Source organism: Balaenoptera physalus, assembly GCF_965194825.1.
Source record: "Balaenoptera physalus genome assembly, chromosome: 3".
Taxonomy (NCBI): domain Eukaryota; kingdom Metazoa; phylum Chordata; class Mammalia; order Artiodactyla; family Balaenopteridae; genus Balaenoptera; species Balaenoptera physalus.
The window spans coordinates 118180203-118401139 of record NC_138890.1 but is presented as its reverse complement, the minus strand read 5'-3'; the positions used below and the strand labels follow the sequence as shown (position 1 = coordinate 118401139).

The window sequence follows — 220937 nt, the reverse complement described above, 5'->3', positions numbered from 1 at the left end:
GAGAAAAACAAATATCGTATATTAACGCATATACGTGGAATCTAGAAAAATGGTATGGATGAACTGGTTTGCAAGGCAGAAATAGAGACACAGATGTAGAGAACAAACGTATGAACACCAAGGGGGAAAAGCGGGGGGGGGGTGGGGGTGGGGGTTGGTGACGGTGGGATGAATTGGGAGATGGGGATTGACATGTATACACTAATATGTATAAAATAGATAACTAATAAGGACCTGCTGTTTAAAAAGTAAAGAAAAAAAACAAAACTACACCATATTTACAGGTTATATTCCAAAGCCAAGCCTAAGGCAAAAGCTGCAGTAAGTTAAAATTATTCTTGAAAAACTTCTTAAAAGTGTGCCATGAGGGTGACAATACTATTTCTCTGTCAATTAACCCAACACAACAGCCAGATTTTCTCTCCAGCATCCCCTGAGATTAAGTAGTTGGCTTGTATGTGAGGTCATATTGTTTGGATGGTATTTCTCTTTGAACACCAGGAGAGAAATATGCTCAGTGCCTTTCAATATGGAGGAAACCAACGACCGAGTGAACTGCAAATCCACACTTCCCATCTCATGGTGGTTCTAGGGCATAAGTTCCCTGAGTGTAACAAGTGGAGCTGGCCATGTTATTTAAATAAATGAGGGATGATTTTTTTATGGTTAAACGCATATAGCTAACTTTCATGTGTGTATGACTGGCTGGGTTTTAGAAACACCCAGTTGCATATGGCTTCACTCTCTAGCAACTGAAAAAAAACTTTTGGACCAGGGTCCATAGGTAAAAAAAAAAAAAAAAAAAAAAAAAATCATTTACAACTGTAACCTACTACACACACACACACACACACACACACACGTCTGTGTGTGTATATACAATACATGCATAGACATACATACGCATATATATGTAAAAAGGTTCACAAAATATTTACCTTTATTACATCCTATGTATTTGATCTATTCCATTCTGTTCTACTTTGTTAAAATTTTTTTAGGTTGCAACTCAGTAGCTTTCTTGATGCCCAACCGGGTTACAACATACAGTTTGAAGAACATTGAACTGGAGTATTTCAAGCTCTTAACTACTCAAGAGAATTATGTAGGGCAGTACCTGGGGGTTAAGAAAAACAATCAAGCAAGAACATTTGTCCATAATATTTTAATACTTTTCCACTTTTAAATACTGGTTTTAATTTTGTGATTGTAACATGGAAGATCCAACTTTATTATTTTTTAAAAACATCACCAGGATCATAAAGCTATTTAGAATACACTCTACACACTCCCAAGGTACTTTAAAATGATTATGTTTTGAGTCTGTAGATGAACAATGACAATAATCCAAATACACTGTCTGTACAACTTGGATCAAATACTGGTGAAAGTGTTTAACTGGACAAACAACTGATAAGCTTAAAGATAATCAGCACAATTTCACAAGAGAACCAGCTCAGCCCAACTAAAATTTTCTCAATAGCAATTGACACTGATGTTGTACAGGAGTACAAACTAGTTGATGACACTGAACAAATGGGAACCCCATTCCTCCTTTTCCTTCTTTTGTATTCCTGCATCCCTCCCAGTCATCCTCTTCCTTGGTCTGGCTACCCCTGTGGCGAACCCAAATCAAGAGCTGCTATGAGCACCCTCCACCTCAAAATCAGGAGCCCTGAATTCCACGTGAGACACTGTGCCCTCTTGAACTGTACAGTGGGCACTCAGGGACAGAACCCCTCATCACCAACATTTTTCATGTTTCTATCACAGTACAAAAGAGTAACTGAGTAGAAAAGAGAGTAAAATGATAACTTTTTTTTTTGCTTGGGGAAGAGAAGTAGGAAATAACTGTGGATGAGAAAACATCATGTATATTCAATATGTAGGAATTAGCCTTATGGAAATAATTCTAGAGGGTCTGAATGCTGTCTAAAGGTCTAGTACCTCTCCAAATTTTTATCTCTTTTAAACTCCTTTCATATTCCCCAACTCATTTCTAAATCTGGTTGGGCAGGATTAACCCTAGTGAAGTACCAGTGCAATTATCTGAAGGTAAAATGTATCTTTTTCTTTTCTTCTTTTTTTTTTAATACAAATATTTTTCCTGTAATCATTTTATTTACAGAATTGCAAAAGTATATCATTAACATTTAGTGCAAATGCAACTAATGTAGGTTTAGACACTGCTCTGTAAACTTTCCATACCTTTGTAAAATAAAGCTATCCAATTTAGTCATGATAGTACCAGAAATGGCAAACAGAGAAACATTTATAGTGGGCATATAGAATTGTTTTTGAAGATTCCCATCAGTGGCTATGGTGAATAAACCTTCCCTCCCCAACCCTCCCATACTCCCAACCCTAATCCCGCAACTGATTGTAAAATAAAATACACATTTGAGGTATAAACTTCTCTTTTTTAAACATCACAATATAAAATGTTAACTGGTGATGTAGTAAACTGATAAGATAATTTGCCTTAACTAGCATTACCACCATGTAGGCACTTTTTCCTTGTAGTCAAATTATGAATAGTATTTTTCTGTAATAAGGCATATTCCATGCACATCATTTAGAGAAAGGTAAATTAAAAAATAGAAAAGATTTATGGAGCATGAAATCTGCGTGCATGTAATGTAAGCATATGTTTTATATGTATTTTCCTCTCTGTACAGACTAATAAATACCACTTTATCTGATGCAAGTAATTCACTTCCAGGATTGTGTATATTAAGTGATCAGACTAATCCCATCATTAAATTATCACCTTGCATTTATCATTAAGACTCCATTACCATGTAGGAAATATATACAGGACATGTTCCACGTGACATGATTTTCTGCTTTACAAAATGGGTCTGGTTTCTGTGTTTCTATAGAGATGAACAAGTCAGCAAAGCATCTACAAAATGCCTCTGATTTACGTAAGCACATTTGTGTATAAACACAGTGAAGATTCTGAAGTGGGCAGTCATTTCTACTTCAATGAGTACCATTCCCTGCCTCTGCTCCATGTTTCAGGGTTTTTCAAAGGGGCCTAAAACTAAAAAAGGTATTTTACGTTTAACTTCTTACAGCAACTAAAGAAAGAATTTCAGTTTGAATCCCAAGGACTTCTTTACTGCCCTGCTGAAGTTTCTGATCAAGAGGCAAACAGGAGCGGTGCCCACATTTTCTATGCATATCTTGCAACGTATCTTTTAAACTGACCCAAATTAGAAGAACAAACACGTGTTACTGAATACTAGAAATATAGAATCAAATGCCAAACTCAAACAGTGAGATTTGCTGGAACATGTAATACCGTATATCCTCTCACAAATTTCAGGAAAACATGAGCTCATTTTATTCTGACCGTTTTACCAGAAAGTAGTTTATGCCTATAAGGTTGTACAGATGTTTCTGTTTGGAGGCAGGCAGAACCAATTTAGAAATTACCAAATTGTGTTTGTAACAAACTGAAAAAAATCTGTAGCACACAGTACACAACTAAAAATACAATAGAAATATAAAGATATCTGGAGAAAAAAATAAAGCTTTTCACTCTTTCTCCATCAGAACCAAAGTTCTTCATGGGAGTAAGACTATAGAAAAGGCGAAATCACAGGTTATTGACAGCCCTCAGTTATTAAGAGACACTTTACATGACAACATGAATTATTATAGAAATCAGCAGCAATGAATTCTATGATTATACAAAGCAAAAAAGTCAAAAAATTCTGGACACAGATTTGACTGTAGGCCTAAAAAAAGAACCCCATCCAGAAATTTGGTGCACAGAAAGCACATGCCCCATGTGCGTCCAACTTTTGTGCTTTTCTCTTTTGTGCACAAAGCCTGGTACAACTGAGGATCTTAGGCCAAACCATAGTAAATTAAAAATTCTGAAAAAGTTTCCAAAAATTAAAGCATCGATTCCTAGTTGTGATTCAAAGTTGATTTTTTTTCTCTTCTAGGAGCAAGCAAATAAAAATATAGCCATATACATGTAATTTTACATGTATTTATAATTATATGCTGAGCGAGGAGATCTAGCAGAAGACAGCTAGTGTTAAGATGTTCAGCTCTGCTATTGCAGTATTTCTTCACTTTTGTACACAAGGCCAAGGTGTTGGGCCATAGACAAGGCTATAGATCCTATGTTCCAGCTTAGAGCATTCAATTTTGTTTTTTAATTTTCTTCCTCCAACATGGAATGTCACACAGCCTTGCTTCAGTCGCTGCAGGGAAGAAAATGGCAGGTAAGACATTCAGCGCTGTATCACTTACTAACAGCTGCTGCAGGACGACCAGAACAGACTCCTACCTTCTGAATTCTCATAATGCACAGAATCTTTATCGAAGCTTATATTTTAAGGATTTTTCACCTTTAAGAATATAAAATTATTCACTTTACATATTTGAAATTTATCCTCAGAAAGGAATAGAAGGTATAAGAAATGTTTCGAAAGTTAGAAAAAACTAAAAAGGGCAATGTGCTACAAGAAGCAAAGAGGGAATCAAGTACAGGTTCTGGATCTGTATCCCATAAACTGGAATTTCCTTCTTCTTAGCGTTCAGTAAAAACTATGCTATACAATATCATTTATCAAGAATTTTAAAAATTTATTTAGGCTATGGGAAAGAGGTCTGCCTTATCTTAAGAAATACTGTGTCAAATGAGTTTAAGAGTTTTGACTAAGTTTTAAATATCTTTGGGCCTCATTAACTCTTTATGGAATTTCTCTAAAGATGCTACACACTATTGAAAGTTACTATTTCTCCATCACCAAAATTAAGAATGTTAGCTTTCCTAAGGTTTCAATGCTAGGATCCACTTCATACATACATCTTCTGAAATTATTATGAAACAGTTATTACTTCAGGTAAATGAAGATTTACTTTAGGTAAATGAAAATTTGGTTCTCTGCCAGAAAGAAGCTCAATCTGGACTCAAAGGCCAGAGCTAAGTTTTGGCCAGTGAGTCTTTCCAGTTCTATCTTTACACACACACACACACACATGTCCACAAACAATGCTACCATCTCCTTCCCCTAAGATGAATTCTTTTCCAAGGATTTCGAGCCCTTCCCTCTAGGTCCACAAAAGAAGAATGTGTACACTCGTGGGCGCACACACAGTCAGTCAATAAAACAATGCCCCAAATCCAACAGTTTAGAGGCAAATGCTGTGGACATGTTAGCATGTATCTTGCAAATATTTTCAAAATTATTCTTCTCAAACATAGTTGAGAGCATGTTTTATTATATAACTGCATTCTGATTTCTTTTGCTTAATACCCAGTTATATTTTCTACCCTTCTCTGCAAGGCTGAAGGTAGAGGTGAAGAGGGAAAACAGATACAGCTGCAAGCTTGGTCTTGGTTTGAGCAAACAGCAACTCTAGAAATCTTAAGGCTGTGGGGAGAGACACCCAGCTAAGTAAGGTGACAAGCCTGCTGCCATCATGTGGCATCAGGTTTATTTGATAAATACAATGCAGTGACAGAATCAATAAGAAGTTATGTGTCCAGATCGAGCCATAACAATTCTAAAGTACAAGATATCCTAAAAATAGTGCATTTTGGCAGTGCATTTATGCTTTAAGAGAATCCCTCAAAGGTCAGGCTTTGTCCCAAACACTAACCATTCAGAGAAGTAAGACTAGAACCTATTTAACATTTTCATGTAACCTGTTTTCCTGGGAAAAGCTACATATCTGGGACATCAATGCACTAACCCTTGTGTTACTGTCTGAAAATAAATTTAGGCTTTGAGGTCTTTTTTTTAAGAAATAGCACACTATAAACATTATCAGAAACCAAACTTAATTAAAAGTATAGTCACTACAGTTGACCCTTGAATAACATGGCTTTGAACTGCACACATCCAACTTATATGCAAATTCTTTCCAGTACTACACGATCTGGGGTTGGTTGAATCCTCGATGCAGAGGCACCTAGGACATGGAGGGCGGACTGTAAGTCATACTCAATTTTCATCTGTGCAGAGGGCCAGCGCCCCTAACCCTCACGACGCTCATGGGTCAACTGTATATGGTTATTGACTATATTATTTTTATCTAAAGAAATGGACTCAAGAATATAAATTTCTCAGCCAATGATTTAACAGTCAATGTAGGTGAGCATGAGAGGATGGTCATAAATACTTACTGCTTGTGAATTATACTTTGGTAATATCTATTACAAATTTAAATGTTAACAGAAATTGAATTATACAAATGGTTCTCAAATGGATGAAAAGATGCTCAAATTCATTTGTAACAAGAGGACTACTACAGTTTTGTTTTCTGGCCACACCACGTGGCTTGTGGAATCTCAGTTCCCCGACCAGGGATTCTGGAATCCTAACCACTAGGCCACCAGGGAACTCCCAAGAGGACTACAATTTAAACTACACTGGGAGAGTATTTTTCACCTATCAAGTTGGAAAAAAATCAGAAAGTTTTATTTCATACATTGTGTGAGAGGGTCAGAGAAACAGGCACTCCAACATGTTATTGCTAGGGAGATGGTAAATTAATACCAACTCTACAGAGGCCAATATCTAAATTACAAATGCACAAGCCCCCCAGAAGTGCCAGCAGTGTCACATCTAGTAATCTACCCACATACAAAATGACACATGGATATGACTGCAGTACTGTGTGCTCTAGCAAAAATTAAAATCAACTTTAACATCTACAAATGGAGAATTGGTTAGATAAATTGTGTACATCCATACAAATGGGATTCTACATAGCCATAAACAAAGAATAAAGCAGCTCTGCACCAATACGGAAAGACCTTCAAGATAAAGCATATGCAGAAGCAAGATGCAGAACCCTGTGTAGAGTATGCAATTTTTTTCAATAACTATAAGTGTATGTGTGGGAGGAATACACTTGTATTTGCTTATTCAGGTGAAAATGAAACATCTCTGGAAAGACACAAGAACCTACTCACAGCGGCTATACACTTGTGTGCGTGTGTGTGGGGGGCGAGTGTGGTGGTGCAGAACTGGGTGAGCAGGGGACGGGGGATGAATTTTACTGCGTATCTTTTCATACTTTTGACTTCTGAACCATGTTAACATGTCACTTATTTAAGAAAAATTAAAGAGTTCAGCTCCTTGTACAAAGATAGTCAGTGCAGCATTATTTGACAGTAAAAATATGGAACCAACCAGACATTAACATGGGACAGTGGTTAATAAATTCTGCAACATTTATACAACAGATGTTAAAAGAATGAGATGGTTTCGTATGTCTCATATCTTTATATGGACTAATAGTCAAGATATATTAAGTAGAAAAAGCAAGCTGCAAGATAATGCTTTGAAAAAAAAATTACTAGATATATGTCAATTCATATGTACAAGTCTGGAAGAATATACGACAAACCTAACACTAATTTCTGGGAAGGGAGAAACATAGGAGATTTGTACTTCTGAAATTTTATAGTTCTATAATATTAAAATTTCCTTCAATTAAGCAGACATTATCTAACATAAACAGGAAAAATTAGGTTTTAAAGACTATAAAAACTACAACTCTTCACATCTGGAAACATCATGTAAAAGAAACTACTTTCAAAAATTAACTAACTTGTAATGTCTGCAGAGCCATATTAGTCTATAAAGCTTAAAAAAAGGAATAACATATATTTTCCAGTACCTGTTAATACTAGAATAAAATAGGTTTTCCTGCAGTTTTTTCTTGTACGTAAGAAGTAAAACGTTTTAGAAACTTTGGATACTCTCGCTTTGCCACTGCCCTTAACACTGAGGCTGGTGCCCATCCTCCAGGGTTTACTGTGAGACAAAGGAAAATGAAAACTGTTAAGAAAATTCTCCAAATACATATAACGCACTCATTTTGTTCCTTTGTTTTTTAAAAATTCCTCACATTGAAAAAGCATCTCTTAAAAGTCTTGACCACTCTTCAGTCCTTAGTACTGTACTAACCACCAGATGAGAACAGATAACAAATAAGAAAGCAATTATTACTGTTCTAAAATGTTCTTAAATTATAAGCAAATATTAGTATAACAACACTTTAGGTTACTTAAGGCAGATTTATTCAATGAACTCTACTATAATCAAATAGTAACTTGCTCAGGCATAGTTGTCTCTTTAAACATACTAGCAGTGATGGCCCTGTATAAAGAAGGTTTGAAAGTTTGATTAGAGGGACTCCAGTAAATACTGCAGGTAGGAAATAGGTGTAGCAAGGAACCATAACAAGTGATAAACAGGGCTGTCCAGCAGTAGGCCAATGTGAAATAAGTAAGTCACTAGCAACTAAGAAAGAAGCAGGGAGCAAAGATTCAGAAAACTAAAAAGCCTGACAACAAGAAAAAGAACTGTTCACCTGAAACTAACATAATATTTTATATCAGCTATTATTTCAATTAAAAACAAAAACAAAAAAACACACAAAAAAACCAAAATTATAAAGTAAAAAAGAAGAAGAAAACTATTTCCCGTAATCCAACAACCAAGCAACAATTCAATATTAACATTTTGTTGTATTTCTTTCCAACTTTTCATATATATATTCTTTTCTTCTTTTAAAAATTATTGAAATGGTATTTTACATGCTTTTTCTCACCCCACTTAACATTATGTTGTAAACATTTTTCTAAATCACTAAATGGTCTTTGAAAATTTGGGAAAAAAAAAGAAGTGTTAATTTTCTTTCTCACTGTTGCTTATTTTCCTAATTACACATATTCTATTAGGCAAATATCTAATAAAACGGTTCTTAAAACCAATAATATGTAACAGTGATCTAAAGATGAAGTTTAAAAATTTACCTATCCAGCCCCAGCTTCAGAATTCCTGATACAGCAGTTATTCAGACATGTATATTCTGAAAGATTCCCGATAATTTTGATATACATCTCTCCAAATTAAAAATTACTAAATCTAAAGGATAAAAACTAAAAAGACATTTGTAAATGGTATTTGTCCAAACTGTCAGTTATCATGTAGATCACAATAAAAACATCCATGTTACCAAAAGTAGCAAAAACAAAACCAAAATACATACCATTAGCTACATATGTAATCTTGCATAGAATGTTGTCCCTGCTAATCTCCTGGTTTCCCTCTGGCGGGCTTACCAAGGTTTGACAAATCATAGCAATATTTATTTTGGCACGCACACATCGATTGTTTAGCTGCCAAAACAAAAAATAAAAACAAAACACCAGTGTAGAAGATACCCAGTATTCTGTAACCTCTTCTGGTCTAATTCTACATTAGATTAACCAAAACCATAACTCATCTACATCTCCAACAAAATCTCATAAGCACTAATAAAGAATACATGCCAAGTTGATACGACACCAGGAATGGTTTTCCCCCCTCTTAAGTAGTAAAAGGAGCTAAATCGAGGTAGAAACCACAGAGGTTTTGCCAGTAGTTGATCATGGCTTGAGAGACAACTGTGAGAAGTAGCCTACCTATACTACCCATTCAGCTGTCTCATCTAACCTCAGGAGGAAAGGAAAACAACCCTGCTGGGATGCTCATGGCCATGACTGTTGCCCTCAGATAACACAGTGGCTATACTCTTCCAAGAAGCCAACTTTAATAAACGAAAATTTAAGAAGCATTTTCAAGTCAATTATCTCTGTATGTGTGGTATGCGTTTATCACTTTTGCCCTGTGTTGTATATTTAGCTTTGTATCGTACAATTATACATACACATTTATACAATGTACTTACAGGAGCACTGTTGTGATCCACAGAAAAATTACAAACTATCCAAGTTTCCGGGTCATTTTCAGTCAAGGCTGGTATCTTTCGAATGGCAGAAAGATATAATACGTCCCGCTGAGAAGCAGGCCACACTCTCTGTGGAAGAAGTACAAATCTTTTGAAAATTTGAACTTTTTTTTTTTTTTTTTTGGCTGCGCCACATGGCATGCGGGATCTTAGTTCCCTGACCAGGAATTGAACCCTCACCCCCTGCAGTAGAAGCTCGGAGTCTTAAACCACTGGACTGCCAGGGAAGTCCCCAAAATTTGAACTACTTTTTATTCATATATAATATGGAACTAACAAAGAAACAGGTGTAAAACTAATAAATGCCTTTGTTTAAGGTAACATCTGTCAAATTTTAAATGGAAAGCACCCACCAAAGGATTGATTATGAACACTGAGTTAAAGGCTTTGAAGAACATACTAAAGGAAGAATGTTCTGCTATTTCTTTTTTTTTCTTTTTTAAATGTTTATTTATTTATTTGGCTGCTCCGGGTCTTAGCTGTGGCATGCAGGCATGTGGGATCTAGTTCCCCAACCAGGGATCCAACCCCGGCCTCCCTGCATTGGGAGTGAGGAGTCTTAACAACTGGACCACCAGGGAAGACCCTATTTTTCCTTCTTTGTAAATTTGGTAATATATACATAACATAAAATGCCATAAATAATTTTTAAGTGTACAATTCAGTGGCCTTAACTATATTCACAATGTTATGTAAATACCACCACTATCTAGTTCTAAATGTGTCATCACTCCCAACAGAAACTCTGTATCCATTAAGCAATCACTCCGCATTAGCCCCTCCCACAGCCATTAGTCCACTTTTTTTTTTATAGTTTTTATTTTTGGCTGTGTTGGGTCTTCGTTGCTGTGCATGGGCTTTCTCTAGTTGCGGCGAGCGGGGGCTACTCTTTGTTGCAGTGAGCAGGCTTCTCATTGTTGTGGCTTCTCCTGTTGCAGAGCACAGGCTCTAGGCACACAGGCTTCAGTAGTTGTGGCACGCAGGCTCTAGAGCGCAGGCTCAGTAGTTGTGGTGCACGGGCTTAGTTGCTCCGAGGCATGTGGGATCTTCCTGGACCAGGGCTCGAACCCGTGTCCCCTGCATTGGCAGGCGGATTCTTAACCATTGTGCCACCAGGGAAGCCCCATTAGTCCAATTTTAAGTATAGTATTAAACCTCTGTTTCAACTGTTCAGAGCAAAGATTTTAAAAGCAAATATATTAGGGAAAGAGGATGCTCCTTGATATCATAATCATATTTAAAGAATTCCAAACCAGTAATTTAATCTTCCAACTTCATGGTATGCATTCCAACATACTGTTGGAATGACATGGAACCTAGGTCTCTGAAAACTGGGACTATGTACTTTTTAAAAAATTATGTATTTATTTATTTATTTATTTATTTTTGGCTGTGTTGGGTCTTTGTTTCTGTGCGAGGGCTTTCTCTAGTTGTGGCAAGCGGGGGCCACTCTTCATCGCGGTGCGCGGGCCTCTCACTATCACGGCCTCTCTTGTTGCGGAGCACAGGCTCCAGACGCGCAGGCTCAATAATCGTGGCTCACGGGTCCAGTTGCTCCACGGCATGTGGGATCTTCCCAGACCAGGGCTCGAACCCGTGTCCCCTGCATTGGCAGGCAGATTCTCAACCACTGCGCCACCAGGGAAGCCCCAGGACTATATACTTCTAAATGAGAGAAAATACGTACAGGGTCTTTCCCGATTGCTGAATTTAATAAATCACCAACAATTCAGTGTCAATACAACACAAAGCATTTGCAAAGTGAAACGGTTCATCTTTTAAAGATACAAAATTTCATTAAGTTGATGAAAGTAGTACTGGGCAAATGTACGTGAAGACAGTAATAAATCAAAATGTGGCCATATTAGAACTAATGGATGCAAATCCACAAGGATGATGATAAGACAGAAATTTAAAGAGTGAGAATGACAAACATCAAGAGATGAGTAGCCCTTTTTAAGACCATATTATAAAAGAAGCCAAATTTAAAGAGAAAGATGTTGTATAGTTATTGGATTTTGTTGAAAAAATTATGCCAGGACAATTCATTTATTCAAACAATTACAACTGTAACTTAAATTTTGTTACATATAAAGTACATTATTTTAATAATTTTTAGTTTTATTTTTCCAGAAGTAATCCTAATATAACCTATATATTCCTCCCCTCCATCTACTATTTACCAAGTGAAGTACTTTCAGCAGACCATTTTCCAGGATCAATTATCTTCACAGAATAAGAGTCTTCTGATTCTAAATGACTGGTCATTTATTTTCATTGCAAGTTACAGGACAACTAATATTTTAAAGTCTACTAAATTTTAGACTTCGCTTTAGACACCCCCTAAATCAGTAGGTTGAAACAGAATCTTCATTGTTATATATTTCTTGAGTAGCTGTCATGTAAAAGGAAGCCTAGGTCATAGTCATTAAATATAAGATGCCTCAGATGAGAAGACTGAGCTCAAGATATACACAGCAAACCTAAAATATTTTCAAATATTCAGCTCAGTTAAAAATTATTTTAAAAAAGAAAAATGAAGTACTTACTGAATTATCATGTTTCTTATATAACATACAATATTGTTTTTGGTGGATCTCTACAAATTTTTAATTTATTTTATTATTGTTTATTCAATATAATATTTGGCAATTTTCAGAAAGGAAACAGAGCAGAATAAGATAAGAGAAATATTCTATAATTTAAATATCTACATTAACAGAGGAAGAAATGAAGTGAAAGGCAACCAATTTAAATGACAATGTTTCTTTGTGCTCTGGTGTATGACCATCCTCTCAATAGCTGATGCTCAGCAATTTTCCCTTGATGTCAGATAATCCACTTAGATCACGTTTACTTCTGACTCTTAACATAGACTAGTAACATACTTTGCATTTCTCTATTATTCTCACAGGAAACTTATTCACTTTCATATTTGGTAATTCATCTATCTCCTCTAGAGACTAGATGCTAGAAAAACATTTAAGTGGATTTTCATACTTTCTTTTCTAGACTTAAAGTTTGCATAACTAACTGTACATCTTTGTCAAACACACTGTTTCTGAATATTTCTCAGGTTCTTATTTTCACCCATTTCTGCTTTAAATGAACTGAAATTACCTTTCAAATACATGAAATTCATGAATTATTAATAAAGTCTTTAAATCTTTTGTGGCACTTAATTTCCTCACAAATTTTACTTTAGAGAATTTATACGTCTCTGTTTGAACTATGCTGGAATCCTTTTGGGATGAAAAGATATTTACCTTGTGCGTTTGATAAATGATGATTGCATTATCAGCTAATGTTTCCACCACATGAAAGTTTTCTATAGTTGCTGCAATGAAGAAAAAACGTTAGTAGTCAAAAAAGATATATTACCTTTTCCCAGAATGTGATTACTGAGAAAGTCAATTACAAATGGACATTATACCAAAATGAACAGGATCCTGCCCTACATAGGCTAAGTCCAAATGGAAAGCGGTTTAGTATTAGGGCTATAGATGGTGGTTGTGAGACCTAATCACCAGGAAATCTCATTAGCTTCCACTGCAAGAAAGCAATTCTAATCACCATTTCATTACTAGGGCACAAATTATTCCCTAACACTATGACCCCTCCCCTCCCTATAATCCTTCATTTATTGAAGCTGAATAAGCTGTTCTACTTAGGTTTAGGTGACTATGTTTGTGAGAGTGTCAAACTGCCATTGATAAACATGTTGTTCAGAAGTACCCATATTTATGAAATTCGATGCCTGAGGGGATCAAATAACTCTAAACAAACCACAGCAGGATTCATCTACAATTTATCATGGAAACAAAACAGTCTAGGAAAAGAGAAGATGATAAAACAGAAATCTTTTATTTTAGTCCTGGCTTTTCCACTAATTAGTTCTGTGGTCTATGACAAGTCACTTGAGCTATCTGAATTTTACTTTATTACCTACCTATCACACAGGATTACTGAGGTAGCAGATCAAATGCTATAACTTACTGAGAAGCATTTTGTACAGTGAAAAGCTCTATTTAAATGTAAGGTATTATCAGTTCCCTATACAATTCTCCAGATATTTTCTATATTGACTTTGTAAACCATAGATCAGATGTAGAAAACCAGGTTAGATTTGGTATTAAATTCAAACTAATAATTTTATCAAAATATGTTAATAATGGCAGCTTACTTTCCCAATCATTGCGAACATCAACGTTCCAGAAGTAATTGCAGACCTCATGTCCTGTAACACCTTTAACTGCGTGGGTAGCTTTCAAAGGATCCAGAACAATCCCGTTTTCTTCTACTTCCCTTCTGTATACCTAGAGGATATATTTTAAAACATGTTAATACATATTGATAATTACCTTAAATGTAAATGGATTAAATGCCCCAACCAAAAGACACAGACTGGCTGAATGGATGCAAAAAACAAGACCTGTATATATGCTGTCTACAAGCGACCCACTTCAGACCTAGGGACACATACAGACTGAAAGTGAGGGGATGGGAAAAGTTATTCCATGTAAATGGAAATCAAAAGAAAGCTGGAATAGCAATTCTCATATCAGACAAAATAGACTTTAAAATAAAGACTATTACAAGAGACAAAGAAGGACACTACATAATGGTCAAGGGATCAATCCAAGAAGAAGATATAACAACTGTAAATATTTATGTACCCAACATAGGAGCACCTCAATACATAAGGCAAATGCTAACAGCCATAAAAGGGGAAATCGACAGCAACACAATCATAGTAGGGGACTTTAACACCCCACTTTCACCAATGGACAGATCATCCAAAATGAAAATAAATAAGGACACACAAGCTTTAAATGATACGTTAAACAAGATGGACTCAATTGATATTTATAGGACATTCCATCCAAAAACAACAGAATACACTTTCTTCTCAAGTGCTCATGGAACATTCTCTAGGATAGATCATATCTTGGGTCACAAATCAAGCCCTGGTAAATTTAAGAAAATTGAAATCGTATCAAGTATCTTTTCCGACCACAACGCTATGAGACTAGATATCAATTAAAGGAAAAAATCTGTAAAAAATACAAACACATGGAGGCTAAACAATACACTACTTAATAACCAAGAGATCACTGAAGAAATCAAAGAGGAAATCAAAAAATACCTAGAAACAAATGACAATGAAAACACAACGACCCAAAACCTATGGGATGCAGCAAAAGCAGTTCTAAGAGGGAAGTTTATAGCAATACAATCCTACCTCAAGAAACAAGAAAAATCTCAAATAAACAACATAACCTTACACCTAAAGCAATTAGAGAAAGAAGAACAAAAAAACCCCAAAGTTAGCAGAAGGAAAGAAATCATAAAGATCAGCTCAGAAATAAATAAAAAAGAAATGAAGGAAACAATAGCAAAGATCAATAAAACTAAAAGCTGGCTCTTTGAGAAGATAAACAAAATTGATAAACAAAATTGACAATCCATTAGCCAGACTCATCAAGAAAAAAAGGGAGAAGACTCAAATCAATAGGATTAGAAATGAAAAAGAAGTAACAACTGACACTGCAGAAATACAAAGGATCGTGAGAGATTACTACAAGCAACTATATGCCAATAAAATGGACAATCTGGAAGAAACGGACAAATTCTTTGAAAAGTACAACCTTCTGAGACTGAACCAGGAAGAAATAGAAAATATAAACAGACCAATCACAAGCATTGAAATTGAGACTGTGATTAAAAATCTTCCAACAAACAAAAGTCCAGGACCAGAAGGCTCACAGGCAAATTCTATCAAACATTTGGAGGAGAGCTAACACCTATCCTTCTCAAACTCTTCCAAAATATAGCAGAGGGAGGGACACTCCCAAACTCATTCTACGAGGCCACCATCACCCTGATACCAAAACCAGACAAGGATGTCACAAAGAAAGAAAACTACAGGCCAATAGGACTGATGAATATAGATGCAAAAATCCTCAACAAAATACAAGCAAACAGAATCCAACAGCACATTAAAAGGATCATACACCATGATGATCAAGTGGGGTTTATCCCAGGAATGCAAGGATTCTGCAATAAACACAAATCAATCAATGTGATACACCATATTAACAAATTGAAGGAGAAAAACCATATGATCATCTCAATAGATGCAGAAAAGGCTTTCGACAAAATTCAACACCCATTTATGATAAAAACCCTCCACAGAGTAGGCATAGAGGGAACTTACCTCAACATAATAAAGGCCAGATATGACAAACACACAGCCAACATCGTTCTCAATGGTGAAAAACCAAAACCATTTCCACTAAGATCAGGAACAAGACAAGGTTGCCCACTCTCACCACTATTATTCAACATAGTTTTGGAAGTTTTGGCCACAGCAATCAGAGAAGAAAAAGAAATAAAAGGAATCCAAATTGGAAAAGAAGAAGTAAAGCTGTCACTGTTTGCAGATGACATGATACTATACATAGAGAATCCTGAAGATGCTACCAGAAAACTACTAGAGCTAATCAATGAATTTGGTAGAGTAGCAGGATACAAAATTAATGCACAGAAATCTCTTGCATTCCTATACACTAATGATGAAAAAACTGAAAGAGAAATTAAGGAAACACTCCCGTTTACCACTGCAACAAAAAGAATAAAATACCTAGGAATAAACCTACTGAAGGAGAAAAAAGACCTGTATGCAGAAAACTATATGACACTGATGGGAGAAATTAAAGGTGATACATACAAACAGATGGAGAGATATACCACGTTCTTGGATTTGAAGAATCAACATTGTGAAAATGACTATACTACCCAAAGCAATCTACAGATTCAATGCAATCCCTATCAAACTACCACTGGCATTTTCACAGAACTAGAACAAAAAATTTCACAGTTTGTATGGAAACACAAAAGACCCTGAATAGCCAAAGCAATCTTGAGAAAGAAAAACGGAGTTGTTGGAATCAGGCTCCCGGACTTCAGACTATACTACAAAGCTACGGTAATCAAGACAGTATGGTACTGGCACAAAAACAGAAATATAGATCAATGGAACAGGATAGAAAGCCCAGAGATAAACCCATGCACATATGGTCACCTTATTTTTGATAAAGGAGGCAAGAATATAAAATGGAGAAAAGACAGCCTCTTCAATTAGTGGTGCTGGGAAAACTGGACAGCTACATGTAAAAGAATGAAATTAGAACACTCCCTAACACCATACACAAAAATAAACTCAAAAAGGATTAAAGACCTAAATGTAAGGCCAGACACTAGAAAACTCTTAGAGGAAAACATAGGCAGAACACTCTATGACATAAATCACAGCAAGATCCTTTTTGACCCACCTCCTAGAGACATGGAAATAAAAACAAAAATAAACAAATAGGACCTTATGAAACTTAAAAGCTTTTGCACAGCAAAGGAACCATAAAGAAGACGAAAAGACAACCCTCAGAATGGGAGAAAATATTTGCAAATGAAGCAACTGACAAAGGATTAACCTCCAAAATTTACAAGCAGCTCATCCAACTCAATATCAAAAAACCAAACAACACAATCCATAAATGGGCAGAAGAACTAAATAGACATTTCTACAAAGAAGATACACAGATTGCCAACAAACACATGAAAGAATGCTCAACATCACTAATCATTAGAGAAATGCAAATCAAAACCACAATGAGGTATCACCTCACACCAGTCAGAATGGCCATCATGAAAAAATCTACAAGCAATAAATGCTGGAGAGGGTGTGGAGAGAAGGGAACCCACTTACACTGTTGGTGGGAATGTGAATTGATACAGCCACTATGGAGAACAGTTTGGAGGCTCCTTAAAAAACTAAAAATAGAACTACCATATGACCCAGCAATCCCACTACTGGGCATATACCCCGAGAAAACCATAATTCAAAAAGAGTCATGTACCACAATGTTCATTGCAGCTCTATTTACAATAGCCAGGACATGGAAGCAACCTAAGTGTCCATCGACAGATGAATGGATAAAGAAGATGTGGCACATATATACAATGGAATGTTACTCAGCCATAAAAAGAAATGAAATTGAGTTATTTGTAGTGAGGTGGATGGACCTAGAGTCTGTCATACAAAGTGAAGTAAGTCAGAAAGAGAAAAACAAATAGCATATGCTAACACATATATATGGAATCTAAAAAAAAAAAAAAGGTTCTGAAGAACCTAGTGGCAGGACAGGAATAAAGACGCAGACATAGAGATGGACTTGAGGACACGGGGAGGGGGAAGGGTAAGCTGCGATGAAGCGAGAGAGTGTCATGGACTTATAAATACTACCAAATGTAAAATAGATAGCTAGTGGGAAGCATCCACATAGCACAGGGAGATCAGCTCGGTGCTTTGTGACCGCCTAGAGGGGTGGGATAGGGAGGGTGGGAGGGAGACACAAGAGGGAGGAGATATGGGGATATATGTATATGTATAGCTGATTCACTTTGTTATAAAGCAGAAACTAACACACCGTTGTAAAGCAATTATACTTCAATAAAGATGTTAAAAAAAAAAAAATCAAAAGAACCCAAACAGAGTCTAATGCCTCCTCGCTTAACTAAACAGAAAGCAGGCTTTGGGGCCGAAGACGGTGCTCCAGGAAAGCAGAAACCGGCTTTGGTGGCCTTTGGACTCAGACTGGAATTAAAAAAAAAAAAAAAGAACCGAAACATGTTAAAAAAAAAAATCCAACCCCAAAACTACAAACTTGAAATCATGTTTTCCAATTAGGTGCTTTTTAGAATTTTATGTATGAAAATATACTTATAAAAAAAAAAAGAAAATATACTTATGGAACATAAATATTCTGCCAAAAAGTTTAAAATTTCAAATTATTACCACATAAAAATATTTAAAACTAGAAATCCAAGGTAAACACCAACTATGAAACATATGCATATATGATGAATGACTAAATTACTGTGAGTTGTTGAAAGAGTAAATACATCAATTTAAATTAGGCATTATTTACTGAACATTCTCAAAGACCATTTAACTTGGCTAAGAAGGCCAAATAAAGCTAGTTGGAACATAATCTCCTTAGGGACAGTGACTTAAGGCAGCTCTGTTCAATGCTGTATCCCCACCATCTAGAACAGTATCTGAAACACAGTAGGCACTCAATTATTTGTTGAATCAATGATGGAAAGCTAAAATCGCTTAAAGGTCAATGATATCTTGCTTTTAAATACTGAGGCTGCATACCTAAAGGTCTATCTTGCTTTAAATACTGAGACTGTATACATAAACTGCTGAACAAAATTAATTACTTCAAAATTATAGAGGGTTTGCTACTTTAGGCAGCTCTGTAATAAGTTCTTTTGAAAAATGAACAAACATGTTATCACAGGGAAAACCAGCTCTCGATTTATGGAGTGCCTATGGTGCCAAACACTGTTAGGCATTTCACATTATTTTTCTTTTACAATCTCTCTCTCCAAAGTACCTTCCCTTACATACTTATTCACGTTATTGGGACTGATATTTTCCCAGTCATGGAGACTGGGAACTCTACACTTTTGATTCCTTCCCTCACATTTCACGTAGCTATTAAGCTTATTACTAATCTTCTATAAGACATCCAAAAGCTTGACTTTTCTACTATTGGATACCTTTTTTTTTTTTTAATTTTTATTTTGTTTATTTTATTTTTGGCTGCGTTGGGTCTTTGTTGCTGTGTGCGGGCTTTCTCTAGCTGTGGCGAACGGGGGCTACTCTTTGTTGCAGTGCGTGGGCTTCTCATTGTCGTGGCTTCTCTTGTTGTGGAGCGTGGGCTCAGTAGTTGTGGAGCGTGGGCTCAGTAGTTGCGGCGCATGTGCTTAGTTGCTCCGGGGCATGTGGGATCTTCCTGGACCAGGGCTCGAACCCGTGTCCCCTGCATTGGCAGGCGGATTCTTAACCACTGTGACACCAGGGAAGCCCTGGATGCCTTTTTTAGGTAAGCTTTCATGACCTCATACCTGACTCTCTGAAGTGGTTTTCTTGGTCTCTAGTTTCATCCCTATCAGCCTAGTCCACCAAAAATGTTACTTTGTGTACAATGGTTAGCCTACTGCTACAGACAACAGAAAATTCTGTTTAGTGGGCTATTTTATATTCCCCATAATCCAGCCCCAATTTTTCTCTCTCTAAAGTTGTAGGAGAACTTTTTCTCTACCACTCACTCCACGTGGAAGACCATCATCTAGACTATCATTCCTGGTTTCTCTTCACCCTTTCACTTCCTCCTCCTTGGGGGGAAATGGGGACATCTGAATGGTGAGCACAGAAGGAAGACTAGGCAGGCCTGGCTCAACCCCTTCTCCTGTGGACAGGATGTATGCTGGTCTGCTTTTGGGGCTTGCTCTTGTGGGGGAAGGCCTGGGACTATCCAGCTATGTCAGAAATATTATGTTTAGGGGACTTCCCTGGTGGTCCAGTAGTTAAGAATCCGCCTTCCAATGCAGGGGACATGGGTTCGATCCCTGGTGGGGAACTAAGATCCCACATGCCGTGCGCTGTAACTACTGAGCCCCCAAGCTTCAACTAGAGAGCCCATGTGCCGCAACTACAGAGCCCACGTGCTCTAGAGCCCGTATGCCACAACTAGAGAGAAGCCCGTGCACCGCAATGAAAGATCCCGCGTGCTGCAACAAAGATCCCATGTGCCGCAACTAAGACCGGACACAGCCAAAAATAAATAAATAAAATATTTTTAAAAAATACTATGTTTAATTCTGGGGTAACATATTAGCAAGACCTCATGGCAGCTAGTCTTCATGTTCTCCAATCAGCTTATTAGAATTATAACTAACATTTTGGTATCTCATTTGCGTATCTCCTCTATCTTATTTCTTAATTTCTTCTGTATTCAGGAGGAGAGGAAATTCCAACATCTAATATTGTATCTCATTTGCTAGAATAATTCTGGTCAAAAGTCTATACAAAACTCCTGAATACAAAATTTGCTTTGAAGTTTTTGCTCATGTTATATTTCTTTTCTAAAATGCCCTCACCTCACCTTTGTCATAGCCTTGTTTCCATTTCTAGACATAGTTCAAATGCTCCTCAGTGTAATACAATCTGTCTCAAATCAGAGATCTCTTTCTTTTCCAATTTTTCTCCACTATTCACCTGTACTTTTCACTCACTGTTATCCAATGGAGCTAAGTAATCTTTTAGATGTCAATATCCTCTTTCTCCAACCAAAGTTTCAGCTTGGAGGGAGTCTTATTAAACTTCTCTTTATTGTTAGCATAGCACCTTGGGCATGAAGTAATCCAAAGTTCAATGCTGCTGCTGCTGCTTTTCAACCCAGCTCTCAATCTCTTGTTCCTTGCTCTTAATGTCGTCTGTGTTTAGGGATGTGAGCAAGATTAGCTAACCAATGTCCAAATATCAAAAAAAGATGCAGTGAGAGAAAGACCAAGAAGTGAGGTACAGACCAAAGAGGGAAAAAAGTGACATCTGGGCACAACATTTGGTATATTAAAAAAGAGAGAGAAATATCCGAAGAGAGAGCCATCAGCTAATTATGACCTGTTCATATTGAAACCCCCAAACTATTTTCTCCATGGCCTAGGTAAAACAGAATGATCTGTGCACAGATTCATATTACGATCATAAAGAAATTATGTAAAAGCTAAACCAGGGAAGCAAAAGGACATTTTATTTCTCAATATTTAGTGCTTCTTTGATAACATGTAATAATTTATTTAAAAGAAATTTTTAAATGCTATCTTACTTATATCAGTAGTAATAATATAGTATGATTGCAACAGGGCTGCAATTAGCAACCTACAACAATACACTGGGAATTACCTTCATTTCTCCTTCTTCTACAACCAACTGCCAATTGGCATCTCCACCTACATCCTGTAATGAGTAAGTCATGTGGTTCTGCACCATCTCTTCAACCTTAAAAAGAAAAATAGAGCCATAAGAATCCTCCTCCAATTAATAGCTATGTCATAATCTCTAAAACAGAATGGTATTCAGTTTACTTCAGTTCAGAAATGATGTTCTTAGAAAGCTAAGTGACCAAATGCACAAAGGTTAGTAGGTTTTATATAGTGTTGAAGAGTTTTAGTCCACATTCCAGATATCATATCCAGGTTAACGACAGGAAGGAGAAATGCGGGGAAGGAAGGTGCTTCACTCTAAAAACATATTGGCCTAACGTGCATCAAGTGACCAAAAAAATAATTATTCCTTCCTTTATCATAAAATGCATCCTTACGGAGATAATGTCTTAAAGCATAAAATCATGGAACATTAAGGGTAAGAGGGGCGCAAAGAGATGACCTAGTCCAGTGTTCCTATGTTTAAGACTATATAGAGATATTAGAAAGCTCATTATTTGTCAAGATTTCTCTACAAAAAGGTAAGAAGATTTTCGTTATTTTGCTGATAAGCTCCTCTTTTATCATGAATATAAGCCAACTTAAAAAATAACCAATCCCTCTATATATTTGATTCCAATTTCATTGTTCTAAACTCTTTTAGGGACAATGCTAATAATCATACACGCAAAGATTTGCAAATTATCACCTTTTATTAATAGTTCATTCTTTCTAAATTTCTTACTAAATTTCTTTTACTAAATTTAAATTGCAACCTCTGCTTTTAACTATCAAATTACCCCCTACCCATCTTTTATAAGCAAATAAGGTCAAACAGTTCACACTCCCGGAATCCTCAATCAGATTTATTGGTAAGATTTCATTTAAGTGTTCTTTGGTAACCTTCCTAGTATGAAACATATTTTTAAACAGAACTGAAGTGAAGTGACAGAAAGATCATCTCTGAAGGAACTGGCACCTTTACCATCTATGCATAGACACTTGGTTTCTGAGTTCTATTTTCTAAACTTTTACTCATAATTTTGTTTTACCTAGTAATATTATTAAGAGAAGGCAGAAAAGAGTTGAAAAATATGCATATTATATACTTCAATTTAAAGATTTATTCCTAAGTAACATAACTTCAGAGGCTGACTGGAAAAAACCTTTGTGCCTCTAAAATTTTGAAATCTGCTTTGAGAGGGTACAGATGACTAATGTAGGACTCCAAGTTACAAATGATACATACAAAACGTATTTTATTACCAAAAGAGGAAGAACAAAGGAAGTCCCAGTTAGTATGCATAAATAAAGCCTCAACAGTAGCACTGGCTTGATTCATTTGTCTGTATCACATCATGATTGCGAAAAAATTCTTTTTTGATTTTTAGATCCCAAGATCTTAAAAAATCTTCAGATCTGAATACGTATGTACTTTTTAGGTACGACACTGGGAGTTAAGAACACCCATATTTATTATGAAATTAGAGGCAGAAAGAAATGTTTCCCCCAAATAGGCCCTACTTTAAATGGATTACTTGTGAAAGAAGAATGTTAAGGATTTTATTCTGCTAAAAAACAAAGAGAGTTCTGTTTAAAAAAAACTTTAGTGCCATTAAGCTCTTTCGTTGAAAAATATTGCAGGTAATTGTGTTTCTGTTTAGGAGATTATTCCTAAATTAGTTATTTCAAATGTTTGAAAAATGAGAAGGTGTTTTTGATTTATGTTTCGGTGCAAAAGAAACCAGATTCCACAAATATAAATTGAGAGAAGGTAACTTAAGTTTGAAACAATGTACAGTAAATGCATTCAACATTGTCTTGCTAGATAGATGAAAGAATAGTTACCACTGCATCTATGGAAAAGTTTTCAGTCTTTTGTCCTCATTTACTTCCTTAAGAGGGCTTGAAAAAGTCCAACAGAGAAACAAACAAGATGTATTCAGTACTGTGCTCCTAGGAAATTAACGAAACTATCGAAGTACCCAATTACTGTACTAACCATGTCTGCAAAGCCTTCATCAAGGAATCTTTATCCATTATGGTATATTCCCCGAGGTAATAACATTAAGGTTAAAAAGAAAGATGATACTGGTAAAATTTCACTATTATGAATTTTATGTTAAAATATGCAGTAGCCAATGTTACTATAGGGGCAATGACCTGGGCACATGTGACCACACTCACATTTCAGATATAAACCTAAAGATGCTCCATTTACTGTTTTCAGTTACGACTCTATATCAAAAATAAGTGGGAAACTAGGGACCATTAATTGGATGACAAGAATAAACGTATGCCAAATTTTCTACCTTATTAGGTTCAAAATTTGATATACTAGAAAATAATGTTACTAGAAACATCTATCACTTAAAAAAAAAAGGCTGAATTTTACACTAAGCATAATTTCAGGAATCATGCCCTTGATTTTTTGCACCTTACATAGTCTTCATAACAAATTAACTATGAAAAAACTGAAGACAAAACAGATTTGAAATAGAGGTGATGGCACTCCAATTCTTACTTTTTCTTTCACTTCACATTTGAATCACTCAGTATGCCATTTTAGGAGGCTAGATCTAATTGGACCTTTCTAACATTATTAATATAGAAACTTTAAAAGAAAATTGTCCTTTGATGGTACAACAAAATTGTATTGAACAGAAGTCTCAGAAGGGCTCAAACAGAGCTTGGATCTCTTTTTCTTACCCATGTGAAAGGAATACAACTATGCTTATTGTTACAGTCATAAAGGGATCTGTTGGATACAATAATTTATTAATAACAAATTAACAGTTTACTGTTAACCCAAAAGAAAAATGGTCAAGGACATCAATAGCCAATTCACTGAAAAATGCAAATAGCCAAGAAGAAAAATAACACTTTTATTCTATCAGATTGGTAAATATTTACTGAATAATAATATTCAGTGTCAGTATAGCAAAAGAAAACTGACCTGGGGGTGTAGCTGGTTCAACTTTTCTAATGAACAGTTTGGCAATAAGAATAAAAAACTTGGGTGTGTGCATGGCCTTTGTCCTAAAAATTCTACTTCTAGAAATATATTCTAAGGAAATAATTGGATAAGTGTACAAAGATGTACATGCAAGGATGCTGTATATGCAAGGATGCCCATGTAGCACTATTTATTAAATAATAGAGACTAACTGAAAATAAACTAAATGTTCAATATTAGGTGAGTAGGTAAATCTAGTATGCATATCCATACAATAGACAAGGAGATCTAGACCTATATTTACTGATGGGAAGATGGGCCTAATTATATGTGCGCTTTAAAAAAACAAAACAGCTAGTTACAAAACAGTATATACAGAATTACCTACTTTGGTAGAAAAAAAACAATTACTAAGGTGTGTGTAATTATCAATATGTGACTGATTTTATTTAATTTACACATATGTGGAAAAAGGATATGCATAAGAATATTAATAGTTATCTAGTAATTTCATTTTATTTACTTTCTAGTTCTGCTTAATTAGCATTCTATTACTTATATTGATACAATAAAAAAGGGAGGGGTAAAATAAATAGTTACCACAACAATGATGTTACTATGGACAAAAGTGGGAAAAAGCTTTATTTACGCAGAACTGTTTTTGCAATGGTGATGCTCATCATATATTAACCCACAGATGTACTACCCAACCTTTGATTTTCTTTTTTTCTTTCCCCCAACTAAGGATGCTTTTTATTTCCCTTTGATTTCTGAGGTGACATCTTTAGGTGGTAACTGTTATAGAAATAAATGTGGCCAAGAAGATCCATTTATAAATCTAAGTCTTTCCTACTTTCTATACACTTTCATTGAGAGCTACTTCATTTCCAACATCTGTCCATCAGACAGATACAGATTCATGTGTTGCTACTAATTTCCTAGTAGAGTCACATATTTTATTTGAAGTTATTTTCAGGGCATCTCTCAGTTCTACATTTAAGTATCCTACTCAAGCAGGACTATGACCATTATTTCAACAAGAACAAAACAGTCATGAGCCAAGACTTATATGTAGATAGCAAAGCCAAATTAATCAATAGTTAACTGCCAGAGCCCAAGTCTGCTAATGACAACAAATACTTTAGCAAGGAAAATAAATACTTGAAGACCTCAATGTTGTCTTCCTTCATTTCCTCTTCTGGAATATAAAACAGTAGAATAATCAATAGTTTAAAAACAGAATCGGATCAATAACGAGCATCATACATTAGAAAAAAAAATACTAGAAAGATTATTCTCAACTTATACAAAAAAGTTACACAAAAAATTAGGTAAAGAAGCTACAATTAGACAGTCTTATAAAAATCTGCACACCTGCTTCTCAGTGATATTTCACCTGTATTCGAAGGCTTTCAGCTGTTTTATATATCTCTATAGCTAAGGCCCAGGTCTGGGTTCTGAAGCCCTCATTCTTAGGCACCTATCAGCGGCTCAAATTCTTTTTTTGCTCCCATTACATTTTTTAAAATTTATAGCCTGTATATTTCCATATTTTAAGGGAAAATGGTGACCAGTACTGATGTCTTTTAGTCTGTTAATTTATTTTAATTCAAGGTGGAGTTTAATTAAGAATAAACCGAAGTCTCCCAGTATAATCTAGTTTGGTCAATGATTTATTGTGAATATAAGTCACTATTTTAAAAGCATACATAAATGAATGAGCAATAGGTAAGAAATATTGTAATAAATCTGGCTAAGGGTAATTTCTGATGAGGAACTGATCCATCTCTTTCTCAAAAATGTTCAAGGAAAAAAAAAGCTACAAAAGTCAGAAAAAAATTTGAGTCTTAAACTTAATTTTCTTCTTTATTACATAGTTGAAAACTAATGTAAATTTTATTTGTATGCCTCTTTTAAACGGACTTAAAAATTTTTTTTATTGGAACACTCTGATAGAGAAAAAATAATGTAGATAATTTTGATTAGCTCAAAGAAATAATATTATAATGATAAAAGCTCACTTACTGAGCACTTACTACATGCTAGGTTCTAGCTCTATCACGTTCCTAGCTAGATGACAGAAGCAAAGCACAGAGGAGTTAGAAAAGCTGTCAAACATCATGCAGGAAACCGGATTTAAACTTGGTCATTTTGACTATAGAGCTCAGGTTCTTAACATACTATGACATATTGCAATCCAATAAAATGCAAACACCATAAAAATACAAAGTTGAATGGCAAATATGTAAAGATTAAAAAAAATTTTTTAACCTAATGCTGATGCTAAAAAAATATTCCTCCATTGATACTTTGATTTTATTATGAGGGCAGAGATTGCAAGCATCCAGCTTCCTGTCCTAAATTCCTAACCCGTGCTGATACTAAATAACTTAAAATCAATTTCCACAGATTTATTATATGGACTGGAATACTCATTTCCAGGGGTAATTTGCCAAAGCAAAACGCAACCTGTTCAATGAAACTTAGTATAATGGTAATGAGACAAATTTTATTTAAAAAATTATTTCCCTGTTGAATACATTATGAGGTATTTTAAATTAGTTTAGAAGTAAGGCTTGAAACCTGCTTTAATGCTATAACATATCCTATAGACCATGTCCACAAAAGTTGCTGAATCCTGTCTGAAGAAACAGATATCACAGGATAGTTAAAAACCAGGTACCTTCTACTCGTTTCAATTCAATTTGAAATCTTTCAGGAGTATCTCCTATATGGCGAAATTCCAAGCTATTCACAATACAGGATACAAAGGGCACATGCAAGCCTGACAGAGGAACTATTTAGCAGATAAGGAAGGCTTTTTTAAATGCTTGATGTTACTATTTAAAATTCAAAACCAAAACAAGTGGCCTAACCAAAAGATTTCTAGGAACTGGGAAAGCAGGCTGAAATATAGCACAGAAAGACTCAAGTCCACTCTATACATTCATACAGTACCTGGGAGCTGAATCTGTGAACATCGTCAGAGGCACTGACTAGATCAATGGAAGACATGGAGGAAGAGCGACTATAGGGCTACCAGAGACAGACAAAGAAAAAACCAAGTAATCAGAACAAAGGCACAACAGAGCATTCAGTACCAACTTCCAAACACAAGATAAAGAAAGAGAGAACAAAGCACTATATGAAACAAGCTCAGCAGCAAGTGCTGACTTCATGCACCTATTATGTGTTATGCTCCAAAATCGAATGCAGTGCTTCCAATAATACAAAATAATACCACTTAACCCCAAAGGAAAAAGAGATCTAATATCACTGGCTACGCTTCTGGTTAACTATTTTGGACAAGCCACTCCCTATTCCCCCACCCTTCTTTCCCCCTTAAATAAAAAAGAAAGAACATTATGTTCAGAAGAAGATTTCTAACAGTTCTGGAGGATGTATATGGAAGAAAACATGTAATACCAAAAAATCTCATTACTTAAATTCAAGAAAAGGAAGAAGACTTTATATAACAGGATAGTTTCGTCAACAGTGAAGAAAAATATATCATATACTTTTAGTAAACTGTGACATTAGCTTACCTTTTGGACAAATCTATGAGTCCCCACAGAAGAAAAGGCATCTCCAGATGGCATTGATGTAGGCCAATGTAACCTGACCTTTTCACTCTGTGACTAAGAAAACATATAATGTTAAATGGGAAGGTTTTGAAGTGTATTTTGCAGCTTAAGAATGGATAATATAACATTTAATTACTGAACACTTTAGTACTTATAAATATTTGAATTATGAAGTTACTCTAAAGATACAAGCCTTGCCAAATCTTGACACTTCATGTATCCCAATTTTCTTCTTTTGGATTCCATAGATACTACCTTAGACCAAGGATTAGTTCTTTTATTTTTGCTCTCAGTCAGAATTTCCAATACCAGCATGGCACCATTTACCATGAATCAACCTTAACACTGCTACCAAAATAATTTTCTTATCCAAACTCTGGCCAAATTATTCCAATCATTCCACATCATCAGGGCCCTGCAGGGCTGTATCATTTGAACCAATAATCATTGTTTGCTTCAGTTATGTTCAAAAGAAAATATCATGTATATCTTTGTCTCCTTTCCATGAAGGTATTCTGCCTTCATCCCATCACCTCACTCTTGTTAAGCTGCCACTTAACCTCTTTCCTCCTTCTCAGCTTGCTTAGTTTCTTCTCACTTATTCAATAAATATTTACTAAATATACTGTACCAGAAACTATGCTGTGTTGTGTGTGTGATTATCTTTGTCATATCAACGTGTGTGGCTCTCAGGCAAAGAAAATCATGGTCTGTTTAATGACTTGTTTTTATCTACTGGAGTGTCAGGAATAGACTGATATTAAATGAGTTGATCATCCCGTGAATATTTCTTTTTTCTAAAGCATACAGAAGTTTTTATTGATTCTCTTCAACTCCAACTCAACCACCATATTGATACTCAGTGGAGGAGCATTTTAGAGGCAGAAGGGATGATCTGAATCATCTTGTCCAACTCCTTGTTTCACAGATTAGAAAACCAAGGCCCAGAGAATTTAAGTGATACGTTTAGAGCTACACAGTTAGTGGCAAAACTAAGACTAACTTGTCTTGACCTCACAGTTTGCTATTCTTCATGAAATAACACATCTTAGATTAAAACAAAAGCGAAAACACAGTGAAGGGAAAAAAAAAAAACACCCAAAACACCCTAAAAAACCAAATACAATGCTGCTATTTCAGATATTTTTGGCATCCAAAATTAGAACTTATTTAGGAACTGGAAGTTCTATTGAGTGCTGTGTCGCATCTTTTGGGTATTAAAAATGTGCAATAAGCTTTTATAAATTAATGTGACAAACTTATCATCACTGATAAAAAACAGGGAAATATAAACAAGAAAAGCAAACAGCCACTATTGCAGATGACTTACCCTCGGATAGATAGATCAGTAAATGGGCATAACAGCCATGACTGTCTTAGCAATCAGAGGGAATAAACAAGCCAATTTTTCTATGCAAGTTAATTTGTAGTATAAAACTGATACACATATGATTTATTTGCAAGATGTTTAAAGTCTTGAGAAGAATAACTAAAATTCATCTTTAAGTAACGTCTAGTGGTAATATATGGTAACTGCATTGTTGCAGAATTAAAGGTAAAGGATCAAATTAATCTTGAAACTAGAGTTAAAGGATTTTAGAAATGCCTTCCTTCAATTTCCACAGAAGGAGCTGGGTATAACTGCTGTGAATTTAATGATGAAAAAACACTGAGCAAAGTTAAAAGTGAGGAAGTAATTAAGGTGAAGGTAGTGAAAGCAATAAATGAGTTAATAATAAAAACTGAATGGTACTAACATAGAAGAAAAATAAATTCTTGGTCATTTTCCTTTTGAATTCATATGGCACTTGGTGGTGAAGAGAAATTCAAAGAGACTGTTTTACTCAGAGCAAATAAATGCTTTGTACTAATAGAATGATAATAAGGTTGGACACTTCAAGGGGAACAGGCAGAATATTTCCATTTAATTTCATGTTAATTATGCATGCTTGCTTTAAACAATCATTAGTCTTCTTTCTATTGCTTGGAAATTGGTCAATAAAGTGACTTATAAAGATTCTTCTACATTTGTGTCTCACTGTAGACAAGAGTTCATTTTTAGGTTATTAGGATCATGATTTCAAATTCTATTTATATGAATAAATACATCAAGGATTTTTAATAATTTTTAATAATATACATACCTGTTCTTCTATTTTATCTTGTCTGTCAAGAGCAGCTTCAACAGCATCAAAGAACTCTTCCTCATTAATCAAACTGTTTGGGCCTTCCTATTCAGACATACAGGAAAAAAAAAAGCTGTTGATTCAAGAAAACAGAAAACACTGATAACCCTGGCATTAACTCTAGGAGAAAGTTGAAAAGTGAGCTGACAAACATTTCTGAACCAGTTAGTACACTAGGTAATATTATCACAAAGATGAACAACATATGCTCTGTGCAAATCAGTGCACAGAGTGTTACAATTAATTCACTCACTCGGTCCTCAAATATTTACTGTATATTGACTGACACTGTGTTAGGGCAATAATCTAGAGCAGGGGGTTGGTGAACTATGGCCCGTGGGTCAATTCTAGTCTGCTGCCTACTTTCAGAATGGCCTTTAAGCTCAGAATTTCATTTTTAAATGGCTGGGAAACAATAACAACATTTTATGGGGAATTCCCTGGGGGTCCAGTGGTTAGGACTCTGTGCTTTCACTGCTGAGGGCCCAGGTTCAATACCTGGTCAGGGAACCAAGATCCCACAAGCTGAGTGGCATGGCCAAAAAAAAAAAAAAAAAGGAAAAAGGAAAAAAAAAATTCATGACGTGGGAATTATATGAATTTAAAATAAAGCTTTACTGGAATATAATCATGTTCATTCATGTATTGTTTATACCTGCTTTCATGGTACAGTGGCAGAGTTGAATACCTGTGACTTGAGGACTTGTCCACAGAAACCATATAAAATTGCAGGAAGGTTTAAGAACAAAGTTGCAGATCTATAGCCAATGAGAAGTACAGATAGGGCTTCTGAGGGGAACCTTCCTAAGCAAAGACAATAACATCATAGAGAAGGAAAAGGTGAACCGATGCTTGAAAGCCTGCTTAGAATGGTAGAGCAGTGGTTCTCAATCACTTGGGGAACTGCCTGGGGAACCTGTTAAAATGAAAATTCCCAGGCCCCCATTCGCAGAAATTACTTTTCAGTAGGTCTTGGGTGGAGCCAGGAATATGCATGTTTAATAAGTCCTCCAAGTAGTTCTAATGCAAGTAGAACCTCAGCTGTATCAGAAGATAAAAATATAAAGAATAACAGCAAAATGGAAACAAGCAAGATATGTATCTTGCTGTGATAAAACAAATTTAAGTGGACTATAAGTGGAACAATAGCTTTGCTGGGGCCCAGAGTAGGCTCCCCCAAAATGTGCCTCAGTGGCATATTGATTATTTTGAATTAAAGTTACTTAAGAAATGGCCAGTGCAAGAGGGACACTGACACTCCCGTCTCCCTGAAAGCAGGAAACGAATCTCATGTGAAATGTGTATTCCCTGCACCTGGAGGTAGGACACCATTATTGCCAAAGATAGGGAATCTAGTCTGAGAAGCGGAAGCCTATATAAACAAATCTTGTTACATTTTAAATTTACTACTCCAAGTCCAAACTCTGTTTAGACTCGTCACTAATCGGGCATCCCAAACCTAAGCTTCTTTGCCCTCACAACTTTGTTGTTTCTTTGTTGAAAGAGTATAAAAGCTGCCTGCTTTGGCCACTGCTTTGGTCCCATTTCTGTGGGACCCACACACACATGACTTAAAATTTGTTTTTCTCCTGTTAATCTATCTTGTGTCAATTTTATTATTAGTCCAGCCACAAGAACTCAAGAGGGGCAGAGGGGGAAATATCCCTCTCTACAACAGCTTCATATTACTATTAAACTTGAGGCAGGAGACAGATGGGCCCCTGGGGCAAACAGCTGGAGTTCGTTCTCTGTGGATACTCTATGATGAAAATAGGAGGAGGAGGCTGGGCCCTGCCCAGATAGAAGATAAGAGAACACATATTTCTCATTCTTGAAGTCAGGAGACCTCCCCGACTACACATGCACAGAAAGGCTCCTTGGAGGTCAAAAAGCGAGGGGGCGCCACCCCATAGTAAGTGATGCTAGCTACCCATAGGCCTCTTCGCTAGAATCCATCTTGGCTAAGAGATGCTCGTGCACACGTGGGAGGATCCTGAGATATACCAAATACGGACTCCGAACCAGGCAAAGCAAGATGATTGGCCAAAGGAAACCAGGAAGAAACACCCCATATAAGTGATTCAAACTACCACAAGGGCGTGACTCTCCGAGTCTGCCCGTGTGTCTATCCACACGTACTGTACTCTTTTTTTCCTCCTAATAAACACTTTGTTTCACTACTTTCCGTCTTTGTGGGAATTCTTTTCTGCAAAGCTGAAGGCCAGGGCCTTGTCACTGACCACTGGTCTAGTGGCTAGGATTTGGTGCTCTCACCACCGTAACCCAACCTCAATCTCTGGCCAGGAACCGAAACCCTGCTTCAAGCCTCTGCCAAGCCGAGGCCACCTGAGATCAAACTGAAGGCTGAAAAGGCAGGCTTGGGTTTAAGTTCCCCCTATTTTTAAATATACAAAATAAGACACGTGAACAATTGCGGGTCTGTCTGGAATAAATCCGAAGTTGTCACTACTCCATTAAAAAGTATGACGCAACATCATCCCTGCGCTGCCACAACCTGGGGCCACACAAGAAGAGAGGGAGGAACTATGCTGTAATGCTCCTGTCAGTTCGCACAGGCATATCAGAAATCTTGATTCAATGTAGTTGTTCTTGTAGAGTTATGGGGATCCCTCAAAAGTCACTTCAAACCACACCCCTCCCCCACCAACTTTTAATTTAACTACAACACACATACAGAACAGTGCACATCTTGATGAATTACCATTAAGTGAATATAACTGCAGGGGAGCAAAACGTACCACCCCAAAATGTCTCTTTGTCATGTGGATTATTTCGAGCTAAAAACAATTAAGGCACAAAAGACTCAGGAAGAAACTTTGACCTTCCCCTCTCACTGCCTAAAAAAATTTTAGATAGAGGGTCTGTTCCTGGAGTAGAGCTATCACTAGAGATATCTGCAAAGAATATTGGCTAGGTGTTATGGTGGAAATTCAGCAGGGTCTAGAGACCAGAGCCTACTCTGTGTCCCACTGTTTCCGCATGGCCCAGCAAACATTTGTTTACCAAACATTTGCATTCCCATCTTGATGTGAATTGTCTTACACCTCTTTTAAGTTCCAAACCACTACTCCCACGTCTTCTTTTGTCTTTAGCTGAAGATGGTATTTAAGGTGAGGGTTTCAGTCATTTTGTTGAGTTACTACTCAGTTTTCCTGGATCTATCCCACATATACATATTATTAAACTTTGATTTTCTGTTAATCTGTCTCATGTCAATTTAATTCTTAGATGAGCCAGAAGAACATAGAAGGGCAGAGGAAAATTTATTCCTCCCTGACATAACCATCTAATGACCAGCTGGATCATAAAAGAGTCCTGCAGGACTCCCTTTATAAAGCCAAAGCATTTCAGACACTTAAATGATAGCAGTATCACTTTGATCTCTTGATATGAGAAAAATATAAAATACCCCAAATTTATTCTGAACTCAAACATATTTTCTAATGATTTAAAAATTCTATTGATCATAACCACATCTACACTTTAAAAAATTGTAATACTCATTCAATTACATCAGAGTCTCAGGAGTTTACCAATTGGGAACTACAGCGTTAAAAATCTGAGGGAGAACTAAAGTAATTGGAATAAATTTTCCTTTATTAAAAAACTTAAAGAAACACTTTTACCTCATCACGCTTACCAAAGAAAAGAGCTATTTATTGCTGAATCTATGGGACACTTCATAGTCTTTATCTACTGGCCCTATTAGCAGCATTTCTTATGTTAATGACTCTCTTTGCAGCCATCCTTCCCCTGGAGTCTTAATTTCCCAGTTCCTCTCTAAGTAAGCACTGTTCCTTGGGTTCCAGGGCAGGCTCCTCCTCTGTCTACCCCTTAAACGTGAGTGCTCCTCAGGGTTCCACACTTGCTCTCCCCACAGCATTCTTACTCATTTCTGTGACTTCAGTCATCGTCTGATGATTCCCAAATTCACAGCCTGTCCATCTCTCTCCTAAGTGTTAGATCTTTACATCTAATAATATATAAGATGGAGTGGTCAAGTGAATGTTTCAACTCAGATGCACCATGTCTAAAACCTGTTCTTCCCTCATCTCCATACCAATCTATCTAAGGCAGAAACCTGGGCCTGTTCTTGAATCCCTCCTTTTTCCCTCATTCAGTCACCACACCCTTCAATTCTACCTTCCAAGTATCTGATTTGTCCATGTAGGCTATCTTCAATTCTCACCTGTAATACTGAAAAAGTCTCCAAGCCCTCAGTCACAACAGTCAACTTCAGTCCACTCTCCTCACTGCAGGAAGTAAGAATGACTTAAACCCATTGCCTGAGGATACTGGTTCTAGACAGTCTTGCCACTCCCCACTTTTGATTGGCTCTACCCTCCACAGATAAGTGCTTTGTGTTACCCTGAGGCTAAATGCTCTCTTTCTCTTCTGGTCTCCAAATGTCTTCTTTCTTCTCAGCCCTTATAAGCAAACACTTTACAGGCTATTCACCTGGTTAACAAATACTCAGCCACTCATTCTTAAGGTTTTAGCCCAGACGTTGTTGCATCTGGAAGCCATCCCTGACTCAATATCTTCACAGTGTTCAAGTGTTCCATAACATACATTATTCTAATTGCCTGTTAACTACTCTGTGTTCCCATTCAATACGCAGCTAAGGCCCTCAGGCGGGACCCTTGTTTACCTTGTTCCTTGCAATATCACCCATGCCTAGCAGTGTCTCGCATTAGTAAAATCTTAAGGCACGGATTTAAGATTATAATTTCTGAGGCCACAGATGACAGAAACATTTAAACTTTATTCAATAACTAGAACATCATGAACGTTTGATAAGGACCAAAGTCATATTTTGAATTAGTGTCTAAAATCCATGCAAATGTAGTATGAACACAAGTAAATATAGATGGTTTAAAACTCCAAAAGGGGAAAAAAGTGTAAAAACAGGCCCTAGTTTATTTAAGAATTACATAACTTGATACTACAGGGATTTGAAATAAAATTCATACTTTATGGCAAGACAAGAAAAATTTAAACGTAAAAAAATTTTCTCTGCCCTTTGGCCTCCTCTTTCCCTTCTACCCTCTACTATATACCTGCATTATGCATCCTGACCAAATCTTCCCCAAGAATACCAGCCCAATCCTAAGGTGCAACATTTTCCTAGCATCAACAGGACAACTCCTTAAAAGATAACCTTCTTTCTTGATCTTGTAAGGGGTCACATGACTTACCACCTTGTTCCTGTAAAACTGGATTGTGTAAACTGTCAATATTACGTCATTTGATGTACCGCCCTCTGTCTCAAAAAACTTATATTACTGTGCTTTGACTTCTAATGGGCAGAACAATTCTCCTCAATTTGGCTAAAATAAAATTTCCATTTCTTTCTCAGATTGACTGATTAATTTTTGTTGACATGCATGGTTTAGCTGGCAGGATATCAGAGATACCCACTAGAGGACACCTGGAGCCCACCCGGAACTGGTGCTCAGTACCAAGCATGGGTCCACTGAGCCCCACCAGCTTCTCAGCACTCCTCAGGTGTTCTGGTGAGCTCTCCTAATATCTGGATCTCATTGTTTGAGTAATGGTCCTGAAATTTTATTCGAGCTGTTTCACTTAAGGCTTGGAGTCTTAAGGGGCACTGGTGCAGTTCTTGGGCAGGACTTCGGGGATTTGGACAAGGGGCCCAGGTAAACATAGGTGGCTGGGTTTTTGTTAAATTTGGCTTACACTGAAAAAAATGAGTTGATATATGTTCTGAACAAAGTTTTTGCTAGTGAAATGAGAGACTGAATTATTCAGCTCTGAAGAATAAGGGAGATCCACTACAACCATTAAGTAAATACTGCTCATCCAACGGGGCACAATAGAGGCTGATAACCTAGTGCTCTAAGCACCCATGGTGGTTTTAGACTGTCACAGGGAGAAACTGAGCCATGTACAAGAGTCAAACCAACCCAAGGTTAACTCCTTGGGGCTAGACTCAGAAGCAGCACATATTTGATCTACCACACTGTCCTCAGAAAGTTGTGCAGATCATATCTCATATCCCATCCGAATTAGGCTATGAAATAATGGGAAATTGTGCCTCAAAGGCCAAACAGCTCCCAGATGGACAGTCACCTATGGGAATACCAGCTGGGTTTATGTATGCTTGCAAGTTCTTAATCGGAACTAAAGGATGTTGGGCCCTGAAATGGTGAGACAGGTTCTTCTGGCACTCCCAAACTGATTTTTTTCAACAGCAGTAAGAGTTTTTCTCTTTTCTAAAATTATATTAGCAGGGAAAGATATTTGTCGGGCTAGCTTCTTAGATCCTTTGAATGGGAAACTCTACTAAATTGTTAAAATTTTAGAGAGCTCTCATCTTAAATATTGTACCTATTTTAATTGGTATACAGAAGCCCCAAAAGGCTTCAAAATTTCAAAATAGCCTCATTGAAAGAGTTGTTGTAGAAAGTTAATAAAAGATTAATGATATAAAAGGTACCTAAAACTTTAACTACTGTTCCCATCTACTAATAATCTTCTGTCTGAATTGCCTTTCTACTCAGAAGACCCCATTAAATGGTTACCTTTAGGAATGGGACTACATGAGGCTTGTAGGCAAGCCTCTTCAGATCAAAGGCCAAACTGAGGGCCACAGTTAAATAATTTCTTAAACCCAGGGAGTATCCTTAAAAGTGTTTATAAACAGATTACCAGGACTTCCCTGGTGGTGCAGTGGTTAAGACTCCGCGCTCCCAATGCAGGGGGCCCAGGTTCAATCCCCGGTCAGGGAACTAGATCCCACATGCATGCTGCAACTAAGGGTTTGCATGCCACAACTAAAGCAGCCAGTGAGCCGCAACTAAGGAGCCCTCAAGCTGCAACTAAGGAGCCCTCGAGCTGCAGCTAAGGAGCCCACCTGCCACAACTAAGGAGCCCGCCTGCCGCAACTAAGACCTGGTGCAACTAACTAACTAACTAAATAATTAAAATTAAAATAATAAATAAATTAAAAAAAAAATAAATGGATTACCAAGTTGGGAGGTGGGAAGCCAGTGGTCTGACTAAACTGACCATAGCTGGTAATTGGAGCCTGATAGTAATTTTTGGGGGGGGGGGGTGCTGCTTCTTCCCTAAACTAAATGAAGGAAAGTAAGACATTCCAACATAGGTGAAGGGGTATGTCAATCCTTTGAAATCACTGAGGTGGCCACCCAATTCTTTGAGGAAAAAGAACAAAAACAAACAGAAAAACTGTTCTTATTTTACAAATCTAGTCTTTATAGGACCAGAGGTATAGCTCCAGAAATAATCCAAAGCCCACCAATCTTTTTACCACTCCCAAAATGTCCCCTTATTTATCTTAAGAGGCTTGTAAACAGAGAAAAAAACTTTTTTTCTGGCCTTGAGGGAGGGTAGATAACTTGGTACTTGACTTGTTAATGACAAATAGAAATCTTAAGTGTCTTCTCATAAATACTAGTAAAAAGGTTTTAGCAATCTAGATAGGTGATCTTGATTTGTTCCATCTGCCAGAAACCCAATTTGAATTCAACCTCTTTTATAACTGAGGGTTTTATACTGTTACACCTGATTCCTGGCTGAAATTTTGGAATGGGCACTATGAGGTCTCTGTGTCTGTTTGTGTGCTTCTTCGTGTCTACATAGGTGTGTTGTAGATGTGTGGTACTGCAAAAATTAATTTGTAAAAGAGCTCTGTTTAATTGGCTTAAAGGAAATTAAGCACTTATATAAATATTCAGAAATACAAAAGAACCTGGCCAGAATGAATTTCAGGTTTATGTGATCTAGGAAATACTCAGTACTGAATTAATATCTGGTATTAAAGTTAGCTTAAGCTTGTTGGCTTAATTAATACAAATATGTCTTTACAGTCATCAACATTAAGTATAATACTTTTATTGTACCTAGGTATACTAGAAATCAAATAAAACCTTATTATTCTTGTTAGAAAGTTGTTCAGCAAGAAAAAATAACAATATGATGAAACTTTTAACTCTTTAGGAATAACTGTGTTTTGGGGATGTCTATCTAAAATACTCTTTCCAGATTTTGGTAACTTGAAACTTTAGAGTTGTGCTAAATTAACTTAAATAATGGGAATCCATCAAATACCCAGGTCATTTCCAGCTAAGATATTGGGACATTAATTACTGAGCACAGGTTTCCTTTTTCAAAGAAACTAAGGTTAGTTAGGACTATTAATATGTTTGATGTCACATTAAGACATTTTCTGTAAGAAAGAGAATGTTTTCTAGAACCATAAATAGTATTTATAAGCTTGCCAATCTGAAGAATACTAATGGAAAAGACAGTTCATAATTGCTTACTTAGTTTTTGCTAGAAACTATGTTTTAAGGTTAAGAATTATAATATGTGTAACTAAAGCTACTAAAATAATAAGGGAAACATTTCAGTATCCAAGGAAAATGGAAAGCATGTTTTCACTAAAAGAGGGCATAAGGAATGGAAATGCATTTTGTTAAAGGAAAAAAAGGGTAGTTTTGTCTTAGAGCTGGTTGTTTCTGAATGGAAAAGAAAACAAGGGACAAAATAATATGGATACAGAAAGTTGTAAAAGGGTTGAGGAAAACGAACACTGAGAAAAGAGTTTGGTACATGGTCAGGATTGGCTAAGATTGAGTTTAGTTAAGAAAATGATTTTTAGGGGCTTCCCTGGTGGCGCAGTGGTTGAGAATCTGCCTGCCAATGCAGGGGACACGGGTTCGAGCCCTGGTCTGGGAAGATCCCACATGCCACGGAGCAACTGGGCCCGTGAGCCACAATTACTGAGCCTGCGCGTCTGGAGCCTGTGCTCCGCAACAAGAGAGGCCGCGATGGTGAGAGGCCCGCGCACCGCGATGAAGAGTGGTCCCCACTAGCCACAACTAGAGAAAGCCCTCGCACAGAAACGAAGACCCAACACAGCCATAAATAAATAAATAAAAGAACGTGAATTTCTAAAAAAAAAAAAAAAAAAAAAAAGAAAATGATTTTTAAAGGTAAAGTGTATAAAACCTGAATTTAGTTTTCTCTCTAAGAGCACAAAGTTTTCTTAAAATATTGAGCTGCTTTTGGTAAGAGACTGTGTGACTTTCTTTGCCTTTAAGTGATTTACTACCTTTGAAATCTTTTATTGTCACTTTGCTTAAATGAATGGGTATTGTTTCACAGTGACCTATGATCCTATTTAACCAGGTATTTTGAAACTTTTTGATATTTTTGACAAACGTCCCAAAGATCAAATTCTAAATGAAGTTCACTGGACCTCTAGTTAACTTTGAGGTTTTCCAAAGGGTACCTGGTATGCCTCAAAATATTTGTTTTCTCTCCATCTTATAGAGAGGAATATTAAGCTAATTAGGCTTATTTGGTATGTTAAATTACATGGGAAGCATTGTCAAATTTGAGTGGTGATAATACTTCTCAGGTTATATCATATGGGTAAATGTTATTAATATAGAAATTCTAGAAATTATATAGAACTCCTAAAAATCTGGTATGTCCTGGTAAAATGTTATCAGTCATAATTCTAGTAATTATCTTAAACTGTTGTATGTCACAACAGTAACCAAGTTTATTTGTCAACTGGCATTGTAATCAGGTCTTTAACCTTGACTTTTTGAATCTTTTATCATTTATGGACAGTTATTATTTTACTCTGAAGTTTTTGCAAAAATGCTTCATCTTGAAGAAGATTCACAGAAAGGACTTTAGGACAGTTATAGGTTTCTGATAACTTTCAGATCATACCACTGAACTGGGTAAGAAATTAAAGACTTCTGATGGAAAACCTGATGGCTTCATAAAACCGTTAACTGAAGATTAAGATCAAGGATTAGTCACACAAGACTGAGTGAAATTATGAGTATGGTTTTATAATTTTTGTTTTTTGTCTGAAATATTATTTGTTTTTAAACTGTTTTCCAGATATAAAGAAACCTTTAAATCACACCTCGGTATGCAGAATTGAAACATTTATCTTTTCTCTCTACCTGATCCCTTCAGAATCTGTAAACTCTTAGGTTCCTAGCAACTTTCTCAGGTAATAAGGAAGGCCACCTCCTAACAGGTACAGGAATCTCGAGGTATTCAGGAGACTTTGAGAAGAGAGGAATTCACCCAAACCTAGCACCCAAATCTACAGTTGTCACAGGTGGAATCTATGACATGCCTTTAGTGTGGCTTTCCTGGCCCTGAGAATTTTTTTTTTTAAAGTTCAATCTGAGATTCCTTGTGAAAAGTTCCAGCACAGCTAATTTAAAGAGCCTAGGTTGTCAATTAACCAGACATTTTGCAAACCAATTAGTCTTAATGTGGCTACATTTGGTAGAAATTAGGGTAATTTTAGAGAGAAATAGATTGTTTCAGTGGATATTAAATTCTAGTTTCATTAAATGAGGTCTTTATTTACTACTGCCTAAGACTCATTTCCCAGATAGTTTCCTTGTTGTTATATTATTATAAAGTTTAGTTATTAAAAGGACACTCCAAGTTTGTTTCTAAAGCTTATCACAGTAATCTAACTTTGGATGAAGATCAGATGTGCCATGACCTGCAACCAGGAGATTATTCATACTGGAACAGGTATCAGATAAAGGACTCTTTACAGCCACACTGGAAGAGTCCTCCTCTCCTGAATAAACTGCATATCAGGCCTCCTCTCCTGAATAAACTGCAACTCCTGTTTCTGACACTTGACTTTGACTAAGAACAGCACTACCAGACCAGCAAGAGACGACATCTGAAGAAGACAGCTGATCCAAGATGCTGGACTAGGTCTGTATACTGATTACTTTGACAACTGCTCACACTTTTTGTTTTCCTCACACTTTTGCTTGAGCTCAATTATTTGCAAGTTTCAAAAATCAATCTAATTACTGGGTTTGTGGCCAATTACCTATGTCCAGTACTCCCAGGTTGCCTTGGTAGATTTCTCCTCTCCAAGGCTCTAACTGGAAAGCCCTTAGAAATTTTATTTTAAAAGAAAGAAACTCTAGCACCATGCAAGCTAGTATCACTGCCAATCTCACTAAGTGAGATGCTCTTACCTGGCCAATTAATTTTTTTTTTTGCAAGTTCATATTTTATTTCTAATACGTTTGGAGCTTTGATTTTTGCGTTTTTGTAAAGAAGTTTTCACTTAATTCATTGAAAGCTCTTTCGTGCTGAGCCCAAGGTGGGGCCTGGGCCAGGCCAGACCCTTTGCAGCCTTCTTGCTCCCACCCCAGACCCCCAGTGCTGGGAACGGGGTGGCTTCCCTCTGTCCACTCTGCCCTCCCACCCCCCGCTGCATCTCTCTGTACAGAACAATTTTTAAAATGGAAGCTAAGATACAATATACATTGGACAGGCACGCACACACATGCACACACAGGCATCTGCTCCAAACGTGCAGGACGTCAGCTGCACTCAGAGAGCACCAAGGAATGCATACAGAGCCCCTCCTGGGGAGGAGGACAGGGTCTGAGCCCCACCTTGGTCCTCACAGTCCGAAGCTCCTCCCCACCTATTGCCCTGCTAGCTGCCAGAGGGAGGGGTGGACAGCACAGAGGGCTGTGCAGAAGGGGAGACAGCTGAGGGCAGCTGGGGGGTGATGGAGAGGGCAATGCCAGCCTGGTACGTTGCCCTGGGGCCAGGGAGGCTGTTCTAGGAGCCAGGGGGTGGGGGGAGGACTGGGGTAGACCTCTGGCCTCAGGTACCTGAGGGGTAGAAGGCCTGGGTTTTGCCCATCGAGGAGCTTCAAGTCTTACCTGGCCAATTAATGATGCCTGTTCTGAACCTGGCTATAAGCAATCCTTTTCATTAGATGGTGAATACTGGGTAGCTCCTAAGAGGACCCAATGGATTTATGGAACAAGTTTATGACCTTGGCTTTCCCCAGGTTGGTCAGGAAGATATGCTATTCGTTTCCCTTGGGCTCAAGGTCACTGATGGGTAGCTCCTGTCAATCTGTGATGTCAATCTGTAATGTGAGCATACTGGTTTCTATCAGGTTTCCAATGGTATGACCATTTGGCCACAATATTTGTTAACTCATCTTATGACATACAAAGGGTCAAATTTCCACTCTGAACAATCCTCTTCCCAGTTTAGGGGAAATACTAGGAAAAGGGTTTGGTTCAGGAGGATCTCGGCTTAAATCTTTGTTAATGATGTTGTTGGTTCTACTGGCAACTTAAACTACAGTTTGTGGAACTTACAAGGTGATAGCTTCTTGCCTTTCATGCTGTGTATCACCTATTCATAGTAAAATAATGATGTCTAAACAACTTAAAACTTTGGATCATGTCTACAGTGCTCTATAAAATAATAGGCATACATAATGCACATGTGAGGAGAACTGGCTTGTCTTACTGGACAGCCTAGAATTGGCTCTCAGTCCTTGCTGAACATTCTGCTAGTATAATTCCCCACCCCACCCCCCACCCCCCCCCAAAAAAGAGAACCGGGCTATTAGGACCCAGCACTGAGGGACATGATGGACCAAGGGCAGGCGAGCAACCACCCTGGCATCAAGGGACCAAATATTTGCTCACCTAATGCTTTCCATCAAAAGGTTAATGATCAGAAAGAAGAAACTGTGAAATAAAATTCATATTTTATGGCAAGACAAGAAAAATTTAAACATAAAAACTTTCTCTGACCTTTGGCCCCCTCTACAGTGTACTGTATAGCTGCATTATGCATCATGACCAAATTTTCCCCATCGGCAAAAATACCTGCCCAATCCTAAACTGCAACATTCTTCTAGCATCAACAAGACAACTCCTTAAAAGATAACCTTCCTTCTTGATCTTGTAAAGAGTCAGGTTACTTACCACTTTGTACCTGCAGAAGTGAACTGTGTAAACTGTCAGTATTATGTCATTTGATATGATGTACATCCTGTCTCAAAAACACTTCTAATGGATGGAACAGTTCTCAGAGCTTTCTGAGATGCTGTTCCTGGGTTGTAATTCTCAATAAGACTAGAATATATTTTCCATTTCTTTGTTAATTTTTCATCAACAGGAAGATGGTGAAAAGAGAACTGAAGTACCCTTAACTATTTTCTTCATTAAAAGAGAAAGATGGAGATGCATTTAAAATGGCTGGAAAAAAGATGGTTTATTCAACAAATGCCACTGGAATAAAATATAGATTCCTCCATTACACCATAATTTTAAAAAATTCAGATGTATTAATATATTTAGGAGAGACCATTAAAAAAAAAAAAGAACAGAAAATACAGAAGATTATTTGAAGTAGAGTGTGAAAGGATTTCGATCTAAAATGGAACCAGATGGGACTTCCCTGTCAGTCCAGTGGTTAAGACACCACTCTACCAATGCAAGGGGCACGGGTTCAATCCCTGGTTGGGGACTTAAGACCCCACATGCTGCACAGTGCAGCCAAAAGATTGAAATGGAGAATTTTATGCATGCACCCTCTGAAGAATGGAATTTAAGAAATGAGAGAAAGATTTCCCATAAATGCCAGATAATCAGAAGACTGACCCTTATCTCCTGACCAATGACCATCTACCAAGTATCTCTCCCCATCCTCAAGTCAATGAACTTACTGCTTGGACTCTGGCTGGACTCTCCTTGTCTGTACTCCTTGCCCATAAATACAACCTGCCCCAAACCCTCAACAAAACTGCCTGTAACTTGGTACTGCATGCATTCCCCGAATTGCAATTCCTCTGCTATTCTGAAATAAACTCAATTTCTGGTAATTTGAGCATGTCTCAGTTTACCTCTTTAGGTTGACAAGAGAATGCTTTTTAAAACATGAAAAAAAATGTAGAGATAAGTGTACCAAAAGACTGTGAGTTAATTACAAGAAAGTATAAAACTTTTACATGACAAAACGAACAATTAAAAAGATTTTTTTAAAACTATAAAAAGAAGAAAATAATTGAGAAATGAAGTCAATCCTGCCCATCTTCTAAATCAACAGGGGGAAAACACCCAAATTCTAATAATAAAAATGTGAAGGGACGTGTACAAGAGAGTCATTAAAGAAGAAATGCAAATGACCAATAAACATTTTTAAAAGAAAGCCTAAATCACATCAATGAAGCAATTGTTTTTAAAACTAATAAACACATAAACCTAGCACAAGGACCCTCCTTTCTCCACCCTGCTCTCTCCCCTGAAATAAAACCTGTGTTGATCAAAGTGGAGATAAACAAATATAAAATTATACAGTACTTACATATTGCTGGTAGGAGATAAATGGGTACCACATATTGTTAAATTAAAAAGATAGGCTTTATTTGTATTTTCTATAATCTTCATATAATGTACATCTATTTTATTTGTAATATGAAAAAAATAGGGTAATTTTTAAAATCTGATAGTCCTCCCCAAAATAAACCTAAAATAGCAAACAATTTTGCTCAGCTTCAGAATAAAAATTAAAATTGTAACAGCTAATATTTCAGTAATCTAGACTTTTAAAATCCCAGACAATAGCTAATTATGTACTTTTTTACATTCCAGAAGGAATGAGATGACAGCTTAGCAATTTAAAAATATTACCGCTCATCAGAGGGTGTTTGCCCCACCCACTCGGGCCCAGGGAGCCTGCTGAGATCCCAGGCTGGTCCCCTGCCCTCCAAGGCCACCCCGTCCCCCTGACCGCATTGGTCCTGGGGTCATAGGAAGGAGGCTGAGGGTAGAACAGGAGAGGCAGGTGGAAGGGGCTCTCCAGGACAGGAGGAGCAGGAGGAGCAGGAGAGGAAAGGAGGGTGTTTGCCTTGCCGACTTGAGCCCAGGAAGTCTGCTGGGCTCCCAGGTGAGGTCCCCTGCCCTCTGAAACCAGGAGTTGGGGGCACGCCTGGGCCCCTTCTGTTCCTTGAGCCTAAGCCACACCCCCCCACAGCCACCAGGGCCTTTTCCAGCCCTGTGGGTCCTAAGCATAGGCCCCGCCCACCACCCAAACCTCACCCTTGCTTAGGCCCCACCCTGCACAGCCAAGACCTTTTTTGTTTGTTTGTTTGTTTTCTCTTTTCCCTCTCCCTCTTTTTAGTATTGTGGTACTATTGTACCTTCCGGTTGTTGATTCAACTATATTTTTATTTTTATATCCTTTCTAATGTATCTGTTAGCTTCCTAGTCTAATTTTATTTTTTACTTTGTTATTGTTCTCTCTCTCCTTTTTTTTTGCCACCCCATGTGCCTTGCAGGATCTTGGTTCACAAGACGGGGGTCGGGCCAAAGGTCCTAGGGCAGGAGCTCCGAGGTGGAACCACTGGACTAACAGAGAACCTCAGACCACAGGGAATATTCATCGAAGTGAGGTCTCACGGAGGTACTCATCTCACCACAAAGACCCAGCTCCACCCAACAGCCTACAAACTCCAGTGTTGGAAGTCTCAGGCCAAACAACCAGCAAGACAGGAACACAATCCCACTCACAAAAAAAAAAAACAAAAACAAAGAGATGGCAAAAAAATATGTCACATGTGAAGGAGCAAGGTAAAAAACTACAAGACCAGATAAATGAAAAGGAAATAGGCAATCTACCTGAAAAAGAATTCAGAGTAATGATAATAAAGATGATACAGAATCTCGGAAATAGAATGGAGGTACAGATTGAGAAAACACAAAAAATGTTTAACAAAGAACTAGAAGAACTAAAGAACACACAAACAGAGATGAACAAAACAATAACTGAAATGAAAAATACACTAGAAGGAATCAATAACAGAGGCAGAAAAACAAATAAGTGCGCTGAAAGACAAAATGGTGGAAATAACTGCCAAGGAGCAGAACAAAGAAAACAAGAATGAAAAGAATTGAAGACAATCTCAGAGACCTCTGGGATAACACTAAACGTACCAACATTCGAATTACAGGGGTCGCAGAAGAAGAAGAGGAAAAGAAAGGGGCTGAGAAAATATCTGAAGATGATAGTCGAAAACTTCCCTAATATGGGAAAGGAAATAGTCACCCTAGTCCAGGAAGCACAGAGAGTCCCATACAGGATAAACCCTAGGAAAAACACACCAGGACACATATTAATCAAACTAACAAGAATTAAATTCAAAGAAAAAATATTAAAAGCAGCAAGGGAAAAACAAAAAAATAACACATAAAGGAATCTCCACATAAGGTTATCAGCTGAGTTTTCAGCAGAAACTCCACAGGCCAGAAGGGAGTGGCAGGATATACATAAAGTGATGAAAGAGAAAAAACTACAACCAAGATTACTCTACCCAGCAAGGATCTCATTCACATTCGAGGGAGAAATCAAGAGCTTTTCAGACAAGCAAAAGCTAAGAGAATTCAGCACCACCAAACCAGCTTTACAACAAATGCTAAAGAAACTTCTCTAGGTGGGAAACACAAGAGAAGAAAAAAGACACACAAAAGCAAACCCAAAACAATTAAGAAAATGCTAACAGGGACATATACATCAGTAACAACCTTGAATGTAAACAGATTAAATGCCCCAACCAAAAGACACAAACTTGCTGAATGGATACAAAAACACGACCCATATATATGCTGTCTACAAGAGACCCATTTCAGACCTAGGGACACATACAGACTGAAAGTGAGGGGATGCAAAAAGATATTCCATGCAAATGGAAATCAAAAGAAAGCTGGAGTAGCAATACTCACATCAGATAAAATAGGCTTTAAAATAAAGAATGTTACAAGAGACAAGAAAGGACACTACATTATGATCAAGAGATCAATCCAAGAAGAAGATATAACAATTATAAATGTTTATGCACCCTACATAGGAGCACCTCAATACATAAGGCAAATGCTAACAAAATGAAAGGAGAAATCGACAGTAACACAATCATAGTGCGGGACTTTAACACACCACTTACACCAATGGACAGATCATCCAAACAGAAAATAAATAAGGAAGCACAAGCTTTAAATGACCCAACAGACCGGACAGATTTAATTGATATTTAAAGAACATTCCACCCCAAAGTGGCAGAATACACTTTCTTCTCAAGTGCACACAGAACATTCTCCGGGATAGAACACATCTTGGGTCACAAATCAAGCCTTGGAAAATGGAAATCACATCAAGCATCTTTTCTGACCACAATGCTATGAGACTGGAAATCAATTACAGAGAAGAAAAATGTAAAAAACACAAATACGTGGAGGCTAAACAGTGTGCTACTGAATAACCAAGAGATAACTGAAGAAATCAAAGAAGAAATAAAAAAATACCTAGAAACAAATGACAACAAAAACATGACGATCCAAACACTATGGGATGCAGCAAAAGCAGTTCTAAGAGGGAAGTTTATAGCAATTCAATCTCACCTCAAGAAACAAGAAAAATCTCAAATAAACAATCTAACCCTACACTTAAAACAACTAGAGAAAGAAGAACAAAGAAAACCCAAAGTCAGTAGAAGGAAAGAAATCATAAAAATCAGAGCAGAAATAAATGAAATAGAAACGAAGAAAACAATAGCAAAGATCAATAAAACTAAAAGCTGGTTCTTTGAGAAGATAAACAAAATTGATATATCCTTAGCCAGACTCATCAAGAAAAAAAGGGACAGGACACAAATCAAGAAAATTAGAAATTAAAAAGAAGAAATCACAACTGACACCGCAGAAATACAGAGGATTATAAGAGACTACTACAAACACCTATATGTCAATAAAATGGACAACCACGAAGAAATGGACAAATTCGTGGAAAAGTACAATTTTCCAAGACTAAACCAGGAGGAATTGGAAAATATAAACAGACCTATCACAAGTAATGAAATTTAAACCATAATTAAAAATCTTCCAACACACAAAAGCCCAGGACCAGATGGCTTCACAGGTGAATTCTATAAAACATTTAGAGAAGAGCTAAGACTGATCCTTCTCAAACTCTTCCCAAAAATTGCAGAGGGAGAAACACTCCCAAATCCATTCTACAAAGCCACCATCACATTGATACCCAAACCAGAAAAAGATATCACAAAAACAGAAAATTATAGACCAATATCACTGATGAACACAGATGCAGAAATCCTGAACAAAATACTAGCAAACAGAATCTAACAACACATTAAAAGGATCATATACCATGATCAAGTGGGATTTATCCCAGAGATGCAAGGATTCTTCAATATACGCAAATCAATCAATGTGATACACCACATTAACAAATTGAAGAATAAAAACCATATGATCATCTCAATAGATGCAGAAAAAGCTTTTGACAAAATTCAACACCCATTTATGATAAAAACTCTCCAGAAAGTGGGCATAGAGGGAACCTACCTCAACATAATAAAGGGCATATATGACAAACCCACAGCAAGCATCATACTCAGTGGTGAAAAACTGAAAGCATTTCCTCTAAGATCAGGAACAAGACAAGGATGCCCACTCTCACTACTATTATTCAACATAGTTTTGGAAGTCCTACCACGGCAATCAGAGAAGAAAAAGAAAGAAAAGGAATACAAATTGGAAAAGAAGAAGTAAAACTGCCACTGTTTGCGGATGACATGATACTATACACAGATAACCCTAAAGATGTCACCAGAAAACTACTAGAACTAATCAATGAATTTGGTAAGGTTGCAGGATACAAAATTAATGCACAGAAATTTCTGGCATTCCTATACACCAACAATTAAAAATCAGAAAGAGAAATTAAGGAAACAATCCCATTTACCATCCTCCCAAAAAGAATAAAATACCTAGGAATAAACCTGCCTAAGGAGGCGAAAGACGTGTACTCAGAAAACTATAAAACACTGATGAAAGAAATCAAAGATGACATAAACAGATAAGAGAAATATACTATGTTTTTGGATTGGAAGAATCAATACTGTGAAAATGACTATACCACCCAAAGCAATCTACAGATTCAATGCAATCCCTATCAAACTACCAATGGCATTCTTCACAGAATTAGAACAAAAAATTTTACAATTCATATGGAAACACAAAAGACCCCAAATAGCCAAAGCAATCTTGAGAAAGAAAAAAGGAGCTGGAGGAATCAGGCTCCCCTACTGCAAACTATACCACAAAGCTACAGTAATCAAGACTGTAGGGTACTGGCACAAAAACAGAAATATAGATCAATGGTACAGGACAGAATGCCCAGAGATAAACCCATGCACATATGTCACCTAATTTATGATCAGGGAGGCAAGAACATACAATGGAGAAAGGACACCGTCTTCAATACGTGGTGCTGGGAAAACTGGACAGCTACATGTAAAAGAATGAAATTAGAACACTACCTAACACCATACATAAAAATAAACTCCAAATGGATTAAAGACCTAAATGTAAGACCAGACACTATAAAACTCTTAGAGGAAAACATAGGAAAAACACTCTTTAACATAAACCACAGCAAGATCTTTTTTGACCCACCTCCTAGAGTAACGGAAATAAAAATAAGCAAATGGGACTTAATTAAAATTAAAAGTTTTGCACAGCAAAGGAAACCATAAACAAGACAAAAAGACAACCCTCAGAATGGGAGAAAATATTTGCAAATGAAGCAACTGACAAAGGATTAATCTCCAAAATATAAAAACAGTTCATGGAGCTCAATAGGAAAATAAACAAACAATCCAATTAACAACTGGGCCGAAGACCTAAATAAACATTTCACCAAGGAAGACATACAGATGGCCAAGGGGCACATGAAAAGATGCTCAACATCACTAATTATTAGAGAAATGCAAATCAAAACTACAATGAGGTATCACCTCACACCAGTCAGAATGGCTAATATCAAAAAATCCAGAAACAAAAAATGCTGGAAAGGGTGTGGTGAAAAGGGAACCCTCCTGCACTGTTGGTGGGAATGTAAATTGATACAACTATTGCAAACAGTATGGAGGTTCCTTAAAAAACTAAAAATAGAACTACCATATGACCCAGCAATCCCACTACTGGGCATATACCCTGAGAAAACCATAATTCAAAAAGAGACATGTGTCACAATATTCACTGCAGCACTATTTACAATAGCCAGGACATGGAAGCAACCTAAACGTCCATCGACAGATGAATGGATAAAGAAGATGTGGCACATATATACGATGGAATGTTACTCAGCCATAAAAAGGAATGAAATTGAGTTATTTGTAGTTAGGTGGATGGACCTAGAGTCTGTCATACAGAGTGAAGTAAGTCAGAAAGAGAAAAACAAATACTGTATTCTAATGCACATATATAGAATCTAAAAAAAAAAAAGGGTACTGATGAACCTAGTTGCAGGGCAGGAATAAAGATGTATACATAGAGAATGGACTTGAGGACATGGGGTGGGAGGGGGAAGCTGGGGCAAAGTAAGAGTAGCATCAACATATATACACTACTGAATGTAAAATAGTTAGCTAGTGGGAAGCAGCAGCATAGCACGGGGAGATCAGCTTGGTGCTTTGCGATGACCTAGAGGGGCGCAATGGGGAGGATGGGAGGGAGGCTCAGGAGGGCGGGGATATGGGGACATGTGTATGCATATGGCTGATTCGCTTTGTTGTACAACAGAAACTAACACAGCATTGTGAAGCAATTATACTCTAATAAAGACCTATTAAAAATAAATACATTTTAAAAATAAATAAATAAAATAAAATAAAATAAAATTACCGCTCAAGTCTCATACTATGGATTTTCACAGTTGGAAATCAATTCCAAGGTAAAAAATATTGTCAAGAGCAGGTCTTATTTTTTCCTTTCTAGAATAAAAATGGCAGGAAATTTTTCTTCTACTTTCTTAAATACAGTCTAACTTTTTTACCATTCTTCTTCTATATCAATGATACTCCTTGCCACTCCTGTATGTGTTTGTATATGGAGAGGCAGATTTTACTAACTGCTTAACAAATAACCAAAAGGGGAAAGAAGCTGGTTTCAGACATTTTTCAAACATAAAGGCAAGACAATCTGAACAGTTCATGCTTTGCTATGGATAAGACCTCACAGTATACAGCACAGACTAAAATCTTTCACCTGTAAAGTTCTCAGGTTTTTCCTCTATAGGTTACTTTTGTTAAAAAAAAAAAAAAAAAAAAAGAGTTAGGGACTTTCCTGGCGGTCCAGTGGTTAAGACTCTGCATTCCCAATGCAGGGGTAACAGGTTCGATCCCTCGTCAGGGAACTAAGATCCCACATGCCTCATGAAGTGGCCAAAAAATAAAATAAAATAAACCATCTATAGATTTCAAATAATAAAATTAAAGAAAAAAAGAATTAGAATGTAATATCAATAAGTATCATCCTCACAGGGGAGACAAAAACTTGTCCTATAAAGTAGACAGGCCTAGTAATAAGCCTTTTAAAGCCCTTTAAAGCTTTAAAGGTGAAAGGTGAAAAAAGAAAAAATCTTGTAGGTGAAAAAGAAAAATATCTGTTTCAGGGTAAGCCCAGCATATATACATTATGAAATATTCAAAACATTTAAAAGTTACAAAAGTATTATGTAAAAATTAATCACTTTTGTGATATATATATATATATGTATATATATATCTCCTATGTGTTTCTCTTTCTAAGACCAAGAATATAACTTCATACCTCATAATCTGGTCCTCCAAAGTGAGATTTTTTCTTAAGTTCTGTCATGGCATTTTTGTATGCTTCCTCTATTCTTCTTCTCTTCTCACTTTCCTATTTAAAAAAAAAAAGCAAGTGAAAAATTTATCATGTCAAGTGGGATTTTCTCTACATTTCATCAAAATTTTATAACTTGGCCCAAAAATAACTCCACTTCTGTGAAAAATGAGTATTCTTCTGCCCAAGAAAACACTTTTTTCTGGGCCATATATCACATACAAGCTACCACTTAAAATACCACTAAGATCACCTTATAGGTAGGTTATCCATTTAAATGGATTAAGTAACTACCAAAGTGTCTACACTTCAAAAAAAAAAAAGGGATAAATTAGCACCAGAGGAATGCCTACAATATACATTCATGTGTTTGTTTCCCCCAGTAGGAGCTAAATTAATTTTGTTACAGAGAAAAAAGGCAAGTAATGGATGTCAGGAAGAAAGTAACTCAATTATTAGTAGAATCAATAAATGCAAAAAGATATTCTAAAGAAAGATACCGTTCTTATACTTTCCAACTGCTGGTTAAAATTATTTTAGAGCTGAAAAAGAGCTTAGATTTCTACTTTAACCTTCTCCTTTTATAGACAGGGTCTATGGCTCTAAGAGTTTGCTAAAAGATCCAAGGACAAAATGTAAAAAGGCTGGCCTTGGCACCAACCTCAAACTTTTTTTTACAATAAGGGACTACAATGAGTCAAATGTGATATTAAAGCCCTACAAGCTTATAAAGAACCTAATGCCTTTATTCCCTCACCTCAAATATTTAAGGGCTAAATTAAAGTCCACACCGAACTCACCCAGAGCTTAACTACTTCTAAAAACCCTACCTGAATTAAGCTAGTGCAAATCAATGAGTTAGTTCATTAGGCCCAAAGATTAACTGATTTTTGTGTACTGAAGAGAAAACAGGACTACAGACCCATCAGAATGGCTAAAATTTAAAAACACAAAAAATCACCCACAAAAAAAATGACAATACCAAGTGTTGTCAATGGTGAAGAGCAACTGGAATTCTCACCTACTGCTGGTGGGAATATAAACTGATATAACCACTTTGGAAAATTGTTTGCCTCTACCCACTAAAGCTAAGCATATACCTCGTGAATTGATAATTTTACTGCTTGGTATGTGCCCAAGAGAAAAGAGTGCATATATCTACCAAAAGATGCGTACAAGAATGCTCACAGCAGCTTTATTCACAACAGCCAAAATATAAAAAGTTAAATGTCCATCAGCAGGAAAAAGGAAAAAACAAATTGAAGTCATACAATGAAAATTCATCATACAATGAACAGCATACAGCAATAATACTATACAACAATAAAAAATAATAAACTACCACTAAAAGTTACAAGATGAATGAACTTCACAGTCAGTGTTGAGGGGGTGGGGGAGCGAGCCAGACACACGAGTATATTTTGTATGATTCCATTTACATGCTGTTCAAGAACAGGCAAAACTAATCTATGACTGTATAAGTTAAAACTGTGGTCACTTCTTGAAGTACTGGTACGGTATGGACTAGGAAGGGGCATGAAGAAACCTTCTGGGGTGCTATGAAAGTTCTATATCTTGATTTGAGTGGTGGTTACAGGGGAGTATACATGTGTATAACACTCGTCAAGCAGTACACTTAAGATTGGTATACTTCACTGTATATATGTTAAACCTTAATTTTAAAAAATGAACAAAACAAAAACACACAACACAGCAATAATATTAAAAAGATTTCAAGGAAAGCGAAAAAACATGTGAAGTTACACACTTGTGAATCTACTAATATAAGCAAACATCTTCAATGAATAATTTTTTTCTTATTAACATTGTTAACAACTAAAATTTGTTTAATCTTAGAATTTTTGGTCTTCCTGGACACGACTGGCTAAAAATTAAGTACACTTCTTCTAGAAAAGAAGGAATTATTTTTATAGGTAACTAAGAATATTCAATTATTTAGCTGTAAGAACAATGGAAATGATGTTAGAAATGTACATAAGAGCTATTAAACATAAAATCAGAGAACTATTATATAGAGATTTGTATGTATGTTTTACACATCTATTGTATGTGTATATCTGTTATATACATAGATAAACATATATTAGAAATCTACATAAAAGGTATACAAACAGCTATTAAATAGCTATTATTATATCAACTATCACCTACTTAATCACTCTCATTAGAGTTTTAGCTCCTTGAAGAATGATTTCCTGTACACTACTGTTTTCTCATTTCTAGCTTAGAGTCTAGCACACAACAAGCATATAAATACTTCTTGAATAAAACAACAATTTCAAGTAAACCATATTGTTAACACTATATTTTCCTCCTCAATTATATGAATTACCTAAAAGATATGTTTGTTGATAAACAACTCTCTCTATTCAAGAACTTCCTAATCTTTACAGAGTGTGTATATATACATGTATGTATGCACATACACATATGTATATATACACACATGTATATATACACACACACACACTGAATATGTATGTATATACTGTGTATGCACACACGCACTTACATTTCCTGTAAAATGTAACTGGGAGCCTATATCGACCTTGAGAAAAAAATTATGGTGCAAAAGGTGAATAAGATTTGATATCAGATAGACCTGTAAAAGGATTACAAATTACAGCCATTTGCAGATTTCAATTAATACTACCATCTTTTGTGGCTGTTATTTGGTTAAATGTGGTCTAACAAAACTGTTTTTTCACGGATCCTTTGGTATAGTCTACTTGTTGCTACCCAATAAAGAAACAGAATGGATAAGATTACCAACATTGAAGACAACTGCAAGTTCACATCCCTTTCAAATAAGAAATTTGATTGACAAAAAGATGGGGAAGCCATGTCTTATTTTTAATGAATTTTTTTAGGCAGTGTGGTTAGAGCATATGACTAGAGATGATGATCCTTTAGTGAAGGATAAGTAGACTGAAGAGAGGGGAGCTTAAGAGAAAGTTGCCAAAAAGTTTTGAATAAGCTAATCTGGATAAGTTGAATGATTCTCCTGAACCATTAGTCTAATGGATTTAAGGGACTGTCCTGTTTTCTCAGTGCTATTTTTTTGTGTGAACAGAGAATCTTCTAAAAATTGAATTTGATCCAAAATTGAAATCTATGACAACATACATAACAGTTCTACTCCAAAATAATAATGAAGTATCTGCGTGTACCTTAAATGGACATTTTCATTGCTTATTTTAAAAGAATACATATTGCTAGTCAACCTGGCGTACTCTCACATGCACCTAAGAATTCTGACCAATTCTCTTTTCTTTAAACATGGGGACCTTCTTAAACATACAGTGCTGTTTAAATCCTGTAGCCATTCTGCTATTACATCAATGATGACATTGCTTTCCTTAGTGTTCTGTTCACATTGATAAGACCTCCAAATACCGCAAGCAATATGACTCACTAATGAATGATAAGATTCTGATTGATGTCTGCCCTAATATCCAGAGCTGAAATATAGAAGAGTAAAATTCTTCTTATTCTGCTACTTAACACCTCTAGACAAGTCTCTGGGCCTCAGCTGCTGCTTCTATAAAATGATGGCATTGGACTAGAACTAAATTCTCTAAGGTATGCTTTGGTTCTAAGATTTTACTGATGTTAAATTATAAGCAAACGTTTTCCTACTAAACAAATTCACTGAGCCAAATTCTACTTCACACTCGAAACTAAAGATTCATATTATTATTATCAGTGCTGCAGTTTAAACAAAGGTGGGAAAGGTGAACATAAGGCAAATGTTCAAGGAACAACAAAATGTGTGTTAAAGGATATCACAATGACCTTAGAAAACATACATGGCCATGAATGCAATAAGTTAATATTTAACTTTATAAATTGGTGTTTTTAGTAGTTCATATAACTTAAGTACAGTTTCATGTATTACACAATAAAGCTAGGAAATGTCAAATGGTTCATTACTTCTATTCCAAAGCATTACTATTGCCAGTACAAAAACTTTTATGTTAAAATCCAATGAAGAATGCATATTGTATAGTAACCAAATACATAACTGGTGAATCTCATTAGAAAAATGAGTTTAAGATGCTCACAAAGTTTCAGAGGAGTAGTACTACCTGCTACTTCTCTCAATCCAATAGATTTTTCCCTAAGAAGTTAGTTTGGTTTAAATGTTCAATCAGTACATAAACAAACAAAATCTGATTATTATTATTATTTTACAAAGAAGAAAAACAAATCTTACCTTATCCAGTCTCTTTTGCCAGCTGTCCTCACGTTTTACCATTAGTTCAATACAATGAGAAAGTGTAGCAAGGATTCCAGCAGTAGTTGCTTTAAAAGTTATTGCCTCCCCTTTAAAGTCTATACCATTAATTCCTTTTGGTGTTACATGTGGAAATACTGAAAAAAAAAATTTATTCACTAAAAATCTTTTTAACAAAGAAATCATTCCTCAGCACAACTTAAAATTAGAAAATTTTTAGGAAACTATCACATCAGAGTAGACTTTCAAACTGTAATTTCCTTCCTGTTGGCCAACATTTTAAAATTTGCATCCATCTCTATGAGCAAGGAAGCTTGTGACAGCATATGTACTCTCAAGTCCTTTTTTCTGGATTCTGTTTCCTGAAATCTATTTGCTATGCTGCACCCAGTGAAGAAAGTGGTAGGTGGAATAATACTTTAATAATAACACTCAAGACAGCCTAGAGTGAGACCTAATTATGGCAAGAACTATCTTACATTTTGAGAAATCCTGAATTTAAAAATATCTGAAAAGAAACTGCGGAAATGAATAAGGTAATATGTTAAAATTTAAATAAATGTCCAAATATAATTTGGGGACCAATGCACACATTAAACAGTTATGTTTACATATTATAATTTTAATTCAAAGTTAGTCTTTGAATTAAATGAAAAATCTTAAAACTCATAAGATGCAAATAAGAGAGCATAATATCTTATACTATAGTTAATAAGAAACCTTTTCAATAGAACTCTTTAAATGAAATAATGATACTTTAAACTTTAAAAACTCATATGTAGATATGACAGCAAAGGCACAATCCATAAAAGTTGACAAACTAAACTTCATCAAAATTTAAAATTTCTGCTCTTGAAGGCATTGTTAAAAGAATGAGTTACAGTTATGCAGGATAACTCAGTCTAGAGAGCTAATCTACAGTTAATAAAATAATGGTAACTGTGAGGAGATATATTAATTAGCTTGACTGCAGTAATCATTTCATCATGTACACCAAATCATCATATTGGACACCTTAAATATATGTAATATCTATTTTAAAATTTTTTTAACAAAGAATAAAGAGACAAGCCACAAACTGGGAGAAAATCTTTGCACAGAATATGTATGATAAAGGACATATCCTTTATCTATATATATATTATACTAATATAGACATATTCTGTATTATAATATACAAAATATAGTAATCTCAAACTCAACAATAAGAAAACATATAACCCAATTAAAAAACTGAACCAAAGAACTGAATACACATTTCACTATAGAAGAGATCGGGATGGCAAATAAGCAGATGAAAAGATGCTCAATACTGTTAGTTACTAGGGAAAAGCAAATTAAAACTACAGCGAGTACCACTACACACCTACTAGAAGACTAAAATTTTAAAAGACTGACCACGTCAAGTGTTAGTGGGGGTTTGGATGAACTTGAACTCTCATAAATATGACTGGTGAAATGCAGCTTGGAAGGTTTTTAAAAGGTTAAATACATACCTACCATATGATTCAACCATTCCACCTCTGGGTATTTAGCCCAAAGAAATAAGGTATATGTACATAAAAAAAACTTGTATGTGAATGTTCACAGCAACATTATTTATAATAGCCCCAAACTGTAAACAACCCAAATGTCCACCAATAGACGAATGGACTGAAGAAATTGTGGTTGTTATCTATAGAAGGGAACACTACTCAGCAATGAAAAGAAATTAAATACTGATACGTACAACAACGAGAAATCTCAAACTAAGAAAGAGATCAGGCAAAAAAACTGAGTTCATTTACATTAAATTCTAGAAAATGCAAACTAATCTATAGTGACAGAAAAATCAGTGGTTGTTTGAGAATGGAGGGAGGAAGGGAAGACAAAAGGGATGGAAGAAACTTTTGAGGGTGATGGACATAACAATGGTCTTGATTGTGGTGACAGCTTCATGAAAATATCAAAACTTACCAAACTGTACACTTTAAATATACGTAGTTTACGGCATGTTAATTATATCTCAGTAAAGCTGTTTTAAAACCTATTTTCTTTTTCTTGTATTTTCTGAAAATCCTTCTTATCACTGTAACTTCTATATTTTCTACCATTCTTACCAAGATTGATGTTTTATTACAAACTACGATTTTTTTTAATAGTCAACTTAGAAACTAAAAGTCACCTGTGTCCTATATATGACAATGTGTGCCATTGTAATAATGGGTCCTCCATGCTGTTTGCTAATTTATATAGAGTCAGTATAAGATGAAAGACCAACATAAAATGTCTTTGAAAAAACTTTTAGAAATGTACCTCTTCAGCTGCACTTAACTACTTTCAGAAGCTGTCACCCTCAAATCCTTTTCAGAATGATACAAGGGTTATGTAACAGATTTTTAAACTTTCAAACAGTCTCAAACATAGTAAGGTCTCTGAAATAAATTTCTCTCATGTTACATCTGTTAGGAAATGAAGGTCATGAAGACAAAACCTCATCTTAATTTGTCATCCACTGGGCTCCTCTAAGTACTGGTTACTTTGATTTTTGCTCTAAGTCTCTCATACCTTATCTTGTAGAACTACATTAATCTTGATGGAAAAACTTAAGCAAAACCCCAAAGTACTCAATAATTTTAGATGAGCATACTCATCTAAATGTCTCAGCTGACCACAAGGGAAGGAAGATCTTCAAGAGACAAGGTGGCATGCCTTAGTTTCTTCTGGGAAAATGATACACTGTAGCAAAAGAAGTTGCAAATATGTGAATGTAACCATGCTTATGAAGGGCAGAGATGAAAGAAATTATAAAATAACCTATAAATCTAGATTTTTAAGTACTTAAGCTCTTAAAATTATCATTCAAATCTATAGTTCTTTTAGTTGAACTGACGTTATAGAGTTCAAAATTCTTTTAAAGGTGCTAACATTCAGAAAATCACGGAACCCAGAAGCTAACATCAACATGTCAAAAATAAAAACAAATACTGACAGAAGCCAAGAGATTTCTAATCCTTTCACTTCATTAAGACTCCCAAACACTAATTTAAATAGTAGGCAACCTAAGGGGGAATTCCCAGTTTCTGTGGCGAGGATTTTTTCATTTCCCCACCTGAAATATTCCAAATGACTGTGTCCTTCTGGACATACAGGATGGCAACTTTGTTTAAATCTCTCCTCACCTGTCTACTATGATAAAGAAGAAACATGGCTTAAGACTATGACCATGTTATTAATCGTACTAGGGTCAACAATCAACTGGTTTGGGACTACTGGTCTATTATAGATATGATTATTCTAACAAAGTAAGATACAGTTGGCTAAAAAACTAAATTTAAAATATTCTCACATGAAAAATCTGTGAGCTAAAAGATGATGAAAAGTGATCTGTGGCTGGTCCAACTTCTTCATTTAGACAATTAATGTATGAGCATCTGCACACAGACTACGTGGGAGAAAAGGACAAGATGATAATCATGTTTCATAGAGTAATGCATGTTCCATTAACACTAAATTGCCTCTCAATTGAGTTTCATCAAGAGTATACCTTGATTTGACAGATTAGTTAATATTTACTGTCATTATTTTATATAGTAGATGACAATATGCTCTTGTATATTATTTACAAAACAGGAATAGATAGAAGTTAAAAAATTGGTTAGAAAATATGGTTAAATATATAGTTGGATGGGAACAACTGGAAAACATAATAGATATAAAAAATCCATGCAAGTAGCCATCTTTGACATGTAATTAATACAATTAATCATAAGAAATAAGGGTTTAGGGGTAGGAAATTTCTGACTTTAGATTGATTTAATCTAAAGTAGAGGCCAGGGAATTCCCTGGCAGTCCAGTGGTTAGGACTCTGTGCTTTCATTGCTGAGGGCCCAGGTTCAATGCCTCGTCATGAACTAAGATCCTACAAGCTGCATGGTGCAGCACCCCCCCCCCAAGAAAAAGTAGGGGCCAAAAAATTGAACAGTACTGTCAGTGAATTTATTTACACTTTTTAAAAAATTTAAAGTGTACATTTTATTTATTTATCATTTATTTATTTATTTAGCTGCGCCACACAGCTTATGGGATCTTAGTTCCCCGACCAGGGATTGAACCCAGGCCCTCGGCAGTGAAAGCAGAGAGTCCTAACCACTGGACTGCCAGGGAATTCCCTAGTCTTTTTATAAATACCAGCTTTATTGAGATATAATTTTCACAGCATAAAATTCACTCATTTAACACATACAATTAAATGATTCTCAGTATATTCACAGAGTTGTACAAGCATCACCACAATCAACTTTAGGACATTTTTATGAACCATCCCCTCAAATCCCACATACATTAGTAGTCACTTCCCATTTCCCCCAACCCTACTGCCCAGTCCTAGGAAACCACTAATACACTTTCTGCTCTACGATTTGCCTCTGAATATTTCATATAAAGTAACAATGAGTGGTCTTCTGTGACTGGCTTCTTTCACTTAGCATAATATTTTCAAGGTTCATCCATGTTACAGCACATGTCAAGTATGTTATTCCTGCATATGGCTAAAAAATGTTCCATTTGTTTAACCATTCGTTAGTGGATGGATGTTTGGGTTATTTCCACTTTTTGACTGTTATGAATAATACTGCAATGAACATCCATGTACACGTTTTTATATGAATGTTATGTTTTCATTTCTCCTGAATATATACCTAGGAGTAGAACTGCTAGGTCAAATGGTGACACCATGTATAATATGTTGAGGAACTGCCAGACTGTTTTCCAAAGCAGCTACACCATTTTACATTCCCACCAGCAGTGTATGAGGGTTCCAATTTCTCCACATCCTCAGCCAACACTTGTTATGGTATTTCTTTCCAATTACAGCCAGCCTAATAGGTGTGAAGTGGTGTCTCACTGTGGTTTTGATTTGCATTTTCCTGATGGCTAATGAGTTGAGGACCTTTTCAGGTGCTCACTGGCCATTTGGATATCTTCTCTGGAAAAATGTCTATTGAGATGCTTTGCCCATTTTTGAACTGAGATATCTGTCTATTATAGATTTGTAAGAGTTCTTTATGTATTTTAAACAAATCCCTTACCAGATAAATGACTGGCAAATGTTTTCTCCCATTTTGTGGGTTATCTTTTCACTTTTTGATAGTTTCCTTAAAGCACAAAAGTTTAAAATTTTGCTAAAGATCAAGAAAGCTTTGCCTTGCTCAAGGTCATTAAGATTAACTCCTATATTTCTTCTAAGGTTTTATGGTGTTAGCTCTTTTAATTAGGTTTTTGATCCACTTTGAGTTAATTTTTGTGTTTGTGTGAAGTAGGGGTTCAACTTCATTCCTTAAATATGGATATCCAGCTGCCTAACACCATTTGTTGAAAAGACTTTTTTCCTCACTGAGTTGTCTTGGCACTCCTGTGAAAAGTCACATTTATTTTACTATAAATGTGAGGGTTTATTTCTAGACTCTCAATTCTATTCCACTGTTCTATATATCTTTCCTTATGCCAGAACTATACCTTACTGTTGCTTTTGTAGTAAGTTATGAAATTGGAAGTGTGAGTCCTCCTACTTTGTTCTTTTTCAAGACTGTTGTAGCCACTCTGGGTCATTTGTATTTCCATATGAACTTTAGGATTAGCTTGTCCTCTTGTGCAAAAATCCTACCTAGGATTTTGGTAAAGACTGGATTGAATCTACAGGTCAATTTGGGGAATACTGAATTTTTAACAATATTAAGTCATCTGATCCATGAACAGGGCAAATCTTTACATCTATTTAGGTCTTCTTTAATTTTTTCAATAATGTTTTGTGGTCTTCATAATATAAGGTTTGTGCTTCTTTTGTTAAATTTATTCCTAGGTAGTTACTCCTTTTTGATGCTGCTATAAACAAAACTGTTTTCTTAACTTTATCTTCATATTCTTCATTGTTAGTGTATAAAAAATATTGGGTTGGCCAAAAAGTGCCTTCAGTTTTTAAGTAAAATTAAAAGACACATTTTTCATTTTCACCACGAACTTTACTGAACAACATATGTACCCTTTTGTTCCACTACCTTCTGCCATTTTTCAAGCAACTTCATAAGTCCATCTTCCCAAAACTTTTTATCTTTTCGAGCAAAGAACTGTTCCAGGTGCCTTTTATAGCTTCCAGGGAATTGAAATTTTTTCCATTAAGAGAATTTTGTAAAGACCAAAATAAATGGAAATCCGAAGGTGCAATGTCTGGTGAACATGGCGGATGAATCAGAACTTCTCACCCAAGCCGTAACAGTTGTTGCCTGGTCATCAAAGAAATGTGCGGTCTTGGGTTATCCTGATGGAAGAGTATGCGTTTTCTGTTGACTAATTCCGGATGCTTTTCATCGAGTGCTGCTTTCAGTTGGTCTAATTGGGAGCAGTACTTGTTGGAATTAATCTTTTCGTTGTCCAAAAGGAGCTCATAATAGAGGACTCCCTTCCAATCCCACCATATACACAACATCACATTCTTTGGATGAAGACTGGTCTTTGGTGTGGTTGGTGGTGGTTCATTTCGCTTGCCCCACGATCTCTTCTGTTCCACATTATTGTACAGTATCCACTTTTCATCACCATCACAATTTGTTTTAAAAATGGACTATTTTCATTACATTTAAGTAGAGAATCTCATGTGGAAATATGGTCAAGAAGTCTTTTTTTTTCTTAACTTATATGGAACCCAAACATCAAAGCGATTCACATAACCAAGCTGGTGCAAATGATTTTCAACACTTGATTTGGATATTTTGAGTATGTCGGCTATTTCCCATGTGGTATAACGTTGACTGTTCTCAATTAATGTCTCAGTTTGATCGCTATCAACTTCAACTGGTCTACCCGACCATGGAGCATTGTCCAGCAAGAAATCTCTAGCACGAAACTTCACAAACCACTTCTGACGTGTTTGATCAGTCACAGCACCTTCTCCATACACTGCACAAATCATTTTTTGCGTTTCAGTTGCATTTTTACCTTTCTTGAAATACAGCATAAAATGCTGAAAATGTTGTTTTTCTTCCATCTTTAATATTAAAATGACTACACAAAATTTCACCAATTTTGATAGATCTTTTTTTAAATGCACGCTGGTATGCCAGCTGTCACATACAATCTAACAAAATTGTTTTGAATGACGTTAAAGACAATTAAGTGCTACTAGAGCCATCTTACAGAAAAAACTGAATGAACCTTTTGGCCAATCCAATACAATTGATTTTTCGTATACTGATCTTATATCCTGCAGTCTTAATTTATTAGTCCTAATAGGTTTCTAGTGGATTCCTTATGATTTTCTCTATGTAAGATAATGGCATCTTCAAACAGAAAAATTTTAATTCTCCCTTTTGAATCTGGATGCTTTTTATTTATTTTCCCTGCTCAGCTGTCCAGGTAGAATCTCTAATACACTGTTGAACGGAAGTGGCAAGGTTGAACATTAGTTAGGAACAAGGTTATCTTGTTCCTGATCTTAGGGGGAAAGCATTCAGTCTTCCACCATTAAAAGTGATATTAATTGTGGGTTTCACTAAGAGATACTGGTATCAAGGCAAAACTGGCCTCAGAGAATGATTAGTTAGGAAGTGTTCCCCCTATTCTACTTTTTGGAAGAATTTGTGAAGAACTGGTATTAATTTTTCTTTAAATGTTTGGTAAAATTTACCAGTGAAGTCACTGGAGCCTGGGCTTTTCTTTGTGGGAAATTTTTTTACTAATTGTATCGCTTTACTTATTATTGGTCTATTTGGATTTTGTAGGTCTTCTCGACATAGTTTCAATAGTTGGTGTCTTTCTAGGACTTTTGTCCATTTCATCTAAGTTATCTAATTTGTTGGCATACAGCTGTTCATAGCATCCCCCTATAATCTTTTTTATTCCTGTAAGGTCAGTAGTAATGTCCTCCCTTTCATTCCTGATTTTAGTAAGTTGAGTCTTCTCCCCTTTTTTCTTTATCAGTTTAGTTAACAGTTTGTCAACTTTGTTTTTCAAAGAATCAACTTAAAGTTTCATTGATTCTCTGTATTGTTTTTCAATTCTCTTTCTTCTTTATAATAAATGTGTTTCACCTACAAATTTCCCTCTAAGTACTGTGGCAGACCGTAAGTTGTGGCATCTTGTGTTTCTGCTTTCATTCACCTCACAGTATTTTCTAATGCCCTTTGTGATTTTTGTCTTTGATCCACAGGTTATTTATGAGTGTGTTAATTTTTACATATTTCTGAATTTCCCAAATTTCTGTTATTAATTTCCAATTTCATTCCACTGTGGTTGGAGGACATACTTTGTTTGATTTCAATCCTTTTAAACTAATTAAAGCCTGTTTTGTGGCCAAGCATAAGGTTTATACTAAAGAATATTCCATGAACAATTGAGAAGAATATATATTTTTCTATTGTTAGGTGGAGTGTTCTGTGAATGTCGACTAGGTCTGTTTATTTAGACTATTCAAATATTTTATTGTCTTGTTGATCTTTATCCTACTTGTTCTATTCATTATTGAAAGTTGGTTATTGAAGTCTCAAACTATTACTATTGACTTGTCTCTTTAGTCAGTTTTTGCTTCATGTATTTTGGGGCTCTGTTGTTACATGCAAATACATATTTTATTGTCATAAAATCTCTCCTTTTGTCTCTAGAAATATAATTTTAAAAAGATGGTATAGAGTTTAACAGAAGAAAACTTATATTAGAGGTAGATAAGAAGTTTGTTCACAAAAGATTGAGGAAACATTCCTTTCACTGTGATCTAGAACTCTTAAAAGTCTTTAACTAAGGAAGGTGTTTTCTAATTCAAAAATTTCTCCTCTGCTCTAATCTTCAAATTACTTTAATTGCCTTTCTTCTCATCTTAGAATATCTGGAAGTTTTACTCCTGTTTTAGTCTTCGCCCCATACCCCCCATTCCTATTCTTGGCATATTTACTAGTAGGTTGGTAAACTAGTTCTAAATTTTAAAAAACTTTAGTATAGTTACATCACAATATTTGATCTAGACCTAATCTTTAATAATGGCCCTAATGGTGAGAACATTACAATGATCACTCCCAAGAACAGAGTATTATTTTTCCCTCTTCCAATAGCTGATCAATCTAGGACTAAGACCCTGTTTTTGAGAGATGACTGAAATACCCTAATCCCAGACTACAATCAAGTAGTTCCAGATTTAAAGACTATATGCTCTGTTCACTTTACCGGCTTATATTCAATGCTTCTGACTAACTTATTTCTAGAGGTTAACCATAAAAAGATACTTTCCACCTATGATGATTTTCAAGAGTTAATTTCCATCAACATTAAGAAAGGAATTCTTTTCTTTAATTGAAATATAGTTGATTTACAATGTTGTGTTAATTACTGCTGTACAGCAAAGTGATTCAGTTATACATATATACACATTCTTTTTCATATTCTTTTCCATTATGGTTTATCACAGGATATTGAATATGGTTCCCTGTGCTATATACAGTAGGACCTTGCTGTTTATCCATTCTATATATACCAGTTTGCATCTGCTAATCCCAAACTCCCAATCCATCCCTCTCCCACCCCACCTCGCCCTTGGCAACCACCAGTCTATTCTCTGTCCATGATTCTGAAGAAAGGAATTATTTTAAACATTGAATTCCCCAAGTATACTTAAAACATCACGCGTGATTTTAAAAATTATTCAGATATCTTACAGGATATTTCTCTAAATGACTTTAATAACCCAGTCTTCTATTGCTTGGTTTCAGTCTCTTTGAAAAAGAGATGTTGGAGGCTTCCCTCAAATGTCTGGAGATCTAGCCAGATCACATTTAAGAGTTAGGTACTGGAAGCTCTACATACACTAGCAGGGCTTTAACTACTGGACTTCATCAAAGGGTGATCTGGTAGTGAGACAGCTTTTTCATGATGGACCCTGCAACAGCTCTCAGTCTTTTCTCTATGGCCTTTCAGTGCCTCCAGAGTTAACTTTTAATTTGGTATCAGAAAATTTATGTCCAGTTTTGTATCAGAAAATATACTATGGAAACAGGGTAAGAGAAAGAAGCTGGAGATTACATCTTTCCGTGTATAGACTTTCATTTAGTCCCCGGCTACCAGAGTTCTTAGAGAGAAGCAGAATGGTGAGGCTGTTGGATTTGAATAGTCAGCATGTACACTTCTACTTAATTACTTTACTGATAGGCCAATACAATCTATCTTTTGATGTATCTGGTACTCCTGAATCTAAAACTCTGCAGTTCAATTTCTACAGAAAATAAGCTTCCATTCTCTTTTGGGGAATACAGATGGGGCAGCTGAGTGTATGTGAGATGATGGAAGACTGGACCTGAGAATTTTACAACTTCTTTCAATAATTTTTCCCATATCCAAACGAAATCTTTTTTCTATTAAAGCAGATTATTCACTGTAAAATTAAAATGTAACGGAAAGAACCTTCCCAAAGTAATCCTCTAATTCCATAAAGACATATAAATCTGGATGACTCAACAAGGTTCAACATTTTAGCCCCAAGTCATAAGGAAAACTTTGTAATAAGAAGCTAGTATTTTGCAAGACTGAGAGCAGAGTAGGTTATAAAGAAGAAGAGAACCATTAGGAAAATAAGAAACAGGAAGAGGAAAGAAGGAAAAGGTGGGGAAGAGAAGCATTAGATTTAGTATCAATATTACAATATTCCCATATGATTTGTGAAATTTCCATGCAAGTAATTGTTAAAAAAATTATTTGAAAATATGCCACGGCCACAGATTTCACTTCCTATTCTTTCATAACTTCAGCAAAAATAAGCATAATTAGATTAACTTATTTTTTTTCACAAAGGCTTATTTGCAACTTAAAAAGTTTTAGGAATCCATGCCAGCTTTTTCTTAGCATATGTTAAAAGAAAGCACTGACCATGAATCACAGGTTTCTGTCGCAACCTCCCTGCCCACCCCTGCCCCATACATAGATTCCACACATAAGTGATACCATGCAGTATTTGTCTTTGGTTTATTTCTCTTAGCATAATGCCCTCCAGGTTCATCCATGTTGTTGCAAAACACAGTTTCCCAATGAACAATTAAGAATTCCATCTAATGAGTGAGCCCTTATAAACAGAGCAACAATTAACTGATATATGCAGTAAACTGATACATGTAATAAACCACCTTGCTCCTGAGTCTATAAACAACTGTGCTGTGAAATCAGTGATTTCAATAATTTTCCTTTAATAACACTGATTATATACTTTGCAACACCAGTTTATCAAGTGGAGAGAGAAAAGAACATTAACAGAGAGAAATACACTCTAAAGAAACATTCAAGTTCCATTACAATGTTTCCTCCCTAAAAAATACTTTTTCAGTACTAGAAACTGATTCTACCAAATACTGCTGAAATAAGAGGCCAATGTCTAAAATTTAGAATAAGTCTTTGTCAGATGAGCTGTCAGATTATTTAATGTCAGAATGTATATTTTACCTACATGTTTTTTCTTAGAAGAAAAATTTCGCTTTCCAGCTTAAAAAAATTTTCTTAACTATTCCATTAATTATTCTTGTTATATAGTTAGTTATTATGTAACTTTAGAAAGTGTATTTTACCCAACTGAGGGGGAAAATTTTACTACTTACCCTTTTCTTTATTGCCATTGGTATTATGCAAGAAGTCTCCATCAGAACGTGTTGTAGGAAAGTCATCTTCATCATCTTCTACCACTAAGTAAAATATATTTAAGGATATCAGGATGAAAGCACATAGAAATTAACCAGTTTATTCTTATGTTCAACGGAGTAAATATACTCTGGATTCTGTGAGTGCATGGTCTTATTCATCTTTGTATTTTCAGTGCTTATCAATGTATGCCCAATAAATATGCTGTGGAATGTCTTTAAATACATTATTATAAAAACTGTACCCATTCTCATTTGTGCAAGGGATGGTACTGAGATACGATTTATTCTGTCCTTTAAGTCTTTCTATCTCTTCCTCCTGACCTTGCGGAGATTTCATAATTCTACCAGAGGCCTACAAAGACGGAAGAGGATGGTAATGGTACATGCAGAAGATACTTTACCTTGTCTCTAGGATATGCAGGGAAAATATAATGACTTATAGATGTGATATCGATTTTAATTTATCCCAATGTGTCTGTGCCTGGACATCCATTTTAACCTACCCAATTCCAGAAAATACAGAATCCCCTGTGATCTTCCACATACCTCTTTCTTCTACGTACTATCCCTTTTTCTACTGCCTAACATACTTAATCCTCTGCACTATGTATTCCACTTCTTAGTGCAAATTTCTAAACCTCAGCCCCCAACCTTATTCTCTGTTTTTGAATGGCTTCTTTAGTTTATTATCTTTTGAGGAACTCCCTTTCTACAGAATAAATCTTCACTTTAAACTAATGTCTTACTCCTTGCCTATCTCTCTTTACGTCAGGAGTAATTTGGCTCTATGAGGAACATTTCATCTATTTTTAACTCTCTCTCCAATGGATGCAAAGCCCACTACTATTCCTTACTCCCTCCCCTGACTAAATGGTAGTAATTACTATGGAAAATACCTTTATTCTGTACTACAATTTTCTAATTACTGGCTATTTCATTTTTTCATCACCTGAAAATTTTGCACTCATCTATAACAACTTTTTCAAATCATAAGCTGCTATTATCTACTAACACCTACTATTTTATAACCAGCTAACTGCTATCAGCATCCAACTGACATTTTTCTTTTCCACATCCATCGTTCCTACAGACTTCAGTATCCATATTGAAGCCTCTGCAAACGTCTTAGTTCCAAGATTAATCAAATTCCCAGATTCTGTGGATCTCTGTCTTTTCATCAATAATTTGCAAATATGGTCAATTCTAAGAAATTAACTACTACAGTGCTGCTCTGATTTTAAATCATTACTGATTTTAAATCATCAGACAACATCCTGACCTTGACTCATTACTAATCTGATTAACTGCTCTTAAATACTGAAATGTCTGCATTTCACTTGTCTCCTCAGTATCTACCTTGGGCTCCTAAAGATTCACTTTCATATCTCTAACCATCCAATAGCCTAGTACTACCAAACAGGGATTTTCAAACTTCTTTTTCTAGTAAATACTCAAAATATAAAACTGATGGAAAACAAGAGCTGTTCTGGCTAAAAGAGTGGCCCTCCCCCTTTCCTTCCCAACCAAGCACTCCTTGTCCATCATTGAGGCACCTTTAAGGGATGTCTGACATGAACTAAAACCACTGTCCTAATACAAATCTCCCATCCCAATCAGACTGGTCTCCCTTACCAGCCCTCAAATCTATTATGCTAAATTCCATCTCTGGATCTTGTACATTCCTGCTTTCATTATCCCTGCAATAATCCAAATCAACCACATTAATAATAGCAACTATTATTGATTTTTTGCTATTAAGCACAGGGCTAATATACATATTCTCATTTAAATCTCACAATCATATGTGCTGGATACAACATCCATGTTACAGAGGAAAGAGATGTGCAGAAATGTTAAGTAATCTACTTCAAGTCATCAAACTAATAATGAATAGAAGAGCAAGATTAGAACCTTTAAGTTTAACATGGTATATATGTCTTGTTTTAAAATATATGTTTAGGTCAGAGATAATGTCTTCTACTTCTGTAATCCTAGAGTATCTGGACCTAAATGGTTAACTAAATCTTACTGGAGTGTGGGGTGTGTGAGTATGTGTGTGGTTAAGTCTCCTTACTAGCAATTACGATAAAACTTTTTAAATGAAAACATTGAATACCTAAAATAAGAGCTTGCTATTATCATTTCAATGACACACTTAATGAAGAACACTGATTCTAAAAATTTTTAAGTCACAGATAATTTAGTCTTGATAATTTAGTGAAAGTACATCTATAGAGATCCTTAGGTCAGCAATTCCAATCTATAGTCGAAGTAGGAAACTATGGTCCATGTTCTTATTTCACCTTTACCCAGCATGTACTCTTAAAAACATCATTTCTTAAAATAGACATTTATAGGGAAATCAGTTGTTATATGCTGAATTGTGCCACAACCAAATTCATATGTTGAAGTCCTAACCTTCCTGTACTCCAAAATGTGACTGTACTTGGAGACAGGGTCTTTACAGAGGTAATCAAATTAAAATGAGGTCATGAGGATGGGCCCTACTTCAATATGACCAGTGTCCTTATAAGAGGAGGAAATTTGGACACAGACACTTATAGAAGGAAGATGATGTGAAGACACAGGGAGAAGATGATCATCTACAAACCAAGGAGAGAGGCTTAGAACAGATCCTTCCCTCATGGCCCTCAGAAGAAATCAAACTTGCCAAAACCTTGATCTCACATTTTTAGCCTCCAGAACTGTGAGGAAATACACTTCCGTTATTTAGGCCACACAGTCTATAGAGTACTTTGGCGATGGCATCCCTAACAACTAATACATTAGTCTATGACTGTTGCTATATAATCAAACATATTTAAAAATATTTTTCTAATCTTCTACACAACATGGTTATTATTACATCCCAACTTCCACTCCTTCCACTACCACTTTTGTCTTTAAAATGCTATATATTATTGACGTGAATCATTTAAAAATAAACAAGGAATCTAAATCTGTGTACATCCTGTTTTAGTTTAAAGGGCTGTTTGCAAGTAAATGAAAGCTGATGTGTAATGTCTAATTTGACAAAAAAAAAAGTATACATACTTTTTTAATTAATGAGAAATAGAAGTTCAACTCTCTTTATTTTTAGAGAAATAAACATTAAATGTTAAAGAACCAAAAACTTCAGAGTGTATCAAATATAAAGAACTTCAAGGATACTTTCGGTAAAATTAAGTGCTTTAAGAGGAATATGGGCTTCTGCTTCAGGCAAAGATGGAATAACAGGGAGAAAATTTATCCTCTAGCATGAAACTAAAAGATCAGACAAAATATATGAAACAATGGTTTTCAAGACACTGGATATTAGGCAACAAAGGACAGTGATCCCTAAGGGCTGGGGAACAAATGATGTGAGCCCTGTGAATGCTCCAGCTTACTGCCATGGGAGAGTTTCCAAGCTGCAGAGTAACGAGAAACCCAGGAGGAGCCTGGTAGACTCTCTGAGGTGAAGAAATGGAGCTGAGAATCCAGAGAGACAAAGGACACTAGAGTTCACAAGGCAGAGGACTTGGGAGGAGAGAACTGTACAGGGAGAGAACTCTGGAGATGGGCAGAAGGTCCCCCTGAGTATTCAGCAGAGTACTGATAGCACATACAAGTTGAGGAACTATAGAGGTCACAGAAAGAACCATTTGAGTGGATTCCAGGGAAGAGTACCCAAAGCCTATGTGGGGCAGGGAAAAGCACCTGTTCCTGCAACACAGACCTGGAACAATTCACAGGGAATTGGCTAGAGAATGCGAAACTGCCTTGCCACAGTAGTAGGGAGAAATGGAAATACATTATTCTAAGGTTCTTATACAATACAGGAGGTGGGTATATTACTTGAAGGGAGACTGTAATAACTTAAATGTGCATACTATAAACCCTAAAGTAGCCATTATAATAACAAAGAGTATAACTAAAAAGCCAACAAAGGAAACAGAAAATGGAATTATAAAAAATACTCAATCCGGGCTTCCCTGGTGGCGCAGTGGTTGAGAGTCTGCCTGCTAATGCAGGGGACACGGGTTCGCGCCCTGGTCTGGGAAGATCCCACATGCCGCGGAGCAACTAGGCCCGTGAGCCAAAACTGCTGAGCCTGCGCGTCTGGAGCCTGTGCTCCTCAACAAGAGAGGCCACGAGAGTGAGAGGCCCGCGCACCGCGATGAAGAGTGGCCCCCGCTTGCCGCAACTACAGAAAGCCCTAGCACAGAAACGAAGACCCAACATAGCAATCAATCAATCAATAAATAAATCTTTAAAAAAAAAAAAAAAAAAAAAAAAAAAAATACTCAATCCAAAAGAAGGCAGAGAGGGCTTCCCTGGTGGCGCAGTGGTTGAGAATCTGCCTGCCAATGCAGGGGACACGGGTTCGGGCCCCGGTCTGGGAAGATTCCACATGCCGTGGAGCAACTGGGCCCGTGAGCCACAACTACTGAGCCTGCGTGGTGCAACAAGAGAGGCCGCGATAGTGAGAGGCCCACGCACCGCGATGAAGAGTGGCCCCCACTCGCCGCAATTAGAGAAAGCCCTCGCACAGAAACGAAAGACCCAACACAGCCAAAAATAAATAAATAAATTAATTAATTAATTAAAAAAAAAAAAAGAAGGCAGAAAAAGGGAACAAAGAACAGAGAAGACAAAAAGAATATGTAAGAAGGGGTGAGCTCACATCCTTCTACTCCACCATCTTGCCAGCAAGTCAACAAAAAGAACATGAACTCAGATCAAAGACATTTAATAAGACCAAGAAAAGAAACCATGTTAGGCAACCTAGTTATACTGGGTAGGAACTTAGCATGATTTAGTAATACTGTTATGAGTAGTTCATTTTTGCCCATTATAACAAATTAAGAGAAAAACTGAAGAACAGATATTGACAACACCAGTAATATTTAGCAGTAACAAATGAAAAGTAACTTCAAAATTCACATTATAAGTTAACTAAAGATCATCTCTCTTAAAAAAAAAAAAACTCACTAAAATTACTTTTACATGCATATGTAATTCCATTATTGACTTCTTCTATGAGAAAAACGCCAGAGGAAGGGAGGGTGACAGAGGGAAGGAGAGAAAGAGAGGTAAAGAGGGAGAGGAAGAGGAAGAGCGAGAGACAAAAAGATCAACTGACTCCAGATCTGGAGGATTTAACATAAACATATGTTTGTCTCTAAGACCCGTCATAGGGTACATGTATTAGACATAATCATGTGAAATGCCCCATATTATCAAGATGATATTATATTTTTTAATGGAATAAAGAGTTCAAAAACCATTTTAAAATCTTCAGTGATATCTGGTATGGGTGATCAGATTAATTAGGATGTTATTAAAGTATACAAGTTATGTGGACACTGAAATCTGTTACATTAGAGGTGTACAGCGAAAGTGACTATAATTACCTTCATCACTTAAAGACATTACCCTTAAGATCAAGAGGTTTTAAATCCATTCATTCTCCAAGTAAAAATAGTGGTAATAGCCTAATTAACCTTTATCCCTTTGAAGTTCATCCTTGGAGACAGCATCAGCACAGGCATCAAAGTACTTCTGTAGAGTATCGACTTGTCTGCATAGGATATCTCTAAAGGTTTCCATTTCAGCCAATTTCTCACGTAAACTGTGGCCCTTCTGCAAAACACAATACGGGGGGATGTAATCCAAGTTAACAAAACTAGAATTCATTTATATTTAGTCCCATCGTATTTCATCACCTTTTAAGGTCTGTTATCTTACTACTGAGGGCATGGAGTAGGGAGAGTTGTCAAGTTCAATGTATTATTTCCAGGGACGGACTTGAAACTGAGTAATTAATGGCTTGATAGTGATAAGCCTGAAGGAAATGAGAGCAATAAACCTGACAACTTGCTACTACAACATTTAATATTTTCAAATTAAACACTGTGATGATAAATTGTGAAAGACTTTAAAATGGGCAAAAATATTACTGGGTGTCCTTTGAAAGGAATAGTAAGTATCATCCACAGAGAGGGTGTCTGATCATATAGAAGTCTTTGATTTCATTGCATTTGAGCTATTTTACAACTCTTTAAGTCATAGAAAACTGAGAGTAATGTAAATGATTCTTGTCCATAGAAAAGCAAATGAACTTTGTCCAGTGGAGGTACACTGGTTACTAATGTGTGACTATTGATTAGTTTTGCATACATTAGCAAAATCATTTCAGCATTCTTCACATTCTTCTTTGAACTATATTTTTTCTTTAACATCTTATTTCATTAAGGAATGAAACAAAATCTCTGACGTGTGTTCATTTTATTTTTATGAGTCATGATTTTACCTCTTAAAAAACTATTCTGTAACAACTTCAAATAAATTACATTGTAGGAAAATTCTTTCAAAAAACTTATTCTATCAAATAAGTTCTGTTCACAACATTCAGTACTAAAGCATTCATAACCACAAACCTTGAATGAAGAGGTGGATGTTGCAGAATAGCCACTTGCTCCAGACACCAGTGACACCATTGAGCCATGTCGACGCAAGCTGGATTCAGACCCATATCCAGACTCAGTCTAAAAAGGAAAGTAAACTACATGAAAAAAGTTAAATAAAAAATACTTAATCATCACAAGAAAAAAACTTTTTTACTCTGTGAGGTGATGGATGTTAACTAAACTTACTGTGGTAATCCTTTAACAATATGTATATATCCAATCATTATGTTGTAAACCTTAAACTAATACAATGTGATATATCAATTATATCTCAATAAAACTGGAAAAATACTTAAGAGAAAACAAAAGTTTCCCTATAAATTAATAAGGTTATTGCAAAAAAAATTTTTGTTAAGTAAGGTTACTGTAACAATAATTAGCAGTTTGAGTTCACTCAAGAAATATAGGCAATCCACTGGCATAAGCAATGCTTTCAATTCCTAATTGCCACTTAATTTAGAAATTTACTGAATACCAACTACATGCTGGGCTAGTTGGCTAAAAGAGTTTAATAATAGGAAAACTACCTAGAGTAGGTAAATTCATAGAGACAGAAAGTGGAACAGTGGTTATCAGGGGGCTAGGAAGAGGGGAGAATGAGGAGTTAGAATTTACTAGGTACAGAGCTGGAGTTGGAGAAGATGAAAAAGTTCTGGAGATGGATGGTGATGGTGGTGATGGTTGAACAACAACGTGAATATACTTAATGTCACAGAATTGTACAATTAAAAATAGCTGAAATGACAGATCGTCATGCGTATTTTACCACAATAAAAAATTTTGGTAGAACAAGGACCAAAAAAAAAAGAAAAAAAAGGAAAACTTCTTTATAGATGAATTATTTATCCTGACACAGCTCAAATATCAGTCTCAATGAAGCCTTTCCCATTATTCCAGATAGTCTGTCTCTGTATTCTCAACCATTCTTAACATATCATGATTATGGCATCTGCCACTCAATTTTAATAGTTTACATTTTGTAACTACTAGTGGACTTGTACCTTCTGTAAGAAGACTGTATTTCTTCCATTTTTGTAGCCACCTTGACAGTTCATGGCACAAAGAAAATCCCCAATTTTGCCAGTCTATTCTGTAATCACATCACAGAAGATAACTGAACTCTTTTTGGGGTTTAGTTAGACTCAGAACTGTGATCTAATTTTGATGGAGTTGGCACTCTTTTAAAGTATCAATTTTGCATCCCATCCTCCTTAGGAAAATGCAGTACTAAAAACATGGACAAAAGAATTAAACATTTGAAAAAAACAACTTCCAAGTACCTAAAACCTGCTCAAGTATTTTGGGATCTCTGATTTCTTCCTACTGTTATTCTTTTACAAGTACTGTGCATAATTTTAATCCTAGACACTAAACTTAAGAGGTAAAATAATATCTAATCATTTTTGGCATCACACCTAGTGCAGCTTCTTAAAATTCAAGCTTCCAGCACATACCAGTCGCTAAAGATTCAAAGTAAAATTGTCATACTTTAATAACGCCTGTTCATAAAACACTCTACCTATAAAAGGTACTGCAATATGTTCTTAACTCTGAATTTACTAACAAATTACATATAAACTCATGACTAGATGGAATCAAAGGTACAATAAATTGTACCTCAATAAATTAGCTAAAGAAAAAAAGGTAAGCTTGTTTCAGTATCACAGAATCCCACAAAAAGAAAATTCTAATTACAGAAATCATGTAATTCATAAAAAAAATAAGACTTCTTATCAAATAATGTCCTGGAACAAAGGTACTGAGCTAGGTTCCTTAACTAAAATGGCTCTAGTTTCTCTTTCTCGTTTGACAATAATGCTAACTTTCTAAGTATAGTGTTTCTACATTTTAATTGTTGTATTGGTTTGGTAAAGTTTTTCGTTAGATTTAAATATAGAAGACTGGAATTAAAAATAAGAAAAATCTATCTGTGATGGACCAAAAATATAAGGTACGCACTTCAGAAATCACTTAGACACCTATGTGTCATTCACTTCTCAACAGAAATTAATCTGAACCGTCCATTTAAATACAAAACTACCCCATAATTTACAATCAAAATTTTATTTAAAAACAAATTTTGGATATTTATTTGAAAAATATTTAAAACCAAACAATTTCAAATCCAAATCCAAATGAATCTACCCTCTCCATTTACTTGCTTTATATCAATGAGTCCTAAACAGAGTAAGTCAAAACTTTAAAATCTTGAAACCAAATATAAACACTACAAAGCTTTACTAAATGTTTTCTCACTATGAAACATACTTCTTACATCCTTGCCTGTTTTTTCAGGTTCCACTATTTCAAAACAGTAATATCTCCTTACAACAAAGACATGATAGAACAAAAAACTCTACTATAGCAATACTGTTGCTGTACATTTTAAGTAGTGAATAGTAAATGAATGTTGAGGCTAAGAGTTTAGAGTAATTGTATTTCTACCTTTAATAAAGTTTCACTTAAATAAACTGCATTATAAATTATATACATCATTCCAAGGAAAAAGAAAATAAAGTATACTCATGAAGACCAATTCCATTTTATTCAATTTAAATAATGGGGATTCATTTGTCACTCTATGTCAGTAACTGCACTGGGATAACTTTTAAAATAAATAATTTAAGGGTTTAACAAATACACACATGCACATACAAATGAATCCTCACTGTTTAAAAACTGGTCATTCTGGAAATGTCTGTGATTGTGCCAATGATGCTATCATTGCATAAAAGATTCCTAATGGTACTACCACAATATTTAGAGTAATTTTATGATACAGCCACAAAATGGAGCTATCTAATTTTGGGGAGTTGCAGAATAAAACTTTTAAAACTGTCTCACTACTTTAAAGGAATAGCTATAAACTGTATAATTAAGCTTGACTGCCTTTCTTAGTCACATGACATGGCTCTGATTTAGTACTGGATTTCTCTCACATATCTAATCTATCATCAAAGATATCAATATTTGAAAAACACTTCGTCACAGGGGCTAAAATGATTCTAAAAGGTAAGTTATAAAACTATTCTGAAAAGTAGCAAAGTTGTTGACATCTATTTGGCTTTCCAAGATGTCCACTTTAAAGGCAACAATACTCATCCTGAATTTAACAAGGTCTGCTTTTCGAAGGTGGGGGTGAGGGAAGTTTCCAAGGATGGAAATGGGAAGAAATTACTTTATGGTCACAACTGATATATACTGTTAAATGTTCCTAAAAATCTTGACATGCCTTCAAAATCTCATTGGTATGATTTTAGGGATAATACTTTAAAGGCATGCTGGCTTTTTCTTAATCCCATTCTTCCACAAGAAAAAAGTAGAGCTTACTTACAACCTCTAATCACCAATACAGTATTTTTGAAAACACCAATTTCCAACTAAAATTAATAATGTGGAATTCAAATACAGTTACTATAGGAATATTTCCTCCTTTCAACATATACACTTTAAGATCCCTCACACAAATTGCTTTGCAAAAAAACCCTTCTTTCCCAAATTCGTGTGTTTGTAAGCAGTATTCCTCAACATGTTTTGCATGAACATACAATGACATTTTGGTTCAATGAAACACTTATTGAACATGTCCCGTATAGAACAAGGCTGGGTTCCTTTAAATATTACAGTAATGAGACCACACCTTTGTTATAACATTCCTCCTTATTTTGGGGGTGGGGAGTGTAATCTTTTGGCCACTAGAGGGGGTCAGTAGCACTTCCCAAGCAGTATACTTGGAAAGCTGATACAAAGGTTACTATTGGTCAAAGTACAATAGTAACCTTCAGACTAAATCCCTTGCATGTATGTACCTGTACTTTCTGTAACTTGATTTTCTGAGAACACCTAAAATCATGATAAATTAAGTCATATAGTTCAAAGTTATGAATTTAATAAAGGACCAGAAATGCCTAAGAACTGATTTGAAAAGAAAACTCCCTTAAAGTCACAGCTAAATTTTATAGTTTGGCTTATTCATGTAGGAGATAAACACATATTTTCATTTTGCACGGTCTGTTCATCAGCCCATCTATACTCCAAAAAACAGTGGTATAAAATAAAGGAAATAGGTTGGCTTATTTGTTTTTTTCATAGCACCTGCCTTTTGAAAAGCATATTCATTTTCCTAATAACACTCTCCAGCAAGAAGCACAGCAAAGTAACTGAGAAAGAAATTAACTTCCTCATGGTGTCAAAAATTACCTATTTTGTGGCATAGTCTCCCTATTGTTTCTTCCCATTTTAATTAGGGGAAGAGAGAAAATAGAAGATTAAATGTTAACATTAGAACAATGGAGCATTTTCCAGAACTTGAAATTCTGAAACCCATAATAAAACCAAATGCGCTTGCTATGTTGCCAGCATCCACACATCTACTTTCAATATTAATATTTTAAAGCAAACCACATGAGAAGCAAGACACTATAACCAGGAGACCAATTTAATCAATAGAATTATGGTTTACAGTATCATAATAAGTTACAATGGCAACAATTTTATTTATGATTGTAGGTAAACATATATTATTTGCTATAATAAAATTTGGCATGACAATTTCACACTTATAAATATTAAAATCTCATCTATTTAGCCTTTCAAATACGTACGGATCCCCCTAGAGAAGCGGTAGCCTCTGAAGTATAAAGAGCACAATGATAACAGAGAGAAGACCTGCTCGACTGTCACTGTCACCACTAGACAACAAGTCAGTCATTACCTTCCTGGACTTAATTTTCTTTTCTTTTTTTTAAAATTAATTAATTAATTTTGGCTGCGCAGGGTCTTTGTTGCGGCACGTGGGCTTCTCTAGCTGTGGTGTGCAGGCTTAGTTGAGGTATGTGGGATCTTAGTTCCCCAAGCACGGATCGAACCCGGGCCCCCTGCACTGGGAGCACAGAGTCTTAACCACTGAACCACCAGGGAAGTCCCCTGGACTTAATTTTCTTATCTTTAAAATGATATGGCTAGTCTAGAATTGTAATTCTCTATACACTAAACCTAAATACCAAAACTTAGGCTAAAAATGTATATATCCAGTGGAGGCCAAATATAAGAAAGCCGTTTGTTGAACCAGCTGGGAAGATTAAAACATAACACAATTGGACTTCCCTGGTGGCGCAGTGGTTAAGAATCTGCCTGCCAACGCAGGGGACACAGGTTCGAGCCCTAGTCCAGGAAGATCCCACATGCCGCGGAGCAACTAAGCCCATGCTCCACAACTACTGTGCCTGCGCTCTAGAGCCTGAGAGCCACAACTACTGAGCCCACGTGCCATAACTACTAAAGCCCGTGTGCCTAGAGCCTGTGCTCTGCAACAAGAGAAGCCACCGCAACGAGAAGCCCGTGCACTGCAACGAAGAGTAGCCCCTGCTCGCTGCGACTAGTAGAAGAGCCTGCACGCAGCAATGAAGACCCAATGCAGCCAAAAATAAATAAATAAATAAATAAATATTTATTTAAAAAAAACAACACACAATTTATTCAGAAAAGCAACACTAATAATGTATCAGATGAGGAAAGGTTCAACCTACAATGATTTCCAGAAATTGCAGTACCTCATGAATCAAAGAAATTTTAAAATATATTTAAGAAAATTAAAAAAGATTTTATCCATTTCTAACTGCTTAGAACCCAGCAGCAATACAGTTAACTTCACTGAGTAGAACATTTGCTTACCCTCAAGATACTTTTCTCAAATCATACTGGAATGTTTCCTAGTCATTCTTGTATCATAATTTAAAAACCAATATCAAATAAAATACCTCATTTGAAGGTCATTTATGGACCTTAGTTGCGGACCTTAGTTGGTTATTCATTTTGCATTTTCTTCTAATAAGCATGAGATAAGCTTTCCTTTACAGAAATATCTAAATAAGCAGTGTTGTAGTGATATGAGGCTGGAAGAGTTAACCAAGGCCTTATTGCACACCCTAGTTAAGTGTTAAAAGAATGCTAGGGGGGGTAAAAGAAAATAAGACACTGCCAATGGAAATCCAAAGTACTAAAAAAATGCCCAAATACAAGATGATACTGTAGAAGTAGAGAGTTAACAATAGCTGTCTCCACTCTCCTTGATTTCAGAGCTTCCTCTTTCTTAACAGTTTTAATTTAGGGTTTTGGACTCCCTGACACATTGTTTTATCCATAGGAGAAATTAAAGTAGACTTATCAGGAAGCTACCAGTACAGCCTCTGCACCAAAAGCCTCTGCACCAAAAGAACCCAATCCGTGATACAAAAGATGATTCTAAATAAACTAACTCTGACACTCTGAAACCCAGTCTTATCTTTTTTTTTTTATCCTTCCCCCTTTGAGGGAGTCTAAAAGTCCAACTGTCGTTTCTTAATGACATTGAAATGGAGGTAAGAAATAACTAGATAAATCAAATGAGGCTGTATAAAGGAAGACTGTTAAGCAATTTTTCCACCCTAGCTTTAGAAGGCGAATACTAAAGGATAAGGGAGATCTTTCTTGTTTTGCTTTGAGAGGAGGGCTGATGAAAGGGTTGAGCAATTTTACATGGATATTTTATATATAAATTCCAGACAGCCACCCTGGATAAATTATAACACCAATACCAATAGTAAAAGCTAATACTTAGGATACTTACTTTGTACCAGGCATGATGCTAGTGCTTTAAGTGCATTATCTCACTTAATTCTTTCAATAGTCTAAGTAAAATGGGCACTAATATTATACCCAGTTATAGGTGATTTTACATAGTGAGTCATGCAAATGATAAGTAAGGGAGCCAGGATTTAATTCCAGATTCAAGGGCCCATGATGTTAATCATTACTATGTTGCCTCAACATCCAGAGACTTTGCTTCTACTTCTCTCAAATCTGTCCCTTTCTCTATTTTCCCACTGCCATTTTCTAGTTATGGTCACCTAGTGTCTCATTTGGATAAATCCTCCAGATTTCTAACTACTTTTAGTCTTGTTCCTCTTGAAATCCTTTCTAGTGTAGCCAGAGTGGTCCTTTAAAAACAGACATCTGATTCTTCACTTTCTGTTTTAAATCCTATTTGGCTCCATATTTCTCCTTGGATCAAGTCCATACACTGCTTATAGGTCCCTGTTAGAGGCAGAAGTACAATTAAACTAAACTACTATCAGCCTCCATATTCACTTATTATCCATTATTTAAAATGTTTTGTATCAGTACTGCTGTAATGAAGTCTTTTGTTCTAGCATCTGTTTGTTGTAAGGAAATATCTGTCTTGAAATAGTAGAACTTGAAGAAATAGACAAGGATAAAAGAAATGTGCTTTATAGTGAAGAAGTCTTTAATAATACTTTGTAATATTTATATTACATCATAAGTGCTTAATACATGTTAGCTACCATTCCTTCTTCACCTTCCCACAAAGGCAGGATATTCCTTTATATCTCTACTCCAGAAACACTTACATAGAGGAAAATAAATGTAAAAAGAAGCTAGCAGCAGATGTAACAAAATACCAACACTGCTCATTAACTTTCTTAATTTATGATTTGCCCTAGAGAAAAGGGCCAATGTAAATATATTTTCTTTTAGAAGGAAGTTTCATAGGCACAAAATAAAAAGGTCATAATTCCATTCTTTTTATCTAATTGCAAAGAGACGACAGTGGCAAAACAATTAATACTACTTTTTGAGGCTCCCTTAAATGTCCCAATAAGAGAAAAAACAGGTTTAATATGTATAAGTAGTACTCGCAGGATTGCTGAAACGTTAAGATTGTATTTGGCCAGGGGACCTGAACCATTAATTCTTTCCTGCCAGGATCCTAAAAGAAATATATGCACATAAAACAATGATCAGTAAATGAACATTCTTAATTATTCTGGGGCTTTGGTCCCAAACTTAAATTTTCTACAAAAGACACGAATTCCTTTCTTAGGGGGTAAGGGAGGAATGGAGATCTATATCAAACATGAAAAGATACCCATAACTTACTGTTGAGTGAAGGAAAAGCTACAAAGCAGTATGGTATCTTTTATGTAAAACTGTAAGGCATACATGTAAAGAAATATTTGGAAGGAATCTTTACCAAGGATGAACAGTGGTCATTTCTATGTGGCCTAAATTTTCACTTTCTTTTTTATAGTTTTCCGTATTGTCTATATTGTTTGAATTTTTTTACAGTAATCATATATCACCTCTACAAAAATAAAAACAAAAAAAGTCACAGAATACATGTTAAATCTATCTCACTTAGAAAGGGCTAAAAACTTAATAATGCCGGTAAAGATGCAGTGAAAGGAAGATCTGCACATTCTGCAGATGGAATGTAGATCAGCACAATCTTTCTAGAAAATAATCTGGCAACATATATCAAAAATGCCTGTATCCTTAAGCCTAGCAATTCTACTTCTGAGAATCTATTATGAGGACACAGTTAAACTACAGGAAAATACTTTTATGTAGGAAGGCATTAAATACTAACTGCAAAAAAAAAAAACAGCTGAAACAATCTAAAGGTCTTATAATAAGCAAATGAGTACCAAAATGATAATACAATGAAATATTAATAAAGCTGTGTTATATGGACAAAATGATGTTAGATTTTAAAAAAAACAAGATATAAACTTGTTATTTCCATAATATTTTAGGGGCAAAATGTTCAGAGAATAAGAAGGAAATACACCAAAATGAAGAATAATTGTCTTGGTTATAAGATTGATGGTAGTTTTGTATTTTTTTTCCCTTATAATTAACAAAAATTACTTTAAAAAACCAGTGCAAAAGCCAATGAAATCTAATCAATAAAACTACTTGCAGGAATGGTTTTAAAAGACTTGCTAAGAATTTTTAGATCTAACTGTATGGGGAAGATTATTCTTTTAAGGAGGCAGACATGATTTATTTTTTTAGTATTCAACTACACATCCATGAGAAAAAGCTGAAATTAACTAGAAAGGGGGGGGGTGTATTACAAAAAACTGAGGTTGCTGTTCTTGGAATAATGTTACCACTCACTGATCAATGTTCTCATAATCCATTCAATTCCATTTTTATGCAAAATGGGAATAACACCTGCAGTGAAAGACTTCCAGGAGGATTAAATGATAACAGTGCCTAATTACTCATCTATCCCTGTATAGTTCAAAGGGGTGCTACTGAAGAGAACTAGGCTAGGGAATGAACAGTGATATAAGCATTCTTGCCAATGATCCTGTCTTGTCTGTCAAGAACGTGAACTTGCTATATGACTAAAAAATGACAGAATTTTTTTCAGTATAACATTTTAACCTGTAGAACATTCATTTACTTTGCTACCTTTTCTTACGATTCTTAACCCAATGCTGTCTTTCATACCTCAATACCAAACAAGCCCAGAATATTTACCAGGCAATAAAGACAACAGAAGCAAAATCATTTTTAAGCTATTAGCTAAAAAGATGTGTTTGGTGAAAAAGAGCAGTTTTGTGTTCCTTGATTTTTTTAAGAAACATTTTCTCCCAGCTAATGTCCAATATACTCAGCAAGTAAAATTAGAAAATAGTTTCCACTGCTGTCAATATGCGTAAGCCATGCCACCCACCATTACTTTTCCACATCAGATATAGAAAAAGCAGAATCCCATCTGTCCTGGTGACTGTCAGAAATCTTCCCTCCTGATTAAATAAAAATTCAAATACAATACTGAAAAATTGAAAAAAATTGAAAAATACTGAAAAAAAAGGACTTCTATAGCACACAGCCTCATTTTCTTTAATATTTTCTATAGTAACAATACGGAACAGTTATTCAACTCTAGATTAACTGTCTTTTTTTTTATTTCTTATCTAAAGAAACATTCTGCAAGCAAATTACAGACTAATAAAAGATAAATCAGCTGAACATCTAGCAATATTTACCTAAATTGTTAGTAGCAAATATGTGGTAAGCATTACAAAAACTTGCAAGTTTGGTAAACTCTATACAAAATTATAGAATACCTTTTCAGAACATTTTATTTGTATAACTGCCAATCCCACTCTATCCTTTAAGTACAAGTAAATATACAATTCATTATAATTGGACCTAGGGTGGCCAATAGTAACCTGGAGTAAAAAGGCAATCGGGTTTTCTCAAGACATTTACTTTAGGAAATGCCAAGAGATTAGGGCAGATAGAGGCAGGAATTGAAGCCGAAAAGAAGCCGACAGTAGGAAAAGGTCATGACAAAGCAAGGAAAAACAAACTAAGTAGGATGGGAGAGCAAAACACGGATAAACAGGAGCCATGAAAGAGAGAAGAAATAACAGAATGAAACTAAGCTACATTAACTGTAGGTGGGGGCAGGTGATTGAGTAACTGAGCTTTGTTAACAATAAAAGCACTCAGAATCAAGTATACAGTTCCAGCTTTCTTTGCAGGTAAGGCATTATAAATTTTTTTGGTTCCTGGCAGTATTCCCATTTTTCAAGGTAACATGGGTTGGCCTGTACCCCCTGTACCCTAAAAAGCTTAACTAAAAATGGATGGACCTATGACATCAATACTTGTGAGATGTTTTCAAACTTGCAATATTCACCTGATCTAGACAGACAACTATGCTCAGCTTTAGTAGATTCTACGAAATTGTTTCACCAGTTTACACCTGTTGTACCACAGCCTCACCAACACTTGGTGTTACATCTTTTTATTTTTTAAGCCGCTCAGACGGGCATATGCTGCTTTCACTGCTTTAAATTTGCACTTCCCTGATGACTAATGGCACTGACTACCTTTTCATATGTTCATTACCCATTTGGATATCCTCTTTATGAAGTGCCAGATCAAGTCTTTTGGCCTTTTTTTTTTTTTTAATTGTGCTGTGTAAACTTTTCTTATTGACTTGTAAGACTCTCCCTACCTTTCTGACATAAAATGTTGTCAAATTATTTCTCCTCAACTAACCACACAGTTAATATGATTAGCTACCTAAATATCTTTATTCACTGTTCCATGTAAAATCCTGTCTTCCTTTACTATCTTGGTAAAAGATAAACACCTTCCTCAGATAAAAGAACCTGGCTGAAAACTACAAATTAGTGACATTTATTCCCTCTTTTTAAGATGATATACTTCATTAAGTATTTAGGCAACATATGGAAGTACAAATGCAAATGTTGGCTCAGGTGAATTCAGCTTTTGCATGCAACAAAATTGTAGGCAACAGAAACTTAAAAAGTTATTTTAAAAGCCCTTGACAGTAGAATTATTTTTATTCCCAGAACACTAAGAATATAAGAGTTAGTACCATGTTTTCTTTCTTGATTTCACCAACCTTTAAAATCATGGTAGTATGACACTATCTACATTTAGGTGTTAAAAAAATTTACTAACCATGTATGGATTACTGCAAGCAATTTAGCAATTAACTCCCACTGTTAGAAACTAACCAAATTTCTTATCTTGAGAGAAACATCCAGAGACATAATGAAGGTTTTTTGCTGGTTAATAAAGTTCACTTGTGATACCACCTACTTGGGTTTTTCTACAACTTATCTGAGAAAATGGCAAAGCCCTGACTACTCCGGCAGCTAGTTACTAGATTTGCACTTCCCTCAAAAATTAAAATTCTTGAATGTAAAGGAAAAGTAAAATTTGATTCCATCTTCTTCCCTCCATCACTGTGGTAATGATGAAAATAATGTAAAAGAAACATTGGTTCTAATCCACTGACCCCATGAAATTACTTATATAAAGTGTACACTAAAAAATAGTAGTTTTAAGCCTTTGCCAATTAATCAGATTCAAAATTGCAAAGCTAAGTTTACATGATAATCATTTATAAAGCAGACAAGTACAGAAAGAACTTCTAGAATCTGTTAAGAAATTTTTCCAATATTATAGTTGGTTAAAAATGGCAAACGGGGGACCTCCCTGGTGGTCCAGTGGTTAAGACTCTGAGCTTCCACTGCAGAGGGTGCAGGTTTGATTCCTGGCTGGGAACTAAGATTCTGCATGCCACACATCGTGTGGTCAAAAAAAAAAAAAAAAAAAAAAAGGCAAACAGAGATAGGATGACTTTATATGACTGATATTTAAAAAGTGCTAAGAAGAAACAGGTATATTCTGCCACCTAGCTATTTAAAAATACTTTTCTAATAAGTTTATGTCAAATTTAAGACAAAAACAATTAAGGTGTCAAATAAGCAGAAATTGCTCCTAAAAGTAAAGAAAAGGCACCAAGATCAAGCTGACCCTGACATACCACAGGAAAAAGAAAACTCATTATGGCAAATAGCAATACAATTTTAAAAAGATCTTTAAAGTGAGTCTTGGGCATTGTTTAGGTTGCTCAACTGTGACAATCTTTTTCCACATAATTTCCTGGACAGAAATCCCTTAACTTCTCAGGCTGAGAATAAACCTTTCTTCTGAAAGTAATAAAATGGAGCGTCACATATGAATTAGTGGGCCTTCACAAAGGAACAAATGCATACACATTAAATTGCAAAACAACTGCCTGTAGATTCTCACCAAAGAAAATCAACATCTGTAAAAATTACCTGGATTCTTCCTCCCTAAATTGTGTATTTTCCTATGACTCCTTTTATATCAGATAATTTCTAAAATATGGGGAATATGGGTGGTCCATGACAACCAAAATTTCAGGATCTACTAAGGTTGCTCCCTTAAGGAAATAAGGGAATGTCATGATTACCACAAACTCTGTCAGAACCAAAAAACTTAACTTTTTCAACAAGATTCTTATATCTGCTAGTGCAAGGAGAGCCTTCCTGCTAGTTTTTTTTTTTTGAGGGATGGGGTGGTGAAGTAGGGGAGTCTATTTCTTTCATGGTAAGAAGAAACTGTGTTTACTCAAAATCATACACATTGCGACTGTAGAAGATTCCAGGAGTAATCCTATAATTCTTTTAAATAGTAGCATCAACAGATGGTTTAATCATATTTCCTTTATTAACTAATTACGCAGAAAATGCTCACAGAAGCCCTTAGATAATACATAGATACATCTTTACTAGAAATATATTAACTTATCCAAATAAAAAATAACCATCTTAACTTTACATTCATACAGCTTTTTGTTTTCAAATAATTTTCACAAACAAAATCTCGTTCAACCTCAAAGACAACATGGCAGATGGCTAAGAGATTAAAAAAAACAAGCAAACCCTGTCTTTAAAGATTTATTTAGTGTTGTCTCAAATCCTAAGGAGAAATGCAGAATATGAATGGATTCCACATAATAAAACCAACACACTATTCTAAATAAAATTACTGGTCTGGTATACATATGCCCTTTTCCGTATTTTAAATTAAAATAGAATCTTTGAATTTAACAATGACCTCAGAAATACCTTTCTTCCACAGGGGCTAACTTGTCTAATGTCACAGTGAATTATACAATTTCTAATATATTGAGAAAATTTAAATCATAGAATCATCTTTTTAAAACTTTTCTTGTACTGAGCAAGTTATGCTGGAATGAATACCGAGGAGGACAAAACAACAGAGCTAGCTAGACAAAGAACATAGAACCCTAGTGTATTTCTGTCAGTAATCATTCTAACACCAACCATGAAGATAAAAGGGTGAAAAAAAAAAACCTCCAAAAATTACAAATTTCCCTCATAAAATCTGTTTTCCAATACTGTAAATTATTTCAACTGGAAAATTTATGTGTCCAATGCTTTGCTAATTCCTACATAGAAGTTGTAACCCTGAGCCTTTAAGGAGTTTATGGTCCAAAACAAACACTAGAGATATGAAGAACATATAAAAAATATGAGAACCTTGTGATTGAAGAAGCCCATGAGTTAAGTCAACAAAATATATTTCCCATGAATACATACTTATAGGATTGGCAGAAGTGCTTGCTGGACAAAAGCTCTGGTTCTCAGGTCATACAGACCTGGGTCTGAATGCTGGCTCCTTCACTCATTAGCAGTTTAACCTTGGACAAATTATTTAACCTCTCTATGTCTCAATTTCCTAATCTGTAAAAACAGAACAATAATGTTAACCTCATAAGACTGTGAGAGTAAAATGAGATAAAGTGTATATAGTGTTTATCACTATATCTGGCACACTGTAATCCTCAAAAATGTTTGTTATCATCATCACCTCTACCATATTATTATTGTTGAAGAGGTTCTATAAAATATTTAGAACTCCTGGTATGTATGTATGTATGTGAAACTGACTGATATATAAAGGTTATTATAATGAAGATAACAGCTTCCTGGAAAGAAAAGAATAGAAACCTCCAATTTCTCCAGCTAAATCCTATCAGTGAAGCCCTAACAAAGGCCTAATAGCAAGGCAATGAGGGACTATCTGATGACATCAGAAGAGAAAAAGACAGGTCCGCTGTTCCAAGTGTCCTGTCTGGCCATCATAAGGACAGGTGGTGCCATGGAAGTAACTCTGAATTGAAGTGAGTGAGGTGGAATGATGGGAATATTACACAATATTATACAATATTCTTGATTTATCACAACTTGGTTATTTTGCTTGCTTGTTTGTTTTTTGTGTTTTTTGGGGGGAGATGTGGGGGGGGTATACACTGCATTATGTCATCTCTTCTCCTTAAAGTAATCTACCAAGGTCACACAGCGATTATGTAATAGTGCCAGGATTTAATCCCGTATGTGTCAGGCACCAGTATCCAGTGCTTAAACACTACAATAAAACGTTACAGCAATCCATGGGCAGGAAGATGTGTTCATATTTATCTTGTATATATATGGTAGCAGAACTCAGATGACACACTCTAACCTGCAGGAGGTGAACCTATGGGAATTATTTTCAAACATTCTGCCAATGGTAACTGATAGAAAGCACAATCAACATAAAATTGAATCCTAAGTATCCACTAGCCAAAAAGTAGTATAATCTCTGGCAAGTTACTTAAGTTTAATCTAAGCCTGTTTCCTTGTCTGTAAAACAATATTTCCCTCACCTCTCAGGATAGTAGACAGAAAATAAAGTACATGAAGTACATAATACAATAATTAGTACTTGGTGACCCTCAATAAACAGTAGCTCCTATCATCATCATCATCATCATCATGCCTTAACAATTTGATTTTAATTTTGAATATCAATATAAGAATGCTTGCTTAAATAGTAAAATTACTAAACTTAGGTTCCACATTAATAGTCTTAAGTGATTTTGAAGAATGAATCAGGATACACCTCCTCACTACCTCCCTGTTCCTGGTCTATGGGGGGGAAAAAAAAAAAAAGAAAACTTTGCTGGTTATGTTTGGTGATAGCACTTGAATTTTCTCCCTCCTATGTTAGTTTAAGAACTCAATTTATTTTTAGAATTCAAATTCAATTTAAATTTTCACTGATATGTTGTTTAATTGGTACATATCACATGTTTTACATTAAAATTTAATAAGCATTAATAAGAATAACAATTAACAATGATTTCTCCTTGTCTATGAATAAACCATATTTAGAAATCAGAAAGTTTATACAATGTATCTGGAACACTGCTGTTGAATCTATTGTCTAAGAACTTAAATTGACCAAAAATCTGTTATCGAGCATTAAGTCACAATACTCTGAGGGAGACCCAAAGATTATATCCTATCCATTATTCAAGGGTGCAAAGAAATCAATGATATGGAACAAATATATGCTTTATGCATCATTCTACATCCAAGGAGAAAAAATAAAACGAGAACCTGCAAAGATTCCTGAATCAGCTTTACCAAGAAGAATGAGCAAAATAAAATATGCTTAATTAAAACAGAGAAAGCTAGCCCTATAATCTAAATCAACTGATTAAGCCTTTAAAGGTCATCTCAGTTACAAACATATAAATTAGTTCTACTTAATAATGTCTTTAATCACTAGTAAGAGGGCTGGCCCTGATTAACTACACAAAATAGGCCACTCTCCTTATATGCACATTTAGCAACTCTCATTGAGTGTAGAACTCTTCATCCATAAAAAACATGGTATAATTTTAGTGAATTTAGTTGTGACTCCCAAAACCCTTTCTTTTTCCACTATGTCATAAATGGGAAAATGTATCAGCCACTCCGGTAAGTAACCTTACATATATTATTTTGTGTGTTCTTAAACACATTTAGAAGAAGTGAATTGTCAGGCAAGGTCACATATGTCATACATGGCGGAGGCTGCAGTGTCTTGTATCCAGGTAAGCCCAGCTCCAAAGCACTGAGATTATGGAATTCTAGCTCATCTCTCTTTTATTTATTTATTTTTGTTTTAAATTTTTATTTAACTATAGTTGATTTACAATATTGTGTTAATTCAGGTATACAGCTTCAGATTCTTTTCCATTATAGGTTATTACAAGATACTGAATATAGTTCCCAGTGCTATACAGTAAATCCTTGTTGTTTATTTTATATACAGTGGTATGTATTTGTTAATCTCATACTCCTAATTTATTCCTCCCCCTCTCCTTTCCCCATTGGTAACCATAAGTTGTTTTCTATGTCTGTGAGTCTGTGTTTTATAAATAAGTTCATTTGTATCTTCTTTTTAGATTTCACATATAAGTGATATAATATTTGTCTTCCTCTATCTGACTTCCTTCGCTTAGTATGATTATCTCTAGGTCCATCCATATTGCTGCAAATGGCAATATTTCATTCTTTTTATGGCTGAGTAATATTCCATTATATATATATACCACATCTTCTTTATCCACTCATCTATTGATGGACATTTACGTTGCTTCCATGTTTTAGCTATCGGCTCATCTCTTTTAAATAATAGAAAACTGTTTCTCATTTTTAGACTGTTTTCTGAGGTAATAATATCAAGATAACTAAGATTCACAAAATGTTTTAAAGCAATATAACTCTAAAGCTAAAACAAGGAGAAAAAGAAAGCATTACACAGTCAGATTTCTTTAGGCTGGGAAAAATTCATAATCAAGAAATAAAAGCCAATGCATGATCAATATCAAGAAGAATGTGCCTGTAGTATCCCAGGCCAGACTGGTTTTTCTTGTTGTGTTTGTGTGTGTACACGTTTTGTGCCTGTTAAATAACCAAAACAGGTGTTTCAACTAAACTCTGTGAAACCCAAATGAACAAGTACAGACAAGTATATGAACAAGTCCAAAGTTTTCTTAAGCCACAATCAGGAGTGGCATGGTGAATTTATAACTTTCCCTATTCCTTGTTTTACCATGATATACTGAATTAGCTAATAATGCATACTTATTAGTATCATGTATTTCTTTAGTCTACTTACCAATTATTCATAGCAGAAGTCAAAAACTAGCTTTACAAGAATATGGCTTATACATTTATGTAAGAAAGACTTTCTCAAGGTTTATTAGAAAACTTCACATTTACAAAAATTTAACAATTTACAAATGTTTATACTAAGAATACACCCAAATGGTTACAAATGACAACAAAAATTAACGCTGAAGCTTTCAAATATTAGGATTTTAAAATTTGATGTTATTTTAAGAATCCTTTTATCCAGATCATATAAAAGGCATTCACTATGAAGCAAACCCTAAATATAAAAACCAAATTTGTTTTATATAAAAGGGCATATGTTGTTTTAATTAACAATTAAAAATATTTATCATAGAAAATTCCCTTAGTGTAACTCAAATGTTAGAAATAAAATTATTTCAAAAATTTACATCTGTACCACTTTAATCTTTACCACCCAAATCATGTTCAACTTTTCAGGAACATATATACATCTCAAAATTATTTTAAAGGAGTTACCACCAGTCTCTTGCCTAGGTCTCTACAGACAGGTAAACATTGGAGACCCACCTTGTGCTGTTCAATGGCATCTATCCACTGCTGTCTGTGATCTGGATCCTGAGCACGAAGATACCAAACACTATCATTTACACTAATATCAAAGCGACATTCATCAAAATCATGAGGCTGTGGAGAAAAAGGAGAAAATAAAAAGCAAAGTTAATTATATTCTTAGAAGTGCTACACCCTACAGCAAAAACATGAACATACCCATTCTGGCTGGTGGGAGAGTCTTGTTATTCTTTTATTTTTCTACTCAAATAACTTTTTTTGAAGATATTTCAGATAAAGAGCACAACAAGGGCATAGTTACCGAAAACTAAGTTTCATTCACTATTCCTACAAATGAGTTGACACATAAACTACAAACATATTAAAAAAAAAAAAAGAGATATTTTTCATCAAATACTTCGAGTTAGTTTAACTAGTGAGAATACTACTGAAAGCACAATTTTAAAAAGGGCCAAAGTAAGTTTTATGAAAGACATTTACTAATTTTTTCCTGCCTCCATTATTCAAAAGTAAATTCTCATCATCAATAGTTTTATTTCATTAATTTGATAAACAAGATATTTTTATAACATTAACAGTTCCTCCCAAGTATTTCAAATTAACTTCTAGGTTTTTACACATCTTTGCTCGCAACAGCCAGGAGAGCTTCCAGTGAAAAGCAAAAATAAAATGAACTTTACATCAGACCTATGTCAGATAGCTAGAGGAAACTGCTTCCATCAAAATGTAAACAATTAGTAAAAATGTCAACTATTTGGTTCAGTGTTTCACATTCTTCATAAGAATATATAAAAGAAATATTTTATATACTTGTTTTTCCCCCAGTGAACAAGTTCAAATATGACAGGATCTATTTCACAAATACGACCTCTTCTTCTACTGGATAAAGCACAATCAATTTCCTCTCCTGTGAACAATCTTAGCCTTAGAGGACAGAGAATCCTCTCTGGTCAATGTAACAATAAACTTATTTGCTGAACACAATCTACATATTGTATTTACTCTGTCCCCCCTTTGACAGCATCAATCTTTTATCTCCTTATCAGTTTAACAAAAACAATATGAGATAATTCCACAATGTCTTTAGCTTATGAAACAATTTCTCTTTTAAGATTAAGACAACAATTCATGGTTCTGACTGGCTAAAGGATACAAGTTAAACTTTCTGAATCACTATGTGCTGGGCATCATAGTTAGGACTACAGTGAGAGAGTGTGCTATAGAGAAGAAAAAGGACAAAACAAGACAATGCATACCCCGCTTCAATAATTATGAACACAGAAATACACAAAAGACAACATTTAACACTCATAAATATAATGACTATAAATTTAACTGAAAGCCAAATATTCATAAATTTTAAGAGTGGAATCCAGTTATTGAGAAAAGCTTCTTGGAGGAAGGGAAGCATATATACTATCTGAAGAACTAAGTAAACAATTTATCTGATCAGTCTACTGTTCTAAAAAGCACAAAGGTTTTTAAACTTTTACTTCATAATGATTATTATATTTCTAGTGACTATTCCTGAAAATGTTTTATATTTTATATTATGTTCAATATTCTCATTAAAGCTTTACAAAATAAAAAGAAGTAATACATTTAACAGTCGTCCCTTGTTTTTTGCAGGGGACTGTTTCAAGGACTCCCCTCGGATACCAGACTTTCAGATGCCTAAGTCCCTTATATAAAATGGCTCAGCACAGTCAGCCCTCCTTATCTGCAGATGCTGAGCCAGCGGATATGGAGGGCCGCCTATAGTTAGAAATTTCCTAGTTTCTCCAGCAAATACTTGTTCCAGCTTTTATACCTTCAAAATTTCCTCACAATCTTCCAGAGAGTCCAATGCCACATTTTAAATATTCCTAAAAACAGGAACCTGCTATTAAGCCTTCTCTGGGTGTGAGTGACTTAATAAAACCTGAAATCAACATAAGTAAACTTTGCCATTACTAAATCTGTTAAGTATATCAATTATGATTTCTTCTCCCTATGTTTCAAAGTTTCGATATATGGAGAACTTTAAGTTTTTAATAGATAAAGTTATACATAGGAATGGAATAAAATGATAGTCTACAAATCTAGAATTAAAGAATTTGAAAATTTCATTTGAATGTCATACATTTATGAGATGCAATATCTCAATATCTGCTGAAAGAGATGGAGTTGACAGAAAGTGTACACAAAGTAGCCATTTCTACCGTCAACAATCTGAGGGATAGGTGGCAGAGAAGAGAGATGTACCAATTTTCAGGTGATAGGGAGTTTGTGAATAACACAGAAGGCTTGAATCCCTAAAAAGTGAAGAAGTGTAGGAAGCTAAGTCTACAAGGCAAAAGACATGACAGATTTGTTGAGGTGTGTTTAGGGGGATAAACCAAAGTCTAGACAATAAAGCTGACATCGTGTCTCAACACACACACACAACCCCCTTAAACACATAATACAACAGTCTCCTTTTACCTAAGAGGAATACATTCCAAGACCCACAGTGGATACCTGAAACCACGGATAGTACCAAACCCTATAGATACAGCTGACCCTTGAACAATACTGGGATTAGGGATGTGGACCCTCTGCACAGTAGAAAGCCCAAGTGTCTTACAGTCAGTCCTCTGCATCTGGGGCTCACCAACCTTGGATTCAACCACTCTTGGATTGGGTAGTACTGTAAGTAGTATTTACTATTGAAAAAATTCCGAGTATAAGTGGACCTGTGCAGTTCAAACCCTTGTTGTTCAAGGGTCAACTGTACTATGTATTTTCCTATACAGGTATTAATGAGCAGGAAGTATATACAGCATGGATATACTGGACGAAGGAATGAGCCACGCCCTGGTAGGGACAGAGCAGCCTGCAAGAGATTTCATTATGCTACTCAAAATAACATGCAATTTAAAACTTATGAATTGTTTATTTCTGGAATTTTCCATTTAATACTTTCAGACCTTGAAGGTAACTAAAACTGCAGAAATCAAAACTGCTGATAAAGGGTGGGGTGGGGGAACTACTATAGATGGACTGCTTCATTCAAACACAACTGATCTTGTCTTTATTTAGAATTTCATTGTTTTGTTCCTTATGCATTACTCCAAAAAATATGCATTAAAATAATATTTATCTTGATTACTGAGTTTTTTGATGCTCTCTTACATTTTACAACTGAGGTTAGCCCCTCACTGGTCTCATCCTAGTCCTAGCCCTGACAGACGATTATTAGAAGGAAAGAAATAAGGTATAAAGGCCAAAAGTAGATGAAAACTACAAGAGGTGGTCGATTGTAAGAGATGACATGAGCTATCTTCAGGAAAAAAAACAAACAAACCATAAACTTTAAAGATGAGATAAAGCAGCAGGCAATGAAAAGTAAGCTAATACAGCTAAGAAAAAAGAAATGAGTTGAACACCTCAGAAGCAGCAATAAAAAGCAAACAAAGCTAAAAGGGGCATGGTGAACAGACCTGAGAAAAACACAAAGTGAAAGAAATATAATACTGAGTGAAGAAGGAGGTCAAGCAAATGATTTAACTGGTGTTTTCAAAGGGGAAAATGTAACAAGTGTAACAAAAAATTCGAGGATACTACCTTTTCTTTAAATAAAATATTCAAGTTACAGATCAGACATACTATGCGCAGGAAAAATCAATCTGAAGACTCATTCTGTGAAATCAGTTTATTTAAGAATAAAGAAAATGCTATAGGAACAATGTTTCTCAAGCTTTTTGCATTATCACCCCCCACCCCAAGAAAAATAAATTCTCTTTAGTGAGAGAAATTAAACAGTAAGAATTAAGATTTTGTCGTCCAGTAGGTTTTTCCTGGAAGGCCACTTAGATATTGTAATATCTAAGATTATTTCACTTTCCCAAGAACCAAATATCAGTCCCCACTGAGAATGACAATGCATGCTATGGAAGAAAGCCAACTACATAAAGGAAAATGTAGGTGGGCCTCATCCTTTATCATGTCAACATTCACTGTTAAGGACGAAAAATATACCAAAAGGTGAAATGGCATTTATATCCATTCTTTGTCTGTCTTGTTAGTTCTTAGGGCCACTATAACAAAAATACCATAGACTGGGTAGCTTTAACAACAGAAATTTCTCACAGTTCTGGAGGTTGGAAGTCCAAGATCAGGGTGTCAGCATGGGAGGGCCCTCAGTGAGGGCCCTCTTCCTGGTTTACAGATGGCTGCCTTCTAGGTGCGTCCTCATATGGAGCAGAGACAGGTCTCTGGTCTCTTCATCCCCTCATAAAGGCACCAGTTTCACCATGGGGGCTTTACTCTCATGACCTCATCTGAACCCAATTATGTCCCAAAGGCCTCACCTCCAAATTACCATCACAGTGAGAATTAAGGCTTTAACACATGTCACAACATCCACTATCTATCAAAATAATCTTATAGGAACAAAAGAGGCATAAATCCACGAAGAAGAAGAAGAAAAAAAGTTAGGAACAAAATTTAAAGTTGGAATGTGACAACTGACTTATTAGCAGGCCTGAAAATGCTGAAAAGTAAACATCTACAAGGGAAAAGAAGACAAAAGAAGCCAATTTGTATTGGAGGCATCAAGTAGTCCTAAAGATAAAGGCATGGGGAGAGCTGAAAACAGAACTGATCAAAAGTCATTAAGAGGTGCAACTAGACCCCTGGAACCCCACTTGCCCATCCCTCTGTGCAGTAACATTAGAGGCCCCACCTCTCAGAGAGATGGTATTAGGTATAAGAAGAAGGGACATTCCTCCACAGCAGGAGAAAAGGAAAAAAGCAGTTAAGGAAAAGTGTTCATATTAAAGGATTCCTTCCCTTACTTGACTCCCAGAAGGCTTGCACCCATGCTTGCTCATTCTATCTCCTTCTGCCTGTAAGGAAGATTCCTATATTTCCTTCTATAGGAAAACTAAGTAATCCAAGAGAAAAGGCATATAGTAATAATATTTAAGGGTTTCCTACTCAGGCCCTTAATCAGTACGAAAATTCTAAACCGTGAAGATGAAGAAATAATCACCTTTCAGAACTGGAAGATACGTTTCACCAAAATGAAGGAATAACCAAGAGAAGTAAGAGGCAATTGAGATCCAAGAAAAGAAGTAGCAAAGGGACTTCCCAGGAGGATACTAAGGAAAATGCCAGCAGCAGAATTATGCAGAAAACAGAAAAGTCTGGATTAGAACAGTATAACAGGATGCTTTAGAAAGGACTGCTCTAGTGGGAGAAAAGCAGAATGAAAACATTATCTAAAAAGTTAAACTCAGTGGAAAAACTGTAGGAAGATTTACCTAGAAATTCAAAGAAAGTCAACCAAATTTTTAATAAAACTTTATTGGCATATAATTAATGTACAATAAACTTTTCCATTTAAAGTGTACAATTCAGGACTTCCCTGGCAGTCCGGCGGTTAAGATTCCACAATCCCAATGCAGGGGGCGCGGGTCTGATCCCTGGTTGGGGATCTAAGATGCTACATGCCGCGCAGCATGGCCAGAAAATAAATAAATAAATAAATAAACAAATAGTACAATTCAATGGTTTTTTCACTTGTATATAACCATGAAATCACTGCCACAGTCAAGATGGAAATGTTTTCATTTCCATAACCCCCCAAGGATTTCTCATGCTTTTCTGCAGAACATCTCTTCCTCTGTCACCAGCTTCCAGAAACCAAAGATCTGCTTTCTTTCACTGTATATTAGTTTTCATTTTTTCTAAATTTACATAAATTGAATCAGATAGTATATACTGTTTTTACTCAGTATAACAATTTTGAGATTCATTCATATTGCTGTTGTCTTATAGCTCATTTTTTTTATTGCTGAGTAAATTATGCTGGATGTAACATATTTTACTTATTTATTCACACCTGTTGTTGGACAACTATTTACAGGTTTTGGTATTCTGAATAAATTTTTTGTGAAAATTCATGTCTTTGGGCATAAATTTTCTCCTCTTTTGACCTAGGAATGGGCTGGCTGACTCATAAAATAGGTATACAGTTAACTTTAAGGAAATGCCAAAAGTAGCTGCACCATTTTACATTCTCACCAGCAGTCTATCAAAGTCTAGTTACTCCACATCCTTGCTTGGCTTAATTATGGACTCTCTATTCTGTTCCATTGATCTAAATGACTATTCTTACTCCAATAACACTGTTTTGATTATTGTTGCTTAATAGTAAGTCTTGAAATAATGTAGCGTTAAGTCCTCAAACTATACTCTTTAAAAACTGCTTTGGCTAGCCTAGGCACTTTGCATTACATAATACATATTTCCAGACAAATTTTAGTACCAATTGCATTAATATCTTAGATTTTCTATAGATTAATGTGGTAAGATGTGATATCTTAATTCTGAGCCTTCTAATCTATGGGCATAATCTCTCTCCAATTATTTAGGTCTTCTTTATCTTGACAAGCTCACACAGTTTGCAGTTTACAGTGTACAAAGTACAGTATACAATGTTAGACTGATTCCTAAAGTATTTTTTTATGCTACTGTATGTGAAATTGCTTTAAAAATTCAGTTTGCTTATAGCATATGATAACACATTTCATAATCGTATAGTAACCTTATATTCTACAATCTTGCAAAATTCACTTAGTAGTTCTAAAAGCTGTTTACCTAATAAATCTGAAGGAATCTACAGCAGGGGTCCCCAACCCCTGGGCCACGGACTGGTACTGGTTCTTGGCCTGTTAGAAACTGGGCTGCACAGCAGGAGGTGAGGGGCGGGCAAGCGAGCAAAGTTTCATCTGTATTTACAGCCGCTCCACATCACTTGCATTACCGCCTGAGCTCCACCTCCTGTCAGACCAGTGGTGGCCTTAGATTCTCATAGGAGCACAAACCCTACTGTGAACTGCGCATGCAAGGGATCTAGGCTGCGCGCTGCTTATGAGAATCTAATGCCTGATGATCTGAGGGGGAGCTGAGGCAGTGATGCTAGCGCTGGGGAGCGGCTGCAAATACAGATTATCATTAGCAGAGAGGTTTGACTGCACAGAGACCATAGTAAATCAATTGCTTGCAGACTCTTATCAAAACCCCATCAGTGAGTGGCAAGTGAAAACAAGCTCAGGGCTCCCACTGATTCTGCATTATGGTGAGTTGTATAATTATTTCATTATATATTACAATGTAATAATAACAGAAATAAAGTGCATAATAAATGTAATGGGCTTAAATCATCTCGAAACCATCCTCCCCTCCCTCCCATCCATGGAAAAACTGTCTTCCACAAAACCTGTCCCTGGTGCAAAAAAGGTTGGGGACCACTGATCTATAGAACAATGATGTCATCTGCAAATAGTTTTACTTCAGCCTTTCTGACCTTTATGCCCTTTTATATCTTTTTTCTTCCCTTACTGAAATGACCAGGATGTCCAGTACAATGTTAAACAGAAGTGCTAAGGGCAGACATCCTTGCCCTATCTTTAATCTTAGCGGAGGGCTTCCCTGGTGGCGCAGTGGTTGAGAATCCGCCTGCCAATGCAGGGGACACGGGTTCGAGCCCTGGTCTGGGAAGATCCCACATGCCGCGGAGCAACAGGGCCCGTGAGCCACAACTACTGAGCCTGCGTGTCTGGAGCCTGTGCTCCGCAACAAGAGAGGCCGCGACAGTGAGAGGCCCGCGCACCGCAATGAAGAGTGGCCCCCACTCACCGCAACTAGAGAAAGCCCATGCACAGCAACGGAGACCCAACACAGCCAAAAATAAAATAAATAAATAAATAAATAAATTTTAAAAAATAATAAATAAAAAAACACTCCATTTAATCTTAGGGGAAAGGCATAATATATCACCATTAAGCATGATGTCAGCTGTGGGTTTTTGTGGATGCCCTTCATTAGGTTGATGTTATTTCTATTTCTAGTTCCCTAAGAATTTTTATTTTCAATCTAAAGGAGTATTGAATTTTGTCAAACAGTTCTCTTTTCTTGTCTGTCTCCCTCTACCGAAATTTGTTATGAATTTGTCTTTAGTTTGTTAATATAGTTAGCTAAAATGACTGATTTAATAAAATTATATTAACCTTGCATTTCTGAAATAAACCCAACTTGGTCCTTTTTATATACTATTGGATTTGATTTGCTAATATTCTGTAAAGGAATACAGTATTTATGTCTACCAGAGATACAGAGATGTAATTCTATATTCTTGCGATGTCTTTGACAAGCCTAGGTGTCATGGTTATGCTGCCCACATAATGTGTGTTGTAAAGAGTTTGCAAAGATTGGGATTATTTCTTTGAATATATGAAAAGAATATACTGGTGAAATTATATGGGTGTGTTTTCTTGGTGGGGGGGGGGATCAACAAATTCAGTTTTTTTAGACATTGGTTTATTCACATTTTTTGTATCTTAAAAGAAGTAAGAGGGAAAAATATAATCTTGTATTTACCCATATATTTATTTTTTCTGATGCCCTTCATTAGTTCCTAAAGATATGAGTTTGCCTTTGGTGTATTTCCCTTCAGTATGAAAAACTTCCTTCAGCATTTCTTGTAATGCAGGTCCGCCCACAACAGGTTCTCTTAATTTTCCTTTATCTGAAAACATCTTTATTTCATTTCATTTTTAAAGGATATTTTCATTGAATACAGAATTCTGAATGGAAAGTTTCTTCTTTCAACACGTTGTATCTTCTAGCCTCTATGGCTTCTAATGAGAAGTGTATGGTAATTTGAATCACTTCCCCCAATATGTGTGTTATTTCTCTCTGGCTACTTGCAAAATTTTTTAACTTTGGTTTTTACAGTTTGACTATGATTACTAAGATTATCCTGTTTCGTGTTTGTTAAGCTTCTTGAATCTGTAAATTTATATTTTTCACCAAATTTGGTAAGCTTTTTACTATAATTTCTTCAAAAAAATTTTTACCCTCTTTTCTCTCTCTTGAGACTCGTAAAACCCATTTAATTAGAAATTGCCCTAGAGATCCCTAAGGTTCTGTTCATTTAAAAACAAACATAAAAACCTCAAAACCTCTACTGATAAGAATGACTTCTTTTGCTCTAAATTCAAAATCCTGATTTTCTGTCATCTTTATCTACTATAGATCCTATACAGTGAATGTTTTTCATTTCAGATATCATTCTTTTCAGTTCTAAAAGTCCCATTGGTTCTTTTATATATTTTCTTTGTCTCTGCTGAAACTGCCTATCTTTTCATTCATTACAAGCATATTTTCTTTTACCTCAAATAATTATATAAAAGTTACTTTAAAATCTTTGTCAGATAATTCCAACATCTAATTCATCTTGAATTTTGCATTCGTTCATGTCTTTTCCCTTGAGAACATGCTGCAATTTCCTGGCTCTTTGTATGTTGAGTAATTTTGAGTTGATCTTGGACATTGCGAATGTTAGGTTGTAAACTCTGGATTCTGTTATATTACTCTGAAAAATACAGTTTTTGTTTTAGCGGGCAATTTTTTGCTTAGACTCAAATGGCCAATTCTGTTGTATGTTTAAGGGGCAGCATCTAGGACCTCAGTTCAGAAAGCTTTCAGTCCTGCCTGCATACACATTGCTGAGGGGTCAGGTACAAATTTGGGCAGAGTGTTATACTCAGAATCTGGGGTTCCCCTTCTTTGGCTCCATTTTTCCAGATTATTTTATTAACTGGGCCCCTTTTGGTCCTTACAGCTAAAAAAATGGCAGTTTTCTTTAAAGGAGTTTTAGCTCCCCCAAGTCTCTGCCATGGTAGCAGTCACTCAGGCAACACTTCAGACTGCTTTCCAACTGCCTCACGCATGCATGGTTCAGGAGTCAGCCAGAGACTTGGGCAGAGTTTATACACACAATTCTGAGTTCCCCTTCTTGGCTTCTCTTCTGTGGGGTTCCCTCATTCTCCAGCAGCCCTGGTTGTACCAGGTACCTTTCCCAGGTTCTGCTGGTGAAAGACGCTGCCTGGTTTTCCTGTTGAGGTTTTAGCCACCCAGTGCCACCACTATAATGAAGATTTGACCCTTATTCTACTCATTGCCAAATAATCTGTCCAACACTGAGATTAAAGTCAAAGACTTTAAATTATCCAAGCAGAGCATCTAACTCGTTTTTACAAATAAATACTAAATGACTAAATGTTAAATCTTCTTTAACAAGGAAATAGTCAAATCCTATCAGATTCAAACAAAATAAATCAATCAGTACTCTAAATTATAAGCAACAGAAAATGATTCTTACTCAAGAAGCAAAGGAATTTATTTAGAAGGTATCAGACAACTTACATTGTTAAGAAATATGAATAAATGAGATCAGAAATGGAAAGGAACCAGGGGAGATTAGGCAAGAGAACCCCAGCTGAGATTGCACTGTGGGTGCCAGCTATATAGACAGGGCTGCTTCCTCTTCAGGACCTTGTGAGCCACTACTGGCACTGCTGCCACCAAAGACTGGATGCTGCAGTTGCCAGCATCAACAGAAGAAAAACTTGTCTCTGCTTCTCCATATGATTCTGCTCCACAATCAAGGTAGAGCTAAGGGAGACAAGGAGGGGTAGGTGTAAGGGAAGGTAGTGTAACAGAGTCTGATTGGTTCAGCCTAATTCATATGTCCATATTAACTAAGGGGAGTTCAGGGGGTGGAGGGATACTGGGGTGGGAGGGAAAATTGAGTATCAGGCTTTTGCAGATTCATGTGGGAAACCTACTCTGACTCATGGTAGGGCATTCTTCAAAAGCAGAGAGGAGATTTTGAAAGAGCATGCCGCTTATTAGCCTATTGTTTTTTTTTTGTTTTTTTTTTTTTAATTTATTTATTTATTTTTGGCTGTGCTGGGTCTTCGTTTCTGTGCGAGGGCTTTCTCTAGTTGTGGCGAGCGGGGGCCACTCTTCATCGCGGTGCGCGGGCCTCTCATTATCGCGGCCTCTCTCGTTGAAGAGCACAGGCTCCAGACGCGCAAGCTCAGTAGTTGTGGCTCACGGGCCTAGTTGCTCCGCGGCATGTGGGATCTTCCCAGACCAGGGCTCGAACCCGTGTCCCCTGCATTGGCAGGCAGATTCTCAACCACTGCGCCACCAGGGAAGCCCTAGCCTATTGTTTTTTTAAATCCACCCTTCTATACTGTTTTGTGCTACTGGACTGGGATGCTGCAAACTACATTTCTCCCCTGCTAGCCTCCTTTGTTAGGTTCTCCCAATATGGGCAATATGCTAGACGGAGTCTGGCAGCCAAGAAGAAGGTAGAAAAAACATGTGCTTTTCTTTGTCTACTGCTTCCCCTCAACATCTGCCCACCAAAGGTCCTTAGCTCTGGCGGTGGCAGTCAGTTCCAGTCTCCATACTCTTTTAGAACTCCCTGAACCAGCCTCATCTAAGTGTACAGCGCTGGGGGAGGACAGGCTAAGTAGCAAGCTTATTTGTGCCACAGAAGGGCAGAAAGAATAAAAGAATGAGAATCAGTAATTTGGAGCTCCAGGTTCCTCTGAAGCTACAAACAGAAAGACTGATTATAAGAAACAAACAATTAGTCTGCCTAGATACCATCTCTAAAAATAGCCAAATTATCCCTCTAGCAGAAGATTAGAGGTTTTCTATTTGGGTATGTTGAACTAAAGGAACCCTTAAACTAACAGCAATCAAGGAAAGCTGAAAAAAAGGATGCAATATTTAAAACAGGAAGGAAGATTAAGGCAAAGTCTATACTGAATAATAAGACCCCCACTCCCACCCCAATCTGATACCATTGCCTACCCAAAGCAATCAAGGCTTCTAGAGAGATGGCTGATTCCAGGACTGGAACAGGTAAGGTACACAATGAACTTGGAAAATCTTGAGCCTAAAAGTAAGGAAGTGCTTTTGGAGATGGGGAGGTGGTCATGGGGGGAATGTCAAAAGGACCAAAGAATCAACTCTAAGGGACTTCAATTACCCAAATCAAGGGCAATTTGTTCATCAAAATACATAAGTACAGCAGTGGATTGAATAATTCAGTAGCTCACTGAATAATTCAGGAATATATGAGTCCATTCTATTAACAAATAGGACAAAAAGAGAGGGTTTTTAAAAAACAAAAACGAAACAGTAGAATGCTGACTGATAAATGTGGAAGGGGTTTATAGAGCTGGAAAATCTCTATTTTGCAATCATTATAGAAACGATTGGGTGGGGCAGGCATCATAAATGGTCGCTAAATCAAAAAGGGAAAATTCTGATGAACAGGATTTTTACATGGTCTTAAAATGTCTTCCCAGGGAGCTTACATTCTAATTTCAAGGAGAAAAACAGTCACTATAAACAGAAAAACTGGACAATCCCTTGACTGGATGATTGAAATTAACATCACATATGAGAGGCAAACAGAAACATATGCCTCTGATGTGATACCCTGAGAAGGACATCACATCATTTTAGTAGTATTTTGCCAGGGATGCACAACCTGAATCTAATCATGAAAACTATAAGATAAACCCCAAATGAATAACATTCTATGAAATAACTGGCCTGTATTTTTCAAAAATATGAATGTCATGCCAGACAAAGAAAGACTAAGGAACGGCTCCAGATTAAAATAAACCAAGAGACATGACAACTAAATGCAATATATACTCTGGACTGGATTCTGTACTGAAAGGAAAAAATATGCTATAAAGGAAACTGTTGGAACAAGTGATAAATGTAGACTGTAAATTAGAAAAAGGTATTATATAAAACTTCCCAAATTTGACAGCCAAATTACATACTTAGTAAGAGCATATCTTTTCTTTTGGAAATTACACACTAAAGTATTAAGGGGAAAAGAAGCATGATGTATGCAACGTATTCTCAAATGACCCAGAAAAAAGTGTGTGTGCATGTGTACGTGTGTAGAGGGAAAGAATGATGAAAGAAATGTTGTAATGTTAAAATACTGGTGAATCTAGGTGTTTATGCGAGTTATCTACATTACTCTTACAACCTTTCTGTATGAAATTATTTCAAAATAAAGGTTACATAAAAAGATACAAGTAGTCAACTCTACCCTTTCTCTACTCACAACAGTCCCCTCTGACAGCCAGCTGCTTTTTTTTTTTTTAACATCTTTATTGGAGTATAATTGTTTTACTATGGTGTGTTAGTTTCTGCTTTACAACAAAGTGAATCAGCTATACATATACATATCTCCTCCCTCTTGTGTCTCCATATGTCCTCCCTCTTGTGTCTCCCTCCCACCCTTCCTATCTCACCCCTCTAGGTGGTCTCATAGCACTGAGCTGATATCCCTGTACTATGCGGACAGCCAGCTGCTTAATCTCTCCTTACATCTCATTGTTAAGGGGAACCAATGTCATCAAATATTTGAGAAAACTTCTAACGTTAAAATCAAAGACTAAACACGCCAGGGGGAAAAAAAAAAAGGAATTCTGAAGAGATCAATGATGTGAGGACTAAAAGATAAATTTACACACACACACACATATCACACATGCACATCCATGCACACACAAACATATACAACTTGTAACTCCAAACAGGCCCTCTTCCCTGATACCCTGACTTTTAGTTAATTGCCTCCTCCATCTTCTCTTGAATGCCTAAGAGGCAGCTCAACATATCCAAAACTGATCAGCTGATTTGCCTCCCTAAACTTCTCTTGCAGGCTTCCTTCCACATTTCTGTAAATGGTAACTACTAGTTGCTTAGACCTGAAGTCATCTGACTCCTCATTTTCCTCACACCTCATAAGGAATCCATCAGCAAATCTGCAAATCTTGTCTGCTCTACCTTCAAAATAAATCTGGAATCCAACCATTTCTCATAATCTTCACCAATGCTACTCTGGTCCAAGCCACCATTGTCTCTCATCTGGATTACTTGCAATAGCCTCCTACAGCTGCCTGATTTTATTTTCCTGCTTCCATTCCTGCCTCCTACAATTTATTCTTAACACAGCAGCCAAAAGTGATCCTGTTACAAGGATCAAATCACTCCTCTGCTCAAGCCTCCAATAACTTCCCATGTCACTCAGCATGAAAGCCAAAGTACTTATAATGACCTACAAGCCTACATGGTCAGGTCCCACAACCTCTCTGCCTTCTTTTCCTACTACTTTCCCCCTTGTCTACTCCACTCCAGCCATACAGGCCTCCTTAGAATTCCTTCAAGTGGCCCAGGAGGGCCTTTACAACTGCTGCTCCTTTCCCAGTCACCTATCCCCTTATTCCTTTTCCTCCTTGAATTTTCTATTCAAATACCCCATTTCACCCATTATAAAAACTACCCCTTTTAAAATCTCTGAAATAAGGACAAATCTTACAATTGATATCAACTAGAATTGGCAATGTGGCATATAAAATAATGGTGCATCATGAATTTAGTGGCATCAAACTCACTAAAATACAGTAATACTTTGCCAGAGAAACCTTCCCAGATTACCCTACAATAAAAGATGCTAAAATAACAAAACCTTCTTAACAAATATATGTTAGTTTAAAAGAGCAGACCCTGATAACAGATTCCCAGGCAAAGTCACTCTGATTAACTTCATGGCCCCCAACTGCATATTATCTTCCCCAAGATTTCTTCTGTTTTTATTTGTAAACCTAATTTGCAAATCTTCAGGAAAATATATAGGAAAGCGAATTATAAGTATTCATTATTCAATTCAACTTTTTTCATTTAACATATTGACTTGATATACCCTCTGGGTAGTTTGTCTCTTATTTTTACCACAATTTTGAGAATTTCTGAATAAACAAAACCCTTTCAATTTTTACTAGACCATGAACCAGGCAGCCCCCAATTTCTTCATTTTTAATATGCTTTAACATGCGTGCTGTCCAATACAGTGGTCATTAGCCATGTGTGACGAATTTGAACTGAGATGTGTTGTAAGTGAAAATACACACTGGATTTTGAAGACTTGGCATAAAATAAAACATCTCAGTAATAATTTTTATGACTATAAATTAGGACGATAATATTTTGGATATATAAAGTTAAATAAAATATAAATTAATCATTCTTAATGTGGCTACTAGAAAGTTTTTAATTACACATGTGGCTTGCATTTGTGACTCACATTATATTTAAATTAATATCTAGTGATAGGTAGTGATATTCTGAGATATCTGCAATACACGTAATGCCATGTGACACTACCTGTAATTTCTGTTGGTAAAAAAGTCACAGATACTGGCAATATTACTGTGATTTTTGTCTACATTAATAATTAAAGAAAATGATAAATTTCACTTAAAAGTTAGTGAAAATAAAGTTGTAATCCTTTCCCACCATGTTTGCAAATCCCTTGTGGACTTGTAATGGAATTTTATTGGTAATGGTCTACAACTAAAAAACGAACCTGTCCCAAGAATCATAAAAAGCAAACTTTTGCATCCATGCACATTTCCTATTATGATAAAACTATACTATTTCATAGTAAGTAAATTAATATAAATAAACATCTTTTGATATGTTGCACTCTACCTTAAATATATCTTGGCCAAAAATAACTTTATTTAGCTCCAGTCATCTTCTTCAATAATTCTGAATAACATCTAACAGTTTATGAAAATCAAATCCATAACAGAAATACAAAGATTTGCTCTTATTTAACTGACAGGCTTTTATAAAGGCATTATGCTAGACACTAGAAATCATAATCCCGTAAAGGAACTTCTGTTCAAACTAATGTGATGGCAGAGTCCCAAATACACTATATGTTTGTAATGATAACACTACTGGTATGTTATAAAACTTTACCACAATTTATTTGATTGTGACTGCTTTATGATCAAAGTACATTTTAATGACCTTAACTTAGCTCTGAAAACTGATTCTTTCCAAGTCTTCTAAATAGTAATAACAACTTAATAACTTGAAAATATTCATGTCTCTTCCAAAACAGATTTACTTTTTCACAGAACTTGCAAATACAACAGGAATCTGTTTTTAACAAGTTTTCTAGATGATTCTACATGAACACTTAATGTTTGGGAACCACTGGGCTAATGGAAATCCTTCCACCTTGAAGTAGGAGTGGGCAATTACTATTTCTCCTATAATAAGAATCAAAGGCACAAAACAAGATAAAAGCACATATATGAAAAGGTTAAATATACAATATAAGGTAATATTTATTTGGTTATATATAAGGAGAGTATTATGACTATCAAAGGAGTTGACGTGCAAAATACCTAGCACAATGCTTACCACATAACTGCCACTCAGTCCATGTTTCTTTTCTAAAAATCTTATAGTTAAGACAAAAAGACGAGGAGTGGTTCTTTGAAAAGTTGTGGTTTAGACTGAGCCCAGAGGAAAGACAGGTGTTCGATAATGGAGGAGGAAAAAGACATTTTATTCTAGGTAAACACAGAAGTCAATGGGCAATGTTAGCAGAGAATGTCAAGGTGCCAGTTAGACAAACAGCCAGGTTGATGTAGAGGATGTTCATCTCTTCTCCTTATAACTAACTATTCCATTTCTGAGACAATCACTAACCTTAACAGTTTCCCAAAGTCTGAACCTTTTACACACATTCAGATTGCTAGCAATAATAGCACAACTAATAGCAATTTCTCTGCCTTTATATATAACCACTTGATTAATCTAAATGTCAGATCAACTATCAAGGTCCAGTGAAGAAGCACTTAAGAAAATCAGATGGAATAAACCACCAGTCATGTCCATTCTCTTCTTGAGCACAGCTAGTCTTCTTGCTTTAGGAGAGTGGTTCTAAACTTTAGCACGCATCAGAATCATCTGGAGAGTCTGTTACGACAGAATGCTGGACCTCATAACCAGAGCTTATTCATTAGGTCTGAGGTGGGACCTGAGAATTTGTATTTCTAACAAGTCCACAGCTGATACTGATGCTACTGGCCTGGATATCACACTTGGAGAACAACATCCTCTGCCTGTGTTCCTCTTATTTAATACTTCCTTGTTTTGAAATGGCACATTTTCCAGAAGAATGTAAAATGTGTGTTTCTTACTTATTATGAGAATTTTCAAACATACGCAAAAATAAAGAACGACCCCCACATACCACTATTCAGCTTCAACAGCTACTAACTCGTAGTCATTCTTGTTTCCTCTATACCCTCACAAATTCACACCTCACTAAATGCATTATTCTGAAGCAAATTCAAAACATATCACTCCATCTTCAGAGATCTAATTATGTATCTCTAATATAAAACATTTTTAAAAAACCACAAGAAGTAAATTTTTTAAGACCTTCATATTTTAAAATGCTTTTATCTGCCCTTATACTTCCTTAGTGGTTTGGCTGGATACAGAATTCAGAGTCGAAAATATTTCTTCAGAAGAAGGAAGGCATGGCCTATTGCATTTTAGCTTCCAGGGCTGTTCTTGAGAAGTCCACAGTTACTTTGAATCCTTATCCTTTGCTGTGGTCTGTATTTTTTTCCCTCTGAAGCATTCAGGATCTTCTTTCTTCTCAGTGGTCTGACTCACCTCAAAATGTTTCTTTTATGATTTTTTTTTTCCATCTGTTATGTTGGCCCCTCCTTGGCCCTTTCAGTGTGAAAATTCATGTCCTCTATTTTCATAAATTTTTCTCGCATTCTTGCATTGATGATTCTTTTCTTCTCTGTTCTCTCTTCCTGAAGCTCCCATTGTTCAAATCTCAAAACTCTTGGATGATTCCTTTAATTTTGTCTTTTCTCCTATTCACTATCTTTTTTTCTTTTTTCTACTTTTTTGGGAAATGACTATAATTCTACCTTCTGACCCTTCCAATTTTTTTCCATCACCGCGACCATATTTATAATTTCTAACAGCTCTTTTTTATCCTTTTTTAAAAAATTTATTCTATTGAAGTATAGTTGATTTACAATCTGTTAATTCCTGCTGTACAGCAGTGATTCAGTTATACACGTATGTGTGTGTGTGTGTATATATATATATACATATATATATACACACACACACATATTCTTTTTCATATTCTTTTCCATTATGGTTTATTACAGGATACTGAATATAGTTACCTATGCTATATGGTAGGACCTGGTTGTTAATCCATCCTATATAATAGTTTGCATCTGCTAATCCCAAACTCTCAATCCATGCCTCCACCACCCCCCTCCTCGGAGGCAACCACCAGTCTGTTCTCTATATCTGTGAGAACTCCTTAACTCTTTTATTATTAACTTTTATTGGAGTATAGTTGCTTTACAATGTCATGTTAGTTTCTTTCTGTACAGCAAAGTAAATCAGTCATACGTATACATATATCCATTCTTTTTTAGATTTCCTTCCCATTTAGGTCACCACACAGCACTGAGTAGAGTTCCCTGTGCTATATACACTAGGTTCTCATTAGTTATCTATTTTATACATAGTAGTGTATATATGTCAATCCCAATCTCCCAATTCATCCCATCCCCCCTTTTCCCCTTGGTAACCATAAGTTTGTTCTCTACATCTGTGACTCTATTTCTACTTTGCAAATACGCTCATCTCTACCATTTTTCTAGATTCCACATATAAGTGATATCATATGATATTTGTTTTCTCTTTCTGACTTACTTCACTCTGTATGACAGTCTCTAGATCCATCCACGTCTCTGTAAATGTCACTATTTTGTTCCTTTTTATGGCTGAGTAATATTCCACTGTATATATGTACCACATCTTCTTTATCCATTCCTCTAGTGAAGAACATTTAGGCTGCTTCCATGTCCTGGCTATTGTAAGTAGTGCTGCAATGAATATCAGGGTGCAACTGTAATTCAAAAGGATGCATACATTCTTCTTCCTTTTTTATAGTATACTTTAATTTTTTTTTTTTTTTGGTTGCGTTGGGTCTTTGTTGCTGCACACAGGCTTTCTCTAGTTGAGTCGAGCAGGGGCTACTCTTTGTTGCAGTGCGCGGGCTTCTCACTGCAGTGGTTTCTTTTGTTGTGGAGCTTGGGCTTTAGGTGCATGGGTTTCAGTAGTTGTGGCACGTGGGCTCAGTAGTTGTGGCTCACGGTCTCTAGAGCACAGGTTCAGTAGTTGTGGCGCATGGCTTAGTTGCTCCGCGGCATGTGGGATCTTCCTGGACCAGAGATCGAACCCATGTCCCCTACATTGGCAGGCAGATTCTTAACTGCTGCACCACCAGAGAAGTCCCAATAGTATACTTTTTGATTTAATGATTCCAAATACTCTTAGCTCTTTGAGAATACTAACAAATTTTCTTATTTTTGCGGAATATTTGAGTAATTTATTGCCTAGTATTGCATTTATTCTCTTCATCTCTTTCATACTGAAAACTTTCCTCACATGCCTGGTAGTTGTTGACTGTTTGTTCATTTTTAAAAGTGGGGGATCTAAAAACTGATGGGAAGCTGTAAGGCTATGGATAGTTTAATCAAAGATGGGCTTCACTGTGGGATAATGTAGTTGGTCTACTTTGTTGGGGACGCTCTAATGCTATCATTAGGTCTTTCCTCTTGAGCTGGCTGGATTCTCTAGAAAAGACTCCAGCAACCTCCTGCCCTGAGGGTGAAAGTTTGTTAGCTAGTGTTTGGGGAACAAAGTGGGGAACAGGAGTGGGATGGGATGGAGGGAGGTTTCAGTATTCAGTCAGTATACTTAATCACCCTCTATTCCTTGCTCTCAATTTTTTTCTAGTGCCTATTTCCCCACTCTCCAGCCCAGAGATCACTATTTTATCCACCCTAAAAGAATAATACACCATCTTTTGTCAGGTTAGGGATGGGTCAATCACCCAACTGCCCACAGCTGGGGGAGAAAAATCTGGGGATGTGATTGTTTCTTTAACTGATATTTGACTCATCTTCCTTATTTACAACTTCCACTCCCAATTCTTATTTCAAGAGGTATCTGGTACTGCTGAAGTATTATATAGTTGTGATGTAAATCTAGTTCACAGCATTCCCAACTCATAGCTTAGGAGTTGGATTTCTCAGATCCACAAACTCACTTAGTACCTGTCCATGTTTTCCAGCTTCTAAAATTCTGTCTTCTATTGTCTCCTCACTTTTCTCCCTTTTGGGATTAAAAAACTTTTTACCACTTTACTATTCTTTTTATGGGCAAGGAGATAGAATAGATGAATCTTTACCTGGATGAACTTCCTAATTTTTTAAAAGCCAAATGAAACCACTTGAAGTCCTTCATAACAGGAGCAAACCTCACTTTATGAAATTGGGTTTATACATAAGTTTTCAAAAATTATTACCCAACCCGATCTCCCACCCTCAAGACATTATCACTTTAGAGACCACCTTAATTTCTGGATGAGCTTCAACTGGTCATGACTTCTTGGTCTCTTGATTCCTTATAATCAATTTATAAATGATCTTTTTCTCTTTTAAGTGATAAATCCTCACTAGTGAAAACATATATTTTTAAAAGAAGTAATTGTTGCATAACATATATCTCTACTTGGAGACTAAGAGCGTATCTCATTCTTTTTATCAGCTATGGTTTCCTTCCTTATATGAAGAAAGGACAGAGATCAAGCCTACACAGCACTCACTCCAAGGAAGAAACTCAACAGTAATACCAACTTCCCTCGTGAAATCACTACATGATGAGCTGTCAGCTTGTAACTTTAAATCTAAAGTTTTGTCACTTTAATTAAATGGCAGTGTGCCACTGTAGACCCAAACTAAAAAATTAAAATTAAAAAAATTGTGAGAAATGTTGCCTCCATATAAATAACCTAAGAAAAGAACTAATAATAGTGCTGATATCGTTGGAAACTACTCTGGGAAATAAATAAGCTCCAAAGGTTCCCAAAAATTCAGAACAAAAATTCAGCAAAATATACATTCAAATGTAATTTATTTTCTAATAACAGTGACAAAAATCAGTCTGTTAGGTTGGCAGAAAATATTTGCCAAATACATGTCTGAAATAATGGTATCTGGAATATATAAAGAACTTTCATAACTCAATATTAAGAAGATGAAAAGAAACAAAAGATTTGAACAGACATACCATCAAAGAGATATAAATAAAAAGCAGATGAAAAGATGTACAACATCATTAGTCATTAGGAAAATGCAAATTGAAACCACAATGAGATATCACTACACACCTACTAGAATGTTAAGATAAAAAACAAAACAAACAAAAAACCCAAAAAACAGGTACTGACAAAAATGTTGAGCAACTGGAATTCTCATACACTGTTGGTAGAAATATAAAATGGTACTGCCACTTTGGAAAACAGTTTAGCAGTTTCTTTCTTTTTTAAAAAAAAAAAGGAAATAGAGACACAGCTGTAGAGAACAAATGTATGGACACCAAGGTGGGAAAGAGGGGGGCGGGGGGTGCGATAAATTGGGAGATTGGGATTGACATGTACACACTAATATGTATAAAATAGATAACTAAGAAGAACCTGCTGCACAGGGACTTCCCTTGTGGTGCAGTGGTTAAGAATCCATTTGCCAATGCAGGGGAGGCAGGTTCGAGCCCTGGTCCGGGAAGATCCCACATGCCACAGAGCAACTAAGCCCGTGTGCCACAACTACTGAGCCTGCGCTCTAGAGTCTGAGAGCTATAACTACTGAGCCCACGTGCCACAACTACTGAAGCCCGCACACCGCAACAAAGAGTAGCCCCCGCTCACTGCAACTGGAGAAAACCCATGTGCAGCAACAAAGACCCAATGCAGCCAAAAAATAAATAAATAAATAAATAGTTGTTATTAAAAAAAAAAGAACCTGCTGTATAGCACAGGGAACTCTACTTCACTGTACAGTAGAAACTAACATAACATTGTAAAACAATTATACCCCAATTAAAAAAAAAGATTTCTTTTTTTTTTGATGTGCACAATTTTTAAAATCTTTATTGAATTTGTTACAATATTGCTTCTGTTTTATGTTTTGTTTTTTGGCCTCAAGGCATGTGGGATCTAGTTCCCCGACCAGGGATCAAACCCACACCCCCTGCATTGGAAGGTGAAGGGAAGTCTCTGGCAGTTTCTTATAAAGTTAAACATACACTTACCATAGGACCCAGCAATCCCATTCCTAGGTATCTGCCCAAGAGAAATAAAACATTTACACAAAGACCTGTACTTGAATGTTTAGCAGCCTTACTTATGGTAGCCCAAAACTGGAAACATAAATCTATCAGGTGGTGAATGGATAAACAAACTTTGGTGCATATATACTGTGGAACAGTACTCGGTAATAAAAAGGAGTAAGTTAGGGATACATGTAACAACACAGATGACTCTCAAAAGCATTACACTAAATGAAAAGCCAGACACAAAGAGCTGCATACTGTATGATTCCATTTATATCACATTCTGGAAAAGATAAAACTATCAAAACAGTGGTTGCCAGAGATTGGGGATGGGGAGGTACTGATTACAAAGGGGCAGGCGAGAACTTTCTGGGGTGATGAAAACTGTCTATAATCTGACTGTGCTAGTGATCACATGACTATATACATTTGTGAAAACTATAACTGTACACTTAAAAAGGGTGAATTTTACTGAGTGTAAATTATGCCTAAATAAATCTGGTTTTCTAAAAGGTACAATATGCCTTAAAAAAACCCCACACACAATAAATAGTAGAACAAGGGAAAAAAACAATCTGTCAGGAACATGCAGAAAGCATATAAACAGTTAACCATTTATATATTATATATTTTATACACACATACATATAATTTCTTTTAAGTTGTGAAACAGAACCACTTGGTGGAAGGAAACTGCTTACAGGAAATGCATGAGAACCTGTTCAAATATGACATGTCACATATTCCGGCTTTAATAAGTCACTTGCATCTTTGTCTCCCTTTAATAACAAGCTTTGCCAGCTTCTCCTTTCTTCTTTTAAAACTGTAGGCTCTATTTCTAATACAAACATATCACAAAATAAACTTAAAGAAATTTGAGTGCCTCTTATGTTGCCAAGAACAAAAGTACAAGTCCTTTTGTTATTTTGTTTAATGCACATAATCATTCCACCCTTAGATCTTATGCACCCATCTTTAACCACTTTAGTTATCTGTTCAAAGGTACCTTTAGCCATAAGAAGCAGAGCCAAGATCTAAATCCAGGTTTAACTTCAGAGCCCATGAACTATATTTTAAGCACTTTGGAAATTAAGATAAAATACTAGGGCTTCCCTGGTGGCGCAGTGGTTGAGAATCTGCCTGCCTATGCAGGGGACACGGGTTCAAGCCCTGGTCTGGGAAGATCCCACACACTGCGGAGCGGCTGGGCCCGTGAGCCACAATTACTGAGCCTGTGTGTCTGGAGCCTGTGCTCCGCAACAAGAGAGGCCGCGATAGTGAGAGGCCCGCGCACCGCGATGAAGAGTGGCCCCCGCTTGCCACAACTAGAGAAAGCCCTCGCACAGAAACGAAGACCCAACACAGCCATAAATAAAATAAAATAAAAAAACAAACAAACAAAAAAAAAGATGCTGGTTGTTAAAAAAAAAAAGATAAAATGCTAAATAAAAAATACTAAATATGTATAGCATAGGAATTATAGCCATTATCTTATAATAACTTTTAATGGAGTATAAACTGTAAAACTACTGAATCACTATGCTGTATACCTGCAAGTAATATAATATTGTAAATCAACTGTACTTTAATTTAAAAAAAAAATACTAAGTAAAAACTGGTATATGTGAAGCTTAAAAGACCTTCAGAGAAACTAAGAAAACAAGCTTCTTGCTAACTATTTCAAGCAGGCAAATCTAGAAAATTTTGTGTATTCCTTGCTTTAAGGAAACTTGAATGCTAAAATACAAATTATATTTATTAGAGATTTAACAGAAGACAGTAATAGTAAATCACAAATTTCTTTCTTTTCACTTTTTTTATTTAGAAAAAAAATTGATAAAATTTACATGTAAGTAAGAAGCATATATCTCAAACAGAGCTTCTTAGGATTAAAAGGAAAAAAAAAAACCTTTTTATCTTAATAAGATGCTCTGTTCAAAACAAATTTTAAAGAGTTGCTTTATAAATATTTAACAGTCATGTTCCTGAAAGTCTTACACAAAATAAAATGCATTGTATATGTATTTTTCCTATGCTCACTGACATACAATAAAATAACACCAGGTGGGAATCGGGAGACTTGAGTTCTAGTCTTAACGCTGATACTTTCATGGGTTATGGGTTATGGGTTACATTGCATACCCCCAAATTTGTATGTTGAAGCCCTAATCTGAAGTATGTCAGAATGTGAATTTATTTGAAAATAAGGTAACTGGAGATGTAATTAGTTAGGATGAGGTCACACTGGAGTGGAATAGGCCCTTAATCTGATATAACTTGGTGTTCTTATAAAAAGGGGAAATCTGGACACAGTTACGTGCACAGGGAGGATGCCATGTAAACATGAATGCAGAGATTGGGATGATGCATATATAAGCCAAGGAATGCCAAAGACTGTCAGCACACCATCAAAAGCAACAGAAGGAACCAACCCTGACAACATCTTTATCCGGACTTCTAGCCTCCAGAACTGTGAGACAATAAATTTCTGTTATTTAATTCAGTAAAGTTGGGGGATACAAAATTAACATAGAGAAATCTGCTGCATTTCTACACACCAACAATGAACTATCGGAAAGAGAAATTAAGGAAATAATCCCATTTACCATCATGTCAAAAAGAATAAAATACCTAGGAATAAACTTACCTAAGGAGGCAAAAGACCTGTACTCTGAAAAACTATAAGATACTGATGAAGAAACTGAAGATGACACAAACAGATGGAAAGATATACCATGTTCTTGGATTGGAAGAATCAATATTGTTAAAATGACCATACTACCCAAGGCAATCTACAGATTCAATGCAACCCCTATCAAATTACCAATGGCATTTTTCACAGAACTAGAACAAAAAACTTAAAATTTGTATAAAAACACAAAAGACCCTGAATAGTCAAAACAATCTTGAAAAAGAAGAACGGAGCTGGAGGAACGACACTCCCTGACTTCAGACTATACTACAAAGCCACAGTCATCAAAACAGCATGGTACTGGCAAAAAAACAGACATATAGATCAATGGAACGGGACAGAAAGCCCAGAAATAAACCCGTGCACTTACGGTCAATTAATCTACGACAAAGGAGGAAGGGATATACAATGGAGAAAAGACAGCCTCTTCAATAAGTGGTGCAGGGAAAACTGGACAGCTACATGTAAAAACAATGAAATTAGAACATTTTCTACACCATACACAAAAATAAACTCAAAATGGATTAAAGACCTAAATGTAAGACCAGATACTATAAAAATCCTAGAGGAAAACATAGGCAGAACACTCTTTGACATAAATCACAACAATATATTTTTGGATCTGTCTCCTAGAGTAATGGAAACAAAAGCAAAAATAAACAAATGGGCCCTAATTAAACTTAAAAGCATTTACACAGCAAAGGAAATCATAAATAAAACAAAAAGACAACCTACGGAACAAGAGAAAATATTTGCAAATGATGTGACCAACAAGGGCTTGATTTCCAAAATATGCAAACAGCTTATATAGCTCAATATCAAAAAAACAAACAAACCAATTAAAAATGGGCAGAAGACCTGAATAGACATTTTTCCAAAGAAGACATACAGATGGCCAAGAGGCATATGAAAAGATGCTCAACAGCGTTAATTATTAGAATAATGCAAATCAAAACTACAATGAGATATCACCTCATACCAGTCAAAATGGCCATCATTAAAAAGTCTACAAATAACAAATGCTGGAGAGGGTACGGAGAAAAGGGAACCATCCTACACTGTTGGTGGGAATGTAAATTGCTGTAGCCACTATGGAAAACAGGATGCAGGTTCCTTAAAAAATTAAAAATAGAGTTGCCACACGATCCAGCAATCCCACTCCTGGGCATATATCCAGAGAAAATGATAATTTGAAAAGACACATGCACCTCAATGTTCACTGCAGCACTATCTACAACAGCCAAGACATGGAAGCAACCTAAATATCCACTGACAGATGAATGGATAATGAAGATGTGGGGTGTGTGTGTGTGTATAAAATATGAATATTACTCAGCCATAATAAAAAAGAATGAAATATTGCCATTTGCAGCAACATGGATGGACTTAGAGATTATTAAGTGAAGTAAATCAGACAGAGAAAGACAAATATATGATACCACTTATATGTGGAATCTTAAAAAATGATACAAATGAGCTTATTTACAAAACAGAAATAAACTCATAGACACAGAAAGCAAACTTATGGTTACCAAAAGGGAAAGGGGGTGGGGGAGGGATAAATTAGGAGTTTGGGATTAGAGGATACAAACTACTGTATATAAAATAGATAAACAACAAGCACCTGCTGTATAAACCAGGGAACTAGATTCAGCATCTTATAATAACCTACAATGGAAAAGAATTCGTATATATATATATTATATGTATACACATATAATATATATATTATATATATATTATATTTATACACATATAATATATATATTATATATATACACACATATATCTGAATCACTTTGCCATACACCTGAAACATTGTAAGTCAACTATACTTCAATTAAAAAAAAAAAATACACCCAGTTTGCGGTTCTTTGTTATGGCAACCCTAACAAACTAACACATTTTGTAATTACATAATTTTGGATAAGCTATTTCAACATTCTTGGCTCTACATTTCAACTGGTATCTTTCTTTATATTTTTCCTCTTCCAAATCCTCTCACCAAATATTTTAAATATTTCCCACTATATCTAATTATTTGAGTTACATTATTTGAGTTACATTCCAGTTACCTAAAGATGGAAGATAATTATTTCCAAATGAACTGCTGAACAGATAATATTAGTTTCTAAAGGCATAAATCTTAGTAGTATAAGGTTCTAATTTCTTTAGAAATTCACTGGCAAATGCTCCTCAAATGAAGAGAATTATCAACTAGTATCTATCTAATGCTTTTACTGGTCGATATACCTTCCTCTCTTTCCTTTGGTTCTTACTAACACAGTTCAATAGAGCAAAATTGAACATTTGATAAAAAGCGAACTTCTTAGACTTCTTACTTATCTGGAGTTCCTCATATGATGATTAGTTATGGCCCTGTTCATTTTTGGTGAGATCCAATTTGCTGAACATCAATTTAAATCACAATTTTTTCCTTTAAAATCCCACATTCGAAAACTTTAAAAATTAAAAAAATTTTTTTCTTCCAGTTTTACTGAGAAATAGTTTACTCAAAAACTGTTTAGATTTGACTACTCTTTATTTGGCACTTTAAAAATATTTTGTTTAATGATCCTTTTCAGTTTTGAACACTTCCTTCCCTTTCTTTTTCTTTTTTTTTTTAATTTAAATTTAAATTTTATTTATTTATTTTTGGCTGTGTTGGGTCTCCGTTGCTGCACGCAGGCTTTCTCTAGTTGCAGCGAGCGGGGGCTACTCTTTGTTTCAGTGCGCGGGCTTCTCATTGCGGTGGCTTCTCTTGTTGCAGAGCAAGGGCTCTAGAGACGCGGGCTTCAGTAGTTGTGGCTCGTGGGCTCTAGAGCGCAGGCTCAGTAGTTGTGGTGCACAGGGCTTAGTTGCTCCGCGGCATGTGGGATCTTTCCAGACCAGGGATCTAACCCGTGTCCCCTGCATTGGCAGGCAGACTCTTATCCACTGTGCCACCAGGGAAGCCCCCTTCCCTTTCTTTTACATCTCTGTTGGCTTCTTTAATTTTGCCAGGATCTTTAAATTTCCTCCCTTCTAACCCCTACCTACTTAAGAGCTACTTGGCTTAAAATTTTTTTCAATGTAGCAGTAAACATTTTCATTACCTTTCAGTTTTCCGTCTGAGAATATTAAAACACTAAATTGGTGAATAAATTTTACTATATCCAACCTATAATAAGAATAATACAAATCCCATTCATTTGGTAATTAAAGAAGTTTTATAAGATAGTAGGTATACAAAGTCAGATACCTAAGGTAAGACTTGGGACTATAGATAGAACTTAGGCAAACCAATTCTAAAGACAGTACTATTTCCATTTTACCAAAAATCTCTACCTACCTAATTCCTGAAACGTCTTCTAATCTCAGTAGCTACAAACAAACCACTTCTTTTATTTCCACAAAAGGATCATTAGCAGTTTAAAGAACTGATTGATATATTAGCAATATAATTTTAAATATGGTACAAAAAGGAATAGACAAACCAATTGAAGAGAAGAGAGTCCAGAAACAGCCTCAAATACACATGGTAATGTAATATACAATAAAGGTAACATTTCAAACCAGTGGGGAGAAGGTGAATTTTTCAATTAATGGTATTAGACTACATGGTTAGCCATTTGGGAAAAAATTAAAAAGCTAAATTCCCACATCCCTTCTTATACTAAAATAACTCCCACAGGAATCAAATTCAAATGTAAAATTGTAGATGAAAATGTAACTACATTTATATAAAGTTATAGTCTTTGAGTTATGTTTTAGTTAAACATAACTAAATACAGAAGCCATAAAGGAAAAGGTCAATAAGAGCATATAAAATTTTTAAATTTCTTTAAAGGCTTAAAAAGAATATAAAATAAGGAAAGAAAAAATAGACAATGACAACCTGGGGGGAAACATTTGCAATAAATATGACAAATTGCCAAATATCATGATATAAAGAGCTTCTACAAATCAATAACTGAGAAAGAGATGAACAAGCGATAAGAGGAAAAAATGAATTATAAACATAAGAAGTTACCCTCTTGAATAAAAAAGTGCAACTTTAAAATAATGAGACACCATTTTTATCTAGCAGTTTGCCAAATATTTTAACATTTGCCAAAACCTGACTTCCTCAATACCTGAGAGTATGGAGGGACTTCCCAGGTGGCACAGTGGATAGGATTCCACACTCCCAATGCAGGGGGCCTGGGTTTGATCCCTGGTCAGGGAACTAGATCCCACATGCATGCTGCAACTAAGTCTTCGCATGCAGCAACTAAGGAGCCCATGTGCCGCAACTAAGAAGCCCTGGAGCCACAACTAAGGAGCCCGCCTGCCGCAACTAAGGAGCCCGCCTGCTGCAGCTAAGACCCGGTGCAACCAAATTAAAAAAATATATATTTGAGGGTATGGGAAAATAGGGACACTCATGCACTATTTGTAGGAATGAAAAGTGGCACTTTGGAAAGGGCATTTGACAGTAACTATAAAAAAATTTTAAAATACTATGTATGCTTGTTTCAAGAGTGTTTGTAGTAAAACAAATTTAAACATGATCTAAATTTCCAAGAACAGGGAAGGGGCAAATAAATAAGACATGGTACATCCACAATATTCAACAAAATGTAGTAAATGTCCAAGACATATTAAAAGAAAACAAGGTGCAGAACGATAGATTTAGTATGATGCTATCTGTGTAAATGAAAATGAAGGATATAAACAAATAAATGCTTAGATAGGCATACATAGTATCTGGAAGGACAGACCAAAAATTTGACTTTGGCTATGTCTTGAGTGCAGGACTAAGAGTAAAGAGAAGCATTTACTCTTTAAACCTCTTCATGCCACAGATTATATTTTTTTACCACACGTACTTTATTTAAAAACAGAATTTAAAAAATAAGTAACAGTTTAAATACTCCATAAACATTGCTTTTGATCGATGAAACACAACTAACATATATTGAACATCTACTACATGGCAAGTTTTGTAGCAGGGACTGGGTCTTAAGCAAATAACTATTAAACTATAATAATTGAGAAATTCAACTTTCTACAAACATTTATTAAATATACAAATAGGTGATTTCCCAAAAAGTGACAGAGTACTATTTTTCCTCTCATTAACTTATTCCCAATCCATTCACGTTAAGAATTATTTCCAGGTAACAAATTCTCCCAGGAAATACTTTGTTCCTTGAAAGTATTTCACTCAATTTATTATCACATAACTAAAGAACATGATTTGAATAAGAAATGACTTAAATGTTAAGCTAAAATAATAGTGAATTTAACAATGAATTAGGTTCTATCAGAAAAGGTGGGCTCAAACATTAGGTTCACCAACAAATAATAAATATGTTAATGAATGGTTACAGTAAAGTCACAACTCTTCAAGTCCAGATTTCCTCATATATAAATACTATCAATTTCATAAGGATGTCATGTGCACAAATTCAACCATATTTATTCTTTGCCTTCAGAGATGAATTGATACATATAATAGCCCATATTTAAGAAAAGCAAAAGACACCTATTTAACAGAGGTTAGTATTACATTTTAAAAATTTAACTCAAATACATACTGTATTTGTAAACTTCATTCTGAGAAGTTCACTGAATTCAGTTATATTTTGTAATTTCCTTGAAATATGTAACAGTGAACTTATGAACCCACAGAATAGGAACAGAGTTGAAGAAGTTCAGGAATATAAATACTTGTGTTTCTCCATACCACCTGGTTAACTATAGCGAAGACTAACTACCACTCAGATTCTACTGCTTCATTCATTTTTTTTTTTTTTTACCTTCTCTACTACCACTTAGCCCAGTGAGTACTTCCACTAGGTCCCTTCAATGTTTTCAAATTGTCTTGCTTTCCCACTCATTTCTTTGATTATGAACCACAATGAAAAGTTCTATAAGCAAATACAGATAACAAAAATACCAAAATAACAACAATAAAAAATCTACGAAGAACTAACACATTGTTTTTTCCTGAGCAGATGCAATGTAAATATTTATTAGAAGTTTTTCTTTTCCCCAAATAAGCCATGCGCTATTACCATAGTCCATAATTCAAGACAGGATAACTAAATTTAAACTAGCATGGTACTCTAGGAATACTACTAGTTAGGAAACAATAAAGATATAAATTATTTTCAAAGAGTCTAACAAGCACTGTAACTAACAAGCATCCAACAATATGCAAAAGAAGGAAGAAGGGGAAGAACCAAGGGTAGACATTTCAGAATTGTAAAGTACATTACTATCCATGATTCTTTCCTCTAGCATGAATAGTGATCTATCTCAAGAGAAATAAAACCCCAAAATATTAACTATCAATAGATACAATTTCAAAAGTACATTATAACATACCACATACCAGTCCAAATAAATAGTGAGCCTTTATGTCCAAACTATTTCTTTAAAATTGTCCATAAGAATGGAGAGTAGTAGTTTCATTCTGAACGTTTCCAAACAACCCCTCTATAAGTTTTTCCAACTCAATATCCAACTAAGCTTTTATTTTCAAACTCTGAATATATGAGGGGCAGAATGTATGAAAAGTGATGGAAAAATACTATATGGTTTTACTTAAATGTGTAACATAAACATATGTAAGTCATATTTAGATATCAACGCATAATCCAAAGTACACCATTTATCTTTATAAACAATATAAACTCTATCGTAACATGAATTCTCTTTGAATGTATCAGTAAAATCTATGATTGTTTTAACACACCCATTTTTAGATTTTAACTACAATAGCTTCCTTAACTGACCTCCATTTAACTGACCTGCCTTAGACAACACCTTTTTTTTTGCCCTTTATTAAATATGTCTCGACATGCTGAGCACTCTCAACTAGTACGCTGTTTTTAGTATATTCAGGCACTTCTGGCCCACTAGTTGAGTTACATGTTTAACAAGTCAGTTGGTTGTTCCTAAACCTGTTTATGCCAGTTTACTTGCTGTAGTTCTTACATAACTTAAACATCATGTAAATCTATGGAATACAAGAGCAAAGAGAGCTGTTTCTATAAACTACATTGAATGCAAGCTAAGTAGAATGACTCAATAAAGGTGAGTCATTCTTTTAAAAGGTATTAAATTAAATAAAGGTGAGACATCTGTAAAATATTAGGGAAAAACATTAAACGTCAAAAAGAGGAACCTATATTTAGGGTTTTTCAAAAGTATCTTTAACTTTTTATTCCACTTTAGAGAATCAAAACTGGAAATTGCAAATCAGGCATTATGGATATAATACTTTACACAAGAACAACTTCTCTCAATTCCATATTCAAAGACATACCGTTAGCTCCACATCAAAAAGTTGGTAAGTGAATTTAAATTTATATATTTTAAGTCAAAATTTTAAAATGTTAAGATACGTATCTTTTTATTTTCCTGCTTTAACTTTTTCAATAACTCACCAAGTAACTGTCCCAATCTATCAGATATGAAGCCATCTAACATCTTTTTTTCTGAAGCCCTTGTTTAATGGCTTGCTGTAACCAACTAGATAAATACTACATGTCTATATAAAATAACAGTATGTAGTAATACACTATAAAATAATTTTATGGAAAAAAATATTAGACTGCATGCTCCACAAGAGCAAGGATCTTAATCTGCTTTGTTCATAGACATATCCCAAGCATATCCCAGGTTCCTGGTGTATAACTTATGCTCAATAAATATTTGTTGAATGAAGGAGAACAGGAGCTTACCGTGATGACAGCCTTGCTAAGACAGATGGATCCTCTACAGCCATACTCTGTCTCATCTTCAGATTTGTAGTAACTCAGAGTATTATTTTTCAAAACTACCCAACGGTCCTGCCACCCATGAATGTAGTTTGTCCACTGGAGGAGAAGAAAACAAAAAATTAAGTCAGTATTTTAGAAATCCAAAGTTTCTGAAACAGCAGTCAATCTAAGTTTAAAACCAAAATGTGAAAAGTCCTAACTTAATTATAAACAGTAAAAAAAAAAGTGAAAAGTTAAAATTTTCCAGATTGCATATAATTTTCAGTAATTTTTACAAAATTATAAATAAAAGATAAAATATAACATTTTCTTGTAATATTTGAGGAATAAAACTGAAGCACATTTCAGTTCAAAATTCTGCTTTACTCTTTGTGTGATTTCATCCTCCCCTCCTCACCACCTTCAAAACTCTTAAATTGTTTTGGTCCCTGCCATAATTGACATATTCAATAGAAAAGTAAGTTTGGCTATACAGTCTGTCATTCTCCTACACCAAGTACTGCATGAAGCCCTCTAAATCAACAGAAGTAGAAGTCAATCATGGCCAAAACTCTATTTTTGTTGTAAGTTATTCCTACATGAAAATGTATGATGTTTACGACTACATTAAAGTAAAAATAGATTATTAATCTTCAGTAAGTCTACATCAACTTTATTTTTACCTCCACAGAACTCAATATTATAGAATAGTTAATTCATTTTCTAAGTTTCTCTGAAGATCTATTTTTCAAACTCAAGAGTAAAATACAAACATAAAACTGGTTTTCAAAAACATACGTGGATTATCCGTTTCCAGTACCTACAAATGGTTTCTGCGTTGCTAAAGTTTCGCTGCTGCACAGTGAAGATCACAATCAATAAACTTGCAAAGGCAGAAATGTAACCTCTATGGGAATTGTTGATATTGCATATTTTTATGCTCTGGGGTTTTAAGTACAGACAATTCCAAAAACTATCTGCTAACTCAAAAACTATCTGCCAAAAACTAACTCTAAATGGATTGTTAAAAGTACACTGCATTGGCTCAGAGAAATCTTTTATTTACTATTTCCTAATTCCACAGGTTTGAGATGGTTCAGCTCTTATATCTTCTAAACTCCATCATTACAACCCCTCCCTAAAAGCTTATCCATGCTGGCAATTTAACTCATTCTTTCCTGAGGGCTCTCTAATCACTATTTCCTCATTTTAACTCCCTGCAATTTACTACCACTTAAGACAGTGACTTGAAATAATGATGGTTACATACAAAACTAAATTTACCTCCACCCATAGGGTGCACATCCCCCTCTGTTCCTATTTCTTTGGCTATACTGCTACTGCCACAGCCATTCAGACTGAAACCTGGCTCAGCGTTCCTGTACTGTATGGACAGAGCAGTGGATACAACATCAGAGAGACTCAACTACTTTTACGAGCTGTGTGAAAAGTTCTGACAAATTATTTAACTTTTCTGAACTTCAGTTTCTTTCCTCAGTCATTTGAATGGGTGAATAAAATCACGAATACACCTACTATATTCCTAGGAGATACTCAATACCTGACTGTTCCTTCTTAATCTTTTTTTTTTTTAAAGTTACCTATCCAAGACTTTTTTTATTTTTTTTTTTAATTTTTTTAAACTTTTTTTTAAAATTTAATTAATTAATTAATTTATTTATTTTTTTGGCAGTGTTGGGTCTTCGTTTCTGTGCGAGGGCTTTCTCTAGTTGTGGCAAGTGGGGCCACTCTTCATCGCGGTGCGCGGGCCTCTCACTATCGCAGCCTCTCCCGTTGCGGAGCGCAGGCTCCAGATGCGCATGCTCAGTAGTTGTGGCTCACGGGCCTAGTTGCTCCGCGGCATGTGGGATCTTCCCAGACCAGGGCTCGAACCCGTGTCCCCTGCATTGGCAGGCAGATTCCCAACCACTGCGCCACCTGGGAAGCCCCTGTTCCTTCTTAATCTTTATAGCCCATTATCAACTCCTATTCATCTTTCCTTCCCATTAAACCCTTAAATCTGACTCCATTATTTTCAAGTAATCCAATCAATCAAATTATCAGGTTCCTGGATTCCTGAGAAGGCTTAATAACCTTACCTCTGATATCTTCTGCTTTTTATTTCATAACTTACATAATCTTATTTATTTATTAGGCATATTTTGCTTACTTATCTTACATATTAACCTCATTGAGCCTCCAGCTCCAAAACTTACATGAACAACTCCCAATTGCCTGTAATACAAATCGTTTAGACTGGCATACCTTAATCCTACCTCGCTTCCAATTACTGCCCGTCAGAAAGCTACTAACTGATTGTGGTCAAGTTACTTACCTGTTTGTTTGTCTGTTTGTCAAACTCTACCTCTTAAAGTTGTTTAACATTAAGCAAGAATAGACTTAGAACACTGCCAAGCACACAGTATTTTCTCAGTTGGAGGCAGAGCTATGCATAGCTAATGAAGCTTAGAAACCTTCAGGGAAGCTCACAAGAACAGACACCTTCCAAAGTGACAGAAGGGGCCCTAGAAATCATGTGTCCATATTTTCATATTATTTTCTTACAGAGGACCCAATAATTACATAAGCTGCAGGATTTACGCAGAAAATGTTAACTCCTATTCACAGCTAGAAGGCAGATTTTTGCCTTTTCTCTACCCTCATAACATTCCCTCGCTCTTCCCCATTTAACAGAGACAAGGCAATATGCAGACACTGCAGGAGAAGCAAACATTCCTGCCTCCAATAGTCCAGCAAGCATAAATTCAAGAGGAAAAAAAAATACATTTAGAATAAGAGTCAGAAGCAAGTTACAAATAAAATGCTATAGGAATTCAAGAGAAGGAGCTCTGGGATGGTTGGTGAAATAAGAAAAGTCTTCATGAAAAGAACAGTTGAGATGGACTCTACACATGGACGGAATTTCAGCCAACAGTTAGGTATCTGGAGAAAACGTTAAGGTAAAGATAAGATAAAAAGGATGGAGGGAATTCAGAAGGAATTGGATGAGACTGACCAAGGCTTAGTTGCTCTCAAGTCCTACTAAGGCATGAATCTTTCCCCATCCACAATCTATCCTGATATTTGTTATAACCACCTAGAATTATTGTCTATCCAGTATTTTTGGAATTTATGTGCCTAAGAAGCGAGTCTGTAGAAAATATGTTTATATAAAAAAAAACCTTTGGGTTGGTGTACAAGTTTACTCCATCACCACCATTCCAAACTCACTCCATTTGGGGGGGGGGAGTGGCGGGACAAAACAAATTAGTATTTGGACTTAACTACATTACTAAGCAGAAGGAAAAGAACAGAGGCTGAGTTCTAACACTTGTTTAAAATTACCAGGTGAATACTAAGGCTGAAAATATATATGTACTTTAAAAGCATACATTCAATAAAAAATATTATTGATTAAAAAGCTTCCAAGAAAACATATGCAACCATAAATTGTTAAATTTCAGGGAAATTTCCTTCATAGCTGTTAACAAGAACACCAAAACTACGTTGATTCTATATATGCAGCAACAATGAAGTTATTTACAAACCAAAGAAGTGGTCAAATACTACATTTCTATACACTTAGATATCAAGGAGATAGTCTTCCATTTTTTTGTCATAAAGTATACACTTACTACACTGCTCTGTGTAAGTGATACTCAGATACTCATATACAGTACATACTCAGAGCACTAGTGACTCCACCAATCACTACGATCCTCCTACCCCCCAAAAAGGGATGATTAATAGTTCAAAAGTACGGCTTGTTTGTAAAATACCTGACACTCCACATTACTAATTTGGAAGTCTGCTTCTCATTTAATGAGAAAAAAGTGGTGAAATTACCTGAATCACTGAGAAGCAAAGAGCCCATTTCATAACAGTTCCAAAGAGAAATGTATACCTATTGCGCAACGTGTTCAATACAGATTCCTAAATCACAAGATACATTTAATCCAAAGAAACCCTAGGGAGCTTCACTTCACTGAAAACTTTTCACTGAAATTCCAATAATGATCACAGTATCAACACACACCATAATTTTTCTGTATGTAAATGAAAGTTAACACTCGCAAGCCTTAGTTCTGACATACTCATGCATTTCTTAGGTCCTTTCTCAGCCTTCTAAAGACAATATAAAAGCTAATATGAAACAATTCCACAAACAACGTCCCAATGCTTAGCCAAAGTATGTATACTGGAAGCAGGGTGATTTCTTAATAGCCAGTGGCTGCACATGATCTAGGATCTTATGACCAGCTTGTTGAGAGACTGGACCTTGCTCCCCCTCTCCAAGTTAACTGCTAGCTCCAGCCATTTCTAAAAGTTTAACAGGAAGAGAGAAGGAAGTAAAAAAGACAATGTGGATCTTCTCATAGCAAAAACGTTAAAAAAAAAAAAAAAGAAAAAGAAACAAAAAAAAACCCCAGCAACAAACCCCAAACTATGTACTACCAAAAGAAAAGATCACCCACCTTCTCTCTTAAAAAGGGCCTCATCCATTTCAATTAATTAGCTTTCAAACCCTACAAATGACTATCTGCTTTGCAAAAATTTTGGAAAAGTGGTTTAAAAAAATTTAGGAAAAGTAAGATGTCTTTTCCTTACTCTGGCCCACTGACTGCAAGAATATTTTACTATTAAATAATGCTCTTTCTTCTTCCTGGACTAAAGGTCGGTCTCCATTCTGACAGGTTTCAAGTTACTATGAATATTTCTTGTACCTATCACCTGACTATTCAATAGCTCTTCTCTGAACTCGGGTAAAGAGTAAGGGGGAAAGTACAAAACTCCTCCTCTCATTGAGATCTTTCACTACATCTAGCCTGGCATAGTTTACCACCTCAGATTTCAGCACCAAGCCGAGTTGCTCCGGCTTCTGTCTCAAAAGCAAGGTCTGCAGAAACCCCTCAACCCTATTCTGCTTGGCATCTCCGGACTAACCTCGTTTGAGAGATCTGAGGTGCACGGTTCCCATGCCCAGTCCTTCGGGTACCGCTGTTGCCCAACCCAAATTGCTATACCCGGACAGCTGCCGCCCGGGGTCCCAAGCCACGGTGCGCATCCCGCTCCCAAACAGGATCCGGGGTTGGGACAGGTCTTTCCCGGTCCCAGACCGCCGAGCCCCAGAGCAGGCGAGGAAGACAGTCCCCTTCTGCCCCCACCCCCACCCCAGCCCTGGCCCGGGCACTCGTGCCGCAGTACTCGGGCCCACACCCCGGCACATTCCGCAGCCCCCGCCCCGGCAGAGTCTGTGCCTCGCGCCCAGCCCCACCCCATGCCCTCAGCGGCTCGCCTCGCCGCAGGTGAGTCTGGGCAAGGGGTCCTCGGCCCCGCGGGTTGCTCACCTTGCTGAGGACCCCGCAGCGCTCCACAGGCGGCCCGGACTCCGTCTCCGGATCCTCCTCCGAGCCAGACGAGTTCCAGCTCTGGTTATCCGACATGGAGGCGCGACAGCCAAGCAGGAGACCGGCCCCCGCTCCCTGAGCTGCGCCGGCGGAGGCGCCCAGTCCCCGGGGTGAAGGGTCGGAGGATGGCGAAGGAAGGAGTGCCCGCTCGGGAGCAGGAGGAAGCTGGAGGAGGGACGAAGTGCGCCCGCCGCGCCGCCGCCGCCTTCGCGCCTGACACCGAGCGGACCGGGGAAGGAGGACGAGTGGCGAAGGAAGCCTGCCCTTCCAGCCGTCAGCCGCCGCCGCCGTCGTCGCCGTCGCCGTGACCCCTGCGCTCTGCCCGGCGCTGCCACCCGAACTCAGCCCCCTCGATGCCAACCTCGGGGGAAACGAAAAGGGGAGGAAGAGAGGAAAAGAAAATCTAGCTGCAGAGACCCAGGTCCACTCACACCTCCGCTACCGCCGCCATCTTCCTGCCTGGCCCACTATTTACCCTCCCCTCCCCTCTCCCCTCCCCTTCGTCCTCCCATTCTCCCCCGGCTCTCCGCCCCGTCCTCCTCCCAACGTCTGACGCAACACGCCGAGGCTCGGAGTCCCCTCCCGCAACCTACCTCCTGCCCTCCCGGGTGACGCCGGGTAGAAAAGGAGGAGGAGCGGAGAAAGGAGAAGGAGGGATGGGGACGCCACTGTGCTGCATTCTGGGAAGGACGCTGCTCCGTACGCCGCGCAGCCTCCTGGGAGTTGTAGTCGAGGTCCTGAGGGAACTGGGGAGAGATCTGCGTTGGTAAGTTTTGCCGCCTTGGGGACGGGCAAGGGGAGGGTGGGCTTCGTTTGACAGTTGCGTGACCCGTCCCCTCGGCCGCGCTTCTATCTCAGCGTAGTGTGTTTATGACGAACTTATGGCGGGCTTGTGGGCCCGGACGTGAGATAACTCTGCTGAGGATGCCCGGGCTTGCCTTCCATGGCGGCTTCCCGAAAGCCCGGGAGCATCTTGCCGCTTGCCCGGACAGAAGTGTACCGGGCGCTTCCGCTTCAACCGGGGGCCAGGGGTTTGCGACCTCTCTAATGACTAGGGCGTTTCTTGCCGTCAAACCACCTCTGCGAATTTCGAAGGTCTTCCATCTCGCTCTTTAGAAGTTAGACTTCACACGACGTTTCCCTCTTTAGAAGGAAGAATTTAGTCCCTTCTCACCAGAGCAAGAGCTTTTCGTTGTTAGATTTACAGAATTTTTATGTGGAAAGTAATTTTGAAGATGTCAGGGAATAAATGACGTTGAAGAGTTGATAAAATAAAATAAGAATGTGAGATGAGAGCCTGGAGTTTTCTCTTAGTTGTAAATGAGTGTTTTCCTGACACCCAAGTTAACAACAATCTCTACTGACCTACCTTCCTCTGAAAGGAGAGGTTGGAATAGAAACTGTCATGTATAACAAAAACCAAAGTGCAATGATCGTATTGAGTAATAAGGGATTAGGCAATAGGAGGCTGGCTTTGCTTTAAGACTAGAATTGAATTAGTGGAAAGACCAATAGAAGATCTAACAAATCTTGTTTAGTCTCTTTGCATACATTATAAGGATAACTTTTATGGGGAGAGCTTTAACTTTGTAGCTTGAGTTCTTTCATCCTGTTTGCTACTTCTCCATCTCGTCAATTTTCTAATAATTGCCAACAGTAAAATTACTTATTAAACCTTAGAAAGAATACCTGCTTACTGCAGGTGACAGGAGAATAGAAGTGAAATTTTGAGTCTAGGGGAAAAGGCACAGTGGCCAGAAATAGCTCTGGTAGCCAAAGAGGTCAACTTAACTGGGATCTTTTTTTTTTTTTTTTTTTTTTAAAGGAATTCCTTTATTTTTATTATTTATTTATTTATTTATTTATTTTTGGCTGTGTTGGGTCTTCGTTTCTGTGCAAGGGCTTTCTCTAGTTGCGGCAAGCGGGGGCCACTCTTCATCGCGGTGCGCGGGCCTCTCACTATCGCGGCCTCTCGTTGCGGAGCACAAGCTCCAGATGCGCAGGCTCAGTAGTTGTGGCTCACGGGCCCAGTTGCTCCTTGGCATGTGGGATCTTCCCAGACCAGGGCTCGAACCCGTGTGCCCTGCATTAGCAGGCAGATTCTCAACCACTGCGCCACCAGGGAAGCCCTTAACTGGGATCTTAAGGAAAAAAACGGAATGATGGAAAGTGTCTCTGAGAAGTACCTATGAATCTTTCATTTTCCTAGATTTACACTTAAAAATGCTGGATCTGTTGTAAATCAGTTACAAATCATTTTTCCATTGTGAAATCAAGTGATAATGCATAATTGAAAGCCATTCAGATGAATAAAACCTTGAGATAAAGCTTTTGAAAATACTTTGTCAACATTAATTAAAACATAATCCAAATTTTGTCATTCAAGAAAGAAAAAACCCACTTAGCACATTTTTCCTCTTTATTGAATTAGTAAATTATACCTTTAGAATATCAAATATTGTAGCAATTAAATTTTGCTTTGCCTTCCAATTACCTAATATAGTTGACGTCCTTTTTCTGATTCTTTTGAGCTCTAGGTTTTAAAATGTCATTAATCTCAAGGAAATGATTGTGAATTGTTGAGAACTCCACTTCATAATGCAATTTAGAATCATGGGAGCATAGTATATATTTATTTTTATTTTATTTAAAAAATTGTTTTGGCTGCGTTGGGTCTTCGTTTCTGTGAGCAGGCTTTCTCTAGTTGCGGTGAGCGGGGGCTACTCTTGGTTATGGTGCGTGGGCTTATTGTGGTGGCTTCTCTTGTCGCGGAACATGGGCTCTAGGCACGCAGGCTTCAGTAGTTGCAGCACGCAGGCTCAGTAATTGCGGCACAGGGGCCCTAGAGTGCGCGGGCTTCAGTAGTTGTGGCGCACAGGGTTAGTTGCTCCGCAGCATGTGGGATCTTTCCGGACCAGGGATCGAACCCGTGACCATTGCACTGGCAGGCGGATTCTTAACCACTGAGCCACCAGGGAAGTCCCTATATTTATTTTCAAATGGAACTTTCTATTGTATTTTATGCATTTCTTTTTTTAAGAAAATATTTTTTTATTTAATTTTTTTGCTGCATCGGGTCTTAGTTGCGCCACACCGGCTCTTCATTGTGGCGCACGGGCTCAGTAGTTGCGGCACAAGGGGTTAGTTGCCCTGTGGCATGTGGGATCTTAGTTCCCTGACCAGGGATCGAACCCACGTTCCCTGCATTGGAAGGTGGATTCTTAACCACTGGACCACCAGGGAAGTCCCTTATGCATTTCTAAATTGTGTGGTTGTAACCACCAACACTAATATGACTACAGTGCCCACTTAATCAGTAGGGAATTGTTTCATTGTATTTAGAATTAATATGAGAGAAATTGTCTTTTTAAAAATGTTTTTGTGGGACTTCCCTGGCAGTCCAGCGGTTAAGACTTCGTGCTTCCACTGAAGGGGGCATGGTTTCAATCCCTGGGGTGGGGGGGAACTAAGATCCCACATGCCCCATGGCATGGCCTAATAAATAAATAAAAGCTATTGCCACATTGTCTCTCTATACTTACAAGACTATTTAAAAATGTTTTTAAGTACAGAAGAATTTTTGTATATTGATCAGAATACCACATTAGAGGTTGGGATTCACTTCATTTTTGCTAATGGGAAGAAATTGCAATACAGTAGTAAAATACATGAGCTTTCTCTTTATGGTGAGAGTGACAGCTTCTCAGTTTTCTCGCTAACTTAGAACCTTCCCCAACCTTCTTGTAAATATTCCATATTTTCTCTTTTAGTAGTTTTTTTTTTTTTTAACTCTTAAAACTTGAATCCACCTGGGATTTATTTTTGTGTATGGAATAAGGTAGGAATTGTTTTTTAAGGACAGCCACTTGGCCCAACATTTTATTTAATAGCCTATTCTTATGCTTATATTTATGTGATACACAAAATCTACATATACCTAGGTCTGTTTCTGGACTCCATTCTTTTTCATTGATCTACTTGTCTGTACCTGTGCTAATACCATACTGTTTTAATTATTTAACTTTATACTATTTTCGTATATAATACCAAAACTCTCCTGATGTTCTTTTTCATTTGGATATTTTTGTATATCTTCTCTTCCAGATGAATTTTAGAACACCTTGTCAAATTACATGAAACACTCTATTGGAATTTGGATTAATAATGCACTTATTTTATGAAGAAAATGACATCTTTACAATATTAACTCTTAGCCTCCGTCAGGCACTTTACATACCTGATCTAACCTATTCCCTATAAACCACATAAGGTGAGCGTTGTTGGCCTCATTTTAAGGATAATGAAACTGAAGCTCAGTGCTGCTAAGTAACTTATCCAGTGTCAAATAGGTACTAAGTGTTGGAGTTAGGATTTGAACACAGATCTGATTTTAAAGATCATACTCTTTTCTTTGCTTCAGAATACCTCTAAAAGTGGGAAGAATTGTGTAAATAAATAACATATCCTGTAGATGAGTATATCAGAGCAACTATGCTCTTAATTCAGCTAATGATTTTGCACATCTTTCATTTACCCACTGCTTACATCTATGCTGTCTTATTTAACCGCAATATAGAATTTATTATTGCTATCCTATTTCTATTATTATTTCTATTTCTAATATTTCATATGAAGAAACTGAACCCAGAGAAGTTAAATAACTTTCCAAAGGTCATACAGCAGTAAAGAGCATAGTTGCAGTTTGAACCCAACTATCCTGATTGCAGCGTTCATTCTCATCCCACTAGAGTTCTTCAGTTCCTCTTCTTTCTCCCCATCTTCCACTTCACCTCATTCTCCCACCATTTTTCTCCACAAAACACCAATCCCAAAGCCTTCATCCCTACCTCACTCTCGCACTGCAATGACACAGAAGCCAAAAACCCAGAGGTGCTGGAAGTGAGAATCTTGCAGTTTTACTGATCAACAGGTAGAGGCCTGGAAGGGAATATCCAGTCGCGCCTCCCCCCAACTCCCACCCCAGATGCGATGCGCGGATTGTGGGATCCTAGTTCCCTGACCAGGGATTGAATCTGGGTCCTCAGCAGTGAAAGCGTGGAGTCCTAACCACTGGACCACCAGGGAATTCCCGGGAATATTTCTTCTTGATGCTAGAACTGTAGTAGGAGAGGATGTCCCAAGTTGAAATTGAAGACATTGTCTAATGTTTTTAAATGATGCTATAAAAGCCTTTGTTAGTATCTTAGCCTGCCGTAACAAAATACCACAGGCTGGGTGGCTGTGGTCCCTCTTCCTCTTCTAATAAGAACACCAGCCCTATTGGATTAGGGTCCTACCCTTATGGCCTCACTTAACCTTAAATATCTCCTTATAGGCCCTGTCTCCATATACAGTCACATTGAGAGTTAGGTCCTCAAAATATGAATTTGAGGGGAACACAATTTAGTCCATAACAGAGCTTGTAGGTTCTGTATTCCCACAGTATTTATTATGGTAAAGATGCATTTGGAATTAAATCGGCCTTTTTAGCTAACCTGGGAATTTAGCTGTTCTTTGTAATCTTTATAATGCTGTTCCCAACTGAAACATAGCTAGTTAAAAACTGGGGATTTACATAAGAAACTTGATTTTGAAAACTTAGAGATACTAATTATGAAATAGAGGTAATGATCTATGAATAGCAACAGTCTAAAAACTAAAGTACAAGTGAACAAAATACAGCATATGAATAAAACAACTGATTTTTTTTGCCCTATTTTAACGTCTTGAATAATAATCTGGGTGGTGAAATTATGGACCACTTGAATTTTTCTCTTTGTACCATTTTGTATAAAAAAAGTATATCATGTGAGTGTGTGCATGTGTATATGTATCACTTTTGTGAGAAGAAATGGTAATTATAAATGATATAAATTAAAGATTAATCTCTTTACACACAGTGTTCTAAATTAATTTTCAACTTAGAGTTGTTAATGTTCCTGTTTTTCCATACATTTTCCTCTTTACCATCAAGAGAATTGATGATTACAGGATTTCTTAAAAAGGCCCCATCATTGTCTTCAGAGTTATTTTCCCCAAGCTGCTGACCCCTATCCTTCACATTTTGATACATACATAATGACAGTTATGTCACAACTGCTGTCTCACTGACAAGGATTATATGAACCATCCCGATTTTTTAAATGAAAAAATGTGTGTTCTTGAAGCAGTGAAATATGGTACAGTCAGCCTTCCCTATCTAGGGGTTCCGCATCGTCGTATTCAACCAACCTTAGGTCAAAAATATCCAGAAAAAAAAAAAAAATTCTAGAAAGCTCCAAAAAGCAAAAGTTGAATTTCCTGCCCACCAGCAACTATTTACACAGCATTTACATTGTATTCGGTGTTATAAGTAGCCTAGAGATGACTTAAAGTATACAGGAGGCTAAAATACTGCACTATTTTACATAGAGGTCCTGAGTATTCATGGATTTTGGTATCCGCAGGGGGTCCTGTAACCAATCCCCTGTGGATACTGAGGGAGGACTGTACTTGGTTTTTTAAGCATTTCCCCTTCTTTTTTCCTCCCTAAGAGCACTATTTGTGATTTTTAGAATATAAACATATACAGACAGTCCCCTACTTAAAATGATTCAATTTAGGATTTTTCGACTTTATGATGGTGCAGAAGCAACACACATTCAGTAAAAACCATACTTTGAATTTTGAAATTTGATCTTTTCTCAGGTTAGCAACATGTGACGTGATACTCTCTTGGGATGCTGGGCAGTGGCAGCAAGCCACATGATCATGAGGGCTTAACAACCGTTCTGTACCCATACCCCTGTTCTGCTTTTCACTTTCAGTACAGTACTCAGTAAATTACATGAGCTATTTAACATTTTATTATAAAACAGAGTTTGTATTGGATAATTTTGCCCAACTATAGGCTATTGTTAAGTGTTCTGAGTACATTTAAGGTGGGCTAGGCTAAGCTATGATGTTCAGTAGATGTATTAAATACTTTTCCTACCTAAAGTTATTTTCAGCTTACGATGGGTTTATTGGGACATAACCCCATCATAAGTCAAGGAAGATCTGTGTGTGTGATGGGGGGGACACTCTACCATTGTGCAAATTGCATTTTTAATTTAACAGTATATTGTGAACATCTATTTCGTAGCGTTCGTTTTAATGACTGCATAGAATTCCTTTCTTGATGGGCAATCAACATTTTTCGTGTTTTGCTATTACAAAAACGCTATAAAGAAACACTCGTTTAACTTTATTTTTGTGTACTTGTCTAGCTCTTTTGGGGGGGTAAATTCCCAATAGTGGGCTGCTGAAACAGAGAATATGTACATTTTACAGTGGGAGACTATCAAATTGTCCTCAAAAAAGTTTGCATTAGTTTACGCTGCCCAGTAGTGTGTCTGAGTCCTTCCTCCCCGCCCTCCCACCACCCCTCCCTGCCCCAATACTTGAAGACAAAGGATGGTGGTAGGATAGCATTTGAGCAAGCTATTGGAAGGAGATAATGGTAGGAGGTTACAATTTCAGAATGAACCACATTGGAATACTTTTATCGATGTTTATTTTGGTTGACCAGTCGGATATTATACTATTATTGATCTTATCAAGGCTCTTTGACTGAAGGAATCAGAAATATGTTTGGGGTAGCTCAAATAAGAGAATGTTATTGTTGAGATCTCTGAATCCTCAGCTGGGCCTCGTACACGTACTTCAATACTTGGAAAATGAGGATTTGGTGTTTTTCTATTCATCTCTGGGGCTTCATGATAGCTTTCATCTCTATGTTCTTGTGTTCTCAATCTCAGTTTGTCTCTTCAAATCTCATCTTGCATGTTGTCCAACTTGTTTTAACTACCTGTCAGTTTCAGGGCTCTCTCAATGTCTCTTAGTTCGGATTCTTAAAAGAAATAGGTAGTTGGCCAGCCAGTGCTCTAATCAGCTCTTCCCAAAAGTGTGGAATGTAAGTCTACTTCTGTGGTTTGTTGGGAGTGGGAGGCCAACTGGAAACAATAGGCATATCTAGTATATATAATTTGCATTATATTCTAACTGTAGTGGTAGGAAAAGGGGCATTCTGAGGAGAAAGAATTATCTAACATATGTGAAAATCTCATTGTCAAGCACCACACAGATATTAATTCTTTTCAAAGGCATAAGCACATTAAAGAATCTTATAGTTTCTGCCACTGTGGTGATTCTCCCTGAGTTCAGAGTAAGCAAGCAGACAGTGCCTGGGTGAATCCTAGGGCTTCATCCTTAATAACCGTATGACTTTGGTTGTGTATTAAATAAATGCTAACTTAATAAATGGCATTAGTATAACCAGTCTTTTTATTACTATGTATATCCCAATTGTTGTGGTGTTATATGCATGTGTAAAATGATATTTACATAAGTATATCAAAGTGGATATTTTTTTATGTAAAATGTGAATGCGTCTATGTCCATTTCTGATGATGTAAGCACCAGTTTCAGAAATATTAGGGGCTACGAGAAACTTGCATGTATTCATCTTTTATGACATTATACAGAATTCTTTTGTGATATCTTTGTGAGTGTATTCAATTAAGGGGGTCGTATACAAACCTGTAAAGTGAATGTAGGAATATTGAGGGCATTGCTCCCCTATGTATCTTAAACTTTTGAGTTGGTGCAAAAAAGTGATTGTATTTTACCTGTCAATAGTCAACATCTGGTCTGCCTATCTCCCAAATTAGTGATTTTCTCTTAGACTTAGATCTTTGCAGGTATATTCATAGCCAGTGTAAGTAACCCAAGTGTACCAGTCTATGAATTAACTTAATTAAAGGATCTGTCAAGTTTTTTAAATAGTTGAACAAATTTTCCGGTTGCTGAGAAAAATACCAAAAGCCAATCATAAAATCTAGTTGAATAAAAGAAGCCTTGTAGTTAATCTGACCAGTTTATGTGCATTCTTTATGTATGAATGGTCCCCACAGCCAGACAGCTGCAGAATTTCTCTCCTTCCTATATATGCTGGTACTATTTTTTTTCCTCATTCCTCCCCTTCCCCTGCATTACTATTGTTTATATGTGTTGTGCATTACTATTGTCTGTTACTATTTTTCTTCCTTTTCTGTTCTTCCTCTACTGTAGCAGTCATTGGCAGTAGTGATGGGAAAAACAGAGGAGGGAGTAGGTGAGAAATAGTGAGAAGCTAGAAGAAGAAAAAGCTATAATAGAACCTTCAGAACATGCTTTCCATCCTGTTGTAATTGACTTATAGGAATAGTGAAAATTATGTTATGCCCATTCTTAATTCTTACTTCAGTCCTTTTTCCCACCTCACTATCTCAAGAGCCCCTAAAATTCTCACCATTTTCCCCAGCCCTGTGACTGCTCTTCATATCTTGGTTTCAAATATAGGCTTGATGTCCTTTTACTATATCCCAGTCTCATATTTTTTTCCTCAATTATGATTCTAAATGATTAGTAGCACTAAGTTAGGTTATCCCTGTTGTGATGATGGATATTTAACTAGGCACTGCCAATATTTACCTTGCTTACTTTCTTTTTCTTTGTTCTGTTTCTAACTACCCACACTCCGTTTGGATTGAAAGACTTTGTTTTATTGACATCAATTATTGTTATTATATTATGCTCATACTGCTAGGACTTGCCTGTTACTCTGATCCTTAAGGTGAGTTTGCATATATATCTTAGACTCCCTTGTGTGTTGAATTTTTACCATTTAACTCTCCAAGGACAACTTTATTTGAGAGGGGAGGGGGAGGTACTCATTGATACCTTAATACACTGCATACAGCTACTTAGGAATAAGTCACATCCCATGGACAGTTCTAACATTCAGCATTAAGACTGATTTCAGAAACAGAATTTCAAAGAGCATGTAGGCTACCCTTTTGTCCTGTTTCCTGTTGTTCAGAAGAGAGCCAAGTCAGGCATGTTCCAAGCAGAATTATTCTTTCTGTCTGTTGAATAAAATTGAAATTGTATTTCATTATCTCTTATTTATATCTATTTGGTTTTGTGAGTTAAAAACTTGTCAGGGGTAGTTGTCATTTAATAGGTTTCACTATAACAGTAAAAAATCCTTTAGTCTAAAATGTACATAGTGTACATATGTAATAGATGAACAGGGATATTAGTGTCCACTCTCTGCATGTATACATTTTCTTTCTGTTTTTCTCCCCAAGCTTTTGAGTCTCTAACTTTTAACCTCTTTTTATTACATTGAGAAATTACATTGAAAAATTATTTTGTTAATATGTTAAAGCCGTACTATATAAAGCATTGTGGTATTCTTAAGTATTGGTAGAATCCTCATGATAGTTATTTTGTAAATGTGTTTGCTTTCTGTTTTTCTCCCCAGCCCTTTCATTGTTTCACTTTTACTGTAATTTCAGATCCTCTTCTTCTTAGTCAAGTAAGCTGAAAAATATTGTTATGGAATATGCATGCTGTTATGGTGATATAGTTTATTAATATACAGTTATCTTCAGCTTCATTTAAAGTATTTATTAAAGAACTTGCTATATGATGATCCTGATTAAGGTGCTGTAAAAATGAGATATATATGACATCTTTCATAGACTCATTTTCTAGCATACAGAAATGTATGTCTAAGAATGTAGACAATAATGCTAGACTGTTTAGAAATATAGACAAATATAAGTAATAAAACTATTGATATGTTTTTAACAGTTACATTATTATTAAAGAGCAAGGAAAGCTTTAAAATTACCTGTCACATAGTGAGTGTTCAGTATATATGGATAAATGGAATAAGTTTAGTTGGTTGATGATTGAAGGGAAGTTGTAGGAATTGCAATTAACAAGGCCCAGGAGAAAAATCACTAAGCACCATTAAAATTCATGAGAAACTAAAGAACCAAATTCCATCATAGTTTTTTTAAGGAAGAAGTATCATTTGTTAAGGGCCTACTCAATGTCAGACATTGTTTTAGGTTTATTACATTTAGTATTCATTTTTTCACAAAAATCCTGCAAGATATACATTATCCTTATTTTACATGTAAAGAAACTAAAGTTCAAAGAAGTTAAATAAGTTTTCCAAGGTCCTAGCTAGTAAATAGTCTAGCCTGGACTTTTGAACTTCAGAGGCTTATACTATGTACTTTTAATACATATACAGTTGTCTCAGTATCCTCTGGGGGTTGGGTTTTTTTCCAGGACCCCGAGGATGCTCAAGTCCCTCGTATAATAGCAGCATAGGATAGTTGGCCTGCCATATCTGCGTTCCACATCTGCGGATTCAGCCAACTGCAGATCCATTGGTTGGTTGAATCCCCGGAGGTGGAAACTGGGGATACGGAGGGCCAACTTTATTTAGACAAACAACAGCAACTATGATTAGTATTATTAAACATTTAAGCATCTGTTACTTTCTAGGTATGTTGCATACTTTTTCTTTAGTTTGACAATTTTCTTAAGAGAAAATTAATCCACATACATTTTCAAGCTTCAATAACTTATTAGGTAGCCAGTCTACGATTTTTTTCTATGACTGATAACTAAAGGAGTGTGTTTACTAGCAAGACTATGTTCTAATTACCCATAAATAATTTTTTAAATTAATTAATTAAATTTTTGGCTGCGTTGGGTCTTCATTGCTGCACGCAGACTTTCTCTAGTTGCGGCAGGCGGAGGCTACTCTTCGTTGCGGTGCATGGGCTTCTCATTGCGGTGGCTTCTCTCGTTGCGGAGCACGGCTCACGGGCTTCGGTAGTTGTGACTCGCGGGCTTAGTTGCTCCGCAGCATGTGGGATCTTCCCGTGAGATCTTCCCGGACCAGGGCTCCAACCCACGTCCTCTGCATTGGCAGGTGAATTCTTAACCACTGTGCCACAAGGGAAGTCCCTATCCATGAATAATTTAAGTGATCTCTAGAGCCTGTTGCAATCATCCTTTTGTCCAATGTTGATAAAGGAGTTATGTATTGATTTAACTCTTCTGTATCATGAAAAGTAGTAATTGGCATTTATTATCATTTTATTTTTTATATTTTGGAGTAATTTATGAATAATCTTGAGAAGTAACAATAAAGGAATAGTGAACAACATTGTTATTAGAAATTGTAATAAAAATCAAAACTTAGTAAACTTAGGTTTTTATTTCATATTTTCCTGAAATAGGTAATGTCCTTTGAAAGTAACTCTAGCTGCTCATCGACTTTTATGCATGATCCTGGAACTATCCATTTAAAAAATAAAGATCCCAGGGCTTCCCTGGTGGCGCAGTGGTTAAGAGTCCTCCTGCCAATGCAGGAGACACAGGTTCGAGCCCTGGTCCGGTAAGATACCACATGCCGCGGAGCAGCTAAGCCCGTGTGCCACAACTACTGAGCCTGTGTGCCACAACTACTGAAGCCCGCGCACCTAGAGCCATGCTCCACAACAAGAGAAACCACTGAAATGAGAAGCCCGTGCACCGCAACAAAGAGTAGCCCCCACTCGCCGCGACTAGAGAAAGCCCGCGCGCAGCAACAAAGACCCAGCACAGCCAAAAATAAATAAATAAATAAATATCCCAGATTTCCTATGCATCTTTAATAGATTCTAGCTTATCATTACTTCTGGCTCTTTATCTTGCACTTACATCATCCAAATGCAATGACATTAAAAACTTTGACCTCTCATAATCTTGTTAAAGAAGAAACAACCATTTTCTTTCCTTCATAATTGTAAAACATTTTCATTTTTATATTTATAAACACTAGTTAGAATGAAGGCCAATAAAGTTTTCACTTCTTCATCTATTTCTTTCCTATCCCTTTTGTATAATATCTGCATTAAGCATTTGTGCACTTACAAACTATATTAAGTAACTTTTAGTGCACAAACATCATAAAGGATGAAAGAACAGTGTCATACATCCTCTTAGCAAAATGGGATATTCCAAATTCTTGTTGCAAAATATGCTGTGATGAAGTCCTTCCTGTTGAATGACAAACTGGGTGGGAATGCCATATTTGCTTTTTATTCTTAAAAGTGCATTGTTTACTCATTGATTTTTGAGTTTCAGAAAATGTATCTATTTGAATCATCTGAAATTTCAGTCTGAGATTTTGCTTATAAAATTAATTTCACCATCATTATAGTTTAGAATGCTACTAGTCTCTTTACATTTATCTTCTGATTTGTCTGATAATTGTGAAACTCTTCTGTCAAATTTCCTCTTTTTGCCAGTATGGGCAGAAAATGAAAAATTTAGAACTCTCAACTATGTTTAATGAAAACTACCAAAAAACAAGCCCCCAGAAACAAACAAACAAAAAAACCCCTGCAAAAATAGTATCTTTATGCTTCTCTTATACTTTCTTTCAAAGATATGATACTATGGGCAACACAATAAGAAAACTGAAGAACTGTGTAATAGTGATGATTTATTTCACTACTAGATCATCTTTCTAGATGGTTCCATTCCATTTTCTTATTATTTGAAAAAATAATTGATTAGTAATGATTAAATAATTCCTAGGGTGATAAAATAACAAAATACTCAAGATATAGGAAAAATAAGATCCCTAAGATACCATAAAATATCTTCAGTTTATAGAGATCACCATAATGTATCTTCAATTTACAAAGGATTCAAATAGATCCATATAGAAATTGCAAGATAAGGTGAATTTTATTCTGATAAAAAAAGAATAAATTTTTTTTGTTCTTTGGAAGATTCCTAAAAAGGAATAAGATTTGAAATATCAATGCTTACAATAAACTTGCTCAAAGAAAAAAACTCGAAAACTAAAATTGAGTCTAACAGATCTTTGTGGTATACCAAGGGTTAATATGACCACATTCCTAATCTTATTTCATAACCAAATCTGAACTAGTTAGAGTAATTTTTTTAAAAAGTATAAAGTATATAATAAATATCTTACCTTAGACATCTCAATAGGTCATTTCTGTTAGAAATATCTAAAATATTAACAGAATTTTTCAGTTTTTCACATAAAAAATTCATGGCTATCATGTATATCCCATTGTAGCAAGCATTTCACAGTGGAACCATACTTTATACATCATGATCTAAGAGAGTTATCAAAAACCAACCGGAATTCAAGGGAATCAATGACCAACGTGGGATATTATTTACTTTAGCCTCAAGCAGACGTATTAAAAGATGTATGAAGTAAAGAAACGCTGGTAAATTCCAGAGACAAAGCCCTTTGCTTCTTTGTAGGGATCATTGCTAGTTTTTTGTGGAATGAGAACCCAAACTATATTGTGAGTAAGATTAGTATAATGTTTGATATTTCAGGTACATAATTCAAATAGATTTTGTAGGTCATAGTCTTGGAAAAGAAAGGTTGGAAATTTTTGAAGCCTTGGAAAGCATTTTTTCTCTTTCTCATTAGGGGAAATTTTAGAAAAAGAGAAAAAAAATAAATATATGCAATATGAGGGTAAGAGGGGATGAGGAAGGCAGCTCTGCTGCATATCAGAGACAGAGAAAACCTTCAGATCTTTAAAAGGGCAGAGGAAGAGGAAGCAGGAGTAGAAGGAAGTGTTCATGGAGAATATAGGAACCTGGTCTAGATCTGTCCTTTGAAGGAAGGTGTGTGTCTAGGCACATCATGACCAAACTGTCGAAACCAGAGATTAAGAGGAAAAACTTGAAAGCGGTCAGAAAGAAATGACACATCAAATATAAGGAACAACAGTTTGAATGATTGTGGTCTTAACAGTTATAATGGAGACTAGAAAACAGCGAAGCAACATCTGAAAAGTACTGAAAGAAAAAAACTGTCAACTCATTTCTATGTCTGATGGAAATATCTTTCAAGAATGAAGGTAAGGGACTTCCCTGGTGGCGCAGTGGTTGAGAATCCGCTTGCCAATGCAGAGGACACAGGTTCAATCCCTAGTACCTGAAGATCCCACGTGCTGCGGAGCAACTAAGCCCACATGCTGCAACTACTGAAGTCCGCGTGTCTTAGAGCCTGCATGCCACAACTACTGAAGCCCGCGCACCTAGAGCCCGTGCTCCACAGCAAGAGAAACCACTGCTATGAGGAGCCTGCGCACCACAATGAAGAGTAGCCCCTGCTCGCCGCAACTAGAGAGAGCCCGCGCACAGCAACGAAGACCCAGTGCAGCCCAAAAAAAAAAAGAAAAGAATGAAGGTAAAATAAACATACTGGCATCTTAGGCAGTATTTATATATTTAGCGTACAGATTTAAAATGTGGGCTCTGGAGACAGAATCTGGATTTGAATTCCAGCTTGGACACGTCCTGTGATCATGGGTGAATTACATAAATTCTCTAAGCCTCAATTTCCTTATATATTTTACTAATATTTACTCTGTTGGGGTAATATCTAAATTAGTGAATAATCATGAAGAATAAATTAGAGAATGCTTCTCAAGCAGTTAGTACCTGCCTAGCATATGGTAAGTTGTTAGAAAATGTTAGTTATCATTTATTCATATTTTCAGCAAATGTAGCCAACCTTCTAGAATTTCATATTTTCTATTTTCATCTGTTTTAATTTTCCCCTGGACTTTAGAGAGTTTGGCTGACAGTATTGTAAAAGAGAAATGATTTTTGCTGCTACTTTGACTTGTACCAAGACCATACCTAAGAAGCTCTCATTTTCAGAGCAAGTCTTTCTTTTTATGAATAATGCTTTCCCTTTATTTCATGCATCACTTTAGGGAGAAATAGAGGACCTTTTATTTATTTATTTATTTATTTATTTATTTATTTATTTATTGGGGACAAGGTTCTGGTCTCAAGATACAATCAGTGCCCATTTTGTTTTCAGTGTCATTAAAGTACAATTAACTTTATTTTTTTAAAAAAATATTTATTTATTTGATTGCACCGGGTCTTAGTTGCAGCAGGCGGGCTCCTTAGTTGCAGCTCCAGGGCTCCTTAGTTGCGACATGCGAACTCTTAGTTGTGCCATGCATGTGGGATCTAGTTCCCTGACCAGGGATCGAACCAGGGCCCCCTGCATTGGGGAGTGCAGAGTCTTAACCACTGTGCCACCAGGGAGGTCCCTAGGGCCTTTCATTTTGATAATTGATTTTTATTTAAGCTATTAGGTAAGACAATGCCTGGTAAAAACAAACTGTTTATTTTAGTTGCTATGATTATTGAAGAAATTGCCCTTTGGATCACTAGGAAGATCTGCAGTTGATCCCCAAATGTATTTTTCTTTGTATAGTGTTTCTCACATTTCAGGATACTCTTTTAAAAATTCCTGGTTTTTAGAAAAGTCTGAATGAACATCATATTTTCATAATTTTATTTTAGTTTCCTTGTTATTATTTCATATTCTTCATTTGAAGACTTCCTAGGCTTTTAGAGAGTTTTCAAGACCATGATGTCATTTATAAATAAATTTAGACCCTAACTTGTGCTTTCTATTACAGTGAATGTATGATATTTTATCTTTTATCATTCACACCACTTTGATGTTACTTCCATATCAGTCTACAGAACAACTACTCTTCTTTTTTTTCTAAATTTTACTAATTTTCTATTTCATCTTCTTTGTATTTATAGTGTAGTGGTTAAGTGTGATGGCTTTGAAGCCAGATCTGAAATAGTTGCAAATCTCTGTGACCTTATCTAAGATATTTACTAAACCTGCACTTTTGTTTCCTCATCTCTCCAGAAAATTGAATAGGATAATGCGTGTAAAACACTGTAAGATCCAAATGCTAACTTTTGATTGCATTTTAAAAGACTTAACTGAGGTGTTACCATTAATTTTATTGCTTCCTGTATATTAATCTGCCCATCAGCCACTCATTCAGCATACATTTATTAAATAACAGGTTCAGTGACCTAGCACTGTACCAGTTTTTGCCCTCTTGGAAGTTTATATTTTAGTTGTACTAAGTATAAAAAATATTGCCTAATTTTTTTTGCACAGATTCTAGGAGAAAAAGTTATTTGGCTTAAAATTTATTTAGTTGATCAGTTTATTAGTATGTTTACAGTTTTCACCTTTATTCAAATGAAAACAGTTGGGGAGTTCCTTGGTGGTCCAGTGGTTAGGACTCCGGGAACTAAGATGCTACAAGCTGCGTGGGGTGGCAAAAGAAGGAAAGAAAGAAAGGAAGAAGGAAAGAAAGAAAGAAAGGAAGAAGGAAAGAAGGAAAGGAAGGAAGGAAGGAAGGAGGGAAGGGAAGGGAAAGGTAGAAGGAAGGAAGGAAGAAAGAAAACAGCTGTTTTAAAGCACTGCTACTCAAAATGTGGTCTGTAGACTGGTGGTGTTCCGTGCTGAGATAATTACAAAGTTTGATAGTAAGCTGTAAATATATATATATTTTAAAAAGCTATATATGTTAACTATCTCACTGTTTCTATGCATCAAGAATCCTGGTGGGGCTTAACTGAGTGCCTTTGGCTCATGAGGTTGCAGTCAAGCTCTTGTGCAGGGCTGCAGTCGTATCTGAAGACTTGACGGGAGGAGGATCTACTTCTAAGCTCACACACATGGAGCTCCTCACAGGGCTGCTTCACATGGCAGCTGGCTTCCCCAGAGTGAGTAATCCAAGGGAGAATGAGAATATTCAAGATAGACGTCACATTGTTTTATAACCCATTCTTGGACATGACATCTTATCACTTCTGCTGTATTCTGTCTTTAAGCGGTGGGTCACTGAATTACACATTATAGTATTTTTTTGTTGTGCCTTTTTGTTTTTCCTAGCATCTGTGAAGTACTATTAAAGATAATTATTTTAGTAGTATTAGGAAATGGGTATTTCATTTGTAAATGAAATTTTGTTTCTTATTGTACTTGGCAGTATAGAAATGAGTGCTTCACATGCTGGAAGCTACTGTCAACACTTGATCAATTTTCATAATTTTATATCATGTGCAGATTTAATAGCAGGGTTAGTTAACCATAATTTACTGGCATTGGGCAAGGACTTTTTGGCAAAAATATTAACTTCGTAGGTTTTGCAAATATGCTAATGCCATTATGGTTTAAAATTCTGAAATCTGATAAATTGAAGTTCTCCCTTTAGTAAAAACCAATACTTTATTTTAACAGTTTATAATTATAATCACATAGCAAGAAGCCAGATTTTAAGTCCCAAAGCAAGGTTGCTATTAGTCTTAGCTCTAAACCTTTGAGTAAAGGAGGTAACAAGTTATATGGTTCTAATCTCTGTTGAAATAAATGGATGCTGTTTTCAGAGTCTGCTTGATTCCCAACCTATCGGGCTGGTAAGGAATGTAGAAACATTTCCAATGATTATTAGATTGGAAATCAAAAAGAAAAATCCCATAAGGAAACCAAAGCAAGGGATTCATTTTCCTTTTTTAAAGAAAATTATGGTGTCCTACAGAGGCAGAGATACATCTTGCTTACCTGTGAATGTTATATAATACAAGTGCATTTTTAGATTAAGGGATGAAAATTATCTGTTAATGTGAGCATTTAGCAGATATTTACATTTTTAGAATATACATGTTCTAAACTAGAGTTCCAGAGATTGTCTTGGGAATATTCTGGAATTTAATTAAAAACCTTACTCTGGGGGCTTCCCTGGTGGCGCAGTGGTTGAGAGTCTGCCTGCCAATGCAGGGGACACGGGTTCGAGCCCTGGTCTGGGAGGATCCCACATACTGCGGAGCAACTGGGCCCGTGAGCCACAGTTGCTGAGCCTGCGCGTCTGGAGCCTGTGCTCCGCAACAAGAGAGGCCGCGATAGTGAGAGGCCCGCGCACCGCGATGAAGAGTGGCCCCCGCTTGCCAGAACTAGAGAAAGCCCTCGCACAGAAACGAAAACCCAACACAGCCATAAATAAATAAATAAATAAACAAACAAACAAACAAACAAACAAACAAACAAATAAATAAATATTTTAAAACAAAAAAACCTTACTCTGAAAACTTGATTTATTCTTACAAGTATATTAATGTGATTTTTTAATATTAAAAATGCATTTATTTGTCAAGCTTCATTAATATAAAGTATTTTTGTACATATTCTAGACAGTAATATATGTGATTTTTAAATCAGTCATGCCAAACATGACAGTGCATTCATACAAGTTAATCATTATGAGATCGAATTCAACATTAGGTATTAATGTTGAAATTTCAAATATGTCTAGACTTGATTACCTTAATATTATATTCATACACTTAAGGTAAACTAAAATATAATTGCTTGGTATCTTGATTTGAATTTTAGGATCATGTCAGTGGTATAGCCTTAAAAGCCATGAAGAATACTCCCTTTTGTTTCACTGAGTTCCACAGGATCTAAAGGGTGGGTGCCATTTGTTCTTTCCAACTTCCCTAAAGTTAGGTGGCATTTTTTGTGTATGGAGATGAGGGAGAGTGTGTGTGTGATTTTTTTCACTTGTCATTTATTTAGTAATGAAGATTTTTCTTATTTTTCTATCATTTCTGAATCGATTACAGGCTATTTGCAGCCAGGCCTCTAGGCTTCATCACATTTTAGAGAAATAAGTAAGAATGAAAGTGAGAGGAGAGACTCCACATTTGTTGCATGCATACTATATGTTTACTGTGCTGTGGGCTCTTACATATCACCCATTTAATCCTCAGAAACCCTGAAAAGTAAGTTTTGCAGAGCAGAATACCAAGATTCATACACCTTGAAATCACATAAATTGCCTAAGAAGACACAATTTAGTTAAGTTTCACAGTTTAAGTTTCAGTCCAGGTCTTTCTGGCTTCAAAGCACATACTCTTTTTTTTTTTTTTAAATAAATTTATTTATTTATTTATATTTGGCTGCGTTGGGTCTTTGTTGCTGTGCGCAGGCTTTCTTTAGTTGCGGCCAGTGGGGGCTACTCACTGCAGCGCGCGGGCTTCTCATTGCAGTGGCTTCTCTTGTTGCGGAGCATGGGCTCTAGGCGTGCGGGCTTCAGCAGTAGTTGTCGCACGTGGGCTCAGTAGTTGTGGCTCACAGGCTCTAGAGCGCAGGCTCAGCAGTTGTGGCGCATGGGCTTAGTTACTCCACGGCATGTGGGATCTTCCCAGACCAGGGCTTGAACCCGTGTCCCCTGCACTGGCAGGCGGATTCTTAACCACTGTGCCACCAGGGAAGTCCCCAAAGCACATACTTTTTGCACTATGTCAAATTTCCTCTTAGAACTGAACTCTTTTTATTAAGTCTTCTGAATATTAAAATAAGCAGTTAGCATATTTAGATCTAGTTATGAAAAAAATAGGAATCAGTAAGTCTGGACTGCTTTTGCTTTTATGGGTTGATAACATTAGTTAGCATAAATGACTTTTATTGTATAAGAGATGATAGTTTAATAAATTATTCTAGCTCAGTGTTTTGCATGGTTTTTTTAACTCATGCTCCTTTCACAAACCTTCCTTTAATGTTATTTGAAGCTTCAAAACAAATTTAGTATCACTAAAACCAAATCATTATTACCTTCCCATTTATAGCATATAACCCTGAAAGAGATCATCTCATCAAGAATAATTATTTTTGCTAATTTAGTATAAATTCCAGATCCTTTGTTATCAGATGCTCTTCTATGTCATGTCTATTTAAATGTATTTTCATAACTATGTTAGTGATAATTTACAAATAGATTGTTAATTTTTAAAACCAAAGTTCTTTTAACAGAGTATAATCCAACCAAAAGTCAGATACTTATGGAGTTTTTTATTTATTAGGGCAGGGGGAGGCATGTGGATATATTTTAAATCATTTTGGGTTAACTACTACAAAATCACAACTTCTTACTAATTTTTTTTCCTATGATTGGCAGATTTTCTGGATGTTTAATTTTTTATTTCTGGTTTTCAGGCATGTATAAGACCAGGAAGAAAACATAATAATAATGATTTTTAGAGCCTGACTTCTTATGGAAACCATCTTTTAAAATTCATCAATAGTGGGCTTCCCTGGTGGCGCAGTGGTTGAGAATCTGCCTGCCAATGCAGGGGACATGGGTTCGAGCCCTGGTCTGGGAGGATCCCACATGCCACGGAGCGACTGGGCCCGTGAGCCACAACTGCTGAGCTTGCGCGTCTGGAGCCTGTGCTCCGCAACAGGAGAGGCCGCGATATTGAGAGGCCCGCGCACCATGATGAAGAGTGGCCCCCACTTGCCGCAACTAGAGAAAGCCCTAGCACAGAAACGAAGACCCAACATAGCAATCAATCAACCAATCAATCAATTAATCAATAAAATAAATCTTTAAAAAAAAAAAAAATTCATCAATAGTAAACAATTGTTATCTGAAAACTGTGAGTGCAGTCTTGGAGTTGGTAACAATTTCAGTATATATCAGTGTTCACACAGGTATTTCTAAGGAATCAGGAGAACCAAAGAAATGAAGGTTATTATTAACTTTTCCTTTTCTTTAGGCTACCTATTCTTTTACTTTAGTGATAGAATATATATGAAGAAATTATAAGAGAGCTGTACAGCATTTGTAGAACAAAGATTTAAGGAAAAGTTTGATATTTCATGTGAAAGGGTTACGTTGCTAAAAATATTTTAAACTCCTGCTGTAGACTGTTAGAGCTATAAGAAATTTAAGAAATCAGCAGTGGATCAAGATTAGGGCTCAGAAAAAATTGGAGCCATTTGGCAGAGGAGGTAATTGAAGTGATCATTTTCCCAGGATAGGAAAATAAAATAATATCCTGTACAACTCTTTCTGACTTTATTAAATATTTTCCTTCCAATAATATAGGAGATAGTATAGTGATAATATAATAGTTGATATTTCCCACTAGTGGTGTAACCTTCCTTTATTATCCTGGCTTCTTATGCAATTCTATATTAAAATGGTAACATTTGAGATTGTAGAATTTTAAAAATTATTACAATACCCAAAATGGTACCACAGGAGAACCTTTTCCTCCTTTTCTAAGACCATATGTATTCAACTATCCCTTAAGGTTTGTGTGCTTTACTATATACCTCAACTAAAACAAAATTAATCTGTTTGGTATCATGTCTACAAAAGTAAATATTTTTGCTGACTTGATCTAATACCTAACAAAAGAACCTCTTGGCCTACCTCCTTTGTGTGAGTATAAACAAAGTTTTCCTTGTTGAAGAACCTGGAAGACTTTTTACAAAATATGCAACTCATCATCAGAATAGGAATGTATAAACTGAGCTTTGGGAATTTACCTTTGAACTGATTTTTTTTTTTGGCCACACCACGCAGCATGTGGACTCTTAGTTCCCCAACCAGGGATCAAACCTGTGCCCCCTGCATTGGAAGTGTGGAGTCTTAACCACTGGACCGCCAAGGAAGTCCCTAAACTGATGTTTAGTTAATGTGTTTTGTATCAGGATATATTTCATTCTGTACTAAGAAGCAGATAATTTCAATTTATTATTCTCTAAGTACAAATTTTATACATCTGTAGGATTATGTAGAGTGTAGGGTTTTTGACTGCCTTCTGTCTCATTCATCTTTGAAATAAATTAAAATTAATAGGCAACTCAGGAAGGAAAAAGACAATTGAAGAGAATATATGCATGGTTCTCTCTTAAAGAATAGACCTTAAATCCTTGGTGAAAGGTTGAGGGTTTTTTTGGCCAAGCCATGTGGCTTGTGGGATCTTAGTTCCTCAACCAGGGATTGAACCCAGGGGACAGCAGTGAAAGCGCCAAGTCCTAACCACTGGACCGCCAGGGAACTCCCAACTTGAGTTTTCTTTTAGCATACATCCCCTTGGTTTAAGATCTGTGGGGTTACATTATTTCTGTTATTTCTCTCAGTGATACATGTAAATTTTTAAATCTTGCAGATAATACTGTCTCAAATAATTTTGAAATTTTTGTACATCTTATTTTGCAAAGATATAAAAAGCTAAAGCTAAAAATACAGAGGTGCCTCTGTGCTTTAATTCCCATCATATAGAAATTGTAGGGACTTCCCTGGTGGCGCAGTGGCTAAGAATCCGCCTGGCAATGCAGGGAGTACAGGTTCAAGCCCTGGTCCAGGAATATCCCACATGCCGCGGAGCAACTAAGCCCGTGTGCCACAACTACTGAGCCCGTGCCACAGCTACTGAAGTCTGTGCGTCGAGAGCCTGTGCTCCACAGCAAGAGAAGCCACTGCAATGAGAAGCCCGTGTGACGCAATGATGAGTAGCCGCCACTCACCGCAAGTACAGAAAGCCCGTGCACAGCAATGAAGACCCAACACAGCCAAAAATAAATAAATTAAATAAACAAATTTATTTAAAAAATTTTAGGCATGCAGTTTGAGTATATATGTTCATATATGTGTGTGTAAAATAATTGGAGAGGAACATGTTAACAATCTGTTAAAGTCTTGGGGTTGTGATTTTTTAATTTTCTTGAAAATTTAAAAAACTTTTTTATAATAAATGAAAATGAAAAAGAAAACTTTAAGTCAGGCATTAATTTGGAAATTACTACATTAGAATTAGAGTAATATTCTTAATTTGATACATTTAATTCACTGTATTTAAGTGTAGGTTGTAAAAAGAACATTTAATCACAGTCTGAAGTTTTGTACTGGGTGCCTAATCTGTTCAGACATTAAATATTTGAACATTTGAGGGATTTAAAAATAATATTTGTTCTTAAGACATATAAAGGTTTTCTGGGGGGTGGTTATTGAGTTTGGTTATTTACAGTATGTTAGAAATAGGAAGCAAGCTCTGTCTAGGAGCCTACTATAGTTTAGTTTTCCCTCCTCCTCTTTCCCCTCTTCCTTCCCCTCCTGCTTGATCCCCTCCTTCTCTCTCTCTTTTACCCTTAGTATATTTTACCTGTTTCCTGGTAGATTAATTCCAGGTGACTTTGGTCAATGTGCTAAGCACTTGTGATACTGTTTACATAGTTTTGTGTGCTTTTTATAAGGAGGAGGAACTCTACCACAGAAAACTTCTTTCTTAGAATTCCTTCTGAAAAATTCTAATTTTCCTTTCTTACTATCACCAAAACAGAGGTTGGCCTTACATTTTTAAAGTGGTAACCTGAATAGTCAGTGGTAGAATCAGACTGGAAGAATTTGAATATTTTCAGAGAAAATGTGCTTTTAAACCAATATGCTAAACCACAAGAACCCAGAGTTCTTTCCTTTGAGCTGTGCATTACTGTTTGTGCAGCTTCTGAATTGAAGTTAACAGACTGTATTCTGTAATATTGAATTATAAAAATGTTTGACTATTCTCTTTCTCAAAAAAATTTTTTGTTTATAAGTCACAGTTATATCCATTCATAGGCCTTGGGACTATATATGTGACTATATGTGGGTGCATAGTAATCATAGGACAAATACTTCTTTGGAAGCAAAACAAACAAAATTCATCTATATGATCTGTGAACATTAGCTTTTTCTCAAGGATGCTCACAGTGTACCCTGTTCCCTTTTAGGGTCTCTTTACCTTAAAGAGTGAAGTAAGAAAAGTAGGACTAGTGATTTTCACAGCTCTGGAAATTTGGCTTAACTTTAATAATAATAATAAATAATAAGTATTGATTGTGAGTTTATCATGTACCAGACATACACTAGGCACTTCCATTATATGCTGTCCTTACAAAGCCATTTGAAGTAGTACTAAATCTCACTTCCCAGAAAAATATGGAAATTATCATACTGTGTTATATTATGTGATCATCTCGGCTAGAAGCTCCCCCTTTCAGTTTGTGGATTTCTAGATAAAGAAACTCAGTGAGAGCTAATGGGAAGAATACAGATAGCCAGTGCTAATGAGAAATTTTAGAAATTTGAAAATAACAAATACTAACCAATAACAACAAAAGCAGACTCACCATAGTAACACAAATGATAGTACCAAAAGGAACTCAGAGAGATCCAAGTATACTAAAACTTAGTATGTTGTTTATTACCTTTGTCCATTGATTTTTCTTAGATTTAGATATAATTGAAAAATATTAATCAAACAAATTAAATTTAACAAAGTAACTTAATTTCCTAAAGCAGAAATACAAGCTAGAATTTTTTAATATTAATGTAGCCTAGCAAGCATTCTAACATGTAAATTCAAAATATTCTTATATTATAATACAAGTCCTGAAAGCTTTAATAAACCAATTTAACCATTAAATATCATAGGAAAATAAGGCTTATGAAATCAAAAGTGGTTAAGCTCATATACTTGTCCTTACATATGTAATATTGAAATAAGGGACAGCAAAGTATTTTTAAATTATTAACTTCAGAAAAGCAGTTTTTCTCCCAACCTTTTAATGTGATTATGTGAACTTGCTATGTGAATAAAAGAATGAGAAAATGATATAAACTGAGTTTGATCATTTAACAAATGATTATTGACCACCTACTCTGTGCCAAGCACTGTTTGAGGCATTTAGTATACATCAGAGGGGGAAAAAGTTCCCTGCCCTCATGGAACTTACGTTTTCACAGGAGAGGTAGACAATAAACATAATAAGTAAGTAAACTTATGTTAGGGAATGATAAACATAATAAGTAAACTATGAAAAGCAATGGGGCATTGGAAAGAGTGTGTAGGAGGGATAATCAGGCTACAGTTTTAAATAGGGAAGTCAGGATATGCCCTCATTAAGAAGGTGACATTTAAGCCAAGACTTGAAGGAGATAAGGGGGTTTAGACAAGAGGATATCTGGCCAAAGAACCCTCGAGGAGGAAGGAACAGCCAGTGCAAAAGGCCTCCAGGTCAGAGTGTGCCTCGCTGATTTGAGGCACAGCAAAGTTGGAAAGCAGTGAGCAAGGGGGAGAGTATTAGGTATGAGGGTAGACAGGTAACAGGTAATAGGGATACAGATTCTGTAAAGATTTTGGGTTTTATTCTGGAATGAGATGAGGTGCCATTGTACTGTTTTTATTAGAGGAGTGATATGACCTAACTCATGATTTAGAAGAATCAGTTGGGCTACTGTGTTGATAATTGACTATAGGAGGGCAAGGGCAGGAACAGAGGCTATTTAAGATTATTGCTATTGCAATAATCCAGGCAAGAAATAATGGTGGTTCAGACTAGTGTGAAAGCAGTGAAAATAGTGAGAGGAGGTTACATTCAGGGTGCATTTTGAAAGTAGAACCCACAGGATTTCCTGACAGTTTGGATGTGGGGTATGATAAAGAGGAGAGTCAAGAATCACTACAAGGTTTTTTGCATGAGCAATTGGAATGGATTAGAGCTGCCCTCAACTGAGATGAGGAAGGCTGAAAGTAGAGCTGGTTTTGGGGATGGAGGCAGATGAGAAGGTCAGTTTCAGACTTGCTTAACTTGAGATGTCAGGCAGGCATTTGGACTAGAGCTGTAAACTTGCAAGTCATTAGCATGTAGATGATAGTAAGTCTGTGTCCATGAAACTGGATGTATGTTACCTGGTGATGGGGCATCAACAAGGCAGCAAGGTGGGAATTCCCTGGCGGTTCAGTGGTTAGGGCTCCGGGCTCTCACTGCCAAGGGCCCAGGTTTGATCCCTGGTAGGGGAACTAATATCCCCACAAGCCACTCATTGCGGCCAAAAAAAAAAAAAAAGGCAGCAAGGTAATGAAAACTAACTTTACCTATCTCACAACTTTGCCTGGTGCCAGTATTGCTGATAGCCCAGTTCTTCTCCCCAATTAAGGACCAAAACCAATTCTCAGAGTTTTGGGGCTAAGTAATATACTATATGTGAAGTAGTAGGCATTCAATAATTGTTTCTTTTCCTTTCGTACATTTTAACATTTAAAGGACAAGTCAGCTTAAATGCAGGATGTCTGCATTTAGTCCCTTCACTCTTCAGTAGTGTTGGTTTGGGGAAATTATGAATGAATTACATTCACCTGTTTTACTAGAAAATGACAAGTTATTGGATTACTAAAGCATAAGGCAAAATACAGGATAATATTAGGCTGAATGTGAAAGCTGAAGAGAAAAAAATTCAAATGATAAGAACAGAAAATCAACCTATATTCCCTTAGGTACCTAGAAACAACATCACTAGTGGTTCCAATACTTTAGGGCACACTGGAATTATCTGGGCATCTCCTAAAAATACTGGTATTTGGCTCCTACTCCCAGAATTTCTGATTTATTTGGTATGGGATACAACCTGGGCATCAAGAGTTTTAAGATCCCTCCAGACATCCCTCTAGTGTGTCGCAAAGTTTGAGAACTACTGTGATATACACTTTTTTTGTTCTAATGGAACTGTCACTAATAATCACAGTATTCAAATTTCCTTCCATAATGTATTTTATTCTTCGCTGGTGTCAAAAATGGAAGCAGCTATCAAGAAAAGGTCCTCTTGAGGGCATTATGCTAAGTGAAATAAGTCAGAGAAATTCAAATACCGTATGATCTCACTTATATGTGGAATCTAAAAACAAAAACAAAAAACAACTCACAGAGAACAGATTGGTGGTTGCCAGTGGCAGGGATGGGGGGTGGACGGGAGGGGTGAGGGGTAGGGGGATGGGGGAAATAGGTAAAGGGAGTCAAAAGGTATAAACTTTCAATTATAAAATAAGTCATGGAGATGTACAGCATGGTGACTATAGTTAATAATACTGTATTGTATACTTGAAAGTTGCTAAGAGTGTAGATCTTAAAAGTTCTCATCACACGAAAAAAAAAACAACTATGGTGATGGATGTTAAATAGAAAGAAAAGAAAAGAAGGGAAGGGAAGAGGAGGGGAGTGGTGGGGAGGGAAGGTCCTCAAGGCAGAATAGAATAAGTGAACCCTCTGTAAATCATGCAAATGAGAAATCACTGTCATAATTTGTTGTAGATTCATGGCAGCTATTCACCTGGCCATTTATTTGTAGTATAAGTGAACCCCAAATTGGAGGCAGCTGTGATGTCATGGTACCTGCTTTAGACTTGGAGTAAGAAGACTTGTATTGAAATCCTAGTTCTTTTGCATATTATCAGATAATTATCATAATTGCTTATTATCAACTATTATCATAATTACCCATTGTGATGGGCAATTCATTTAACCTTCCTGAAATTCACATTTCTTTCTCCCTAACATGAGAATGAGCAAGTCTATTTTACATGGTTGTAATAATTGTTTTTAAAAGTGAATGTATGTGAAGGTAAATTATAAAGAATTATATAAAGACACTAAAGAATTATTATTTGAAATCAACCTAAGAAGTGATATAACATTGTAAAATGTAATGATTTCCTGGAAGTGGATAGATATTTCTTCCTATATTTTTTCACTGATTTAAGAATGGAGCTCTGCAAACAGTAGGTAATAAATGTTTTTGATCTTAATGTTAGGCAGGGGAAGTGTTATTTTGTATTTCTTTCTTATACAGTGTATTAAATATGGAAAAAACATGAACGTTGGACACAGATGTTGTCACTTATTATCAAATTTGTGTCGGTAGGCATGTCCTAAAACTTAGGTTCCTTTTCTCTTTATATTGGGAATAATAATATCTACCTTTCAGGGCTGCTGTGTAAAATTCAAGTGTAAAGCACCAAGCATAGTGGCTAGCACAGGTTGGCAGGAAATGTTGATTCCTTTCTTCCCTCCAAGAGTATGATAATCTTGGGATAATAATTTTTAAATCTGAGTAATAATTATTTCTCCATAGCCAAAAAATCTTAACTGTCATTTTTATTTTGCTGATTTCTGTATCATTTTAACTTTTAAATGTCCATCCCTCTCCCCAGTCCCCACCCTCCATGAATGCTTTGAAAAGCATGTTTGTTTTGTATGCTTTTCAGAGAATTTAAAAAAGCCATTTTAACTTTTTTTTCTTTTACTTTAGGTTTACACCATGGATAGCACAGAGGAGAAGAATGACAGCACAAAGGAGAAGAATGACAATTACAAAGATGATCTTCTCCTAAGGGTGGGACTTAATGATAATAAAGCCGGAATGGAAGGATTAGATAAAGAGAAAATTAACAAAATTATAATGGAAGCCACAAAGGTATGTTTCTTTTTTCTTTCAATATCTTTAATTTAGTAACTTTTAAACTTTCTGTTTAAAAGAAAATTAGTGTTTTAAATATCCTTTTAATTATAATTTTTAATATTTTAATATATAAAATTATTAAGCTACAATGCATATAGAATAATTTCTCTTCTCTTGTGTTGCTTTTGCCATCCAGTTTTCTACTTCACATGCACATAGTATGCATGTTAAAGCAAAATAACATATATCTTCTTTTTCACCCTTTTTTTTCACCCCAATAGGAGAATAGTACAATTGTGGTTTTTTTGTTTTTATTTCAGTTAATATATCTTGGAAGTCTTTCTGTATAAGAAACTAGAGATCTTCATTCTTTTTTATGCCTGCATATGTGGATATACTATACTTTATTGAACTAGTCAGAATCTTTATGGATGGACATATAATAAGTCATTTCTAGTCTTTCATTTTTACAAACAATACTACAGTGAATAACCTTGTATTTCATAACTTTACATATGTGCAAATATAACTATAGGAGAGATTCCCAGAAGTGGAATTATTCCACCAAATACATATAGCATGAAAGGATATATGCATGTGCAGTTTTTAATTAATTGTGCAATTGCCCTCCATAGTAGTTGTATCAATTTACATTTCCACTGCCAATATGTGAGAGTACATTTTACCATGCTGCAACCGTACCAACATAGTGTGTTACTATACTTTTGGATTTGCCAGTCTATGGTAACATAGGGTTGCATTAATTTATATTTCTCTTATGAAAAGTGAGATTGTACATCTTTTTCATATGTTTAAAAGCCACTTATATATGTATTTTTTAACACTGTCTCTTCTTACCCTTTGCACAATTTTCCATTGGATTATTGTTTACCTTTTGACTTCGCTCATGGTAGTTTAGTCCTGTGCAATAGTTTTTCGTTTGCTTCTTTTTACGTACTTGAATTAGTTAACTACATATGACTTTCTCCAAGATCATAAAAGAGTTCTTTAATGGTTTTTTTCTATCATTTAGGGGGTTTCATTTATGTATTATGAAATATCCATGCAGAAAGGTGTAAAATTTAAGAGAATATCCTTATTCTTAGCAAATGCATGCTGATAACTGCACCAACTTACTCTCAAATGGTTTAGCCAAAAACAGAGAGTAGAGAGAGAAAGAGAGAATGTGTGTGTATGTGTGTGTGTGCACACACAAGCACACATAAGAGTTGGGAGAGAAACCGAATGTAGCAGGATATCAACAATTGGTCAATCTAGGTGAGGACATATAGGTGTTCATTGTACTATTCTTTCAACTCTTGAATATTTGGAAATTCTAAAATAAAGAGTTGAGGGAAAAATAATTTTTTAAGTATATAAAATATAGATACAATTTTAAAAGTATCAATAAAAGATAATTAAGAGATGAAATAAGGAAATATAACATATAGATTGGATCCTGGTTGGAACAAATACATTTGGAACATTTAGAGGAATTTGAATATGGGGAGGGTACTAGATAATATTAAGGAATTATTGTTAATTTTATTGGTTATGAAATGTTATTATGATTACATATTATTATGGAAAATGGCCTTATTTTTAAAGATGCATGCTAAAATACTCTATAGAATAGCTAAATGTCAATATATCTGTAATTTACTTTAAAACAGTTCACTTAAAAAAATCATTGAAGAAAATTAAGCAAAATGTTAACAGTTGTTAAATCTCAGTGATAGTTTTATATATTGTTTATTATAGCAATCTCTATATTTTTCTGTTTGAGACTTCTTTGAAATTTTCATCATAACAATTTTTTAAAAGATGAAGAGTAAAACCTTTGATCCTAGTTTTCAAGTTAAGAAATAGAATATTTAAGTTATCTTAGATATCCCTATCAGATCTTCCCTCTTTCTTCTCCGTGTCTCAGTACCATTTACTAAATAGTCCATCCTTTCCTATTGATCTGCAGTGCCTTCTACTGTTCTAATAGATTATGTGTCTGTTGTTGCACTATACAACATGATCTTAAATACAATACTTTAAAGTCCTGATATCTGTTGGAACAAGTTCTCTTTTTTGGCCTTTGTTCTTTTACAAGAGTATGTTAGGTATTCTTGAATCTTTGCTCTTCCATATAAATTTTGTATGGTATTGATATGTATCAATCATAGAATAGATACTTATATATTTTATATATTAATATATTTGTATATTTTATATAATATATATTCCTCTAGTAGGGAGGAGGGGTGAGTTTATCTGAAATATCTTTCTTAAATTGAAATTTTCTAATTCTTGCCACTCCATAGCAATTTACTTTTTAAAAACTTTTATCAGAAAATTTTAAACATACCCAAAATTATAATAGTAAAGTGAATCCCAGGTAATCATCACCCAGCATCAACAGTTATCAACATTTTTACAAATATTGTTTCATCTTTCTCACTTACCTCTCCCTACTGAATTTTGGAGGTGGAAAGAAGAGTATTTTAAAACAAATCCCAATAAATTGGACAAATTTCTACACATTCACAATTTTCCAAAACTGACTTAAGAAGATACAGAAAATCTAAATAGACCTATAAAAAGGAAAGAAATTAAATTAGTAATTAAAAATCTCCCCCCCCACCCCGCAAAGAAAAAAAAGAAATCAGGTCAAGATGGCTTCACTGGTGAATTTTTTTTTTTTTTTAATTTTATACAGCAGGTTCTTATTAGTCATCCATTTTTTACACATCAGTGTATACCTGTCAATCCCAATCGCCTAATTCATCACACCACCACCACCACCACCCCGCTGCTTTCCCTGCTTGGTGTCCATATGTTTGTTCTCTACATCTGTGTCTCAATTTCTGCCCTGCAAACCAGTTCACCTGTACCATTTTTCTAGGTTCCACATATATGCGTTAATATACAATATTTGTTTTTCTCTTTCTGACTTACCTCACTCTGTACAACAGTCTCTAGATCCATCCACGTCTCAACAAATGACCCAATTTCATTCCTTTCTATGGCTGAGTAATATTCCATTGTATATATATACCACACCTTCTTTATCCATTCGTCTGTCGATGGGCATTTAGGTTGCTTCCATGACCTGGCTATTGTAAATAGTGCTGCAATGAACATTGGAGTGCATGTGTCTTTTTGAATTATGGTTTTCTCTGGGTATTCACTGGTGAATTTTATTTGACATTTAAAGGAGAAATAATACCAATACTCCACAAGTTCTTCCAAAAAATAAAGAAGGATGGAACACTTCCCAACTCTTTCTATGAGGCCTGTATCCCCTTGATACTAAAGTCAGACAAGCAGAAGATTATAGATCTTTATAAATGTAGAAGTCCTCAACAAAATATTAGCAAACTGGATCCAACAATATATTAAGATTATGTGGCATGACCAAATGGGATTTATCCTAAGAATGCAAGATTGGTTTAGCATCCAAAAATCAATTAATGTACTATACCATGTTAATACAATTAAGGACAAAAAACACATGGTCATGTCAATAGATGCAGAAAAATCATACCTGACAAAATCCTATACCCATTCATGCTAAAAACTCTTAATAAACTTGAAATAGAAGGGAACTTCTGCAACCTAAAAAGGACATCTATAAAAACCTATACACCCCAATAAAAATTAAAAAACAAAAAATCAAAAAAGAAACCCCTATAGTTGTCATTATACTTTATGGTGAAAGACTAAACACTTTTGCCCTAAAATCAGGAGCAAGGCAAGAATGTCCAATCTCACCTGTTCTTTTCAACCTAGTTCTGAACATTTTAGCCAGTGCTGTCAGGCAATTAAAAGAAATAAAAAGCATCAAGATTGGAAACGAAGAACTAAAACTATCTGTTCACAGATGACATGATCTAATACATAGACAGTCTTAAGGAATTTCAGGAGTGCAACAATTGTACCCTGAAAATTACAAAAACTTGGTGAGGGAAGATAATGACCTAAAAAATGGAGACATATGGCTATTCAAGGATGAGAAGATTCCATACGGTTAAGAAGGCAATTCTCCCCAAATTGATCTGTAGATTCAGTGTACTTCCCTCATCAAAATTCCAGTGGCTTTTTTTTTCTGCAGAAATTGACAAACAGATTTTAAAATTTATATGGAAATAAGAAACACCTAAAATAGTCAAAACAATTGTAAAAAGGAACAAGCATGGGGGTCTGACTTTCCTATTTCAAAACTTACTATAAAGCTACAGTTATCAAGACAATGTGCTACTGCCATGAGGCTAGACATATAGAACAATGGAGCAAGCAGAATTAAGAGTCTAGAAATAAAGTTTATAGTTTATTGATATTTGTACCAAGGCAAAAGGATAGTCTGTTCAGCACATGATACTGGGACAACTGGATATCCACATGCAAAAAAGATGAACTTATTAGACCCTTAACTCACACCATACACTGAAAATTAACTCAAAATTGACTTAAATGTGAGACCTAAAGCAATAAACCTTTTAGAAGATAGGAGAAAATCTTTGAGATCTTTGGTTAGGCAAACATTTCTTGGATACAACACCGAAAGCACAGTCAGTAAAAGAAAAAGTTGACAGATAGGGCCTCATCAAATTTCAAAATGTTTGTACTTCAGAAGATACCATTAAAAAATACAAAGATAAGCAACACACTAGGGTAAAATATTTGCAAAATAAGAAGACAACCCAATCAAAAAATGTGCAAAAGATATAAATAGACATTTCACTAAGGAAGATATAAGAATGGCTCATAAGCACATGAGAAGATGTTCAACATTAGTCATTAGAAAAAGGCAAATTAAAACCACAATGAGATGCCATTCATAGTATTATAGCCTAGAATGGCTGTAATAAAGAAGACAGACAGGACTTCCCTGGTGGCACAGTGGTTAAGAGTCCACCTGCCAATGTAGGGAACACAGGTTCCATCCCTGGTCTGGGAAGATCCCACATGCCATGGAGCAACTAAGCCCGTGCGCCACAACTACTGAGCCTGCGCCCTAGAGCCCGTGAGCCACAACTACTGAGACCACGTGCCGCAACTACTGAAGCCCGCACTCCGCAACAAGAGAAGCCACCGCAGTGAGAAGCCTGCACACCGCAACAAAGAGTAGCTCCTGCTCGCTGCAACTAGAGAAAGCCCGCGCACAGCAACGAAGACCCAACGCAGCCAAAAATAAATAAATTTATTTATTTAAAAAAAAATAAGATAGACAGTAACAGATGTTGCAAGGATATAGAGAAATTGGTACCCTCATACATTGCTGGTAGGTTTGTAAAATGGTTCTGCCACTTTGGAAAACAGTCTGGCAGTTCCTCAGAAGGTTTAGCGTGGAGTTACCATATAACACAGAGATTCCGCTCCTAGGTACATATCCAAGGAAGATGGAAACATGTGTCCACACTAAATGTGTACACAATTGTTCATTGCAGCGTTTTTCGTAATAGCCAGAAAGTGAAAATAATTAAATGTCCATCAACCTTATAAATAGATAGTATGTTCAGTGATGGAATGACGGATGATTTTCTAAAAGTTATTTTCTACATTTTAGTTAATGGCTAACATTAAATTTGTTAAAGTACTGTTTACCTAAAACAAATAGACTGCCAGTTATTTCTCCACTAAAAACATGGGTTTATTCAAGATCAGCAGAAAATTGCAGTTCAAGGTCTGCAACCATGGCAAGCCAAATGCAAGTCCCCAGCAAAACTGGAGAGGAAAACTCTTTCCAATAAGGGAAAAGGAAGTTGGCAAGGGTATAGTAAACAGAGTCAATGACTTTTCATTGGCTGAGTTCTTGCCAGAAAAGAAGAGGAGTCCTCTTTGTCTTGCTTTCTACTATCATCAAAGGGCATGAGAGCTCCCCCTTCTGATCTCTGACTCTGTTTAATTGAGGTTTCTGTTAGTTAATTTTTTACAATAATTTTTAAGTGAAAGTGAAGGAGATAACTGATAACCCAGCTGACTAAGGCCTTGGATATGCCCGGAGAATCCCACCTAGGACACATTGTTATTTTCTGAGTGCAGATCTGTACTCATCTCTAGAGTTTGTACTGTGCTACATACTGCCTCACAAGAATCCTATGATTTAGGTAACTATAAATTCATTTTACAGATAAGGAAACCTGAAACATAATAAGATTAATTTTAGGGTAACCCAGCTAGTGAGTAATGGAGGTAAGTTTTGAATTCAGTCATTTTGTTTCTAGAGTCTGTGCTCTTAGCCATCAGGTTCACAGTGATGCTTCCTTCAAACATTCTTCTTATACTTATTTTGTTTTCCTATGTAGGGGTCCAGATTTTATGGAAACGAGCTCAAGAAAGAAAAGCAAGTCAACCAACGAATTGAAAATATGATGCAACAAAAAGCTCAAATTACCAGCCAGCAGCTAAGGAAAGCACAATTACAGGTATTAATTCAATTGCTAAGTGGAAGCTGGTAGAATAATAATTGATAGTTAAAATGCATCATGGTCAAGTCATAACTGAAAACAAGGTGAAATGTAAATGTTCATTACATTGTAAAGCATAAAATTTAACAAATGTGCATACAACTTTGTTAAATACTGCTCTACCCTTTTACATAAAGACCCACACCTAGACATTGTCACCTGCATTATACAGAAGAGTAAATGGAGCATTAGTTAGGTTAAGTGACTTGCCCAGCTTCATATGACAGGTAGTTGGCAGAGCTAGGATTTAATCCAAAGCTTTTGTTCTTTTTATTATGTATGTGCATTGCAGCTAGAAAAGCCCACAAGATAAATGTGGCATGTTTTCTGCAAAACTAATTTTGCAAAAAAGATTCGGGGGAACATGTTAACTAATTAAATTTGAAAGTACTTTAAAACATAATTGTGTTACAGTAAAATGAAAAGTCATGTAAATGATAGAGTGCCAAATGTATGTGAACTTTTAAGATAAACACAAGACTTCTAAAAATTTGGGGCCTCTGGCTTCTTCAGCATCTTTGGGGAGTAAATACTCAGTTTCCTGTGGTATTAAAAGTTATTTCAATAGAAGAGTTTGAGAAGAGCCAAGTTGCAAGGCATCATGTGGTAGACTGAGAACTTAAAGCAGTAACATTGAAGTTCACTTTTAAAGACAGTTTTACCCTCTGGGACTTCCCTGGTGGCGCAGTGGTTAAGAATCTGCCTGCCAATGCAGGGTACGTGGGTTCGGGCCCTGGTCCGGGAAGATCCCACATGCTGCAGAGCAACAAAACCCGTGTGCCACAACTACTGAGCCTGAGCTCTAGAGCTCGCGAGCCATAACTACTGAGCCCATGTGCCACAACTACTGAAGGCCATACACCTAGAGCCCGTGCTCTGCAACAAGAGAAGCCACCGCAGTGAGAAGCCCGCACACCACAACAAAGAGTAGCCCCTACTCGCTGCAACTAGAGAAAGCCCACTCACAGCAACGAAGACCCAACACAGCCAAAAATTAATTAAAAAAAAAAAGTTTTACCCTCTATCAAAATCTGATTGTTTTACAAAGCACTTTAAGCTATAACATTACAATAAAATTATAATATTAATCTACTGTGCTACAAAATTCTTTTCATGATAGAGTTCAAAGATTATAAATTTTGTTTTCTTTATCAAACTACAGTGTGTCATTTTCTTTTTTGATATATGCTTTCCTAGAGCACAAGCTAGTTTTGGGGTTTTTTAAAATTTTTATTTATTTATTTTTGGCTGCGTTGGGTCTTCGTTGTTGTGCGCTGGCCCCCTCTAGTTGCGGCGAGCAGGGGCCACTCCTTGTTGCGGTACGCGGGCTTCTCATTGCAGTGGCTTCTCTTGTTGCGGAGCACAGGCTCCAGGCGCGCGGGCTTCAGTAGTTGTGGCTCAAGGGCTCTAGAGCACAGGCTCAGTAGCTGTGGCACATGGCCTTAGTTGCTCCATGGCATGTGGTATCTTTCTGGACCAGGGCTCGAACCCGTGTCCCCTGCATTGGCAGGCGGATTCTTAACCACTGTGCCACCAGGGAAGCCCCAAGCTAGTTTTTTATCTTCTGTGCTATCATGACTAAAGATGATTTGTCAGTCAAATCATCAGTTTTAATGCTTCAAAGCAGTCCACTGTATGGGGTGCATAATTTATTTACCTCATCCCACCTTGGTTCCAGTTTTTTGCTTTATGTACAACATTGGGATGATCATTTGTATTCATGTATCTTTGTACTCTCCTGTTATTTTCACCAAAGATGGTACCATTTTACATTTTCAACATAAAAGTGCTGTTTTCCTCACATACTTGTTTAAAATTAGATTTTATCAATTTTATCAGTCTTTTAGTTTTTGCTGATACAGTGTCCAAAATATTATTTCATGGTTGTTTTAATTTGCCTTCCTTTGATTATGACAGAGAAAGAATGTCTTTTCACATGTGAATTAGCCATCAATATTTCCTTCTTGTGGGAGTATCCTCCTTTATTCTGTTTGTTAGGATATAGGCTAAGTAGCTAGCACAAGAGACTCAAAAAAATAATGGTTCAAGTAAGTTTATTTCTTTCCCACATAATAGGTATGTAGTCCCAGCTGATCTGGTGGTTCTGATCACCATAGTAATTTAGAGACCCAGGTTCTACATTGTCTTGTTCCATCATCCCCTAGTGTTATCCTTATCTGGATTGACAGAAATGGATTACCTTCAATCCATATTCCAGCCTCTGGGAAGGAAGAAAGAACAAGGAAAATATCATGGAAGGAAAGTAATTTACTATTAAACAAGTGAAAAAGAATTTGCGCACGTTACTTTAGCTCACATTTAAGTTTCACAGCCACACCTAAGTGCAAGAGAAGCTGTAAAATATATTCTCTAGCTGGGTGGCCATGTGTCAGCTAAAAATCTATTACTATGGAAGGAAGAGAGAGTAGATTTCAGGGTACAACTAGCAGTCTAAAGCAATACTCTTTGCCCACATTTCTAGAGAAGTTTGTATCTTTTTCTCCTCATTTATAGATCTTATCATACATGAAAAATTTTTTTCTCTGCCACTTGTAAAGATTTTTCTAATATGTTGTTTGTCTTTTAATTTTGCAGGGATTTTTTTCCCCTATACATTTTTAAATGTTTATGTAATCAAATCCAGCAGTGTTAAAATTTTTTTTCTTGGCTTTAGTATTGTGCATAGAAAGTTATTCCTCACAACCAAGCCTGTATGTTCTTTTGGTATTTTTATAGTTTTTTTATATTCAAATCTTTAGTCCATTTGGAATTTGTTTTGATGTAAAGTATGAAGTATATTTTTCTTAAATAATATTATATTTTCCCTAAATGGTATTATTTTTCCTAAATGGTGATCCGCTTGTCCCAACATCATTTATTTAATCATAAGGCCTTTCTCCACTGAATTGAAATGAGGCACTTCCATATACTAAATTTTCATTGTGCTTGGATTTGTTTCTGGACTCTCTCTCTCTCTTTTTTTTTTTTAAATAAATTTATTTATTTATTTTTGGCTGTGTCGGGTCTTCGTTGCTGCGCGTGGTCTTTCTCTAGCTGTGGCGAGCGGGGGCTACTCTTAGTTGCAGTGCGTGGGCCTCTCATTGCGGTGGCTTCTCTTGTTGCGGAGCACAGGCTCTAGGCACGTGGGCTTCAGTAGCTGTGGCACGTGGGTTCAGTAGTTGTGGCTCGTGGGCTCTAGAGGGCAGGCTCAGTAGTTGTGGTGCATGGGCTTAGTTGCTCTGTGGCATGTGGGATCTTCCTGGACCAGGGCTGGAACCCATGTCCCCTGCATTGGCAGGCAGATTCTTAACCACTGTGCCACCAGGGAAGTCTCTGGACTCTCTTTTAATCAATTGAATCTTTCCCCATATCAGTACCATGCAGTTTTACTTATTGAATGATAAGAATATAGTTTAATATTCCCCCTCACTACTCTTTAGAAAAAAAATTTTTTTTCTCATGCATTGTTTCTTTCACATAAGTTTAAGCATTATTTCATCAAGTTAAAAAGAAATTCTATTCTCTCTGCAGTAACATTGTTTTTAAGTTGATATTAATCCTTAGGCAGTTTACTTTCTCTTTTTGGTAAGTTTTATTGATTTATAGTCTACAAATACCTTTAATAAAGTTTTAAAGATGTAATACATAGGAGTGGTACAATATAACAACTTCTTGCTGTTTATAATACTTTTAAAGCTCATATCCTTAAATATGCTAATAATCTGAGGAAACAGAAAATACCGTACATTGTGTAGCAGTACTTCAGGTTTTGCTACAGTTTTAGTTGATATTCCATGGGAGGCTCTGCGGCATCTTTTGCAAGGGAAATGGCAGGAAATGTGTTTTATGTTGATTGTAAAATTGTTTCCGTTTTTGAGCTTCCTTTAAAAGAAGTTGTATAAGTGGGAGGGTATTGAGGAAATCCTAAGGAGTCTAGAAGGTCTGAAAGAACAGAGAGGTTTTCATGGGAAATGTGTTTCTATTTTAGAGTCATGAAATTTCCAAGGAGTAGATTTTATTATGTGTGATAAGATAAGAAAGCTCTGTAGGCATAAACTCGCTTGATGTTTCTTGAGAACCTCCCTAAGTATTCCCCACCCCATCCCATCCTCATTAAACTTCTTAAAAGCACAATCATTTTTGTAGCTGTCAAAACATTATAACATGGGCTCTTGAATTGAATAGACAAACATCCATGTTATATTAAATGGCAACTACACAGCAAATCAATGCATTTTGAGCACTTTTTTTTTTAACATTTTAAAAAAATATTTATTTATTTAGTTTTGGCTGTGTTGGGTCTTCGTTTCTGTGCGAGGGCTTTCTCTAGTTGTAGCAAGCGGGGGCCACTCTTCATCGCGGTGCGCGGGCCTCTCACTATCGCGGCCTCTCTTGTTGCGGAGCACAGGCTCCAGACGCGCAGGCTCAGTAGTTGTGGCTCACGGGCCTAGTTGCTCCGTGGCATGTGGGATCTTCCCAGACCAGGGCTCGAACCCGTGTCCCCTGCATTAGCAGGCAGATTCTCAACCACTGCGCCACCAGGGAAGCCCATTTTGACCACTTCAACACTTGATTTGGAGAACCCAGATTTACTCAACAGTTTTTAGGGTAATATTAAGTCAAGAAAATGAAAAACAATATTTCTGAAGTAGTCTCCTAAATGTAATCCAAAAGGGGGATTTTTAAAACATAAATAAGACATAATATGGATATAAAATATACCACTAGAGCTTGATTTGAGCTTATTTCAGTGTTAAATACTTTAAAAATTCATTTTAGGGAAGTATCATAAAGTAATGGAAAGAGCACAGGCTTTAGAGTAACATGTTTTCCAGGTCTAATTCTAACATTTACCAGCTCTATGACTTAGGGCAAATTATGTAATCTTACTGAGCTTTAGTTTCATCTATAAAATGGGAATAATAATTATTCTCTCAATTAATTTGACCATTAGGTGAGTTAACATAAGAAGCATTTTTCATATTACATATAATATACTCAGTAAATGTCATTTCTACTTTAAAAATTATAGTTAATATCACTAAGCCGTTACCATATTCCTAGATAAGTGCATCATATGGGTATCTCTTAATTATTTCAACCTTTTGAAATTGGTTTAGTCCCTCTTTACAGATAAAGAAAGTAAGGATAAGAGGGATTAACTTACCCACTATCATGTAACTAGTAAGTGGCAGGCTTGAGACCCAAACAAAAACCCACTGTGACACACACTGGCTCTGAAGTGTAGCAAGAGGGACTAGGTACATATTAGAGACTCAGATCAGAACTTGGAAGTCATTTGGAAGGAAAAATGGAAGAAAGGAAAACATGAATGAGAATTTCAGTAGAAGAAACTGGAAAAAAGCAGTGGTGCTGTGCATTTGGTAGATGTAGAAGAAAAGAGTTCGGATAAGGGTGACTAATGAGAGACAGTAAAGCAAAGTGGAATGTGTGAGTCATTCAGTGGCGAGGTTTCCTTTTGGCACCTGTACACTTGTTTTAAGCACAGAAAAGACAATAGATTGCTGAGGAAACTGTCATAGCATTAATGTATGAGTCTAAGGAGAACTTTTTCCCATTTGGTTTGTTTTCTATTTATTATCTTCTTCCTTTTCAGCGTTTCTGGGTTAAGGTATTTCAGATGCTGCTCCCTTATTCTCAGTTGACTCAAATCTAAGACACATTTTCTGGATTGATATAGAGTTGTTTTTAATCAACCCTTGTTTTTATTAGTCTCCATGAATTGTTTACATCTTTTTTTATGTCAGGATGCTATTCTCTAGTTTGAAATTGAAGTACTGGAAGAAATAGTTATTTTAAATCTGGATGATAAATTGCAGTCATGTTAAAAAGTTCCATTTATTAGGTGTGATATCTCACTGCATGAGATCAGCCTTCTCCAAACTTTTTCTACAAATACTACTTTCTCTTTTTTAATCAGAAATATATATATTATATATATGGAATAAATATATATAAAAGAATAAAATTTATACTGATATGTATAAATGGGTGTACAAGTCTCTCCTCCCTTTCTCTTTTATGAGGAAAGAATTTATGTTTGTTTGCTTGTTTACATAGTTACCATTATTTATTTTCATTGTGAGAACCTTTAAAATTTACATTCTAGTAACTTTCACATATCAGTACAGTATTGTTAGCTATAGTTATCATACTGTACCTTAGACCCCAAATCTTACTCATCTTTTCTTTTTAACTGAAGTAGGTCAATTGACCTATAACACTATGTTAGTTTCAGGTGCACAATATAGTGATTAAATATTTCTGTATGTTACAAAATGATCACCAGGATCAGTCTATAGTTACCATCTGTCATCATACAAAGTTATTACAGTATTATTCACCATGCTGTATACTTCATCTTTGTGCCTCATTTATTTTGTAACTGGAAGTTTGTACCCTTTAATCTCCCTTTGAGGAAAACTTTTTAAAGCAGATAAGGTCTTTCTCCTGATGGAACTCACAATTTAGAGTCTAATATTACAGTAAGTGCCATAGTAAGAGCAGGAAAACAAGTAAGGGAACATTGAATTCTGTGGCACAGAGGACAGAGATCCAATTAAGTTACAGAGACACGTCTGAGCTGATCCTTGAAAGGTTGGTGACAGAACTAGGAAGGGCATTCTGCACAGAGGAACAGCCTGAAGAAGGCACAGAGCACCCCAGGTTATTCAGTGAGTTGCAGCCTAAACAGGAATGGATCCTCTAGAAAGTCTCACTGTGGCTACTGGAGACAAATATGAATCAGGGTGATTGTTTCTAAAAGAGGAGTTGCAGGGCTTCCTTGGTGGTGCAGTGGTTAAGAATCTGCCTGCCAATGCAGGGGACATGGGTTCGAGCCCTGGTCCAGGAAGATCCCACATGCCGCAGAGCAACTAAGCCCGTGCACCACAACTACTGAAGCCTGCACACCTAGAGACCGTGCTCCACAACCAGAGAAGCCACCACAATGAGAAGCCCGCGCACCGTGACAAAGAGTAGCCCCTGCTCACCACAACGAGAGAAAGCCCGCACGCAGCAACAAAGACCCAACGCAGCCATAAAGAAAGAAAGAAAGAAAGAAAGAGAAAGAAGGGAGGGAGGGAGGGAGGGAGGGAGGAAGGAAGGAAGGAAGGAAGGAAAGAAGAAAGGGAGGAAGGGAGTTGCAGTTTCAACTTGTAGCCAGTAGGCCAGGCGTCACTATAATGTTAAGAAGGAAGACCTTGAAGAAAAAAATTCTGCAGAATGAAAACAAGGTTGAAGTCCAACGAGGGGAAAAAGCTAAATTATGCCTCTGAAACTCTCCACCTTTTAGGAAACCTACTCTAGGGATCTCCACATGATGGAAATTGCTTTCATTCCAGAGCTCACCCCATTTGCTTATTTCTTTCTGGCTGCTTTTCCCTTAATTTTTTACTGCTTTGTTATGCAGTTCTCCAGTGATCCTTTTAGTAATAGATTGCATTTATTGAACTTGTACCATGTGCCAAGACACTCTTCCATGCTCTTTATGTACTCTGTTTCATTCAATAGCTTTCTTTTCTCTTCTCTTCATGATTTTACTTAATGCTCTTACTGACTTCCTTATATGTTACTAGATCAAAATGGTCACACAGCCACCCCCAGCTGCAGGGGAAGCTAGAAAACTGTGTATTTAGCTTTTTCAGCCTGTATAGTAGAGGCCACAAAAAAGGAACACTTGAGAATGGGTATGTCTGCTACATAAACCCTTTTCTTACTGCCCTACTTTGGTTATTTCTTTCATTTCTGTTTCTTCTTTCTTATCACTCCAACTCTTTTTCTGTAAAGAAACAAAATTTCCTTAAAGATTCTTCACTGTTATATTTGATATATTTATATATGTTGAAATTTCATGAAAGGATAAATTACAGATTAAATTTTCAATTTTGATTCAAATAGGCTAACAGTTATCAAATTTTAGCCTTATAAAAGCAGTTCTGCAGAGGAAATGTTTACAGTACGCCTTAGGACAATCACTTGTACAGTAGTATTCAGCATAAACATCATATGCCAAAGAAGTATAATCTTTTATTGTACATTTCCTTTGTTAATATTTTAAGACGTTAATATTATGAGTCAGGTGGGAGCTGTTGTTTATTTTACCTAAACTGAAGCTTTTAGTTACAGTAAGTTGTTTTCCAAATTTATAAAACAGTAGAATCATTTGATATATAAACAGTTGGAATGCTTTATTCATTTAGTAAATATTTATTAAGTACCTGTTATGTACTTGTGGGTATTGAAAAATGAAAGAGTTAGTAGGGAATGATGTTTGAGAACAGACTGCCTGTGTTCATGAAAATAAAAGCCTTAATAAACAATAATCAAATATACATACATAGGTGTGGGGATGTGTGGGTGAGTGTGTGGCGAGATGGATGGATGGACAGACAGAGACAAATTGACACCTACTAAAAGTAAGATTAGTGTTGGGAATTCCCTGGCAGTCCAGTGGTTAGCACTTGGTTCTTTCACTGCCATGGGGCCAGGTTCGATCCCTGGTTGGGGAATTAAGATCCCACAAGTCACTTGGCCAAAAAAAAAAAAAAAAAGATTAATGTTATGATTAGTGGTATTTCAATATTGTGTTGTCTAAAGTATGTTAACTTTTTAAAAATTAAGGTCGACAGATTTGCAATGGAATTGGAACACAGCCGGGATCTGAACAATACCATAGTACACATTGACATGGATGCTTTCTATGCAGCTGTAGAAATGAGAGACAATCCAGAACTGAAGGATAAACCCATTGCTGTAGGATCAGTGAGTATGTTGGTAAGTAGATAAAGATCAAAGACAAATAGGAAGTTCATGACATATTCATATTCAAGTAATCCTTACTGGTTCACGAAGGGGAAAGACTATTGAGTTCTACCAGTTCTATCAGAGTATTTCTATGTGTTCAATTACTGAATCTTTTCAACATCACTTGATGTACAAATTTTTATTTCCATTTGACAGATAAGAAAACAAACTCAGAGAGGTGTTTAGTAATGTCCCCAAAGTTACAAACCTGGTAAATGGTAGAGTGGCATTGTATCTTTCTGTTGCAAATTATATTTTTCTTAAGTAACTGTTCTAGTTAAAGAGAATTGAAAAAATAGAAAAGGAAATGTTATTCTGAAGCAGAGGTTTGCAAACAATGGCCTACAGGCCAAATCCAGCCTGCTGCCTTATTTTGAAAATAAAATTTTATTGAACACAACATTGTAAATCAACTGTACTCCAATAAAAATTTTAAAAGTTTTATTGGAATACTGTCACACCCATTCATTTATTATTGTTTCATTAAAAGAGTAGAGTTTAGTAATTGCAACAGAGGCCATATGATCTGCAAAGCCTAAAGTATTTGAACCTTTACAGAAAAAGTTTGCCAACACCAGTTTTGGAGTAACATGTTTCATTAATGTAAGTACTGTAATTAAGTGGTTTTTTCCATGACTTGAAACCTTTGCATTTCTGTGGCTATGTTGCTTTTCCTTATTGCCACCCTCACCACAGAAGGTAAAGGTGACCAGGATAGCTGTGTGTAGCTAAAAATGTGTTGGGAATTAGAAACAGCAACTGTAGTATATGGGTTTTGGTATTAAAAAAAATACAAAAGACATAAGGAAGCTTCTTTCCTGTTCTACTCCTTTCAGTGCCTTAGGTAACTATTAACCTGATTCCCGAGTTATTTTATTATAAAACTGTAATCTGTTTGTTCATTATCTCTGCTCCCACAAGTATGCAGGCAACTAACAATCCTGGTTCCAAAGTAGTGTTTGTAGGAAAGGATACTCTCCTCTCCTACAAATCATCAACTAATATTTGAAAAAAATATATTTAATTTTATTAAGAATGTGTATCACCATATATTTATGTGAAATTATGTATATGAACCCCTTCAGTACTTAGTGGACACCCATTTATGCTCATGATTCTGTAATTTGAGCAGAGGACAATGGGGATGGTTCATCTCTACTCCACTTGGGGTTGGCTGGGCCTATTTAGCTGGGGCTGAAGGATCCAAAATGGCTTCACTAACGTGCTTCCAGCTATGAGCTTTCCACTCCACGTGGTGCATCATCATTTTGTAATCTAACACAAGGTCTTACATAGTTGCTGGATCCCACAAAAGCAAAGGCAGAAGCTGCAGACTCTTTTTTTTTTTTTTTTATAGCAGGTTCTTATTAGTTATCTATTTTATACATATTAGTGTATATATGTCAATCCCAATCTCCCAATTCATCCCACCACCCATCCCCACTTTCCCCCCTTTGTGTCCATACGTTTGTTCTCTACATCTCTGTCTCTATTTCTGCCTTGCAGACCGGTTCATCTGTACCATTTTTCTAGATTCCACATATATACGTTAATATACGATATTTGTTTTTCTCTTTCTGACTTACTTCACTCTGTATGACAGTCTCTAAGTCCATCCACGTCTCTACAAATGACCCAATTTCGTTCCTTTTTATGGCTGAGTAATATTCCATTGTATATATGTGCCACATCTTCTTTATCCATTTGTCTGTTGATGGGCATTTAGGTTGCTTCCATGACCTGGCTATTTTAAATAGTGCTGCAGTGAACATTGGGGTGTATGTATCTTTCTGAATTATGGTTTTTGCTGGGTTTTTATTATGTTTTTTTAGTTTTTTAAGTAACCTCCATACTGTTCTCCATAGTGGCTGTATCAGTTTACATTCCCACCAACAGTGCAAGAGGGTTCCCTTTTTTCCACACCCTCTCCAGCATTTGTTCTTTGTAGATTTTCTGATAATGCCCATTCTGACCGTGTGAGGTGCTACCTCATTGTCGTTTTGATTTGCATTTCTCTAATAATTAGTGATGTTGAGCAGCCTTTCATGTGCCTCTTGGCCACCTGTATATCTTCTGTGGAGAAACGTCTCTGTAGGTCTTCTGACCATTTTTGGATTGGGTTGTTTGTTTTTTTAATATTGAGTTGCATGAGCTGGTTATATATTTTGGAGATTAATCCTTTCTCCGTTGATTTGTTTGCAAATATTTTCTCCCATTCTGAGGGTTGTCTTTTCATCTTGTTTATGGTTTCCTTTGCTGTGCAAAAGCTTTTAAGTTTCATTAGGTCCCATTTGTTTATTTTTGTTTTTATTTCCATTACTCTAGGAGGTAGGTCAAAAAAGATCTTGCTGTGATTTGTATCAAAGAGTGTTCTTCCTATGTTTTACTCTAAGACCTTTATAGTGTCCGGTCTTACATTTACATCTTTAATCCATTTTGAGTTTATTTTTGTGGATGATGTTAGGGGTGTTCTAATTTCATTCTTCTACATGTAGCTGTCCAGTTTTCCCAGCACCACTTACTGAAGAGGCTGTCTTTTCTCCATTGTATATCCTTGCCTCCTTTGTCATAGATCAGTTGACCATAGGTGCATGGATTTATCTCTGGGCTTTTTATCCTGTTCCATTGATCTGTATTTCTGTTTTTGTGCCAGTACCGTATTTTCTTGATTACTGTAGCTTTGTAGTACAGTCTGAAGTCAGGGAATCTGATTCCTCCAGCTCCGTTTTTTTCCCTCAAGATTGCTTTGGCTATTCGGGATCTTTTGTGTCTCCATACAAATTTTAAGATTTTTGTTCTAGTTCTGTAAAAAATGCCATTGGTAATTTGATAGGGATAGCATTGAATCTATAGGTTGCTTTGGGTAGTATAGTCATTTTCACAATATTGATTCTTCCAATCCACAGACATGCTATATCTCTCCATCTGTTTGTGTCATCTTTGATTTCTTTGATCAGTGACTTATAGTTTTCTGAGTACAGGTCTTTTACCTCCTTAGGTCGGTTTATTCCTAGGTATTTTATCCTTTTTGTTGCAATGGTGAATGGGATTGTTTCCTTAATTTCTCTTTCTGATCTTTCATTGTTAGTGTATAGGAATGCAAAAGATTTCTGTGCATTAATTTTGTATCCTGCAACTTTACCAGATTCATTGATTAGCTCTAGTAGTTTTCTGGTGGCATCTTTAGGATTCTCTATGTATAGTATCATGTCATCTGCAAACAGTGACCTTTGTACTTCTTCTTTTACAATTTGTTTTCTTTCTTTCTTTCTTTTTCTTCTCTGATTGCCTTGGCTAAGACTTCAAAAACTATGTTGAATAAGAGGGGCGAGAGTGGACATCCTTGTCCTGTTCCTGATCTTAGAGGAAATGGTTTCAGTTTTTCACCACTGAGAATGATGTTTGCTGTGGTTTGTCGTATATGGCCTTTATTATGATGAGGTAGGTTCCCTCTATGCCCACTTTCTGGAGAGTTTTTATCCTAAATGGGTGTTGAATTTTGTCAAAAGCTTTTTCTGCATCTATTGAGATGATCATATGGTTTTTATTCTTCAATTTGTTAATATGGTGTTATCGCATTGATTGATTTGCATATATTGAAGAATCCTTGCATCCCTGGTGTAAATCCCACTTGATCATAGTGTATGATCCTTTTAATGTGTTGTTGGATTCTGTTTGCTAGTATTTTGTTGAGGATTTTTGCATCTATATTCATCAGTGCTATTGGCCTATAATTTTCCTTTTTTGTAGTATCTTTGTCTGGTTTTGGTATCAGGGTGATGGTGGCCTTGTAGAATGAGTTTGGGAGTGTTCCTTCCTCTGCACTTTTTTGAAAGAGTTTGAGAAAGATGGATGTTAGCTCTTTTCTGTGTTTGATAGAATTCACCTGTGAAGCCATCTGGTCCTGGACTTTTGTTTGTTGGAAGATTTTTCATCACAGTTTCAATTTCATTACGTGTGATTGGTCTGCTCACAGTTTCTATTTCTTCCTGATTCAGTCTTGGAAGGTTATATACCTTTCTAAGAATTTGTCAATTTCTTCCAGCTTGTCCATTTTATTGGCATAGAGTTGCTTGTAGTAGTCTCTTATGATGCTTTGTATTTCTGCGGAGTCTGTTGTAACTTCTCCTCTTTCATTTCTAATATTACTGATTTGAGTCCTCTCCCTCTTTTTCTTGATGAGTCTGGCTAATGGTTTATCAATTTTGTTTATCTTGTCAAAGAACCAGCTTTTAGTTTTATTGATCTTTGCTATTGTTTTCTTTGTTTCTATTTCATTTATTTCTGCTCTGATCTTTAAGATTTCTTTCCTTCTTCTAACTTTGGGTTTTGTTTGTTCTTTATCTAGTTGCTTTAGGTGTAAGCTTAGGTTGTTTATTTGAGATTTTTCTTGTTTCTTGAGGTAGGATTGTATTACTATAAACTTCCCTCTTAGAACTGCTTTTGCTGCATCCACTAGGTTTTGGATTGTTGTGTTTTCGTTGTCATTTGTCTCTAGGTATTTTTTGATTTCCTCTTTGATTTCTTCAGTGATCTCTTGGTTATTTAGTAACGTATTGTTTAACTTCCACGTGTTTGTGTTTTTTACGTTTTCTTCCCTGTAATTGATTTCTAATCTCATAGTGTTGTGTTTGGAAAAGATGCTTGATATGATTTCAGTTTTCTTAAATTTACCAAGGCTTGATTTGTGACCCAAGATGTGATCTATCCTGGAGAATGTTCTGCTTGCACCTGAGAAGAAAGTGTATTCTGCCACGTTCAGGTGGAATGTCCTATAAATATCAATTAAATCTATCTGGTCTATTGTGTCATTTAAAGCTTTTGTTTCCTTATTAATTTTCTGTCTGGATGATCTGTCCATTGGTATAATGAGGTGTTAAAGTCCCCCACTATTATTGTGTTACTGTCAATTTTCTCTTTTATAGCTGTTAGCATTTGCCTTATGTATTGAAGTGCTCTTATGTTGGGTGCATATATATGTATAATTGTTATGTCTTCTTCTTGGATTGATCCCTTGATCATTATGTAGTGTCCTTCCTTGTTTCTTATAACGTTCTTTATTTTAAAGCCTATTTTATCTGATAAGAGTATTGCTACTCTAGTTTTCATTTGATTTGCATTTGCATGGAATATCTTTTTCATCCCCTTACTTTCAGTCTGTATGTGTCCCTAGGTCTGAAGTGAGTCTGTTGTAGACAGCATATACATGTGTCTTGTTTTGGTATCCATTCAGCGAACCTGAGTTTTTGGTTGGAGCATTTAATCCATTCACATTTAAGGTAATTATTGATAAGTATGTTCCTATTACCATTTTCTAAATTGTTTTGTGTTTGTTTCTGTAGGTCTTTTTCTTCTCTTGTGTTTCCCACTTAGAGAATTTCCTTTAGCATTTGTTGTAGAGCTGGTTTGCTGGTGCTGAATTTCTTAGCTTTTGCTTGTCTGTAAAGCTTTTAATTACTCTGTCGAATCTGAATGAGATCCTTGCCGGGTAGAGTAATCTTTGTTGTAGTTTCTTCCCTTTCATCACTTTAAATATATCTTGCCACTCCCTTCTGGCTTGTAGAGTTTCTGCTGAGAAATCAGCTGTTAACCTTATGGGAGTTCCCTTCTATGTTATTTGGCATTTTTCTCTTGTTGCTTTTAATAATTTTTCTTTGTCTTTAATTTTTGTCAATTTGATTACTATGTGTCTTGACATATTTCTCCTTGGGTTTATCCTGCCTGGGACTCTGTGCATTTCCTGGATTTGGGTGGCTATTTCATTTCCCATGTTAGGGAAGTTTTCAACTATGATCTCTTCACATATTTTCTTGGGTTCTTTCTTTCTCTCTTCTCCTTCTGGGACCCCTGTAATACGAATGTTTTTGCGTTTAATGTTGTCCCAGAGGTCTCTTAGGCTGTCTTCATTTCTTTTCATTCTTTTTTCTTTATTCTGTTCCATGGCAGTGAATTCCACCATTCTGTCTTCCAGGTCATTTATCTGTTCTTCTGCCTCAGTTATTCTGCTATTGATTCCTTCTAGTGTATTTTTCATTTCAGTTATTGTATTGTTCATCTCTGTTTGTTCTTTAATTCTTCTAGGTGTTTTTTAATTCTTCTAGGTCTTTGTTGAACATTTCTTGCATCCTCTCGATCTTTGCCTCCATTCTTTTTCTGAGGTCCTGGATCATCTTCACTATCATTATTCTGAATTCGTTTTCTGAAGGTTGCCTATCTCCACTTCATTTAGTTGTTTTTCTGGGGTTTTATCTTGTTCCTTCATCTGGTACATAGTCCTCTGCCTTTTCATTTTGTCTATCTTTCTGTGAATGTGGTTTTCTTTCCACAGGCTGCAGGATTGTAGTTCTCTTTGTTTCTGCTGCCTGCCCTCTGGTGGATGAGGCTATCTAAGAGGCTTGTGCAAGCTTCCTGATGGGAGGGACTGGTGGTGGGTAGAGCTGGGTGTTGCTCTGGTGCGCAGAGCTCAGTAAAACTTTAACCTGCTTTTCTGCTGATGGGTGGGGCTGAGTTCCCTCCCTGTTGGTTGTTTGGCCTGAGGCGACCCAGGACTGGAGCCTAGAGGCTCTTTGGTGGGGCTAATGGCAGACTCCGGGAGGGCTCACGCCAAGGAGTACTTCCCAGAACTTCTGCTGCCAGTGTCCTTGTCCTCCTGGTGAGCCACAGCCACCCCCCACCTCTGCAGGAGACCCTCCAACACTAGCAGGTAGGTCTGGTTCAGTCTCCTATGGGGTCACTGCTCCTTTCCCCTGCGTCCTGATGCGCACAGTACTTCATGTGTACCCTCCAAGAGTGGAGTCTCTGTTTCCCCTGGTCCTGTAGAAGTCCTGCAGTCAAATCCCATTAGCCTTCGAAGTCTGGTTCTCTAAGAATTCCTCCTCCCGTTGCCGGACCCCCTGGTTGGGAAGCCTGATGTGGGGCTCAGAAGCTTCACTCCAGTGGGTGGACTTCTGTGGTATAAGTGTTCTCCAGTCTGTGAGTCACCCACCCAGCAGTTATGGGATTTGATTTTATTGTGATTGCGCCCCTCCTACTGTCTCATTGCAGCTTCTCCTTTGTCTTTGGATGTGGGGTGCCTTTTTTGGTGAGTTCCAGTGTCTTCCCGTTGGTGGTTGTTCAGCAGTTAGTTGTGATTCCGGTGCTCTTGCAAGAGGGAGTGAGCGCACATCCTTTTACTCCACCATCTTGAACCAATCTCTCCAGAAGCTGCAGACTTTTTAATGCCTAGGTTTCAGGACTCTCATAATGTCACTCCCTCACATTCTTTTGGTCAAAGCAAGTCACAACCAAGTCTCTTGGTATGAGGAACCAGAACCCACCTTTTGACAGGAGGAACTGTAAAAGGTTGTGGCTGTGATTTATAATCCCCCACAAACCTAAAAGTTAAAGGAAGTCATATCTAAAATTGTGTTTCTATCTACTGTAGATCTAGCTTTTATATCAATTCCGTTAGATTTATTTATATTTAAAGCATTGGTTTGTCCTTCAAGTGCTGTCTGCACTTTCTAGTCCAGAATATTGACCAAGGATTAGCATAGTTTTGAATACTATCAAGATTTCTTAAACACCATTTGAAAACCATTAATGGCAAATTTATATTATCATTCTGAAATAATGCTTTCATTTAGTAGATTTTGTTTGCTTTCTTTGAATTTTCACTTGAGATTCCAAAGATTCCATTTGTGATTAATTTTTTCTAAATGGTACTATGGCCTGCCACATTAACCTAGATTGTTGTCAGGTATCTTCATCAACAGGATTTAATAAGTAATGTTCTCCTTTTTACTCTCGATGCCAAAATCTTGGCTCCCTGTCCACAAATGCTGAATGAAAAATACAGAGACAGAGTTTAGAGGAAGTAGAAAAGAGTAGCTTTATTCCTTTTCCCAGGCAAAGGGGTAACACAGCAGGGTAGCACCTCAAGAGCTGTGCCCCTTCCCTGGGTAATAGGAGAAGTTTGTATAGCCTGGGGCTCGTGGTCTAGGGTAGGTGATAAGGCTCAAAGTAATGAAGGTCTTGCATTTCTTTTCTTCTGCAAATTCATGGCCAAAGCTGGCATCAGGAGGCTCAGCCACTGGGACTGGTGACAGTGATTATCAGCCCGTGACCTTCTTTCTGAAATGAAGAGTGCTACAAGGGAGTATAGGGGGAGAAGAAATGCCAGGTGCAAAGGGTAATTTGTATGGAGTCAGAGAGTAATCAGCTTTGTGAAGGACAAGTCTAGCTGCGAGTGTTTGTTAGTAGTAACAGCTAAAGAATAACCAAGATTGCTTAACTCTTTCAGGCCTGTTTATGTTGTTTTCCCAGCCTATTCACTGTTTCCTTATTTTCCTTGTTTATCAGAAAACAAAAGTCTCATTTCTATTTTTGCTGCAACACTCTCATAATTGTTTAGTACCATCTCCTAGTCAAAATGTTTTCACCAAAAAAGATATTCAAGCATTAAGAAATAAAGCTTAATTTTTAAAGTTCTTTTATGCTTTAATCACTTCATGTTTGAGACTTAATTTAACTGACCATATATTAGAACTTTGTTTTGTTTTTTTTCTAGATCAAAAATTTCCAAAATCCCAAATAGAGCAAATTCCAAATCCATACTATTGTACTATACCATTACTTTGTATACTATTACTTTTTGTAACTTCTATACTATTTATACTATATTGCTTTATAACTCTTACTTGACTACTACTATATTATTACTTTAATGTAACATCACCCACTATCATCTAAACTTTTATATATACTATATTACAGGTATGCATTAAAACCAATGAAGTTTAGTTACTGGAAATGTAAGAACCTTTTTATTAGCACAGTCTTGCTTATTACCTCATGTCACATTATAAATATGGTACAGCAGTGGGAGAGGGTCATGGTGTTATACCATAACAGGATAAAGTCAAAGCTTGATTTGAGACAGTGGCCTATAAAAGAAATGTCTTTGAATTGAAAATGCACATCAGTAATGTTTCTTTTGAAAGCATCGATCAATATGTCCATTTAGGTTTGAATATTTTTCCGCATGTGGTCCATTTTCTTTCAGTCTACTTCAAATTACCACGCAAGGAGATTTGGTGTTCGTGCAGCCATGCCAGGATTCATTGCAAAAAGACTCTGCCCACAACTTATTATAGTGCCCCCAAACTTTGACAAATACCGAGCTGTGAGTAGAGAGGTAAGTCTGATGTCTCACCCCTACTTATAGCCTTCTGCTGATTTCCTATCATCTACAGAGTCAAGTCCAAATACTGTAGCACATCAGAATTTAGCCTTACCTTATCCCTTTAAGTCTCCCTTCTACCATTTCCTCAGCTTATATGTCAAATACTGAGCTGCATATGTGTCCAGAATACACTCTTCTATTTCCCAGTTCTTTGCTTTTCCATGTGTTTTTCTGTCTGCATAGAAAACTCTTATCTCCCCAGAAAACTCTGAATTGCCTTAATTATAACCTAAATTAACTTTAGCTATTTTTCTGTTAATGTGCAATGTACATTTTCTTCTAGAATCACCTTATATTTATAATCTACAGAATTAATTCCAAGTCATTAATTCCAAGCTCTTTTCTGAATAAATTTTTATCAATGTTTTTAAACAGTAACAAAATTAACTTATTTTGATTAGCTGCTCTCCTTGCCCCATAATCTAGGGAAGGTGCTTATGAGCATTTAATATCCAGAAGGCTGTAATCAAAGAAAAAGGGGAATAATCTATTGCTTTGAAAAGGTCCTCTGAAAAATAAAGATTTGATTATTCACTAAAATTGCCTAAACTGCCATGTATGAAAAACTGCCCTTTTCTCTAATTGTGGTAACAACTGGACTATCATGCCACTGCTAAAACTTCAGTCATAAATTGAAATTTTAGTATATGACATCAAACATTTTTAGACTACTGTGGCAAAATGCAGTGTGTTAAAGACTACTGTCTGAATTGAAACATTTAAAAACTCTGGCCTCCCACTTATTGCCATTTAGTCTCGTAAATTGTCTTTAGATTCACTCTTCTTATTTGTATTCCACCTCATTTCCCCTAGAAGTGAAACCTCCCCCAAATCAAAATGATACTCCACCCCCAGTTTTTTTAAAGTTTTAAAAAATTCTTTCAAAAACAGCCTGTGGAAGCAAGTGCTTTTGTGCCTACATCTGCAGAGGTGGTGGGGAAGGGAAAGCACGTTCACACAGGTTACTGCTTATCTGTTTTACTGTATTCTTAAGTAGAGATAAAATGCCAACCATAAATATTATAAGCTTTTAGTAAGTTTGAAAATCCTTCAAAGACTTCGTAAGAATTTTTTTACGTTCTACTTTAACTCAGTAAAACTTCTGACAGTATGACAATGAGAATTAAATTGTTTTTAGTTCTCTTTAGTTATTTACATAAGATGGAGAAACCTTTCTTCAAATTCAGTCAGGGTCTAACTAGTTATTTGCAGATGACAAATGGACTCTTATCTGTAAATAAACTACAGTGCAAATTCACTGATTATAAATGCATTAATATTTATGGCTTGGTTTAAACGTTTAAGAAGAAGCCATTTTTGTTTTATCCAAAAAGAATGGAATAGCTTTAACTGCTCTCCAAGCCTAAGTGCTTGATTTTTACTGGAGTCTGTCTATTTTTGTTCTTAAAGCAATATCCTATGTAAAGGAAGTTCGTGAGTATTCCTTGTCTCCAGAGAGTACTTCTCATTCAGAATAATCTTAGTTGGCTGCCAACTACAGACCTTCCAGAGTTTCATTTTCACTAGAAAGATTCCATTTGAGCACATTGTAGAATTGGTTTCTTCTACAAGAACAAAACTAATTAAGGTACTCTCTAAGTAAAGCTTGGCCAAGTTTTATGTCACCATTTTCTAAAATTACGTTTGACTCAGCTGTTCATAATTATATTAAGCTAAAATGCTTTCTTTTTATAAAACATCAAAAAAAAGTTTTCTCATGATACGGCAGACAGCTTTTAAACACTAGGTGAAACATAATATAATTCAGCAAGTGTGTTTTTCTAATATACATATTATTTTGGCAACCAGTTCCTCTAATTTCAGCTAATACTTCAGTGGTTAAAAAAAATTCATACTTTCATATAATAAAACTCTCTTATATAAAAGGCATTTCTGGAATCGTGCAGAGATTCTGATCTCTTTACATATTTCTTTTATCCCAAGATGCAACTCCAGACTTCTCCCCATCATTTAATATAGACACAGACTTACACTACAGATTTTGTCATCTTTTCCATTCTAAATCCTGATTTTTGTTTTCTGAATGGATACATGCATTAATGTGTGTACTGAGTGGAGTTTGATGGACATATTATAATTAATTGGAGTAGAACTACTTTCTAAAGCAACATAATACCTTCATGTAAGATTATTCCTTTTTAAAATGAACAAAAACGGGCCTTTCTCACCTTCTGAGATGACCCACGCTCTGTCTGTGGAGCGTGTCTCTCTCTAAACAAGTCCACTTCGGGACTTCCCTGGTGGCGCAGTGGTTAAGAATCTGCCTGCCAGTGCAGGGGACACGGGTTCAATCCCTGGTCTGGGAAGATCCCACATGCTGCGGAGCAACTAAGCCCATGAGCCACAACTACTGAGTCTGTGCTCTAGAGCCCACGAGCCACAACTACTGAGCCCGTGCACCACAAGTACTGAAGCCTGCAAGCCTAGAGCCTGTGCTCCGCAACAAGAGAAGCCACCGCAATGAGAAGCCTGCACACCACAACGAAGAGTAGCCCCCGCTCGCCACAACTGGAGAAAGCCCGCACGCAGCCAGGAAGACCCAACGCAGCCCAAAAATAAATAAATAAATAAATAAAATTTAAAAATAACTAACTAAATAAATAAATCCACTTCTTACCTAAAAAAAAGAAAGAACAAAAATGATCGTAAAAGGTAAGGGAGAGCAGTATCCTATTGTTTCCACTTCTGCTTTTGACTTGCCACATAAAATTATGTTGCTTAACCATTTTTTCTGGGCCTATCAGAATGATGTTGTTGTTTATTTGAATCACTTATTGTATATAGATATAGGTGGCTAAATAGAGATTGTATCAAATGAAGCTATTTCATGGTCTTCTGCCTTTGTGATCTATTTTAATACAAAAGAGAATTTGGACAAACTTACCCTAGCAGTAAATTATTTATTCTCTAAATCCATGAGCTATTGATTATAGAATTCTTACTATAGTTGCAAAGTAAGAATATTAATGTTTCTTATCAGCTGTATGTGGCACGTTTTGCTTTGGCAGCAAAATTAAACCATTTTGTTCCTTTCGAAGGTTAAGGACATACTTGCTGATTATGATCCCAATTTTATGGCCCTGAGTCTTGATGAAGCCTACGTGAATATAACAAAGCATTTAGAGGAAAGACAAAATTGGCCTGAGGACAAAAGGAAGTATTTCATCAAAACAGGGAACTCTCTAGAAAATGGTAAGCAATTTATTAGAATGCTCAGACTAAAAACAAACAAACAAACAAACAAACAAAAAATCCTTTGAATTAACCAGTTAACTCATTAGGATGCATAGGTGTGGGACTAAATATAGCTTTATTATGAAAAAGTATTAAAAATGAAAAATCAGGGAATTGCCTGGTGGTCCAGTGGTTAGGACTCCACGCTTTCCACTGCAGGGGGCACGGGTTTGATCCCTGGTCGGGGAACTAAGATCCCACAAGCTGCACGGCACAACCAAGTGGGTTTTCTGAGATAAATGTGTGGAATGCCACTTTTAAACCAAATGAGATTGTTAAATCTCTAGACTTTAAGAGTGTGCAGAGTCCCTAAACAAAGTAATTTCATAGCAGTTTTTTCCGTAAGATATAACTAACCAGGGGTTGGATTGCCTTGAATCTGAGGAGGTTCTTTGTTTATGGTGGCCTTTTTATGTAGCTGTTAATAGAAAGTAGATTCTTTTTTATTTAGCCTCGAACATATCAAAACACTGGATGGAGTTTTTTTTTCTTTATTTCCCAAATTTTCTATAATCTGTTTATACAGTGATTACTGTTCTTAACCTTGCGGAAATTAATGACTCCCCAACTCCCTTCTTGGCCTTAGATCTTATTTTGATTCTTTTTATATATAATGAAACAAGTTTTATGACCCCAAGGTTTTTTTCAAATGAGCCCCTTATTACCTACCCAAAACAATGCCAAAAATCGTGCAGATAATACACGTACTGCTTTCAGTCCTCTGTCAGAGGTGTGATTACTTCAAATGCCAGCACTGCCCTGGACCCCTGAGCAAAGTTCACCTGGATGAAAAGGTAGAAATAGAGGGTTTGCTCAAAACCCATAGCCACGTTTCATGTGTACAACTCATTAACTGCTTCGGGGGGACAGGCTGTGGTGGGGAAGCTCTTTGTAACTTTCTCTGAAGCAAAAATGGTGGATCCTCAATGCCATAAAATTCTAACTTTACCATTGTTTGGGGCTCACATCTTTGGAGCAAATTTAGTATGGACATCAAATCATAATTTTATTACCTTACTTAGAGCTCTAATGGGGTAGGTCTCTCTCTTTAAGAGAAACATTAAACAATAAACAAACATAATTTCTGGACACAGAGGCTTGGAGCAAAAGGTTTTTTGCTCTTAGTATAACTTTATTGTTTGAGGAAGTGACACACAAAGTCTAATGTCACTTTGCTTAAAATCTTACTTTGTTAGTTCCTTACTTTTCACAGGAGAAAGGAGGGGAGCCATTAAATAGTTATGTCAAAGCATCCCCTGAGGGTCTCCTATAATAATTACTTTCACAATATGTTATAAAAAAATTATATTGGGACTAAGGTAAATATTTTCATTCTCTACTAATGTTCTTTTCATTTACTATATGTCCACACTCATTATGAGGATGTGAATTTTTAATATCTGTTGCTTTTAACATATTTATTTATGTACTTTCCTCTTCATGTATTTCATATTCTTAAGCAATTTAAATAGTTTAACTTTTTTTTTTCATATATAAGTGCCTGTGGGCTGGACTTTCAGGCATGTCTGATTTCACATTATGCCCAGAGAAGCTGTCAGCAGTGAGTTGGAGTCATGGCAGGTGGTTGATATATCTTCCTCTAAAGTCCAAGGGATTTTTCTGCTGTTTGCCCCTTTTCTAAAAGGTGCAGTCTGTAAAGAAATAAAATAATAATTATTATTATTTTATGTTTATTCTCTCATAAATCTAGATGGTGCCAGGCAATGTAAAAAACTAAAATACTGTACTGTATACTTTTTAGCACTTGCCATCCAGATGGGATCTTAATCCTACTGTTTCAAATTATAAGAAACCTTACTTTTATATGCTGATCACCTCAGTTATGAGGCTTATAAAGATATTTCTTTCAGAAAGCAAATAAAAAACCACTTCAGCAGTTGGTTGCATAGCCAGGCCTCACAGAGAAGTAGACAGATTGAAACGATAACTACACCATTCAGCAGCGGCTCTAAACAATGAACCTGAAAACAGCATGCTTTGCTTTCTACTATAGTGTCCTACTATCAGTGACTCACCTGAGGGTAGTGTGATAGAAGCATGAGGTACAAAACATGGCATAAGGAACTGCAGAAGGAGGTTGTGAACGTGCCTTACGTGGCCTGCAGGTTTTCCGTAGCTCTTTACCTTGACTTTCACACATCTAGTTGGGAAAAAGAGGGTCCAGGTAAATACCATTTCAGCTGTGCCTTAGTGTTAATCCCCCTGAATTGCTCTGCATTTTAAAACCAGATAATGGAAAATGAGAGGAACTAAAGTACATAAATAACAGCTAGTGTAAGTTTGAAAATAAGGCTTGTTTTGTATATGGCCTGGGAATTCAGATTTGGAAAATATCTGTCTGTAACTTAATTCATATTACATACTTAAAAATTTGAAACTAATTAGGTATCTGTCATTTTATTTATATTATCTTTATAAAATCTTTCGAAAAGGCCAACTTCATTTTTTAAGTATATGTGCCTTGAAACTAGAAATTTAATTTTTGCATCTGTATTTACCTTAATTTGGAAAACATTTATATGTAATAAAATTATGAAATGGATGAGAAAGCTCTGTTGTTAATCTTAGTTTTTATAAATTTTACACTTCAACTGATTTCTCTTCCATTAAGCCTGGAAAGTAAAGTCTTCAATAGATTTGTTCATAAGGACATTTTTAGTATCTGTATAGATTTAAGTGTATTTCACAGTTCATTTATGAAAAATGCAACTAAAATGAGATAATAACCAGATTAGTTTTTTTACTGTACTTTTTAATATTAATATTAGTTTACTGCCTTTTGATAATAACAAAGGCTTCTCGTTCTTAAACTTGGACCATGGTTAATCTGATTAGACCTTAAGAATTTATATATTTAAAGAAATATAACTTCCAGAAGTAATTTCTATTTATTTCAAATGTGCTCTTAGTAAAAGTGATACTTTATAAACAAACAAGTCAAAATTAAAATCAGCATTTGAAAGAAGAAAATTCAGATTATTTAACATTTGAAAAGTTCTTCCATGAATGAAAAAAATTTTTAGGCTTTTTTCCCCCTCCAAAAGCAAAATTTATCTTTCAGGCATAATTGCTCTATGTTGCTTAACGCCTTTTTCCTTATTCCTAAATTCTAATTTAAGAAGGTTCTTTTTTTCCTCTAGAGATGAGTAAAGGAAAAAAACCTTTCATCTTTTTGAGAAAAAAGTACTGTGAATCTAATTCCAATTCTGGGTTTCAATTAATTTCAGTACAAAAATTAGTGAGATTTACATAAGATATTTCGTTTTAAAATGTATACAATGGAAATGGATAATATTCCTTTTAAGAAAAACTTAGAATCAGTGTTTTCTTTGGTAAACAGTTAAAAATATAAATGCTGACATTTCTGATCTTGGTTCTTAGAAAGAAAACTAAACTAGATTTGTTTTGTCTTTAGAAAGACTGTAGGGAAACCTAATTTGTGAAGTATGTAATTTTTAAAATGAAGATGAATTACTGTTCCTGTTTATAATTTAGATAAACCAGGAAAGGAAGTTAATAAACTGCGTGAGCAGGAACGATCCGTCTCTCCTCTACTTTTTGAAGACAGTCCTCCTGATTTGCAGTCCCCAGGAAGTCCTTTCCAAGTGAACTTTGAAGAACTGAATAATCTTCAAATACTCCAAAACTCAATTGTTTTTGGAACATCAGCTGAGGAAGTGGTAAAGGAAATTCGTTTCAGAATCGAGCAAAAAACTACACTGACAGCCAGTGCAGGTACTTAAAAGGATATTGATGGTTCCAATAGTTATAATTTTCAGACTAGCTAACATAGTGTAATATTAGTAGTTTCTCACTGTAAAGTATAGAGTAACATTTTACTTAGCTGTTTTTTTATTAACTTCTGACAATTCACCTATTCAGAATACCGTGAACCTATAGGTAAATTGGAATTAAGCACAAAAGCCCATGTGTCCAAAGCAAAAACTTATCATAAAGCTCATGTAGCTATCTTTTTTGAAACACAAAATATATTTTAATTGGTTTTGGACATAATACTTTGTTTTCCCTTTGAAGACTTACAGTGCAAGAGAGACCACAGATGACCACACAAAATATGGATGAGACAGGAAAAAACACGAACTAGCAACATAGCAATCTAGGATCATCTGGTGAAGGGAAAAAGAGCTTTACATATACCAATAACTCATGAGGGTATCACTGTGTCTTAGCATAGAAACTGATATTCATGAGGACCCTAGATTATCTTAAGAAAGCCATATTATGATTGGGTTAGTCTTTTCTTCCTATGCCAAAGCATGAAAATAAGTAATAAATTTTAGAAAGATGTGTATAAAAATTGAACTATTTGATGATCATAGTTGAATATACCTATTTCAAGTTATCTTAATCATTAAGACACCTAGAAATTATAAAACACCTCTCTGAAAAGGGGTAATTTGCTTTGTGAGTAGCATAAAAAAGGATACACACATTTCATTATCATTGTTTTAAATATACTGGAAACAGAATCTTTGATTTTTTTTTTTCTTTATGTGGATAATCTATACAGAAGACCTTTTCAAAGAGTAAACATCCATCCTAAATTATATGCTCGATCTTTTCTGTAAGACAGCCCTGTATTCCTACTAAATATAGTAAGTAAGCTAATAATATCACTTAAACTCAGAAATTACTCTTAGACTTTAAAATACCATGGAGATTTAAATATTCCTCATTTCTGCTGTCACAATAACTAATACAATTCCTTTTCCTAAAACCATAGCAAGCCCTGGGGAGGTAGATCGTAATCAAATGTTATTTTTAAAGTAGCATTCCACATCATTTCAGATTTTTGCATTTAATTTTTTTCTGTGTTGTTATCACATATTTTAAAATCATACATATCATGTTCTTTGAGTCATCAGAGTGTTCTTCTTTTAAGGCATTGCACCAAATACAATGTTAGCGAAAGTATGCAGTGATAAGAATAAACCAAATGGACAATACCAAATTCTTCCTAATAGACAAGCTGTGATGGACTTCATCAAGGACTTACCCATTAGAAAGGTGAACTTTTATGCAAAATTTGTCATCTATGTATATACTCAGTGTTCTGAAGAAATACTATTTAGGATGATAGTAGTCATTCTTTCAGAAACTTTTAAAAATGATAGCTAACAAGCAAGAATGATAACGGATGATTTAATTTGGACTTGAAGAAATCTTTCTGTGAAATCCTAAAAGTGAGGTTTAGGAAGCTTATCTGTTGAAAAGTTTGTTGAAAAGATTTAGAATTTTAATTGTTTTTGACCAGAAAAAAAAAACCCAAATACTTTACCATCTTTAAAATGGTAAAATGATCCCTCAGGAATTATAGAAAGGGTATATTTTATTATTTTTTTACAGTTTCTAGATTGTTCTGCATATATATGCTTTTTAAAAAATAATAATTGCACTATACACTATTTGATGTTCTAGGGCTTGCTTTCCTGACTCAGCATAATGTATATTAGTGAATCTAAATAAACATTTTCAACGCTCAGAAGAAAGGCTATATCAAAATATATAATGTATAATGACTCCTGAATAGCTTAGTATATATAAAATGTAGCTATAAAGCGGTGTTTTCCAATGTATTTTTAAGGTATGAATGGGTGTTCTGTTAAAAAACGTTCTGGGGTCAAAGAACTTTGGAATGTACCACCCTTGGTGGGTCACAAGAGATATTAGTTTATTGAAGGTTCATAATTCTTACAATACAAAAGTTCATTTAAAGTTTGTTTATCCTAGAAACAGACTCATAGTTACAGAGAACAAACTGGTGGTTTCCAGAGGGGAGGGGGTGGGGAGTTGGGCAAAATAGGTAAAGAGGATTAAGAGGTACAAACTTGGAGTAATAAAAAACATGTCATGGGATGTAATGTACAGTATAGAGACTATAGTCAGTAATATTATAATAACTTTGTATGGTGACAGATGATTACTAGACTTATTGTGGTGATTGATTCATAACGTATATAAATGTTGAATCACTGTGTTGTACACCTGAAACTAATATAATGTACGTCAACTATACTTCAATTTTAAAAAATTAAAAGGGAATAAAAAGTTGTTTATCCTACCATTCCCCAAGTTTATATGACCACAGAACTCTTTTTTAAGTGCTTTTTAAAAATTTCATGGAATTTAAAATTTTTAATTTTCATGGAACACTAGTTTAGGAAATATAGCCAAAAAGTAACTAAAGCCGTTCTCTTATGTGACTTTTGAAACTAGGCACATTATTTATACATTTTATTAGTTATAAAATGTATGATGAGATTATAATATCACTTCTTATCTTAATTTTAAAATGTATTAATGATAAATTGATTCTTTTCTAGGTTTCTGGAATAGGAAAAGTTACAGAGAAAATGTTAAAGGCCCTTGGAATTATTACTTGTACAGAACTCTACCAACAGAGGGCATTACTTTCTCTCCTTTTCTCTGAAACATCTTGGCATTATTTCCTTCATATTTCCTTGGGTCTAGGTTCAACACACCTGGCAAGGTATCTGTATTTATAATTATTCTGCTTTTTCTTTATCATTTGCTGAAATAACAGTTTTCACCATTGAGATAGAGACTACAAGGATAACATGTTTTAAATTTCTTTTAGGCTAGCTCAATTCAGAATATAATTTTTGAATTAGAGTCAAAAGATTGGATGTGAGAGAAAAGGAAAAGAGTAAAAAATCACTCCTAGGTTGTTGGCTACAGCAGTTGGATAGAGGGATAAGAGGAATGATGGGTGCTTTCTTTTCTGTACCTGCCTTGTTCTTTGTTCAGAACGTAAGAATACTGGTGATCAGATTGTGGAGGTAAGAAAGATGGCTCATACTCCAGAACTCACCCTTTAAGCAAGTAGACTTAACGATTCTTTGAAAGCCTTCATGAACTACCTGTATTTCTTCTCTTTTCCAGATTTGTAAATGATTCATTCATTCAGTACTGAGTACTTTGTGTTAGGCACTGTTCTAGGCACTGGGGATAATAGCAGTAAACAAGACAAAGTCCTGCCTTCATGGAGTTTGCAGAGTAGTGTGGGAAATAAAAAGTAACCACATAAACAAATGGAGAAAGTAAGGCAGAGTGGGGGCGTAGACGTTGACTTGGGAGGTAAGAGATAGGGTTGGCAGCGGTTCTCCAGAGGCAGAGACCTGAAGGGGCCAGCCATGCAAAGATCTAAGAGAAGAGGAAACAGCTAGAGGAGAGGCCCTGTGTTTCCTCCCTGCCGCTCTTTCATCCGGGTCTTAAAAAGAAGGATCCCAGAGCTAGAAGGGTACACTGTTCAGGGTGGGTGAAAGAAAGGCACTAAAAACAAGAATGAAAATTAACACTGGGCACTGTTTTTACCATTTTATTATCATCTTGTTAGCCTGCCCTCAGAATAACTCTTTTATATTCATATAGTTAAACTAAAGGAAAACAAGAAGATTACTGAGGAGGCATATAAAATAAGTTTGATTAACCAATTAGACCTGCTAAACCTTACAGAGATTGCAAGGCATGTGCTATTATTTTTCTCATCTCTCCGTGCTCCTCATTCTTTCAAGTCCAGGTAGCTGACTTTGATCTTGAGTGGATATAATGAAAGATAAGAGAAAGACATCACAGTAGTATAAATAATCCAGTATATGAAGGCGATGATAAATAAAACTTTCTTCTTTAATCCAAAAATTATCCTCTTTTTATTTCCATAGTGCTTGAAAACAATATAGTTTTTAATATAACATAGCACATATTAACCTGTGGTAGAGATGGAGGTAATGCTTTTAAGTGAAATTCATAGGTAATTTTTAACAATATAAAATAGCAAACTTACCTTCCCTTCTATCCACATTCTCTGTTTCCCTAATTTGCTTTATTTTTTAATCTGTAGTACTTCTCCCCTTCTAACCTGTTCCATATTTACTGCTGTGTTTGTTTATTTGTCTCCCTCCACTAAGATATAAGTTTCTTTATAACTATTTTTTTTAACATTTATTGAATTTATTTATTTGGTTGCACTGAGTCTTAGTTGTGGCAGGCGGGCTCCTTTGTTGTGGCGTGCAGGCTCCTTAGGTGTGACATGCGAACTCTTAGTTGTGGCACGTGTGTGGGATCTAGTTCCCTGACCAGCGATCGAACCCAGGCCCGCTGCATTGGGAGCACGGAGTCTTAACCACTGTGCCACCAGGGAAGTCACTAAGATATAAGTTTCTTAAAGGGAGGCACTTGGTCTGTTTTGTTCATTACTGTTATCTCCAAGGCCTAGAACAGTGCTTGATTCATAATTGGTTTGTGAAATATTAGGAAAATGAATAATCTACATGTCATTTCAGCTTTCTGGTTTTAACTACTCCTACCAGAGCAGCTAGAATCCAACCAAACTAGGTGGTTCAGATTTCCAATCATCATCCTATTGCTGTATGGCAAATTTTGACTGAGCTTCTATAGAGTGGTGTAAGTGAATAATAAATAGGCTATTATTAATGTACTAGGCCAAAAACTAGATAATGGATATTAAATTATTTAAAATTTAATTATATCTTATAACTGAAAGCCATTATGCTACTACCTTCTGTTGGTTTTTGTAAGTTGTGATTTTTTATATTCAGGCTTTTAATAGAAACAATTTATAATACCATCCTGTTTTCAAATTTGTTCTCTTTGATAGATATAGACTCGATCCATCACACATGTAATTATATTAGCATATCTTTCTACATTCTTTGGTGATAGTTTTATTTTTAGATTAAAAAACTCACTGTGTTTCATGATGTATAACTTTTAATCTAAAACATTGAGATCTCTAAAGGGTAACTGATGTAAAATCATCTTGGTTGACTAAAAGAAAGTCAATCTTCTTTGAGAAAGCAAATAAAAGCTTTTTTTTTTTTAATTTCAAGGGATGGAGAGAGGAAAAGCATGAGTGTTGAGAGGTAATGTTTTGTTACTAATTATTCATAATTTGTATTATTTTAAACTAATTTTTAATTTTTAGTAAAATATCACTGAAATTTAAAAATCTATTTGCAAACCAAATAACAATTTTCAGCAGTTGACACTCCTACAGTAAATATTGCAGTGCAATGCTTTATTATCTTTGCTTGCTATGTTCTCAATGGGAAAAAATTTAACTGCAGTTATTTTTTTAAATGTTGGTTTTGTTCCTATTCAGTGAAAACCAAGCATTTTAGGATTCTAAGTCTTAATTTCTAGGCTTATTTATAAGAAAAATTATACTGAATAGTTATTTGGGAAATTTAAGAAATGATGATGGAAACTCTTCCTGAAGTTCTTCAAATATTGGTGAATAACCACAGGCATCAAATAGTAAGATACTGATGAACGAGAGCTTAGGGGTGATCTAGTTCAGTGGTTTACAATCTTGTTTGAAGTCAAATGAAATCTTGATGAAACCTTATTGTTTTGGGAAATATGTCATTGTTTGAAAAGCCCCTCGCTTATCTCCTCAAAGAACCAAAGTTCCACTAAGACATTTAAGAACCACGGACCTAGTATAAGGTTGTGTTCATTTTGCACATATATTATTCATGATCAGAAAAGCTGAATGACTTTTTTTTTGAATTTTATTTATTTATTTTTTATACAACAGGTTCTTATTAGTTATCTATTTGATACATATTAGTGTATATATGTCAATCCCAATCTCCCAGTTCATCCCACCACCTCCACCACCCCCCCTTTTCCCCCTTGGTGTCCATGTTTGTTCTCTATTTCTGCCTTGCAAACCGGTTCATCTGTACCATTTTTCTAGATTCCACATATATGTGTTTATATACGATATTTGTTTTTCTCTTTCTGACTTACTTCACTCTGTATGACAGTCTCTAGGTCCATCCACATCTCTACAAATGACCCAATTTCATTCCTTTTTATGGCTGAGTAATATTCCATTGTACATATGTACCACATCTTCTTTATCCATTCGTTTGTCGATGGGCATTTAGGTTGCTTCCATGACCTGGCTATTGTAAATAGTGCTGCAATGTACATTGGGGTGCATGTGTCTTTTTGAATTATGGTTTTCTCTGGGTATATGCCCAGTAGTGGGATTGCTGGGTCATATGGTAATTCTATTTTTAGTTTTTTAAGGAACCTCCATACGGTTCTCCATAGTGGCTGTATCAATTTACATTCCCACCAACAGTGCAAGGGGGTTCCCTAGAAAAGATGAATGACTTTTACAAGACAACACACTCAGTAAATGACTTTGATAAAAATTGCTGTTTTAGGCTGTGATTTACATAAAAGCAATCAAAGGAAAAGAGGGGGGAAAAGCATCCAAAAGTGAGATAGTATCGTCCTATTTAATGATTTTTTCTTCTATTTTGTCTTTTGTTATTGAGAACATTGCTTGCTGTACAAGAATATTAATATTAACTAACATTAATATTTCATAAGAAAGGGTCACCAAACCAATAGAAAAAAGTGAACAAAGATCTAATTAGTTAACAGAAAAGACGGTGCAAATGGCTTTATAAACATGTGAAAATAATCTCAGTCTCCGTATAATTTAAGAAATTCAGATTGAAAATTCTCTGAGATAGCATTTTTCACTAATCAAGTTGGCAAAGATGCACACTCCATTGACAAGACTATGGGAGTGAAAAAGCTATTAAACTCTAAAGGAGGGTGTACTAGTTTCTTGTTGGTGGTATAACTAATTACCACAAATTTATTCTCTTACAGTTCTGAAGGTCAGAAGTCCTAAAATTAAGGTGTCAGCAGGGTTGCATTCCTTCCAGAGGCCTCAGAGGAGAATCCATTTCCTTACTAAAAGCTTCTAGAGGCTTCTTGCATTCTTTGGCTCACGGCCCCATTCTCTATCTTCACCTCTCACATTTTGTCTTTCTTTGACTCTTACCCTCCTGCCTCCTTCTTACAAGGACCCTTGAGATTACATTGGACCTACCTGGATAATTCAGGATAATCGCCCCATCTTAATTTAACCACATCTGTAAAGTTCATTTTACCATGTAAAGTACTAGATTCTGAGAGATTAGGATTTGAACATCTTCGGGGACCATTATTTTGCCTACCACAGGGGGCAAGCAATTTGGCAGTATCTATCAAGATCACAGATACACATGTACTTTGGTCCCACAGTTCTTTTTCTAGGCATTCATTCCACTGGTATAATCACATGTCATTTTACATGTATACCTGGTTATGCACTGCAATTTTTTGTGTGATAGCAAAATATTGGAAATAAGTTTCTACAAATAGAGGATTGGTTAAATGATCTTACATCTTTAAATTAGAATTTATGCTGCCATATAAAAATGAAATTATTTACTTATAGGGAACTCTCACAAGGATGAATGAGAAAAGCAAAGTGGTAAATAATGTATCTAATATTCTACTGTTTATATAGGGGAAATGTTTGCTTGTTTGCTTTTATATGCATACAGTATTCTAGAGGAATAAATAATGAATAGGAAGCTGGCAATATTGGTTGCCACTAGGGAAGAGAACTGGGTAGCTGAGAATAGTTAGAAGGGGGACTTTTCACTGAATGACTATTCAGGGTTTGCTCGGGCTTTTTTACTGGTTACCCCACTCTCTCTTTAGTGTCTTTATGTTAATATGACCTTTCAATACCCTTGTGCAGATGAAGTCACAAGTTCTACATTTTATCTTACCAGCCCTCCATTTCCGGTTGCCTATTAGATGACTTTATGTAGGTGCCACGAACCAACCCCTTATATCTACTTGAAGATAATTCGCTTACAGAAAATACACATACAGTAATTGGAATGTTGTTCTCATTTGTACTTTCTTAAGATAATCCTCTGTAGCAGAGTCTGTATACATATGTATCCTAATGTTTTGTAAGTTTTGAGGGCCTTATCCTTATATGTTGGTGACTTTAATCATCTTTTAAAAAATATTGTAGACAGCAAATGCACCTTTGCTAATCAGTTTAGCTATAAACAATCTTCCATTATTTAAGAAGATCTTGGATGTTTTTACTTAATCATATCTTAGTTCATCTGAAAACTTTATTCTGTACTGTAGAAAATATAACTTAATGCTAGGCCATTTACATGTACTATATCATTTCTAAAGTATACTGAATTGTAGTTTACTTTGTGCACCAAAATCATTCTTGCCTTTCTAGGACATTCAGTGAGATAAGTAAAGCAGAAGAACAGTACAGCTTGTGCCAAGAACTTTGCAGTGAACTTGCTCAAGATCTGCAGAAAGAAGGACTTAAGGTACGTTATTTTTATGCAGTGTTCTTAGTTTTCTAAATTTTTAATAGTAAAAAGCTACCTTAAACCAAGAGTTAGATTTTGCATTGAAATACAAATTGGGATGTGTCAGAAAAGAGAGTTCTTGTCTTCAGTAGAGACAAATTGAATTCTGACCCTTCTCTGAGGCCTATGATGAGGTCATTTTATGAGAAGCAACTTACGAGGCTGGAGTGGTTCCAATATAATTCCAGAGAAGTTTATATTACCTTGGGAGTACATTTGAATAAGTTCAAAATCAGAGTTATATTGGCAGTAAAGAATAAGGGATAGGGAAGGATTTCCCTAGAACTGTGCTTGTTATAAATGCCTTTCCAATTATCCTTTAATGTCATTGTCAGGTAGACAGTGACCTTCTGGAATAGGCATTTTGTTTCAAGGCCTTAATCCAGGTTGCTTAACACATTGAGAACAAAACCTGGAAGGCTTTGAACTTTGTATTTTATAATCTTCACTCACAGCAATCCATGTTTAGTATTTTTCCAACATTCTCAAAACAGAGGTAGAGTTATTACAAAGTATAATACAAAAGCAATAAAAAGTTATTACAAAGAAAGGGATATCTGATGAATATTTTCTTATAATCCTTCTCTGTTATACCTTAAATATATAGAGAGTTCATTTTTAAAAATTTTTTAAATAAACTTTTAATTTTAGAATCATTTCAGATTTATAGAATAGTTACAAGGATAATATAGAGATTTCCAGTATACCCAGTTTCCCTCATTAACATCTTATATTATCATAGTACATTTGCAAAACTAAGAAACTGACACTAACACATTTCTGTTAACTAAATCCAGACAGTATTTTTGTTTGACCTGTTTTTTTCCATTCATGTCCTCTCTTTGTTCCAGGGTTCAGTCCAGGAAACCACATTGCATTTAGTTGTCATGTCTTCCCAGTTTCCTCTAGTCTGTGACAGTTTCTCCGTATTTCCTTGTTTTTCATGACCTTGACAGTCTTGAGGGATACTAGCCAGGTATACTGTAGAATGTCTTCCAATCTGGGTTTGTCTGATGATTTTCTTATGATTAGACCAGGGTTATAGGTTTTTAGAAAGAATACCACAGAAATGAAGTATCCTTCTCATCACATCCCATCAGGGTATATGATAGCCACATGATGTCACAGGGGAGAATAACCATCCTCACTTGGTTAAAGTAGTGTTTGCTAGGCTTCTCCACTGTGAAATTACTATTTTTCCCTTTCCATACTCTGTTCTTTGGAAGTGAGTTAATAAGCCTAACCTACTCTCACAACCTCCAGGAGGTAGCAAAATATACATTACAAAATTTACTGTTTTAACTTTCTAAGTATACATTTTAGTGGCATTAAGTACATTCAGATTGTACAACCATCAACACTTTTGATCTCCAGAACTTTTTCATTATCCCAAAATGAAACTCTGTATCCATTAAGCAATAACTGTAAAGGAGTTCTAACACATAAATTTAACATAATATCTGGCATATAGTAGGCACACAATAAGTGTGAGCTGTCCAGAAGATCTTTTCAATGAGGTCCCTTCAGAAAGATTTTTTTTCCTATCTTTTTAGGTGCTGAATTAACCTCAAAAAAAGATTCAGTAAAAAGAAAAGTAATCAGTTAACTTTGCCCTTTATATAAAAATCTTTTATAAAAAGTCAGTTGGAGAGGGAAGTAATAATTACTGACTAAAATGGGATTTTTAGATTACTTATGGATTTCAGTTATTCTTTATGACAATTTTCATTACCGTGGTTTTTTTTGTAATTGTAATAGTTAATATTTATTGCCATTTAATATATGTCAGGCACTGTTTTAGGGTCTTTATTTAATGAATGTTGATCTTTAACATTGAATGATCTCAACCCCAAAGAATTAAAATTGTAAGTTTAGTGTTTTGCCGTTGTGAGACCTGTCAACTAGTGTGTCATTGGAGTTCTTCCTTCCTAGACATTTCTCTTATATAGAAACTATTATATGATGCAGTTGACAAACATAGGGAAGGGAGTGTGGATACGAAAACTCTATGATCAGCCCCTAGACCATTAAAAGATTGAGTCATTATTTTATAACATAAGCCAAAATTGTGTTTGTTTTTGCTGTCTTTCATTAGTGTTTTGTTTAGGCACAGAGGGTAGGGCAACAACTCCTCCTCCTACAAAAGCTCCACGTTACCATGTTTTGTAAATAATTGATTATACTTCCGTACTCTGTGTACACAAGAGACCTTTCTGAATTTTTCTAACCTGTAAGATAACTTTTTTCTGGAAGTTAAAGAGCCATATATAATAATGTATTCTGTTTGTTACAGGGTAGAACTGTTACCATTAAGCTAAAGAATGTGAATTTTGAAGTAAAAACTCGTGCATCTACAGTTTCATCTGTTGTTTCTACTGCAGAAGAAATATTTGCTATTGCTAAAGAATTGCTAAGAACAGAAATTGATGCTGATTTTCCACATCCCTTGAGATTAAGACTTATGGGTATGACTTTTCTTTTCTTGTTTTTCCTTAAATCTGCTAGACTTTTCCAAAGAATCAACTTGGGAAATATTCTCACCTCCATTTTATTTCTTAAACCTGTCTAGGAAGTTGTACTTATGCCACTGCCATTTTTCTTGATTCTTAGAACCTGATGCATGTGAAGCCATGATCATTAGTTTAATTCCAGTAAGAACCAATTAAAGTCGTTCTTTTCCTTACTACTTATAGAAATCCTTGGGGTTAGGTATCTTTCAAAATTTTAAACTTTTCAGATTTTAGAAAACAAATTCAGTGCATGTTGAGTATATTATATAATACTCCTTTGGGATCTGAAGTAGCACTTCATGATCAAACACATTATTATTTCTGTAGCAAAACAAAATAATATTCACACTGAGTTGTAAAGACTCTAAATAGTCTCACACCAATCTTGTCATCAATTGCCATTTGTTGCTTACAATTTTCAGAGCTTTTTGGATTTCAGAATTACAGATAAGGGATTGTGGCACTATAAAACCACATTTCTAGCCATCACGTGGCAAAAAAAGACAAACAAACCATGCTTCCAAAGTGAACGCGTGAGAGAATGTTTAGGGATAAGCACTCCAAATGCCAACTTTACTGCTAAGAATGGGTCATTAGCCATACTTTCACATATGAAAGATAGCACACGCTGAAGTCAATTTGAATAAAGTATGTTAACTAAAAGAGCTAAAGAGTGGATGTTAATAGCAGCTTTATTTATAATTGCCAAAACTTGGAAGCAACCAAGATGTCCTCCAGTAGTAGGTGAATGGAAATTGTGGTACGTCTGGACAACAGAATATTATTCGGCACATAAAAGAAATGAGCTCTTGGAGTAGAGGGTGGGGGAGAAGAAAAGAAATGAGCTGTCAAGCCATGAAAAGACATGGAGGAAACATATATTATTAACTGAAAGAAGCCAATCTGAAAAGGCTACATCCTGTATGATTCTAATGTATGACATTCTGGAAAAGGCAAAACTATGGAGATACTAAAAAGATCAGTGGTTGTCAAGGGTGGGGGGAGGGAGGAATAGGCAGAGCACAGAGTATTTTTAGGGCAGTGAAACTATTCTGTATGATGCTATAATGGTGGATACATGTCATTGTACATTTGTCAAAACCCATAGAATGTACAACATCAAGAGGGAAGCCTAATGTAAACTATGAACTTTGAGTAATAATGTCGTGTCAGTATAGATTCATTGATTGTAACAAATGTACCACTCTGGTGTAGGATGTTGATAGTGGAGGAGGAGTGCATGTGTGGGGCAGGTAGTATATGGGAACTGTCTGTACTTGCTACTCAACTTTGCTGAGAACCTAAAATTGCTCTAAAAAATAGCGCCTATTGCAAAAAAGGGAGCTAAAGAATCTATGCAATTGACTCCAATTAGTTACTCGATATTTAATGGTATCATGTGTCAGATATTAACTGAAAGACCTATATAATCATGCTAACTCCAGTAGATACTTACTATTTAGTATACCCAGCTTTATAAAGAAAGTTAATTTCTACTCATAATACCACCTTTGAAAAAGCATCCTTTAATTCAGAAAATACAGTGTTGCTTATTATTTTTGGCTAAACAGCCTTTTTCATATATGTTATAATAGTACTATGCAAAATGTCTTTATTGAATTTGAAATGGATTAATTATGGTTGGTTTAATTTAGGGGTGCGGCTATCTGGTTTTCCCAATGAAGAGGAGAAGAAACACCAACAAAGGAGCATTATTGGCTTCTTACAGCCTGGAAACCAAGCCCTGTCAGCCACTAGGTGTATACTAGAGAAAACTGACAAAGATCAGTTTCTAAAACCTCTAGAAATGGCTCATAAGAAGAGTTTCTTTGACAAAAAGCGGTCTGAAAGGAATTGGAGCTACCAGGACACATTTAAATGTGAAACTGTAGATAAACAAAGTTTACAGACATCACAATCCTTCCAAGTTTTAAAGAAGAGGATGAGTGAGAATTTAGAAACATTGGAGAATTCAGATAACTGTCATATATTTACCTGTCCTGTTTGCTTCAGGGAGCAAGGAAACATCAGTCTGGAAGCCTTTAATAAACATGTAGATGCATGTCTTGATGGACCTTCCATCAGTGGAAACTCTAAAATGTCCTCACGTTCACATGCTTCCTCTACAGAAGTGAACGAGAAAGAAAATGTACATGACTCTGTTTCTCTCTGGGAGAAGCAGGATTATGAAACTCATCAGAAGAATACAGAGATCACATTAGTAGATTCTGTAGAGTTGGCAGAGACTACTGGTAATCCATCTAATACAGAAGGTGTAGATGCTCTAAGTAATAAGCACAGCGAAGAGGAATGTTCTAGTCTTCCAAGCAAATCATTTAATATGGAACACTGTCCTCAGAATTGTTGCGCTGTTTCACTGGAAAATGAAGATGTTGCATCGTTAAGAAGGAAAGAGCCCCTACAACCTTATTTATATGAAGTGATCAGTGACCAAGTCCTCGTTTGTCCTGTTTGTAACCTAGAACAAAAGACTTCAGATCTTACCCTATTCAATGTGCATGTAGATGTTTGCTTAAATAAAGGCATTATCCAGGAACTGAGAAAGGATAAGGTTAATCCAGTTAACCAACCCAAAGAAAGCACAAGTACTGGTGAGTTTACAGTTAAAGAACTTGATTTTCTAGGAATGTTTTATTAAAATTGAGATTGTTGTTAAATCTGAAACATACCTTGAAAGGGATAGTTCATGTACGCTGCCATTTAGGAAAATGTTAGTTACCTTACGGTGGGTTAGAATTAGCTGAAGACATTAGATTTTAAATTTTGGGAAACCTCTGGTTTGGGCTTGATTTAGCACAGAATGAACTCAAAGGTTTAGGGAGCTGAGTGATCTAATCAAAACAGAAATTCCTTCAGAGAACACTTGCCAAGGCACAGTGGTAAATTAACTATAATTATATAGCCAGAAAGCCTCTTTAACTTGTTTTTTGGTAGTTCCAACTCTCACCCAACTTCAAAATCAGCTGTAATACTAATGAAACAAGTAAATTACAAAGAAATTATGCTATAAATTAGTTTCTGGTATATATAAATTCGAACAATGTAGTACTAAGGAGGTTTTTATTATCTTTAATCAGTCAACCTTAACTCTTTAAATTTTTAGAAAGCTTTTTAATTATTTCATGTTATTCATTGTGGAATTTCTTCCCTCTAAAGATAACTCAGGCAAAGTACAGAAGATTGGAACAAAAGCAAACAGGTATGGCTAATTTGAGTTTTAACAAAGCTGGCTCTGAAATTGTTATATTTTGAGGTCTGATTTTTAAGAAATGTTAAAATTTGCTTTTAGAAATCATTAAGTAAAAGTTTTAAAATCAATTATTTGCATAAACAATTTTTTAAATCTCTTCATGCATTTTATTATTTTATATTTTTTTGTTTTTTGTTTTGTAGTTCTTCATGCATTTTAATTACATGTTCTTTCTTATTCCAGGCCAGGACTGATGACAAAGTACTCGGCATCAAAGAAAACAAAACCAAACAGTCCCAGACACACCCTTGATATATTTTTTAAATGAACGTTGAACATTTTATCATTAATTTTTGATTGAAACTTGTTATTTTATAATCAATGAATGTATTCTTCCTCATTCCAGGCTTACAGATTCATTGAATGAAAGGCAAGTGCAATAAGCCCTCCCCAAATGACATTTCCTTTATATGAATTTGGAATATATACTAATTTACTTCTGTATATTTTTTTGATAACAATGAGAATTTCACTTCCATTATACTTCAACTGGAAATCAGTCCTGTTAGAGATAATTTTAAAATGAGAAGTTAGGAATGGGATCAGGAAGTGATTTCTTTCTTTATTATGTTTTATAGTGAATATAAAAACTTACATTTATAAGGGCTCTCAGAAGTTCAGATTAACCTATTTTAGCATAAGAATTTTTCAGCACTTAACCACTTTGTTGGCACTGGACTGCTATGTTTGATCTTAGTATTTCTATAACTTTGTATAATTGTATTTTAGCTCCTAATATCTTCAGATACCTCATGAACATTCATAATTAATACTTATCTTAAGTTCTATGAAGAGTATTAGCTTAGCAGAACTAGCATGAGTGGTTTTGTTACCTTCAGGAAAATAATGTCACAGTATTATTTGCTGTGTTAAAAGAATTTTTGTTTAAAATATGATTATTCATTTGATTTTTTTTAATTTAAAATTTCTTTATCTAATGAATAAGCACTTGGTTCACTTTAAAAAAATATTTAGTCTAAAATTCAAGGTAATTATTTTCTTATCTAGGACTTTTAAATAGCAATATTTCATTTCTTGGCAGTTATATTTGTACTTTACACAAATCTGTAAAAAAGGATAAATTGTACACTCACATTTTTATTATGACCTTCTAGAGAAGAATGTGCAATTCAAAAGATTAATGTGTGTTAAAACACCTCATTTATCTTAGTTATATTTCTATCATGTTTTCATTAATATTCACGGAAGAAGACAGCTTAACAGTAGTTAGCTTAAGTAGTTGCTCCAAATATTTTTGTGCTATCAATAGAGGAGTTTTTATCAAAAAAACAATTATTTAATTGAAACATAAAGATGGAACCCATTTTCTATTACTGCTTTAAGGAGCTGAATCTTTTATTGTCATATTTTTGTTTCTTTTCATATTTTATAGCTCATTACCTAAATGTATAAAGACAATGTTTTAGGAATAGTGTAAATTAGGATCTCACACAACCTTTGGCCAAAGTGGTAATTTGACTTTAAATTACTAGATGGTTTAAAGTTAGTCTTAATGTTTATTAACATACCAATTTCATGCCTAATATTATTATACGCTATGGTGAATACCTGATTGTAGAGCTATGCTTCTTGATCGTGTGATTTACTTACATTAATTCGCTACAAAATTAAGTTCAATGAAGCACTGATTTAATGTATTGAAAAGTAGATAGCACCATATTTTTTCTTTTCTATCCTATCTTGTTTCAAGTTCATTTTTATTGTGTTTTCAACATTAGAGTGAATACTAAATTATTTTCACTTAGATGATTCATTTAATTGAATGTTATCATTTAGTAATATTTAATAAAAATTTAAAATGAAATTTTAAATGTTTAATCTTTAGTCAGTAGAAATGGTTTCCTTACTTTTCCACTCTTTTCCCACCTCTGTTGCTTTCACTCTTATTTTCTTTGCCCAGAATTTTCTCCACATCCTTTTCTGTTTTATCTAATAATCCAACTCATTTTCTTTTTATTATAATTTTGTTTGGGGGCATTAAAAGAAAATACAACAAAACCACAAAGAATAAGCACCTATAATCTTACCTATTTAGAGGGTCAGAATATAGGGAACCACCTGGGAGAACATATTTGCAACACATATAATTGGCAAAACACTGGTATCCAGTATATATATAATCCAGAATATATAAATGATTCCTATGAATCATTAAGAAAAAGACAGACAGCCGATAGAAATTTGGACAAGTCTTTAGATGGCACTTTACATAGAAAGAAATCCAAATGGCCAAGAAACATGAAAACATCCTCAGCCATTTTAGTAATAGGGAAATGAAAAAAAAAAAAAACCACAAAGAGGTATTATTGTAATACCTTTCCCAGATTCACAAAAATGAAAGGATCCAATGCTACTAAGTTTTGGTGATGATATGGAGCAATATGAACTCTTACTTTGAAAACAATCTCTTTGGAAAACGGTTTGTTCTTCTTTAGTAACTCTGAAGATGTGCACACTCAGCACCCCAGCAACTGCACTCCTAAATATACGCCTTTGCTGGTTATCTTCCTTTTGCCCTCCTGATTTTACTCTGTGCCCTCCACCCTGCTTTAAGTTCAGTGAGGCATCATGGCAGCGGGGAGCCACTGCAGAAGGTTTCAGGGAGGAAGGAAGATGAAGTTGTTTATTTATTCCCTCATATACGTTTTTGAAGAATCATGTCAAGCTGGTTAAGTCCCTTGACGAAAGGTCACAACTTCTTCATATGTCATTTTCTGCTCTCTCTCCAGGTTCTGATAATCCTTTCCTTGCCCTCACCCCTTCATCCTAGGGGTGGTAACAGAGCCTTGCCCTTTTTAGCCCTGAGGTGCTGCCCTATCTTTTGTGGTTTCCCCACACCCTGCCCACACCTTTGTAAATGGTCCCTTTCTTAAAAGTCATCTCAAAATACAATTTTTTTTCCTGCCAGAGCCATAACTGATACAATGTCTTGGGAAAGCTATTGAACATGTTTTTTTAGGAAGCATGTGCAAGAATGCACATAGCAACACTATAATAGCCAAAAAATGGAAATAAACCAAATATTCAGCACTGGTAGAATGGTTAGATTCTACCATTGTATATTCATGTGGATTCAAACAATAGAATTCTATACAGTGGTGAAAGTGAAGGAAATAGCTAATCAGAAGGTGGATGAATATCACAGACATAATGTGGAGCAAAAGAAGCAAATCATAGAAGGATGCCATCAGCATGATTCCATTTATATAGTTCAAAACAGTGTATATTGCTTTAAGGATGTATTCATATGCGATCAAATTATTAAGAGAAGCAAGTATATTATTGTCCCCAAAGTTAGAATAATGACTTCCTCTGTGGGGAGAAAAGGCAATGTGATGGAGAAATGGCACATGGAGCTGCTGGGATGCTGACAGTCTTCTGTTGTCTTGGGTGGTGACCGCATGGGTGTTTGTTTTAAAAATATTATTTAAAGTGTATGTGTGTATTTTATAGATTCTTGTTCATATGTGACCTATATCAGGACAAAAAGTGAAACAAAAAAAACGGCAGGAACCGCTTTCCTTAGTAAGGTGATGTTCTGCTTCCTCTCTGCAGGCTACTAGCTTCAACAGAGAAAAAGTACATTTCTCTCTGCTAGGACTTCGCTGAGCACAGCAAGAAAGAGTCATCCCGTGACAACATTGCGAGTTTTTCTCCTAACGTTTCCCCTAATGCTACAGCCTCAGTCAGCATTTGGTCTGCTCTCCAAAGTCAAATTGCCGAAGTTGACAATTTGACCAAACATTTTATCATCTCCAAACGAGTCACCAGCTTCCCAGCCTGTGATATATATCGCCACTCCTCAAAGCCCCTCCCTCAAACACTAAGCCAATTCTGTATATTAGATTTTGTTATTTTCAGCACCCTGCTTTCTGTATCACTTCAGAATTTTACTTCAGCTGTGAATTACAGAGACCCAATCAGTGTCTTAAAAAAAAAAAAAAAAAAAAAAATCAGTTCTAGTGTTCCCACGAAACACAAATTTCATTGGTTAACTTTGGCTCGATAGTTCAAAGATGGGTTCACAGTCTGATTTTCTTGGCCTCACATGGCCAACTTCTGGCCGCAAGATGGATGGATTTTTCTATATCCAGCCTTACACATGAGTTCCAGGTAGGAAGATGAGGAAGTAAAAAGGACAAAAGGGCAACTCTGTCCCACTTTAAGGAGCTTTCTTGGAAGCCCCACATACCAATTTCCACTTCCATCTCATTGACTAAACAGTGTCATGTGGCTTCCCCATATTAAAGGGAACCTGGAAATGTAGTTTTTAGCTGGGTACGTTGCTACACCCAAACAAAATCGGGTTCTGTTAGTAAATTGTGCCTCACCTATTAAAAAAAAACTATATAACTTTATTATCAGATGATGTGTTTGTCTACATTTTTAAAAATCTACATTTAGGACTTCCCTGGTGGTTCAGTGGTTAAAGAGTCCGTGCTCCCACTGCAGGGGGCACGGGTTCAACCCCTGGTCAGGGAAGATCCCACATGCTGTGCAGCACAGCCAAAAAAAAAAAAAAATCTACATTTAATAAAAAAGTTCAACAAGGTTATGGCTACAAGATCAATGTACAAAATCAGTAGCATTCCTGTACAACAGTAATAACCAATTAGAAAATATAAAAATAATCTCATAACAACAATCTATAAGGGACCTAAAGGGGCAGTGGGTTGGGGGGGGCGGGTATCTATCAAAATAGGTGCAAGTACTTAGGAACTACAAAATATTATTGAAAGACAAGCAGTCTGAGTAAATAAAAAGAATAATCCTATTTATGAATAGGAAGAATAACTATCTTAAAGATAACTGTTCTCCCCTAATTATTCTATAAGTTCAATAAAATTCAAAACAGAACTTCTCATGGTTTTTCTCGGAAGTTGTTAAGTAGATCGTAAATTTTATATGGAAGAGCAAAGGCCCAAGAATAATAAGATAGAAGGACAGGTCCTATTACATAGCAAGATTCATTATAAAGCTGTAGTAATTAATACCATACACTAATAGAGTAGTATTGGCCTGGGTATGGACATTTTACACAACTCAGTACAAAAAGTATTTACTATTTAATAAATAGTGCCTAAACTCTGACTTTCCAACTGATTTCTCAGCTTCTCCTGCTCTAAACCATTTTGTGCATTTTTTGCACATTAACCATAATGTTTTCATAACGTCACTCGTATTAGAAGCAAAACAAAAAAAGATTTCAAAGCTCTCAACTCTGCCCAGGATCAGTGGGAGCTGAGAAGGGGACTGATTTTCAGCATATGATGATTTCTATGGTGCAAATACCATGACAGATTTCAAGCTATTGACACGATGTCAACCAGTTCACAAAGTTCCTGAAAATTTAACAATTGGCTCTTGGGTGCCAGCACAAGCGAGTTCCCGAAAATCACTGTTCATGGTGCACACCAAATACTGGCTTGGCATTCAAGCCCGGTCAAGTCACACTGCATAGCTTGCAGTTTCCTGAATTAACCAAGCTATTTCTCCCTTCTGGTGTGCTCAGTTGCTCCCTTTGCCCAGAATGTGCTTCCTGAATGCCCCTTTGCCCTCTCCATACAGTTACCATACACAACTGTTCATCTTTCAACTCATCCCAAGGACCACCTTCAAGAAAGGGTCTCTGTCCCCTAGGAAAACTGATTAGTCACTCCTTTGTGCTCCTGTTTCTCTATGAAGACACTGAAACATTCTTTGTTGTGGCTTTGCTGTGGTCTCTCCCTTCTAGGTTGTAGGCTGCTAGAGATGCTGGACTGTCTTTCACTGATCTCTGAATTATAAGTGTGAAGTGTAAAGCCTGGCACTCAGTAGGTGTTAACTATCATTTGTTGACCCATAAATGAATAAATAATGTTAGCCCAAAGACTGGTGTCTATTACTGTCATACTAATTTTCTCTGTGAAGACAGGGTGGCTGACATAGATGGCTACACTCAAGCTGGGCCCTAAGGATGGGCATTCCGGGAAGAGAGAATTGTACTTCTTTCCCTTTAATGGATAATTGCTTGCTTTATAAATGTTTTATTACTATGTTCTTTTGGGGTAGCTTGGAAATATTTGGAAAAAGGCTCAAAATATGACTATTAACCTAGGGCTAAAAAAAAAATGCTTTTTGAGGAAATATTCCATTTTGAAAATCACACCTGGTGCCTGCTGTCTGCTTTTTTTTTTTCTTTCATAAGTAATGTCCCCCTTTTTCTTTTGGCCATGCCTTGTGGTACGTGGCATCTTAGTTCCCCAACCAGGGATTGAACCTGTGCCCCCTGCAGTGGCAGGGTGAAGTCTTAACCACTGGACCACCAGGGAAGTCCCAGTAATGTCCCATTTTGAAAAGCAGTAATATATTTGAGCACACCTGGTGCTGGTAGGGCTCTAGTGAACATCACAGAGAGGTGGTGTTTATACCCCTGAAGCAAAAGCTGTTCTTTTGTTGAATCATTAAGGGATAATCACTTTTGCTTTGTAATACATAATTGGATTAACAGTTGTTCAAGAAAAACTCAAATGATATTATGGTGAGTATTGAAAACATGATTCCATTTATTAAATCGTATATTGGACTGCTCCCCTTACAAGTGTGAGGTAATTTATTTTCTAATTATTGCTGTCTACAAAAGGCTCAGGGAGACAGAAGATAATTCAGAGGCAAATAGTTTTCACCCTTTCCTTGTAATCGCAGTCTCTTATGTTTGTTATGATTTCAAATTCATATATACCTACATATACATATGCATAGATGTGCATACACCATATATATGTGTGTGTATATACATACTATACACACATACACACAACCTCAGCCGAACCCGTATCTGTTACTGAATTCTGTCTACCCTTGTAGGGCCTGTTGAAAACATCCACTTCTTTCTATTCCTTTTGTCAAATCCTCAACAGTTGCCTAATCTCTGGCCTTCCAACCTATTTCTCAGCTTTCATCAGTTTCCTTCCCTTCTCTAAACCATTTTGTGCATTTTTATAGACAATTGTTTCCTAACATCACTCATATCCGTGTGTGTGTACCAAAAAGGTGGGTCAGTTCTGGGGTCAGACCTCATTCTGTTTTATGAGGGCTCAATTTTTTTTTCACTCCTAGAATATGCTCAACTTCTAATTTAACCTCTGGACCCATCCACAGGCATGAGATGTGCCATGGTTTCTGTTTGTAATCCGTCAATCACACTGTGATTATGTACTAGGGATTCAATGGAGATATCCTGGTTGTCCTTCAATATTCTACTTTTCTTCCATATTATTAGAATTTTAGCTAGGCACACGATTGCCCAGAATAGTTTACTATATTTCATCAATTCTTTATTTTATAAACCACTAAGAAAGAAATAAAAACCAAGATGGGGAGTCCAGTAGGTTACCACTGTATTAAAATGGGGTACCAAGGTTTTCCATCTTCAGAGAGGCTATTGAGTCTTACTTTATTCTAGAGAAAATTCTGGAAGCCCATTTAAAAATGATACAATCCTTGAGTTCCGATAGTGTTGGTTATCAAGCCAACCTCGACACTTCTCCCAACTGTACGAAGAACGGCCCAAGTGTGCGCCGGGAGTTTTCTCAGAACGTTTTGCCTCGCGTGAACCCAACCACATCACGCCACACCTGAAGGCGCCTCCCCCCGGCCAGGGCTGGAGACCCGGGGCGAGTCGCCCGTAGAAGCGCCCGCAGCCGAGAGCGGCCCCGGGGGTGAGCGGCCTCGGGGGCCTTGGGGCCTCGGGGTCGGACAGGGAGCCGGGTCGGCGCGCCCCGGGGCGCAGGGCAGCGGCGAGGGGACTGCTGCTCGGCGCAGCTGCGGCCGCCAAGGGGTTGCGGGAGGACCTGAGGGGCGCGGCGGCCCGGCCCTGGAGAGGCCTGGCGCGGATCCCGAAGCAAGAGCGGCCGCGGCGCGAGGAGGCGGCGGCCGAGCACGAGTTCCGTGAGTCTGGGAACAAGGCCTGGAAACGCCGGCGCTGGCGGCGCCGCGCGGGCGCGGGGAGCTGGTTGAGCAGGTGCGGGTGCAGCGCTCGGGCCGCGGCGGGAAGGGACCCGAGCCCATCTGCATCCCTGTGCCCTCTGCGGGCTAGTTTTCAGCTTTGGGATCCACCCCCACCCAAGTTTTGGCTCACATTTCTCAGGACGTTTTATTTCAGGTTAACCCTGCACTGTGGGTGGAAGGAAAGTGTTACCCTTTCAAATTAAGGAAAAGGATTTTTCAAGAAATGATTAAGCCCTTTTACAAATAAGGAAAGAGTTTTATGTGCTGTTATCTCCTATAGCCTGACGCATTCACTCATTTATTGTGTGACTTTAAATAAGTCACTTAATCTTTCTGTACTTTAAGTTTTTAAAGCATGGAGGGGATCATCTATGCCTTGGGGATACATTTATAGCATAAACTCAGGGACGCTGTTTAAGGGTCTTCAAGGTTGAGAATGACGTCGAGTCTCTTAACGAGCACACCCTCCAAGTTGGATAGGTGGGATGGCCTCATTTCCTGAAGACCAGCCTTGTGGGCAGAGCACCAGTTTCTTTCTTTCTTTTTTTTTTTTTTAAATAAATAAATTTATTTATGTATTTATTTTTGGCTGTGCTGGGTCTTGGTAGCTGCGTGTGGGCTTTTCTCCAGTTGCAGCATTGTGGTGAGCGGGCTTCTCATTGTGGTGGCTTCTCTTGTTGCGGAGCACGGGCTCCAGGCACGCGGGCTTCAGTCGTTGTGGCACGCGGGCTCTAGACCGCAGGCTCAGTAGTTGTGGTGTACGGGCTTAGCTGCTCCGCAGTATGTGGGATCTTCCCGGACCAGGGCTCGAACCCTTGTCCCTTGCGTTGGCAGGCAGGTTCTTAACCACTGCACCACCAGGGAAGCCCAGTGTTGAATTTTTTAAAATGCTTTTTCTGCATCAATTTAAATGATCATGTAGTTTTTCTTTTTTAGACTACTAATATAGTAGATTACATTGATTGATTTTCAAATATGGAACCAGTTTTGCATTGTCAGGATAAACCCCACATGGTTGTGGTGTATTATACTTTTTATATATGGCTGGATTTGATTTTAATGTTTGAGGAGCTTTGAATCTATGTTGTTGAGGGATATTTGTTTATAGTTTTCTATTCTTGTGTCTTTGGTTTTAGAATCAAGGAAATGCTGATCTCATAAGATGTGTTGGGAAGTGTTTCCTCCTCTTCTGTTTTGTGGAAGAGATGGTATAGACTTGATGTTATCCTTTAAATATTTGGTAGAATTCACCAGTGAAGCTATCTGGGTATGGGGATTTCTTTTTTGGAATTTTTAAAACTACAAAGCCCATTTCTTTAATAGTTATAGGATTATTCCTGTTATCTATATAATCTTGAGCGAATTTTGGTAGTTTGTGGTTTTTGAGGAATTGTTTCATTTCATCTAAGTTGTTGAATTTATATGCATGGAGTTGTTCATAGTATTCTCTTTTTCATCTTTTAATGTCCATGGAGACTGTAGTGCTCTGCTGTCTTTCATTCCTTACATTGGTAATTTGTGTCTTCCCTCTTTTTTCTTGGTCTTGCTAGAGGTTTATTGATTTTATTGACATCTTCTTTCATGCCTTACATTGGTAATTTGTGTCTTCCCTCTTTTTTCTTAGTCTTGCTAGAGGTTTATTGATTTTATTGATGTCTTCAAAGAACCAGCTTTTGTTTTTATTGACTTTTCTCTATTGTTTTTCTGTTTTCAGTTTCACTGATTACTGCTTTTACCTTTGTTGTTTTTCTTCTGTCTGCTTGATTTAGGTTTATTTTGCTCTTCATTTTTTACTTTCTCAAGGTAGGAGCTTAGATTATTGACTTGAAGCCTTTCTTCTTTTCTGATAATTTAATCCTATAAGGTTTAGCTGCATCCCACACATTTTGATATATTTTATTTTTATTTTCATTCAGTTCAAAATATTTTCTAATTTCTCTTGAGATTTCCTCTTTGATCCATGGTCCAGATTTTTTTTTTTTTTTCCAAAAATTGGAAGTTCTCATAGTACTGAGCCTACATTCCCTCCTGGCAGTATTCTTCTGGAAGTGATTGTGGTTACCCAACCCTTCCATCCAACCATTGAACAAATATTTATTGAACACCTACTAGCACTAGGCACTGGGATTACTACAGCTTCCCCATGGATGTGTATTCAGGTGAAGGAAGCAGACAGTGAACACGTATATATGTATTATAATGTCAAATAATATCAAATGATATGAAGAGGGCTTCCCTGGTGGCGCAGTGGTTGAGAATCTGCCTGCTAATGCAGGGGACACGGGTTCGAGCCCTGGTCTGGGAAGATCCCACATGCCGTGGAGCAACTAGGCCCGTGAGCCACAACTACTGAGCCTGCGCGTCTGGAGCCTGTGCTCCGCAACAAGAGAGGCCGCGACAGTGAGAGGCCGGTGCACCACGATGAAGAGTGGCCCCCGCTTGCCGCAACTAGAGAAAGCCCTCGCACAGAAACGAAGACCCAACACAGCCAAAAATAAATATAAAAATAAATAAATAAATAAATAAAAAAGCCTTCCCTAAATTAAAAAAAAAAAAAAAATGATATGAGGAAAGAATGGCGTAGGGCATAGGGGTAGAGAATGACAGGGGAAAGAGGATTGGGTGGTCAGGCATGGTTTTTCAGAGGTGGTACCATTTGAGGTACCGCCTGAATGAAATGAAAGAGGAAGTCTGGACTTGTTTTTCTAGCTCAGCATGGCCCCCTCCTGTTCTGACCCTCTTTCCTCAAACTTGCTCTGCTACTAAAGGCATGGAGTGTTGGACCCCTAAAAGTTTAAGTGAATGATACAGCTCTGTGTAACCTGTTGTTCTTGACTGAACATTTAACCTTTACTTGATTTTATCCATTACATTTTTAATGCATATATAGTAAAGTACTCCTCTAGATATTATTTCGTTAATTAATATGTTTATGATTTTGTCTGGGCCATTTTCTCGACTCTGTCACTTATTACCTGGAAGGTAGACAGTGGTGTGTTGGTAAGGGTCTAACTACCAACTCTCTGGGAGAAAAAGTTCTGATTTGTATTGTTTTCCAATTTCCTTTGTGTAATGCTTCCACTGTGACTGATTTCAAGCTACAATGTGATGTCACTGAACACAGAGTTGAGAGGAGTTACACACAGTCAGTTCTTATTAGCCTGTACAAGCTAGCTCCTTCACACCACTGAAGGAAGGTTTTATAATCTCTGTTTTACAGGTTGGGATATTAAAATTCAGAATTGTTACAGGGTTACACAATTAGTAAGCTGTGGGCCAGTCAGTGAACATTTTAAGCCCCTAGATATTCTGATGTAATTGGCTTGGACCAGGAGTTTTTTATGGTGCTTTTTAATTGTCTTAGAAACTTCCTTAAAATTAAATTTTTAAAAATATTTATTTATTTATTTATTTTTGGCTGCATCGGGTCTTAGTTGTGGCGTACAGGCTTCTCTCTAGTTGTGGCATGCGGGCATCTCTCTAGTTATGGCACGCAAACTCCAGAGTACGTGGGCTTGGTAGTTGTGGCACAGCATGTGGGATCTTAGGTCCCCAACCAGGAATTGAACCCGCATCCCCTGCATTGGAAGGCGGATTCTTAACCACTGGACCACCAAGGAAGTCCCTTAATTTTCCTTATAGATATAGTAGAAAAGGGGCAAGATAGTCAACTTCAGGGACAGACTAGAATCCATGTGTCATATTTCCGGGCACAGTAAGGTCTTGACTTGCTATTTCAGGGACATACCAAAGAGGGATAAGGACCTGGAAATAGAACCCCCCTCCCATTGGATTAATACACTGGGGCAAGGAGCTGTGGCCAGACTGTGTACGAACCAGGAGAAGGAGCTGAGAGGAGTCTGGCCTAACCAGCGGAATGTGTTAGCTAAAGCATGTGGCCAGTGGGCAGTTCGGACCTCTACTTCAGCAGTTAACTCTCATACTGACACCCTGGACACATGCAGTGACTGGAAGCTTGGGCTTTGAATTCAGGCTGCCTAGGACAATTCTATCATTTATTATCTTTAAGGCATGAGCAAGTGGTTTAACTTTTCTAAGCCTCAGTTTCCTCATCTGTAAGATGGGGGCAATAATGTCTACTCCATCTGGTTGTTAGTTTTATAAAAACCCTAGGGTGCTCCAACATTTGGAGATCAAGCAGAGGAGGAAGAACCGGTGAAAGAGACTGGAAGGCAACAAGTGGTCTAACAGAAGCCTGGAGGAAAACGTGTTATAAGGAGAGTGTGGTCCTCTGTGTCAAATCTGCCAAGAGTTCAGTGCACATGACAGAGAAGTGATGACTGGATTTTAGCAAGATGGAGTGACCCTGATAAGAGCAGTTTTGGTGGAGCAATAGGCATGATGTCTGATTAGCATAGGTTGAGATGAGATGGTGAGATGAGTACATGGAGAAATCATTATAGAACATCATTATAGAACACTTCTAAGAAGTTTGAGGGTAATGGGAGATTAAGAAGTGGAATGGCAGTTGGAAAGGAATGTGAAGTTAAGGGATTTTTTTTTTTTTTTACACTAGAGGTATTATAGCATCTCTGTATATGTTGAAGGGAACAGTCCACTGGAGAGACATTAAATGATGCAGAGGAGAGAGAGGATAATTTCCAGGAGATAGATGAAATAATTGAAAAGATGAGAAGGGATGGGATCTAGATCCCAAGTGGAGAGGTTGGCCTTGGGTAGGCACAGGGATGCTTCACTGATTGTAACAGTAATAAAAACAGAGAGTGTGGGTATAAATGTAGGTAGGTAGATTGGTTGACTTTTAGCTGTCCAGGTATAGAAATGGAGCAGATAGCAGTTGGGTTTAATCTCAGAATTTGGATTCTGCCAACTAGTCGGATGAAGGAAGCGAGTGGTGAGGGAGGTAAATGTGTTTGCATGGAAGTGGTTCAAAGATGGACCATAGGATCTAAACTGGGTGAGGAGGGAAGTAAGGGCCTAAGGGATGGATAATATAAAAAGATGGTGAGAAGAGTGGAATGGAGGACTTGATGAGGTCGCAAAATTTCTGGACTGGGAAAACTAGAGCAGGTGAGCTGAATGGATGAGGCCGTGGTCAGAGAATGGGATTCTTGAAGATGTCAGAGGTAGTGTCGTTATTGTTGCAGGAAAGAGAGTAGGGCGCGGGAGGAGGTTCACATCCCAGGTCACGTCCGAGTCCCTGGGGCGGCTGCCAGGTGTGGGTTCTTGGCTTTGCGCAAGAAAGAATTCAAGAGCGAGCCATAGTAAAGTGGAAGAAGGTTTATTCAGGGAGATGCACACTCCATAGACAGAGTGCGGGGCATCTTGGAAGGCAAGAGGCACCAGGGTATGGGCTTGTCCGTTTTTATAGGGATGGGTAATTTCATAGGCTAATGAGTGGGAGGAGTATTCCAGCTATTTTGGGGAAGAGGTGGGGATCTCCAGGAATTGGGCCACCACCCACTTTTTGACCTTTATGGTCGGCCTTGGAACTGTCATGGCACCTGTGGGTGTGTCATTTAGCGGTGCTGATGTGTTACAATGAGCTGAGCGTATACTGAGGCTCAAGGTCTAGTGGAAGTCAACTCATCTGCCATCTTGGACCTATTTGGTTCTAATCAGTTTATGTCGTGTCCTCAGGCTATGTCATTCTTTTAGAGATTGTGCCCTGCCCCCTTCCTGTCTCATTATGATATAGTGATGATAGTCATGTCAAGAGTATGACTCTGAAATTAGGTGGCTGAGGTCAGGTGGAGGAAAAGATTATTGGAGGTGAGGGGGTTAGGGAACTGAGAGACCAAGGTGATGGATTAATCATCTACCTGGATGTTGAAGTTACTTAGAGTGGTAGCAAGAGTAGCAGTATTGGATTGGCCAAAAAGTTTGTTCGGATTTTTCCATACGATGGCACAGAAAAATCCAAATGAACTTTTTGGCCAACCCAATAGGAAGAGCCAAGCGATAGAATGAATGTGTGTGTCTCCCAGGAAGATACTCCCTGGTCTTTGACTGGACTTGGAAGCATGCTGAAAAGTCCTTGGCAGATGCTAGGGAAACTACTCAACAACACATCTATAGGGACTTCCCTGGTGGCACAGTGGTTAAGAATACGCCTGCCAATGCAGGGGACACGGGTTCGAGCCCTGGTCCAGGAAGATCCCACATGCCGCGGAGCAACTAAGCCTGTGCACTACAGCTACTGAGCCTATGCTCTAGAGCCAGCGAACCACAAGTACTGAGCCCGCGTGCCACAACTACTGAAGCCTGCATGCCTAGAGCCCGTGCTCTGCAACAAGAGAAGCCACCGCAATGAGAAGCCTGCACACTGCAACGAAGAGTAGCCCCCGTTTGCCACAACTAGAGAAAAGCCTGCACGCAGCAATGAAAACCCAACGCAGCCAAAAATTAAATTAATTAATTAATTAATTTTTAAAAAAAGAACATCTATACAACCTCTCTTAGGTCCTTTCTTTTTGGAGATGGTCTGTTGCTGATTTCAGATCATTCCAGTTCTGACTTTATTCCAGAATGTTGTGATTGTCCTCTGAGAGCTTTCCAGCTCCTTTACGTTACAAAATAACAACAACAAACCAACAACAAACAAACAACTCAGTAAATCCTGGAATCTTCTCTAGGCTATTTAATAAAACCTGCCATCTGAATATGTGTTTGTGTGTGACATATAATGTTCATAGTGTATCGTAATGTTAATGTTTATAGTTAAAAGTGTGAATCCACTTTTATCTCCTTTCATATAAATGAGAATAAAACAGGTTCATCCCTTTTAGCCTTCGTTCGAGTATATTTATATGATGTGCTGCATTTTAAGGTTCTGTTTCTGCAGGTCTGGCATCTGCACAGGGTTCTGCAGACAACAGTTTTATCTCTGTAAGCTTGCATGGAGCATTTGGGGTCCTCCCTGCGTAATCTTGTACAAACGTCTCATAAACAGCACCCCCTGAGAAGTCAATGGCCACCCTCTGACCTCCTAGAGCTAGATACTGCATTGCTGACTTCAGGGTGGTCCTTTGGAATAATGTTTTGCTTGGGACCAGGAAGATTTTTAAGGCTGTGAAAACACTTGCAGCATGAGGAGAAAGTGGAATCTTGATAATACAGCTTTATGAAATACTGAAGCAAAGTTCCCATGTCCAGAATAGCAGAATGCGAAAGGCTCAAGACTGTTGTTGTTTCAAGTTTTTAGTTCCAAGGTTTGCCACACGAGGTTTGCTTTCTCTTCAGCCCTCTTAAATTCCCTGTCATGCTTGCTTGCTTGCTTTCAGTGCTGCCAAATGAGAGAAGCTTCCAGAATGCTGCTAAAAGCAATAATTTGGAGCTTATGGAGAAGCTGTTTGAAAAGAAGGTTAACATGAATGCTGTGAACAATATGAGTAGAAATCACAGATGTGACAAGTGACAGTGGTGTGGGTTTACGCAGTCCAACTGAAATGAAAATAAAAGTGATTCTGCTAAATGAGATGGGGGAGAGCTCCATTGCTGGCAATTCCATAATGTTTAAGCTAAAGGTGGAATCAAGCAGTGGAAGAGGCTCTGGGTGCTTTAACTGATCTAATCCAAGGGGAAGCGTCCAGGGTCTTTATGTGCAGCTGTGCTAAGTCTGTGTGTGGACAGTGAAGCCAACTGTCAAGGTTATGGGCCTGGACTTGGTCCTGGATCATAGCCTGTGGATCACTTTGGCCTCAAACATTCTGGAAAGGCAGAACATCTTTTGCTACACGGTTCATCATTGTTTTCTTGCCAGTGATGTCCTTTATGGTTGGGGCCTTCCAAATTTAAAATCCAATGGAGAGTATGGGTTTGCATTTTATTGCTTTTGAAATATAGTTCATCTGCATGTTGGGCAGTGAGGCCTCTTCTGAAACCTGGCTCTCACTTGTTCTTCAAGTGCCTGGGTTTAGGGGAGAGGTCCCACTGCCAGAAATATGGATTTCCTACTGCTTGCTTCTGTGGGGATTTCCTGACAGCCCCACCAGGCAGGGTTTATCAAAGTGAACAGACTGGGGGCTGTGTCAGTTATTTAGGACAATTTGTGGGGATGGTTCCAGGTGGGGATGGCAGAGGTGGATGTAATGCTAAATGAAGCATAAACTTTAAGACACCTGCTTGCACAGACTCCTTCCAAGGCACTGGGAGGACTCTAGCAGTGTGTTCCATTGTCATATGATTTTGTAAAATCTGAAAAAGTAAGAAATTTTAACTGTAATCCGTTAAGCTTTCTGACTATGGCTTTAAAAGGGGCTCCCAAAGAGTGTAAACTTGACGTTCCACAAAACCTGGATCTATCCCAGGCAATGAGGTCATAGAAACTGAGGTCATGCATCATGTGCAGTGGAAGGGTGTTTAGCAGTTGTGCATGTGTGTGTGTGAGGGGATCTGTGTTTATGTGTATGTGGGAGTTTATGTGTCTGTGTATATTGTGCGTGTGTACATGTGTATGTCTGATGTGTTACCTGTGTATACCATATTCATTGTCCACAGACATCCTAGAAAGAGTAGAAAAATAACAAATTTTTACAGCATAACAAT

At 36.3% G+C, this 220937-nt stretch overlaps 2 protein-coding genes across 6 annotated transcripts; one reads left to right on the top strand and one right to left on the bottom strand.

The window, feature by feature from the left end:
* Nucleotides 1–1150: 1150 nt before the first annotated feature.
* On the bottom strand, nt 1151–130421 carry CERT1 (ceramide transporter 1; the record flags this gene model as incomplete). Of its 3 annotated transcripts, XM_082457259.1 has the most annotated exons (19): nt 1151–4223; nt 7657–7793; nt 9034–9163; nt 9715–9843; nt 13041–13111; nt 13958–14090; nt 21590–21685; nt 27524–27601; nt 28111–28203; nt 30294–30380; nt 51857–51949; nt 56130–56287; nt 67751–67834; nt 73279–73417; nt 74215–74322; nt 91956–92072; nt 124317–124451; nt 129683–130103; nt 130336–130421. In XM_082457259.1, 18 exons carry the CDS (start codon nt 130419–130421, stop codon nt 7666–7668), a joined length of 2286 nt encoding a protein of 761 aa, XP_082313385.1. In that variant the 3' UTR covers nt 1151–4223; nt 7657–7665. The 3 variants fall into 3 exon arrangements, with proteins under 3 accessions (XP_082313385.1, XP_082313384.1, XP_082313383.1); XM_082457258.1 differs by lacking the exon at nt 130336–130421 and having other exon boundaries at nt 129683–130176; XM_082457257.1 differs by lacking the exons at nt 27524–27601; nt 130336–130421 and having other exon boundaries at nt 129683–129911.
* On the top strand, nt 130387–208998 carry POLK (DNA polymerase kappa). Of its 3 annotated transcripts, XM_082457130.1 has the most exons (16): nt 130399–130508; nt 141853–147223; nt 158416–158580; nt 164862–164981; nt 173667–173819; nt 182893–183024; nt 186132–186285; nt 189844–190083; nt 191252–191376; nt 192693–192859; nt 195240–195272; nt 198479–198575; nt 200911–201082; nt 202783–203739; nt 204305–204347; nt 204582–208998. In XM_082457130.1, the coding sequence occupies exons 2-16, from the start codon at nt 147176–147178 to the stop codon at nt 204664–204666; spliced, it is 2691 nt and encodes an 896-aa protein (XP_082313256.1). In that variant the 5' UTR covers nt 130399–130508; nt 141853–147175; the 3' UTR covers nt 204667–208998. The 3 variants fall into 3 exon arrangements, with proteins under 3 accessions (XP_082313258.1, XP_082313256.1, XP_082313257.1); XM_082457132.1 differs by lacking the exon at nt 141853–147223 and having other exon boundaries at nt 130387–130508; XM_082457131.1 differs by lacking the exon at nt 195240–195272.
* The last annotated feature ends 11939 nt before the right edge of the window (nt 208999–220937 follow it).

Coding starts and splice junctions, on each gene's coding strand:
- POLK (XM_082457130.1), top strand. CDS start 147,176: ATGGAGCTCCTCACAGGGCTGCTTCACATGGCAGCTGGCTTCCCCAGA. Junction 191,377..192,692: donor AGGACTTACCCATTAGAAAG/GTGAACTTTTAT, acceptor ATTCTTTTCTAG/GTTTCTGGAATAGGAAAAGT. Junction 201,083..202,782: donor CTTGAGATTAAGACTTATGG/GTATGACTTTTC, acceptor GGTTTAATTTAG/GGGTGCGGCTATCTGGTTTT.